At 54.5% G+C, this 230,837-nt stretch overlaps 5 protein-coding genes across 19 annotated transcripts; 3 read left to right on the top strand and 2 right to left on the bottom strand.

Moving 5' to 3' along the window:
* Positions 1-20,452: 20,452 nt before the first annotated feature.
* TSPOAP1 (TSPO associated protein 1) lies at positions 20,453-117,332 on the top strand. 9 transcript variants are annotated; one of them, XM_064166182.1, is made up of 31 exons: positions 20,453-21,193; positions 40,392-40,499; positions 42,418-42,546; positions 45,215-45,391; positions 51,431-51,685; positions 59,654-59,761; positions 61,512-61,595; positions 63,848-63,937; positions 65,726-65,848; positions 67,191-67,295; positions 68,077-68,127; positions 77,852-78,035; positions 78,335-78,555; positions 79,831-79,940; positions 82,427-82,536; positions 84,187-85,002; positions 87,087-87,238; positions 89,965-90,537; positions 94,666-94,968; positions 95,204-95,386; positions 98,255-99,367; positions 99,991-100,129; positions 100,708-100,859; positions 101,045-101,213; positions 102,648-102,719; positions 103,092-103,130; positions 104,709-104,812; positions 107,295-107,366; positions 108,952-109,074; positions 113,390-113,447; positions 115,815-115,905. In XM_064166182.1, exons 1-30 carry the CDS (start codon positions 20,852-20,854, stop codon positions 113,414-113,416), a joined length of 6,234 nt encoding a protein of 2,077 aa, XP_064022252.1. In that variant the 5' UTR covers positions 20,453-20,851; the 3' UTR covers positions 113,417-113,447; positions 115,815-115,905. The 9 variants fall into 9 exon arrangements, with proteins under 9 accessions (XP_064022252.1, XP_064022249.1, XP_064022255.1 ...); XM_064166179.1 differs by lacking the exon at positions 113,390-113,447 and having other exon boundaries at positions 95,207-95,386; positions 115,815-117,332; XM_064166178.1 differs by lacking the exon at positions 113,390-113,447 and having other exon boundaries at positions 20,454-21,193; positions 103,095-103,130; positions 115,815-117,332.
* A 6,309-nt stretch (positions 117,333-123,641) lies between these two features.
* On the top strand, positions 123,642-164,986 carry MPO (myeloperoxidase). The gene is made up of 13 exons (XM_064166259.1): positions 123,642-123,714; positions 126,441-126,534; positions 128,056-128,231; positions 131,002-131,125; positions 132,122-132,251; positions 134,861-135,067; positions 138,833-139,148; positions 140,023-140,183; positions 142,137-142,383; positions 144,667-144,837; positions 148,495-148,732; positions 149,687-149,910; positions 164,943-164,986. The coding sequence occupies exons 1-13, from the start codon at positions 123,642-123,644 to the stop codon at positions 164,954-164,956; spliced, it is 2,175 nt and encodes a 724-aa protein (XP_064022329.1). The 3' UTR covers positions 164,957-164,986.
* LOC135187498 (1-acyl-sn-glycerol-3-phosphate acyltransferase alpha-like) lies at positions 160,319-172,783 on the top strand. Its single transcript, XM_064166262.1, has 6 exons — positions 160,319-161,287; positions 164,943-165,076; positions 165,815-165,990; positions 168,635-168,730; positions 169,338-169,410; positions 171,853-172,783. Exons 1-6 carry the CDS (start codon positions 161,103-161,105, stop codon positions 172,005-172,007), a joined length of 819 nt encoding a protein of 272 aa, XP_064022332.1. The 5' UTR covers positions 160,319-161,102; the 3' UTR covers positions 172,008-172,783.
* Positions 172,784-173,020: 237 nt separating this feature from the next.
* On the bottom strand, positions 173,021-196,501 carry LOC135187497 (protein spinster homolog 3-like). 2 transcript variants are annotated; one of them, XM_064166260.1, is made up of 11 exons: positions 196,300-196,501; positions 191,206-191,271; positions 185,905-186,041; positions 184,824-184,975; positions 183,118-183,184; positions 180,665-180,855; positions 180,149-180,301; positions 179,078-179,267; positions 176,962-177,027; positions 175,303-175,401; positions 173,021-173,821 (listed from the first exon to the last, which is right to left on the bottom strand). In XM_064166260.1, the coding sequence occupies exons 1-11, from the start codon at positions 196,499-196,501 to the stop codon at positions 173,654-173,656; spliced, it is 1,491 nt and encodes a 496-aa protein (XP_064022330.1). In that variant the 3' UTR covers positions 173,021-173,653. The 2 variants fall into 2 exon arrangements, with proteins under 2 accessions (XP_064022330.1, XP_064022331.1); XM_064166261.1 differs by lacking the exons at positions 185,905-186,041; positions 196,300-196,501 and having other exon boundaries at positions 191,206-191,269.
* Positions 196,502-202,555: 6,054 nt separating this feature from the next.
* On the bottom strand, positions 202,556-225,376 carry LOC135187533 (tudor domain-containing protein 5-like). Of its 6 annotated transcripts, none has more exons than XM_064166318.1 (13): positions 225,167-225,376; positions 224,708-224,946; positions 223,378-223,779; positions 222,473-222,606; positions 219,833-220,053; positions 216,555-216,761; positions 213,309-213,375; positions 212,757-212,957; positions 210,631-210,792; positions 209,344-209,493; positions 205,609-205,738; positions 204,679-204,884; positions 202,556-204,600 (listed from the first exon to the last, which is right to left on the bottom strand). In XM_064166318.1, exons 1-12 carry the CDS (start codon positions 225,181-225,183, stop codon positions 204,685-204,687), a joined length of 2,130 nt encoding a protein of 709 aa, XP_064022388.1. In that variant the 5' UTR covers positions 225,184-225,376; the 3' UTR covers positions 202,556-204,600; positions 204,679-204,684. The 6 variants fall into 6 exon arrangements, with proteins under 6 accessions (XP_064022388.1, XP_064022389.1, XP_064022387.1 ...); XM_064166319.1 differs by having other exon boundaries at positions 202,556-204,334; XM_064166317.1 differs by having other exon boundaries at positions 202,556-204,884.
* Between the last annotated feature and the right edge of the window lie 5,461 nt (positions 225,377-230,837).

The raw sequence follows: 230,837 nt of genomic DNA, 5'->3' as shown, positions 1-230,837 counted from the left end.
CGCTGCGTTTCAGCGAGGCTTTCACTCCCTGCCAGCTTCCCGGCTTGTGTCCCCACATCCCTGGCTCCACTGCTGCTGCACTGTGGAGGCTCATCACCACCCTTTGCCCAGTCTCAGGTCAAACTTGCCCACTAGTCCCACAGTGCAGAGGAGGTGACAAGAGGGACCTCGGGCAGGGTGGGTTCGTTGGGCTGGGCTGCGGGTCTGCAGGCACGGTGATTGCTCACATCTGCCTTCCTGGCAAGCTGGAGGATGCAGAAGCACCCTGCCCAGGACTGGGACCTGTGCTTAGGAAATCACAGAGTGCCAGCACGGTGGGCTTGGAAGGGACCTCTGCAGATCAACCATGCCAAGCCCCCCAGGGCACCCACAGCAGCTTGCCCGGAATCACAATGTCCAAGTGGCTTTGGAAGCTCTCCACACAAGGACACTCCACAGCCTCTCCAGGCAACCTCCAGCACCCAGGATCCAGCACTCTCACACCAAAGAAGCTTCTCCTTCTGTTCAGATGGAACCTCCTGGGCTCCACTTTGTGCCTCTTGTTGCCCCCTGTCCTGTCGCTGGGCACCACTGACAAGAGTCTGACCACATCCTTTTGACCCTCCACAGCTCCTTTAGCTCTTGCTGAGCATTGCTCAGATGTCCTCTGGGGCTGCTCTTCTGCAGGCTCTCAGCCCCAGGGCTCTCAGCCTTTGCTCCCCACAGAGCTGCTCTGGGCCCCTCAGCATCTCTGTGGCCTCCACTGATCTTTCTCCAGCAGTTCCCTGTCTCTCCTGAACTGAGGAGCCCATAAATTGTCCCCAGGAAACAGTGTGTATTGTCACTGTGCCTCTAGAGGAAGATAAGGCTTGGAAACCTCCAGGGGACCTCAGCCTTTGCCAGGACCTCAACCACTTGGAGGTTCCCGAGAGCTGAGCCTGGTGAGGGCTGCAGACAAGAGCAACAGAGCCAGAACAGCGAGGCCAAGGGGCTGACCACCAATGGTCCTGAGGAGAGCCTGCACCTCCAGCAACCTGCTGCCTGACACGGGGCTGGCTGAGCCTCTCCCCTGCCAGCTCCCCTCGCCCACACCTGCTCCACCTCTGCCAGCCCACGCCACCCAAAGTGACTCATTGCTGCCAGAGCCGAGCGTCGGACCTCTGCAAAGCACCTGGGATGAGCAATTCTGGTTAAACTCCAGCCCCAGAAGTGCTGGGGAGAGGGGGAGGGGGGGGGGGGATGGGGACCGGGGTGGGGTGGCTTGCAGCACCAAGAAGCCATGGGATGCGATGCGGAGCTTCGTCTGCTGAGCAAAGTAGGGCAGCAGCTCTCACGTTGGAGAAAGCGGAGGAGCAATGTGCGGCGGCGGCGCCGGAGCGTGCAGGGAGCGGTGGATCTGAGTCAGTTTGAGACACGGCTCCTCCCCCGGCACCCAGCGGCACAGAAGCCGCTTCAGCCAGGCCTGGCCATCCTTGCATGCTCCATGGCAGCCCCAGGACCTGCTACCCTGCAGAAAGAGGGGGCTGAGGCCAGCCCAGGCTCAGTCTGGCATCTCTCACAGCTTCCACTGCACGCCCAGCTTAGGGGAGGTGAATGCCCTGGGTGGGATGTCCACACCACCACCACCATCCCCCCCCCCGGGGAGAGGATGTCTGCTGGGGCCCTGTGCTTGGGAAGCTGGAGGCCATCTGCAGCCCGGGAGGTGTGGGTGGGGTGGGGGTGCCCAGGGCAGCCCCCCAGCAGGAAGCAGGAGCCGGTGGGTCTCCCCGCGGGGGTTTTGAGAACCGATACCAGGGCTGTGCCCCAGCCATCCCTCCGGGTGACAGGACTGACTCTCCAAACCGCAGAGCACTCTCTGCCTCTGCTGAAGCAGCAGCTGCTGCTGCTGGGAAATGCCTGACCGAGCCCCCTCCTCCACCTGGGGACATGCCCACGCTCCCCGCTGCCCACCCAGCCCCCTGGCTCCCCTTGCAGCCTGGGCACGATGGGCTTCAGATGAAAGGGGGACGTGTGCTGGAGCACGTTACAGCCAAAGCGGATTGCAGCCGAGGTGGGGAAGTGTCCCGTCCCACCCCCACCCTTGTTTTACTCCTGTGGATGCTCTGCACATGCTGTGACCACATGCTGTGACATCCTCCACTGCTGCCACCTCGGTGCTGGTGTGAGAGCAAGCAAGCAGAGCTGGCTGCAGCAGCATCTGGCCTGCTTCAGCCTAAATCTCCTCTCACTTGCTGCCCCTTTCTGCCTTCCAGTGCATGGACAGGGGCACTGCCAGCTGTCCCTGTGTGCCTAGAGGGGCTGCTTACCACAGGGATGTGTTGAGACCCTCCATGGTGGGTGCTGGGCAGGAGTGAAAACCCCAAGCAAACCCCAGCCTAAAACTGTTTGCCTTGGAAAGTGGCCAAGGAGGCCTTGGCAGGGTGGAGATGCAGGGGAAGATGGCCTGAGTTGTCCTCCTGGTACCCATGCTGCCTGCTCAGGGCTGGGGTGAAACACTGCTGGAGTAAGGATGGCAAAGCCACAGTGAAACCATGTGAGTGGGTGGCCCCTTCCTGCCCGTACCTCTGCGTCAGGGCCTGTAGGCAGAAGCCGCAGAAGCTCCTGAGTGTGATGTGGTGGGGAGAGGAGAGGAGAGGACCACCTGCTTTAGGCAGCAGCCGTTTGGACAAGCTGCAGAGGGGATGGGGACAGGTTTCAGAGGTGCAGGCAGCCACAAACGCTTTCAAAGCATGGCAGAGATGAGGCAGGGCTGCCAGGTGTGTCATCTCAAAGGGTTCCTGGGGCACTGCTGGTGGAGACTGGTGGGTGAGGAGCTGGGATAATGTTCCCTGCTGATGTGATGTGAAAGAACAATGAGGAGCTGTGGTGTGTGATGGCTCTTCTGGGTGTTTGCCCATCAGAAACTGCCACGGAAGGAGGAGGCTCTGCTTTGTGAAGGAGACAGGCTGGTGGGCCATCAGTTCCTGAAGCAGGCCTGCAAAGAGTGTGTGAAGATGGTGCTGCCACTCTTGCGTGGCCTGCAAAGAGGTACAAAGCAGCTTCTTGGTGGCCACCTCTGGACTCGCTGCTCTGCTCTGCCAGAGTTGGGGTTTTGGTGGCTGGAGGCCACAAGAAGCTGATGGAGGGTCCCAAATCTCCTCATGTCTGAGATCTTTCATCTCCCTGGTCTGCTCTTGCAGCTCTGCATCATTGGAAAGGGACACACCAAGGGTTGGTAGGACAGAGTGGGGTCTCACCCTGGTGGTGGAGGTCCCTGGGGGAGCTGAGGACAAGTTTCCTTAGGGCAAATGGCACAGTAAGACCACAGCTGAAGTCACAGGAAGCATTTGAAGACCTGATGGTACCTACCCTATCCCCACCTCTCCTGGGCTTCCTGATGCACCCTGGGCAGCACTTATCCTTCCTCCTCCTGGCCAGATGTGCCTCAGCCAGGCTCTGCCCAAAGCAGGTGTTGGTCTGGAAAGAGGCTTTTTACTCCTGAGGGAATGGTGTTCTTGGTGGCAGAAGCCATTGAGTGCCCAAGCAGAGCCATGGGTCATTGTACCTGCTCTGCTAGGCTCCCAAACAGCCCAGATGTGTGGCAAAGGATGGCAGCACACCTCAGTGGCTGCAGGATCTGGCTCCTTGGGGACACTGATCCCACTCTCCCAGCATCACCTGGCTGGTCTGGAAAGGTGCCATGGATGCCAGGCTTGAGGAAATGCTCTCTGGCAGCCCTGGGTGCCTGTTCACCTTTCCTCGTGGAAGGGGACCTTGGAGATGCTCAGCTTTTCCTGTGCCAAGGTCTTCTCTGGACCTTGGAGATGCTGAGATTTTCCTGTGCCCTGTCTTGGTGGGGTGCAGGGAGCACTGGGAAAGGAAGGACTGATCCCACCGAGCTCAGCTCCACATCCCAGCCCATCCTGCCCCAGCAGGTCCACAGCCTGGTGCAGAGCTCTCATCCCTCCTTCCCCATACCCCCACTGGGCTCTGTCCCAGAGCAGCCTCCACCCCAAACAAGCCCACCCTGGGGCACAGCACCCTGGGAGGCCAAACGACCCTCGGATGAGGGTGGGAAAGAGGAAACCAGGAGCACAAATCCTATGAGGAGAGGTTGAGGGAGCTGGGGTTGTTTAGCCTGGAGAAGAGGAGGCTCAGAGGTGATCTTATTGCTGTCTACAACTACCTGAAGGGACATTGTAGCCAGGTGGGGGGTGGCCTCTTCTCCCAGGCAACCAGCAATAGAACAAGGGGACACAGTCTCAAGCTGTGCCAGGGTAGGTCTAGGCTGGATGTTAGGAAGAAGTTCTTCCCAGAGAGAGTGATTGGCATTGGAATGGGCTGCCCAGGGAGGTGGTGGAGGCACCGTGCCTGGGGGTCTTCAAGCAAAGCCTGGCTGAGGCACTTAGTGCCATGGTCTGGTTGACTGCATAGGGCTGGGGGATAGGTTGGACTGGATGAGCTTGGAGGTCTCTTCCAACCTGCTTGATTCTATGTGGATTCTATGTGGAGTCTCCCATCTGTGCCACCCTGCTGCAGCGCCAGCTGCCGCGGCGCGGGCTGCCTCTCCGGGAGGGCACCGCGGACCTCACCCCGCGGCCTCCCCTTCCCCCATCTGCGAGGCCGGCGGCGGCAGGTGCCGTGGCCAACGGGAGGGCAGTCGGTGCGGCGGCGGCAGCCCAACGGCCCCGCGCCCGCCATTGGCGCAGCCGGGCCGCGATTTGCCTATATTTGGGCAAAGCCGAGCGCCCGCCCGGCGCCGCCGCCGCCTCGCCTCGCCCCTTTGAGGTTTCCTTCGGCGCTCTCCTGCGCCTCTCGCCCGCCGCCGCCTTCACCCCGCCGGTTTCTGGTTGACTCACTGCTAACGGCCCCGGCTGCGGGCAGCGGGGTCAGGCGGGGAGCGTGCGGGGAGCCCAGCCCGGAGCGTCCTGCCCGGCCGCTGCCAGCCTGCTGCCTGGTGCCTGGTGCCTGATGCCTGATGCCTGGTACCTGGTGCCTGGTGCCTGCTGCCTGGTGCCTGGTGCCTGATGCCTGATGCCTGATGCCTGATGCCTGGTGCCTGGTACCTGGTGCCTGGTACCTGGTGCCTGGTGCCTGGTGCCTGGTGCCTGGCGCCTGCTGCCTGGTGCCTGCTGCCTGGTGCCTGGTGCCTGGTGCCTGATGCCTGATGCCTGATGCCTGATGCCTGGTGCCTGGTGCCTGGTACCTGGTGCCTGGTGCCTGGTGCCTGGCGCCTGGCGCCTGCTGCCTGGTGCCTGGTGCCTGGTGCCTGGTGCCTGGTACCTGGTGCCTGCTGCCTGCTGCCTGCTGCCTGGTGCCTGCTGCCTGGTGCCTGGTACCTGGTGCCTGGTGCCTGGTGCCTGGCGCCTGGTGCCTGGTGCCTGGCGCGGCTCAGCCCAAGGTGGCTCACCCCAAGCCCGGCCGCTCCCTTTGGGGTGCAGAGGTCGGCGCAGTCCTTCTTTGTGCCCGGCAGGGTGGTGGCAAACGATGCTCTGCCCACCCGAAAAGCTCTCAGGAGCTGTTTTTGGCGTGCCTGGTGGGTTTTTTTCCCTCTTCAGGGCTGCTCTCGCCCTGCTCTCCAGGAGCATCACCAGCTCAGAGCCCTCTGCCCCCGGGCTCTTTCTGGAGGCCACCCCTTGTGCTGTAAAGCAGAGTGAGCTGTGCCCATCCTTGCCCCTCTGTCTCCTGTCCCCGGGGGGGATGTGGTGGCTTGTGTTGGGAAGGCAGTTTCCGTGCTAACAGTGACACCACCGAAGCACTGTGGCCCGGCAGAATGACAGCCAGGGGACACTACTTGTGCCCCTGCGGCTGGCAAACTCCTTTTCTCACTAGCCCCAGGGCAGTGGAGGGGGCTCAGGGAGGCTTTGGGTGAGACCATCCCCTTCTTCCTTCTCCAATGGAGCTCTCAGGCCCAAATGATGCTGGATGGAGCCAGACGGGGATGGATGGAGCCATGTGGGCACGGCTGGGCATCAAGCCCTGCCTCGGCACAGAGCTGGGTCCCCAGGCCAGGGCTCTGGCCGGAGCTGTCTCCTTTAAGCGGGGGGTGAGGCCGAAGGCAGCAGCTGGCTTGGCCGCCACTTCCCCTGCGTGCAGCGAGCGCCGAGCCCGCAGGCGAGGAGGGGAAGTTGCTGCGAGGCACGATAAGAACTATCAGCGCCTTGGCAGCACCCGGGCTGCGGCGCCCGACAAGCGCCCTGCCCCCTGCCCGCGGGCCGGTGGCATCGCTGCCCCCCGAGCCCCCCGGTCCCGCTCCCCTGCGCTCGCCGATACTGGGAGAGTTACTGGAAAATCAACAGCCTGTGTCCCACGGGCAGCGTGGGTCCTGGGGGGGTGCCGGTGAGGCGCCCTTGGTGCTGGCTACAGAGCAGAAACTGGGTGGCACCTCTGGGTGAACGGGGGTGCTGTGGGTGTCTGACCTACATCTGGGTGCCCTGAGACAAGGGCAGCGCCGGGGGAGTGGAGACCTGCTGGGAGGTGGTTTGGAGCGAGGCAATGCGGCTGGCTGGGGAGCTGCCCCCCCCCCCCCCCCCCAGGGAGCAGCAGCATCCAGGCGTCCAGCAGCAGGGTCCTGGGCAGTGCCAAACAGCTGGGCAGGGTGCAGAGAAGGTCCTGGCAGGGCTGGGGACCCGGCGCTCTCCTGAAGGCCCCAGGGGAGGACACGCAGCCGTTTCAGCCTCCCCCAACCCCACAAGTCCTCTGTGCTCTGGGTCCCTTGGGAGCTCTTTTAGCCAGTGGAGCAGAATCAGCCAGCAGGGTCCAAGGGCTGGAGGAGGAAATCCCACAGCCCTGTCACCGAACTCCAGCAGCAGCCGGGGGCTGCAGTTCAGCAGCAGATGGAGACTTTGAGACCAACTCATCCGAGCCCGAGGAACCAGATCTGCTGATTTCCTCCTTCCCGAGCAGCCGCGCAGGCGGCGGGTGGCCGCTGGCAGAAGGAAACTTAACTTGGGACACCCAAAATGTCATGCCCCTCCCCCCACTCCATCCATGCTGGGCTGGAGAAAGAGGAAGCGTCGCCTCCCCCCACTTCCCTGCTGGGAAGGCACCCGTGGATCTCCCGCAGGGCTCCTCGCACAGCGGCAGCAGCAGGGCACAGGTGGCAGCGTGGGCAGAGCTCTGCTGGACATCCCCACTTTGGGAGGGCTCAGCTCCTGCCCTCTGCTGTCTCCTCTCTGGCATGGTGTCCCCTTCAGGACACCTCTTCAGCTTGCTTGCAACACAACCTTAAATGGACCTTCTCTGTCCAGGGCCTGGCTTCTCACCTTCACCCTCCTCCTCCTCTGTCTTTAGCAGGGGCCCTGCACGCTGCAGGAAACGTGAGCTCAGGCCCGGAGCGTGGGGGAAAGTCCCTCAGCAGCACCTCTGGGACCCAGGCTCCTCAGCCCTGCTGTGAGAGCATGGCTGCCTGAGCCCAGCTTTGACCCCAGTCCCTCAGCAGCACCCCTGGGACCCAGGCTCCTCAGCCCTGCTGTGAGAGCATGGCTGCCTGAGCCCAGCTTTGACCCAAGTCCCTCAGCAGCACCCCTGGGACCCAGGCTCCTCAGCCCTGCTGTGAGAGCATGGCTGCCTGAGCCCAGCTTTGAGCCAAGTCCCTCAGCAGCACCTCTGGGACCCAGGCTCCTCAGCCCTGCTGTGAGAGCATGGCTGCCTGAGCCCAGCTTTGACCCAAGTCCCTCAGCAGCACCTCTGGGACCCAGGCTCCTCAGCCCTGCTGTGAGAGCATGGCTGCCTGAGCCCAGCTTTGACCCCCCTGTGAAGGGCACCTGCCACTGCTAGGCACCATCCCATAAGTACACAGCACTGGGTGCTCTCTCCAGGAGGGCCAGAAGCAACCTGCTCACGCAGGTCAGCTGTGAGGATAGATTGAGAGAGTTGAGGATGTTCAGCCTGGAGAAGAGAAGGGTCTAGGGAGACCTTCTGGTGGCTCTGCAGTACTTAAAGGGGTCAGCCAGAAAGCTGGGGACAGGCTTTTGAGCAGGGTCTGTTGTGACAGGACAAGGGGTCATGGTTTGAACCAGAAGAGAGAGATTCAGACTGGAGAGAAAGAAGACTTTTTTTCACCACCTGAGGGTGGTGAGACCGTGGCCCAGGTTGCCCAGAGAGGGGGGAGCTTCCCCATCTCAGGTTGTCTGGGGCTCTGAGCAACCTGCTCTAGTTGGCCATGTCCCTGCTGACTGTGGGGGAGTTTGGACCAGATGACCTTTAACTGTCCCTTCCAACCCAACCCAGACTGTGATTCTGTTCCATGTTCCCACAGCCCAGGTTCCTCCAGGAGAACTAACTCAGGGAGCTCAGGAGGCACCCAGCCCAGCTCCACGTGGCAGCAGCTGTGCACGTGGTGGCCTCTGCCGCTGGCGAGGAGCTGCTCACGGCGTGGTGAGACAGAGATGCTCTCCTGTGCCAGCGCCGTGTCAGCTGCCAGATGGACCCTGTGGAGACATCACCAAGGGGTGCTTACTCTTCCCTGTGGAATCTCTCACCAGTGCCAGCAGCCCATGAGAGATGGAGACAAGCACAAGGCCAGCAAAGAGTGGGAAACAGGGCAGGTGTCTGGGAGCTGGAGGAGCAGGGAAGCAGGGACAGGGCAGGTGGCCAGGCTCACTCCAGGCAGGACTGAGTGTTTTTCCCAGTGAAACTCTTGGAGCAATCCAGCCTGGGGTTGGATTCTCCTGCTCCTTAATCCCTTGCTCCCTGCTGTGGTCAGTGCATGTGCTGCTCAGCTCAGCTCCCTCCTGACTGCGCCACTGCTTGGTTGTTTCTCATTCTGCTCTTCCCCTGCCTTCTGCAGACCTCACCAGTGAGATGCTTGGTTTGGTTTAATGCCTTCTTATGCAGATGATCAATGCAGAGAGTGAATTGTGTTGGCCTGAAAAAGAGCCTTTTGCAGCACCACGTGGAAACCACTGCAGGCACCAACGTGTCCTCACATCCAGTCACTCTGGGGGCTTTACCTCATCGATTCTGGTCTCATTTAATGGGCAGCTTCACCCAGCCCTGGCCAGGGTATGCTTTGGGCACACAGCATGGTGCTGGCCGTGTCAACTGCTGCTGCTCTCTGTGCTGTGGTTGCTCCAGTCCTGGGGCCATCAGGCAGTGACAGCCATTGTGACCCGGGCGTGCAAACCCTGCAAGCTCAGCTTTTGGTTTTCTTCCCAGGGGCCTCCTGCCCCTGTTGGCCGTTACAGCTTCCCCAGGGCTGGGGGAAGTCTGCTGTTGCAGAGCTCAGAGTGGGTGAGAGGCTTCAGGAGGTCTCTTGGGCAATGCATTGCTTCCTAAAAGCAAGTTTAAGGCTTGCAGCCCTCTAGCACCTGCATCCCTGCCTGCTTCACCCTACTGCTGGGCAGCACCCTGAATCCTGCAGCCCCCCACCATCCACTGCTGGCCTCTCTAGAAGCTCTCTGCATGGTCAGGAACATCTTGATCCTGAGCAGGTCCCACAACCAGGATATGAGGAAGGGACATGGAACCGTGCTGCTATCTCTAACCCTGTGCAGCATTGGTGGGGTGGGTTTGGTCCCTGCCACCCTGCGCAGCCACGGAGGGGTGGGTTTGGTCCCTGCCACCCTGCTCAGCCACGGTGGGGTGGGTTTGGTCCCTGCCACCCTGCTCAGCCACGGTGGGGTGGGTTTGGTCCCTGCCACCCTGTGCAGCCATGGTGGGGTGGGTTTGGTCCCTGCCACCCTGTGCAGCTATGGTGGGGTGGGTTTGGTCCCTGCCACCCTGCTCAGCCATGGTGGGGTGAGTTTGGTCCCTGCCACCCTGTGCAGCATTGGTGGGGTGGGTTTGGTCCCTGCCACCCTGCGCAGCCATGGTGGGGTGAATTTGGTCCCTGCCACCCTGTGCAGCATTGGTGGGGTGGGTTTGGTCCCTGCCACCCTGCTCAGCCCCGGTGGGGTGGGTTTGGTCCCTGCCACCCTGCTCAGCCACGGTGGGGTGGGTTTGGTCCCTGCCACCCTGCTCAGCCATGGTGGGGTGGGTTTGGTCCCTGCCACCCTGCTCAGCCACGGTGGGGTGGGTTTGGTCCCTGCCACCCTGCTCAGCCACGGTGGGGTGGGTTTGGTCCCTGCCACCCTGCTCAGCCCCGGTGGGGTGGGTTTGGTCCCTGCCACCCTGCTCAGCCACGGTGGGGTGGGTTTGGTCCCTGCCACCCTGCTCAGCCATGGTGGGGTGGGTTTGGTCCCTGCCACCCTGCTCAGCCACGGTGGGGTGGGTTTGGTCCCTGCCACCCTGCTCAGCCACGGTGGGGTGGGTTTGGTCCCTGCCACCCTGCTCAGCCACGGTGGGGTGGGTTTGGTCCCTGCCACCCTGCTCAGCCACGGTGGGGTGGGTTTGGTCCCTGCCACCCTGCGCAAACAGCCTGCTGGGCTTTGTGTCTCTGGTTTCGCACAAACATGTTTGTCCCGCCGGCGGCGGAGCCCGGGGAGCGTAACCGGCTGCTCTGCAACGGCCCCGCTGCTTCCGGCACCCGGCGGCGGCCGCCCCTCGCCCCGCGGCGGGGCTGGCTGCGGTCGCGCTGCGTGGTGGCGCTGGGTGGGACCCTGCACCGTTATCTCCTCGGCAGCTCCGGCTCTTCCTGTGGTCGGGGCCACGTGGGCAGGATGGGGTTAAAAGGAGCCTCGCTGCCTGCGGGGGCCCATTGATCCCCGGGCACCACCAGCACCTGCAAGGACCATCCGCACCCGGCACGGGGCACCTGCGCCACCAGCATCCCGCGTGGGTCACCAGCACCCAGCATGGGCCGCTAGCATCTGGCATGTACCATCGGCACCCAGCATGGGCCACCCGTGCCCCAACCCGGCAATGGAGGGACCCGGCTGAGGTGCCCACGTGGCACTTGAGGAGCAGCATGAGGTGCCCTGGGGTGCTGGCGGCCCTGGTGCCGCTGCGAGGGGTTCAGCGGGTGCTGGGGGCTGGTGGTAGGTAAGGGGGTGCCTCCCACCCTGGGCAGCAGGGCTGGGCAGGGCGGCGTGGGGGCAGGAGGTGCCGCGCTGGCGGGCGGGTGGAGCGGGAAGTGCCCAAAGCAGAAGTTCCACCGCGGGGGCTTTTGGCGGCAGCAGGGACGGGACGGGACTGGATGGACGCAGAGGCTGGAGGGGCAGGTGAGGGTCTTTGAGCTGGGGTCTGAGTGGCCATGGGTGTGGGCACCTCTGGCTGAGCCCCGCCACATGGCATGGAGGGCAGTAGGGGCACCAGAAGGGTGCCTGTGTGGCTGGCAGGTGGGGTGTGGTGGGTTCCCAAGGGGAGCCCCAGGCTGTGGAGCTCCTGTGGCTTCAGGGGCAGGGGGATGGGGCAATGGGAGTCTTTGGGAAAGGACAGGGAGATGAGCTGGGGGCCCCTGTGGGGATATCTCAAGGGCAAAGGCAAGAAAATTGCCACAGGAGATAAAGTCCTCTGTGACCCAAGTGGCATTTGGGTGAGGGCTCCTCCACGAGGACAAGGCAATGCAAGGGGTCCCCATCATGCAGGAGGAGTTCACCTCCTGGGGCCAAGGCAAAGGAGTTCTTTGTGACCAGGGTGCCATTTACACGAGGTCCCCTCGTGGGGACATGGCAAGGTGGGGGAGGTGTCTTTGTGATGCAGATGCGATTTGAAGGACAGTGATGGAGGTTGGGGTGGGATCTTACTCTTGGGGCTGAGGTGGTGTGGTCCTCTGAGACCAGGATGGGGTATGAAGGACAATGGTGGCGTTTAAGCAGGGGGACCTCCACTGTGGGGAGAAGGCAAGGGGCTCCTCTCTGGATGGGATGGGGTGGGGTGGGATAGGATGCAAGCTGGAGGTTTCCCCACGGAAACACACCCTCTGTGCCCAGGATGAGGTCTGAGATGGGAGGATGGTGTTTGAGGTGGGGTCTCAACCGGCAGAGACAAGGCAGTTGGGTTCTCCATGAGCAGGATGGGGGCCGAGGTGGAGTCCTCTGCTCTGGGGACAAGTCAGAGTGCTCTTTGATGAGCAGGGGGGAGCGTTAGCAAAGTCCCCACCTTGGGGGACTAGTGACTCCTATGGCCTCAGTGGGGTCTGAGGTTGGGGTCCTTCCTTTGGGGATAGATTGAAGCTGTCCCCTGTGCCCAAGATGGGGTATGAGGACGTGTCCCCACTTTGGGGACGAGATGAGGCTGTCCCATGTGCCCGGGGTGGGGCTCTGGGGGAGCATAAGGGCAGGATGTGCCCCGTGAGGCCAGAGACATCCCACGTGCCCAGCATGGCTGCCCGAGGCGGGAGGCGACGCTGGCAGAGCTCCTGTGTCCCTGGGGCAAGCCCAGCCCCGCGACTCTCATCGCCGGCCACGCTGGCACCGAAAGCAGCCCCGCGGCTGCGCCATGTGGGGCACGGGAGGTGGCCCCGCGCGGACGCCAGCACCGCGCCGGAGGAGAGCGAGCGCCGGACCCCGACTGAGAGACAGTGCAGTCACCCATAAAGTAGAAAGCACTACTAAACAGCACTGCAGGGTGTAGTGTTTCCTACTTTATGGATGAGTGTACTGTGGGCTACGGAGAAGAGAGCACCACCGCCGCCATCGCCATCGCCCGCGTGCCCGCCGCCAGCCGCGCACGCCCCGGCCTGGCAGCGCGGGACCAGCCGTGCCCATGCCGGGGCGCTTGGCACGCCCACCCCCTGGGCACCACCGCCCTCCCTGGATGCTCTGCTTGTCCCTCCGGCACCTGGGAAGAGGAGCCACAGGGCCCCGTGTCCCGCGTGTGCGGAGCGGGGGCACCTTGGCTCTGGGGGGTCAGGTAGGTAGCAAAGCCTCCAATTCCCATCGGGTTTCCCCCCCCCCCCCCCTCCCAGCTTCGTTTTCCATTGGGAAGAGCTGGGGAGGGGAGTGGAGTGTGTCTGTGTGTGTGGGGGGGGGGAGTTGGCCATGTGCCATGGAGGGGTCTCCTGGATGGCTTTGTGCTGCTGAATGCTTCTGGGTGCAGCGGGGCAAGAGGCTGCTAAATAAAACTCTTTTGGCATCGATCTGGGGACATTTCTTGTTCTGTCTCCGGGAAATGCAACACCAGGGAAGAGCCTTTCACAGTGCCCAGGGCCACGGGCAGCGGGGTCATCCCACAGCAGGAGGCACCATGAGCTTCCATGCTGCCGGAGACTGAAATCAAAGCCCTGGGGGGAGCCTTGGTGGGACCATGGCGGGGGGTGGGGGGGGGGGGGTTGTGGAAATAGCTCAAAAGGAAGCCAGAGAATCTCAGCCCATCCACACGAGGCTGTCACCTTCAGTCGCCCAGGGTTCACCAGCACAGCTGCAAAGTGTCCTGTGGCAGCTCCCCTATCCTCACAAAGCCACATGGAACAGAGACCTTCCTGTGGTCAGCCCTGGCTTCCTTCAGCCACACACCCCTGGCCCATCCTTCCTGGGGGGGGGGATGGGGGTGGTGGTGTTTAAAACCAACCTGGCTTTGACAGGTGTGGGAGGAGGATCCTGGTTCCCCAAACACTCCCAGTCAAGCCTCATCTTGACTTTGCCCACTCCCTCTCCCCCCCACCATGGGAGAGGGCATCTAAAAATAGTATTAAAATCGATTCAAAATGCACTGTTTTGGGGTGGGGGGTGGGGGGTGGGTGTGTGTCTTTTTTTGGAGCCCAAAGGTTAATGGAAAGTTCTCACTTTGGGTAAAGCTTCTTGTGCAGGTCTTGGGGGTGTCTGTGGTTGGTGTTACTGAGTTTGGGGTGTCAGACTCATGGCACAGCCTAAGTTGGAAGGGATCTTAGAGGTCATCTACTCCAACCTCCCTGCCATGGCCACAGATGCCTCTCAACTGGACTTGGTTGTTCAAGGCATCATCCAACCTGGCCTTGAACACCACCAGGGAGGGGGCATCCATCACTTCCCTGGGCAACCTGTGTCATCCTTATACTGAAGAACTCCTTCCTAAGATCCAGCCTAAAGGCTGCTTTTCCTCTCGTGCTGCCTCCACACAGGACTGAACCACAGATTCAGATTGCAGTGGGTTGGAAGGGACTCTCAAAGGTCATCTTGTCAGGGAGCAGAGACACTTCCAGCTAGGTCAGGTTGCTTAGGGCCAAGTCAAGTTTGGGGCTGGGGTGTTTTGCTTCTCTTCTCTGTCCTGGCTGTCCCACATTCCCTGCCTTTGTGGCTTTTGGAAAGGGATCACAGCATGTTAGGGGTTGGAAGGGACCTCCATAGATCATTGAGTCCAACCTCCCCCCTCTGCTGCAGCAGGACCACAGAATCCAGCTGAGGTCTCACAGAAACACATCCAGAAAGAGCTGGAAAAGTCTCCAGAGAAGGAGACTCCACAACCTCTCTGGGCAGCCTGTGCCAGAGACCCTTACAGTCAAGAAGCTCTTCCTCATCTTGAGGTGGAACTTCCTGTGCTGTGGTTAAATGCAGAAGGCAAATAAAGGGGGGAAAAAAAATCAAATTCAAACTGTTGTCATGGTCACCAGCAGGCAAGTTTCTAACCAGTAAAAACCAAAAAAAAAAAGGCTAAAAAAAAAAAAGGGAGGAATCCTCAAGCAGGCAGCACAGAGCACCCCAAGCAGCTTTCGTTTTGCTGTGCGCTGGGGAAGAAAAAGCTAAGTTGGAGATCTGAAGATGCAAGAGGTTTGGAAGTTCACCCTCCTCCCTCATCCTAAGGATGGAGACAATCATAGAATCAAGCAGGCTGGAAGAGAGCTCCAAGCTCAGCCAGCCCAACCTAGCACCCAGCCCTGGCCAACCAACCAGACCATGGCACTAAGTGCCCCAGCCAGGCTTGGCTTCAACACCTCCAGCCACAGAGACTCCACCACCTCCCTGGGCAGCCCATTCCAATGCCAATCACTCTCTCTGACAACAACTTCCTAACAACATCCAGCCTAGACCTGCCCTGGCACAGCTTGAGGCTGTGTCCCCTTGTTCTGTCCCTGGCTGCCTGGCAGCAGAGCCCAACCCCACCTGGCTACAGCCTCCCTGCAGGCAGCTGCAGGCAGCAATGAGCTCTGCCCTGAGCCTCCTCTGCTGCAGGCTGCACCCCCCCAGCTCCCTCAGCCTCTCCTCACAGGGCTGTGCTCCAGGCCCCTCCCCAGCCTTGCTGCCCTTCTCCAAACACCTTCCAGCACCTCAACATCTCTCTGCAGTGGAGGAGCCCAGAACTGGACACAGTATGTTTTAGTAAGGGAAAAACAAAACAAAGCAAAACAAAGCAACCCAAACCCCACTGGCTGTGATCAGGCACTAATTGTGGTTGCAAATGTCACAGCCTCTCTGATGCTGGGACAGAGGTTTGAGAATGTGGTTCTTGGGAACGTGGTTCTTGCTGAGAGCAGCAAACCAGAAACTGATCCTTTTTTTCTGTCTTCTTCTTTTTTTTTTAACCACACAGAAGCAGCTCTGGTTTGCAGTGCTCTCCCTTCATGTTGTTGTATTTGGGCAGGTTTCCTCTCCCCTTCCCCAGAAAAATGGGGTGAGCTTGTGGTCTCCCAAGGAACTCAGCTTGTTTATCCTCAAAGGAGGGTAGAGATAGGTGGAGGTTGGTTTGTTCTTCCTAGGAACCAGTGATGGGAGTAAAGGAAATGGCCTCAGGTTGCACCAGGTGGGCCTTGGTTTGGACTGGGTTAGTCTACCTGGACTGCAGCAAAGCCTTTGACACTGTCTGCCACAACAAGCTCCTGGCACAGCTGGCAGCTCGTGGCTTGGACAGATTCACTCTGATAGAGGTCAGGAAGTGGCTGGAAGGCTGGGCCCAGAGAGTGATGGTGAATGGTGCCACATCCAGCTGGCAGCTGCCACTAGTGGTGTGCCCCAGGGATCAGTGCTGGGCACAGTCCTGTTCAATATCTTTATGGATGATCTGGAGCAGGGGATTGAGTCCAGCATCAGTAAGTTTGCAGTTGACACCAAGCTAGGAGCAGTGTGGAGCTGCTGGAGGGTAGGAGAGCCCTGCAGAGGGACCTGCACAGGCTGCATGGGTGGGCAGAGGCCAATGGGATGAGATTGAACAAGGCCAAGTGCAGGGTTCTGCACTTGGGCCACAACAACCCCAAGCAGCACTACAGGCTGGGGCCAGAGTGGCTGAGAGCAGCCAGGCAGAGAGGGACCTGGGGGTGGTGGGAGAGAGGAGCTGAAGAGGAGGCAGCAGTGTGCCCAGGTGGGCAGCAGAGCCAATGGCATCCTGGGCTGGCTCAGGAGCAGTGTGGGCAGCAGGACAAGGGAGGTTCTTGTGCCCCTGTGCTCAGTACTGCTCAGGCCACAGCTTGAGTGCTGTGTCCAGTTCTGGGCTGCTCGATTCAAGAGAGATGCTGAGGTGCTGGAAGGTGTTTGGAGAAGGGCAGCAAGGCTGGGGAGGGGCCTGGAGCACAGCCCTGTGAGGAGAGGCTGAGGAGCTGGGGATGTTCTCAAAGACTGAAACTGCTTCTCCAGGCAGGGATGGTTGAATGCCTATCCCTGGACATGTTCCAGATGCAAAGAAGTGGTACTGAAGGACATGGTTTAGCACCAGACTTGGTAGAGTTAGGCAATGGTTGGGCCTAATGCTCTTAAAGGTCTTTTCCCAACAAAACACTTCTGTGATTCTGGCCTTGCCTGAGTCCAATGCCACAGAGGTGAGCAGGCTGCATGGTCTCCAGTGCCTGCTGCTTTGCACACCCAGAGATGCCCCAAGCTGGGTAAGGGCTGGGGCTGAGAGTCTCCAGGTGCTATGGAGGATGCAGGGGCCTGTCCCAGTGCTGCCAGGGCAGTTTTGGGAGGTCTATGAGCACCAACAGCCTGCTAGCTGGGCTCTGCCAGCCCCAGCCATGTCCTGGGCTGATCCCCAGCAGTGTGAGCAGGGAGGAGATTCTGCCCCTCTGCTGTGCTGTGCTAAGTCCTCCCCTGCAGTGCTGGGGCAGCTCTGGAGTACTCAGCACAGACAGGGACCTGCTGGATCAGGGCCAGAGGAGGCCACAGCAATGCTGGGAAGGCTGGAAGAGCTCTGAGAAAGTTGAGGTCGTTCAGCCTGGACAAGGGAAGGCTCTGGGGAAACCTTCTGCTGGCCTAAGGAGTTGTTTTTGGCCCTCCATTCCCCAGGGTGGCAGGTCCTGGGAGTTAGTCCAGCACCGGAGAAGGCAGAAAGCTGCTGGGGGGAGGCTGTGGGGGCAGCAAGTCCCAGGCGAGATGAGAGGAGCCTGCTCGCAGGGCAGCGGCAGCGCAGGGCAGCGGCAGCGCAGGGCAGCGCAGGGCAGCGGCAGCGCAGGGCAGCGGTAGAGCAGGGCAGCGGCAGCGCAGGGCAGCGGTAGAGCAGGGCAGCGGCAGCGCAGGGCAGCGGCAGCGCAGGGCAGCGGTAGAGCAGGGCAGCGGCAGCGCAGGGCAGCGGCAGCGCAGGGCAGCGGCAGCGCAGGGCAGCGGTAGAGCAGGGCAGCGGCAGCGCAGGGCAGCGGCAGAGCAGGGCAGGGCAGCGGCAGAGCAGGGCAGAGGCAGCGCAGGGCAGAGGCAGCGCAGGGCAGAGGCAGCGCAGGGCAGCGGTAGAGCAGGGCAGCGGTAGAGCAGGGCAGCGGTAGAGCAGGGCAGCGGTAGAGCAGGGCAGCGGTAGAGCAGGGCAGCGGCAGCCCAGCGCAGGGCAGCAGCAGCGCAGCACGTAACGTGTCGGAGCAGCGTTCCCGAGGGGACTGCGCCGAGAGCTGCTGCAACCACCCATCTTAGCGGGGCTGCCTTTCCCTTCCCACCGCCTCCTGCCTGTCCTCTCTTATCCGAGAGCTGGGCAGCACCTGGAGATCCTCCCTGCTGGCTCCCTGGGACGGGGGGAAACAGCTGAGGGCAGGGAGCAGGGGGGATTCGTGGTGGGATGCGTCCCGGAGGGGAAGTGCTCTCTTAGCTGGTGTTTTGCAGGTACACAAGTACCAGCAGGTACAGACAGAGGTGGGATCTCTTGTCTGGAAGCTCCCCTCTGGTCTGCTGGTGGAATTCACTGTTCATCACCAGCTGTGGGCTTCCCCCCAGCTCACACCTGCATTCCCTAAGAAAGGGGTGGCTGAGAGATCTGGGATCTGGTTGGGATAACAGGATCCTGCGTGCTGTGAGATGTGAGGCTCTTAGACCTGGTGGTGATCACCCACAGTGCAGGGCTCTATGTGGATCATCTACACCCCCTGCAGTCAGCCTGTCTTCGTGGTGATGTGCCCATGCCCAGGCAGAGGTGACACGCAGCCAGTGTGGCACATCTGCACAGTGCACATCTGGATGTGCTGATGGAGCTCTCGAAGGAGATACTCTCAAAGGAAATGTCTGAAAGGGGCTCCAGTGACTACCTGCACAGTATCTTCCCTGGAGCAAAACCAGAGTAGGTTCTGCTGGTGCAGGAACCATAACCACAAAAGGAGCATAGAGCCATAGGATCAGTCAGGGCTGGAAGGGAGCACAAGGAGCAGCCAGTTCCAAGCCCCCTGCCATGCCCAGGGACACCCTACCCTAGAGCAGGCTGCACACAGCCTCAGCCAGCCTGGCCTCAAACACCTCCAGCCATGGGGCCTCAACCACCTCCCTGGGCAACCCATGCCAGCCTCTCACCACTCTCATGCTCAGCAACTTCCTCCTCACCTCCAGCCTCACTCTCCCCACCTCCACCTTTGCTCCATTCCCCCCACTCCTATCACTCCCTCACAGCCTAAAAAGTCCCTCCCCAGCTTTTTTTGTAGGCCCCCTTCAGATGCTGGCAGGCCACAAGAAGGTCACCTGGGAGCCTCCTCTGCTCCAGCCTGCACAGCCCCAACTCTTTCAGCTCAGCTCTGAGCATCCTCCTGGCCCTGCTCTGGACACTCTCCAGCATCTCCACAGCCCTCTTGTCCCAGGGGCTCCAGAACTGGATGCAGTACTGCAGGTGGAGCGGAGTAGAGGAGGAGAATCCCCTTCCTTGCCCTGCTGGCCACACTGCTGCTGCTGCAGCCCAGGCTCTGGTTGCTCTCTGGGCTGCAAGTGCACACTGCTGGCTCCTGTGGAGCTTCTGGTCCAGCAGCACCCCCAGGTCCCTCTGCTCAGGGCTGCTCTCCAGCCACTCACTGCCGACCCTGGATTTGTACTTGTCATTGCCTCGACCCAGCTGCAGGACCTTGCACTTGGTCTCGTTGAACCTCCTGAGCTTGGCTTGTGCCCACCTCTAATTGGCATGCTGTGACATGCCAAATGTTGCCCCCGCCCCACCATGGGAGGCACCAACTGTGAGACTGGGAGTTGTTGCCACACAGAAAGATGCAGGCAGGCAGACCCTGTCCCCAGCTGCTCAGCACTTGTATGAGATCTGTGCCACCCCTCTTGGGTTTTGAGATCATCAAACCTTTCTCTGCAGCTGGCGAAGCTTTGAATAGAGCTGGGGAGCAAGGACAGACAGACAGACGTCACTCAGGGTGGCCCAGCAGCTTTCCTCTGAGCATCACTGTGCAGCATGATGAATGAGATGATCTTCATGAAAGACAGAGCAAGGCAGGGAGTGGGCAGAGACAGAGCACGTGTCTGCCTGTGTGGTGTGTGTGCAGGGACGGCAGTGCCCAGCAGGCTTCTGCTACCTCCCTGCGTCTGCTGTGAGGCCAGGCTGAGAGAGCTGGGGTTGTTCAGCCTGGAGAAGGGAAGGCTTCTGGGAGACCTTCTGGTGGCCTTTCAGAGTGTAAAAGGGAGACCAGAAACCTGGGGACAGAGTTTTGAGCCAAGCCTGTTGTGACAGGACAAGAAGTGATGGTTTGAACTGCAAGAAGGAGATTCAGAGTGAGGAGAAGGGAGAAATATTTGACACTGAGCGTGGTGAGACTCTGGCCCAGGGAGGTGGTAGGTAGGTAGGTAGGTAGGTAGGTGCTCCATCCCTGGAATCATTGCAGGTTAAGTTGTCTGGGACTCTGAGTGACCTGCTCTAGTTACAGATGTCCCTTCTGACTGTGAGGAGGTTTGCCTTGGCCTTTAAAGGTCCTTTCCAACCCATTCTGTGAGCCTTTATCAGCTTCCCCCCATCGGGTTTCACTGCCCTCTGCCTCTTGCCCACCACAGCCTCTGCCCTGGTTCACGCTGCAGGCAGGGCCCAGACTGCGTTTTGGGCAGGGGGTTGCTTCTGTGAGTCACATTTTAGGGGGGGTGGGTTGAGATACTGCTGGCCCAGAGGGAAGCTGTGCAAGTACTCCCCAGAGCAGGGCCGAGCATCCCTGGAGAAGGACCGAGCTGGCCCTTCTCACGCCCGCAGGTCACCAGAGCAGGAGGCTGAGGGCTGCGGGGGCACAAATGCGCTGCCATGCCCAGGACCAGACCCTTTTGCCCTGCGCAGGGTCAGTGCTGTCCTCAAGAGCCCCCATCCTGGCGGGGCGCGGAGCCCTGCGGGCCCCCGAGGAGCGATGAGGGGGCTATGGGGGGGCAGCCATCCTCTCCCCCCACCTCATCCCCTCCGTGCCGCATCACCCCCGCCGCCTCATCAATAGGCAGCAACCCCCATTCCCGCAGCGTTGCCCTGGAAACCGGCGGAGCCGCCGCTATTGGCGGCCGGGGGCGCGGCGCGGCCCCCCCCCTCCCCCCCACCCCCCCGGTGCAACGAACCCGGCTTAATATTGATGAGTCGGCGACGTCTGCGCCGGGGGCTGCCCGAAGCCAGGGTGAGGGGCTGGCAGCTCCCCCGGCCCCTCCGCTACGTCATCGCTGTCCGGGCGGGCAGCGGGCATGGGGCCGGGGGCGGCGGAGGGCTGAAGGCAGCGGGCAGCAGCCTTTGTACGGCGTGGAGAAGCCGGAGGGGTGGGAGGAGGGTGGCGGATCCAGGCGCGGATGGAGCCTCCCCCGGCGCAGGGATGCTGCTGCTGCCGCCGCCGCCTTCGTCCCCACCGGCAGGGAACGGGGCCCGGGCTGCTGCCGCCGCCGCGGCTCTGATGCCTTCGGGTTTTCCGTGCCGGCTCCCGGAGCCACGGGGAGCCCTCGCCGGCAGGGGCTGAGCCCAGCGCCCTGCCCCAGCCATGCAAGAACCGGGGCCGGAGCGGGAGGTGCCCAGCGCGGCCCCAGCTCAGCCGGTAACAGGGCAAAGCGGTTCCCCGGCAGCGGGCGATGCCACCCCCGCGGCCTCCGCCTGTCCTCAGCTGGACACGCCGAAAGGCGTCGGGGGTGGCGGGGACAGAGCGAGCTGCCCGTTGACGCCTGAGCCGGAGGGGACGGAGGTGCCTCAGCCCCAGGAAGAGTCCCCGGGGCCCCCGCGCTGCCCTCCGACAGAGCAGCAGCGGGGTCGCTCCGCTCCCGAGCTCGTTAGGCCGCTGCGAACGATGGAAGGGCTCGGACGGGACCGGCAGGACCGACCTCCCCAGGTAAGGCAGCGGCCGGGGCCATTTGCTGGCGGGTGGGGGGCGGCCGTGAGCGTTTTGGGGGTGGGGGAGAGGCGTCGGGACACCGAGGGGATGTCACCTTGGTGCGAGACGGGCATGAGAAATGATTGTGCCTCAGCCACCCATAGGAAACCTCCCCCGTGGGGCTGGGAGCCGCCAGAGCCGCTGCCAGGCACCGGGAAGCAGGAGAAGGAGCCTTTGGTGCTCTTCTCCAGGGATTTCCAACTGCCCCTGCCCCGCTGGAGCTGGTGCTGGAGCTGGTGCTGGTGCCACGTCTCACCAGAGCTAGCGCTGGGCAGAGCCCACCTGGTGCAGACCCAGCCCCTGCACCAGCAAAGGCTGAACCATCTCTGCAGCTTCTTGCTCCAGCAGCATCGATGGCTCTGCAGGGACGTGATTCACCTCCATCCCCTTCCAGAGCATCCCCTCTCTGCTCAGGGCATGCCAGAAGGAGCTGGGGTACCTGTGCTGCAGGGGAACCTGTCCCTGCAGACAGCACTGGGGCACCTTGAGGCAGTGCAATGCCCACCCCCTTGCAGCACTTCTCTAAAACCAGCCCAGAAACACTCCCTAGGTCTCACCTCCTTGATCCAGGCCACTAAAGTTCATCAGCTCGTCCTGCTTAGGACAGCTTCCCCTCCTTTCCCATGGGTAAAATCAGTCATCGACCTGAGATCCCCCGGGGTAGCTCCATGGTGCCTTTAAACTAGGGGAGAAATCAGCACTCAGCCTGCTCTGGAGCATGGAAATGAAGAGCTGAGCAGAGCTGAGCCAGGTTTGGCAGGAGGCTTTTGAGCCAAGCCTGTGCTGTGCTGCTGAGCCTGGCTGCAGAGCAGCCTGTGCTGTGCTGCTGAGCCTGGCTGCAGGCTGCAGGAGCAATGACACTGATGGAAACCCAGCAAAGGGGACAACGGTTTCACTCGAGCAGTTCCTTAGAGGTGTTTTTGAAGGGGTGTTCATCATGGTGCTGTGGCAAAGGCCACCTTGAACCATGCACTCCTGCCTCTGCTCACAGTCCCTGGCCATTCCAGGAGCACCCTACCCAGCATGGCTGGGAAGCATTTCTGTTCCCACCTCCTTCCTCCACCCATCCTGAGAGTCAAATCGGTTGTTCCAAAGCTGCTGCCCTCTGTCCCTTTGGGAGAGCTAGCTGGTGAGGGAGGAGGCTGGCCCTGGGAGAGGCTGTGAGTGGCAGGGGGGCAGGTGGCTGGTTCAAAGTGGTGTTTGTGGGTGCTCCAGCAGCAGCCTGTGAGGGATGGGGGGATGTGCACCCAGCTCTGGTGACCACTGCAGTGGGTGCCACATGCACCAGCTCTGCACATGGGTGGTGGTGGAGGGAGTGAAGGCTGTGGTGGTGACTGTTCTCCAGCTTCTCTTCGTTCTTGAGTGTTGAGCTTTCACTGTTTCCCTGTGATCCTGGAGGCTCCTGGCTTGGTGGGTGGCTGGCACTCCCCTTCCCACTCCCATGGGGCTGTGGCAGCACCGTGGAGTGTCACCACAGCACCAGGGCAGTACTGTGGTGGTGCTTGAAGGTACTGGCAATGCCATGACGAACAGAGCAATGGTCCTGTGGCACTGGCTGGTACTCTGCTGTATTGTACTGGTGGTACCATGGTGACTCCATCCTTAACACTGATGTTGATCCCCAGGAAAGCTAGTTTGCCTTCTCCTGGAAAAGCAGTTGCCATCATTTGCACTCTCCAAGCAGCTCTGGTGATGTGAATCATAGAATCATAGAATCATAGAATCAACCAGGTTGGAAGAGACCTCCAAGCTCATCCAGTCCAACTTATCCCCCAGCCCTATCCAATCAACCAGACCATGGCACTAAGTGCCTCATCCAGGCTTTGCTTGAAGACCCCCAGGCACGGTGCCTCCACCACCTCCCTGGGCAGCCCATTCCAATGCCAATCACTCTCTCTGTGAAGAACTTCTTCCTAACATCCAGCCTCTACCTACCCTGGCACAACTTGAGACTGTGTCCCCTTGTTCTGTTGCTGGTTGCCTGGCAGAAGAGGCCACCCCCCCACCTGGCTACAATGAAAGGCTTCCAGCTCCAAACTCAGGAGACAGGACAGCTCTGCTGTCCCTGGCAGAGCAAGTGCTGGTGCTGCTGGGCTGTGGAAGCCACATTTTCAACCCCACTTCCCAAGGAGCAAGGTGCTGTGTCCCAGCTGGGGGACCAGGGGACACGCAGACAGGGCTCCTCCAACAGCCTGGCTCCTTCTGGCCAGGCTGGGACAAGCACTCCACGCTGTGTGTCCTGCTGCTGCAGCTGGGCTTCCTTTAGGACATCTGTCCTTGGGATGTCAGTGCTAGATTGTGCAAAGAGGACAGCTGCCTCCAGGGAGTGATCTCCTCGTGTGGGGAAGAGCCTCCCGAGGGCTCATCACTGACAGAGTTGATTAAAGATGTTGATTTTATGATGAAGCTCTTGACGTGTGTCTAAGCCCCCTCCCCCCACCCCACACTGCTCTGCCATCCCCTCAGGGACTGTCTGTGGGCTGATGTTAAGATTATTTGTAGGTCAAGTTGATCTCAGCTTTCTTGCTCAAGCTCCTCCTGAGTGCTCAGAGCTGTTGTCCTTCTCCCCTCTGGGAGCTGGCAAGAAATCTCTGGAGTTAGGCAGGTGGGTTGGAGGGACACATCTGGAGCCTTCCATCCAGCCCCTGCCCCAGGCTGGGCTCAGGGTCTGACCAGGCAAGTGTTGAGGTGTTCAAGAAGCCTGTGTGCATGGCACCTGGGGACACAGTTAAATGGCCATGGTGGTCTTAGGTTGAAGGTTGGACTCAATCTGGGAGTTACAATAGACAGGAGCTGAACGAGCCAGCAGTGTGCCCAGGTGGCCAAGCAGGCCAATGGCAGCCTGGCTGGGATTGAAAATGCTGTGTCCAGCAGCAGCAGGGAGGAGATTGCCCCCTTGGACTTGGCTTTGGTGAGGCCACACCTCCAGTGTTGTGGTCAGTTTTGGGCACCTCAATGCAAAAGAGCTGTGGAGGTGCTGGAGCAGGTCCAGAGGAGGGCAAGGAAGCTGTGAAGGGCCTGGAGAATCAATCTGATGAGGAGCAACTGAAGGAGCTGGGGATGGATAGTGTGGAACAGAGGAGGCTGAGGGCAGACCTCATTGCTGTCTGCAGCTGCCTGAAGGGACATTGTGCAGAGGCTGCTGCTGGGCTCTGCTCACAGGTAACCAGAGACAGAACAAGGGGGAATGGCCTCAAGCTGAGCCTGGGGAGGGTTAGATTGGACATTAGGAAAAAGCTTTTCACAGAGAGAGTGGTCAGGGACTGGAATGAGCTGCCCAGGCAGGTGGTGGAGCCCCCAAGCCTGGCTATGTTTCAGGGTGGTTTGGCTGTGGTGCTTGGGGCTATGGTTTAAGGTGAATCTTGCAGAGCAGGGTTCTAGGTTGGACTTGGTGCTCCTGAGGGGCTTTGCCCACCTGCATGTTCCTGTGATGCTGTGAGTGCCTCCAAGGGCTGGGCTCCAACTGCTCTCATAGCCCTGTCCCGAGGGGCTGCAACACTCTGCCGGAGGGGAACATTCTCTGTACTTCTGGTGGGAGTTCCCTCGTTGTGAGTCATGCCCATGCCTCCCCAGCCCTTAGCTGTGTGCCTGTGCACCCTGCAACGCACTGCAGGCTTCCCCAGCTCCTCTGCAGACTCATCTGTCCCACCATGGCACCACTGACCAGTTCTGTCCTCTGGGGGAGGAGGAAGGGGTTGCTGTCCCAAGCGGTCCTGTGCCTTCCAAACCGCCTGTGTGGGCACAGGAGAGAAGGGATTCTTTCCCTGCTGAGCCTCTGCAGAGGTTAGGATCCCAGTCAGAATAATGGGTGTTAAGAGGAGGAGTGAAATGCTGCCTGTGGAGGAAGCAGGGGGTTAAAGTGGCACAGATACAGTCTGGCTGGAAATTGGAGAGTTCCCAGGCTGCTGCCAGGTGGATTTTAGAGCACTTCCCACAAGAGCTCAGCTGTCTGCATTTCTGATGCAGTGCTGCTCCAGTGGGATCTGCTTTGGGTCTAGAAACTTGGGGTGGTTTGGGAGAAGGTCACTGAAGTGAAGGCTCTCTCCTCATGGCCTGAATCGGTAGAGGTGAGAGGTCAAAGTCATTCAGCTTTGGCATGTTGCCTGTGCCCTTCCCTTCCAGGATTATCCACCCCTCCAGCCTTCCCCACTGCACTTCCAGAAGGGGCAAGCTCAGAGGCTGACCATAGAATCAACCAGGAGGTCTGCCTTGGTCTGGCATCCCATGAGCTTACAAGCCAGGAGCAGGGCCAGGGTGCTCTGGGTTGGCTGCTGTGGCTGCTGCTCCAGCTCAAGAGGTTGCTTTGCATCCCCATTTCTTTCAAGCCAAGTCTCAGCACCATGTTCCAGTACACAAAGGGTGGCTGCTGGGAGGATGGAGACTCCCTTTTTACAAGGAGTCCCATGGAAAAAAGAGGGGCAATGGGGACAAGTTACTGCTGGGGAGATTGCCACTGGACTCCAAAAGCAATTTTGTCCCACAAACCCTATGAGGAGAGGCTGAGGGAGCTGGGGGGGTGCAGCCTGCAGCAGAGGAGGCTCAGGGCAGAGCTCATTGCTGTCTGCAGCTCCCTGCAGGGAGGCTGTAGCCAGGTGGGGTTGGGCTCTGCTGCCAGGCAAGCAGCACCAGAAGAAGGGGACACAGCCTGGAGCTGTGCCAGGGCAGGTCTAGGCTGGATGTTGTTAGGAAGTTGTTGTCAGAGAGAGTGATTGGCATTGGAATGGGCTGCCCAGGGAGGTGGTGGAGTCTGTGTGGCTGGAGGTGTTGAAGCCAAGCCTGGCTGGGGCACTTAGTGCCATGGTCTGGTTGGTTGTTTGGGGCTGGGTGCTAGGTTAGGCTGGCTGAGCTTGGAGCTCTCTTCCAACCTGCTTGGTTCTGTGATGCTGTGACACTGGAATCACTTCCCAGGGGAAGCAGTGGATTCCCCCATGTGAGACAGTTTTAAGACTCAGCCTGACAGGGTGGGGCAGCTCATTTCAATCCTACTGCTACCTAAGAACTTGGACCAGATGACCCCTGGGGGCCCTTTCCAACCTGGCATTCTCTGATTCTTGTTTTCCCTTGAGGTCAGATGGAGCTGAGCATATTCAGTAAATCCACAAAGCAGCCCAACTGAAAATGCTAAAACCAAGGAGCACCCCAGCTAGTAGGAACTTTAACACCCCCAGAGGACCTTAAACACCCCCAGAGGAACCTGTTTCTCCCCGTGGGGCTTACCAACACCAAGCACGGGCACAGCAAGGGTAGTGAAATGCTGGTGGAGAGCCTCCATGCCAGGTGTGCAGACCAAGCTCTGTGGAACAATAAGCTCAGTGCCTTCTGCAGAAAGGTCTCCTGTGACCTTTCCAGAGCTTCATTTTTCCATTGGCAAAGGTGGGAAACCATTCCCTAAATGCCTGAGGGCACACAGAGCTCTGCCCTTGACAAGAAAGGGTAAGTCAGCAGAATAAAAGATGGCACTCAGGTGAGAAGTTGGGTTCCTGGAACAGTGAAGCCAGTTCTTGCTGTTCCAGACACCACTTCCCACAACCCCACTTAGAAAAGGTCCATTCTCCATCTCACTCCAAAAGCTGAGTAAATTAACTTGCCCTGGCAGTGCTCAGCCTCATGCAGATGACTTAGTGCTGTCTTCTGCAAGCCTACAGCCAGCCTGGGCGAGCTGCCTGCCAAGGAGAGCCAGCACCAGCAGGGAATGGAAGAGAATCAGAGCATCAGAGAATGGTCTGGGGTTGGAAGGGATCTCCAAAGGTCATAGAATCAGAGAATCAAGCAGGTTGGAAGAGAGCTCCAAGCTCAGCCAGCCCAACCTAGCACCCAGCCCCAACCAACCAACCAGACCATGGCACTAAGTGCCCCAGCCAGCCTTGGCTTCAACACCTCCAGCCACACAGACTCCACCACCTCCCTGGGCAGCCCATTCCAATGCCAATCACTCTCTCTGACAACAACTTCCTCCTAACATCCAGCCTAGACCTGCCCTGGCACAGCTCCAGGCTGTGTCCCCTTGTTCTGGCCCTGGCTGCCTGGCAGCAGAGCCCAACCCCACCTGGCTACAGCCTCCCTGCAGGCAGCTGCAGACAGCAATGAGCTCTGCCTTGGGCCTAGTGAGGAATCATTCACAGAATCAACCAGGTTGGAAGAGACCTCCAAGATCATCCAGCCCAACCTAGCACCCAGCCCTATCCAGTCAACTAGAACACCCTCTCTGCAGTCAGCAGGGACATCCTCCACTAGATCAGGCTGCCCAGAGACCTGTTGAGCCTCACCTTGAACATCTCCAGGGATGGGACTTCCACCACCTCCCTGGGCAACCTGTTGGAGTGTTCCACCACCCTCATGGTGCAGAATTTGTTCCTAACATCCAATCTCAATCTGCTCTGCTCTAGTTTGAAGCCATTGCCCTCATCCTGTCACTGCAGGCCTTTGCAAACAGTCTCTCTTCATCCTTCTTGTAGCCTCCTTCAGGCACTGGCAGGCTGCTATTAGGTCTCCCTGGAGCCTTTTCTTCTCCAGGCTGAACCCCCCCAGCTCCCTCAGCCTGTCCTCATAGCAGAGGTGCTTCAACTCCCTGCTCCTTTTCATGCCCTCTTCTGGCCCTGCTCCATCAGGTCCATGTCCTTCCTCTCTTGAAGGCAAAGCTCAGCCTGTGCCAAGGGGAAGGTCATTTCATTTTGTCTCTCACATTCTCTTCACAAAGAAATGGCCAAATGGCTTGGCCAGGACACTTGGGTGGGACATGAGGAGGAGGGACATCAGCCATTGCCATCTCACTGTGTTCTTGGCTGCTTTGGACTGCTGGTGACAAAGTGGTTTGGGGACAGGGCTGTCACACCACCTGGGTGTTGGCCATCCCTGCACCAAGATCTCTGCACTCAGCATCTCCCTCACTGAAGTTTTGGTGAGGGGGCTCACTGATGCCCTTGCTTCCTTGTGTTGGGGGTCCCCTGGCTGTAGCCTTCCTTCCTGCTGGAATACCAGGAAAAGGCAAGAGAGTGCTGGCAGCCTCATTGCCCTCCTGCTGCTGTGGGCAGAGGCTTTCTCCATCCCAGCCATCTGCTCAGCAGATTGAGGAAAATACCCTTTTGGGCATCATTTTACAGGTCTTGTGCTGCTCTTGTTCCCCTTTCCACACTGCCCACTGAGCCTTCGTTGAGGTGCACCTTGTGTGAGTTGATGTTTCTCCTCCATTCCTTAGCTACTTAAAAACGTTGGACATCACAGGGTCACAGCTCATAGGATGTCAGGGGTGGCAAGGGACACAAGGAGATCATCCAGTCCAACTCCTTTGCTACTGCAGGACCAGCCAATCTAGCTCAGGGCACACAGGAACACATCCAGACAGACCTTGAAAGGCTCCACAAAAGGAGACTCCACAACCTCTCTGGGCAGCCTGTGCCAGGGCTCTGGGACCCTTACAGTCAAGAAGTTCCCCCTTGTGCTGAGCTGGAACCTCCTGTGCTGCAGCTTCCATCCATTGCTGCTTGTCCTGTGCCAGGCAGCAGTGAGCAGAGCCTGTCCCCCCCTCCTGACCCCCAGCCCTCAGGTACTTAGAAACATTGATTAAATCCCCTCTCAGTCTTCTCCAGACTAAGCAGCCCCAGGGCCCTCAGCCTCTCCTCATCAGGCAGTGTGCCACTGGAATGGGCTGCTGTGATGGTTTGGGGGTTACCCCACCCCCCCACACTTTTGTATTTGCCCCAGCTAACTCAGACGGACCCTGGGAATATAGATGAAGCAATTTATTTACAGCTAGCAGAATTTACAAGCAGCTATTTACAATATATACAGTTATATACAATTATATACAGAAATATACAAAGGATAAACAATACAAAAGCACAACTCCCCTCCCAGAAACCTAAGTCCCCAGGAGGGGCTCTCAAACCACCCCAACACCTCCCCCCGGCCCTCTCAACCTTACCCCAGTTCTCAGGAAGAAAAGAGGTGCAGCCAAGAGGTTAGGGAGCAAGGTTAGTAGGAGCAGGGTTAATGAGATGTGACCAGGTCTAAGGCCAAAGCAAGAGTGAGAAACAAAATGGAGAAAAAGTCTTTCTTCTTCCCAGAGTTCTCAGCGTGACTGTGAGAGAAGTAGACACAATTGTTTTTCATTTCACTGCCCGTTATCTAGTTCTTTTACCAAAACATTCCAGCTTGCTTCAAACTAGCACAGCTGCCCAGAGAGGTGTTGGAGCCAAGCCTGGCTGGGGCACTTAGTGCCATGGTCTGGTTGATTGGCCAGGGCTGGGTGCTAGGTTGGGCTGGCTGAGCTTGGAGCTCTCTTCCAATCCTATGAGGAGAGGTTGAGGGAGCTGGGGGTGTTTAGCCTGCAGAAGAGGAGGCTCAGAGGTGATCTTATTGCTGTCTACAACTACCTGAAGGGACATTGTAGCCAGGTGGGGGGTGGCCTCTTCTCCCAGGTAACCAGCAATAGAACAAGGGGACACAGTCTCAAGTTGTGCCAGGGCAGGTCTAGGCTGGATGTTAGGAGGAAGCTGTTGTCAGAGAGAGTGATTGGCATTGGAATGGGCTGCCCAGGGAGGTGGTGGAGGCACCGTGCCTGGAGGTGTTCAAGAAAAGCCTGGATGAGGCACTTAGTGCCATGGTCTGGTTGACTGGATAGGGCTGGGGGATAGGTTGGACTGGATGAGCTTGGAGGACTCTTCCAACCTGGTTGATTCTGTGATTCTATGATCTGCTTGATTCTATGATTCATCCTCATAGCCCCCCACTGGACCCTCTCCAGCAGATCTCTGTTCCTCTTCAACTGGGGAGCCCAAAACTGAACACAGTACAGTTCAGATTTGGGGCTTCTCAATCCAGGACAAAATCCTATCACTGCTCCAGATGAGTTCTTGCTTTAGTACAAGATGCAAGGAACACTTTTCCCAGTGTGCTGCAACCTGGGCAACTAGCACAAGGCAATGTGAGCCAAGAAGAAAAGCTGCTCTTGGCCCCTGGGGAAACTGCATATAATGTGGAAGACAGGAGCAGGCTGGGGAGAATGTGGGCAAAAATGGAGCTGTGCACCTAGAATCTGCCACTTCAGCTCCATGATTTGAACACATCTCTCTTCAAAGCTGTGAGCCTGTGAACATCCAGCCTAAACCTGCCCTGGCACAGCTTGAGGCTGTGTCCTCTTCTTCTGTCCCTGGTTGCTTGGGAGAAGAGCCCAACCCCACCTGGCTACAACCTCCCTTCAGATAGCTGCAGAGAGCAATGAGGTCTGCCCTGAGCCTCCTCTTCTCCAGGCTAAAGGGTAAATCCCTGCCCCAGCCCAGGCCAGTGCTGTCTGTGGCCAGAAGCTTTGTTCCCAAGTGGGTTCATCAGCAGCAAAGTCCCTCAGACACACACACTCCTAGGGAGTGTTTCTTGGGATTAGAGTTTCTGTTATGAGAAAGGTTTGATAGCAGAGAACAAGACTCCCTGCTCCAGGGAGCCTGGAGCTGAGCTTTATCATCAGGCCTGGAAAGAGCTGAGCTTTATCATCCTTCCCCAGGGTTTAGCTTTTTGTTTTCATGCTTACAAACCAAAATTATCTGACACGTGGCACCCTAAAAGAGCCTCCAGATGCTCCACAAAGACCTCAGGGCTGCCTGTGCCTGAGTCTGCAGTGGTGGCAGCTGCAGGCTGACCTCTGCTTAGACCCACAAAGAGCCCCAACAGTTTCTCTAGCAAGCCAGCAACCACCTCTTAGCTCAAAGAGCTGGCAACAGGCAGGAGCACTGCAGAAGCAGAGCTTGTGAAGTCTTGCTGTCTTTGCACTGAAGATAGAACCACAGAACCAAGCAGGTTGGAAGAGAGCTCCAAGCTCAGCCAGCCCAACCTAGCACCCAGCCCAAATCAATCAACCAGACCATGGCACTAAGTGCCCCAGCCAGGCTTGGCTTCAACACCTCCAGCCACACAGACTCCACCACCTCCCTGGGCAGCCCATTCCAATGCCAATCACTCTCTCTGACAGGAACTTCCTCCTAACATCCAGCCTAGACCTGCCCTGGCACAGCTCCAGGCTGTGTCCCCTTGTTCTGTTGCTGGTTGGTGTCACTTGCTCTCATCCAGCAGTCTTGTGGTGTTTACTGTCACTTGGGCCCCTCAGTTCAAGAAGGACCTCAGGGAACTGCTTGAGAGAGCCCAGCACAGAGCCACAAAGATGCTGAAGGGAATGGAACAGCTCTGTTAGGAGGAGAGCCTGAGGGAGCTGGGGCTGTGCTGCTGGGAGAGGAGCAGCCTGAGGGGGTGACCTCACTCATGTTTATAAAGGTGTAAAGGTGAGTGCCAGGAGGCTGGAGCCTGGAATGGGTTGCCCAGGGAGGTGGTTGAGGCCCCATGGCTGGAGGTGTTTGAGGCCAGGCTGGCTGAGGCTGTGTGCAGCCTGCTCTAGGGTAGGGTGTCCCTGGGCATGGCAGGGGGCTTGGAACTGGCTGCTCCTTGTGCTCCCTTCCAACCCTGCCTGACTATGATTCCACCTCTCTGTTTTTTTCCCCTGCCTACTGCTATATTAATTCTGTTCTTCAACACACAGACAAGGTACAAGATTTGCAAACACAAACAGCTACACCTGTGTTTTCACCTGTTCACTTGGTTTAGATTTTCAGTTTGCTTTTACCTGGCCTTTAATTTGGGCATAGAACACTCTGATTTGCTCTCCAGTTTGCCTTGAGAGTTTAATTTCCACTCACATCCCTGCATGTCTCAGCTTCACAGGAACATTAATTTCCCTCTGGTTGGGAAGGCTGCAGAAGCTGAGCTCATCAAGAGCAGCTAAGCCAGGGCAGTCAGGGCTGTGGAGCTGCCTTTTCTCCTGGTCTTTTGCTGGGATGGTGCTCTCCTAAGAAGCTTTAAAGATAGAGAGGATCCCAATTTGCAAGACTCAAAATTTAGCTGCAGGTCTCATTTTAAACACACTGTGAAGAGCTGGCAGGGGTCAGAGGGTGTGCAAGAGAGGAAGCCTGGGGCTGGTGTAAGAAAGAGTAGAGAGTGAAATATAGAATCAACCAGGTTGGAGGAGACCTCCAAGCTCTGCCAGTCCAACCTAGCACCCAGCCCTGGCCAACCAACCAGACCATGGCACTAAGTGCCCCAGCCAGGCTTGGCTTCAACACCTCCAGCCACACAGACTCCACCACCTCCCTGGGCAGCCCATTCCAATGCCAATCACTCTCTCTGGCAGGAACTTCCTAACAACATCCAGCCTAGACCTGCCCTGGCACAGCTTGAGGCTGTGTCCCCTAGTTCTAACAGAATCATCATAGAATCATAGAATCAAGCAGGCTGGAAGAGAGCTCCAAGCTCACCCAGTCCAACCTAGCACCCATCCCTATCCACTCAACCAGACCATGGCACTCAGTGCCCCAGCCAGCCTTGGCTTCAACACCTCCAGCCACAGAGACTCCACCACCTCCCTGGGCAGCCCATTCCAGTGCCAATCACTCTCTCTGACAACAACTTCCTAACAACATCCAGCCTAGACCTGCCCTGGCACAGCTCCAGGCTGTGTCCCCTTCTTCTGTTGGCGGGTGCCTGGCAGCAGAGCCCAACCCCACCTGGCTACAGCCTCCCTGCAGGTAGCTGCAGGCAGCAATGAGGGCAGCAGAGCCCAACCCCACCTGGCTACAGCCTCCCTGCAGGTAGCTGCAGGCAGCAATGAGGGCAGCAGAGCCCAACCCCACCTGGCTACAGCGTCCGTCCAGGGAGCTGCAGCCAGCAATGAGGATGCTCCCCCCCTGCACAGCCTCTCAGCATGTGACAGGAGGTGTCCCCAGCGCTGGCCCTGCCGCGGGCAGTGTCTCTGCCGTTAATGCCCTCCGATGGATTTTTTCTTCCGTGAATATTTGTTCTTTACAGGGAATGACCAAAAAAAACCCAAAAAAGCAGATCAAGGAGGAAATCACAGAACTAAGGGCAAGTGGTGAGGCCGGGAGAGGGACGGGGAAAACGCCGAGTCGTGCAAACAGGAGCTGGCACCGCGGAGGGCGAGGAGCCGGCGGGGGCAGTGCCATGAAGCCGAGGGCAGAACAGAGCCGTTTGTGTCTGAACCAGGGAAGCCACCGCAAAATGAAGGAAGCAGAACAAGCGCTGGGGGACAGGGACAGCCTGGCGAAGGCGTGGCAGGGGAAGCAGGGCTGCTGCCAGGCACGTCCCTTCCATCTCCCGGACCCTGAGCAGCAGCAGCAGCAGCATCCCTTTTACCTCCGCCGGAGGGATGCTCGCCCAGGCGTGAGGGCTGCTGGCGGCTGGGTGGACGCCGCTCCGGCTGGCTGACCCAACAGGAGGTGATGCTATTTTTGTCTTGCTTTTGACATGCAGAGAGGGCACTGCAGAAGAGCAGCTGATGGAAAATAACTTTGTTCTGGGAGGGAACATCGGCTCCCTTGAAAAACCGAATGAAAGGGGGGCGGGGGGTGAGGGGAAATGGATTGGCAACGACAGGTTTCATTTCCAAGTGGTGAGGGTTGAGAAGTTGAGGCAACTAATTACCAAAGTCAGCTGGAACGAAATGCTAAAGGGCTTTGACATGCTGGAAGCTTGGTGGCAGGGATCTCCAATGAAGCAGAAGCTTGGTGGCAGGGATCTCCAATGAAGCAGAAGTGGGGAGCTTAATATATCCAAGACAGCAGGAGAGCTGCTGGAGTTTCACCTAGGAAATAGGTTTGCAAAGTGCCTGCCTGCAAAGGCAGGGCTGGTTTTCAGAGATGGCTTTTGTGGAGCAAAGCCTGCAGCTGGACCCACATCTGCTGAGAATGGGCAAGTGACACTGCAGGCAGCTGGTGACAGGGAGGCAGTGTTACACATCTGGGAGTGGAGTGTGTCTTATAGATCCTGACACAGAACATGGTTTGTGCATCTTGACATTGAATAGCAGAGAATCCTAGAATCAGCCAGGTTGGAAGAGACTTCCAAGTTCACTCCAACCTAGCACCCAGCCCTGCCCAACCAACCAGACCATGGCACTAAGTGCCCCAGCCAGGCTTGGCTGCAACACCTCCAGCGACACAGACTCCACCACCTCCCTGGGCAGCTCATTCCAATGCCAATCACTCTCTCTGACAACAACTTCCTAACAACATCCAGCCCAGACCTGCCCTGGCACAGCTCCAGGCTCTGTCCCCTTCTTCTGTTGCTGCTTGCCTGGCAGCAGAGCCCAACCCCACCTGGCTACAGCCTCCCTGCAGGCAGCTGCAGACAGCAATGAGCTCTGCCCTGAGCCTCCTCTGCTGCAGGCTGCACACCCCCAGCTCCCTCAGCCTCTCCTCACAGGGCTGTGCTCCAGGCCCCTCCCCAGCCTTGCTGCCCTTCTCCAAACTCCTTCCAGCACCTCAACAGCTCTCTGCAATGGAGGAGCCCAGAACTGGACACAGCACTGAAGGGGTGGCCTGAGCAGTGCTGAGCACAGGGGCAGAAGAACCTCCCTTGTCCTGCTGCCCACACTGCTCCTGAGCCAGCCCAGGATGCCATTGGCTCTGCTGCCCACCTGGGCACACTGCTGCTGCTTGGAGACCAACTCTTGAAACTGAGCATGCTTCTGGAAGTGGATATGCCTTAGAAATCCTGACCTGGAGTTGTGTTTTAAACTCAGCCCCCAGACCACCTGTTCCCAACAGCCACCCGAGACCTCCCACTCACGGGGCCACCTGGTAGATTCCTCCTCCTCCTCCTCCCCATCTGCCTTTCCACAAGGGTTTGAAAACAAGGCTGGCCCGAGACTTTGGCACGTTCCCTAGGGCTGGCGTGGGGGATGCCCTCTCGGCTGGGCCGTGCCAGGCTGTGCCACACGGCACCGGCAGCCCGAGCCGCATTGCAGTGCAGTCACCGCAGGCAGCGCCAGACGTCCTCGGCGCCCTTTGATTTACTGTCCCCCAAACGGCTTCCTGCAAGTTTTGCACAGGACTGTAAAGGCTGTGCTGGATGCTGGGTGTTCCACGGGGATTTTGACTACGTGACCCAGTTAGCAGCCTGGCTGGGCACCTCTCCCTGCAGCAGCTGCTGCAGCTCTCCGTTGCTGTTTGAAGTTTTCAGGTGAGAAAGCAGCAGCTCGCTTGCAGCTGCCCTGCTGAGGCTGTTCTTTGTTTGCTCGCTCTCAAAGCCTCCTGAAGGAGCTGTATTTTGGGCTCTACCTGCCAAAAGAGACAGCAGATGATGATGATGATTTCCCTGCTCTGGGAGGCTTCAAAGCTGTGTGCCTGCGGCGCAGGGGAGCTGTGCTGTGCTCTCCTCCCTCAGCATCCCAACTGCTCTCCTCCTGCCTAGCTCTGATTGTGGATAATTTCCCCCAGGGCCAAAGAAAAGGTCACTTGGGTTAGTTTTTTAGTGGTCAAAGATGCTCTTGATTTGGGGGACATGACTGCAAGTTCTTTACTCTGAGGGTGGTGAGACACTGGAACAGGTTGTCCAGAGAAGTTGTGGACACCACATTTAAGGCCAGGCTGGATGAGGCTTTGAGCAACCTGGTTTACTGGGAGATGTCCCTGCTCATGGCAGGGATGTTGGAACTGGGCAATCTTTAAGGTCCCTTCCAACCAATTCTATGGTTCTGTGGTTCTGTGAGTCATGCCTGGAGACCCTCCCTGCCACCCCATGGTATCAGCTCTGCCTAGAATCATAGAACCAGTCAGGGTCAGAAGGGAGCACAAGGAGCAGCCAGTTCCAAGCCCCCTCTATGGGCAGGGACACCCTACCCTAGAGCAGGCTGCACACAGCCTCAGCCAGTCTGGCCTCAAACACCTCCAGCCATGGGGCCTCAAACACCTCCCTGGGCAACCCATTCCAGCCTCTCACCACTCTCCTGCTCAACAACTTCCTCCTCACCTCCAGCCTCACTCTGCCCACCTCCAGCTTTGCTCCATTCCCCCCACTCCTGGCACTCCCTCCAAAGTCCCTCCCCAGCTTTTTTGTACCCCCCTTCAGATACCGAAAGGTTTCAGCTCCTGTCGCCTCCAGCTGCCTGCAAACCTCCCTGATCGAGGCAGGCTTTTGGATTTCAGCTCCCGCCGGCACTTCTGCATCCCTAGCAAGAGGAGTCCCTTCAGGGAGAGCTTTTGTGCCGCTCCTCCTTAACGACTCCCCGCAGCTCCCCTCCCGAAGCGCCGTCCGCGGGCTGCGGCGGGCAGCGCCAGAGCCGTAAGGAACGGCGGAGCGCTTAATAAATGAAAAGCTGCTTCATTATGGGTAATGAATGTTTAATGAGCCTGGGATGACGTCTAGACGAGCCCTTCGGCTCCAGCCTCTGCGTGGTCTTGCAGCGGGAGGGTTCGGCTGCTGCAGCAGCGCCAGCTCAGCGCCCGGGGGAAGGTTTGGCAAAGCTTTCCCCTGGGCACTGAGGTCTCCCCCGCGGGACAGACGTGCTGGCACAGCAAGGATCTCCTGCCTCCACGTCTTACTGGCTGCAGATGCCCCTTGTGCCTCTCCGGGCAGCGCCCCAAGGAGCCGTGGCCGCGGCAGGACGTGCTGGCAGCGGGGAGGCTTGGCTGGGCGCCTGGCCCCAGCCCGGAGCACGCAGCCACAGCCTCCAGCTCCGCAGCGCTTCGCCTGGGGGTCCTGCAACAACCAGGGACTGCCAGGGGCTCTGCAAGGTCCAGAACATCCCAGCCTTTGCCGTGTCACGGGCTTGAGAGCTGGGCTGAACTGGGGACAGGCTGGCAGGATGGGGGTGAGTGCTTCTGTGTCTTTGCACCCTGCCCCGGTGGAGATGTTGTTTGATGGCTGCAGAAAAGGGGGTTTCAAATGTAGAAACTTGAAAGTAGGCCCCCCAAAAGATGCCTCTGCCACGCTGGAAGTGTCAGATGTCCCAGTGCTGACGACATCAGAAGCCCTGGCTGCCTGATGAGGGGTGGCAGGAGCACATCAGCTCCTCTGCCAAAGCCCCCCAGCTCCTACCCCCAGTGCAGAGGCCAATGGCTGAGTTTGCTCAGCCTGTCTCAGTGCAGGCAACTGCTGATGAGAAGCCTGAGGCCTCTTGGCACTGGCAAGGAGATGGAACTAATGCTTGTTGACTTCATCCCCTGGGCTGCCTGCTGGGCTCTGGGGATGGCAGTGGAGAGCCAGCCCAAGGTGATGCCACGCATGGCATGAGATATGCTGGTAGAATTCTCCCCTCCCCCTGCACCCACCCTGCTCTGTTCCCCCCCCATCAGCACCTGCAGCATCTCTCGCATGGCTGCACAGCCTGAGGAAGTGCTTTGGTGTCCCTGGAGCATGTGATGGGGCAGAGATATTCTCTGGGACATCTCACTGTCTCTGTAGAGCTGCCTGAAATTGTGCTGGGGGGGGTTAGGTTGGATATTAGGAATGATCTCTTTGCTGCAAGAGTAACAGGGATTGGCTGCCCAGGGAGGTGGTGGAGTCCCATACCAGGAGCTGTTCAAGAAATGTGTGGACATGGCACTTGGGCACATGGTTTTGTGGCCATGGTGGTGTCAGGTTGATGGTTGGACTGAAGGACCTTAGAGGTCTTTTCCAACCAAAGCAGTTCTCTGACTCTGTGATTCCATGGCTGATGCCACTGCTGCAGGGTCTGCTGCTGGGTGCTGGGGCCTGAAGCACTACACTGAGCAGGGTGCATGGGAGTTTCTTGGCTTCCCCCAGGCTGCTGAGCTTTGGGAGGTCTTTGTTTCCTGGGCCTGCCTTGCCCAACCTTGGGAGCAGCCCTGAGGGGAGGAGAGGGCAGCCAAGTCCCTGGGGTGCTGTGGTGGATGTCTCTGGGGACTGTGTCTTTGTGTTTAGGAGGAGCTGAAATCCCCAGAGCCTGTGGGATGGCTGCCCAGCCTGCTGTGGGACAGGAAGGTAGGAGGTTGGTTTAGTAGCTTTGGGACCAAGGTCATCCCCAATCAGCAGGTGTTGGTGGTCAAGGAAGGTCTGCTGAGCTGACCTGCCAAACAGCTGAGGGAGGCTGTCCCATGGAGATAAGACAGCTCTGTTTTGGGTACAAGTGATGGAGCAAGGCTAAAATAACAGAAACACACAGCTCCAAAACAGATTTTGAAGGCCAAAATGCCCAAGCAAAGACCTTTGCCTAATTAACTGCAATTCTAATACTTAAGTTAACTCCTCCCTTGCTATGCTAATGAGCCAAGCTGAATACATGCTAAATATATATGGCTAGGTTAATCTCCACCCAAAGTGTGATGAACATCACCTGGAAGGCAGAGACAGCCAGGAGTATGGTATACAGCCCATGAGAGGAACATCTCTTGGTGTGCAGGGGCACTGCACCAGCACCAGCACTGGCACCAGAGCCAGCAGCAGCTGGGAGGGAGAGATTGAGATGAGGATGGTCAATGAGCTGTGCTCCTTTTTCTCCACCCAAGACAGGGATACCTTTCTTGGTGAAGACTGCACCTTCAATATAGAGCTGAACTTCTGCTGTATTTCTGTTTTTGAGCAGAGCTACTGCAAGGGTTTGTGCCTCCAACTGTGCTGGATCTTACCCAGGGTTTATGAACCTGAGATCATCTTGCAGTCAGTGCTGTCTACAACTATCTGCAGGGAGGCTGTAGCCAGGTGGGGTTGGGCTCTGCTGCCAGGCAAGCAGCAACAGAAGAAGGGGACACAGTCTCAGGCTGTGCCAAGGCAGGTCTGGGCTGGATGTTGTTAGGAAGTTCCTGGCAGAGAGAGTGATTGGCACTGGAATGGGCTGCCCAGGGAGGTGGTGGAGTCTGTGTGGCTGGAGGTGTTGAAGCCAAGCCTGGCTGGGGCACTTAGTGCCATGGTCTGGTTGATTGGGCAGGGCTGGGTGCTAGGTTGGGCTGGCTGAGCTTGGAGCTCTCTTCCAACCTGCTTCCATGACTTCTATGACTTCCTGCCCTATTTCTCCAGTGGATGTGATAAGAAGGCAAAGCCCAGAGCTGTTCAGATGGGTAGTGAGGGGAGGTTGGAGCCAGCTGGGAGTTGGTCTCTTCTCCCTAGCAACAAGTGACAGGACAAGAGGAAATGGCCTCAGATTGCACCAGGGAAGGTTTTTGGTCAGACATTAGAAGAACTTTCCTCATTGAATGGGTTCTCAAAAACTGGCACAGTCTGCCCAAGGAGGTGTTTCAAAGAGGTGGATGTGATGCTGAGGGCCAAGGGTTAGCAGAAGCCTTGGCAGAGTTAGAGAATGGTTGGACTGGCTGAGCTTAAAGGGCTTTGCCAACCAAAAAACATCTGTGATCCTAGGAGCTTCAGACAGTGCCAGCCCTGCTGGAGCTTAGCAGCACCTCTGGGAGCTGCCTGTCTGATTGTTGCTGCAAGGCAGCTTGGGCACCACTTCTGCAGCAGCTGAGGGATGCAGACTGCAAGAGCTGTGCCCTGTGAGTGTCGTGGCTGCTTGGAGCAGCACCAGCCAAGGCTTGCTGGGCACTGGGAGGGAGTCTTGCAAGACCTGCCTGGCTCCTGGGAAAACATCTGGCCAGATCTTCCTGAGGTGCACAGCTTGCTGCTGCTGCTGGCTGGCAGCTGTGCAGACAGAGCTTGGCTGCCAGCTCTGCTAGCACACAAGGAGACTTTCTGGGAGGCTCTGCAGCAGCAAGTCTGCAGCAACTGCTCCGAGCAGGAAGCAGCAACCACAGAGCTCTATATGCAGCTCCTGCTGCTCTGGATGTGACACAACAAAGGTGCTGTTTAGCAAAGACATCCAGCACGGGGCCTGCTTCTGGAGCTGAGCCTCACAAGTGGAGGGCACAGCCTGGGGCTTGGCTGCTGGGCGGCTGCGGGGGAGATGGCACAGGAAGATGGGCAGCGAGCTCTCACCACCTCTGGGTGGTGCTGAAGGCTACTGGGTGGGTGAGCTCTGGGGAGCAGTACAAGTGTCTGAGATGGCATGGCTTGTGCTCTGCCCATCTGGCTCTTGAGCTGGTTTAGCTGGTACCAGGGCAAAATGCAAGTGGCTGGGGACAGCTGGGCATCCTGGAAGCTGTGGAGGTGCTAGCTGTCACCAACAGGTGATGTAGACTGACCCAAAGGCCACCTGTCCCCCAAAGGCCATGCAGTCCCTCACCTCCTCCTGATATCAGCCTCTACATCCCACCCTGCCTCTTTGCTGCCCTCCCTCCAATGCTGCCAGGCTCCCTGCACAGCCAGGCTGGGCTCGCTGAGGGGCCAGGGCAGGCGTGTGGCTGTGCCCCTCTGCCCCTCACCCTGGGCAGGAGGAGCCCTCCCTTGCCTCTCCCACCTTGTTTTGCAGAGCGGGGCTGACTACGGCTTCCTGGTGAGCCAGAACACGAAGCTGCTGAGCGCGCTGGAGAGGCTGCAGCACCGCTGCTCCAGCCTGGCCGAGGAGAACAGCTTGCTGGTGAGCAGAGCACCAGGGCCTCTTCTGCACCCCGCCTGGGGGCTGGGCTGCCATGGGATGCTCCACGGGGAGGAGCTCCCTGGCTGAGAACAGCTTGCTGGTGAGCAGAGCACCAGGGCTTCTTCTGCTCCTGCCTGGGGGCTGGGCTGCCATGGGATGCTCCATGTGGAGAAGCTCCCTGGCTGAGAACAGCTTGCTGGTGAGCAGAGCACCAGGGCCTCTTCTGCACCCCGCCTGGGGGCTGGGCTGCCATGGGATGCTCCATGTGGAGAAGCTCCCTGGCTGAGAACAGCTTGCTGGTGAGCAGAGCACCAGGGCCTCTTCTGCACCCCGCCTGGGGGCTGGGCTGCCATGGGATGCTCCACGGGGAGGAGCTCCCTGGCCAAGATGAGCTGCTGTTGGCTGCCAGCTTCAGATATTGGGACAGGGGATTAGCTGGGCAGGGCTGGGTGGTCTGGGTTCCATGGGTGGCTTCACACTACACCAGTTGTTGGCTTGAGCAGGATCCCTTCCTCATGGCATGGAGCAAGGACCCTGTGCTGTCCTCTGCTGTCTTTGTTTGGTGGAACTCCCAAGAGGCTTTAACACAAGCCCCCACTGCAGAGAGCAAGGCAGCAGAGAGCTGAGGGCAGGGAGGGGAAGTCACTCTTGTTTCCTCTTTAATGGGAGAAGCAGAAACATGTGATTCACTTCACCCTTACCTTGGCTTGGCAGCGCAGCACTGCCCTCTGCTCCCACAGCAGCTCAGCACCCAGCTCCCTCCAGCTGCACATGCAGCACCCAAAGCCAACTAGGCTGATACAACCTGGGCCAGCCACTCTGCTTCACTCCTTCACCCTTGTCTCCCCAGCCCCATGGTGGGCAGCCAGGACCCTTGGGAAATACAAAGAGATGATGCTCCCCACCTGCCACCTCCCTGGAGGAGCATCAGCCCCTTGAGCAGCCCCACAGCCTGGGGATGTGGCCACCTGCAAATGTGGTTGCTCAGCCTTTCAGATGCATATCACCAGATTCAAAGTGCACGTTTGAGATAATTGTCTTGCACTCAAAACATCAATCCAGCATGACCTGCTGGCTGGGGGTTAGCCCTTATCAGTCATCTGGCTTTTACACACCACTATCAGGCAAGCTCCCACCGACTCTTGCTGCCAAAGCCCTGCCTGGGTCTTGTGGCTGAAGAAAAGCAGCGAGCAGCCATGGTGGGATCTCACAGGGGTGGAGAGGAAAATAACTGGAAGGGTCAGCCAAGCTGACATCTCTGCTGAGGTGAAAAGGCAGCACAACACCTCTGGGTGCAACCTTGAGGGAAGGAGCCGTCGGCAAGGGGCAGCTTATGGGAAGGGACAGATAACAAATAAGAGGGGATTAGGAGGGAGCAGAATCACTGGGAAGAGAAAGGAAATTTGCTTTGCAAATAGCACAAAGTCCTCTGCTGCTTTCTCCCATTCCACTCAGCTCATGCTTTGGTGTCAGGAGAGGAAGGACAACAGCTAAGGGTGCAGTAGATCCTCAGCTGTGCGCCGAGTTCTGTATCCCCAGGGAGTAAACTTGGGAAAAGGATGCCCAAAGGGTGAGGGACCAGGAAAGGCTGCTGCTGGAAGTGTGCCAAATCCCAGCCTGCAACGAGTGTGTTCTGGCTGGAGAGGGATGGCATGGGCTGGGGCAAGGGGCATCTCCTGGGGACTAAAAGGTCACTTGTAACAGAAACCCAGGAAGCAGAGGTTCCAGCGGCTGCAGAGGCAGCACCGGCAGCCAGTGGTGCTCAGCGGCTGCACGGCTGTAGAACAGGCTGACAAAAGCCCTGTGGGTGCAGAGCAGCTCAGGCAGGGCTGGGGAGCTTGGCTCCCACTAACACCCCCAACACACAGCTTCGAGCTGAGCAGGGGCTTCACCTCAACCCCCTCCTTCTGTTCTCCAGCGCAGGAGCTGCTTCCCCCAGACAGAGGAGAAGGTGAAGCACCTGAAGAGGAAGAACGCGGAGCTGGCCGTGATTGCCAAGCGCCTGGAGGAGAGAGCTCGGAAACTCCAGGAGGCAAACCTCAAAGTCGTGAGTGCTGGGCTCGGCTGCTGCTGGGAAGCTGAGCTAGGAGAGCACCTCCTCGCTGGGGCTTCTGCCTGGCTGCTTCTCTGAGCTAGAATGGCCTTTTCCTGCCCCTGCTCTGGCACCTACAGCACATCAGCCACAGGGCAAGAAGGGACTCTGCTCCAGTGAGACCTCCCCTGCTGGGGAGGTGCTGGGGCCAGATCTGCAGTTCTCAGCACAGGCAGGGACCTGTTGAAGTGGGGCCAGAGGAAGCCACAGCAGTGGTGGAGGCACTGTCCCTGGAGTTGCTCAAGAAAAGCCTGGCTGGGGCACTTAGTGCCATGGTCTGGTTGATTGTCTAGGGCTGGGTGCTAGGTTGGACTGGCTGAGCTTGGAGGTCTCTTCCAACCTGCCTGATTCTATGATTCTATGATTCTATGCTGTGAGGCCAGGCTGAGAGAGTTGAGGGTGTCCAGCCTTGAGAAGAGAAGGCTTTAGGGAGACCTTCTGGTAGCCTTTCAAGACATAAAGAGGGTGATCAGATAGCAGGGGACAGACTTTTGAGCAGGGCCCGTTGTGGCACGACAAGGGGAGGTGGTTTGAACCAGAAGAGGGAGATTCAGACTGGGGAGAAAGAAGAAATGCTTAACACTGAGGGTGGTGTGACCCTGGGCCAGGTTGCCCAGCTTGGTGGTAGATGTCCTATCCCTGGAACCATTTCAGTTCAGGTCGTTTAGAGCTCTGAGCAGCCTGCTCTAGCTGCAGGTGTTCCTGCTGACTGCAGAGGGGTTGAACTGGGTGAACTTGAAAGGTCTCCTCCAACCCAAACCATTCTATGACTCTAACCACGACAACCCAGCCAGCACCAGCCTGTCCTGCTCCTGCTTGGGCAGCTGCCTTTGAGCTGGGTTTCTCGCTGTAAATGTGCTGACCCACCTCGAGGTGTTAGTTTAAGGTAATCAGCTCAGCTTCCCTTGGGCAAGTGGTGGAAAGAATTCATCTGACTTCACCTAAAAGAAACAGGAAGCATTTGCATAAGAAACGGAGTGTGGTAAAGCACAACAGGAAGGGGTGAGAGCCTCTGCTCTGCCCCATCCACACCTCGCTTCATTCCTCTGCAAGCTGCAGGCTTTTTCTTTTCTCCAACCCAACTGCAGCTGGTTGCAAACCCTGTGGCATCTGACACAGTGCAGGAGTGATGGGAGGTGGCTGTTGGATGTGGGCTCCTGGGCACAAGCTCTTGCATGACCTTCCTAATTGCAGTGGAGTAAAGCAAGGCAAAAAAAAAGGCTTTCTTCCGTTGGAAGGGAACCAGGGACTGTGCTGGGGAATTCAGGCCCTTGAGGGTAGAAAGAAGGAAGTGAAAGCTTTGCTGGAGAGAAGGTGTGGGGGTTTTTCCTGGTCCTGTCTGCCTTCTTTGTCCCCAGGCACCATGTCACCCATCTGCCATGCTACTTGCAGGGGAACAGTTGCTGCCAGATGGACTTGGCAGATACTACATCAGGGGAAATCATTTGCTCTACGTCCAAATGCTAGTGAGAGCCTCCAGCACCCAGACAGATACTGCTTTCTTTTCTTCCCTGAGTTAAATGTTGGGCTGATGACAGCTTAAGACCTGTGCAAGGTCTGGGAGAACCAACCTGCTTGGCTCCTGGGCTGGGCCAGGTCTCCCAGCAGCAGAAAGTGCTTGGATGGCTGAGGCTCATGGAGGGTGGGCTGGAGGCAGGCCCAGGAGCTGCATGTCCAGCTGGCAGGGCTCTCCACACTGGTACGTGGGTGAGATGCTTGGGGAAGAAAGGTTTGCACAAAGGTCGATGGCAGAATGGTCCTGATCAGGTGAGAGAGAGAAAGTCCTCCCTCTCCAGGCTGTCAGGCTCTGTGCAGACAAACGCAGCTGGAGAGGCAGAGGCAGGGACTGGATGTGGTCTCACTGCCCAGGGGTTGGGATGAGCAGAGAGCTGTGAACTGCCTCTTCCTCCAGCTCCTCAGGCATGGGGGTTGTGCTGAGGGCAAGTGTCCCAGGGACACTGTGGCCATGCAGCCTCAGCTCCTGCCCGAGGTCACTGCCCAGAGCCTGTACCCAGCCAGCTGCCTGTCCCTGTCTGCCCTGCTCCCCCTGAAGCATGCTGCCATCCCCACCCTTGGCCTTCCCTCTCTCCCTCTCAGGGAGCATGCAAAGCTCAGCTGCTTCTACTGAACATCTCCCAGTCCTCCCCTGGCCCTCCCTGGGCTTTCTCTTGCCTCTCCCTTTGCCTGTAGCTTCCACTTAACCAGCGTGAAGCCCTTTCCTGCTGCTGAGCAAAACCCACAGAAGCTCCATTTCTCTTCCCGGTTTGGCCACCTCCATCCTTGCTCCCATGCTCACCTTTCCTGCCATCTTGCCCTCCTCTCTACTCCTTTCTGCTGTTCCTGGTTTTCTTCTCTTCCCTGCCCCCACTCTTGCCCTGCCTGCAGCCTCTAGTGCTGACAAAACCTATTGGCCTCATCTGCTCAGGACCTTCTCCTTCTTTGAACCCCTTCTCCATCCACCCCTTCCTCTTTCCTCCCAGGTCTGTCCTGCTGCTCTCTCTGCTTCTCTGTTCCTTTGATGCTTGTTTTTTTGACAGTGCTCCCTGCCTGGCAGCTGTTGGGGCGATGGGATGGTGGTTAACAGACACCAATGCTTGTGGTTGCTCTCTCTGGTCACTTGCAGGTCACTGCTCCAATGCCTCTGAAGGGCTCCAGCCTGGAGCTGTGTAAGAAAGCCTTTGCCCGCCAGCGTGCCAAGGACCTGACCGAGCAAGCCAGCGCTCTGCTGGCCAAGGACAAGCAGATCGAGGCTCTGCAACAGGAGTGCCGGCAGCTGCAAGCCAAGCTCATCGCAGGGAAGGTGAGACACCTCCTGGGACAGCACTAAGTGGCTAGGGACAGGCAGTGCAACAGCAGTGATGGGAGCCAGGCTACAGGAAGCAGTGGGAGGGCAGTTAGCCCCCAGGGCAGACTGAAACCAGAAGGCAATTGGAGATGATTTGCACAGGGGATGTGTGGGATGTGAGGTGAGCAGTGTGGCAGAGATGGTGACTCCTCCAGAACACTGTGAGGGACACTTTGGTTGGCCCTCTATGCATTTATGAGTCTAAGCTACCATTTTCAGCAGCAACTGAAAGTCCCTGCCTTGGAGAACCCCAAGAAGCTCCAAACACAGGGTGGCTTTTCACACTGCCGAGCTTCAGGCAAGATCTGGCCACAGGACCTCCTCTGAAGGGGTTTCTTTACAAAGTAAGCCAGCCAAATGTGTTCCCAAGAACCTGCCCAAATCCCACGTGGTGAGGGGCAGCTCTCTGAGTGCTCACAACCACCGTGGCCCTGGTGATAACTGGCTGCATGTCTATGATGAAGAGTACAAACAGCAGCTGAGGGTGGGTGTCCATGAAGCCACCTACACTGCTCATGCCTGCAGCTGTGCTGGTGATGCAGGTTCCCCTCAGCACTAGCACAGAAGTTACCAGTGTAAATGATGGGATAAAAGGGATGAAAGGCTGATGGAGCTCATCCCAAGACACGTCTCTAAAACTCCTTGCATGTGTTGCTCCCTCCAAGCACTGCTTCTCTAGGATTGCTCTGAAGGGAGCCTCTGCAGACATCTGAAGCTAGGTGAAATGATTCCTACTCCAGGTGACTAAAACAACCTGCCCTGGACATACCAGATTGGTCTTTTGCTTGTCAGCTGGACCTTTGCAGTTTAGGGCAGTTGTTAAGCTCTCCTGAGAGGCTCACACTAGATTTCCCCTATTGTGTGGTTAAGTGCAACCCTATGCTCCTGCACACAGCTGAGCTGACCTTAGGTTTGTACTTACCCTACTCAGAGGACATTTAGGTGACAAACACTTCCTCACTGAAAGCAGCTTTATTTTTGTCCCTGGCCTCCCCACATGCTCATTTTAACAATGGGTTTGAAAGGAGCTCCTCAGTCTTTCCCTGATGTAGATCACACCAGGACAAGAACAGTTCTGGTGTCCCCAGTGTAAGAAGAACATGGAACTGATGGAGAAGGTCTAGAGGCAGCCAAGGAGATGGTTGGAGGGCTGGAAGACCTCTCCTGTCTAGCAGAGGCTGTGGGAGTTGGGGTTGTTCAGAGTGAAGAAGTGATGGCTCCAGGGAGACGTTAGAGAAGCCCTCCAGTGCCTGAAGGGAGCCTACAAGAAACTGGGGAGGGACTTTTCACAGTATCACACAGTATCATCAGGGTTGGAAGAGACCTCACAGATCATCAAGTCCAACTCTTTACCACAGAGCTCAAGGCTAGACCATGGCACCAAGTGCCACGTCCAAGGGCTTGTAGTGATAGGACAAGGGACAATGGTTTGAAGCTTGAGGAGGACAGATCTAGGCTGGATATTAGACAGAAATTATTTACAGTGAGGGTGGTGAGACACTGGAAAAGGTTGCCCAGGGAGGTTGTGGCTGCTCCCCCCCCGGAAGCATTTAAGGCCAGGTTGGAAGAGGCTTTGAGCAGCCTGGGCTAGTTGGAGGTGTCCCTGCCCATGGCAGGGGGCTTGGAACCAAATGATCTTTAAGGTCCCTTCCAACCCAACCCATTCTATGATTCCACAATCTCTGCTTGTTCAGGCTGCCCACTGATCCCTTCTGGCATTAAACCACAGGAAAAAAATACCCAGCTCTGCCTGTGCTCTACTGTGTCCTCAAGAAGCAATTCCCTGCCTGGCCCCCACAGAAGAGGGGATAAACTCTTTCCAGAGCAGACTGATTCTCTTAGCAGAGCCTGCTGGGCAATCAGAATCTGCCAGGGCACAGGAGTGACAAACTGTAGAGGAATGTGACAAAGGCAGGTGAGCAAGATTCACTTCAGGCCAAGGAGGCACACACGGATGCCACCTGCAGGGTGTGGATGAACTCAGCCTTGCTAAGCCAGAGGTGACCACCCCAGCTCGGGTGTTTGTGTAGCAGAGGCACCACAGCATCACAGAAACATGCAGGTGGGCAAAGCCCCTCAGGAGCACCAAGTCCAACCTAGAACCCTACTCTACAAGATTCACCCTAGACCATAGCTCCAAGCACCACATCCAAGCCACCCTTAAACACAGCCAGGCAACTCTAGCACCTCCCTGGGCAGCTCATTCCAGTCCCTGACCACTCTCTCCAGGAAAAAAACTTTTCCCTAATGTCCACTTTAAACCTCCCCAGCCTCGACTAACAGGGGACATTGACACATGAGCAGGGAATCAGGATACCAGGGAGTGACAGGACTAGGGGGAACAGAGTGAAGCTGGAGATGGGTAGGTTCAGGGTGCATGTAAGGAGGAAGTTCTTCACCATGAGAGTGGTGAGAGCCTGGAATGGGTTACCCAGGGAGGTGTTTAAGGCCAGGCTGGATGAGGCTGTGTGCAGCCTGATCTAGGGTAGGGTGTCCCTGCCCATGGCAGGGGGATTAGAACTAGATGATCCTTGTGGTCCCTTCCAACCCTGACTGATTCTATGACTCTGTGATTCTAATCCACAGAGAGGAGAGGAAGAGAGGAGATCATTCTGTCTGATCTTGGCTTCCCCATTTCTCTTCCAAGCAAACTGCTCATTAAATTTTAATTCCCAGCTGGTTAAAATTCATAATTCTCCTAATCTGTCTGCAGCATGCAAAATGCATTATGCCAATGAAGGGGTTTACAGGCAGAGATATCACATGCAGGCTCCCAGCTTGTAACCAAATCAATTCTAATCTCGGGTACTTAAGTCAGCACCCATTTTTTTCAGCAGCTTAGAAAGTGGCTCCACTCAGCTCCTTTCCAGCAGCAGGAGAGACAGGCTGCAAAACCTCAGCCTCCTTTTGCAAAGCCAGGGCTCTTAGGATAGGAGAAAATGGGCTTCCACCCAAACCCCAGCCCCAGCTAAATCCCAGGCAGCAGTTCCTTGCCACACGGAAGCAGGGAACCAGCAAGGCAGCTGCAGGGGATGTGTAGAATAGAAACTGTGAGTGGAGCACAAGAGTAGGTTTTCTTTCTACTCCCTTCTTCCCCCAGGCTGTCTGTTGAGAAGAGCTGCCTCTTTTTGGTGGGGGAAGGGAGGTTTTGTACAGAGCCACAGCCAATTTTGTTTAAAGAAACTACTACCCTGATAGCCTGACCGTGGGTCTGGCAGAGAGCAGGCCCCAGCTGCTTGCTTCTTGAATCTGTCATCAGTTCCCATTAGCTCTGCCTCAGTTTCCCCCTTGCAGCCTGACAGCAACCACGGTTTTCTAGACAAACTGTATTTATAAAGCCCATGCAAATAAGAAGTGAGCAGGGAAGCAGATGAAATTCGTCCTGGATAGGAGGTCTGCAAATAAGAAGTGAGCAGGGAAGCAGATGAAATTCGTCCTGGATAGGAGGTCTGCACCGAATTCAGTGGCTTAGGAGCCTTCCAGGGGAGTGAAGCCATCTCTCCCCCAGCAGCAGCTTTGTAAAGACAGGTTTTTCACAACCAGCTTTTTTGGACCTCTGCACGGACATGCAGGTACCTGTTTCTCCAGCTTCCTGAAATCTGACAGCCTTTGAAGACTTCAAACAAGCTGCTGACAATATTCTCACCGGTTTTGTGAGAGCCACATTGCATTGGTTTCCTTCAAAAGCTTGCTGGGCTCGGGTTTGGAGTGGCTGGGAGTGACTCATCGTGCTAAAGATAGGGGCTCCTCCATAGAAACTGTCTCTGAGGAGGATAGAAAGCAAGACTGCTTGAAGAACTAAACATTATCTTGAGCAAGAAGGGAACAAATCCCAGATGTTCTGCATTCTTTCCAGCATTTAAAGCCCCAACCAGCGCTAGGGCTGCAGAGCTTGCCAGCACCCACACCCAGGTGGCAAAGCAGCGAAGGCTCTGGGCTGGCTGGGACATGAGATGGCCTTATCCTGACACGCTCTCTGCTGGCAGGCACCGAGAAATCGCACACGGCAGAAAGCTCTTTTGCTCTGGCACCCAGACAGCTGCAAGAGCATCGCAGCCTGGTTTTCGATCTTCAGGTGGAATGAGGTGTTTGCATAAGGGGTGCAAAGTGACTGCTTTTGAAGAAGAGCCAGCAAAGAGAAAGCTTTGTGAGCCACGCTGCCTGGTTTTCACCAGACTCCCCTCAGTATAGAACTGTAGAATCGTAGAATCAAGCAGGTTGGAAGAGAGCTCCAAGCTCAGCCAGCCCAACCTAGCACCCAGCCCCAACCAACCAACCAGACCATGGCACTAAGTGCCCCAGCCAGGCTTGGCTTCAACACCTCCAGGGACAACTCCACCACCTCCCTGGGCAGCCCATTCCAATGCCAATCACTCTCTCTGACAACAACTTCCTAACAACATCCAGCCTAGACCTGCCCTGGCACAGCTCCAGGCTGTGTCCCCTTCTTCTGTTGCTGCTTGCCTGGCAGCAGAGCCCAACCCCACCTGGCTACAACCTCCCTTCAGGTAGTTGTAGACAGCAATGAGCTCTGCCCTGAGCCTCCTCTGCTGCAGGCTGCACCCCCCCAGCTCCCTCAGCCTCTCCTCCTAAGGCATTTGCATGTCACATCACCACCCTGAGCTGCTCCAGCTTTGAGGGCCTGTCAGTAAGACGATGTGCTGTTGGTGCACATGGCCTGCAAGGAGGGGCTGAGGGAGCTGGGGGTGTTGAGACTGGAGAAGAGGAGGCTGAGGAGAGACCTCATTGCTCTCTGCAGCTACCTGAAGGGAAGTTGAAGCAAGGAGGGGGCAAACTCTTCTCCTTGGTGGCAAAGGACAGGACCTTAGGAAACAGTTTCAAACTGTGCCAGGGGAGGTTCAGGCTAGATGCTAGGAGAGAATTCTTCACAGAGAGGGTTATTAGACATTGGAATGGCCTGTCCAGGGCAGTGGTGGGGTCACTGCTCCTGAAGGTATTTAAGCAGCCTGTGGACTTGGCGCTTAGGGACAGGGTTTAGTGTTCATAGGATCACTGGATCACAGGATGTTAGGGGTTGGGAGGGACCCAAAGAGACCACTGAGTCCAACACCCCTGCCAGAGCAGGACCATACAATCTATCTTATGTCACAGAGGGATATGTCCAGATAGTCCTTGAAAGTCTCCAGAGGAGACTCCACAGCCTCTCCAGGGAGCCTGTGCCAGTGCTCTGGGACCCTTACGGTCAAAAAGTTCCCCCTTGTGTTGAGCTGGAACCTCCTGTGCTGCAGCTTCCATCCATTGCTGCTTGTCCTATCCCAGGGAGCAAGTGCCATAGAATCATAGAATCAACCAGGTTGGAAGAGACCTCCAAGCTCATCCAGTCCAACCTAGCACCCAGCCCTATCCAATCAACCAGACCATGGCACTAAGTGCCTCATCCAGGCTTTTCTTGAAGACCCCCAGGGACGGTGCCTCCACCACCTCCCTGGGCAGCCCATTCCAATGCCAATCACTCTCTCTGACAACGACTTCCTCCTAACATCCAGCCTACACCTACCCTGGCACAACTTGAGACTGTGTCCCCTTGTTCTACTGCTGGTTACCTGGGAGAAGAGGCCACCCCCCACCTGGCTACAATGTCCCTTCAGGTAGTTGTAGACAGTAATAAGATCCCCCCTGAGCCTCCTCTTCTCCAGAGTGTCCCCCCACTCCTGACCCCCAGCTCTCAGAGATTTATAAACACTGATTCAATCCCCTCTCAATCTTCTCTTCTCCAGACTAAGCAGCCCCAGGTCCCTCAGCCTCTCCTCACCAGGCAGTGCTCCTGTCCCCTCATCACCCTCCTAGCCCTCCGCTGGACCCTCTCCAGCAGATCCCTGTCCCTCTTCAACTGGGGTGCCCAGAACTGAAGGCAGTACTCGAGCCGTTGACTGAAGGTGTTGACCCTTCCGTGCTGGGTGGAGGGTTGGAGTGGAGCATCTCGGAGGTCTCTTCCAACCGGCTGTTCTCTGTGTGTCCCTTTGTGCCCTGCAGGACGACCCTCGCTGCCGGAACGTCATCGAGTTCGATCGGCTGCTGCGGGAATCCCAGCGAGAGGTGCTACGGCTGCAGAGACAGATCGCCCTGAAGAACTTCAAGGAGTACCTACGGTCCTCCAAAATCACTTCAGGAGGAGCTTTGCCTAGCACCCCTGCGCGCTTGGGGCCACCTGTGCCAAGGCTAAGCACCTGCATCAGAGGTTCACCCCTACCAAAGCATGCCCGCCTGGGAGGGGAAGCACACAAAGAGGTGAGAGGAGTCGGTGAGCTAAATGCTTTGCTGTTTAATTGTTCCCTTAATTACCGTGCTTAGGAAACGTTTCAAGGGTGTGTGAGCGCTGCAGTTCACATCCACCAGAGAGGTGCTGGAGTCTCCATCTGCGGAGTCGTCCAAAACCCACCTGGATGCAATCCTGTGCAACCTGCTCCGGGTGAATCTGCTCTGGCGTGGGGGCTGGAATAGATAAGAGGTCCCTTCCAACCCCTGCCATGCCGTGATTCTGTGATCTGCTGTAAACAGGTGCTGTGCTGGTCTCTCAAGAGACTGACCTCATTGCTGTCTACAACTACCTGAAGTGGCATTGTAGCCAGGTGGGGGGTGGCCTCTTCTCCCAGGCAACCAGCAACAGAACAAGGGGACACAGTCTCAAGTTGTGCCAGGGCAGGTATAGGCTGGATGTTAGGAAGAAGTTCTTCACAGAGAGAGTGATTGGCATTGGAATGGGCTGCCCAAGGAGGTGGTGGAGGCACCGTCCCTGGAGGTCTTCAAGAAAAGACTGGATGAGGCACTTAGTGCCATGGTCTAGCTGACTGGATAGGGCTGGGTGCTAGGTTGGACTGGATGAGCTTGGAGGTCTCTTCCAACCTGCTTGATTCTATGATTCGAGTGTCAGGGCTCACAGGGTGAAGGGCTTCACGGCCTCTCCTGGCAGCTTAGCCAACCACAGGGATGCTGAACCACACTGGGACCTTGACTCTGCTCATCATCCCCAGCACAGAGCTCCCATGCTGTGTTTTCCTGCCTAGGAAAGCAGGCAGCACTGATGCCCTCATTTGCTGAAAAGGAACACTTTTGGTATTTGAATCATAGAATCAAGCAGGTTGGAAGAGAGCTCCAAGCTCAGCCAGCCCAACCCAGCACCCAGCCCCAACCAACCAGACCATGGCACTAAGTGCCCCAGCCAGGCTTGGCTTCAACACCTCCAGCCACACAGACTCCACCACCTCCCTGGGCAGCCCATTGCAATGCCAATCACTCTCTCTGCCAGGAACTTCCTAACAACATCCAGCCTAGACCTGCCCTGGCACAGCTCCAGGCTGTGTCCCCTTCTTATGTTGCTGGCTGCCTGGGAGCAGAGCCCAACCCCACCTGGCTACAGCCTCCCTGCAGGCAGCTATAGACAGCAACAAGCTCACCCCTGAGCCTCCTCTCCCTGTGGGTGAGCAACAGGCACCCAGGGCCATGGAGGCAGTGGCAGGGAGCAAGCTGCTCCTTCACCTCCATCCCCGTGGAACCCCAGTGCTTGGCACTGGCCACACCTCGAATCCTGGGCTCAGTTTTGAGCCGCTCACTCTGAGAAGGACATTCAGAGGTTGAAGTGGGTCCAGAGAAGGGCAATGAAGCTAGGGAAGGGTTTGGAGGAAAGGGCTGCTGAGGAGCAGCTGAGGGAACTGAGGTTGTTCAGCCTGGAGAAAGAGAGGCTGAGGAGAGACCTCACCGCTGCCTACAGCTCCTTGAGGAGAGGCTGCAGCCAGGTGTGGGGGGTGCGGCTTGGTCTTTTCTCCCTGGGAACAAGCGGTAGGACCAGAGGAAACGGCCTCGAGTTGCAGCAGGGCAGGTTCAGGCTGGGTGTCAGGAAAAGCAATCTTTCCTGAGGCAGTTGTCGAGCCCTGGCTGAGGCTGCTGAGGGGAGCGGTGCAGTCCCCACGCCCGCAGGGGTGTCCCAGCCGCGTAGATGTGGTTGCCGAGGGACACGGCGGGCGCTCAGCAGCGCTGGGCTAGCAGCTGGACTCCACGACCCCGCAAGTTTCTGCCAAGCAAAACGCTTCCACGAGTCTATTCCGTGACTCTATCCCCCGCCAGGGGCAGGGGCGGCTCCGGCCCCTGCACGGCCCCGGCTCCCACCTCCCCCGGCGCTACGGCTCCGTCCGCAGCGAACCGCGGGGCCCGGCCGCACTGCCAGGCCTCGCCGAGCCGCGGCCTTGCCTGACAGCGGTGCCCGGCCGCGGCCGCCCCTCCGGCCCGCAGTGGTACGTGCCGGTAAATCCGGGCCGCCCCAGGGCGCCGCCTCCCCTCCGGCGGCCGCGCAGCCGGCAGGTAAGGCCGGGTCCTGCCGCCGCCACCCTCGCTGGGGTCGGGACGGCTGGGGGCGGCTGCGGCGCTGCCTCCGCCGGGGGCCGGGGCGGGCCGGGCTGAGGCACCGCCGGGAATCCGCCTCTGTCGCGGCGGGGCCGAGCTGCCGCCGAGCTGCCGCCGAGCTGCCGGGACAGGCCCGCCGGGGCCTCTGCTACTTGCGGGTAGGGCAGCGGAGCTTTCCCTCAGCGCCCGCGGGCGAAATCCTTCTCGACGGAGATCGAAGCCGCGGTGAGAGGGTGCAGGCTGGCCGAGGGCTCAGCCCGCTCCGGGGGTTGAGGTCTGGGCTAGGGCAGGAAGGCGGCTCCGGGAGCCGGGGCTGGAGCGGGGATGCGGCGCCGGCCGGGGCTCGCCGGGCTGCCCGCAGGCCGGGCTGGCAGGCGGTGTGGGCGTGAGGCCGGGCCGCGGGGGACAGATGCAGCCTGGTGCCCTGCAGCTCCGCCGGCTGCGGTGTCGGCAGCCAGGGGTGGCAGCGCCGGGTCCGCCGGCCCCCGGTGGGCTTCGTGTTTGTGGGCTCACCCGTTCCTGTCTAAAGTTTTCGCTACCCGCCGTGGCCCCGGGGAAGGATTTTCTCATCGGCAGGCTGCGGGAGGACGAGCTTCTCCTCGTCCCTCTAGACTCCCACCAGCATCTCACCGCTTTGGCTCCTAACAGAGGATACATGGACTGTTTGTACCTCCTTTGTCCCTTTCAAGGCGCTTGTGAGTTTACCAGCCCCTCTCCTTCAGCCTTTTCCAATGCCTCTTTCTTGCCCCTTCCATGCTTCACTGTTACCCATCTTTGTACGTTCCCTCTGTCAGTTTTGTGCCGGGGGGAAGCTGCGCTGCACGCAGTACCCCAGACGCTGCCCCCTTGATTTATAGGGTGGCATAATGAAGTTTTCTTTCCCTTTCCCAATAGATCTCTTTGTCTTTTTGTCTAAGCACTGGGCTCTGTTAAAACATCGTTTGTCTGGTGGCCCTCTGTAATCTCTCAGTGTCATGAGGATCTCTTCACCATTTGTCTCTTTGCTGTATCAGTCCTTGGAGGGCACAGTTCCTGCTGCCTCTCTTTTAGTCCTTCCATTTTTCACTACATATTACCCCTTAGAGAGGGTGAGGAGAAACATTCCCTTCTCAGGCTGTCTTCAGAAGCCTTTCAGAGCGCTGTGGCTGAATTGTGTTCAGAGCAGATTGTACCTACAGGATCTCCCTCGCCTATTTTCTTGCTGACACCATAGAAAAACCTCTCTGGATTGGTAAATGTGGTGATTTTTTCCCCCCTCCTCAATATATATTTGTTGGTTCTTTTTTGTTCTCCAAGGGTGTGACTAATCTTCGTTGCATTGTCTATCAGGTGTCAGATGTACTGCTCTGTGTTTGCATAGATCTCCACTTCTAAAACCTGATGCTTGCCACCCTCCAGTTCTTTGTGTTGGAGAAATGCCACACTGCACATCGTGGCTTGCTGCTGGAGTTCATGCCAAGGGGGGTTTAGGAACCCTTGGGTGATTGTTGTCTAATCTTGGTGCTTTGTTGCTGTTTATTTTGTTGCCTTCCACAGTTCTTCTTCTAGACAGTTCAGTTTGAGAGAGATCCTCAGCTCTCTTTGTTACAGTGTGAGGATTCTGTGTTCATGACCCAGGCTCCTACTTCCAGACAGGAAGAAGTTGTTTCCAGTGAGGGTGGTAAGACACTGGCACTGGTTGCCCAGGGATGCTCCCTCCCTGGAAGTGTTCAAGGCCATGTTGGATGAGACCTGTTCCAGCAGAAAGTGTCCCTGCCTATGGCAGGGGGTTGGAACTGGCTAAGTTTAGAGGTCCCTTCCAACCTGAACCATTCTGTGATTTCTCCATGATGAAGAGGGATGCACAGACTTGGGTTTTTTCCCCTCATGTTCTGCCTTTGTCTTCCTTGAACAGCCCTTTCACACCAGTTGTTTTCATAGAATCATAGAATCAACCAGGTAGGAAGAGACCTCCAAACTCATCCAGTCCAACCTATCCCCCAGCCCTAACCAGTCATAGAATCATAGAATCATAGAATCAACCAGGTTGGAAGAGACCTCCAAGCTCATCCAGTCCAACCTATCCCCCAGCCCTAACCAGTCAACTAGACCATGGCACTAAGTGCCTCATCCAGTCTTGCCTCTGCAGATTCTGCCAGACCAAACCATGCAGCACAGTGCTCCTTGTGGATACTCTTCATTTCTCTGCTTCAGGAGAGTCCACCCTCATTGTTCAGAGATCTTCTGGCTGATGAATAGCAGCACGACAGCCTGACAGCAGGAGTGAATGGGAAGCAAGGAGGCTGTTGCCAATCTCTCTAGCATGCAGCACCCCAGACTCAATGGGCTGTGTTCACGTGGGCACAGTGGTGCCATGCTGAGGGTGAAGTCAGCTCTTAGGGCAGTAAGCACAGCTGTCACCTTTAAAAAGGAGTTGCTTTTTGCTTTTCTGTTCTGTTCCCTAGCACAGTGACAGGAAAGTGTTCCCAGGCTTTCAAAGAACTTCCTCAGAGCATAAAGAGCAAACTCTCTACAGCTATTTGAAAGGAGATTGAAGTGTTGGACTCTTCTCCCACATAACTAGTGGTAGAGTGAAAGGAAATGGGCATAAATTGTGCCAAGGGAGATTTAGGTTGGGTAGTAGGAAACATTTCTTTCCTGAAAGGGTAGACAGGCATTGGAACAGGCTGCCCAGGGAGATAGATGGTGGAGTCCTCACTCCTGGAGGTGTCCAAGCTGTGGATGTGGTGCTTCAGGATGTAGTTTAGTGGCCATGGTAGTTGGGTTAGGATTGGACTCAATCTTAAAGGTCTCTTCCAACCTTAATGGTTCTGTGATTCTAAATGGCCTTGGAAAATCTCCTTTTTCTGTTCTTCCTCTGGTTTCTCTACTTCTTAATTGAGGGGTTTGAGGTGAGGTTTACCTCTGTGCTGACAAACCATCATTCCCTGGACTATGTTTCAGTGGCAGTGCTGGCATGAGCAGCTTTCTGTTCACTGCTGCCGGTTCCCACTGCCCCTTCAGTTCTACGCTAAAAGGGTTGTCAAGCCCTGGCACAGGCTGCCCAGGGAAGTGGTTGAATCATCATCACAGGCTCACAGGATGTCAGGGGTTGGAAGGGACCCAAGGAGATCATTGAGTCCAACCCCCCTGCCAGAGCAGGACAATCCTATCTAACACAGATCACAGAGGAACACATCCAGACAGGCCTTGAGAGTCTCCAGAGAAGGAGACTCCACAACCTCTCTGGGCAGCCTGTGCCAGGGCTCTGGGACCCTTACAGTCAAAAAGTTCCCCTTTGTGTTGAGGCAGAACCTCTTTTGTTGCAACTTACACCCATTGCTCCTTGTCATATCCCAGGGAGCAGTGAGCAGAGCCTGTCCCCCTCCTCCTGGCCAGCACTCAGGTACTTACAAACATTGATCAAACCCCCTCTCAGTCTTCTCTTCTCCAGACTGAGCAGCCCCAGGTCCCTCAGCCTCTCCTCATCAGCCATGCCCTCCAGTCCCCTCATCATCCTCATAGCCCTCTGCTGGACCCTCTCCAGCAGATCCCTGTCCCTCTGCAACTGGGGAGCCCAAAACTGAACACAGTATTCAAGATGAGGTCTCAGCAGGGCAGAGCAGAAGGGGAGGAGAACCTCCCTTGATCTGCTGCACACACTCCTCCTAATACCACCCCAGGATCCCCTTGGCCTTCTTGGCCACAAGGGCACATAGCTGTGCCATGGGTAACTTGTTAGCCACCAAGACCCCCAGGTCCCTCTCCACAGAACTGCTCTCCAGCAGATCACCTCCCAGCCCATACTGGTGGAGTTTATTACTCCTCCCCATCAGACCAGCATCAGTGTTCTGGTCCAGCTCTGCCTTGAGGCTGCACAAAGCTGCCCTGGCACAGCTGAGGGAGTGGGCTATGGGTTGGTGGAAAATGTGGTAGTGATTGTTTTGGGGCAGGGTTGTGGCGATGCTTTCTGGGTGCCAAGGTCAGAGCTTTCTAGAGAGTATGCAGCATTTGCAGTTGACTCTGTGGCATGCTTTAAACATTTTGGTCCTTTATCAAATGTACTTCTGTGCCTGTTGTGTATTTTTGGCTTTAGCTGGTCCAGCCTCATCCTGCTTTCTTGGCAGGAGCTGTGCCAGCATCAGGACACCCTGGGTGGGTAGTGCTGGGGGTGGAAAGCAGCTGTTCTGCAGTCACTTTTTTTAACTGTATGGCTGAATATAGAGTCCTTGCACCTGGCTCATTCACTGAGCATCTTCCAGTCCCTGCTGTAAATGAGGTGGCACAGCTCCAGGTCACAGCTGTCTTGGTGCTGTGTGCCAGCTGTTTAATACAGTGATGAGGCTGAGGTCTGTGTGAAAACAACAGCCTAGGAGCATGCCGCCAGGGACACTTCTTTGTCCTTGGGGTGGCAATCAGCTCTGTGTGGGCAGATTTATAGGTTGCTACCTTTTGTAAGTTGTCTGTAATTGGGAATGACAGAATTTTGCTTGGGAAATCATCAGAAAGAAGCAAATTTGTCTTGCTTATCTGTTTGCAAGAGGGGATGGCTTAGGACATGCGGTGTGTGGTGCTTGTAACCTTAGCTGGCATCCACAGGCATTCCTTGGGGCCTTAAATGCCATTAAAGGTGACTGAAATGCAACTTTTTCAGTTTATGAGGAAGGGTAATTTCAGCCTCTGAATTGAACACAGCATCTGAAAAATGGTGGTTTGAGACCTTCCTCTAATTGTCACCCTAAGGAGAAGGTTGACTTTAAAAATCATGGGGTTCAAATAATTTATTTCTTGGGGGAGAGGTTGAGGAATGAGGCTAAAGGGGTTCAGAGCCTTCAGGGAACTTGTGTTCATAGAATCAGTCAGGTTGGAAGATAGCTCCAAGCTCAGCCAGCCCAACCTGGCACCCAGCCTTGCCCAACCAACCAGACCATGGCACTAAGTGCCCCAGCCAGGCTTGGCTGCAACACCTCCAGCCACACAGACTCCACCACCTCCCTGGGCAGCCCATTCCAATGCCAATCACTCTCTCTGACAGGAACTGCCTCCTAACATCCAGCCTAGACCTGCCCTGGCACAGCTTCAGGCTGTGTCCCCTTCTTCTGTTGCTGGGTGCCTGGCAGCAGAGCCCAACCCCACCTGGCTACAGCCTCCCTGCAGGGAGCTGCAGGCAGCAATGAGCTCTGCCCTGAGCCTCCTCTTCTGCAGGCTGCACCCCCCCAGCTCCCTCAGCCTCTCCTCAGAGGGCTGTGCTCCAGGCCCCTCCCCAGCCTTGCTGCCCTTCTCCAAACACCTTCCAGCACCTCAGCATCTCTCTTGAATGGAGGAGCCCAGAACTGGACACAGCCCTCCAGGGGTGGCCTGACCAGTGTTGAGAACAGGGGAAGAATATCTTCACTGATTTCTACTTTCTGCTGTTGGTGAAGGTTGTGTTCTCCCTTCCACCTTCTGTTCATTGTTTTGGAAAGGGCCATGAAAGTTCCTCTCATTGCAACTTTAGGTAACAGGAACTCAGATCTAAGAGCTTTCAGGAACCCTCTGTTGCTTGTGGGTGGTTTAACCAAGCTGGATTGATTGGTGCTGGACTTCAGAAGGCTTCCCAGTAGAGGTCTGGCTGAGAGATCTCTGGTGTAGTGTTCACCTTTCTCCTTGTCCAATGGTGCAGTTCTTCATGTGGATCATTGCTGTCCTAGATGCTACTACCAGGAGAGCTACTTCTCCCTCAGTGTGCATGCTGTGCTCTGTAGCCCTGGCTGGCTCTGAGCTCTCTGACATGGAATCAGAGAATCACCCAGGTTGGAAGGGACCTCTCAAGGTCATCTAGTCCAACTCTCCTGCAGTGAGCAGAGACATCCTCAACTAGAGCATCTCACTTGTCTCCAGGTGGAACCAAGTGTGCAACCACTGGGACCTGCCTCTGAAGGGCATGAGAATTTCCCTCCCAAAAATGCAGTAACAGACCAAGAGAGCAGCCAACAGATACAGCAGCTGGTGAGTTGTGAGCTTGGGTTTGGGTGAGGGAGGTGAGATGTGAGCTGGGGTTGGGCTGAGGGAGGTGAGTTGTGTGTTTGGGTTGGGCTGAGGGAGGTGAGTTGTGAGCTTGGGTTTGGGTGAGGGAGTGCTCTGCTTTTTCTTAGGGGTTTTACCCCATGGAATCCAGGTAGAGATTTTGGGGGCTGAAGTCTTTTGGTGGACAGCAAGTTCTCCATGGGACAACAATGTGCCCTTGTGGCCGGGAAGGCCAATGGGACCCTGGAGTGCATTAAGAATGTTTCAAGCAGATCCAGGGGGGTTCTCCTCCCCCTCTACTCCACCCTGGGGAGACCTCACCTGGAATATTGCATCCGGTTCTGGGCTCCCCAGTTGAAGAGGGACAGGGATTTACTTGAGAGTCCCAACAGAGGGCTCCAAGGATGCTGAAGGGACTGGAGTACTGCCTGATGAGGAGAGGCTGAGAGCCCTGGGGCTGTTTAGTCTGGAGAGGAGAAGGCTGAGAGGGGATCTGATCAATGTCTATCAATAGCTGAGGGCTGGGGGGCAGGAAGGAAGGGACAGGGACAGCCTCTGCTCACCTGTGCCCTGGGATAGGACAAGTCATGTAAACTACAGCACAGCAAGTTCCACTTCAACATGAGAAAGAACTTTACTGTAAGGATCACAGAGCTCTGGCACAGGCTGCCCAGAGAGATTGTGGAGTCTCCTTCTCTGGAGCCCTTCCAGCCCTGTCTGGATGTGTTCCAGTGCAACCTGGGCTAGATTCTAAGGCCCTGCTCTGGCAGGAGGGTTGGACTGGAGGATCTGCAGAGGTCCCTTCCAACCCCTCACATCCTATGGTCTGTGAAGTGCAGCTGCTCTTCAGTAGTGGGAAGCTGTCTGGGTGCAGGGTGTTGGTGGGTGGCAGCTGCAGGTAGTAGGCTGGCAGAGGAATGCATCGTGCTAAAATGAGAGGGAAACAAGGCAGTAGGTTCTGTGCTGGGCTTGGTTATGTCTTATTTGAACTGCAAACAGCTAGGACTGACCTGGGACAGATGTTGTGTCAGGAATGTGTCCCTTGTGAATTATTCCAGCAAACTAGGACAGGTCACAGTGAGGTTTAGGAGTTCTTATCTAGCTGAGGAGCCAAGAGGGGTAGCGACTAACCGCAGATAAAGGTATGTAACCAGAGGGTGTCTGCTGTCTGTTAGCTGTCATTTGGATTAGAACAGGAGCTAAGAGAGCACAGCTGGTGTTTCAAGCTGAGTATTCAAGCTGAACATCTGTGCAAATGGCAAACAGAGAGCTGTTTGCAGAAGATGGAAAGCTTGGGGAAGAGAGGAATAATAATCCGCTGGAAAAGTTCCTCGGTCATAGAATCAAGCAGGCTGGAAGAGCCCTCCAAGAGTCATCCAGTCCAACCTGTCTCCTAGCTCCATCCAGTCATCTAGACCATGGCACTCAATGCCTCATCCAGTCTTCTCTTATACACCTCCGGGGATGGGGACTCCACCACCTCCCTGGGCAGCCCATTCCAATGCCAATCACTCTCTCTGCCAACAACTTCCTCCTAACATCCAGCCTAGACCTCCCCTGGCACAACTTGAGACTGCCTTTGATTTCTGTGTTGTTTATGCTTGTCACAAAGAGATGTCCTCAAGAAAATAAAACCAGCTAATAGGGCACTGAGGCTGGGCAGCTGGGCTTGGGTTTCTTCTGCATTTGAATGACCTGCACTTGCTGATCTGCTTCTGTTTGTTTCATGCAGGAGTTTGAACTCAAGAAAAAGCGCAAAAAATGTGAAAACCTTGAGCATGAAGTGAGGAAAAAGCATAAAAGATGCAAAGAGTTGGTAAGTGGTCTGATTGCCTGCTGCTTGTGGGCATTATCATGGAATCATAGAATGGTTTGGATTGGAAGCGACCTCCAAAGGTCATCCGGTCCATTCCCCCTGCAGTCAGCAACTAGATCAGGCTGCCCTGGGCTCTGTCGATCCTCACCTTGAATATTTCCAGGGGTGGAGCCTCAAACACCTCCCTGGGCAACCTGTTCCAGTGTTCCACTACCCTCATGGTGCAGAACTTGTTCCTAACATCCAACCTAAATAATGGTAGAAGAGGAGCTGGGTTGTTGTGTGCTTCTCTTGGATTCATAGAAGCATAGAATCAGTCAGAGTTGGAAGGGAGCACAAGGAGCAGCCAGTTCCAAGCCCCCTGCCATGCCCAGGGACACCCTACCCTAGAGCAGGCTGCACACAGCCTCAGCCAGCCTGGCCTCAAACACCTCCAGCCGTGGGGCCTCAACCACCTCCCTGGGCAACCCAGTCCAGCCTCTCACCATTCTCATCACCAGCAACTTCCTCCTCACCTCCAGCCTCACTCTCCCCACCTCCACCTTTGCTCCATTCCCCCCACTCCTGCCACTCCCTCACACCCTCAAAAGTCCCTCCCCAGCTATTTTATAGCCCCCTTCAGATGCTGGCAGGCCACAAGAAGGTCCCCTGGGAGCCTCCTCTGCTCCAGCCTGCACAGCCTCAACTCTTTCAGTCTGTGCTCACAGCAGAGCTGCTGCAGCCCTCTCAGCATCCTCCTGGCCCTGCTCTGGACACACTCCAGCATCTCCACAGCCCTCTTGTCCCAGGGGCTCCAGAGCTGGATGCAGGACTCCAGGTGGGGTCTGAGCAGAGCAGAGCAGAGCAGAGGGGGAGAATCCCCTCCCTGGCCCTGCTGGCCACACTTGTGCTGCTGCAGCCCAGGCTCTGCTTGGCTTTCTGGCCTGCAAGTGCACACTGCTGGCTCCTGCTGAGCTTCTCCTCCAGCAGCACCCCCAGGTTCCTCTCCTCAGGGCTGGGAGACCTTGGAGTGGCCTTCCAGTATCTGAAGTAGGCTACAAGAGGGCTGGGGAGGGACTACTGACAAGGTCTTGTAATGACAGAACGAGGAGGAATGGGTTTAAACTGGCAGAGGGGAGAATGAAACTGGATGTGAGGAAGAAGTTGTTTGCAGTGAGGGTAGTGAGACACTGGCACAGGTTGCTCACAGAGGGAGGTTGTGGCTGCTCCCTCCCTGGAGGTGTTCAAGGCCAGGTTGGATGAGGCCTTGAGCAACCTGTTCTAGTAGGAGGTGTCCCTTCCTATGGCAGGGGGTTGGAACTGGGTGAGCTTTGAGGTCCTTTCCAACCTAAACCATTCTATAATTCTAGGGAGATTGTGGCTGTTCCCTCCCTGGGGGTGTTCAGGGCTAGGCTGGATGAGGCCTTGAGCAGCCTGTTCTAGTGGGAGGTGTCCCTGCCCATGGAAGGGTGGTTAGAACCAGATGATCTTCAAGGACCCTTCCAACCTACATCATTCTATGAATCTTTGAGTCCAACTATCAACCCAGCACTGCCATGGCCACTAAAACCAGCAGCTGCCTGTGCTGGGGGCTGCCCACAGCTGGAGGCCACCTGCCTGCAGGATGCTCCTCAGCCCTGATGCTGCCAGGAGGTGCAGGCTGGCTCTGCTCCCCAGGTGTGTGCTGAGCTGCCTCCCACTGCACTGCCATGGAGTCACAGAACCAGAGGATTGCTTTGGTTGGAAGAGACCTTTGAGATCCTCCAGTCCAGCCATTAAATGAGCAGTGCCAGGTTACCACTAAACCATAGCCCTCAGCATCACATCTCTCAGCTTTGAACCCCCTCTGGGGATGGGGACTCCACCACCTCCCTGGGCAGCCTCTTCCAAGGCCTGACCACTCTTGTAGCAAAGAAATTGTTCCTAATTTCCAACCTAAACCTCCCTTGGTGCAACTTGAGGCCATCTCCTCAAATTCTTGTAGATGGAGATGCTGTTCTAGCCAGCAGTATGTAAATAATGTGACACTGGAGCTGTGAAGCAGGCAAGGAAATGTCTGCTTTGTCCTGGGCTTTCCATAAATGGAAAATGAAACTTAAGAGATCATCTGGCACAAGGCTGGTGTCACCTCCAGCAGTGCTGCTTGCTGTGGCTTCCACCCTTCAGGCAGCATCCTGTCAGCAGCCTGCACTGTCTCACTCAACCTCTGGAGCTGCTCTACAGAGTGATTTTGGGTTAGTTTGTCTGTGGTAACTGCAGCTCTTTCTGGACAGGAGATCCAGCTGCAGGAGGTGCAAAGTGAAAATGCACGCCTGGCTGAGGAGAACTTGCAGCTGAACCAGAAGGCTGGATGGGCAGGGCAGGTAAGGAGCAGTGGCTTCTGCAAAAGCAGAGCTTGCCACCATGCTGGGGCTTTGGTTTGCCAGCTGACACCATTGTCCTGTGTCTGGCTGAGGAGAACTTGCAGCTGAATGAGGCTGGATGGGCAGGGCAGGTAAGGAGCAGTGGCTGGGGCAGGTAAGGAGCAGTGGCTTCTGCAAAAGCAGAGCTTGCCACCATGCTGGGGCTTTGGTTTGCCAGCTGACACCATTGTCCTGTGTCTGGCTGAGGAGAACTTGCAGCTGAATGAGGAGGCTGGATGGGCAGGGCAGGTAAGGGGCAGTGGCTTCTGCAAAAGCAGAGCTTGCCACCACGCTGGGGCTTTGGTTTGCCAGCTGACACCATTGTCCTGTGTCTGGCTGAGGAGAACTTGCAGCTGAATGAGGAGGCTGGATGGGCAGGGCAGGTAAGGGGCAGTGGCTTCTGCAAAAGCAGAGCTTGCCACCACGCTGGGGCTTTGGTTTGCCAGCTGACACCATTGTCCTGTGTCTGGCTGAGGAGAACTTGCAGCTGAATGAGGCTGGATGGGCAGGGCAGGTAAGGGGCAGTGGCTTCTGCAAAAGCAGAGCTTGCCACCATGCTGGGGCTTTGGTTTGCCAGCTGACACCATTGTCCTGTGTCCATCTTTGTACCTTTCTGTCCTGTACACCCCATAGGGACAGTGAACTGCTCTCTTCTAGCTGCAGGGTTTCTCAGGGATTGAGTGAGATGCTTGGTTTGGCTGTGGTGGCTTGGGATTGAATTGCTAAGCAGCCAAAGATGGAGAGGGGCTGGTGGGGAGCAGCATGCACTGAGCAGAGTGGTCACAGAGCAGAAGCCATCACTGCAAGCCACGCAGCATGTGGTGGGTTTGAAAGTCCTCCGTCACCTCTGACTTTTTTTGTTGACCTCAAAGAGGAATTTTGATGGCTGATGATGGGGCAGAGGAGAAGGCCACCCCTGTAAGTTCAGAGCTCCTCTTGCCAGATGCAAACCCCAAAAACTTCAGGTCTTGGGAGAAGAGCAGGACCCTTTCCTCCATCACTTTGCAGAGCAGACTTCAGGGCAGGCTGGCTGCTTGGCTGCACCTCAGAGGGCTGTACTCATTATGGGGTGTGAGAATGGTGGAAGAGATGGTGCTCCAGTGAGGATGGCTTTCTGTTCCCAGCTCCTTCTTTGGGAATATTTAATGCACAGGGGTTAGAAACTCATTGTCTGTCCCATATGGCAGTGTGGCTACCACGTGTAAGGCTTCCCACAAAGGTAACAATTGCCTGCTCTGAGTGGGAAATGTTTGTCTTTGCATTGCTGATGTCACCAAGCCTCAGTGCACTCAAGAGCCAGCATGTGCTGCTGGAATTTCCTGGAGTAAGGGAGGAGGTAAACCTGATTTCAGCAGGCTGCTGAACTTCCTGTACCTTTCCCTGTATTCACTCCTCCCAGACAGCACGAAAAGGTTTGCAGACCTTTGTTCTTTTTCATCTCTCCAGCATGCAGCCTGCTCTCACCCCAATCCCTTCTCCCTTGCAAAGAGGGAGAGGAGATGAGTCTGGTGGGAGAAGTAGTACAAATAAAGTCCTCAGCACACTGAGGACCCATCCAAATGCTGATGTATTTATTTCTTTTGAGTGAAAGCCAGAGGGAAAAGAGCTTCATGACTTTGGTATCAGTACAAGTAGAAAACAGGCCTGAAAAGAAAAACAACCAGGAGAGATACAGAGATAAATTGTCCTGCATTAATTACACAAGGAATAGCTTTGGCTACCTGTGCTAATTAAATCCTTTCTCTCCAGGTTGAATCTGAGAATGCTGACCTGAAGCTGCAGGTTGTTTTGGTTACCAAGGAAAGGGATTCAGTAATTCAGACGAATCAAGGACTCCAAACCAAGCTGGAGAATCTAGAGCAGGTGCTGAAGGTCAGTAACAGCCATGCCACACTTAGTGCTGCTTCTGGGTGCCGTGTGGTGAAGGAGGTGATTTGTGAGACCCCCTCCTTCAGTGCTGTGTCTAGTTCTGGTGCCCTCAGCATGGGAAGGACGTGGAAGTGCTGGAGAGGGTCCAGAGGAGACTATGACAATGGACCTCCCTTGTGGAAAGAGGCTGAGGGAGTTGGGGCTGTTCAGCCTAGAGAAGAGAAGGCTCCAGAGAGACCTTAGAGCAGCCTTTTAGTACCTGAAGGGGGCTACAAGAGAGCTGGGAAGGGACTTTTGACAGGGGCTTGTAGTGATAGGACAAGGGGCAATGGTTTGAAGCTTAAAGAGGACAGATCTAGGCTGGATATTAGACAGAATTCTTAACACTGAGGGTGGTGAGACACTGGCACAGGTTGCCCAGAGGGTTTGTGGATGCCCTCTCCCTGGAGGTGTTGAGGCTGGATGAGGCCTTGAGCAACCTGACCCAGTGGAAAAGTATCCCAGTTTATGGCAGGGGTGCTGGAACTGGATGGTTTTTGATGTTCCTTCTAACCCAAACCATTCCATGAGACTTGTGTTGTCTGTTTGCTTTTTTTGTCCATTCTTCTGTGGGTATCTTGCTTCATTTGCATCCTGGAATGTGGCCTTCCAAAGTGGGCACCCTTTCTAAAGTAGAAAGGCTGCTTCAGAGCTTTGGGTGGGAGGGGAATTAAGGTGAGCTGGGCTTGTTCAGCCTGCAGAAGAGGAGGCTCAGGGCAGAGCTCATTGCTCTCTACAACTACCTGAAAGGAGGTTGTGGCCAGGTGGGGTTGGGCTCTTCTCCCAGGCACCCAGTGACAAAAAAAGAGGACACAGTATCACAGTATCACAGTATCATCAGGGTTGGAAGAGACCTCACAGATCATCAAGTCCAACCCTTTACCACTCAAGCTGTGCCAGGGCAGGTTCAGGCTGGATGTTAAGAGGAAGTTCTTCCCAGAGAGAGTGATTGGCATTGGAATGGGCTGCCCAGGGAGGTAGTGGAGTCCCCATCCCTGGAGGTGTTTAAAAGGAGCCTGGATGAGACACTTAGTGCCAGGGTTTAGTTAATTAGAAGGTGTTAGGTGATAGGTTGGACTGGATGATCCTGGAGGTCTTTTCCAACCTGGTTAATTCTGTGACCCTCACTGGTTTAAGGGTTTTCTTTGGCTGTGTTGCTCTGGCTTGGGGTAAGAGTTTCTTCCTTGCTCCTGTGTTTACTGATGACATGAAACAGAGGCCATGTCTTGGCATCGTGGTGCATGCCAGGACTGGGGTCAGTGTTTCAGTAAGGTCACCTTTCAGCTGTCTGTGCATTGTTCTGCAGCACATGAGAAATGTGGCTGAGCGACGGCAGCAGCTGGAAATCGAGCACAAGGAAGCCCTGCTAGTCCTGCAGGAGAAGCAGGAGGAAGTCAGACGCTTGCAGCAGGTAGGAGAGAGTGGAAATGTCCCCTCTCTGAGTCCTTGGGAAGTGGTGGGACTCCTGCTCCTTTGCTTCCTTGGCTGTAAGGAGGAGGTATGGAGCGGAGCTGGAGTGGGTCTGGAGCAGGGCAACGAAGCTGGGGAAGGGCCTGGAGAATAAATCTTATGAGGAGTGACTGAGGGAGGTGGGGATGGGTAGTGTGAAACAGGCTGAGGGCAGACCTCATTGCTGTCTGCAGCTGCCTGAAGGGACATTGTGAACAGGCTGCTGCTGGGCTCTTCTCAGAGGTCATTGGAGACAGAACAAGGGGGAATGGCCTCAAGATGAGGCTGGGGAGGTTTAGATTTGACATTAGGACAAAGCTTTTCCTGGAGAGAGTGGTCAGGGACTGGAATGAGCTGCCCAGGGAGGTGGTGGAGTCACCCAGCCTGGCTGTGTTTAAGGGTGGTTTGGATGTGGTGCTTAGGGACATGGTTTGAGGTGAATCTTGCAGAGCAGAGTTCTAGGTTGGACTTGGTTTGCCAACCTGGATGTTTCTGTGATTCTCTATAGGTGAGTTTACAGCATAAAGCACACCAGTGCAGAGTGACTGCAGCTAGGAGAGCTCTGCTACCTGAGCAAAGTGAAGGGCTTGGCTCATGAATGGCAGTTCTGATCTCACTGCTCTTTGTCCAGAGGCTGTTTAAATCGAGTCCAGTACAGTGCTTTGAATCAAGGCACTGATGAGCATAGAAGTCAACTTAGGGAGGCTGCTTTCTTATTTTCCCCACTATTTATTTCTTCTTAGGCACAGGCAGAGGCAAAAAGAGAACATGAAGGAGCAGTCCAGCTTCTGGAGGTAAGGCAGAAGAAACCAAGCTGGGTAATGGCTGTGGATTTGATGTCTCCTGTTTTTAATGTCAGCTTTTTTGATGCCCTGGGTTCTGTTGGTTCTTTAATGTCTTGATAAGTTGCAGGGTGTTGGAGCTGTGAACAAGTATTGGTTGTGCTGGTGGAATACTCTCTGGGGTCAGAGTTTTCAGGGCTTAAATCCTGGCCTGCTCAGTCCTCAGGTTTCCTCATTCAGGTTGTGCCCAACAGCTCTTTTCAGGGATATGCTAAGTAACCACCTCAGGTCTGCTTACTCCACTTTGCAGAGTCACCTGGAGGGAGGAAGAATGCTTGCACCAGTGTGACTGGAGATTTCTTTTGTGTTTCTGTGCTTTGTGCTTTTTGTTAGGGGAAGAAAAGGAGAAATGTGGCATAAGGAAACCTGAGCATGAGGAGTAAGAAGTTTAAGGCAGCTCTCTTGTCTCATTAGCTGCCAGCCACCCAGAACATGCTTGGCATGGTAGCAGGCAGATGAGTGGTACAGCCTGGCAGATATGGTGAGCAGAGAGACCTAATAGCAACCTTCCAGGGCCTGAAGGGAATCCTCAGTAGAGGAAGGCCATGGACCTGGTGGATCAGGTCTAGAGTAGGCCACAAAAATAATCAGGGGGCTGGAGCACCTCTGCTCAGGGAGCAGGCTGAGGGAACTGAGGGTCTTCAGAGAGAAGGCTCCAGGGAGACCTAACAGTGACCTGCCAGAACCTGAAGGTGCTGCATGAAGGCTGCAGAGGGACTGTTCCTAAAGGCCTGCAGGGACAGGATGAAGGCAGTGGCTTCAAGATAGAGAAAAACAGATTTAGATTGGATGTTAGGAAGAAGTTCTGCATCATGAAGGTAGTGGAACGTTGGAACAGATTGCCTAAGGAGGTGGTTGAGGCCCCATCCCTGGAAATATTCAAATTGAAGCTTGACAGGGCTCTGGGCAACCTGCTCTAGTGGAGGATGTCCCTGCTGAGTGCAGGGGTGTTGGACTGGATGACCTTTGAGTGCCCAGGTGGGCAGCAGAGCCAATGGCATCCTGGGCTGGCTCAGGAGCAGTGTGGGCAGCAGGACAAGGGAGGTTCTTGTGCCCCTGTGCTCAGCACTGCTCAGGCCATACCTTGAGTGCTGTGTCCAGTTTGGGGCTCCTCAGTTCAAGAGAGCTGTTGAGGTGCTGGGTGGTGTTTGGAGAAGGGCAGCAAGGCTGGGGAGGGGCCTGGAGCACAGCCCTGTGAGGAGAGGCTGAGGGAGCTGGGGGTGTGCAGCCTGCAGCAGAGGAGGCTCAGGGCAGAGCTCATTGCTGGCTGCAGCTGCCTGCAGGGAGGCTGTAGCCAGGTGGGGTTGGGCTCTGCTGCCAGGCAGCCAGGGGCAGAAGAAGGGGACACAGCCTGGAGCTGTGCCAGGACAGGCCTAGGCTGGATGTTGTTAGGAAGTTCCTGTCAGAGAGAGTGATTGGCATTGGAATGGGCTGCCCAGGGAGGTGGTGGAGTCTGTGTGGCTGGAGGTGACTGGCTGGGGCACTTAGTGCCATGGTTTGGTTGACTGGACAGGGCTGGGTGCTAGGTGGGGCTGGCTGAGCTTGGAGGTCTTGTCCAACCTGCTTGATTCTATGATTCTCTGTGGTTCTGGAGATCCCCAAGGTGAAGCACTGTTTGGGGGCTGATTTGCACAGGCTCAGTGTTGATCAGGATGACTGTGGAGAAAACCTTGACTGTGAATTCAGAGAGAGAGCTGCAAAGGCAAAACACCAAAGCCTGGAATATGACAGCCACTAAATCATCCCATCACAGAGCTGGGTTAGGTGTGATGGTGTATGAAGCAGCCTCTGCTTTCTCAGTCCTGAGACCATGGCTACAATTAGTATCTCCATTGAAGGAGGCCTAACCTCTATCCAAACTGGAGAGCCCAGGAGTGCTGGGCTCATTCTGGTTGAGATTGAAACTGCTGCAGGCTGGGTGAATATTATGGGGAAGTGACATTATCTCTTGCCCCATTTCTGTCACTTCTGGATCATCTTTCAGCTGCAGAGGCAGGATCAGAGCTGCTGTGACTGCTGTTCTTTCGTCAGCTGGATTTAACTGGCTTCTTAGAAGCCTTTGAGGAAAGAAAGGTTGGGATGCTTGCCAGATGTTTCTTGAATTAATTCATGGAAGGTTTAGGGCAGCTACTTAGGTTTCAACTAGAGATCTACCTGTGTAAAAGGAGGCAAGGGACAGTAACTTTGTTCTGTGTCATCTTCACCTGCAAGGGCCTCATCACAGTCTTGCTTTCATGTTACTTGCACACAGATGCTATATAAGTCAAGCTGCACCAGGTGGACCAAAGGAAGAGAAATAGAGGTAGATTAATGTGGAGCAGCAGTTGTTTGAACAACTTAACTGTAACAAACATCATTGAATAACATCAGTGCAGGGCAGAATTCGAGGCTTTGGGGTGCCCACACTGCATGTTGTAAGTTTGGCTTGGCTTTGGGTTGTTGTTTGATGTGATATTAATGAGGTGTGAATGTGGTCTGTTCCATTCCTGGCTGAGGGAAGTGAGGTTGTTCAGCCTGGACAAAAGGAGGCTGAGGGAAGACCTCCTTGCTCTCTACAGCTCCCTGAAAGGAGGTTGGAACCAGGTGGGGGTTGGGCTCTTCTCTCAAGGAACAAATTGCATCAAGTTGCATCAGGGGAGGGTTAGGTTGGACATCAGAAGAAACTTCTTCACTGGAAGGGTTCTCAAAGGCTGGCACAGGCTGCCCAGGGAGGTGGTTGAATCTCTGTCCCTGGAGGTGTTTCAAAGAGGCAGAGGTGTGGTGCTGAGGGCCACAGTTTAGCACCAGCCATGGTATGGAATTGGGCTGGATGAGCTTTATCTGACTGAAAAGAGTTGATGATTCTGGTTCTTTTCAGTGGAGTCTCTTGGAGATGTTTAGAAGTCAGCTAGACAAAGCTCTTGACAACCTAGTCTAGTTGACACTGCTTTGAGTTGCAGGAGCTGGAGTAGGTGACCTCCACCTCAGCTGTGCTCTGGTTCTGGGGTGAGGCAGTGATGGAGGTGAGTAGAGGTCTGGGGTGGTTTGTGAGCAGAAGTTTCATGGATAAAGTCTGTCTCAGCAAGCAAAGGAAACCTTGAGGCCTGTGGCTGAGGGACTGAAGGAGTTCAGCAGTGGTTCCAAAGTGCATTCTCAACTGCCTTTTGCACTGCATGGATTCCAAAGGTGACAGCCTGATTCCAGGGGAATTCCATTGGGAAATGTATTGGTGAGCAGAGCTCAGCTCCTTTTGCCAGACCTTTTTCAGGCAGCATATCTGAGCAGGCTGATAGCTCCTTGAAATCATGTCAGAGCCAGGTGCTGAGCTGGACCTTGATTCCCACTGCTCTTTGACCTCAGATCTCGGGAAAGGTCTGGCCACAGAGTGTCCATTGCATGGATTTTATGAGTGCTGGCAGTGTGCTGGGAATAGAGGACTTGAAATTTAGCAGTGATGCTCAGAGGATGCCATGTCCACAGAAGGGTGATGAAGCTGGGGAGAAACCTGGAGCACAGCCCTGTGAGGAGAGGCTGAGGGAGCTGGGGGGGTGCAGCCTGCAGAAGAGGAGGCTCAGGGCAGAGCTCATTGCTGTCTGCAGCTGCCTGCAGGGAGGCTGTAGCCAGGTGGGGTTGGGCTCTGCTGCCAGACACCCAGCAACAGAAGAAGGGGACACAGCCTGAAGCTGTGTCAGGGCAGGTCTAGGCTGGATGTTAGGAGGAAATTGTTATATCAGAGAGAGTGATTGGAATTGGAATGGGCTGCCCAGGGAGGTGGTGGGGTGTGGCTGAGGTGTTGAAGCCAAGCCTGGCTGGGCCACTAAGTGCCATGGTCTGGTTGATTGGTAGGGGCTGGGTGCTAGGTTGGGCTGGCTGAGCTTGGAGCTCCAACTTGGTTGATTCTATGTGATTCAAAGCATGCAGTGACTTGGAGCCCCTCACAAAATGCATGCTTATCTCCTTCCTGCATTTGGGATGTGGGATTTAGCTGTTCTTAGCAAGGAGATGCTTCTGAGAATGAGGTGGGAATCTCAGTGTGGCCCGAGGAAGACTCTGGAGGTTGGTGAGAAGACAATCTCATTCCCTCAGGGTTGGGTTGTATTTGGTGGACTGTTGATTTTTTGGGTCGTGCAACTTGCTGATATGGTTTTATATCTCTCTTTGCTTTTCTTCTTGCTACCAGAGTACCTTGGATTGCATGCAGGTACTGCTATCATCCTGTCAAACAGGACACTTCTCTCCTTCTGTCCTGCCTTTGACAGGTGCTTGACATCCTTGTTTCAACTGTACTCTGGAAAAGATTGCAAGAGTGTCACCTGCAGGAGATAAACATCACTCAAGGAGCTACTGCTATGAGTTTGATGGAGCAGCTGCTTTCCTCTTTAAATGCTTTTGCTTTCTCTACTAATTAGATGTAGGAGCTTTTGTTATTTTGGCATCTCCAGGTATTTAGAATTGCCCAACTGTGCTCCTTCTCCATGTCTCATCTACCTTTAAGGGGCTAAAGTGAACTACTTCACAGGCTCACAGGATGTTAGGGGTTGGAAGGGATCTCTGGAGATCTTCAAGTCCAACCTTCCTGCCAGAGCAGGATCATACAATGTAGCACAGGTCACACAGGAACACATCCAGACAGGGCTGGAAAGGCTCCAGAGAAGGAGACTCCACAACCTCTCTGGGCAGCCTGTGCCAGTGCTCTGGGACCCTTACAGTGAAGAAGTTCTTCGTGCTGAGGTGGAACCTCCTGTGCTGTCATTAACATCCATTGCTCCTTGTCCTATCCCAGGGCACAACTGAGAAGAGTTTGTCCCCTCCCTCTTGACCCCCAGCCCTCAGATATTTATAAACAATGATTAGATCTATTCTTTCTATATCCATATCTTCTCTTAATGTATGCATATCTTCTCTTTCTATATCCATATCTTCTCTTAATGTATCCATATCTTCTCTTAAGGTATCCATATCTTCTCTTACTATATCCATATCTTCTCTTTCTATATCCATATCTTCTCTTTCTATATCCATATCTTCTCTTACTATATCCATATCTTCTCTTACTATATCCATATCTTCTCTTTCTATATCCATATCTTCTCTTATTATATCCATATCTTCTCTTACTATATCCATATCTTCTCTTATTATATTCATATCTCCTCTTCACCAGATCAAAAAGCCCCTCAGGTCCCTCACCCTCTCCCTATAGGGTACTCCTCATCCTTGCAGTTCAAGGCTGAAGTGTTTCCTTCAAACCCCAAAAGCAGTGGTGATACCATTGCAAGTGGATGTGGTGGGGAGAAGAAAACAGCTTCTGCTGGCTTTGTAATCCACTGGGAAATGGGAAGTAGGGATTGTAGCTTGTAGTTGTCACCAAAGAGGCAGTGACTGTTGAAGGTACAGTGTGGGAGCTGTGCTAGCCAGGCTGCTCACAAATGGCTTGGAAAGAGGGATACTGTGTCCAGTTCTGGGCTCCCCTGTCCAAGAGAGACAGTGCACTACTGGAGAGAGTCCAGTGAAGGCTACAAAAATGATTATGGGAACAGAACATCTCTTTTATGAGGAAAGGATGAGAGACATGGAGCCATTGAGCCTGGAGATCTGATCAGTGTGTTCAGATACCTTTAGGGTGGGTGTCAAGAAGATGGGGCCAGTCTCTCTTGCCACACCTTGAGTGCTGTGTCCAGTTCTGGGCTCCTCAATTCAAGAGAGATGTTGAGGTGCTGGAAGGTGCCCAGAGCAGGTCAGCAAGGCTGAGGAGGGGCCTGGAGCACAGCCCTGTGAGGAGAGGCTGAGGGAGCTGGGGGTGCGCAGTCTGCAGCAGAGGAGGCTCAGGGCAGAGCTGATTGCTGCCTGCAGCTGCCTGCAGGGAGGCTGTAGCCAGGTGGGGTTGGGCTCTGCTGCCAGGCACCCACCAACAGAAGAAGGGGACACAGCCTGAAGCTGTGCCAGGGGACATCTAGTCTGGATGTTGTTAGGAAGTTCCTGTCAGAGAGAGTGATTGGCATTGGAATGGGCTGCCCAGGGAGGTGGTGGAGTTGCCATCCCTGGAGGTGTTGAAGCCAAGCCTGGCTGGGGCACTTAGTGCCATGGTCTGGTTGATTGGTTGGGGCTGGGTGCTAGGTTGGAGGTCTCTTCCAACCTGGTTGATATTGTGATTCTATGATTCTCTTCTCTGGTGCCTAGTGACAGGACACAAACTAAAACCCAGGAAGTTCCACCTCAACATGAGAAACTTCTTTGCTATCTGGATGCTGGAGCAGGCTTTTCAGAGAGGTTGTGGAGTCTCCTTCTCTGCAGAGAATCCAAACCCACTTGGGCACATCCTCGTGTGGCCTGCCCTAGGTGATCCTCCTTTGACAGGAGGTTTGGACTTGTTGATCTCTATAGGTCCTCTCCAACCCCTACCATTCTCTTGTTCTTATGGGAGCAGTGGGTTCTGTAGCTGGCAGAAAACTGCTTTCAGGAGTCACCTCCAGATCTGCCTGCAGAAGTCTGAGAGATCTCCTGGGTAACAGAGAGGTGAAATGAAAGGTAACAGTGACACATGCCAGTGGAGAAGCAGCCAGGACCACAAGTGCACAGTGGTGGGCTCTGAAGTGCCCATTGTGGCAGGACATGCCATAGGATGGTGTTCTCACAGTGTCAGTCAGGTCCAGAGGGAAGTGCAGCACTGGAAACTTGCAGGAAAGCAATTGGGAGCAGCCCAAGGTGTTAAGGTGTGCCCACATCCTGCCAGAGCAGCACTCCCAACTATGTGAGGTTATGAAAGTTCCTTTAATCTCTTTGGCCCAGCTTTGAGCAGGACTTTGGACTGCAGACCTGCAGAGTTCCCTTCTAGCAAAATCAGGATTCCCTGAGCTCAAAAACTTAGAGAAAGGAGAAAGGTAACAAGAGACATCTGGGTGGGGAATGTCATCTCTGGAGAACTGTGATAGAGCATCCAAGGAGAGTGTCTAAGAGGACAGGGCTGAGCTGGTGGTGGCTGAGTTTAGCTTGGAGTGGAGAATCAGAGTGGGTTGCTGAACTGGTGGTTAAACTGCCCCCAGCAAGCTCTGCTCCCTGCTCTTGCAGCTTCTTCTGGTACTTGTGCTACTCATCCTCAGCTGGTGTGAGCCTCCTCTTTCTCCCCCTCTTTGGGCTGAGCATAGACACCAAAGTCACCTCCTTCTGCTGTGCCTCAGGCTTGTTTCCTGCTGCTTCACTGAAGCTCCTGCCCATGTCTTTAGCCTCCTTTTCCTTGTCCCTCTGCCTCCCAGCACTGCCTTGAACCATGCTGCTTGCCCAGCTCTGTGTGTGTGTACCTCTGCAAGTAGCCTTCCAGAAGCAAGCATTGTATATGATGTGGTGGCAACAACCTTGGGATGTTTGTGTGTCATTTTGAGTAACACAGGGCAGAGAAGATCCCTGCTAATTAGCTAGCTGAGAATTCCACTGTGGCTTATGCAGGCTGTTGGCTTGGCCACCAGTGTCAATGGATTTAGGCTGTGATTAATGAATTTACAGCCCCAAGCTACTGTTGTGATGCTGTTAAACACAATATCCAGGTGCATCTGCTGGCTCAGGTCTCCAGAGAAGATGAGAAGACCTTCCCTGGTCCTGCAGTGATTCTGTACCTGGCTTTTGTTGTAGGCTTTGCCCCATGGTGGGATTTGGGACAGATTTTGGTCTAAAGGAAGCCCTACTTTGATCCAGTGCAACTGCTCTTCCTATTCATGGCTTCTTTTCTCTCTAAAGATGTGTAGGGGAGAGGCATTTGCAAGAAAAATCTTAACTGTAAGTAGATTCAAACCCTCAAATTGAAGAGGAATCCTCTATGCCATGGCTTGGGGAACAAGGAGTTGGCTCTCAGCAAGTAGAGCTACAGATAGTTGCTTCTTGCTGGGCTTCAGAGACTTCCCCCAGCTGCCCCTTGAAGGCTGAGTGCACCTAACTACTTGTGAGAAGAAGTGATAGAGGAAGGACATGGCCCTGATGGAGCAGGCCCAGGGGAGGCCATGAAAATGATCAGGGGATTGGAGCACCTCTGCTATGGGCACAGGCTGAGTGGGCTGGAAATATTCAGCCCAGAGAAGAAGAGGCTCCAGGGTGACTTAACAGCAGTCTGCCAGTGCCTGAAGGGGCTACATGAAGGATGGAGAGAGACTGCAGTGACAGGACAAAGGACAATGGCTTCAAACTAGAGCAGAGCAGATTGAGATTGGATGTTAGGAACAAATTCTGCACCATGAGGTTGGTGGAACACTCCAACAGGTTGCCCAGGGAGGTGGCTGGGGCCCAATCCAACCTGGATTTGAACATCTCCAGGGATGGGACATCCACAACTTCCCTGGGCTACCTGCTGGAACAACTGGCATCTCTGCAGGACACTGTCTGCACCTCAGGGAGATGCCCTAATGCCAAATTAAGTCTTGGCTGCACTAACAGGGTTGAAGAGCTGCTAATTAGCTAATTTATTGCCATGCAGCACTAATGCTTTTGGTGTTTAAGACCAGGCTGGATGAGGCTCTGGCCAGCCTGCTCTAGGGTAGGGTGTCCCTCCCCATGGCAGGGGGGTTGGAACTGGCTGCTCCTTGTCCTTTCTAACCCTGACTGTTTTTATGATTCTATTCTATGATTCTACTTGTTACTTGCAGTGCCTGAGCAGGAGCTATGCAGGATGTCTCCTTTGGAGGCCAGAGTCAGCTGTTGCATGGGGGAAAAGTGAGAAGAGAGAGAGGAACTCTGCTGGGAATTGATGTGCCCACAATTAGGGAGCGTATGGCGATGTGTAAGGACAGCCAGCACTCAGCAGTAGTTTGGAGGGGGAAGATCCAAGGAAGCTAGAAAGAGAGTGCTGGAAAATACAAACAGGTTTCTAGCAGGACTGTGTCCTTCCCCCTCCACAGCATTTCCCCAAGTCTCCACTGCATCTCCTCTTGCTGAGATGTGGTTTTCTTCTGCTCAGTGTGCATTTTCCTGCAGCAAGTCATCCCTGCAGGACCTAGTGGCAAAATGTGTGAGCTGCATGTATCAAAGAAATGTTCTGGGGCATGGGCCAGGGTGCTGATGCTCTATCTGCATTCTAGTGCCTAGAGGAGCAGAGATCTGGAGGGGCAATTGGAAGTTCTGCCCAGAATGGCAGGGAAGCCAGGTTAAGGTTTTGGTACCTTGCTGGAGCTTCTGGAGTGAGCATTGGGAGAGCAATTCCTGCTGGAGGTGTGATTTTGCTGCAAAAGCTTTTTAATCCTTTTATTTCCAAGGCTTATTTATCTTTAACTTATTTCCTCTGGTCTTCTGCAGGGCTTGGATAAGATACAGAAGCTTAAACTCAGCATTTGAGGTGTGCAAGGCTCGGTTGGATGAGGCCTTGAGCGACCTGTTCTAGTGGGAGGTGTCCCTGCCTATGGCAGGGGGTTTGGAACTAGATGCTCTCTGAGGTCCCTTCCAACCTAAACCACTCTTTGATTTCAGGGATAGTTCCTAACTGAGGTGAGAGTCAACCTCATGATTGATGCTAGGTTGGACTGGATCATCTTGGAGGTCTCTTCCAACCTGGTTGATTCGATGAGTCTCAGGTTTTCACAAGAGCTACAGCTGTGGAGCTACCTTTAGGTTTTCAGAGCCTGAGCCCACTGAACAGATGCAGCAAAGGCAAAAACTGTTTGAAGCCTCACTTGGTTTTGGTGCAGGTTTGTGTCTCATCTTGTGTCTCTCCTGCCAGGCTCGGGTGAAGGATCTAGAAGATCAGTGCCGCAGTCAGACAGAGCAGTTCAGCCTCCTGTCCCAGGAACTCAAACAATTCCGCCTTCAGACAGGAAAAATCGACCTCCTCACCTCTACTTTGGTGACTTCTGAGCTTCCTCATGCTCTGTGCAGCTCCTCCCCACAGCCCCACTGGGAAAAGGGTAATTGCTGGAGATATCTGGTGTGTGTGGGGGTGTGACAAATTCACATCAGTGGAAAGGAAGAAGGCAAATAACACAAATGTTCAGTGAGATTTTAGATCCCCTCTCCTGTAAATGTCTTTGGTTTGTGTCCACTGGACATTTCTCTGCCCAAAGGGAGTCCAGAGTGTTCAGTTTGTTGCAGTGTTAAATGTGTCACGTTTTAGCTGCTCTAAAAGGTGTTTGCTCACTGTGCTGCTCGCTGCTGATGTTGTATTCTGCCTCTGGCTAAAAGTAATGAACAGCTTCTTGTGTTGCAGAATCGACTGCTCCTGGATTTCTTGCTCACCAGAGCACAAAGAAGGGTCACAATGAAGAGGTGGATGAGTTGGAGTCGTTGCAGCTGGTGCCTGATGCTGCTGTTGGCTCCCCAGTTGCTGCTCCCAGCTGTCAGAAACAAGCCAAGAAAATGGAATCTCAGTCAAACTCCTCGAAGTCAGAATCCATGCAGAACAGTCCAAAATCCTGCCCAACCCCAGAGGTCAGTATAGGAGTACCCTCTGCAGCCTCTGCTTTCTAGACACAAGGGAGTTAATGCCTTGCTGACAGTAATGCTGAGAGCACCTCCTGGCTGCCTGAAGAAAATAGGGACAAAACCTAGAGAAAAGCTGCAGGAATACATTGAAAAGGCCTCAGATGCTCATGTCTGTGTCTGAAATGCTCATTTGAACATATTGCTGTGCTGCAGGAAGGAAACAGCTGGGTAAACAGAGTGCTGGGAGCCTGGAAGAGCAGTGGAGTTGGGAATGTCAGTCAGTGGGAAGTGTGAGAAAGCTCTTGCTAAGCTTCCTTGTGGCATCTCAGCTACCATTCAAACACACAAAAGCTACAGACTTATTTTTAGCAGGCTGAGAAGCTGTGTCCAGACTAATTTTGGTCTTGAGCTGTGGATGAAGGGCTCAAATCTCTTTGCTGCTGACTTTTAGGCATTAAAAGTTTACTTGGTGGAAGAAAAGCTGCTGAGTTTGTGCTAGCAGAGGGATGAAATTAAGAGGCTTTGCTTGTTGGTGCCAGTGAGATGGCCGAGATCATTGTTGCTTCTTCTCCCCAGGAGCTCTTAGGTAGTGTTGCAGGCTACATTTAAGTAACCTTTAATATTCTCTGCTGTACATACTCATAGAAAGCTTTGGATTGGAAGGGACCTTAAAGATCATTTAATTCCAACTCCCCTCACCAACCTCCTACTAGACCAGGTTGCTTAAGGCCCTATCCAACCTGGCTTTGGACATGTGGAGTCTTCACAGCTTCTCTGGGCAACCTGTTCCAGTGCCTCACCACCCTCATGGGGAAGAATTTTCTCCTAATATCTAATCTAAATCAAGCTTCTTCCAGTATGAAGCTGTCACCCCTTGTCCTGTCACTGCATCACTTGATGTGACAGCTTAGGGTAGAGTGGGGCTGGGTGTGGTGGCATGGGAGGCAACTTTTGCCTGTTTGTCCTGGCTTTGCATAGCTGAGGCTCTAAATTCTTCAAGAATGGAGATCTCTCACCTGAGTGGAAACCTGTCCCAAGGCTGCAGCACCCACCTGGGCAAGAGGCTTTTCCTAATACCTGACTGGTATTAGCTGCAGCTTGGAGCTGTTGCTTCTTCTTACTACTTCTTCACCTTAGAAGTCGTTCTTCTACAAGACCCTTATGCCAGGGGCCAGACTGGCGTCATACGTGAGCTCAGAGGACTTGTTCACTGATGTTTGAACCCTGAGAATGTTCCTTTGCTTTGGGCAGTGTCATATCCTTCATCTTTGACATTTTCAGGTGGACACTGCAAGTGAAATGGAAGAACTGGATGCTGACAGCATCTCCCTGATGCCAGAGCCAGGCAGCCAAGGCCCTGCAAAGCTCCAGGTGTTCTTAGCTCGATACAGGTACTGGCTCCTTTCTTACAGCCTGAGAGCTTATCTCATGGTTGTCTGCTTCACACTTCTCTGGGATTCCCCACAGTTGGAGGTGGATATTAGGTTGTATCTTATTCCTCCAAGAGACTTTTTGAGATGTTATATTTCCTGCACAAACAAATCCAAGGTGCTTGGCTTAGGAAAATCAGAGCGAGCTCATTAGTTGTTGAGTGAACAGCACTGCATGAAACTTTGATTTGAATATGGTGTGGAGTGAAAAATAGAGTTGGAGTTGTCACATTGCTTGAAATACTCTAGAACAGCTTAATTTTTTTCCCCCAAGGGGTGTTATTCCAACAACTCAGAAGATTTCAGCTCAGAATGCCTGAAGCTTTTGGGCAAAATCTTTCTGGATGTATATTTAAAAGCTGGGGGGGAAACTGCACAGAATAAACCCAGGTTTTTCTCAGAATTGTTGCCATCCCTGGAGGTGTTCAAGAAAAGCACTTAGTGCCATGGTCTGGTTGATTGGCTTGGGCTGGGTGCTAGATTGGACTGGCTGAGCTTGGAGCTCTCTTCCAACCTGCTTTCTATGATTCTGTTCACTGAACCATCACAGTCAAAGCCAATTCAAAGAGCACTGACCCAGAGTCATAGAATGCTTTGGGTTGGGAGGGACCTTAAAGACCCTCTAGTTACAGCACTTTCCACTAGCCCACATTGATCAATGCCACATCCAGCCTGGCCTTGAACACCTCCATGCAGGGAGTATCCACAACCTTCCTGGGCAACCTGTTCCAGTGTTTCCCCAACCTCACTGTCAAGATTTCCTCCTAATCTCCAGTCTCATCTCCCCTCTTCCAGCTCAAAGCCATTGTCCCTCATCCTGTCACTACAAGACCTGGTCAGAAGTCCCTTCCTGGCTTTCTTGTAGGCTCCCTTCAGGTACTGGAGTAGAGTTAGGGTTATATCCTTAAGCTTTACACTGTGAGGAAGGAAGAGAGCTGACATGATTCCTTGCTGGTGTTACCTGTGACTTCATGTCAGATTCTTGGGCCCATGCATTGTCACTCAGCTCATGGAGGGGAGGACATTGTTTTGACAGGCTGAAATTACTTCTAAAGACTAAAGAGCAAGAATTGGCAGTTGAGGCTTGCAAAGATAAAGGCTTTTTGTGAGGCATTTTTCCTCTGATAGCCTCTGATTAGCTGGAGGATCCCTGGCTAGGCAGGTTAGAGCTGCCTGGTGTCCATATCCTGGCAATGATCAATTTATCATTTTCATGCTAGTGAAGTTTTTGGAAGGCTGTTTAAAAGTAGGGAGCTACAGCATTGGGTTTTCTAACTTGGGTCCTGAGGGCTGGATAATTCTGAAGACAAGGCTAGAAACCTTCTGGGTTTTCACTCACAGGGTCATAGAATGGTTTGGGTTGGAAGGGACCTCCAAAAGTCAACCAGTCCAACCTCCCTGCAGTCAGCAGGGACATCCTCACCTAGATCAGGTTGCTCAGATCCTTGTTCAGCCTCACCTTGAATATCTCCAGGGATGGGGCCCCAACAACCTCCTTGGGCAACCCATTGCAGTGTTCCAGCACTCTCGGGTGAAGAACTTGTTCCTAACATCCAATCTAAATCTGTTTTTCTTAGTCTGAAGCCATTTCCCATCTCCTATCACTCCAGGCCTTTGCAAACAGTCCCTCTGCAGCCTTCTTGTAGCTCCCTTCAGGATCTGGAAGGCTTTCTCTGCAGGCTGAACACCTCCAGCTCCCTCAGCCTGTCCTGACAGCAGAGGTGCTCCAACCCCCTGATTATTTTCATGGCCTCCTCTGGATCTGCTTCATCTGGTCCATGTCCTTCCTGTGTTGGGGGTCCCATAGCTGGACACAGCACTGTAGGTGAGGTCTCCCCAGAGCAGGGAGGCAGAATCCCCTCTCTCAATCTGCAGGCCATGCAGCTCAGGATACCACTGGCCTTCATTTAACCTTCTTGCACAGCTCATCTCATTCTTAGGGTTTCAAACATGGGAATGTTGAGATTCTGTGCTGTGCTTTTCCATGATGGTTGTGTGGCAAGTGAAGTGTGCAGGACAGGGGAATTCTTGATATTTGTGGGTTTTTCTTCATCAGAAATGTTAAATAGATGAAATGGAGAGAGCTTCCTACATGAAAAACTGAAGGGTGCAGGTGACTTTAAGTATATCTGGTTTAGAAGTGCAGAATCCTACAACACAGCAGGCACCCAGAGTAATTCCAAACTCTTCTTAACCATTTCCTTGAGTCACTGTGATCTGCTCCTTCAAATTTCACATTTTCCCTTCTGTGACTCCTAAATTCCTTCCTAGCTGCTACTTGGCAGGTGGAGCAACAGATCCTGAGATGGAAAAACTTCCTCTTTGTGGAATGTGCTGCCTGCAATAAGTGGTGGCAGTGAGCTGTAAGCTAAACAACCATCACAGCTTGAATGAGTCATGCTGAAAGCTCCCATACAAAGTCAGTCTTCCTTTTGTGACTCTTTCAGCTACAATCCTTTTGATGGACCTAATGAAAATCCAGAGGCAGAGCTTCCACTGACTGCTGGAGAGTATATTTATATCTATGGAGACATGGATGAAGATGGCTTCTTTGAAGGTGTGTTTTAGTAGGAGAAACTGTGACTGAAATGCTGTGGAGAGTTGATCTCATAAAAAAAAACCCCAAACCCAAAGTCAAAGGAATTTAGTGAATTTTTGAAACCTCAAGATGAAAGTTTTCTGCCCAAAGTTAGATTTATTAGAAGGAAGGCAGATTCTACTGGAAGATTTATGTCAGGATTATAGAATCACAGGATTGTTGTGCTTGGAAAAGACCTCCAAGCTCATTGAATCCAACCACCAGTTCAGTGAAGCTTGCAGATGAAATCCTGAGCTGCTGATTTCAGTGAGAGTTTCACTCCTCTTTTCAGCAGAGCTCCAGGTGGTTTCATCCTCATATACTTCCTCCTTAGGCATGGAGGGGAACACATTCAGCCCTGGACACTTTCTGTTTGCCCCTTTTCAGTGACTGCACAGTGAGCAGAGCTGCAGAGGATGGAGGGCTTGATTACCTCTTGCTCTTTCAACAGAGCAGGCTACAAGATCAGTATAGAGACACAGAATGGTCTGGATAGGAAAAGAGCTCCAAAAGTCATCCAATCCAACCCCCTCTGCAGTCAGCAGGGACATCCTCATGTAGATCAGGTTGCCCAGAGCCCTGTTGAGTTTCCCCTTGAATATCTCCAGGGATGAGGCCTCAGCCACCTCCCTGGGCAACCTGTTGCAGTATTCCAGCACCCTCAATGTAAAGATAAGCAGTCCCAGGTACAGTTGTTACCCTGTCTGGTGCCAGGCCATGTCTTTCTCCTTTGGCACCTTTAAAAACATGCTTCTGCTTGACTATCAGACAGAAGGAATTGGAACCAAGAATCAACAGAATGAAGTTTTCTTGTGGAGTTGTCTTAATTGGATACAGGCTTCTAATTTTATTGAGGTGCTTTGCAAGAGCTGAGGCAAATGCATGCCACATTGCACTGCTTGCTTCTGGACTGTTCTGGCTCTTTCCTCCTATCTTTCTTTCTATTTCCAAGCTTCTCCTGTATTTATTTAGCTGTTTGCTTGTTTGTTGTTTAAAGAATAAGAAGGTTATTCTTTACTAATGTTTTCTGCTTGCCCTGCCTTCGATTGATTTGCTGGAGGTAGAGTTTGAAAGGGGAAAGTGAAGTGCAGTCCCTTTGCACTGCTGTGACTGTGAGTTGATGGTTCATGCACGTACCAAGTGTTGTGGTGTTAGTTGTCCCCGTGGGTCCCTTTGGGACATCTTTATCACAAAAGCAAACCTAACACAAAGGAGAGAACGAAAAAAAGAAGGCCAGAGCTGAATACAGAGCTGGAGAGATGAACTTTGTGAGGAAGTTCTACAACCCCCAAATCTATGTGGCTGGGAGAAGACCTCACACCTGGGAGAAGGCTAGAGAAAGACACGAGGCAGTGGTGAGGAACAGTAGGATAATGAAGAAGCAAACCCCCTTAAGCTAATTACATAAACCAGCTTTCTAGTTAGTTGGCTCTGGAATGTATGGAGCAGTGAGTTGGCTTGCTGGGGCCGTTAGGCTCTGAGCAGGGCAGCCCTAGGAAGCGCAGGAGACTTTGCCAGGAGTAACCTTCCCAGAGGTTCCTTTGGTCGCTGAGGGCAGTGCAGAGGTTGGCAGGGTTGGAAGGCTGCATGGCAGGGGCAGTGGTAACAGGTGTCCTGTTTCTCCTTTAGGGGAGCTGATGGATGGCCGCCGAGGGCTGGTCCCCTCCAATTTTGTTGAGAGAGTTTCAGATGATGACCTCATGACGTTTCCACCTTCGGAGCTGAATGAGCTCACTCACAGCTCCTACCAGGAGAAAAGTGTTGTCAGTGCAAGCCCCAGCAGTGGAGATAAGAGTGATTTCTCCATTGAAGAGAGTAGCATCAGCCCGTTGGCCAGTAGAGCAGAAGGAGACCAGGAGGAACCTGTTAGTCACACAGCAGTGCCTTACCCACGAAAACTGACTTTGATCAAGCAGCTTGCCAGAAGCATAGTTGTAGGCTGGGAACCACCCCTTTTGCCAGCTGGCTGCCCGGAGGTGCAGAGCTATAACATCTACGTGGACCAGGAGCTGCGTCTGAACGTCAAGAGTGGCCTCCAGCCCAAGGCGGTGATCGAGAAGCTGGATCTGAAGGGCAGGTCCTACCGCGTGTCGGTGCAGGCGGTGACGGAGCGAGGCGGCTCCGACAGGCTGCGGTGCACTTGCTTTGTGGGGCAGGACCTCAGCTTGGCGCCCACCATGCTGAAGGTCAGGAGTGTCACGGCCACTTCGGCAGAAGTCACTTGGCTTCCCTGCAGCAGCAACTACAGCCACGCCGTCTTCCTCAACGGGGAGGAGTGGGACCTGACCAAACCTGGGGTCTACTGGTACAGCTTCCGCAACCTCCAGCCCAGCACGCACTACGTTGCCAAGCTGGAGGCACGACCCTCGCAGACACCTTGGGAGGAGGTGCCAGAGGGGCAGGAGCAGAACTCGGCTGTGATACACTTCACTACCCCACAAGCAGGTTGTGATGGTTTGGGCTCTTAACCTGCCCCCACCCCACGCTTTTGGAATTGCCCCAGCTAACTCAGACAGCCTCTGGGAATATAAATCATAGAATCATAGAATCATAGAATCAACCAGGTTGGAAGAGACCTCCAAGATCATCCAGTCCAACCTATCCCCCAGCCCTAACCAATCAATTAGACCATGGCACTAAGTGCCTCGTTGTACAGCAGCAAATATACAAGCAGCTATTTACAGTATATACAGTTCTATACAGAAATATACAAAGGATAAACAATACAGAAGCACAACTCCCCTCCCAGAAACCTGAGTCCTCAGGAGGGGCTCTCAAACCACCCCAACACCTCCCCCAGCCCCTCTCAACCTTACCCCAGTTCTCAGGAAGAAGAGAGGTGCAGCCAAGAGGTTAGGGAGCAAGGTTAGTGGGAGCAGGGTTAATGAGATGTGACCAGGTCTGAAGGCAAAGGCAGAATGAAAGACAAAATGGAGAATGTTTTACTTCTTCTTCCCAGAGGTCTCAGCATGACTGTGAGAGAAGGAGACACAATTGTTTTTCATTTCACTGCCTGTTATCAAGTTCTTTTACCAAAACATCCCAGCTTGCTTCAAACTAGCACACAGGTGTGATGGTTTGGGTGTTTCTCGCCCCCCCCCACGCTTTAGAAGTTACCCAGACTAGACTCAGTCGGCTCTGGGAATGTAAATGAAGCTGTTTATTTACAGCTAGCACAATATACAAGCAGAGGTTTACAGTATAGACAGTTATAGACAGTTATAGACAGAAATAGACAAGGGAAAAGGTGATACAGAAACACAGCACAGAGCACAGAATGAAGCAGGTTGGAAAAGACCTCCTCCAGGATCATCGAGTCCAGCCTCTCACTAAACCCTTCTGATTGGCTAACCCCTGGCACCAAGTGCCTCAGGCAGCCTCCTCTGGAACACCTCCAGGCACAGCCACTCCACCACCCACCCTGGGCAGCCCATTCCAGTGCCAATCACTCTCTCTGCCAGGAACTTCCTCCTGACATCCAGCCTGACCCAGCCCTGGAACAGCTTCAGGTTGTGGCCCCTTGCTCTGGCCCTGGCTGCCTGGCAGCAGAGCCCAACCCCACCTGGCTACAGCCTCCCTGCAGACAGCTGCAGACAGCAATGAGCTCTGCCCTGAGCCTCCTCTGCTGCAGGCTGCACTCCCCCAGCTCCCTCAGCCTCTCCTCACAGGGCTGTGCTCCCCCTCCCAGAAACCTGAGTCTCCAGGAGGGGCTCTCAACCACCCCTGCACCTTCCCCTTGCCCCTCTCAACCTTACCCCAGTCCTAAAGAAGAATAGAGGTTCAGCCAAGAGGTTAAGAAGCAAAGGTGAGTGGAAGGTGAGGTTAGGGAGATTCAGCTCAGTCAGAAGCCCAAGGCAGAGTGTGTGAAAAATGGTGAGAGTGTTATTTCATGTTTTCATTTCTTCTTCAGCAAGACTCTGAGGGGAGTAGACATCACCACTCTTCTCCTTTCACAGCCTATGATCTAGTTCCTCTCACCAAAACGTTCTACCCTGCTTCAAACTAGCACAGCAGGTATCAGAGCAGTCAGGCTCCTCGCTGCTGTGTGTGAGCTGCTTGAAGAGCTGCTTCCTTTGCTGCAAGGCCTTGGGGAGAAGGGAAGTGAGGTTTGTTAGGTGCCAGAGCCTGTGGTGCTGTACTGTTTTGTCTCAATGGTTTTGGTTTTCTTTCCTTCTGTTCTCTTCTGTTTGGTTTTGCTCTGGGAAGGCATCCCCCCCTTTGCTGATTTGAGCAGCATGCCTCTCAGGGCATGGAAGATCTGGTTTGCCATGACTTTGCTGTGAGGGTTACTGCATCTTGGCCTCAGCTACTTCTGCAGAGTTCTGTTTTTTGTGCATCAAAGCTTCCCCCAGAACAAGAGCAGCTCCTTTTTCTTCTGGTTCTGCCTATCAGTCCCCAAGATTAGCTTGGCTGTCCTAGTGCAGGGGCAAATCTGGTCTGGGAATGTTCTCTTTGATTCTGACTTCATGCCATAGTCAGCTAAGCAAGAGGCCTTACTGTCAGTTTGTCTGTCTGCTGGTCTTTCACAGGCACACCTGATGCTCCTTTGGATGTCCAGGTGGAAGCTGGTCCCTCCCCAGGTATCCTGGTGATCAGCTGGTTGCCTGTCACCATCGATGCTGAGGGCTCTTCCAACGGGGTTCGTGTCACAGGCTACGCCGTGTATGCGGATGGACGGAAGGTGAGCTGCTGGCTCTGTGCCAGGCTGCTGGCTGGGCTGGGGGGATGCCTGCAGGCTGCTGCAGAGGCAGAGCCTCAAGACTTGGGAAGCTTGATCCATGAAGCATGCCATGAGGAGACAGTGGCATTCCTTAGAATCATAGAATCAAGCAGGTTGGGAGAGAGCTCCAAGCTCAGCCAGCCCAACCTAGCACCCAGCCCCAACCAACCAACCACACCATGGCACTCAGTGCCCCAGCCAGGCTTGGCTTCAACACCTCCAGCCACACAGACTCCACCACCTCCCTGGGCAGCCCATTCCAATGCCAATCACTCTCTCTGCCAGGAACTTCCTAACAACATCCAGCCTAGACCTGCCCTGGCACAGCTCCAGGCTGTGTCCCCTTCTGGTGCTGGCTGCCTGGCAGCAGAGCCCAACCCCACCTGGCTACAGCCTCCCTGCAGGCAGCTGCAGGCAGCAATGAGCTCTGCCCTGAGCCTCCTCTGCTGCAGGCTGCACACCCCCAGCTCCCTCAGCCTCTCCTCACAGGGCTCTGCTCCAGGCCCCTCCCCAGCCTTGCTGCCCTTCTCCAAACACCTTCCAGCACCTCAACAGCTCTCTGCAATGGAGGAGCCCAGAACTGGACACAGCACTCCAGGGGTGGCCTGAGCAGTGCTGAGCACAGGGGCAGAAGAACCTCCCTTGTCCTGCTGCCCACACTGCTCCTGAGCCAGCCCAGGATGCCATTGGCTCTGCTGCCCACCTAGGCACTGCTGCCTCCTCTGCAGCTCCTCTCTCCCAGCACTCCCAGCTCCCTCTCTGCCTGCCTGCTCTCAGCCACTCTGGCCCCAGCCTGTAGTGCTGCTTGGAGTCGTAGTGGCCAAAGTGTAGAACCCTGCACTTGGCCTTGTTCAATCTCATCCCATTGGCCTCTCCCCACCCATGCAGCCTGTGCAGGTTCCTCTGCAGGGCTCTCCTACCCTCCAACAGCTCCTCAGCTGCTCCTAGCTTGATATTATCTGCAAACTTACTGCTACTGGACTCAGTCCCCTCATCCAGATCATCAGTAAAGATACTGAGCAGGATCCTTGGTCTGGAAAGGAGTGATACCAGAGAAGAGACAGTGCTTGGGCTATTTGTTTTGACTAATGGCCACCAAACTAGGCAGCTGTCTGGGTTTTGGTGTGTTCCTGATGTAACTAAGACAGGAGAGTTCCTGTGGCAGGACCCTTCACTAGCAAAGCAGGATTTAGACTGAGTATTAGAAAGAAATTCTTGATAATGAGGGTGGGGAGACACTGGCACAGGTTGCCCAGGGAGGTTGTGGATGTCTCCACCCTGGAGGTGTTTAAGGCCAGGTTGGATGAGCAACCTGATCTAGTGGGAGGTGTCCCTGCCCATGGCAGGAGAGTTGGAAATAGATGATCTTTAAGGTCCCTTCCAACCCAACCCATTCTAGGATTCTATGGTCCATGGCCACTGGTGTCACCAGACACTAGTCTGGGCCTTGGGGAAGCAATGAACACAATGAGCAATGAGTCCACAGGACATAGTCACAGTACAAGCACACAACCTTGCCACCATGTGGGGCTTGTTTCTGGGCTGTGAAGAGTGAGGTGAAGTTCTCCAGCCCTTTCCTAAGTTAGAGGCAGGCAAAGGGAGAGGTGTACAAACACCTCAGGGTCCAGGATGAATACTGGTAAAGAGCCTCCAAGGACATGCCATATAAGAAATGGCCTTTGGTCTTCTGTACAGAGGATGTTGTGCCACTGGCCATGGGAGAGGCAAGCCCCAGCTCTTTGGAGGAGCACAGTCCAAATCTGAGCAGTGCTGTCTTGGGTGGTTGCTCTTTTCTCATGGAAATGCTTTATCCTCCACACAGGTCAAAAAAGGAGGAGCCTGGGAAGGAAAGCAAAGAACCCCAACCAAGACAAGTCAGGGAACAGAGGGATTAAAGTCTGGAGTAGGAGAGAGTGTAGACATGCTTTAGAGCATATCCAGTTTCTCAGCTGCTCATGGTAACAATTCTTTTCACTGATAGTGTGCAGGGAGGTGACAGTTCTGCAGCTCTGCTCTCAAGAGCTTTGTGAGCTATGATTTGAGAGCCAGGGAGGGGATTCTCCCCCTCTGCTCTGCTGAGACCCCACCTGGAATACTGCATCCAGTTCTAGAGCCACTATTCCAAGAGGGCTGTGGAGATGCTGGAGCATGTCCGGAGGAGGGCCAGGAGGATGCTGAGAGGGCTGCAGCAGCTCTGCTGTGAGCACAGACTGAAAGAGTTGGGGCTGTGCAGGGTGGAGCAGAGGAGGCTCCCAGGTGACCTTCTTGTGGCCTGCCAGGATCTGAAGGGGGCTCCAAAAAAGCTGGGGAGGGACTTTTTAGGCTGTGAGGGAATGGCAGGATGGGGGGAATGGTGCAAAGGTGGAGGTGGGGAGAGTGAGGCTGGAGGTGAGGAGGAACTTGTTGAGCAGGAGAGTGGTGAGAGGCTGGACTGGGTTGCCCAGGGAGGTGTTTGAGGCCCCATGGCTGGAGGTGTTTGAGGCCAGGCTGGCTGAGGCTGTGTGCAGCCTGCTCTAGGGTAGGGTGTCCCTGGGCATGGCAGGGGGTTTGGCACTGGCTGCTCCTTGTGCTCCCTTCTAACCCTGCCTGATTCTGTGATTAGCTTTGGGTTCAAGAATTGTCATTCTCAGCAGGGCTGAGCTGTGCACAAGAAATGTTGACTCCCTCTTTGGTTTTTTTGCTTGCAGGCAATAGAAGTTACTTCTCCAACAGCTGGCAGTGTGCTGGTGGACTTGTCCCAGCTTCAGATGTTCCAGGTGTGCAGGGAGGTGTCGGTGAGAACCATGTCCCTGTATGGGGAGTCTGTGGATTCAGTTCCAGCTCGGATTTCCTCGGTCTTCCTGCGAGCCTCTCAGTGCCCTGCCCCGTCAGATTCTGCTCTCTCTACCACTTTTACCTCCAGAGTGCCCCGTGGAGACCCCAGGGGCTGCCTGCCTGCACGCAGCCCAGCCTCACACCTGCTCAGACAGCAAGTTCCCTCGGAAAGCTCAGATGCCAAATTGACTGATCCCTCCTCCAGCTGCCACAGCTCGGCACCAGCGCTGCCAGAGAAAGCCTCTTTGCCACCGCACCTCTCCTCTCCCAGTGCTTCCTTGGTGCAGGCTGTAGGCACTGCCCCACAGGGACTGGACACTGCACAAGACCAGAAATGCCTGACTCTGCCTCCTCAGCAAGCTGGCAGCTCAGTGCCATCCCGGCAGGGCATGGAGCCTTCAAGAGAAGCAGAACTGCAGAGCCTGAGCAAAGGGCTGAAGGTGCAGGTGAGTGCTTACATCTCCTGCCCAGTGCTTTCTGTGCCTCATGCATGGACAGAGTGGCTGGAAACTGCCTGGTAGAAAAGGATTTTGGTTGACAGCAGCTAACATGAGCCAGAGTGTGTCCAGGTGGCCAAGAAGGCCACCAGCATCCTGGCATGGATCAGCAATGATGTGGCCAGTAGGAGCAGGGCAGTGATTGTCTCCCTGTACTGAGCACTGGTGAGGCCACACCTCAAGTACTGGATTCAGTTTTGGGCCTCTCACTCCAAGAAGGACATTGAGGGGCTGGAGCAGTTCCAGAGAAAGGTAGTGAAGCTGGTGAAGGGTCTGCAAAATAGGCCTGGTGAGGAGCAGCTGAGGGAACTGGGATTGTTTAGTCTGGCGAAGTGGAAACTGAGGGGAGACCTTCTGGCTCTCTAGGACTCCCTCAAAGGAGGTTGGAGAGTGGTAAGGGTTAGTCTCTTCTCTGAGATATGACAAGATGAGAGGAAATGGCCTCAAGTTGTACCAGGCAAGGTTTAGATTGGGTATTAGACACAACTTCTTTGCTGCAAGAGTGGTCAGGGATTGGCACAGGCTGCCCAGGGACATGGAGTCATCATCCCTGGAGGTGTTTGAGAGCTGTGGGCATGGCATTTGGGGCTGTGGTTCAGTGGCTGTGCTGGTGTTGGGTTGATGGTTGGACCTGATGGTTTTAGAGGTCTCCTGCAAGCTCAATGGTTCTGTGATGTTGGGAAATGGAACAAAATGCCACTGGGCATTTTTCTGTGCCCTACTCTTGCCTTTTGGCTGTTATCCATCAGTCAGCAAAGCAGCAGAGTGCTGCTGCTGTGCTCCCGCCGGAGCAGATGAGTCTTGACCACCTGTGCAGGCAGATTGGGAACAGTTAGCAGAGCAGATAGAAGGTGAGAAAGATGTTCCCACTGGTGCTGGTGGCAAGGGTAGTCTGATTTGAAGGAGTCTTCTCCAGCCTGGTGGAGCTCAAGGCAGAGCTGACACTGGCACAGTGAGCACCTTGGTGGACTGCAGGGTGAGGAAGTCATGTCTGGAGAGGAACTGGCCAGGGGGTGTTTGGAACCTTGTAGGGTAGGGAAGTGCTTTCAGGGCTTTCTTAGGGTAGTGCTGAAGATGTCTGAAAGTCCCACAAGAGAACAGGTAAATGACCTAGAAGATGCTGTGAGAAGCAGGTCCTCGTGGTGGGGGATGTAATAGCTGAGGTAAAAAAGATCTTCCCAGTCTGGTCTTTGATGTGGAGCACTCTGAGGAGTGCTCAGACTCTTCAGTTCAGCAAGGCTTGATGCATCAAAGCACAGAGTAAAACAAAAGCAAGGAAGGCTTCTGATAACTGCTGGGACATCAGCAGCTTTGTGGGCCCAAGACCAAAGGCCAGGTAAACAGAGAGAAGTGAGTTGTTGAAGCCAAACTTGTAGTCATTGTTCCTCAAGGCCTGCTCATTTGCTGCTCACAGTACCTCAGCTCAGTGGTGATTCATTTGCCCACATTTAGATGTCTGATGGAGATGGCTCCACATGAGTGGCTCACTTTGCCTTCTTTGTGCTGAGTGGAGCAAATTGGGTGCTTCCAGGATGGAAATCATCCTTCTTGCTTGAGATGTGTGTCCTCATTTGGCTGTCAACAAAGAGAAACAGGGCAGAAGGATCCTAGCCATCAGATGAAGCCTGAGATCTATTGCTGTCTGGCTGTTACCTGAGCCCAGAGGACATTTAGACACTTGGCCCTGACTGTGTCTTCCTAGGGGTCTCATCCTGTAAATGTTCCCCAAACGTGCCTAGTACAGGAGGGGCAGGCTGGGCTGCACTGCAGAATGCTCTGGAGGCTGCCTTATGGTGGAGAGGCTTGGGGAAAGGAGTGGATGGTAGAGAGGCTTGGAGAAAGGAGTGGTTGATGAAGGCTCATCTGCTTTACCTTCCTGCTCTAGGGTAGGGTGTCCCTGCCCATGGCAGGGGGGTTGGAACTAGATGATCCTTGTGGTCCCTTCCAACTCTGACTGATTCTGTGACTCCTTGTTTGTGGGGTTCTAAGTCTCCATCTCCCAGAGGTTTTCTCAGAGTGAACTGACTGGAAGCAGACAAAAAAAACTCAGTACTCTGCAATCCAGGTGACTTGACCACAAGTCTGTGCCCTTGTGCTCTTTGTCTGTGCTCTTTGTCATTCATTCCTTTTTTCTTCCCAGTCTTCCCTGCTCCAAGAACTTCTGGGGTAGCACTGCAAAATACACTGGAGGCTGCCTTATGGTAGGGAGGCTTGGAGAGAGGAGTGGTTGGTGCAGGCTCATCTGCCTTACCCTCCTTGTTTGTAGGGTTCTAAGTCTTCATCTCCCAGAGGTTTTCTCAGAGTGAACTGACTGGAAACAGACAAAAAACCTCAGTACTCTGCAATCCAGGTGACCTGACCACAAGTCTGTGCCCTTGTGCTCTTTGTCTGTGCTCTTTGTCATTCATTCCTTTTTTCTTCCCAGTCTTCCCTGCTCCCAAGAACTTCTAGGGTAGTGTCCTCACCTCCAGCTCAAGCTAAAGTACAAACTGATGTGTAGGACGTTCCTCTGGCAGAGTGGAAAAGGACTTTATTACTTAGCTTGAGCTCCTTTTCTTCTTGCTGCTCTAGACCCAGTTATTGTCAGTGTGTTTCATCAGCCACGTGTGGTGTGAGAGCTGCAGCAGTGGGAACTCCACCTGCCTGCTTGCAGCTGATGCAGGGAAAGGTTTCTTCTGGGGGAGACCAAAATTCCCAGCTCCAGCTGCCTGCATGACTGTAGAATCAGAGAATGGTAAGGGACACATCCAGATGAGTTTGGAACCCCTCTAGAGAAAGAGACTCCAGAGATCATCCAGCCCAGCCCCCTGCCAAAGCAGGGTCACCTTGTGCAGGCCACCCAGGGACACATCCAGATGAGTCTGGAACCTCTCTACATAAGAGACTCCAGAGATCATCTAGTCCAACCCCTTGCCAAAGCAGGGTCACCTTGGGCAGGCCACCCAGGGACACATCCAGATGAGTTTGGAACCTCTCTAGAGAAAGAGACTCCAGAGATCATCCAGTCCAGCCCCCTGCCAAAGCAGGGTCACCTTGTGCAGGCCACCCAGGGACACATCCAGATGAGTTTGGAACCTCTCTAGAGAAAGAGACTCTACAGCCATTCTGGGCAGCCTGCTCCAGGGCTCCAGCACCTTCATCAGAGAAGTTTCTCCTCACGCTGAGGTGGAACTTGCTGTGTTGCAACTGGTCCCCATTGTTCCCCCCTACTCTGCCCTGCTGAAGCCACATTTGGAGTACTGTGTCCAGTTCAAGAAGGACCTCAGGAAGCTGCTTGAGAGAGTCCAGCACAGAGCCACAAAGATGATGAAGGCAGAGGAACATCTTCCATATGAGGAGAACCTGAGGGAGCTGGGGATGTGCTGCTTGGAGAGGAGGAGCCTGAGGAGTGACCTCATTCATGTTTAGAAAGATGTGCAAGGGTGAATGCCAGGAGGCTGGAGCCAGGCTCTGCTCAGAGGTGCCCAGTTACAGCACAAGGGGCAGTGGTGGAAGCTGAGGCAGAGGAAGTTCCATGGAAATGTGAGGAAAAATGATTTCCCTGTGAGGGTGACAGACCCTGGAAGAGGCTGCCCAGGGCAGTTGTGGAGTCTCTCTCTCTTTGGAGATATTCAAGCCCTGCCTGAATGTGTTCCTGTGTGATCTGCTCTGGGTGCTGCTGCTGTGGCAGGGAGGTTGGACTGGCTGAACTTTGGAGGTCCCTTCCAGCCCCTGACATTGTGGGATTCTGTGATTCCTTGTCCTATCACTGGGCACCACCCAAAAGGGCCTGGCACTTTGACCTGGACACCCCTCAGATGTTTATAGACATCGATCAAATCTCCTCTCAGCCTTCTCCTGTCCAGACTAAACAGCTCCAGGGCTCTCAGCCTTTCTTCAGAGGAGAAATGTTTAAGTCCCTTAATCATCCTCATAGCCTCTGTTGGACTCTCTCCAGTGGATGCAGCAGCACAGAACACCTGGTGTCCATGTCAGAGAGTTTGGGGTGGCAGAGGCTCCTTTTGGTGCACAAGTGTTGTGTGATATCTCCTTCAGGGTTCATGGTTTGGCCTCACCTTTGGATGCTTTGTTTCCCAGGTGGAGCAGTCTGTAACCAAAGCAGCAGAGCTGGAAAGTCCATCTCACAGCAGCCTGAAGCTGCATGTGGAGACCTGCCATGCATGCTCTGTGGAAGAGGCACCTAAAGGGCCCAGTGCTGAAGGAGAGAAAGAGACAAAGGAGAAGCACTTGAGCCCAGAGCCCCTGCCCTCCCCTAGCCAGGCTGAGGGGCCGGAGGACACCTTCCAAGACTCAGGCATGGGTGGGAACAGCTGCCAGGAGTTCCTGAAGTTGTCCCCTGGCAAGGAGGTGATAAAAGAAATGTCCAGAGTGAAGAGAGAGGTTTGTTTGCCCTTGGTGGAATGTCTCTGCCCGTGGAGGGATGTGGGTTGTGTTTGACACCCCAAAGTGTCGCTCCTCTGCAGCGTCTCTGCTCGCTCTGCCTGGCCCTGTGCCTGCATGCACACACCCCAGGGCTGCCCTGAGTGCTGCCCAGTCTGCTTCCTGACACGCTGCAGCTGGAGGAAGCTAGAGTGCTGCTGGAGTGCCTGAGGAAATCTCTTTTGCTTTTCAACAGCAGGAAGAAAAGATGTCTGAGATGGGGAGACGGCAGCTGACCCTCTTTGCTGAGCACAGCCGGAGTTCTGACCTGTCAGACATCTTGGAGGAGGAGGAAGAGGAAGATGAACTGTCTTCAGAAGCTCTGGAAGAGAAGAAGTGGGACCAGAGAGATTCAGGTTACCAGGAGAATGGGGAAAAGGTAACTTGTAGCAGAGGAATGCTTCTGGGGAGCTCCAGTGCAGCCATCCCATGTCATCAGCTCACAGGAGGAGGTCCTGGTCTGAGCCCAGCACTCCCAACAGTGCTTGGCTGAGTTCCTGCCTGCTCTGCTTTTACTCCCAGTGTTGTATTCAGACAGTAAAAAGGCAAGTTCCTTGTTAGAGGGTGGGTTTGTGTAATCAATGCACCCGGGGTTTAATGAGTTGGAAAAACACACAATGTAACATGAACTTTGGAACCCAGGCTTGAAAATCAATCCTATTGATCAGCTTCTTAATGCAGACAGCAGGAGTGAGCACACAGGAATCTGTGAGGTCCAGCCTTCTGCAGGCCCTGCACCAGCCTGCCCTTCCCTCCTCAGGCAAAACAAGCATCTCATACCAGTCCTGCCAGCAGGATGCAGCTGAAGAATCACTGAGTGCAGATTCTTTTGCTTACACCTTGGTGCTGTCTGTAGGAATGGTTGGTCTGTAGGAGCAGAGCCCTCCCTGCCTCTGCAGCTCAAATGTTGCAGCAAGTGAGGAACCTGGGAGGCATAGTGGGTGGGAGGCTGCCCATGAGCCAGTGGCCAAGAAAGCCAATGCCATCCTGGGGTGGATTAGAAGGGCTGTGGTTAGTAGGTCGAGAGAGGTTCTTCTTCCATCTCTACTCTGCCCTGCCGAGGCCACATCTGGAGTACTGTGTCCAGTTCTGGGCCCCCCCAGTTCAAGAAGGACCTCAGGGAACTGCTTGAGAGAGAGCCACAAAGGTGATGGAGTGGAACATCCTCCTTATGAGGAGAGCCTGAGGGAGCTGGGGCTGTGCTGCTGGGAGAGGAGGAGCCTGAGAGGGGACCTCATTCGTCTTTGTAAAGATGTAAAGGGTAAAGGCTGCAGCCAGGCTCTGCTGGGTGATGCCCAATGCCAGCATGAGGGGCAATGGTGGAAGCTGAGGCATAGGAAGTTCCATGGAAACATGAGGAGGAATTTCTTCCCTGTGAGGGTGACAGAAGCCTGGCACAGGCTGCCCAGGGGGGTTGTGGAGTCTCCCTCTCTGGAGACCTGCCTGGATGTGTTCCTGTGTGATCTGCTCTGGGTGTTCCTGCTCTGGCAGGGGGCTTGGACTGGCTGAGCTTTGGAGGTCCCTTCCAGCCCATGACATTCTCTGATAACTGCCAACTACTGACAGAGCTGAGCTGAGAGTGATTTTGTTGATTCATCTCCCAAGTTCAAACAGTTCAAGCTACAGAGCAGCTGAGACAAGTCCATAGCTCCAAGCTGCATGGCTGGGAAGTGGTGTGTGATTGTGCAGGGGACAGCAGTGGAGATGAATATTCCTGAGGGAAGGCTTTGAGGTTGAATGACTGAGAAGTGAGAAAGGTTTGCAGGAAATGTGGTAAGCCTGCATAGCAGGAAAGCAGCCTGGTTGTTTGCATGTGCCACAAGAACATCTCTGGTTTGTTGGTGCTGATCTGGGTGGCTGCTAGCCTGCAGCACAAACACACTGAGTCTGGGGAGCACTACATTCACAGATTCACATCAGGTTGGAAGGGACCCTCAAAGGTCATCTTGTCCAACCTTCCTGCAGTGAGCAGGGACACCTCCAACTAGATCAGGCTGCCCAGGGGCTGGGCAGTGGCAGTGATCAGCAGCAAACAGTCTGATGATTGTGGAGTATATTTGGTACCTGCAGCATATTTGCTGCTGCTCCTTTTCTTCTTCTTAAGGGGGTTCTGCTTCCTGGGTGGGGAGAATGGGCCTGCAGTGCAGTGTGGCCTTTCCCTCTCACCCTGTCACTTGTTCCCTGCCTCACTTTGCTACAGCCTCCTTTCAGGGGGTTGTAGAGAACTAGAAGGTCTCCCCTCAGCTTTCTCTTCTCCAGGGATCTGAACAAACCTGCTCCTGCCTGTAGCTTAAGCCATTAATAGCTACATTTGCTTTGTGAACTTCTAGTGACTGTTTTGAGACCAATGACATGATGCAAACTGTCTGGAGAGTTGAGCAGGAAACCTCCAGAGGTATCTTCCAACATAAGTCCAACCTACCTCACTTAATCATCTGGGATTCTACCTCTTTATACTGTTTTTACACACAGCAAGAGGCAAAACATCAGTTCCAGGGTTGGTCTAAGACAAATTGTCAAACCCAGCAGTGTTTTCCCTGAAGTTTTATCTGACCTGGGAGGCTCTGACCCAGCTGCAAGTGAAATCCAAGTCTGTGTGACCCCTTTGAGGTCAAAGGTTTCCCTGGGGATTTGTGGCAACTCTCTGCCCCTGGATTTACAGAGAGTAAACTGCTGTAGAGCTGGACCTTGACAGATGCTGGGAAGGGCCTTCTATAGCAGCAACGTCTCCAAGGGCTGTCCTGCTGCACAGAGTCAGTTCCATCTGTTCCACTGCAAGAACAGAGAGGTAAGAAAAGTCCATGGATCCTGCTGTGAGACTCATCCCTGTGGAGGGAGGAACCTGCTGAGCTCTGGAGTGCAGTGAGCAGCCCTGGAGGAACTGTGTCTCTCCTGCCCTGTCACCCCACACCGCACTGGGGCTGCTGAGGCTGTGAGGCATCAAGTGAGCAGGGCGAGAGGTGGTGCAGAGAGTTGTGTGTGCAGAGGCAGAGGCTGGGAGGGAGCTCTTCCATGCATTGGCCTTCCTTGCTTTGCTCCATCTGAGTGTCCTTTGCCAGAAGCTCCATTGCTCTCCTTCGCTTCCTCCCCTTTGCTTCGCTGCAGCCCCTCCCCCGCCGTCGCCGCTCCATCCTGCTGTGCTGGGAGGGAATCAGCTCTCACTTTGCCTCTCTTTTTTTAATGTTTCTTTCCTCTCTTTTTCCCTTTGCTTGTCCTGCCTGTGGCTTTTCTCGGGGGCTGGGTACAGATGGATCTTTGTGATACTGACAGCGATGAGGAGATTCTGGAGAGGATACTTGAGCTGCCGCTGCAGAAGACCCACAGCAAGAAATTGTTTAGCATCCCTGAGGTGACTGAGGATGAGGATGAAGAGGAGGATGAGAAGTGTGTTACAGAGGGAAAGGCAGGTGCTCAAGACTCCTCGGAAACGCACCCCCACCCTTCAGGAGGGACGGAGAAGCCACTCCACATCAAGGAGCCCTTTCAGAAGGCGGATGGCAGTGACAGCTGCGCACATCTGGCTCTGCGGGAGGAGCGTGGTGCTCGGGAGAGCAGAGGGGATGCTGGCCCTGCGAACCCTGCCCTTACCCAGCTGGCCTGGAGCCAGAAGAAGGCAAACTGGAGCTGCCAGGAGAACGATCCAAAGTCTGGAAGCGGGTTGAATCCCACCTGGAGCAAGAAGAAAGGCAGCAGTTACCAAGAGAAGAGCCGGGGCCGGTCTGAGATGGGTAGGAAGAGACAGAACGATTCGACGGAGCACTGCAGTCGCCTGCTGGGCAACTGCAGCCAGATGGGAAGTGGCTTATACAGAGCTCCTAGCCTCAGGGAGGAGCTGAACGTCGTGAGCAGTGCTGGCGGTAAGGAGGGGTTTGATGTGTACAGCCGGGCCAGGCAAGGCAGCTTACGGAAAAACCACCCCAAGGCAGCGGGTTCAGGGTTTGCAGAACCTGCCGGGATGGCCACAGGCTGCTGCAGCCCCAGGAGCCTGGAGATAGACATCGAGTATGACTCCGAAGATGACCAGGATTCGACCTGTGCATCCCCCCCCGAGAGCAGGCGGTGGCCAGAAAGGTCCCAGAGCTGCCAGGGGGACTGGAGCGATTGCTCCGATCGATCTGAGGTCGCCCACACGGATGGCAGAAGGGAGCTGACCAGGCTGGAGATGCTGGAAGAGCAGAGCATGGAGTGGGCTGGCTCTCCGCGCCAGCGCCTGCGATACTTGAGCCGGGAGAAGGAGGCGCAGAGATGTGAGAGCAGTTCTGAGGAGCAGGGCTGGGAGCTGGACTGTAAGTCACCTGGCTGGAGAAGGAGGCTCCAACATCCTTCGAAGGGGATACGTAGCACCTCCTTGCACAAAAGGGTTGGGTGACTTTTCCTATTCTGGCTTTGAAGCAGCTTGCAGTGGCGTTAGCTTCCCTCTGCTTCCCTGGCCTGCCTTGTCTCTTGCTTTGTTCCGTGTTGTCCAGAGGAAGGAGCCCTCCTCTAGGATTGTCTGGGGAAGATACCTGAGAGATTCTGTAGCTCTCTGCTGCTCCATGGCTTTTCTTGTATTAGCTGCTTCTGCTTTTCCTGCTGACTGACCGAGTGGCACCGATGCAGTATTCCTTTTCACACTTTGGCCTTTCCTCCCCACGGCAGGAGGCTGAGGGACCCAAATGCAAACCTTCTCCCCTTCCTCCCCACCCCCCCCCCTCCCCCACTTGAAATAAGCCCCTTGGCGAAAGCTTTGTTGTAGCTGATGACTCTCCTGTCCTTGCCTCCCCGAGGGGCTGGTCGGTGGTGCCTGGCAGGCTGCCTGCCTCTCCTTAGTTTGTCTCTGCCAGCCCCCTGGGTGTGTTTGCAGCTCTGCAGTGTCCCAGAAGAGGAATGTTGCATTTGGATGCGCTGCTCTTTGTGGAGTGCGTTTGGGCTGAGCGCTGTTCACGCCGGGCGTAAGGCAGAGGCTGCTACTAACTCTCTGATTGCTTAACTCTCCTGTTGCAGGCATCCGGTAGTAAAGATCCTAGGGGAGAAACTAAGATCCAGGAGCTGCCTGGCACGGCTGCCTGGCAGGGTCCCAGCCGAAGAGTGAGCAAGAGCATAAGAAGAGGCCAAATGCAGAAACCTTTGCTCTCCAGTCCAGGTGAGTGGTGAGGGGCAGAGAGCTGGGCAGCAGGAGGCTGTTGGAAACGGCAGGGGAGAGGCTAACAGCATCTGAGCCAGGCAGGGAAATGGGACTGACATCATCTCTGGAGTGTGCCCAGAGAAGGGCAGTGAGGATGGTGAAGGGTCTGGAGATCAGGGCTGGTGAGGAGCGGCTGAGGGAGCTGAGGGTGTTCAGCCTGGGGAAAGGAGGCTGAGGGCAAACCTCATTGCTCTCTGCAGCTACCTGAAAGGAAGTTGGAGCCAGGTGGGGGTTGGGCTCTTTTGCCTAGTATCAGGTGATAGAACAAGAGGAAATGGCCTGAAATTGTGCAGGGGAGGTTTAGGCTGGATCTTAGGAAACCTTTCTTGATGGAAAGAGTGGTCAGGGCCTGGCACAGGCCAATGGTGGAGTCCCCATCCCTGGAGACATTCAAGGAGTGTGTGGCCATGGCACTTGAGGACATGGTTTGTTTGCCTTGGTTGGTGTTGGGTTGCTGGTTGGACTGAATGATCTTAAAGTCCTCTTCCAACTGAACCAAGCCTGTGTTCTGTGGTGTGTCCTCTGTCTGCACACAGATCCTCCAAGGAGCACTGCTTCAGAAACCTGTGGTAAAGATGATGGTGTTAGAATATTTGTGGCTCTCTTTGACTACGACCCTGTTTCCATGTCTCCTAACCCTGATGCAGCAGAAGAGGAGCTTCCATTTAAGGAAGGACAAATCCTGAAAGTAAGAGCACACCTTAGTGAGCATCTCCTACTCTGTGTGTATCTGATGTTCCAGGGACAGCATAAACCTTGGGAGGCAGAGACTCCTCTGTTTTGGGAGTTTCCTTAGCTTCCTTTTGTCCCTTCTCTGTGCATCTCAGTCCCTGTAGCCTCAACAGCCTCCCTGACCCGGCTTTTCCCTTGCAGGTGTTTGGAGACAAGGATGCTGATGGCTTTTACAGGGGGGAATGTGCAGGGAGGGAGGGATACATTCCCTGCAACATGGTGTCAGAAGTCCAAGTGGAGAGCAGTGAAATCAAGAAGCAGCTCCTGAAGCAGGGGTTCCTGCCTGCTGACACCCCGATGGAGAGCATAGGTACTGTGTCTGCTTTCCCTGCCTGCTGGGCTGCTACTGACAGCATCTTTCTTCACTGAGCATGGAAGGCTCGGTCATGCTGCCTAGCTCAGCCCACCAAAATGATCTCTAGGTCTGGGCTCCAGGATCTGAAAGCTTGTTCAGTGGATGGCTGAGGGAGTAGGTCTGGATGGCTGAGGGAAGCAGGTGTTGTGAGGTCTGTGTTCATACCTGAGTGCTGCAGCACAGCACTGCCCAAGGCTGCATTTGGAGCTGCTGGGTGCCTAATGTCAGCCATGGACCTGCTGAAACAGATCCATAGAAGGGCCACAAAGATGATCAGAGGGCTGCAGCATCTCTGCTCTGAGGAAAGGCTGAAAGAGTTTGGGCTGTTCAGCCTGAGGAAGAGAAGGCTTCAGGGAGACCTCAGGCATTTCATTATCTGAATGGGACCTACAGGAAGGCTGGGGAGGGACTGTTTAGAAGAGCCTGTGGGGTAGGACAAAGGGCAGTAATTTGAAACTGGAGCAGGGCAGATTAAGGTTGGACATCTGGAGGAAGTTCTGCACAGTGTGGCTGGGGAGACACTGGAACTGGTTGCCCAGGGAGGTGCTTGAGGCCCCATCTCTGGAGACATTCAAGAGCAGACTCAGTGTGGCCCTGGGCAGCCTGCTCTAGTTGGAGGTGTCCCTGCTGACTGCAGGGCAGTTGGACAAGATGCCCCTTTGAGAGTTCACAGTATCACAGTACCATCAGGGTTGGAAGAGACCTCACAGATCATCAAGTCCAACCCTTTACCACAGAGCTCAAGGCCAGACCATGGCACCAAGTGCCACGTCCAGTCCTGCCTTGAACAGCTCCAGGGACGGCGACTCCACCACCTCCCCGGGCAGCCCATTCCAGTGTCCAATGACTCTCTCAGGGAAGAACTTTCTCCTCACCTCCAGCCTAAATCTCCCCTGGCACAGCCTGAGGCTGTGTCCTCTTGTTCTGGTGCTGGCCACCTGAGAGAAGAGAGCAACCTCCTCCTGGCCACAACCACCCTTCAGGTAGTTGAAGACTTCCTTCCAACCCACTGCAATCTGTGAATCCCTTCTCACCACAGTGAGCTGCTTGGGTGCTCCTCACCTGCCACTTTGCAGCTGTTAGTGGTACAAGGGTTTCTTTTCTTCTGAAATAGGAAGCAGAAGGAAGTTTGTCTGCTGTGTCCTGTGCTATGGCTGATGAGCAGAGATCCTCTGTGTGTGTGGGATGTGGATCATGCCTTGTCTGAGTCCACGTAGAAGGAACAGAGACCTGAGCTTTGCCCATGCAAACCTGCCTGCTTCCCAGAGGAGGCACCTCCAGCTGCTCTGCTGCCTGTTCACTCTTCCAGATGCTTTGCACTCTCCATTCACTGTCTGTTTCTCTTGTCTATTTATTTGCTCTTTGTTTTGTTTCTGGTTTTTTATGAAGGAAATGGCACATTTTCTCCACCTCCACGCCGCCAAACTGGTCCTCCTCCAAAACCCAGGCGCTCCAAGAAAGGTCTGTGTCAGCCACTGCTTCCTCTTTTGGGTTTTGCAATAGCATTCCAAAGCTGCAGTGAGTTTGTTACCACTTGCTCACAGGGACACTCTGAGGTTTGTCTCTGTACTGCTGCTAGGAAGTGGAAAGAGAAGCCCTCCCTGTGCTGCTGTTGAGTTTTTAACAGCAGTGATGCCTTTGGTTAGTTTTGGAGCTTGACCTCTGCTTCTTGTTAAGGTCCATGGGTCTGGTGTAGGCTTTGAGGTGCATGAACAGTTTGCTTCTGTTGTTTGCTGCTTTGGTCTTTATTCTTTTTGTTGGTGTTTGTCAAGTGTGAGGTGTGGTCACTGTTGCAAGGTGAACTCTCACTGATGAGATCTTTTCTTGCTCCAGCAGGGTTGGATAAGCAGGAGAAGTATAAATCTCCTCCAGGTGAGAATTGATCTTTCTTTCTCTGAGCAGGTAATGCATGTTAGTAATACAGAGGTGTTGGTACTCAGGGGCCAGTGCAGGATCCCTGTGCTGGAAGGAAATTGCCATTCTCACAAAAGAAGAGGTTTAAGTCTTCAGTAGTGGATGCAGAGTCATAGAGTTGTTTGGGTTGGAAAAGCCTTCCAAGATCATCCAGTCCAACCATCAACCCCAACGCCACCATGGCCCCAGGTACCATGGCCACAGGTTTCTTGAGCACCTCCAGGGATGAGGACTCCACCACCTGCCTGGGCAGCCTGTTCCAATGCCTGGCTACTTCCAGCAAAGAAATTGTTCCTGGTATCCAGGCTAAACAGGGAGTCTCTGAAGGTGGAGGCTGCACATGTTTGTGTTTTGGAGCAGCAGAGAAATCTCTTCCTCAGCTGATGCCTCAGTTGTTCAGATCCAAAGTCCCTTGAGAAGGTGCTCACTCTGCTTAGATGCACAATCATCTCTTGATGACCAGAGAGGCCAAGCCTTCAATCCCCTTGCTTAGTCCATCCAGTGTGAAGGTGCAGCCTGCTCCCTGCACGATGAAGCCCTTTGTGCCGAGCTCTGTGCTGCTGTGGCCAGGCTGCCAGTCAATGCTCTCCAGGGCTCTTGCTGTTCCCCTAGCACTTGGAGGTTAAATTTTGGAGCTCAATAGCAGAACATTGCCTGGAGGGAGGAGAAATGTCCATTTGGAACCTTATGAACAGACTACTGTCTTCTCTCTCTACATATATATATATATATAAAAGATTAAAAGAGGGGAAAAAAAGGTGGAAAGGAGGCAGATGGGATGGGGAAGGGTGAAGGTGTGGCCAGGGTGTATAGTATCTATTATTATGTGTCTATAAATAGAAAATCTAGAATAAAACATTCATGTATGTGGAGTTGTCATCCCCAGATGTGTTGAAGCAAAGCCTGGATGAGGCACTGAGTGCCATGGTCTGGTTGGTTGGTTGGGGCTGGGTGCTAGGTTGGGCTGGATGAGCTTGGAGGTCTCTTCCAACCTGCTTGATTCTATGACACCAGGATGGTGGCATGGGCAGATGTCCCTCTTTTGTGCTTGTGAGTTGCTACAGGAGATCAGAAAACTACTTTATTAGTCATAGTATCATAGAATGGCCTAGGTTGGAAGGGACCTCAAGGATCATCCAGCTCCAACCCCCTGCCATAGGCATGGACACCTCCCACTAGAACAGGTTGCTCAAGGCCTCATCCAACCTGGCCTTGAACACCTCCCTGGGCAACCTGTGCCAGTGTCTCACCACCCTCAACCTGTGCCAGTGTCTCACCACCCTCACTGCAAACAACTTCTTCCTACCACCCAGTTGCAATCTCCCCTCTGCCAGTTCAAACCCATTGCCTGTCATCCTGTCATCACAGGACCTTGTCAATAGTCCCTCCCCAGCCTTCTCTAAAGCCTCTTTCTCCTATTCACTTCCCCCCTCTTTGGCTCAGCCCACTTGCAGGATGAGGGAGGACTTGCTGTGATTTGGGATCTTGTCCTAGAACTTCCAACTGAGGATATTTTGGTTTCTTTTTGTCATGCAGGACAGAAACATAAAGACTTTGAAGCTGAGCTGCTGGCTCCTCGAAGTATGGTGGCTGTCTTTGACTATAACCCTAAGGAGAGCTCTCCAAATGCAGATGTTGAGGTAGCCACCAGCTGCTGGCTGCTTTTAGAAGTTTATTGCTCCTCTCTTTGTTTGGATTGGGTTTGTTTTTTTCCCCTTCTATCCCAAGACACTTTGGACTTTGGTCACAACAGAGACAGTTCCAGCTGGGTGCTATTGCTGCTGAAAAGGGGTTCCCTGAAGTTAGAAAGTGTAAAGTTTGCTGATGTGCTCTCTTGCATTCTCTGGTAGCAGTGTTCAGGTATCTGTGAAGCACTGGAAGCAATAAACCCCTGCTGATTTTCAGCATGTGTCACAGTGAACCTGTGTGAGCATCCTCTACTGAATGACCAGGAGCTAAGCAGATGTGAGCAGCAGGAAGCAGCTCCTGCTCTTAGCAAATGATTCAGGGCACACTCTGGTGAAAGAAAAAGCCTCCTTAAGGTGAGGAGCAAGTGAGGGAGCTGGGGTCGTTTAGCCTGGAGAAAAGGAGGCTGAGGGGAGACCTTCTGGCTCTCTACAATTCCCTGAGTGGAGGCTGAGCCAGGTGGGAGTTGGCCTCTTCTCCCAGGTAACAAGTGGAAACAGCCTTAAGTTGCAGCAGGGCAGATGTAGATTAGACCTTAGGAAAAATATCTTCCTTGAAAGGGTTATCAAGTAGTGGACCAGGCTGCCCAGGGCAGTGGTGGAGTCCACATCCCTGAGGGGCTTTCAAAGGTGTGTAGATGTGGTGCTGAGGGACATGGTTTGGTGGTGCTGAGGGATGTGGTTTGGTGGTGCTGAGGGACATGGTTTGGTGGTGCTGAGAGATGTAGTTTGGTGGTGCTGAGGAACGTGGTTTGGTGGTGCTGAGTGATATAGTTTGGTGGTGCTGAGGGACATGGTTTGGTGGTGCTGAGTGATATAGTTTGGTGGTGCTGAGGGACGTGGTTTGGTGGTGCTGAGTGATATAGTTTGGTGGTGCTGAGGGACGTGGTTTGGTGGTGCTGAGGGACATGGTTTGGTGGTGCTGAGTGATATAGTTTGGTGGTGCTGAGGGACATGGTTTGGTGGTGCTGAGTGATATAGTTTGGTGGTCCTGAGGGACGTGGTTTGGTGGTGCTGAGTGATATAGTTTGGTGGTCCTGAGGGACGTGGTTTGGTGGTGCTGAGTGATATAGTTTGGTGGTGACCTGGCAGGCCTGGACTCAATGATATCCAAGGCCTCCATTCCAGTGGGATGAGTCTGGAATCTGTTAGAGGTAGATGTTTCCCAGCTAACAGTTCTGTGAAGTGCCTCTGAAGCCATTGAGTCATGAGTGGGACACAGCCTGTTTGGAGACTCCACCTTTGCTATCTTAGAGCAGCTTTTTTTGCCCTCACTGGGCAATTTCTTCCCTGAGAAGAACCTGCTGACACCTTTGTCTTTGCTCTTGTGCCCGTGGAGTGTGTGCTGGGTTGGCTGGCAGGACAGGTAGGAGTGATCACAGAATCAGAATCACACAAAGTCAGGGGCTGGAAGGGACCTCCAAAGCTCAGCCAGTCCAAACCCCCTGCCAGAGCAGGAGCACCCAGAGCAGATCACACAGGAACACATCCAGGCAGGGCTTGAATATCTCCAGAGAGGGAGACTCCACAACCCCCCTGGGCAGCCTGTGCCAGGCTTCTGGCACCCTCACAGGGAAGAAATTCCTCCTGATGTATCTATCCATGGAACTTCCTCTGCCTCAGCTTCCCCCATTGCCCCTTGTGCTGTCAGTGTGCATCACCCAGCAGAGCCTGGCTCCAGCCTCCTGCCACTCACCTTTGCATCGTTATAAATGTTGGTGAGGTCACCTCTCAGTCTTCTCTTCAAGCTCCAAGCCCCAGCTCCCTCAGGCTCTCCTCCTAACAGAGCTGTTCCATTCCTCTAAACATCTTTGTGGCTCTGTGCTGGACTCTCAGCAGTTCTATGTCCCTCCTGAACTAGGGGGGTCCAGAACTGGATGCAGTGCTCCAGATGTGGCCTCAGCAGAGCAGAGTAGAGGGGCAGGAGAGCTTCTCTTGACCTACCAGCCACAGTCCTTCTAATCCAGCCCAGAATGGCATTGCCCCTCCTGGCCACCAGAGCACATTGCTGGCTCATGGTGAAGTGTGTTGTGTGGTCATGTTCTGATCTTCTCCTTCACAGGGGTTCTGTAGTGCCTAACCCCTGAGCACTGCATACACAACAGGCTCATCTGAGGGACCAGCCTGTAGCAGTCACATTTAAAGGAGGCAAAGGTGTTTCTGGTGCTTGCTCAGCTGCTTCTCCCCAAGAAGAGGTGGCAGGGACTATTCTGAAGCATTAGAGATGGGCTCTGCTCTGCTGTGAGTATAGGAAACCCTTTCTTAGTGCTGGGTTCCACAGTTGCCCACTGCAGCTGCTCTGCTGCAGGTTTTGGCAGAGTGGCCTCCCTCTCTCAGGGTCAGGTTGTGCTGGAAGCCCAGGGTGACCTCGTGTTTCTGGTGAGACATTCCAGGCAGTGCTTCCCTCCTGTGACTGTCCTTCTCTTGCTCTTTGCAGGCTGAGCTGACTTTCAGCGCCGGGGACATCATCACTGTGTTTGGGTCCATGGATGATGATGGCTTCTACTACGTGAGTCCGGGAACGGGAAGCTGCTGGGGCTGCGGCTGAAGTCGCTGGAGTCCATCTAGTGGCAGGAGAGCATAGAATCACAGGATCATAGAATCAGTCAGGGTCGGAAGGGAGCACAAGGAGCAGCCAGGTCCAACCCCTCTGCCATGCCCAGGGACACCCTACCCTAGAGCAGGCTGCACACAGCCTCAGCCAGCCTGGCCTCAAACACCTCCAGCCATGGGGCCTCAACCACCTCCCTGGGCAACCCAGTCCAGCCTCTCACCACTCTCATCACCAACAACTTCCTCCTCACCTCCAGCCTCACTCTCCCCACCTCCAGCTTTGCTCCATTCCCCCCACTCCTGACACTCCCTCACACCCTCAAAAGTCCCTCCCCAGCTTTTTTGGAGCCCCCTTCAGATGCTGGCAGGCCACAAGAAGGTCCCCTGGGAGCCTCCTCTGCTCCAGCCTGCACAGCCCCAACTCTTTCAGTCTGTGCTCACAGCAGAGCTGCTGCAGCCCTGTGAGCATCCTTGTGCCACAACAGGTTACCCGGGATGGTGGAGGAAGCCTCATCCCTGGATGTTTTCAAGGCCAGGCTGAGTGGGGCTCTTAGCAACTTGCAGGGTAGGAGAGCCCTGCAGAGGGACCTGGCCAGGCTGCATGGGTGGGCAGAGGCCAAGGGGATGAGATTGAAGAAGGCCAAGGGCAGGGTTCTGCACTTTGGCCCCAACAACCCCAAGCAGCACTACAGGCTGGGGCCAGAGTGGCTGAGAGCAGCCAGGCAGAGAGGGAGCTGGGGGTGCTGGCAGAGAGGAGCTGCAGAGGAGGCAGCAGTGCCCAGGTGGGCAGCAGAGCCAATGGCATCCTGGGCTGGCTCAGGAGCAGTGTGGGCAGCAGGACAAGGGAGGTTCTTGTGCCCCTGTGCTCAGCACTGCTCAGGCCACCCCTTGAGTGCTGTGTCCAGTTCTGGGCTGGTCAATTACAGAGAGCTGTTGAGGTGCTGGAAGGTGTTTGGAGAAGGGCAGCAAGGCTGGGGAGGGGCCTGGAGCACAGCCCTGTGAGGAGAGGCTGAGGGAGCTGAGGGTGTGCAGCCTGCAGCAGAGGAGGCTCAGGGCAGAGCTCATTGCTGGCTGCAGCTGCCTGCAGGGAGGCTGTAGCCAGGTGGGGTTGGGCTCTGCTGCCAGGCACCCAGCTACAGAAGAAGGGGACACAGCCTGGAGCTGTGCCAGGGCAGGTCTAGGCTGGATGTTGTTAGGAAGTTGTTGTCAGAGAGAGTGATTGGCATTGGAATGGGCTGCCCAGGGAGGTGGTGGAGTCTGTGTGGCTGGAGGTGTTGAAGCCAAGCCTGGCTGGGGCACTTAGTGCCATGGTCTGGTTGGTTGGGCAGGGCTGGGTGCTAGGTTGGACTGGCTGAGCTCTCTTCTAACCTTGTTGATTCTGTGATTCTGATCTAGTGTGAGGTGTCCCTGCCCATGGCAGGGGAGTTGGAACTGGGTGATCCTTGGGGTCCCTTCCAGCCCTGGCAGTTCTGTGATTTTCTGTTTGTTATTTCTCCATCAGCCTCAAAACCTGATGTGAGAACTCAATGTTGGTCTTGCAGGGAGAGCTGAACCAACAGAGAGGACTGGTCCCATCTAACTTCTTGGAAGCTGTAACTGCAGATGGAGGCAAGGAACATCATGCAAAAGACAAAGAAGCTTTCCCCCTGAGTGCTGAGAGCCAGGTAAGACTCTGTGCCCCTGCAGGGAGCAGACATCCAGCCTGTGGTGTGGCTGCAGATGGGGCACTGCACAGCCTGCAGCATCTGATGCAGTCATTCACATTGTTGCATGCAGCTTGGTTCATCCCATGGGAGATGCTCAAATGTCTAGAAGGGAGTCCTAGGAGGTCTTCTTGAAGGCCTGCTCAGAGTGCAAACAAAGCAGCAGTGTGCTCTGGGGCCTCAGTTTCCTTATGGTCAGGTGAGCAAAGAGCATCCCAGCTCCCACCAGCAAATTGTTTGGCTCCACAGGAGGATCAGTGGTGAAATCCTGCTGCAAGCAAAGCAGCTGAGTGCCCAGGCACAGGACCTTGACCATGCTTCAGAGTTCTGGAGTTAGTGATACCCACACACCAAGCTCTTCCCATCCTTAATGCAGTCTGAGGGGCTTCCAGATAAATTCCCAGCACACTGGGGAGCTGTGGGATGGATCCTGAGGCTTTGAAAGCATCCCACAGGAGTTCAGAGGTTGATCTAACCTCTTGAATTACCTTGCTGATGCTCTTAAAGCAAATGCTTCAACAGGAGCTGTGGCTCCTCTGCCAGATTCAGTCTGCCCTTAGTGGGGGAGGCTGAAAGTGTAGAACCTCCCTGGTCACTCCTGGACCTCATCTGCTGTCTCATTCCAGAGAGAGGGAGACAGAGAGGGACACAGCTTGATCCCAGCTCATGTGTACTCAACCTTCTGTTCATCCTGGGAGGTTATTGGAGCTGTCCAGTGGTGCCAGGCCCATAGAAGTGTGTAAGGGCAGGCCCAACCTGGCTGAGAGTCAGTCCTTAGGGAAGTGTGTGCCCCTGAATCCTCTGTTGCACTCCCCACTGCTGCCACCCAGGCTTCCCTGCTCTCTGCAGTGTTCCTTGTCCTAGTTTCCATGCTCAGCTCTTCTTTTTCTCTGTTCCCACTATTCTCTGTCCCATTTCTGTCTTGAAATGCTGCCTGATCTCCCTTGGGCTTCACTTGCAGCCTCCTCTCCTGCTTCCAGGCATTTCAGGCTTTATGGGTACAGGGTCTGAACTGTCACCCTTGATGCCACCTTATGAAGGGCAGGTTTCAGGCTTGCCTCTGAAGTAAGGTTTGTGGGTAGCTTGTGGATCACCTCCTAAACTCAGAAGTTCTCTGGGTCCCTTGTGCTTGCCTGGTCCCTTTCCTCCCAGCCTGTAAGTGCTGCTCCATGCTGGCACATTGCAACAGATCCTGCCTACACCTGCCAACATGAGGAGCCCTGGAAGGGAGTCAGGTAACCTTCAGGGCTCAGGGTCAGACATTTGCAGATGTGAAGAGTAAGAGAGAGGAATTTGGCTGCTTAACAGTAAGATCCACAAGGAATCTGCCCTTATTTCCCATATTCCTGCTTCCATCCCTCTCTTCTGGTGTGCTGCTGAGGAGACTACAGCACCAGTCTCACCTGCCATCTCCTGGCCTTGTCACTGGCCTTACAGGCTAACAAGGCCCTGTCTGCTCTGCTGCTGAGCAGGCAGCATAGCTGCTCCTGCTTGCTGCCCTGCAGCTTGCTGCTGCTCTGCTTTCCTCTCTGTTTTCCACTGGTGCTGGGTTCAGCAGTGGGTGACTCTTCCCTGGACACAGTACCATGGCCCAGAGAGTTCTCTGTGCTGAAGGCTGTGAGCTTTTTTCCTGTGGTTCATGACATTTCTGATGTGACAGGAACAGCTCAGACACAATAGGCAGGGTCCAGGCTTGCCTGCTTTCCACACCTTCCCATTTGTCTCCACTTCTCTCTGCCAGGGCTTCAGCAGAGCTTCCCCAGCTTGGGTCTGCAGAGCAGGAAATGTTTGTCTTAAGTCAGGATCCATTTGATAGGTTTGGTGCTCAACTAACCCCTGAGCTGCTGTAGAATCAAGAGAATCATTTAGGTTGGAAAAGCCTTTTTAAGATCAAATCCAGCCCTTAACCAGCACCACTAAACCATGGCCCTCAGCTCTACACCTGCACATGGTTTACACATCTTTGTAGCCTGAGGTCTGGGGACTTGGAATATTTAGGTGATGATGATGAAGCCAATTTAATATGAGTGAGAATCATAGAATAGTAGAACAGTTTGGGTTGGAAGGGACCTCCAAAGCTCATCCAGTCCAACCTCCCTGCACTCAGCAGGGATATGCTCACCTAGATCAGGTTGCCCAGAGCCCTGTTGAGCCTCACATTAAATATCTCCAGGGATGGGGCCTCAACCACCTCTCTGGGCAACCTGTTAACAGTGTTCCACCACCCTGATGGTGCAGAACTTGTTCCTAACACCCAGTCTAAATCTGCTCTGCTCTGGTTTGAAGCCACATTGGCCATCTAGGCCTGACTTTGTGTTGGCTGCTTCTGTGCTGTGCCAGACTGCCTCCTGTCCTGCTGCTTCCCTGCTTCACCAAGGAGGGGATTCTGCCTGGATGTCCCATGGGCTTCTGGCTTAGCACTCCTTAACCATGTGGAATCCTTCCTCCTGCCTGGGCTTTGCAATCCAAATCTATCCAAATCTCCAAGACACCTTTACCCCCTTTTGAAAGCAGTGCAGTTACCCTGCTCAGCCCCAGACCTGAGACAGTTAACTGCAGTGAAGTGCATTAGTTCAGTGTGTTTATGCTCAGTGATTGCTGAGGAGAGGCAGAAGCTGACCCCACTGAGCTTTTGGCTCTGTCACAGCAGTCACAACATCCCTACCCATGGGCAGAACACTTGCTGGGTAAGGCAGAAGCAGCACCTCCTCCTGTAAATCATCTGAGGCCCATCCTGAGCTAGGATGGACTCTCTCAGTGTTGCAGTCATAGAATCATAGAATGGTTTAGGCTGGAAGAGACCTCAGACATCATCCAGCTCCAACCCCCTGTCATAGGCAGGGTCACCTCCCACTAGAACAGGTTGCTCAAGGCTTCATCCAGCCTGGCCTTGAGCACCTCCAGGGAGGTTGTGGAGCACAGAAGCACAGAACAGGTCCCTCAGGGCTTCATCCAACCTGTCCTTGAGCACCTCCAGGGAGGTTGTGGAGCACAGAATCACCCAATGTGATCAAAGATCACATTGGGTGATTCTGTGCTCCACAACCTCCCTGGGCCACCTGTGCCAGTGTCTCACCACCCTCACCCTGTGCCAGTGTCTCACCACCCTCACTGCAAACAGCTTCTTCCTAACACCCAATTTCAATCTCCCCTCTGCCACTTCAAACTCATTCCTCCTCTACTCCTGTCATGACAAGACCTTGTCAGTAGTCCCTCCTCAGCCCTCCTGGAGCCCCCTTCAGATACTGGAAGGCCACTCCAAGGTCTCTTGGAAGCCTTCTCCTCTCTAGGCTGCACAGCTCCAACTCTCTCAGCCTGTCCTCAGAGCAGAGCTGCTGCAGCCCTCTGAGCATCTTTATGGCCCTCCTCTGGACTCACTGCAGCAGTTCCATGTCCTTGTGTTGGAGGCTCCAGAACTGTGCACAGTACTCCAGGGGGGGTCTCACAAGAGCAGAGTCATGCCTGGGGCATGACTCCATAGCACTAAGGACCTTGCTTGTTGAAGTGGTATGGTGTTGGCACACACAACACAAACAAGCACCTTTGGGTTGTAGGGACTGGGGTGGCTGCCAAAATAATCACCAAGAGCAAAAGATGCCTGGCAGCTTCTGGAGGAGTGCTGTGTGAAGAGACTCCCATCAAACTTGGCAGTCTCAGCTTGGGCTCTGACACATCCTGGGGCATGGGCATGCACTGTGGCATCACAGCAGGGCTTTGGAACTTGTGTCACAGCTGGTTCCAGTGGTGGCAGAAGCTTCTCCAGCACCATCAGGAGCGACGTTGAAAGTCACTTGTAACTTCTTGGATCTGAGGTTTGGATGCTTCCCTTCTCCCTGCTGCTGTGCCAAAGGCCTGAGAACAAGGACAGTTTCCTTTCCCAGAATGAGCTGGGCAAGGTGGTACCATTTCAGAATGAGGGGACAAATGCAGCTGCCTGAAGGAGGTGGCAGCACTTCAGCTTTCAAACCGAAAGCATTTGCAGATTGGATTAAGCAATAACAAAAGCCTCAATACCACAAAGAAGCAATAAACAAAACCACACAGCACAAGGAGGAGCATCCAAGAAGTTACAGTCAGCAGCCAGGGCCCTGAAACACTCCTGCTTCCCAACTTAGAGCAGTTGCTTTAATGCTGCAGCTGTGGAATGAGTAGTTTTTGGCTCAGTGATGTGCAGTTGCTGTCAAAAGAGTGATTGTAAAGGACCTGTCTGATTCTAATTGATCTCATCTATTTATTTCTGCCTGTCTTGTGCACCTGTGATGGTTCTTTTCTTCAGAGAATGAGGAAGAGAAGAGTCCAGTGATAGATATGAATGATACATAGAGAGCAACCATGTAAGTCTTTGTGAGAAGACCTCTTCAATCCCCCACACCGAGGGGCCTGGGGCTGTGCTTTTATCCTTTCCTTGCTTCTGGTTTGGCAGGCTGCTTTGGGGCTCTCCTCTAATAAGTCCACCTTCAGATCTGGTGGCCTGACAGGTGGGACTCTGGATCAATGTATTTAGAATCCCAGAATGGTTTGGGTTGGAAGAGACCTCCAAAGGTCCTTCAGTCCAACCCCTCTGCAGTCAGCAGGGACATCCTCCACTGGAGCAGGTTGCTCAGAGGCCTGTTGAGCCTCACCTTGAATATCTCCAGAGATGAAGGCTCAACCACCTCCCTGGGCAACCTCTTGGCAGTGTTCCTCCTGGTGCAGAACCTGTTCCTAACATCCCATCCTAACTGTTGGGAACAGTTATCTGGTGACTTTGGGGACCAGATGGGACTGTGCTGGATATTCAGCTTTAGATAAGAGATGCTTTGTAATCCTAACCCTAATCCTGGCCCTTCCACCACTGCTCAGGCACATCAACAGCCAAAAGCTGTGTTCAGCCTTTGCAAGGCCCTGCTCAGGATGGTCACACCTCATGTTTACCCTGTGGCTTGTAATTTTGGAGTTTATCCTTTCCTGAGTATAGTCCTGACCCACCCTTGCACACCATCAACTTAAGAAAGGAGGAATATTGAGTCCCTGAACCTTACCTTGTGCTGTCTGACAGCACTTGCACAGTTTTGAGGGGGGAGAGGTTTGGTGGGGGCAGAGCTGTGGCTTTTCCCTTGGTTTCAAACATTGTTTGCTTGGAATTGTGGCAATCTGCAATCCCTGAGGCAGCACTGAAAACCAGCCCCATGAACACTAACCTGACTCTTCTCTTTAGCAGCCCTAAAGCTTTCCTCAGGCTCTTGGCAGAGCAATTTCCCCTCCATGTTTCTCTTAGAGAAGAACCCCTCAGTGTTAGTGGCATTTGTCTCTTACCAGATGAAATCTGTGAGTTGGTTCTGTTGCTTTTCTGCCAAGTAGAGACCTCTGAGAACCTCTGCTGGTGGTTGTGTATCAGGTTGCCTATAAGTGTGTGGAAATCTGCCTGGGAATTGTGGACCACAGCTGGGAATCATCAGGATTTTCCAGCCACAAAGGCAGGGAACTTCTGGGCACTGCCTTTTAACTGCTTGCTCTTTGGTAGTGGTGTTTATACTGCAGCATCCTTGTCACAAGGACATAACCTGTGACATTTGTGAGTGGATCTGGGTCCCTGCCTCTCCATGCAGGCTCCACAGGAGAAACTGGAGAAGGTTTATTGGGCCACTTCAAATCATAGACTGGGTTAGGCTGGAAGGGACCTCAGAGATCATCCAGTTCCAACCTCCCCCTGCCATAGGCAGGGACACCTCCCACTAGAACAGGTTGCTCAAGGCCTCATCCAACCTGGCCTTGGACACCTCCCACTAGAACAGGTTGCTCAAGGCCTCATCCAGCCTGGCTTTGAACACCTCCAGGGAGGTTGTGGAGCACAGAATCACAGAATGTGATCAAAGATCATCGAGTTCCAACCCTGCTGCCATGGGCAGGGACACCTCCCACTAAACCAGGATTGCTCAAAGCCTCATCCAGCCTGGGCTTGAACACCTCCAGTCCACAACTCCTCTGGGCAGCCTGTTTCAGTGTCTGCCACCCTCAGAGTAAAGAATTTCTTTCTCATGTTCAATCTAAATCTGCCCAGCTCTAGTTCCAAACCATTGTCCCTCATCCTGTCACTTCCAGCCCTTGTCAAAAATCCCTCCCCAGCTCTCCTGTACCTTCAGTTCCTGGAAGGCTGCTCTGAGGTTTCCCTGGAGCTTTCTCTTCTCCAGGCTGAACAGCCCCAACTCTCTCAGTCTGTGTCCATGGAGGAGATTCTGCAGCCCTCTGATCATCTTCCAGGCCCTCTGCATCCTTCCTGTAGGCTCCCTTCAGGTACTGAAAGGCACCACCAGTGCCAGCTGCCAGCTGGCTGTGACACCATTCACCACCACTGTCTGTGCCCAGCCCTGCAGCCAGTTCTTGACCCATTCCAGAGTGAATCTGTCCCAGCCACACGCTGCCAGCTGTGCCAGGAGCTGCATGTGGCAGACAGTGCCAAAGGCTTTGCTGCAGTCCAGGCAGGCTCCATCCACAGCCTGCCTCACATTCAGCAGGCAGGGAGCCTGATGGTAAAAGGAGCTCACTCCTTTGCCTGGTTTCCTGTTTCCCCTGGAAACTTCCTAAGTGGATCTACAACTGCCTAGAGGAGCTGAGCCTTGGCAGGGTGAGGGGTGGGGAGAAGCCAGGCTTCTGAGGCTGCTGTGGTGTCCTTCACCAACTCTAATTCCTCTTTTGTTCTTCTCTTTTCTACCCCTCCACAGCTCACTCCAGATGGGTCTGTCGTTCAAAGTGACTCCTCACCAACTCCTCCTACTCCACCACCTTCCTGCCTCGTGATGGGTGAGGAGAGTCCAGAGCAGGCATCGCTGGCTGTTCTCAGAAGCAGCTCTGGGCAGAGCAAAAGGAAGAGAGGCTTCTTCTCCAAGGGCAAAAAGCTCTTCAGAAAGCTTGGGGCCGCTAAGAAAACTTAACCAGGGACCAATGGCTGTGTCCAGGCTGCCTGTGCAGTCCATCCAGAGACTGAGAAGCGAGGAGAAGCCCTCTGCAATAAGCTGAGCTGAGTGTTTTCCTAGGGACAAAGTGTCTGGTGACCAGAGAGAACTCTTGGGTGGCTCAGTGAGCTCTGGGCTCTGCTGAGAGCCCAGCCTCTGGTGCCCACCCGGTGTGGGCAGTGGCTCTGCAGACGACCTGCTGGTGCTGGGGTTGGGGGGGGGATGTGCATGGCCTCAGCTCTAGGATGCAGCTACCTCCACAGTAGTGTGTCCTGCTCCCTGCAGCCCTCCATGCACTGCTCCCTTGTAAATATCTCTTCCTTTCCAAACGCTGTCCTGGTTGTAAGTTAACTTTTCCCAGCAGAGCCCCCAGCACCCTTAGCAAGAGCCCTCTCCTACTACACCCCCTGGTACTTCTCTGCTCCAAAAGAGGTTGTCTCAACTCCTTCCCTTCCTGCAAAGAAAACTTGCACTTTCTTTTGGTTCTGTTCCCATCAATCCCTTTGTGGTTTGGTGTTTGGTTTTTTTTTTTAGCTTTGGGTTTCTGGGTTGGGGGTTTTTGTTTTTTGGTTGCTGTCTCTGGGCTGATGAGTGAAGTTCTTTGTACTGTAAACCTGTAAATAAGCAGCTGTGCCTAGGAGCATCCCCCAGGGCCTCAGCCAGGTTTCAGCAGGAGGAAGGAGGTCAAAACTTCTGCCCCTTAGAGTGGGCTTTGCTGGAAGCTTGCTCTTGGCTGGGTTTTTTTCCCCTCCCCTCCCCTTTCCCCCAGGAGCTGGTTGGGGACTCTGCCTTATCAATCTTATTTATTTCTCTATTTATTTATTTATTGATCTCCCTTCCCTCACCCAATCTTATTTATTTCCTTCCTTATTATCTGCCTCTTTATTCCCTTATTTATTATCTGCCTCTCCACCAGTTTCAACGTGGCTGAGATTGGGATTTGGGCTGCTCCTGAGGCTATGAGCTGGGGGTGGATGCTGGAGAGTTCAAAGCTTCTTTTGATGATGATGATGTGTTCAGACACTTCCCTTTGCAAAGCCACAGAAAGGGTTTCTTTTTGTACTCCCTGATTTTCTTATCCTTTCCAATGTTTCCTTTTCCTTCTGCATGTGGGTTTCTTTTTTTTCCTCCCAGTGGGGTTCTTTGGGGTTTGGTTTTGTTGTTTGAGGCTGAGCTGTGAGGTAGGTGAGCGATGGCAGCGCGCGGTGGCGGCAGAGTGTTGGTGACCTCTTTTTATTTCATATCGAATTTTATTGATAATAAAAGTCTATTTTCACACAAAAAAAAGCCCCAACCCTCACAGTTTCCTTACCAGAAAAAAACCCAACCCCCACCCCAATAACAACAAAACAAAAGCAGAAGTTTCGGTCATGCCTTCTAAGAGGGGTGGGAGAGGATGAGAATGATTGGCATTGGAATGGGCTGCCCCAGGGAGGTGGTGGTGGTGGAGTCCTCATCCCTCGAGGTTTTAAAAGAGCTGCTCCATCATTTTCATGTCTCCTCTCTTCACCTGCTCCACCAGCTCCATGGCCTTCCTGGATTGAGGGCTCCGGACCTGGATGCAGTAGTCCAGGTGAGGTCTCGCCAGAGCTAAGTGGCAGAATTCCCTCTCTGGATCTGCTGGCAGCACATCTGTCCATGCCCTCCTCTGGAGCCTCTTTGCACTGTGCCCACTTCTGGGACACTCAGTGTAAGAAAGATGTTGAGGTGCTGGGAGGTGTTTGGAGAAGGGCAGCAAGGCTGGGGAGGGGCCTGGAGCACAGCCCTGTGAGGAGAGGCTGAGGGAGCTGGGGGGGTGCAGCCTGCAGCAGAGGAGGCTCAGGGCAGAGCTCATTGCTGTCTGCAGCTGCCTGCAGGGAGGCTGTAGCCAGGTGGGGTTGGGCTCTGCTGCCAGGCAAGCAGCAACAGAAGAAGGGGACACAGCCTGGAGCTGTGCCAGGGCAGGTCTAGGCTGGATGTTGGGAGGAAGTTCCTGTCAGAGAGAGTGATTGGCATTGGAATGGGCTGCCCAGGGAGGTGGTGGAGTCTGTGGCTGGAGGTGTTTGAAAGGAGCCTGGCTGGGGCACTCAGTGTTGGGTGCTAGGTTGGACTGGATGATCTTGGAGGTCATTTCCAGCCTGGTTGGTTGTGTGACCCTGGCCCATGCCTGCAGCCCCTGCTGCCAGGGCCCCTCACCTGTTGCTGCACTCTCCGCTGATGGTTCGGTACTCGTAGGAGTCGTCGCAGCTCATTCTCTTGTCCTGCTGCTCACAGCCACTGGCCTTGAAGATCAACTCCCTTTGAGCTGGGGTCAGCAGGTCTGCCAGGCAGCAGCAGAGGAGAAGCATGCAGGAGCACACTGGGGAGGTCTAGTTCTGGGCTCCCCAGTGCCAGAGAGGCTCCAGGGAACTACTGGAGAGAGCCCCAGAGAGGCTCCAGGGATGCTGAAGGGACCTGAACGTCTGCCTGGTGAGGAGAGGCTGAGAGACCTGAGGCTGTGTAGTCTGGAGCAGAGGAGACTGAGAGAAGATCCTGTTCATGTTTGTAACTACCTGAAGGGTGGGGGCAAGAGTCACAGAGCTAAGCATGGTTTAGTTAATTAAAGTGTGCTAGGTTGGACTCAGTGATCTCAGAGGTCTTTTCCAACCTGGTTAATTCTGTGTGTGATGCTGATGGCTTGAGGATGCTCCAATTAATCTAGGAGCCTTCCTTTCCTCTGGTGAGACTGAGCCCTGGGGCTGTTTAGAGAAGCCCCAAGAGTGGCTCTGGTGTGCTGCTGCTTCTTTCTGGGACACAGCCTGCACAGAGAAACTGTGATGAGAGTATCCTCACACACTGCAATCCATGTGGGCTGGAGCACTGCAGCTGCTTGGAGAGAACCCACAGGGCACTTAGGATCACAGAATCAGTCAGGGTTGGAAGGGAGCACAAGGAGCAGCCAATGCCAAGCCCCCTGCCATGCCCAGGGACACCCTACCCTAGAGCAGGCTGCACACAGCCTCAGCCAGCCTGGCCTCAAACACCTCCAGCCATGGGGCCTCAACCACCTCCCTGGGCAACCCATTCCAGCCTCTCACAACTCTCCTGCTCAACAACTTCCTCCTCACTTCCAACTTGAACCTACCCACCTCCAGCTTTTCCCCCCACTCCTGTCACTCCCTCACAGCCTCAAAAGTCCCTCCCCAGCTGTTTTGTAGCCCACTTCAGATCCTGGCAGGCCACAAGAAGGTCACCTGGGAGCCTCCTCTGCTCCAGCCTGCACAGCCCCAACTCTTTCAGGCTGTGCTCCCAGCAGAGCTGCTGCAGCCTCTCAGTATCCTCCTGGCCCTGCTCTGGACACTCTCCAGCATCTCCACATCTCTCTTGTCCCAGGGGCTCCAGAGCTGGATGCAGGACTCCAAGTGGGGTCTCAGCAGAGCAGAGCAGAGGGGGAGAATCCCCTCCCTGGCCCTGCTGCCCACACTGCTGCTGCTGCAGCCCAGGCTCTGCTTGGCTCTCTGGGCTGCAAGTGCACACTGCTGGCTCCTGCTGAGCTTCTCCTCCAGCAGCACCCCCAAGTCCCTCTGCTCAGGGCTGCTCTCCAGCCACTCACTGCCCAGCCTGCAGTTGTGCTTGGCATTGAAATGTTTCAGGAGATCATCCCAATGAACCTCTGTCTCCTGGTGGGAGGAATTGGGGCAGGACTCAGGGCAAAGGCAGGCAGAAACCTTTGAAGAAATAAAGTTGCTGCAGCCATGGCTGCTGGAAGGGATTTCCATAGCTTCTGAAGCAGGCTTGGGAAGTGATCACAGCCATCATGAGCTGGTAGTGGCCCTGCAGGAGGAAGTTGGTTGCTCTCCTAACTGAATTTACCAGCCCCTGTTTCCTAAAAGAGGAGTTTGAGGTCTTTTGAAGGAAACTGTCGTTGCTTTATCAGATCAGCAGGGGAGGAACCCAGGAGCAAAAAGCCTTCAGCAGAGAGCCAGCAGCTGCCTGTGCTGGGAGCTGCCCATAGCTGGAGGCCACCTGCCTGCAGGAGGCTCCTCAGCCCTGGTGCTGCCAGGAGGTGCACACTGGCAGCCTCCCAGCACACTGCCACGGAGTCACAGAACCAGAGAATTGCTTTGGTTGGAAGAGACCTTTGAGATCCTCCAGTCCAACCATTCTCTGGCTCTGCCAAGGCTGGTGCTCGCCCATGGCACTCAGCACCACTCCCCTGCCTCTTTGGAACCCCTCCAGCAGCAGGGACTGCACCACCTCCCTGGGCAGCCTCTGCCAGTCTTTGAGAACCCTTTTGGTGAGGAAGTTTCTCCAGTGTCCAACCTAAACCTCTCCTGGTGCAACTTGAGGCCATTTCCTCCCCTCCTATAGCTTGATACTAGGGAGGAGAGACCAAGCTCCACTCTGACCTCCCTTCAGGGAGCTGTAGAGAGCAATGAGGTCTCTCCTCAGCCTCTTCTCTAGGCTGAGCACCCACAGTTGCCTCAGCTGCTCCTGCCCAGCCCTCTTCTCCAGGCCCTTCCCCAGCTCTGTTGCCCTTCTCAGAAGCCTCACTGTGGGCTTCAGCTGTCTCATGGGAGAGCAGAGGGGGTCAGAGTCTCTTCTGAAGGCAAAGAGATGCTGCTGCAAAGAAAATTCCCATTGGACATAAGAACACCTCCCATGAGAGCAGTGCAGTGCTGGGACAGGGTCCAGACAAGGAGGCAGATCTGCATCCTTGGAGGTAGAGCTCACTTGAGCAACCTTCCCTGGTCTTCGAGGTAGCCTTGAGCAACCTCCCCTGGCTTTCAAAGGTAGCCCTGAGCAACCTCCCCTGGCCTTCAAGGTAGCCTTGAGCAACCTCCCCTGCTTTCAAAGGTAGCCCTGAGCAACCTCCCCTGGCCTTCAAGGTAGCCTTGAGCAACCTTCCCTGGTCTTCAAGGCAGCTTTGAGCAACCTTCCCTGATCTTCAAGGCAGCTTTGAGCAACCTTCCCTGGTCCTCAAGGCAGCTTTGAGCAACCTTCCCTGGTCTTCAAGGCAGTCTTGAGCAAACACTCCTGGCCTTTAAGGTAGCCTTGAGCAAACACTCCTGGCCTTCAAGGCATCCATGAGCAACCTCCTGTGGCTTTTCAGGTAGCCCTCAGGAGGTGCCCCCACCCCACCCCTTTCTGTGCTGTGCCAGCTCAGCAGGTTGGAGCCAGAAGCAGAGGAGCTGGCTGAGGTGGCAGCAGCAGCAGGGTGCAGAAGGGCCAGCACAGCAGCCCTGCTGTTGAGCCAAGGGGCAGTGCTGGAGGCATTTCAAAGCCACTCTCTGGGTCCTTCATCTGCTGCATCATGCAGCCCCAGCAGGCAGAGGGGGAGGACTTGGCAAAGGCAGTGGTGGGGCAGTTGGTGCAGATCTGTGCCAATAAGCACCTTGCACAACTCAGAACTTCCTTCACTGCTCTCAGACCTGCCTCAGAAAGCAGGAGAGTGGTTTTGAGAGGTCTCCTGAACGTTCATCTGCAGATCATGACCTTGCTTGCAGGGGGTGGTGTGTGGCCAAGTGTTTGGGTGAGCCTTCTGCTGAGCAGCAGCACAAGCATCAAGCCTTGTGTGCTCAGCACTGTCAGCAGCAGAGGCCACACAGTGTCCTGGGGTCACAGGATGCTCTGGGCTGGAAGGGACCTCCAAAGCTCAGCCAGTCCAAGCCCCTCTGCAGAGGTTAGGGGCTGGAAGGGACCTCCAAAGCTCAGCCAGTCCAAGCCCCTCTGCAGAGGTTAGGGGCTGGAAGGGACCTCCAAAGCTCAGCCAGTCCAAGCCCCTCTGCAGAGGTTAGGGGCTGGAAGGGACCTCCAAAGCTCAGCCAGTCCAAACCCCTCTGCAGAGGTTAGGGGCTGGAAGGGACCTCCAAAGCTCAGCCAGTCCAAACCCCCTGCCACAGCAGGAGCACCCAGAGCAGATCACACAGGAACACATCCAGGCAGGGTTTGAATGTCTCCAGAGAGGGAGACTCCACAACCCCCCTGGGCAGCCTGTGCCAGGTGAGGCACTTAGTGCCATGGTCTGGTTGGTTGGTTGGGGCTGGGTGCTAGGTTGGGCTGGCTGAGCTTGGAGCTCTCTTCCAGCCTGCTTGATTCCATCATTCTGTGCCCACTAAATCATCCTTTGAACACCTGCAGGGATGTGCTGGGTTCAGCCAGGGCCTTAGCTGAGCTCTCTGAGGTCTCTGCTAAGAGAAATTTGGAGTAATTTAGGAGCTTGAGGCTAAAAAGAAACTGCAAAGTAAGGGTAGTAGGGTTTGTAAAAAGACCAAAGCAGTTCCTGGCTTTTCTTTCCCTCCCCTCCCTGCCCTCCCTGCCCTCCCTGCCCTCCCTGCCCTCTTCCTTCAAAACACCAAACTTTATTTCTGTTAAAGAGACTTTCTGCACAGCCATGGAGTGACAGGAGGAGGAGGGACAGCTCCAAACTGGAAGAAGCTGGACTGAGATGAGACATTAGAGGAAGTTCTTCCCCCATGAGGGTGGTGAAGCATTGGGACAGGTTGCCCAGGGGAAGTTGTGGAGGCTTCAAGCCTGGCAGTGTTCAGAAGAAGGTTGAATGAGGCCTTCAGCAACTAAACACCAGTGGAAGCTGTGCATGGGCAGCAGGCTGAGTGCTCAGGTGGGTGCACAGGAGTCCCTCTGCCAGGGAGCTGGGATAGGAGACCAAAGCTGCTGCACTGCCCCCCTGGGGGCGTTCCCAAGCCCCATGGCTCAGCCCCACTGGGACAGCCCCTGCAGATAAGGCTCTGCTGCAGATAAAAGCAAGGGCACAGAAGGGGCTGCAGTGAGGGCAGGCACAGCAGAAGACCTCAGGTGAGAGCCCTTTGCACAGCAGCTTTGCCTTTCCTGGAGCACTTCTTTCTGTGCCATGGGTGGGCGACTGTGGGGCTGGGGCTCTGTTTGCAGCATCCAGCTGAGGTCTGCTTCTGGCAATGCTTCATTCTTGCTGCAGGGCTGGCAGCACATTGCTGCTGTGGCTGGGGAGTCCTCCACAGGGAGTGGGCTTTGCTTGGAGTTTGAAGGTGGAGATTCTGGGCTAACTCTTGCCAGCAGCTGCAGAGTGGCTGCTAAGCAGTGCCCAGCAGGCACAGCCCAGAGCTCTGGGCTCCTTCTGGTAGAGCTGACTGCTCTGGAGCAGCCCTGAGAGGTGAGTGGGGCAGCTTTGGCCAAAAGCATCCCAAGTGTTTGTGTGTGGAGGACCTCCCATGCTGTGATCCCTCTTCCCCTCTAGCTCTTCTAACCCCATGCATCAGCTCTCCCTGCATGCTCAGTGCTGGTGCCTGGGGTCCCTGCCCACCTGCCCACCTGCAGCCCTGGCAGTGTGCTCTGTCCCCTGCTCCCTTCTGTCTTGTCCTCATAGCTCTGTGGTAAAGGGTTGGACTTGATGATCTGTGAGGTCTCTTCTAACCCTGATGATACTGTGATAGCTCCAAAACTGTCTTCCCACCAGTGCCTGAGGTCCTCTTCCATGTATCTCTGCAAGGCTCTCCCAGGCAGCTCTTGTGGAGCACTGCATGGGGAGGAGGCCACCTCCTCCTCTTCCTCAAGAGGTGCAGCATGGGCACTGACCTCTGCAGCACATGGAGAGAGCCACAGAGGCTTGGTTTTCTTCACCCCTTGCATTCCTTTGCAGGGATGAAGGCAGAAGTCTTCCTGGGGTTGCTGATGATCCTCAGCCTGTGCCAGGCATCCCTATCTTCTTCCCACGGTATGGTCCCAGGCTCAGCTTTGGCAGGGCAGGCTTTTCTGAGCAGGGAAGGTCAAGTTAAGCCTAGAAGAGCCTGTATTACTCTACTGTAAGCAGCAAGGTCCAGAAGAGACATCAGAAGGAGCACAGGTGGTTTGCATCCTGGAGGGCAGCATCCTGCCTGCTCACAGCTTGCTCTTCTCATGTCCCATCAGACTTCTGATAGTGGTTAAAGGGGAGGGCAGCTCAGAGCTGCTGCATCCCCTGTGAAAGAGCAGGAGGGATCCTGGACTCACAGAATCAGGCAGGGTTGGAAGGGAGCACAAGGAGCAGCCAGTGCCAAGCCCCCTGCCATGCCCAGGGACACCCTACCCTAGAGCAGGCTGCACACAGCCTCAGCCAGCCTGGCCTCAAACACCTCCAGCCATGGGGCCTCAACCACCTCCCTGGGCAACCCAGTCCAGCCTCTCACCACTCTCCTGCTCAACAACTTCCTCCTCACCTCCAGCCTCACTCTCCCCACCTCCAGCTTTGCTCCATTCCCCCAACTCCTGCCACTCCCTCACAGCCTCCACAGTCCCTCCCCAGCTTTTTGGAGCCCCCTTCAGATCCTGGCAGGCCACAAGAAGGTCCCCTGGGAGCCTCCTCTGCTCCAGCCTGCACAGCCCCAACTCTTTCACTCTGTGCTCACAGCAGAGCTGCTGCAGCCTCTGAGCATCCTCCTGGCCCTGCTCTGGACACTCTCCAGCATCTCCACAGCCCTCTTGTCCCAGGGGCTCCAGAGCTGGATGCAGGACTCCAGGTGGGGTCTCAGCAGAGCAGAGCAGAGGGAAGAATCATGTCCCTTGCCCTGCTGGCCACACTGCTGCTGCTGCAGCCCAGGCTCTGCTTGGCTTTCTGGGCTGCAAGTGCACACTGCTGGCTCCTCTGGAGCTTCTCCTCCAGCAGCACCCCCAAGTCCCTCTGCTCAGGGCTGCTCTGCAGCCACTCACTGCCCAGCCTGGAGTTGTGCTTGGCATTGCCTCCACCCAGCTGCAAGACCTTGCCCTTGGTCTTCTTGAAGCTCCTGAGCTTGGCTTGTGCCCACCTCTGCAGCCTGCCCAGGTCCCTCTGGATGGATCCTGCCCTGCAGCCTGGCTGCTGCACCACACAGCTTGGTGTGGGCAGCAAACCTGCTGAGGCTGCACTCAGTGCCTCTGTCCTGCCTCTCTCACAGCAGCTATTTGAAGCCACCACCAATGGAGATAACCTTTTCATGCCCAAGAGTGACTCTCTGAGACTCCCCTGAGGAACATCTGCATCTCCAGATGTGCCTCTCTCTCGTGAGCCAGCAGCAGCACTGCTGGGCCAGGTCTTAACTGCTTGAGAAGGCACAGCAAAGGGCTGGAACATCTCTCTGAGGAAGAAAGGCTGAGAGCCTTGGGGCTTCTAGCCTGGAGAAGAGCAGCCTGAGGGGAGACCTGCTCCGTGCTGCTCAGTACTTCCAGGTTGGGGGTCAGGAGGATGGGGCCAGGCTTTGTTCAGTGGTGCTCAGCAATGAGAAGGTGCAAAGGGCATGAACTGGAGCATAGAAAGCTCCATCTAAGCATGAGCAGGAACTTCTTTATTTTGAGGGTGCTGGAGCAGGCTGCCCAAGAAGGCTGTGAGGTCTCCTTCCCTGGAGATATTCAAAACCCTCCTGGGTGCTACCCTATGCAACCTGCTCTGGGCAGCCCTGCTCCGGCAGGGGGGTTGGGCTGGGTGATCTCCATGCTGGCACTCTGCACTTCTCCTATGAGGAGAGACTGAGGGAGTTGGGGCTGTTCAGTCTGGAGAGGAGAAGGCTCAGAGGTGACCTTATTACAGGATCACAGCTCCCAGGATGTAAGGGGTGGCAAGGGACAGAAGGAGACCACAGCAGGACCACACAATCTAGCTCAGGTCACACAGGAACACATCCAGACAGGCCTGGAAAGGCTCCACAGAAGGAGACTCCACAACCTCTCTGGGCAGCCTGTGCCAGGGCTCTGGGACCCTTCCAGTAAGAAATTCCCCCTTGTGTTGAGCTGGAACCTCCTGTGCTGCAGCTTCCATCCACTACTGCTTGTCCTATCCCAGGGAGCAGTGAGCAGAGCCTGTCCCCCCCTCCTGAGCCCCAGCCCTCAGGTGCTTATAAACATTGATTCAATCCCCTCTCAGTCTTCTCTTCTCCAGACTAAGCAGCCCCAGGGCCCTCAGCCTCTCCTCGTCAGGCAGTGCTCCAGTCCCCTCATCATCCTCCTAGCCCTCTGCTGGACCCTCTCCAGCAGATCTCTGACCCTCTTAAACTGGGGAGCCCAAAAGTGTGGCCACAAGAAAGCTGGGGAGAGACTTCTTAGCCTCTCAGGCAGTGATAGGACACAAAGCTGGAAATGGGGAGATTCAGCCTGGATGGTAGGAAGAAGCTCTTCAGTATGAGGGGGGTGAGAGGCTGGAATGGGTTGCCCAGGGAGGTGGTTGAGGCCCCATGGCTGGAGGTGTTTGAGGCCAGGCTGGCTGAGGCTGTGTGCAGCCTGCTCTAGGGTAGGGTGTCCCTGGGCATGGCAGGGGGCTTGGAACTGGCTGCTCCTTGTGCTCCCTTCCAGCCCTGCCTGATTCTGTGACTCTATGGGTGTGGAAGGCAGCGAGAAGAGCCTGCTGTGGGGCAGGGCTGCTGCTGGGTGACAGGCAGTGCTCTGCTGGGTGGCAGGCAGTGCTCTCACCTCTGCTCTTTCCTTTCTCTCACCCAGACCTGGCAGAGGAGCTGTCTGATGTGTCCCTGCTGAGCAGTGTGAAGGAGGCCAAGCAGCTGGTGGATGCTGCCTACAAGCGCACTCGGGACCGGTGAGTGCCAGCTGCTGGCACAGGCTGTGTGCCCTGCCCGGGCTGCAGCAGCCCTGAAGGGCTCTTCTCCCTTGCTTCTGCAGACCTGGCAGGGGTGTGAGGTCCTCCAGGAGCGTGGGGGGGTCATATCCAGCATCCTGGCACCCTGTCTTTGCACTCCCTGCACTCTGTCAGGTCACTGGGAGCTGTTAACTGCATCCTCCATCCCTGCAGGCTGCTCCTCCCAGCTCAGTTCTGCTTGGCTCTGGAGTAACCCCACAGGAGGACTGCAGCCAGCACAGGCTCCTGCTGACTTAGAATCATAGAATCAAGCAGGTTGGAAGAGAGCTCCAAGCTCAGCCAGCCCAACCTAGCACCCAGCCCCAACCAACCAACCAGACCATGGCACTGAGTGCCCCAGCCAGGCTTGGCTTCAACACCTCCAGCCACACACACAGACTCCACCACCTCCCTGGGCAGCCCATTCCAATGCCAATCACTCTCTCTGACAACAACTCCCTCCTAACATCCAGCCTAGACCTGCCCTGGCACAGCTCCAGGCTGTGTCCCCTTGTTCTGTTGCTGGCTGCCTGGCAGCACAGCCCAACCCCACCTGGCTACAGCCTCCCTGCAGGCAGCTGCAGACAGCAATGAGCTCTGCCCTGAGCCTCCTCTCGTGGTGGCCTTCCAGTGGTCCCAGCCTGTGGAGGGAGCAAAGTGCTGTAGACTGCAGTGAGGACAGTTTATGGGGTCTGTCAGGAGAGCCCAGGTTTGGTCTCCATGGTTTGGGAGTTTATGGCTTCAGAGAATCATAGAATCAGAATTGCTTTGTCTGGTGTGACACAAGTGACAGCATGAGAGGAGACAGCCTCAGGTTGAGCCAGGGGAGGTGCAGCTTGGATGTTAGGAAATATTTCTTTCCAGAATGGGATCTCAGGCACTGGAAGAGGCTGCCCAGGGAGGTGGTGGAGTCATCATCCAGGGAGGGGTTTCAGAGATGCATGGGTGTGGTGCTGAGGGACCTGGTTTAAGGGCAGCAGCTCAGCAGCCGTGGTGGGACGGTGAGCTGGGGGGGGAGCAGCTGGACTTGTTGATCTCAAAGGTCTCTTCCACCCTCAGCATTCCTGTGGCTGAGATCTTGAAGGCCATGAAGTACAACCATCCTGTACATGTCCTCCTCAGCAGCCATCCTCTGAACCCCTCCTCTGGCTTAGGGACTCCTCCAGCTGAGAGCAGGCTCCAGCAGCATTAGGACAGGGCGAGCTGGAGGCGCTTGCGACCTCCAGTGTCACCCCTGAGCTGAGGGGGATTTGTTACCTCAAGGGTCTAAAGATAGTGGAGTTGGGCAATTGAAGAGCTTCTCTTGGTGAAGCTCATTCTGCCTCTCTGCTGAGGGTGGCAGGAGCAGCCCTGGTCTCTTCCAGCAGCTCTCCAGAGAGGTAGATGTGTCTGCTGAGGCAGAATGCTAGCCCACCAAGGAGTGCCTGAGGTGTAACCTGCACCACTCCAGTCCTGCAGATTCTTGTCTCTTCTCCCTGGCAGGATGAAGCAGCTCCTGCAGAACAACATCTTGAACCCAGCAGAGCTCCTGGGGTATTTCAAACAACCAGTGGCAGGCACTCGAGCTGCTGTGCGGGCTGCAGACTACATGGAGACCACCCTGACCCTCCTGAAGGAGAAGCTGAGATGGGCTGTGAAGGGAGACTTCAATGTCACAGGTAGGGATCTGGCTTTGCTGGCAGCAAGGCAGAGGAGGAAGGTGCAGAGCTTGGCCACTGGGGCTTTGTGGGGCTTGGGAGGAGGGAATGGAAGGGGTTCGTGGTGAGCCATGACTCAAACCCTTCCCACGCAGCTGCAGAGGGGCACAGCTGAGTTGTTTTTATCTCTGTTCTCTTTCCAGCTCTGAAAATGATTTAGAGCCAAAGAGCCATGGAGTAGTTTGGGTTGGGAGGGACCTTAGAGGCTCATCTAGTTCAATCCAGCTACAGTCAGCAGGGACATCCCCAACACAGAAACCCAAACGTGCTGACCTGCAGTAGTGCCAGGGACATGTCCCACCTCCCTGGGCAGCCTGGGCCAGGCTCCCCCCAGCCTTCATGGCAAACACTGCTCTCTGCTCTCCAGTCTGAATCTCCCTCTTCCAGTTCAAAGCATCACCCCTTGGCTTGGCACAACAAATTCTGCTCAAAACCCTGTCCCCAGCCTTCTGATCAGCCCTGCAAGGCCACCAGAAGGTCTCCCTGGAGCCTTCTCTTCTCCAGGCTGAATAAGTTGAAGGCTTATCAGTTAATGCAAGTGTGCTGTGCACTTCCCTGGCTCTCCCTGCAGTGTGCTGCTCACCTACCAACAGGGCAAACCTTCTAAGACTTCTCCAGGTGATGCTTTTTGCTTGAATAGGAAATGAGCAAACACAGAGGACACACAGGAGCCCACCCCAATCATAGAATCATAGCATCAAGCAGGTTGGGAGAGAGCTCCAAGCTCAGCCAGTCCAACCTAGCACCCAGCCCTGTCCAGCATAGAATCATAGCATATAATCATAGAATCAGGCAGGTTGGAAGAGAGCTCCAAGCTCAGCCAGCCCAACCTAGCACCCAGCCCCAACCAACCAACCAGACCATGGCACTAAGTGCCCCAGCCAGGCTTGGCTTCAACACCTCCAGCCACACAGACTCCACCACCTCCCTGGGCAGCCCATTCCAATGCCAATCACTCTCTCTGACAGGAGCTGCCTCCTAACATACAGCATGAACCTGCCCTGGCACAGCTTGAAACTGAGTCCCCTTCTTCTGTCCCTGGGTGCCTGGCAGCAGAGCCCAACCCCACCTGGCTACAGCCTCCCTGCAGGCAGCTGCAGGCAGCAATGAGCTCTGCCCTGAGCCTCCTCTGCTGCAGGCTGCACACCCCCAGCTCCCTCAGCCTCTCCTCACAGGGCTGTGCTCCAGGCCCCTCCCCAGCCTTGCTGCCCTTCTCCAAACACCTTCCAGCACCTCAACAGCTCTGTTGAACTGAGGAGCCCAGAACTGGACACAGCCCTGCAGGGGTGGCCTGAGCAGTGCTGAGCACAGGGGATAGAGAGCAGTGCTCTGGAGCCAAGAGCTCCCAAAGCTCAGGAGCCAAGGAGGGAAAAAAGGGCCAAACTGTTTGTACTTTGGCTTTTGGCCCCTTTCAGCCAGCCAGTCAATGACACAGAGGTGATGAGCATTTTCTTTTTGCAGCCAATGATCTCCTTTCTCTCAGTAGAATCTTCCACTTAGTCTGAAGCTAGCACAGCAGACCTCCCAGCTGCCACCCCCCTCCACCTGCCCAGAAGGCAGCAGTGGTCTTTAAACCATGCTGTGATCCCAGCTGCTGGTGGCAGCAGTGACTAGGAAACCTCCATGGGCCTTGGGATGTGCTGTGCCAGCAGCAAGAGCCAGGAAGGCTTTGCTGGTTGAGCTGGGCCACTTCTCTGCCATGCATGGGGAGATGTGTGTGGTGGAAATGTGCAGCCCTTGTGCTGCCCCAGGGCTTCTTCTGCTTGTTTCTTCTCCAGGCAGCTCTGAATGGTGGTGGCAGACACTGGTGGCTGCTTCACAAGTGGGGAAAGGGCTTGTAACACATCACCTGCATGGCTGCAGGTGGTAGGAGGTCATGGTGGAGATAAAAAGGGAAGGGAAGAGGCTTGCTTTGTTAGGAAATAGCTCTGCTGCTGCACAGGCTGAGCAGAACCACCCAATCCTATCGTGGTGAAGGTTGGAAGGGGCCTCTGGAGGTCATCCAGTCCAGCCCTGCCAAAGCAGAGTCACTCACAGCTGGTTGCCCAGGATCACAGTGTGCAGGTGGCTTTGGAATCCCTCCAGAGGAGACTCCACAACCACTCTGGGCAGCCTCCTCCAGGCCTCCAGCACCTTCACAGTAAACAAGTTGGTCCTCGTGTCAGGGTGGAACCTCCTGGGTTCCAGTCTGTGCCCCTTGCTCCTTGTGCTGTCACAGGACAGCACTGGAAAGAGTCTGGCCCTAAAGCAGGGCAGGTTCAGGCTGGGTGTTAGGAAGAAGTTCTTGCCAGCAAAAGTGGTTGGCATTGGCATTGGCATGGGCTGCTCAGGGAGGTGGTGGAGTCCCCATCCCTGGAGGTGTTTAAAAGGAGCCTGGATGAGGCACTCAGTGCCAGGGCTCAGTTGATCAGAAGGTGTTAGGTGCTAGGTTGGACTCAGTGCTCTCAGAGGTCTTTTCTAACCTGCTTAGCTCTGTGACTCTTGCCCCTCACCCTTCAGGTAGTTACAAACATGAACAGGATCCCCTCTCAGTCTCCTCTGCTCCAGACTACACAGCCTCAGGTCTCTCAGCCTCTCCTCACCAGGCAGATGTTCAGGTCCCTTCAGCATCCCTGTAGCCTCTCTGGGGCTCTCTCCAGTAGTTCCCTGGAGCCTCTCTGGCACTGGGGAGCCCAGAACTAGACCTCCCCAGTGTGCTCCTGCATGCTTCTCCTCTGCTGCTGCCTGGCAGACCTGCTGACCCCAGCTCAGAGGGAGCTGATCTTCAAGGCCAGTGGCTGTGAGCAGCAGGACAAGAGAATGAGCTGCGACGACTCCTACGAGTACCGAACCATCAGCGGAGAGTGCAGCAACAGGTGAGGGGCCCTGGCAGCAGGGGCTGCAGGCATGGGCCAGGGTCACACAACCAACCAGGCTGCAAATGACCTCCAAGATCATCCAGTCCAAACTAGCACCCAGCACCTTTTAATTAAGCAGACTATGGCACTGAGTGCCTCATTCAGTCTCCTTTCAAACACCTCCAGCCACACAGACTCCACCACCTCCCTGGGCAGCCCATTCCAATGCCAATCACTCTCTCTGCCAGGAACTGCCTCCTAACATCCAGCCTAGACCTGCCCTGGCACAGCTCCAGGCTGTGTCCCCTTGTTCCATTGCTGGCTGCCTGGCAGCAGAGCCCAACCCCACCTGGCTACAGCCTCCCTGCAGGCAGCTGCAGCCAGCAATCAGCTCTGCCCTGAGCCTCCTCTGCTGCAGGCTGCACACCCCCAGCTCCCTCAGCCTCTCCTCACAGGGCTGTGCTCCAGGCCCCTCCCCAGCCTTGCTGCCCTTCTCCAAACACCTTCCAGCACCTCAACAGCATCTTTCTTACACTGGCCTTGCTGGCACTCATAGTGGTGGCCTTGCTGGCACTAATGGTGGTGACCTTGCTGGCACTAATGGTGTTAGTCTTGCTGGCACTAATGGTGGTGGTCTTGCTGGCACTGATGGTGGTGACCTTGGTGGCACCAATGGTGGTGGTCTTGCTGGCACTGATGGTGGTGGCCTTGCTGGCACTGATGGTGGTGGCCTTGCTGGCACTCATAGTGGTGGCCTTGCTGGCACTAATGGTGGTGGCCTTGCTGGCACTGATGGTGGTGGCCTTGCTGGCACTCATAGTGGTGGCCTTGCTGGCACTAATGATGGTGGCCTTGCTGGCACTGATGATGGTGACCTTGCTGGCACTGATAATGGTGGCCTTGCTGGCACAAATGGTGGTGGTCTTGCTGGCAGTGATGGTGGTGGTCTTGCTGGCACTAATGATGGTGGCCTTGCTGGCACTAATGGTGGTGGTCTTCCATTCACTCCAACAGGAGAAGCCCATCACTAGGAGCTTCCAACAGAGCCCTGGTCAGATGGTTGCCAGCAGAATATGAGGATGGAGTGTCACTGCCCCACGGGTGGACAGAAGGAAAGCTCATCTCTGGACACCCCTTTCCACTGGTAATGCTTCTTAGAGTCATCTGAAAATGTGGGATCAGGCCTTGGGGGTTGCCAGGATGGTAGTGTTCAAAGGGCACTTCACCACCAGCTGGTGTGGTGCTGCTGAAGAGGAGGAAGTTCAGTTCCAAAGTGATGTCCTCAGCTCCTCTGCTCTGGTTTGTAGGAGCTGCTTGTCTCAGTGTGCCAGAAGGTGTCAGGAGCAAGTGAATGAGAAATATCCAGCTGGGAAGTGTGTGCATGGCTCCAGGGGTGGGTGAGCTGTTGGAGCTGCATGTGGCTGTCCTGGCACAGGAAAGAGGACACTCTGGCAAGGTTTCTGGTCACTTGAACTTGGTCATCAGGGCTGGATGGGCCTCTGAGGAACCTGATCTAGGAACCTGATCTAGTGTGGGGTGCCCCTGTCCATGGCAGGGGGGGTGGAACTGGATGATGCCCAGTGGCAGCACAAGGGGCAATGGTGGAAGCTGAGGCAGAGGAGGTTCCATGAGAACCTGAGGAAGATTTTTTTTCCCTGTGAGGGTGCCAAAAGCCTGGCACAGGCTGCCCAGGGGGGGCTGTGGAGTCTCCCTCTCTGGAGATATTCAAGCCCTGCCTGGATGTGTTCCTGTGTGATCTGCTCTGGGTGATGCTGCTCTGGCAGGGGGGCTGGACCAGCTAATCTTTGGAGGTCCCTTCCAGCCCCTGACATTCCATGTTTCTATGACATGACCTTGGAAGGCTCCTTCCAGCCCTGCCAGTTCTGTGATCCTGTGGCTTGGTGCAAGTGCAGCACTGGTGTGGGGCTCTGTGCTCTGCTGGGTTGTGTGCCTTATGCTTCTGCTTCCATTGCACTTCCTAACCCAACCTTCCAGCACAGTGTCAGGGCTGGGCAGAGCTCTGTCTGCTTCTTCTGGAAGAACTGGTGGAGGAATTGTGGTGGATGGATGGGAAGGGATGAGAAGAGAGCAGGAGGCTTGGGGAGAGCATCCTGCTAGGTGGAGTTTACTGAGACTTCTTTTTTTTCCCCTCCCCCACTTTCATTTCAAAGTTGTCTTTTGCCATCTTTTACCTCCCTTTCCCAAGCCATTCAGCATGGCTCTTGCTTAGCTGCTTCCAGATGCCCATTAAGATTATCCTGCTTCCATATGCCCATCAGGGGCTACTCTCAGCCTGGCAGCTCAGCACCCTGAATGGCAGAACACTCAGCAAAGAGGGCACTGAGTGAGCCCTTCCAGCCCTGTCAGACTTGGGTTTTCTTTTTCCCTGTGAGACATGAGAGCAGCCAGGCAGAGAGGGACCTGGGGGTACTGGCTGACAGCAGCTCAACAGGAGCCAGCAGTGTGACCAACCTGATCTCTTTAATGCCCAGGTGATGCCTGCTGGATGTGGGGCAGGCTATGGATGTAGTCTACCTGGACTTCAGCAAGGCCTTTGACAGCCACAGCAAACTCCAGGCCAAGCTGGCAGCCCTTGGCTTGCACAGATTCACTCTGTGCTGGGTTAAGATCTGGCTGCATGGCCAGGCCCAGAGAGTGGTGATGAATGGTGCCACATGCAGTTGGCAGCTGTCATTGGTGTTGTGCCCCAGGGATCAGTGCTGGGCACAGTCCTGTTTAATATCTTCATTGATCATCTGGATGAGGAGATTCAGTCCAGCATCAGTGAGTTTGCAGATGACATCAAGCTAGGAGCAGCTGTGGAGCTGTTAGAGGGTAGGAGAGCTCTGCAGAGGGACCTGGGCAGATGGGCACAGTCCAGTGCCATGAGTTACTGAGTCCAGGTGCCAGGTTCTGCACTTTGGCCATAACAACCTCAAGCAGTGCTACAGGCTGGGGCCAGAGTGGCTGAGAGCAGCCAGGCAGAGAGGGAGCTGGGGGTGCTGGCAGAGAGCAGCTGAAGAGGAGGCAGCAGTGCCCAGGTGGGCAGCAGAGCCAATGGCATCCTGGGCTGGCTCAGGAGCAGTGTGGGCAGCAGGACAAGGGAGGTTCTTGTGCCCCTGTGCTCAGCACTGCTCAGGCCACCCCTGGAGTGCTGTGTCCAGTTCTGGGCTCCTCAATTCAAGAGAGCTGCTGAGGTGCTGGAAGGTGTTTGGAGAAGGGCAGCAAGGCTGGGGAGGGGCCTGGAGCAGAGCCCTGTGAGGAGAGGCTGAGGGAGCTGGGGGGGTGCAGCCTGCAGCAGAGGAGGCTCAGGGCAGAGCTCATTGCTGCCTGCAGCTGCCTGCAGGGAGGCTGTAGCCAGGTGGGGTTGGGCTCTGCTGCCAGGCACCCAGGGACAGAGCAAGGGGACACAGCCTGGAGCTGTGCCAGGGCAGGTCTAGGCTGGATGTTGTTAGGAAGTTCCTGGCAGAGAGAGTGATTGGCATTGGAATGGGCTGCCCAGGGAGGTGGTGGAGTCTGTGTGGCTGGAGGTGTTGCAGCCAAGCCTGGCTGGGGCACTCAGTGCCAGGGTTAGTCAATCAGGAGGTGCTGGGTGCTGGGTTGGACTGGATGATCTCGTAGGCTTTTTCCAACCTGCTGAACTCTATGAGCAGGAGTTCTATGGGGTTTTGCTGCTGACCCTGCAAGCTGAAGCCCTCCTCCCCCCTCCCCAGGCCAGTCCCTGAGCCCCACGTTCTGCCTTCATCCCTGCAGGTTCGAGAAGTGTCCAACGAGATCGTTCGCTTCCCCCCCGAGCAGCTCAGGCTGGACCAGAAGAGGCCACTCATGTTCATGGAGTGGGGCCAGTTCATCGACCACGACCTGGCCCTCAGCCCAGACACCCCAGCCAGAGTCACCTTTGGTGGCAAGGTGGACTGTGCCACCAGCTGTGCCAAGGAGCCTCCTTGTTTTCCCATCATGGTACAGCCAGACTTCTTCTGGCAGGGAAGAGTGGGGGGAGGGTGTCCACCTTGCAAGCAGGACAGGCTGGTGCCTCTCCTGGTCCCTGACCACAGAGGCTGTGGCCCTGGGCAGCCTGATCTGGCTGGAAATGTCCCTTCTCACTGCAGGGGAGGTTGGACAAGATGACCTTGGAGGGTCCCTTCCAACTCGCTGCAGTCTGTGACTCTCAGAGCCAACCTCCTGCAGCTGGCCCAGGAGGGCAGCCTGGTTTCTGTGAGGTGCTGCTGCTGGGGCCCAGAGACTGCCTCCTGGCACAGCCTGGCATTTCTGACCATTTAGTGGACTTCCTCCTGGCACAGCCTGGCATTTCTGACCATTTAGTGGACTTCCTCCTGGCACAGCCTGGCATTTCTGACCGTTTAGAAGACTTCCTCCTGGCACAGCCTGGCATTTCTGACCATTTAGTGGGCTGCCTCCTGGCACAGCCTGGCCTTTCTGACCATCTAGTGGGCTGCCTCCTGGCACAGCCTGGCATTTCTGACCATCTAGTGGGCTGCCTCCTTGCACAGCCTGGCATTTCTGACCATTCAGTGGGCTGCCTCCTGGCACAGCCTGGTATTTCTGACCATTCAGTGGGCTGCCTCCTGGCACAGCCTGGCCTTTCTGACCATTCAGTGGGCTGCCTCCTGGCACAGCCTGGCATTTCTGACCATGTAGTCTCTCCCTCAACGTTAGGACTCTGTTTTCAGGTGGAGTGTACAAAGGCAACAGGGATGCTGCTTGGATGATGCTGATGAGTGTGGCAGAGCCAGGGGCTGGTGGGTAAATGATGGTCAAAAGCTCAGCAGGGCACAAGGCAAAGTGCTGAGCACCTCTCAGCAGTGGCTAAGGCTTGATGGTCACCTTGCAGTCTCCACTCCAGTAAATGCTTGGTGGTGCCCAGCTCCAGCCAGCTCTCCTGCCTCTGGTGTGCTGCAGCTCTGGCTCTCCTGCCTGCCCATGTCCCCTGCCAAGGAAAGCTGCAGAGGGCTGGAGCACTGCTGAGTGCTTGCAGGCAGGGTGGTGAGCTCTGGGGGGCAGCTGCCCATGATGTAGCTGTGGGCACTGGGCTGCAACATGAGCTAGGACCACCTGAGCTTCAGAGATTCACTTTGGTTCAGAGGGAGGAAGGTCTAAGGTATGGTGCTCAAGGCCATGGTGTGGCTCTGGTAGAGTTAGTGCTTGGCCTTGATGGTCTTAGAGGTCTTTTCCAGCCATGGGGATCCTGTGGTTGTGTATCCACAGGACTCTGTGGGAGTGTAGACATCTCCAGGCTTTCATCCATGTTTGGCACTCAGACTCCCTAAAACATCATCTCTGCTGTGGATCTGACCCTCCCTGCCTGGCGTTTTTGACTGGTGGCCATGGGGAGATGAGGCTCCTGACTGGCTCTTCTTACAGCTGCACTATCAGAGGGCAGCTTCTGCACCTCCAGACTGGTGATGGTCACTCTTGGGCCCTTTATTCCAAGAAGGATGTTGAGGTGCTTGGAGCATGTCCTGAGAAGGGCAGTGAAGGTGAAGGGTCCACAGCACAAGCCTTGTGAGTGGCATCTGAGGGACCTGGGGTGGCTCAGCCTGGAGAAAAGAGACTAAGGGAAGCCACCTTTTGGCTCTCTCCAACTCTCTAAAAGGAGATTGGAGCCAGGTGGGAGCTGGCCTCTTCTCCCAGGTTAACAACTGATAGGACAAGAGGAAAGGGCCTCAAGTTGCACCAAGGGAGGTCGAGGTTGGAAATCAGGAACAATTTCTTTGCTGCAAGAGTGGTCAGGGGAGGTTTAGGTTGGAAATCAGGAACAATTTCTTTGCTGCAAGAGTGGTCAGGGGAGGTCTAGGTTGGAAATCAGGAACAATTTCTTTGCTGCAAGAGTGGTCAGGGGAGGTCTAGGTTGGAAATCAGGAACAATTTCTTTGCTGCAAGAGTGGTCAGGGGAGGTTTAGGTTGGAAATCAGGAACAATTTCTTTGCTACAAGAGTGGTCAGGGCTTGGAAGAGGCTGCCCAGGGAGGTGGTGGAGTCCCCATCCCCAGAGGGGGTTCAAAGCTGAGAGATGTGATGCTGAGGGCTATGGTTTAGTGGTAACCTGGCACTGCTCATTTAATGGTTGGACTGGAGGATCTCAAAGGTCTCTTCCAACCAAAGCAATCCTCTGGTTCTGTGACTCCGTGGCAGTGTGCTGGGAGGCTGCCAGTGTGCACCTCCTGGCAGCACCAGGGCTGAGGAGCCTCCTGCAGGCAGGTGGCCTCCAGCTATGGGCAGCTCCCAGCACAGGCAGCTGCTGGCTCTCTGCTGAAGGCTTTTTGCTCCTGGGTTCCTCCCCTGCTGATCTGATAAAGCAATGACAGAGTTTCCTTCAAAAGACCTCAAACTCCTCCTTTAGGAAACTGAGGCTGAGGGTGCCCAAAAGGCTCAGGTTGATGTTTTAGTGGGCACAGTGGTGTTGTGACCCAGCACAGGTGAGATCATTTGTAGCCAGGTGAAGGTTGGTCTCTGCTCCCAGGCACCCATGGACAGAACAAGAGGACACAGCCTCAAGCTGTGCCAGGGCAGGTTCAGGCTGGGTGTTAGGAAGAAGTTCTTGCCAGCAAAAGTGGTTGGCATTGGCATGGGCTGCTCAGGGAGGTAGTGGAGTCCCCATCCCTGGAGGTGTTTAAAAGGAGCCTGGATGAGGCACTCAGTGCCAGGGCTCAGTTGATCAGAAGGTGTTAGGTGCTAGGTTGGACTCAATGCTCTCAGAGGTCTTTTCCAACCTGCTTAGCTCTGTGACTCTTGCCCCCACCCTTCAGATAGTTACAAACATGAACAGGATCCTCTCTCAGTCTCCTCTGCTCCAGACTACACAGCCTCAGGTCTCTCAGCCTTTCACAGACTCACAGAACGTCAGGGGCTGGAAGGCACCTAGAAAGATCACTCAGCCCAGCCCCCTGCATTTCCTCACCAGGCAGACATTCAGGTCCCTGTAGCCTCCCTGTAGCCTCCCTTGGACTCTCTCCAGTATTTCCCTTCCCCTCTGGAACTGGGGAGCCCAGAACTGGATGCAACACTCCAGCTGTGGCCTCACCAGTGTGCTCCTTCATGGTTCTCACAGTATCACAGTATCACAGTATCACCAAGGTTGGAAGAGACCTCACAGATCATCAAGTCCAACCCTTTAGCACAGAGCTCAAGGCTAGACCATGGCACCAAGTGCCACGTCCAGTCCTGCCTTGAACAGCTCCAGGGACGGCGACTCCACCACCTCCCCGGGCAGCCCATTCCAGTGTCCAATGACTCTCTCAGGGAAGAACTTTCTCCTCACCTCCAGCCTAAATCTCCCCTGGCACAGCCTGAGGCTGTATCCTCTCGTTCTGGTGCTGGCCACCTGAGAGAAGAGAGCAACCTCCTCCTGGCCACAACCTCCCCTCAGGTAGTTGCAGACAGCAATAAGGTCTGCCCTGAGCCTCCTCTTCTCCAGGCTAACCAATCCCAGCTCCCTCAGCCTCTCCTCGTAGGGCTGTGCTCAAGGCCTCTCCCCAGCCTCGTTGCCCTTCTCTGGACACGCTCAAGCATCTCAATGTCCCTCCTAAACTGGGGGGCCCAGAACTGAACACAGCACTCAAGGTGTGGTCTAACCAGTGCAGAGTCCAGGGGCAGAATGACCTCCCTGCTCCTGCTGGCCACACCATTCCTGATGCTGCTGCCTGGCAGAGCTGGGATTCCGTGGAGCTGCTGATGCAGCCTGGCTGCCTGTGTGCTCTTGCTGCAGATCCCAGCCCATGACCCCCGGGTGAAGGACTCCGAGGGCTGCCTGCCCTTCTTCCGCTCCGCTCCCGCCTGCGCCAGCGGCAGAGCCATCCGCGACCAGCTCAGTGCCCCCACGGCCTTCCTGGATGCCAGCCAGGTCTATGGCAGCGAAGAGGCTTTGGCCACCAAGCTGAGGAACCAGAGCAGCCAGCTGGGCTTGCTGGCTGTCAACCAGGACTACAGCGACTCGGGCAGGGCGTACCTGCCCTTCGGCACCGCGGAGAAGGATCCCTGCCTTATGGTCAGCGGGGAGGCCAAAATCCCCTGCTTCCTAGCAGGTAAGCTGGAGCTGCCCCAGCCCCCCCAGCTGCTCTCTCCAGCAGTTCCCTGGCTCTCTGCAGCTGGGGAGCTCAGAACGGGACTGGATTACTTCTGGACCACTTCCAACGTTTCTGGGGATCATAGAATCGTAGAAGCAGGCAGGTTGGAAGAGAGCTCCAAGCTCAGCCAGCCCAACCTAGCACCCAGCCCCAACCAACCAACCAGACCATGGCACTCAGTGCCCCAGCCAGGCTTGGCTGCAACACCTCCAGCCACACAGACTCCACCACCTCCCTGGGCAGCCCATTCCAATGCCAATCACTCTCTCTGACAGGAACTGCCTCCTCACATTCAGCCTAGACCTGCCCTGGCACAGCTCCAGGCTGTGTCCCCTTGTTTATTTGCTGCTTGCCTGGCAGCAGAACCCAACCCCACCTGGCTACAGCCTCCCTGCAGGCAGCTGCAGGCAGCAATCAGCTCTGCCCTGAGCCTCCTCTGCTGCAGGCTGCACACCCCCAGCTCCCTCAGTCTCTCCTCACAGGGCTGTGCTCCAGGCCCCTCCCCAGCCTTGCTGCCCTTCTCCAAACACCTTCCAGCACCTCAACATCTTTCTTAAATCCAACCCTGCCCAAAGCAGCAACAGTGCATATACAGAGCCCTCTAATAATCATAGACTCATAGAATCAACCAGCTTGGAAGAGACCTCCAAGCTCATCCACTCCAACCTATCCCCCAGCCCTAGCCAGTCAACCAGACCATGGCACTGAGTGCCTCATCCAGGCTTTTCTTATGTCCCTGTGCATGCTTCCCGGGGTGGCCTTCAGCTCCCTCCAGTGGAAAGCAGCCAGGCACACGCAAGTGCCACACACCCACTGCCTTGTGACACTCCAGGTGACCCTCGAGCCTCCGAGATGCTGGAGCTGAGCTGCATGCACACCCTCTTCCTGCGGGAGCACAACCGCCTGGCTGCCGAGCTGAAGAGGCTGAATCCCCGCTGGGATGGGGAGAAGCTCTACCAGGAGGCACGCAAGATCGTGGGTGCTATGATGCAGGTACCAGCTGTTGTGTCCTGCAGCCTCACAGGATTCACCCCCAAGGCTTTTGTTAGCGTGGGGTGGCCACAGGTGGGGGTTTGTTTCCATCATTCCCTCTCCAGCTAAAGCTAAGCCAGAGGGAGGAATCTAAAACGCCAAGCAGAGGGAGAGGGATCCTCCTGATTCTCTTGATGGTCCTCAGCTGTGACCTCTGCAAACTGCTTGATGAGTTTTTGACTGCACATCTTTTGGTTTAGGAAACATGGGGACAGAAAAAAAAGCAGAGGAAAAAAGTTTCCCTAAGCAGTGTTGGGTGCAGGGTGAAAATGGTACTGGAGATTGAGGAGGGAATTCTCTCCAGTGAGGGTGGGAAGACACTGGAACAGGTTGTCCACAGAGGTTGTGGATGCTCCCTTCCTTGAAGGTGTTCAAGACCAGGTTGGATGAAGCCTTGAGCAATCTGGGCTGGTGGGAGGTGTCCCTGCCTGTGGCAGGGGACTGGAACTGGCTGAGCTTTAGGGTCCCTTGTGCCCCTGTGCTCAGCACTGCTCAGGCCACCCCTGCAGTGCTCTGTCCAGTTCTGGGCTGGTCCATTGCAGAGAGCTGTTGAGGTGCTGGAAGGTGTTTGGAGAAGGGCAGCAAGGCTGGGGAGGGGCCTGGAGCACAGCCCTGTGAGGAGAGGCTGAGGGAGCTGGGGGGGTGCAGCCTGCAGCAGAGGAGGCTCAGGGCAGAGCTCATTGCTGCCTGCAGCTGCCTGCAGGGAGGCTGTAGCCAGGTGGGGTTGGGCTCTGCTGCCAGGCAGGCAGGGACAGAAGAAGGGGACAGAGTCTGGGAATGGAACCATTTGGATGTCTGGACACCTTCCAGCACTTCAACATCTTAAACTGAGGTCCTCTGTGCCTGTGTCTGTGCTGGGAGCTGGACAATCTGAAGTGTGGTACAGTGGCTCTGAACCCAGGCCATGGAGCTGAAGAAACAAAACTGCCACTCAGCACTTCCAGAAGGGATCCTCCCCAGGCTGCCAAAGCAGCAGGGGGAAGGTCTGAGGAGGTGACAGAGAGGTTGGCCTGGGGGAATCTTTCCTACACATCTGTGCTAGTAGAATCCTCAACCTAAATCCCACCAGGGAAGCTCAGTGTGGCTCCTGTGGTGTGAGGCAGGAGCAATAACTTTGCTTCCAGAGAAACCTGGGAAAGAACAACCCCCAGGGATCAGTATAGGCTGGGGACTGACCTGTTGGAAGGCAACAAAGGGAAAAGGATTTGGGGGTCCTAGTTGATGGGAGATTGACCATGAGCCAGCAATGTGCTCTGGTGGCCAGGAGGGCCAATGCCATTCTGGGCTGGATCAGAAGGGTTGTGGTTAGTAGGTCAAGAGAGGTTTTTCTGCCCCTCTATTTCGCCCTGCTGAGGACACATCTGGAGTACTGTGTCCAATTCTGGATCCCCAGTTCAAGAGGGACATAGAAGTGCTTGAGAGAGTCCAGCACAGAGCCACAGAGATGCTGAAGGGAATGGAACAGGTCTGTTAGGAGGAGAGCCTGAGGGAGCTGGAGCTGGGAGCAGAGGAGCTGAGAGGTGACCTCAGCAATGGTTATAAAGATGTGCAGGTGAGTGCCAGGAGGCTGCAGCCAGGCTCTGCTGGGGGATGCCCACTGACAGCACAAGGGGCATGGTGGAAGCTGAGGCAGAGGAAGTTCCATGGATACATGAGGAGGAATTTCTTCCCTGTGAGGGTGCCAGAAGCCTGGCACAGGCTGCCCAGGGGAGCTGTGGAGTCTCCTTCTCTGGAGATATTCAGACCCTGCCTGGCTGTGTTCCTGTGTGATGTGCCCTGGGTGACCCTGCTGTGGCAAGGGGTTGCACTGGCTGAGCTTTGGAGGTCCCTTCCAGCCCCTGGCACTCTGTGATTGCATGAAACTGGTGGCTGAGCGTGTAATGCTGACACTGCCCTTGGTTCCCCCCCTCCCAGATCATCACCTACAGGGACTACCTGCCTCAGCTGCTGGGAAGCACATTCCAGAGGTACCTCCCTGCCTACCAAGGCTACAAGGAGTCAGTAGACCCTCGGATATCCAACGTCTTCACCCTGGCCTTCCGCTTCGGCCACGCCTCAGTGCCCCCCACCATCCACCGCCTGGACGAGGACTTCAAACCCATGGGCCCCAAAATCCACCTCAGCACTTCCTTCTTTGCTGTCTGGAGGATCATTCACGGAGGTAAAGCCTTGCTTGCACCTCTGCAGTGGCTGAGCTTATCTCATTCCACCTTGCCTGCCCTCCCTGGGATGAGCTCCTGCTTCAGCCCTGCTGAGCTCAGTTAAATTGACCTCTGCTACCAGCCAGAGGTTTGCCCAACCCAACTGCTCTCTGCAGCCAGGATGCATGTGGGCTGACTGCTGCATGGCTGTGGACTCCAAAAAAACCCCACTCATTTTCCTTTTCATGGAAGCTAAATTAAATGTGTAGCTCCAGTTAGGTTTCTAATCTCATTCAGTTTTCATTGAAGCTAACTTAAATGTGTAGCTCCAGTTAGGTTTCTAATCTCATTCAGTTGTAATTGAAGCTAATTTAAATGTGTAGCTCCAGTTAGGTTTCTAATCTCATTCAGTTGTAATTGAAGCTAACTTAAATGTGTAGCTCCAGTTAGGTTTCTAATCTCATTCAGTTGTAATTGAAGCTAATTTAAATGTGTACCTCCAGTTAGGTTTCTAATCTCATTCAGTTGTAATTGAAGCTAATTTAAATGTGTACCTCCAGTTAGGTTTCTAATCTCATTCAGTTTTAATTGAAGCTAAATTAAATGTGTACCTCCAGTTAGGTTTCTAATCTCACTCAGTTTTAATTGAAGCTAACTTAAATGTGTAGCTCCAGTTAGGTTTCTAATCTCATTCAGTTTAAATTGGTTGGGTTTAAAGTTGATTTCAATCTTACTTGATTTGGTTGAAGATGGATTGATTCATTTCGATTTGGTTTTTGTTCCTTTGAAAACGTTGAGTTAGTTGCAGCAGGAGGGAGTTAGTTGCAGCAGGAGGGAGTTAGTTGCAGCAGGAGGGAGTTAGCTGCAGCAGGAGGGAGCTGGTTGCAGCAGGAGGGAGCTGGTTGCAGCAGGAGGGAGCTGGTTGCAGCAGGGAGTTAGATGGCAGCAGGAGTTGGTTGCAGGAGGGAGCTGGTTGCAGCAGGAGCTGGTTTCAGCAGGAGTTAGTTGCAGGAGGGAGTTGGTTGCAGCAGGAGCTGGCTGCAGGAGGAGCTGGTTGCAGCAGGAGCTGGTTGCAGCAGGAGTTAGTTGCAGCAGGAGCTGCTTGCAGCAAGAGTTGGTTGCAGCAGGAGCTGCTTGCAGCAGGACTTGATTGCAGCAGGAGCTGGTTGCAGAAGGGAGCTGGTTGCAGCAGGAGCTGGTTGCAGGAGGGAGTTGGTTGCAGCAGGGAGTTGGTTGCAGCAGGACTTGATTGCAGCAGGAGTTGATTGCAGCAGGGAGTTGGTTGCAGCAGGACTTGATTGCAGCAGGGAGTTGTTTGCAGCAGGGAGTTGTTTGCAGCAGGGAGTTGGTTCCAGCAGGAGTTAGATGCAGGAGGAGTTGGTTGCAGCAGGGAGTTGGTTGCAGCAGGGAGTTGGTTGCAGCAGGACTTGATTGCATCAGGGAGTTAGTTGCAGCAGGGAGTTGGTTGCAGCAGGAGTTAGATGCAGGAGGAAAGCTGATAGAATCAGAATCAGTCAGGGTTGGAAGCAGCCAGTTCCAAGCTCCCCTGCCATGCCCAGGGACACCCTACCCTAGAGCAGGCTGCACACAGCCTCAGCCAGCATGGCCTTAAGCACCTCCAGGCATGAAGCTTCCACCACCTCCCTGAGCAACCCATTCCAGGCTCTCACCACCCTCATGCTGAAGAACTTCCTAACATCCAGTCTGACTCTCCCCATTTCCAGCTTTGTCCCACTCCCCCCAGTCCTATCACTCCCTGATCCTCTAGCAGTAGAAGCTTCCAGTCTAAGATGAGCTGTCTTAGCTCTGCTGAGGCTCTTGGCCAGAAGGGCACATGAGGGTCATTCCATCTCCATGGAGCTGTTTTCCAGCTGCACTGCAGCAAGAGGTTATTCCTTTAGAGCAGGAAAGCTGATAGAACCATAAAATCCACCAGAGTTGTGAGGACCAACCCACCCAGTTTGAACCCCCCTGCCATGCCCAGGGACACCCTACCCTAGATCAGGCTGCCCACAGCCCCATTTAGCCTGGCCTTAAGCACCTCCAGGCATGAAGCTTCCACCACCTCCCTGGGCAATCTATTCCAGGCTCTCACCACCCTCATGCTGAAGAGCTTCTTCCTAACATCCAGTCTGAATCTCCCCATTTGCAGCTTTGTCCCACTCCCCCCAGTCCTATCACTCCCTGATCCTCTAGCAGTAGAAGCTTCCAGTCTAAGATGAGCTGTCTTAGCTCTGCTGAGGCTCTTGGGCACACCCTTGCCACACCAGCACTGCTGATGAGTCCCTGTGTGACCCTGGCAGGTGGCATTGACCCCTTTCTGAGGAGCCTGATGGTCAACCAGCCCAAGCTGATGACCCAGCAGCAGATGATGGTGGATGACCTCCGGGATCGGCTGTTTGAGCAGGTGGAAAGGATTGGCCTTGATTTAGCCTCCCTGAACATGCAGCGTGGCAGAGACCATGGCCTGCCAGGTGAGTTGGCTGGGGAGGGGCAGAGCTTCCAAAGGCACTCTTCTGGTTGGACACTGAATCATCATGGAATGGTTTGGGTGGGAAAGGATCATCTATGGCCATGCCCTAGCAGGGGCAGGAACACATTCCACTACCCCCAGGTTGCTGAAGACCTCATCCAGCCTGGCCTGGTTAGGAGGAAGTTCTTCACAGAGAGAGGGATTGGCATTGGAATGGGCTGCCCAGGGAGGTGGTGGAGTCTGTGTGGCTGGAGGTGTTGCAGCCAAGCCTGGCTGGGGCACTTAGTGCCATGGTCTGGTTGATTGGATAGGGCTGGGTGCTAGGTTGGGCTGGCTGAGCTTGGAGCTCTCTTCCAACCTGCTTGATTCTATGATTCTATGATCTCCAGGGAGGGAGCATCCACAGCCTTCCTGGGCAGCCTGTTCCAGTCTCTCCCCACCCTCACTGAAGAATTTCTTCCTAATCTCCTCTCTCAGTCTCCCCTCTCCCAGCTCACAGCCATTGTCCCTCATTCTGGCACTCTCAGCCCTTATCAAAAGTCCCTCCCCAACTCTCCTGTATCCCACTTCAGGTACTGGAAGGCTGCTCTAAGGTATCCCAGGAGCATTCTCTTCCCCAGGCTGAGCAGCCTCAACTCTTGCAGCCTATCCCCAGGTTGAGAAACCTCTCCAGCCCATGCTTGGTGAAATGATCCTTTCCCAAACCATCTCATCATTTCTGTACCACCACAGGTAAATGAAGAGGAGGTTGAGTGATGAAACCAAAGCCTGGCTGGAGCTGGAGTTGACAGGGTGGAGGCAGGCATGAGGCACTGCATGGACCAGAGTCAAGTCCTCAGCAATTGCCTCATTTGTGTTGTTGTTCAAATGGCACAATTGGGAAAGCAGTTGAGCAACGAGTCTGCAGGAGTGGGATCAGGGCCAGAAGTCTCCTCCCCTGAGGAGAGGGACTTGGGAGTGCTGCTGGAGGAGAAGCTCAGCAGGAGCCAGGAGTGTGCAATTGCAGCCCAGAAAGCCAAGCAGAGCCTGGGCTGCAGCAGCAGAAGTGTGGCCAGCAGGGCCAGGGAGGGGATTCTCCCCCTCTGCTCTGCTCTGCTGAGACCCCACCTGGAGTCCTGCATCCAGCTCTGGAGCCCCTGGGACAAGAGGGCTGTGGAGATGCTGGAGAGTGTCCAGAGCAGGGCCAGGAGGATGCTGAGAGGCTGCAGCAGCTCTGCTGTGAGCACAGACTGAGGGAGTTGGGGCTGTGCAGCTGGAGCAGAGGAGGCTCCCAGGTGACCTTCTTGTGGCCTGCCAGCATCTGAAGGGGGCTACAAAAGAGCTGTGGAGGGACTTTTGAGGCTGTGAGGGAGTGGCAGGAGTGGGGGGAATGGAGCAAAGCTGGAGGTGGGGAGAGTGAGGCTGGAGGTGAGGAGGAAGTTGTTGAGCAGGAGAGTGGTGAGAGTTTGGAATGGGCTGCCCAGGGAGGTGGTTGAGGCCCCATGGCTGGAGGTGTTTGAGGCCAGGCTGGCTGAGGCTGTGTGCAGCCTGCTCTAGGGTAGGGTGTCCCTGGGCATGGCAGGGGGCTTGGAACTGGCTGCTCCTTGTGCTCCCTTCCAACCCTGACTGATCCTATGATCCTAAGTGCCCTGTGGGTTCTCTCCAAGCAGCTGCAGTGCTCCAGCCCACACGGATTGCAGTGTGTGAGGATACTCTCATCACAGTTTCTCTGTGCAGGCTGTGTCCCAGGAAGGAGAAGCACATCAGAACCACTCCTGGGGCTCTGCAAGGTGCAAAAGCTGTTATGGCATCTTGCAAGATGGTCTTGAGAAAGAGGTTGTTAATAGGAGCTCTCAGCAGGCTGGTGGGTGTGCTGTTACCTAAGAGGGCTGTCAGGCTGATGTAAGTGCTTGAGGCTGCTGTGTTGGAGATCTCCTGGGAGATGCAGCAGAGCTCACTGTGAAACCTGGATGGAAAAGGTGCTGGAGTCGTAGAGCCACAGAATGGATTGAGGTGGAAGGGACCTTAAGGATCATCTAGCTCCAGGCAGAGCTTCTGGTGGCCTTTCAGTGCTTAAAGAGGCTGATCAGAAAGCTGGGGATAGACTTTTTTACTCAGGTTCTGTTGTGACAGGCCAAGGGGTGATGGTTTGAAACTAAAAGAAAGAGTTTCAGGCTGCAGAGAAGGGAGAAATGTTTGCCACTGAGGGTGGGGAGAGCCTGGCCCATGCTGCCCAGAGAGGTCAAAGCTGTCCCATCCCTGGCACCACTCTGGATCAGGTTGGTTGGGGCTGTGAGCAGCCTGCTCTAGTTGCAGCTGTCCCTGCTGAGTGCAGGAGGTTGAAACAGGTGAGCCTTTCCCAGGTCCTTTCCCAGCCAGCCCATTCTGTGATTCTAAGCCATCCTCTGACCAGGCACTCAGTCACAAATTGCCCCTTGCTGGGTGCCCTTTCATCCAAGGTGCAGAGATGGGCACCAGATGTGCTCCAGTGGATTTCCATCTGCTTCCAGTATGGAAAGACCTAATTCATCTGGCAAAGTTCAGTGGGATTCTCCTACCTGGAGTAACTTGGGCAATGTAAGAGCTCTTCCCAGGGTGGGGTAGCTCATCCCTGTGGCTAGGCAGGGCCACAAGTGAGACCAGCCACAGGGAGGTATTTGGCCCCCGTCCCACTGTGCACAAGGAAGTTGCTACATCCTCTGGTCCAGATTCACTTTCAGTGAAGGCAACAGCAGCAAGATTTGTGAGGAGCTCTCTCCTGTGGCTTTATCTGAAGGTATCTGAAGCTGGATGCTCCCTTAGGGCTCCTGGGTCACAGTGGTGATGAGGCACCCACTGGACATGCCCCAAACTTTCATCTCAGCACCCTCAGCACAGGGCTAGGAGCAGTCACAGCATACCCAGGGTCAGGTGTCTGAGGATTGGTTTCCTTTGCTATTTGAAGTGTCCTAAGGTCTCTCCTCTGGTGCTCCTATTGCTGTCTGCAGCTCCCTGAGGGAGGCTGTAGCCAGGTGGGGTTGGGCTCTGCTGCCAGGCAAGCAGCAACAGAAGAAGGGGACACAGCCTGGAGCTGTGCCAGGGCAGGTCTAGGCTGGATGTTAGGAGGAAGTTGTTGTCAGAGAGAGTGATTGGCATTGGAATGGGCTGCCCAGGGAGGTGGTGGAGTCTGTGTGGCTGGAGGTGTTGAAGCCAAGCCTGGCTGGGGCACTTAGTGCCATGGTCTGGTTGGTTGGTTGGGGCTGGGTGCTAGGTTGGGCTGGCTGAGCTTGGAGCTCTCTTCCAACCTGCTTGTTTCTATGGTTCTAAACCACACAGAAACATGGTGGGGTTGAAAGGGACCTCTGGAGATCATCCAGTCCAACACTTTAGCTAAAGCAGGGCACCCCTTGCCTGGGATCACAGTGTCCAGGTGGCTTTGGAAGCTCACCAGAGGAGACTCCACAACCTCTCTGGGCAGCCTGCTCCAGGGCTCCAGCACCATCACAGTAAAGAAGTTTCTCCTCTCCAGATGGAACCTCCTGGGTTCCAGCCTGTGCCCTTTGCCACTTGTCCTATCAGTGGGCACCACTGAGAAGGGTCAGGCCTCATCCTCTTGCCTCCCACCCTTTATCTCTTGCTGAGTATTGCTCAGATCCCCTCTGGGACTGCTCTATCTGCTCTGCTCTCCAACTCCCTGCAGGTTATAACTCCTGGAGAAGATTCTGTGGGCTCTCACAACCTTCTGATCTGAAGACACTTGCTCGAGTACTGAAGAATAAGAACCTGGCAAAGAAGTTCCTGCAGCTGTATGGGACCCCAAAGAACATTGACATTTGGATTGGGGCACTGGCAGAGCCCTTTGTCCTTGGAGGCAGAGTTGGACCTCTCATGGCTTGTATCATTGGTACCCAGTTCAGGCACATCCGCGATGGGGACAGGTGAGAGCAGAGTTGGGTACCCAAACCCCAAAGGCCAGAGAGAGGCTTTTTTTGGGTCATTTCTCCTCCAAATGTTTATTTCCCTTTTTTTTTTTTTGGTTATTACTCCTCCAAATGTTTATTCCCCTTCTGGTGATGTTCTTACTCCCTGAGTTTGATGAGTGAGATCCTAGGCTGAGGGGTTGGACTCAATGATCTCTTTGGGTCCCATCCAACCCCCTGTGATGCCTTCCCATCCAAGTGTTCTCACTCTCAGCCTGTTCACTGCCAATCACTACTGGTGCAAATTTGGTTTCCCTTCTCCATGCAGCTGGCTCACACCCAGTTTGAGCTCTTGAGTGATTTCAGGGGGGGTCCATGTTACTGTGTGGTCAAACAGCAGCTCACCCCAGCAAAGGGTCACACAAATGCTTCAGGGAGAAAAGGAGGGGAAGCTCCAAAAGTGGGAAACCCAGGACCTGGGTGCATTGACTTCACCAAGTAGGAAAGAAGCTGTTTGGTTTCATCAATCTGAGTGGCTTGCAATGGACAGGAGATAGAATCATAGAATCAAGCAGGTTGGAAGAGAGCTCCAAGCTCAGACAGTCCAGCCTAGCACCCAGCCCTGGCCAATCAACCAGACCATAGCACTAAGTGCCCCAGCCAGGCTTGGCTGCAACATCTCCAGCCACACAGACTCCACCACCTCCCTGGGCAGCCCATTCCAATGGCAAATCATCAAAGGTCATCAGGTTCAACCATCAGCCCAGCAACTACCAGCTCACCACTAAACCAAGCACCTCATCTCCACAGCTTTGAAACCCCTCCAGGGGTGCAGACCCCACCCCTGACCTGGGCAGGCTGTTCCAGGTCCTGACAACCCTTTGGGTCAAGAAATTAGTCCTAATATCACAGTCTTGAACGTGAAGAATCCCAAAGGCAAAAACGTTTTGTGTCACCTTCTTTCTCCTGCAGGTTCTGGTGGAGGAATAAAGGAGTTTTCACGAGGAGGCAGAGGTGTGCCCTGGGCAAAATCTCCTTGTCACGGATCATCTGTGACAACACCAACATCTCCAAAGTACCAAAACACATCCTCCAGCCTAACAGATACCCTGATGACTTTGTGAGCTGCAGCAAGATCCCCAAGCTGAACCTCGAAGCCTGGAAGTCAGATGTGGCTGAGGAACTCGCAGAGGGAGGTATGAGCTTCACACAGCAGACAGCTCTGGAGGCACACATGGCAGACAACCAGACCCTGAGGCTCTCAACCAGGGCTGCCTAACACAGGCTTGAATATAGGTACCAGGTCCACAGAATTACTCCTGTTATCAGCTTGAATGTGAGTCCCAGGTCCACAGAATCACTCCTGTTATCAGCTTGAGTGTAAGTCCCAGCTCCATAGAATCACTCCTGTTATCAGCTTGAGTCCCAGCTCCATAGAATCACTCCTGTTATCAGCTTGAATGTGAGTCCCAGCTCCATAGAATCACTCCTGTTATCAGCTTGAATGTGAGTCCCAGCTCCATAGAATCACTCCTGTTATCAGCTTGAATGTAAGTCCCAGCTCCATAGAATCACTCCTGTTATCAGCTTGAGTGTAAGTCCCAGCTCCATAGAATCACTCCTGTTATCAGCTTGAGTGTAAGTCCCAGCTCCATAGAATAAATCACTCCTGTTATCAGCTTGAATGTGAGTCCCAGCTCCATAGAATCACTCCTGTTATCAGCTTGAATGTGAGTCCCAGCTCCATAGAATCACTCCTGTTATCAGCTTGAATGTGAGTCCCAGCTCCATAGAATTACTCCTGTTATCAGCTTGAGTGTGAGTCCCAGCTCCATAGAATCACTCCTGTTATCAGCTTGAGTGTAAGTCCCAGCTCCATAGAATCACTCCTGTTATCAGCTTGAGTGTGAGTCCCAGCTCCATAGAATCACTCCTGTTATCAGCTTGAGTGTAAGTCCCAGCTCCATAGAATCACTCCTGTTATCAGCTTGAGTCCCAGCTCCATAGAATCACTCCTGTTATCAGCTTGAATGTGAGTCCCAGCTCCATAGAATCACTCCTGTTATCAGCTTGAATGTGAGTCCCAGCTCCATAGAATCACTCCTGTTATCAGCTTGAATGTAAGTCCCAGCTCCATAGAATCACTCCTGTTATCAGCTTGAGTGTAAGTCCCAGCTCCATAGAATCACTCCTGTTATCAGCTTGAGTGTAAGTCCCAGCTCCATAGAATAAATCACTCCTGTTATCAGCTTGAATGTGAGTCCCAGCTCCATAGAATCACTCCTGTTATCAGCTTGAATGTGAGTCCCAGCTCCATAGAATCACTCCTGTTATCAGCTTGAATGTGAGTCCCAGCTCCATAGAATTACTCCTGTTATCAGCTTGAGTGTGAGTCCCAGCTCCATAGAATCACTCCTGTTATCAGCTTGAGTGTAAGTCCCAGCTCCATAGAATCACTCCTGTTATCAGCTTGAATGTAAGTCCCAGCTCCATAGAATCACTCCTGTTATCAGCTTGAGTCCCAGCTCCATAGAATCACTCCTGTTATCAGCTTGAATGTGAGTCCCAGCTCCATAGAATCACTCCTGTTATCAGCTTGAGTGTGAGTCCCAGCTCCATAGAATCACTCCTGTTATCAGCTTGAGTGTAAGTCCCAGCTCCATAGAATCACTCCTGTTATCAGCTTGAGTGTGAGTCCCAGCTCCATAGAATCACTCCTGTTATCAGCTTGAGTGTGAGTCCCAGCTCCATAGAATCACTCCTGTTGTCAGCTTGAGTGTAAGTCCCAGCTCCATAGAATTACTCCTGTTATCAGCTTGAGTGTAAGTCCCAGCTCCATAGAATTACTCCTGTTATCACAGAACCAGGCAGGTTGGCAAAGCCCCTGAGGAGCACCAAGTCCAGCCTAGAACTCTACAACATTCACCTTAAACCATAGCCCCAAGCACCACATCCAAACCACCTTGAAACACAGCCAGGCTGGGTGACTCCAGCACCTCCCTGGGCAGCTCATTCCAGTCCCTGACCACTCTCTCTGTGAAGAGCTTTTCCCTAATGTCCAATCTAACCCTCCCCAGGCTCAGCTTGAGGCCATTCCCCTTTGTTCTGTCTCCAATGCCTTGTGAGCAGAGCCCAGCAGCAGCCTCTGCACAATGTCTCTTCAGGTAGCTGCAGACAGCAATGAGGTCTGATCCAAACCCATGCACCTGAGTGCCATGGCTACACATTTTTTCTGGCCACCACCTCCCTGGGCAACCTGTCCCAGTGCCTGACAGTTCCTGCAGGAAAGAAACTGTCCCTTGTGCCCAAGTTAAATGTCCCCTGGCACAACTTGAGCTCATTTCCTCTGTTGCCAGCTTTCCCAGCTGGCACTCTGTGATCTCACTACAATGAGGCATGTCCAGAGGTCTTTAGAGGGACCAGGACTGATGCCAGAGCTATCAGCTCCTCTTTTCCAGCTTAAGGAGTTAAGTTGTTGAGCAGAAGAGTGGTGAGAGGCTGGAATGGGTTGCCCAGGGAGGTGGTTGAGGCCCCATGGCTGGAGGTGTTTGAGGCCAGGCTGGCTGAGGCTGTGTGCAGCCTGCTCCAGGGTAGGGTGTCCCTGGGCATGGCAGGGGGCTTGGAACTGGCTGCTCCTTGTGCTCCCTTCCAACCCTGCCTGATTCTGTGACTCTAAGTAAGCCAGAGCAGACAGCAGGGAGCTCTGGAATAGCCTTTTCTCTTTCTTAACACATTGTTTTTCATGTCCTGTAGAAAAACCATTTGATGACCTTCAATGCTGACCATTGAGGATCTTCCCCCACCCCAGAAGACCCTACCTGAGATGGGTGATGATTGTGTCCTGTGTTTGTGCTTTTCCTGCCTTGAAACATTTGGGCAGCTGCTGCCATTTGCTCAGTTGAGTTTGCATGAAGCCTTTGCAGTGAGACAGAGTCCAGCCAGGAAAGAACTTCATTGGAGCAAAAAGATGTCCTCAGATTCCTGCAACAACACAAAGCAAAGCAAAGCAAAGCAAACTGAGTTAGCCAGAGGCTGACTGCACTCAAACCAGCTGCTGGCTTGTCACACACACTGTGTTCCACTGAGCTTTGCTGTCCTGGACCCTCCTTTCCAAGTGTCTGGCCTGCTCTGAGGGAGATGGGAGCAGTGCAATTATAGGATGCTCTGAGTTGGAAGGGACCTCCAAAGCTCATCCAGTCCAACCCTGTCCCCTCTGCAGTCAGCAGGGACATCCTCAGCTAGATCAGGTTGCCCTGTTGAGTCTCACCTTGAATATCTCCAGGGATGGGGCCTCAACCACCTCTCTGGGCAACCTGTTAACAGTGTTCCACCACCCTGATGGTGCAGAACTTGTTCCTAACACCCAGTCTAAATCTGCTCTGCTCTGGTTTGAAGCCACATTAGCCATCTAGGCCTGACTTTGTGTTGGCTGCTTCTGTGCTGTGCCAGACTGCCTCCTGTCCTGCTGCCTCCCTGCTTCACCAAGGAGGGGATTCTGCCTGGGTGTCCCATGGGCTTCTGGCTTAGCCCTGCTTGACCATGTGCAATCCTGCCTCCTGCCTGGGCTTTGCAATCCAGATCTTGTTCCTCACATCCCATCTAAATCTGTTCTGCTCTACTTTGAAGCCATTGCCCTCGTCCTGTCCCTGCAGGCCTTTGTAAGCAGTCTCTCTGCAGCCTCCAGGTCCTGGCAGGCTGCTGTTAGGTCTCCCTGGAGCCTCTTCTTTTCCAGGCTGAACAACCTCAGCTCTCTCAGCCTGTTCTCCTAGCAGAGGTGCTACCATTTGTGTGATCTGCTTTAGGTGATCCTGCTCTGGCAGGGGGCTTGGACTGGATGATCTTTGGAGGTCTCTTCCAACCCCTGATGTTCTGTGGTTCTGTGCTGCAGTCTCCTGATCATTTTCATGTCCCTTCTCTGGACCCACTCCACCAGGTCCATGTCCTTCCTGTATTGATGGCTCCAGAGCTGGGCTCAGCTCTCCAGGCAAGGTCTCTCAGCAGAGCAGAGAGGCAAAATCTCCTCTCTGGATCTGCTGGCAACACATCTGTTGCTGCAGCCCAGGCTTTGGTTGCCTTTCTGGGCTGCAAGCTCACACTGTCTGCTCATGCTCAGCCTCTTATCCAGGCAGGTTGGCAAAGCCCCTCAGGAGCACCAAGTCCAACCTAGAACCCTGCTCTGCAAGATTCACCTTAAACCATAGCCCCAAGCACCACATCCAAACCACCCTGAAACACAGCCAGGCTGGGTGACTCCACCACCTCCCTGGGCAGCTCATTCCAGTCCCTGACCACTCTCTCCAGGAAAAAAACTTTTCCCTAATGTCCAATCTGACCCTCCCCAGGCTCAGCTCGAGGCCATTCCCCCTTGTTCTGTCATCTCCCCCAACTCCTTTTCCACAGGGCTGCTTCCTGTCACCTTGTGTAAGGCAAATCTGTAACTCCCAGAGGAAGTCTGCTGATCTTGTGGAGCAGCAACAGTAGTCACATCTCCCAGCCAGGATGCTTTCCAATGCCCTGTTGCAGGTTTGGCTTGCACATGGGATGAAGAAATTGCTCATGTGGCAGAGCTGTTTCCTCATCTATCCCCCCCACCCCCCCCTAATTTCACCTGGAAGCATCACCTTGTGTGACAAAAAATCTACCACACCTTCTCCCTGCAGCCTGGCTGGAGCCAGAGTGCCTTCCCCCAACCCCCAGCTGTGGAGCTGATGAGATGTGTCCTGGCTAAGATAGGAATCACAAAGCTTTAGAGGTTGGAAGGGACCTCCAGAGATCATCCAACCCAAAGCAGCATCACCCAGGGCAGTCTGCACAGGATTGCATCCAGGTGGGTGTGGAAAGGCTCCAGAGAAGGAGACTCCACAGCCTCTCTGGGCAGACTGCTCCAGGGCTCTGCCACCCTCACTCTAAAGAAGTTTCTCCTCCTGTTGAGCTGAAACATTCTCTGTTCCAGTTTGCATCCATTGCTCCTTGGCTTATTGCTGTGCACCACTGAGGAGAGCTTGGCCCCCTCCACCTGCCACCTCAGAGATCTGCACACATGGCTCAGATCTCCTCTCAGCCTTCTCTAAACAGCCCCAGGGCTCTCAGTCTCACCAGAGGAAAGGAAGGCTCCAAGATGAAGTGGAGCATCTTCAAGCCATCAGCACCACACAGAGAATTAACCAGGCTGGAAAAGACCTCTGAGATCATCCAGCCCATCCTAGCACCTCCTAATTAACTAAACCCTGGCCCTAAGTGCCTCATCAAGCCTCCTTTTGAACACCTCCAGGGATGGTGACTCCACCACCACCTCCCCCAGGGCAGCCCATTCCAATTCCATTGCTCCTTGTCTGCCTGCTGCTGACCACCCAAAAGACCTTGGCCCCTCCACCCCTCAGAGATTGGTACACATGGATCAGATCTCCTCTCAGCCTTCTCTCCTCCAGACTAACCAGCCCCAGGGCTCTCAGTCTCTCTCCACAGGGGAGATGCTCAACTCCTCCACTCATCCTCCTGGCACTCTGCTGGACTCTCTCCAGCAGGTCCCTGTCTCTCCTGAGCTGGGGAGCCCAAAACTGGACACAGTATTCCAGCTGTGCTCTCACCAGGGCAGAGGAGAGGGGGAGAAGAACCTCCCTAGCCCTGCTGGCTACACTTTTCCTGATGCACCTCAGGATGCCTTTGGCTCTCTTGGCCACAAGGGCACATTGCTGGCCCAGACCTGTCCTCATCCACAAGAAACTACTCCAAGTTTCACTCCAACTTTGTCTCTTGAAAGGGATGCAGCTCACACTCTTCCTCCTCTCTGGCCTGCTGTGCTTGCTGTTATCCATCAATAAACTGCAGCTGAGCTCAGAGTGTTCCCTGCTCTTGGTGAAAGCTGCATTACCAAAAGGGAGAGGAGACTTGGGGTGGGTTTGGGATGGGAAGGTTGGAATAGAAGTCAGTAGAAGACCCTTTGTGTCTGGAGCCAAAGAAGATGCTTGCTGAAGCCTCTGTGCTGTGTAGCACAATCAGATGTCACAGGATGGGCTGGGTTGGAAAGGACCTTCTAAAGGGTGTCTGGTCCAGCTCCCACTTAGGCAACCACAGAATTTAACTGCAGAACAGCTCAGGTTGGAAGTGACCTTAGAGGTCATCTACTCCAACCTCCCCACCACAAGCAGGGACACTTTAACTAGACTCAGCTGCTCAAGGCCTCATCTCCAACTTGGCCTTGAACACCCCCAGACAGGAGGCATCCACAATCTCTCTGGGCAACCTATTCCAGAGTCTCACCACCTTCATGCTGCAGAATGTCTTCCTTAGCTGCAGTCTACCCCTGCTCTCCCTCAGCTTCCAACCATTCCCCCTTGTCCTGTCTCTAGACAGCCTCATGAAAAGGCACAGAATCACAGAACCAAGCAGGTTGGAAGAGAGCTCCAAGCTCACCCAGCCCAACCTAGCACCCAGCCCCAACCAACCAACCAGACCATGGCACTCAGTGCCCCAGCCAGGCTTGGCTCCAACACCTCCAGCCACACAGACTCCACCACCTCCCTGGGCAGCCCATTCCAATGCCAATCACTCTCTCTGACAGGAACTTCCTAACAACATCCAGCCTAGACCTGCCCTGGCACAGCTCCAGGCTGTGTCCCCTTCTTCTGTCCCCAGCTGCCTGGCAGCAGAGCCCAACCCCACCTGGCTACAGCCTCCCTGCAGGCAGCTGCAGACAGCAATGAGCTCTGCCCTGAGCCTCCTCTGCTGCAGGCTGCACCCCCCCAGCTCCCTCAGCCTCTCCTCACAGGGCTGTGCTCCAGGCCCCTCCCCAGCCTTGCTGCCCTTCTCCAGACACCTTCCAGCACCTCAACAGCTCTCTGCAATTGACCAGCCCAGAACTGGACACAGCACTCCAGGGGTGGCCTGAGCAGTGCTGAGCACAGGGGCACAAGAACCTCCCTTGTCCTGCTGCCCACACTGCTCCTGAGCCAGCCCAGGATGCCATTGGCTCTGCTGCCCACCTGGGTACTGCTGCCTCCTCTGCAGCTCCTCTCTGCCAGCACCCCCAGCTCCCTCTCTGCCTGGCTGCTCTCAGCCACTCTGGCCCCAGCCTGCAGTGCTGCTTGGGGTTGTTGTGGCCAAAGTGCAGAACCCTGCACTTGGCCTTGTTCAATCTCATCCCCTTGGCCTCTGCCCACCCATGCAGCCTGTGCAGGTCCCTCTGCAGGGCTCTCCTACCCTCCAACAGCTCCACACTGCTCCTAGCTTGGTGTCATCTGCAAACTTACTGATGCTGCACTCAATGCCCTGCTCCAGATCATCAACAAAGTTATTGAACAAGACTGGACCCAGCACTGAACCAGGGGAGTTTAGTCTGGATGCTAGGAGATACTTCTTCACTGAAAGGCTTATCAAACACTGGAGTGATCTGCCCAGGGCAGTGGTGCAGTCACCATCCCTGGAGCTGTTTAAATGGCTTAGGGCCATGGTTTAGTGGTGAACTTGCAGTGCTGGGTGGAAGGTTGGGCTGGTCTTTATTGATGACCTTGGTGCAGGCATAGAGAGTGGCATCAGGAAGTCTGCAGATGACACCAAGTTAGGGGGCAGTGTTGATCTGAATGAGGGTAGAGAGGCTCTGCAGAGGGGTTTGGATAGGTCAGACCAATGGGCCAGCATTAATGGGATGAGTTTCAACAAGGCCAAGTGCCAGCTCCTGCACTTGGGGCACAACAACCCCAAGCAATGCTACAGGCTTGGGGCAGTGTGGCTGGAGAGCTGCGTGGCAGAAAGGGACCTGGGGGTTGTAATAGAGAGGAGCTGAATGAGCCAGCAGTGTGCCCAGGTGGCCAAGCAGGCCACTGGCATCCTGGCTGGGATTAAAAATGCTGTGGCCAGCAGGAGCAGGGAGGTGATTGTCCCCTTGGACTTGGCTTTGGTGAGGCCACACTTTGAGTGTTGTGTTCAGTTTTGGGCACTGCAATGCAAGAGAGCTGTGGAGGTGCTGGAGCAGGTCCAGAGGAGGGCAAGGAAGCTGTGAAGGGCCTGGAGAATAAATCTTATGACTGAGGGAGCTGGGGATGGTTAGTGTGAAACAGGAGGCTGAGGGCAGACCTCATTGCTGTCTGCAGCTGCCTGAAAGGACATCGTGGAGAGGCTGCTGCTGGGCTCTGCTCACAGGTCACTGGAGACACAACAAGGGGGAATGGCCTCAAGCTGAGCCTGGGGAGGGTTAGATTAGGCATTAGGAGAGAGTGGTCAGGGACTGGAATGAGCTGCCCAGGGAGGTGGTGGAGTCCCCCAGCCTGTCTGTGTTTCAGGGTGGTTTGGATGTGGTACTTGGGGCTGTGGTTGAAGGTAAATGTAGAGTTCTAGGCTGGACTTGGTGCTCCTGAGGGGCTTTGCCCACCTGCATGGTTCTGTGATTCTGTGATCTTGAAGGTCTCTTCCAACCAAGAGTTCCCTGTGGCAGCAGCCCCTCCTCCTCTGAGCCTTCATTTGCTCTCACAGCCTTTTCCCATTAGATTAGATCAGCTTCTCCACCTCCACCTCTCTTCCCTGGCCAATGTCTGGCTTAGCAGAGCTGGTGAGTAGGAGAGTCATTAAAGCAGCACCATGAAAGCTATGAACAGAGCAGGCTACTCCTCTCCCTACTGCACATTCAAATGGAGCCAGGCTCTGAAATCACAGCTGGGGGCAAAAATGAGTCAGCTGAGCATTGATCATCCAGCCTGGAACCTGGGAGCTGCAGCAGAGCTGTGGTTTCTGAGAGCACCTTGCAGGGCAGGCAAGAGCTGGCTGGTTTGGAAGTGGAAGCTCCCAGTGCTGGGGAGAACTGCAGCTGAGGGTGTCAGTATCTGTGGGTTTGGAGCTTCAGGGTTTGGTTGGCTCTTGCTGACTGTTTCTCCTTGGGGAGCTGGGAATGGCACCGTTTGGATCACCCCCTTACAACCTTGCCTTTGCCCATGCTCATCAGAGATGCCAGCTGTTGAAAGCCTCACAGTCTCAGGTTGTGCCAGGGCAGGGCTAGGCTGGATGCTAGGAGGAAGTTGTTGGCAGAGAGAGTGATTGGCACTGGAATGGGCTGCCCAGGGAGGTGGTGGAGTCTGTGTGGCTGGAGGTGTTGCAGCCAAGCCTGGCTGGGGCACTTAGTGCCATGGTCTGGTTGGTTGGTTGGGGCTGGGTGCTAGGTTGGGCTGGCTGAGCTTGGAGCTCTCTTCCAACCTGCTTGATTCTATGATTCCCAGCTTCAAACTCTTGCCTATCTGATGCCTGCTGCAAAGAGGCTCTGCCCTCAGTGCTCTGAGCATGTGGAGTTACCTTTCAGCATGGAACAGCTCAGTGGTGCCCAGACAGTGTTGGCTGTTCCCCAGTTTGGCAGTGCTGTGGAGAGCCACTCCTGCCACAGCTGCCCACCCTGAGGGGCTAACACATCCTCACACCTGGGGGTCCTTCTCTGATTATGCTCTCTCTTTTGACCATGTGGACACCTCCATTTGTGCTGGAGATGGTTTTTTTCCTGTCTTTTCTTCAGGTCCAACATCTTTTCTTCAGGTCCAGCATTGTGTCCTGGACCTTCTGTTCATCTTAAGCCAGATCAGCTCTGGCTTAAGGCTCACAGGATGTTAGAGGGTGGAAGGGACCTCTGCAGACCATTGGCTCCAACCACCCCTGCCAAAGCAGGACTCTAGTGCAGGTTGCAGAGGAACACATCCAGATAGGGCTGGAAAGTCTCCAGAGGAGACTCCACAACCTCCCTGGGCAGCCTGTTCCACTGTGCTGGGACCCTTACAGCAAAGAAGGTCTTCCTCATGTTGAGGTGGAACTTCTTTTGCTGTAGTTTCCATCCATTGCTCCTTGTCCTATCCCAGGGCACATCACTGAGCCTTGTCCACATCTCTGTTCTGGTCTGATCTTGGTCTTTGGGCAGCAGGTGCCAGCCAAGCTGGTTTTATTGGTCCTTGGAATGTTCCCTTTTGCAATCCTGGCTGGATTTTAATGTCTTAACTCCTCCAAAGTGAGAGCTGCTTGAGCAAGACGATCCCTGAGCAGCCAAAGCTTTTGTTTCCCAGCCCAGGCAGTGTGGTTATTGCACAGATCCTGCTCCTGCAGGGGTTTTAGAGGAGCTGCAGTACCCCCAGGCTGTGCTCACCTCTGCCTACTCTACCTCTCAGGTATGCAGGGGTTGTCTCAACATGTGCCTGCCTCTGGCCAAGAAACCATCAGGAGGAGCTGCTCTGGTTAGCTTTTTGTGGCACTTTCACCACTTGTCTCTCTCTCTCTACACGAGGAATGCCCAGCTTGGACCCTCCAGTGCCTGGATGCAGGGGGCAGAAGCTGGCTGCTGGGATCGTTGCTTTCCTCTTGCTCTCCTCCATGGCACTGACCTCTGATTTCCTGCCCACCTTGCAGCCAGCTCACCTGGGGAGGCTCAGTGGTGAGACAGCCTGCTGTGGCTGTGCTGTCCAACACATCCTGCATCCTCCCACAGCCTGAGCTGACCCCCAGCAGCATGGGCAGCAGGGGCAGGGAGGGGATTCTGCCCCTCGGCTCTGCTGAGAGCCCCCCCCACACCCACCCTGCAGTACTGGGGCAGCTCTGGAGTGCTCAGCATAGACAGGGACCTGTTGGAGCAGGGCCAGAGGAGGTCACTGCAATGCTGGCAGGGATGGAAGCCCTCTGCTGTGAGGCCAGGCTGAGAGAGGGCTGTTCAGCCCGGAGAAGGCTTCAGAGAGACCTTTTGGTGGCCTTTCAATGCTCAATAGGACCTCTGAGAAAGCTGGGGACAGAGTTTTGAGCAGGCCCTGTTGTGACAGGATGAGGGGTGATGGTTTGAACTAAAAGAGGGGAACTCAGACCAGAGAGAAGGAAGAAATGTTTGACACTGAGGATGAGGAGAGCCTGGCCCAGGTTGCCCAGAGAGGTGGCAGTTGTCCTACCCTTGGAACCACCCTGAGTCAGGTTGTTTGTGACCCTGAGCAGCCTGCTCTAGCAGCAGCTCTCCCTGCTGGCTGCAGGGAGTTGGACTGGATGAGCTTTAAAAGTCTCTCCCACCCCAAACCTGTCTGAGACCTCTGACTCTGTGCTTCTCCCTGCACACTGTGCCTGTGCCTGGGGCTGACTGCAGAAGAGCTCTCTCCAAGCAGCCCAGAGCCAGCTACACCCTGCACACAGCCTGTGTGCCCATCCCTGTGTGCCCGTCGCTGTGCCAGCTCCCACACGCCCTGCTGCTGGGCAGCCCTGGTTGAACTGGCTCCCAGCAGAGCCCAGCCACAACAGCCTCTGTGAAAGCTCCCAAAGCTGCTTCCAGCTTTGCACCACCCACTTGTACCCGATGAAGGCAACCTGAACCCTGCTCCACAACATCAGCTGCTCCTGACTCAGGCGCTGCTCCGTGCAGCATTCCTCTGCTTGCTGCTGGGCTGCCAGGATGGAGTTTTTGCTCCTCCAGTACCCATTTACTTGTCTGTTCATCGCTTTTCTAGTCCTTTACCAGGTGAAACCTGCCTTCAGGTACTTCTGCAAGATGACCTTTTATAAGTTGTGCATCTTCACCTTTAGCATTCTGGTTATTTTGCTCAGTATTCCTCGTGGACGTAGCCTAGAAAACATGAAGTAAGTTGTCTGTGGCTTCTTTTTGCTCTGGGTGCTGATGGAGACAAACTCCTGCTCTTTTTTGGGGGGGAGAAAGGGGTCCTGGGGGTTGTGCTGCAATGGGGAGGAATTGGCTGCATGTTGGAGAGGAGAGCTGCCAGGTTCTGGTAATACAGAGGAGGGATGTGGGTTTCAGCATTGGTTTTGAGTGGGTGGAAAGGCCAAGGAATTATGGAAGGGAAGGCTATAAAAGGTGGCATAAATGTGACAAACTAAGGCAAAGCAAGGAGCAACTGCTTGGTTAAGGCAATCTTTCCACTGTGGTCCTCAGAGCCACATTTCCCTCCTCCATGTGGCTAATCCCTCCCCTAAGATGCCTTGAGAAAGCCTCCGTAGGTGCCCTTCTCTTTCTCAACTCCATTCTGACCCAGTGCCAACCTGCACCAGCAGAAGCTGATGTTAGCACAGGGCAGTGCTGGCACCTGCATTGTCACTGGTGTCCCCTCCATGGCGATCACAGCCTGGTGCCCCCAGGTCTGGCAGTTCCAGAGCCCTTGTCCTCACTGCCCATTTCCTCTCTCCATCTGTTCCTGACCCAGCAAGGAGCTGTCAGATGCAGACAGAGCATGGGCATTGTGTGGTGTGAAGTGTGTGTGAAGCAGTGCGTGGAGGGCAGTGCGTGGAGGGCAGTGTGTGGTGAGCAGTGTGTGGTGGGCAGTGCGTGGAGGGCAGTGTGCGGTGAGCAGTGTGTGGTGGGCAGTGTGTGGAGGGCAGTGCGTGGTGGGCAATGTGTGGAGGGCAGTGTGTGGAGGGCAGTGTGCGGTGGGCAGTGCCTGGAGGGCAGTGCGTGGTGGGCAGTGTGCGGTGGGCAGTGTGTGGGGTGCAGTGCGTGGAGGGCAGTGTGTGGTGGGCAGTGTGCGGTGGGCAGTGTGTGGGGGGCAGTGCGTGGAGGGCAGTGCCTGGAGGGCAGCGCATGGTGGCAGTGCGTGGAGGGCAGTGTGCGGTGTGCAGTGCGTGGAGGGCAGTACGTGGGGGGCAGTGCGTGGAGGGCAGTGCGTGGAGGGCAGTGCGCGGTGGGCAGTGCGTGGAGGGCAGTACGTGGAGGGCAGTGCGTGGAGGGCAGTGTGTGGGGTGCAGTGGGTGGGGGGCAGTACGTGGAGGGCAGTGCGCGGTGGGCAGTGCGTGGAGGGCAGTGCACGGTGTGCTGTGCGCGGTGTGCTGTGCGCGGTGGGCAGTGCGCGGTGGGCAGTGCGCGGTGGGCAGTGCGCGGTGGGCAGTGTGTGGTGGGCAGTGCGCGGTGGGCAGTGCACGGTGGGCAGTGCACGGTGGGCAGTGCGTGGTGTGCAGTGCACGGTGGGCAGTGCGCGGTGTGCAGTGCGCGGTGGGCAGTGCGCGGTGGGCAGTGCACGGTGGCAGTGCTGGCAAAGGAGCTGTGGGTGTGGGCTGAGTGGGGGCTGGAAGCACAACCCCATGCATGCTCCAGGCTGGGCCAGAGCGGCTGGAAAACTGCCTGGTGGAGAAGGCCCTGGGGGTGTTGGTTGGCAGCAGCTGGCACTGAGCCAGCAGTGTGCCCAGCTGGCCAAGAAGGGCAGCAGTGTCCTGGCCTGGATCAGCAGTGGTGTGACCAGCAGGGGCAGGGCAGGGGGTGTGGATCTGCACTGGGTACTGGTGAGGCCACGGCACACATGCTGGGCTTGGGCTCCTCGCTGCCAGGAGGACAGCAAAGGTGGGGAAGGGTCTGGAGAGCAGGGCTGGGGAGGAGCAGCTGAGGGCCCTGGGGGTGTGCAGTGTGGAGAAGAGGAGGCTGAGGAGAGAGCTCATTGCTCTCTACAGCTCCCTGGGAGGAGGTTGGAGCCAGCTGGGGCTGGGTCTCTTCTCCTTAGTAATTAGCAACAGAACGAGGGGAAATGGCCTGAAGCTGCCAAAGCAGCAGGGGGAAGGTCTGAGGAGGTGACAGAGGTTGGCCTGGGGGAATCTTTCCTCCACATCTGTGCTAGTAGAATCCTCAACCTAAATCCCACCAGGGAAGCTCAGTGTGGCTCCTGTGGTGTGAGGCAGGAGCAATAACTTTGCTTCCAGAGAAACCTGGGAAAGAACAACCCCCAGGGATCAGTATAGGCTGGGGACTGACCTGTTGGAAGGCATCAAAGGGAAAAGGATTTGGGGGTCCTAGTTGATGGGGAAGGCTTAGATTGGACTTTAGGAGCAATTTCTTCCCTGCAAGAGTGGTCAGGCACTGGAAGAGGCTGCCCTGGGAGGAGTTGGAATCACCATCCCTGGGGGTGCTCAGAAAATACGTGGGTGTGGCACTGGGGTTGATGGTTTAGTGGCCATGGTGGTGTTGGTTGGGTGATCTGAGAGGTCTTTGGCAGCCTCGATGATTCTGTTGGCTGTGGTCTGTGGTTCTAGAAGCTGAGTGCTGCAGGGCAGAGTGGTGCTCGTAGCCTCCTGAGGTGCTGCAGGGTTTGGATTGAGTGTCCTGCAGTGGGGATTGCAGCTCCTAACCGAAGCATCACAGAAACATGGAATGGTTTGAAAAGGACCTCCAAAGGTCATTCAACCTCCTCCCTGGGCAGCCAATTCCAGTGTCTGAGAACCCTTCCAGTGAAGCAGTTTCTTCTAGCATCCAATCTAAACCTCCCCTGGGGCATCTTCAGTCCTTTCCTCTTGTTCTATCACTTGTTCCTTGGGAGAAGAGACCAACCCCAGCTGGCCCCAGCCTCTCTTTGAAGAGACCAACCCCAGCTGGCCCCAGCCTCTCTTTGAAGAGACCAACCCCAGCTGGCCCCAGCCTCTCTTTAAAGAGACCAACCCCAGCTGGCCCCAGCCTCTCTTTGAAGAGACCAACCCCAGCTGGCCCCAGCCTCTTTTTGAAGAGACCAACCCCAGCTGGCCTCAGCCCCTTTTTGAAGAGACCAACCCCAGCTGGCCCCAGCCTCTCTTTGAAGAGACCAACCCCAGCTGGCCCCAGCCTCTCTTTGAAGAGACCAACCCCAGCTGGCCCCAGCCTCTCTTTGAAGAGACCAACCCCAGCTGGCTCCAGCCTCACTTTGAAGAGACCAACCCCAGCTGGCTCCAGCCTCTCCTTGAAGAGACCAACCCCAGCTGGCCCCAGCCTCTCTTTGAAGAGACCAACCCCAGCTGGCTCCAGCCTCTCTTTGTAGAGACCAACCCCAGCTGGCACCAGCCCCTTTTCAGGGAGCTGAAGAGAGCATTGAGGTCTTCCCTCAGAATCATAGAATCAACCAGGTTGGAAGAGACCTCCAGGATCATCCAGTCCAACCTAGCACCCAGCCCTATCCAATCAACCAGACCATGGCACTAAGTGCCTCATCCAGTCTTTGCTTGAAGACCCCCAGGCACGGTGCCTCCACCACCTCCCTGGGCAGCCCATTCCAATGCCAATCACTCTCCCTGTGAAGAACTTCTTCCTAACATCCAGCCTAGACCTACCCTGGCACAACCTCTTCTGCAGACTAAACACCCCCAGCTCCTCCTCAGCCCTTTTCTCCAGACCCTTCCCCAGCTTTCTTGCACTTCTCTGCACCTCAAAGTCCTTCTTGGCTCAAGGGACCCAAAGCTGGATGCAGTAGCCGAGGTGTGGCCTCAGCAGTGCCCAGTCCTTGCCCTGGTCCCCTCAGCACGTTCCAGCATCCCTTTTGCTTCCCGTTCCCAGGTTCATGCGCATGACATTCCTGCCACTCAAACACATCTTTGGGATCAAGATAGTGGTGAAGGGCAAGGAGAACCTCAGGAATAAGAAACCTTTTGTCCTTGTGTTGAACCACCAGACCTCCCTGGACCTCATGGGTACGTGGTGATCCTGGCTTCTGCTCCTGACACTCGGATGTCTGTGGGGAAGGGTAGGATGAAATCCCAGGGGCACAGGCAGAGGGCCAGGAGAGGTTGCCAGGTAGTCTGCCACCAGCTAGCCCCAAGGCAGGGCTGATCTCCAAGGTGTTAGAGCCAGGCTTGTTCTCCAGCTGTGAGAGGTATTTGCAAACTAAAGCAGCTTCATTCTGTCCAAGGGAATCTCAGGATCACAGAATGGTTTGGGCTGGAAGGGAACTTAAAGGTCATCCATGGGCAAGGACACCTCCCACCAGCCCAGGCTGCTCAAGGCTGCTCATCCAACCTGGCCATGAGCACCTGAAGGGAGAGGGCATCCATCACCTTCCTGGGCAACCTGTTCCAGGGTCTCCCCACCCTCACTGCCAAGAATTTCTTTCCAACCTGCAGCCTAAATCTGCCCTCTTCCAGCTCAAAGCCATTGCCCCTCTTCCTGCCACTACCAGCCCCAGCCCCAAGCACGGGGATGTGTCAGTTGCCCACAGCCATGGCATGGCTGCTGTCACTGAGTGTCCTCCTCCACGTGGGTGCTTGGCTGGAGACTGGAGACTTCCAGAATCCCTTCCCCAGCACATTTATGACCCTAGGAAGCTGGCTGGGCACTGCAGCTGTGGCACCTCCCAGGGAGAGGGCTGCAGCCTAGAAACTGGAGGTGACAGCACAGATGGCAACTTCTCCTGTCCCTGTCCACCCCTGCAGTGATGATGGACATCCTGCCCAGCCGCTGCGTGCCCATTGCCAAGAAGGAGATCCTCTACATGGGCACCTTTGGCCTGGCCTGCTGGCTCTCAGGAGTCATCTTCATCGACCGCAGGAAGAAGGAGGAGTCCATCACCACCTTGACAGAGGTGGCAGACTCCCTGCACAGGGACAATGTGAGTGGGGAGACTGCTGCTGAGCAGCCACGGGAAAGCCTGAGCCCCCAAGGGGCTGGGGAGAGTTCACAGAGTCCTAGAATCAGGAAAACAATGAGATTAGTTCCCAGGTCCTGGATGAGTGAGGGGAAAGTGCTGAAATTAGCTGCCAGGTCCTGGATGAGTGGAGGGAAAGTGCTGAAATTAGCTGCCAGGTCCTGGATGAGCAGAGAGAAAGTGCTGAGATTAGCTGCCAAGGTCCAGGATGAGCAGAGGGAAAGTGCTGAGATTAGCTGCCAGGTCCTGGATGAGTGAGGGAAAGTGCTGAGATTAGCTGCCAGGTCCTGGATGAGCAGAGGGAAAGTGCTGAAATTAGCTGCCAGGTCCTGGATTAGTGGAGGGAAAGTGCTGAAATTAGCTGCCAGGTCCAGGATGAGTGGAGGGAAAGTGCTGAAATTAGCTGCCAGGTCCAGGATGAGCAGAGGGAAAGTGCTGAAATTAGCTGCCAGGTCCAGGATGAGTGGAGGGAAAGTGCTGAAATTAGCTGCCAGGTCCTGGATGAGTGAGGGGAAAGTGCTGAGATTAGCTGCCAGGTCCTGGATGAGTGGAGGGAAAGTGCTGAGATTAGCTGCCAGGTCCTGGATGAGCAGAGGGAAAGTGCTGAAATTAGCTGCCAGGTCCTGGATGAGCAGAGGGAAAGTGCTGAAATTAGCTGCCAGGTCCAGGACGAGCGGAGGGAAAGTGCTGAGATTAGCTGCCAGGTCCAGGATGAGCAGAGGGAAAGTGCTGAAATTAGCTGCCAGGTCCTGGATGAGTGAGGGGAAAGTGCTGAGATTAGCTGCCAGGTCCTGGATGAGCAGAGGGAAAGTGCTGAAATTAGCTGCCAGGTCCAGGATGAGCAGAGGGAAAGTGCTGAAATTAGCTGCCAGGTCCAGGATGAGCAGAGGGAAAGTGCTGAAATTAGCTGCCAGGTCCTGGATGAGTGGGGGGAAAGTGCTGAAATTAGCTGCCAGGTCCTGGATTAGTGGAGGGAAAGTGCTGAAATTAGCTGCCAGGTCCAGGATGAGTGGAGGGAAAGTGCTGAAATTAGCTGCCAGGTCCAGGATGAGCAGAGGGAAAGTGCTGAAATTAGCTGCCAGGTCCAGGATGAGTGGAGGGAAAGTGCTGAAATTAGCTGCCAGGTCCTGGATGAGTGAGGGGAAAGTGCTGAGATTAGCTGCCAGGTCCTGGATGAGTGGAGGGAAAGTGCTGAGATTAGCTGCCAGGTCCTGGATGAGCAGAGGGAAAGTGCTGAAATTAGCTGCCAGGTCCTGGATGAGCAGAGGGAAAGTGCTGAAATTAGCTGCCAGGTCCAGGACGAGCGGAGGGAAAGTGCTGAGATTAGCTGCCAGGTCCAGGATGAGCAGAGGGAAAGTGCTGAAATTAGCTGCCAGGTCCTGGATGAGTGAGGGGAAAGTGCTGAGATTAGCTGCCAGGTCCTGGATGAGCAGAGGGAAAGTGCTGAAATTAGCTGCCAGGTCCAGGATGAGCAGAGGGAAAGTGCTGAAATTAGCTGCCAGGTCCAGGCTGAGTTGGGGAAGTGTTTCCTGGAAGAACAATCTGGTACCACTCAGAGAACATTCCTGACTGCATCAGAGGTTCTGCTGGTGGTGGCCAAGGTACCACCACAGCTTTCCTCCTTCGTGTATGCCTCTCCCAGCTCAGAGGGAGCAATGAGGCAGCTGTGTGGTGGGGAGGGAGGGTTTAGCAGCTTCCCTCCAAAGTCACCATCAGTCCCCCAGGCCACTCCCACCCACAAGTCTGACCTACAAGCAGCAAGGCAGAGCTGGGGCTGAGAAGCTCTGCAGAGCTCCAATAGGTCATTCTGGGCAGCCTGATCCAGCTGAGGATGTCACAGAGTCATAGAATGAGTCAGGGCTGGAAGGGAGCACAAGGAGCAGCCAGTTCCAACCCCCCTGCCATGCCCAGGGACACCCTACCCTAGAGCAGGCTGCACACAGCCTCAGCCAGCCTGGCCTCAAACACCTCCAGCCATGGGGCCTCAACCCCCTCCCTGGGCAACCCATTCCAGCCTCTCACCACTCTCCTGCTCAACAACTTCCTCCTCACCTCCAGCCTCACTCTCCCCACCTCCACCTTTGCTCCATTCCCCCCACTCCTGACACTCCCTGACAGCCTCAGAAGTCCCTCCCCAACTTTTTTGTGGTCCCCTTCAGATACTGCAAGGTCACAAGAAGGTCACCTCAGAGCCTCCTCTGCTCCAGCCTGCACAGCCCCAACTCTTTCAGGCTGTGCTCACAGCAGAGCTGCTGCAGCCTCTCAGCATCCTCCTGGCCCTGCTCTGGACACTCTCCAGCATCTCCACAGCCCTCTTGTCCCAGGGGCTCCAGAGCTGGATGCAGTACTCCAGGTGGGGTCTCAGCAGAGCAGAGCAGAGGGGGAGAATCCCCTCCCTGGCCCTGCTGGCCACACTGCTGCTGCTCTGGGCAGAGCATCTCTGGTGCCTTCAGCCTGCTGTGTCAGCACAGTGCTCGAAGTGGAAGAGGAGGATGTGTGTGTGTGGTCAGCAGCAGGCAGAGCAGTGGAGTATGCCTGTGCAGGGGGTTAGAATGGTGCCTGGAGGTCCTCCCATCTCAGTGTCTTCTCCCTCCCCCCACCCTGGCAGTTCCGCGTCCTGATCTTCCCCGAGGGAACTCGCAACCACAGCGGCTCCATGCTGCCCTTCAAACGTGGAGCCTTCCAGCTGGCTGTGAAAGCCCAGGTGAGAAACACCTTCCTCCTGGCCTGCAGTGTGCCTACCAAGGGCCACCAGCAGCCAAGGTTCTGCAGCTCCTGCTCCTTGGCTTCCATTTGGCTCCGGCACACAGAGAGTCATAGAATCACAGAACGGCTCAGTTTGGAAGGGACCTCAGAAATGATCTACTCCAAGCTCCCTGCCATGGGCAGGGACACCTCTCAGCTAGTGTTGACTGCTCAAAGCCTTATCCAATCTTGCCTTCAATGCCCCTAGGGAGAAGGCAGCCACAACCTCCTTGGGCAGCCTCCAGGAGCCCACAAGGAGCTTGCCCACAAGGCAGAGGCTGCTTCTGGGACAAGTGGGGGAATTAGGACAAGAGCCTTGGACCTACCCAGGGGGAATTTCTGCTGAGCAGGTCTCCATACATACAAATCCTGCCAGGTCACAAAGAAATGAAAATGCAAAAGCCAACAGCTGAAGGATCTAAATATCCCCAAAAGCTTCCATGTGCCCTTATGGAGCTGAGTGGGAGAACCATCGGCAGGGGTCAGGATTAACCCAAGGACAGCAGTTCTGGGGTCTTCTGGGGGGGAGAGAAATGCTTAGATTGACCTTTTTTTCTCCCCTCCAGGTCCCTGTAATCCCTGTGGTGATCTCTTCCTACTGTGACTTCTACAACCAGAAGGAGAAGAGATTTACACCAGGTGAAGATGACTTGGGGCAAAGAATGGGCTGGGTGTGGGGGTGAGGTCAGTCCTGGCAGGGAACCCTGAGGTGGGTGTGGGGAGGAGTACATCTGGTGTGAAGGGAGCAGAGAGCAGCAGGTTCTGGCTGCTGAACAGAGGAGGGAACAGGAGATTTCAGCACCAGGCTTGCCTCTCCCCTTGGGTTTCTCACAGCTTTTCCAACACTCACATGAGGGAGCCTGGGAAAGCAGCAGGTCCTGCCCCCTGACCCCACCACAGGGTCCTTGGATCTGCAGGTGCATGGAGGGCTAGGAAACAAAAGCAAACATGAACCCCCCTGAGACTGTACCTCCTCCCAGCGACCAGATTGCATCCCTCTGCTCTGCTCACTGCTAACATCTCACAGGCAACAAGTGACACAACCTTGGGCTTCCAGAAAGGAAAGGCCAGAAGAGAAAAGGAACCCACCCTGCTCCTCCACTGCCTCTGCTGACACCCACCCCAAAGAGTCCTTCTGCCATTCCCATCCTGCTCCTCCACTGCCTCTGCTGACACCCACCTCAAAGTGATCTTCTGCCATTCCCACCCTGCTCCTCCACTGCCTCTGCTGACACCCACCTCAAAGTGATCTTCTGCCATTCCCACCCTGCTCCTCCACTGCCTCTGCTGACACCCACCCCAAAGTGTCCTTCTGCCATTCCCACCCTGCTCCTCCACTGCCTCTGCTGACACCCACCCCAAAGTGTCCTTCTGCCATTCCCACCCTGCTCCTCCACTGCCTCTGCTGACACCCACCCCAAAGAGCCCTTCTGCCATTCCCACCCTGCTCCTCCACTGCCTCTGCTGACACCCACCCCAAAGTGTCCTTCTGCCATTCCCACCCTGCTCCTCCACTGCCTCTGCTGACACCCACCCCAAAGAGCCCTTCTGCCATTCCCATCCTGCTCCTCCACTGCCTCTGCTGACACCCACCCCAAAGTGTCCTTCTGCCATTCCCACCCTGCTCCTCCACTGCCTCTGCTGACACCCACCCCAAAGAGCCCTTCTGCCATTCCCACCCTGCTCCTCCACTGCCTCTGCTGACACCCACCCCAAAGAGCCCTTCTGCCATTCCCACCCTGCTCCTCCACTGCCTCTGCTGACACCCACCCCAAAGAGCCCTTCTGCCATTCCCACCCTGCTCCTGCCAGCCCTGCTCATTCCTAAAGGCAGTTCCCTCTCCTCCCAGGGTTGCTGGCTTGGTGCAGTCACTCCCTGGCAGGCAGACACCTGGAGGAGAGAGTTGTGCAGCTGTGAGGTGCTGCACTGTCTGCTTCAGCTGCTGAGGAGCTCTGCTGGAGAGGGCCCAGCAGAGGGCTAGGAGGATGATGAGGGGACTGGAGCACTGTCTGATGAGGAGAGGCTGAGGGCCCTGGGGCTGCTTAGTCTGGAGAAGAGAAGACTGAGAGGGGATTGAATCAATGTTGATAACTATGTAAGGGCTGGGGGTCAGGATGGGGGGACAGGCTCTGCTCACTGCTCCCTGGGATAGGACAAGGAGCAATGGATGGAAGCTGCAGCACAGGAGGTTCCAGCTCAACACAAGGGGGAACTTCTTTCCTGTTAGGGTCCCAGAGCCCTGGAACAGGCTGCCCAGAGAGGTTGTGGAGTCTCCTTCTCTGAAGCCTTTCCAGGCCTGTCTGGATGTGTTCCTGTGTGCCCTGAGCTGGATTGTGTGGTCCTGCTGTGGCAGGGGGGTTGGACTCAGTGGTCTTTCCAGGTCCCTTGCAACCCCTCTGGTCCTGTGATCCTGTTTCTGACTGGCCACATGCGGAAGCCTTTTGGTATTGGAAGGATCCTTTGAGCCTGACAGAAGCCATCCTGCTCCCTCCCCATCACAGCCCTGCTCAGCACTGCCCTGGGCACTCTGAGTAACACACCAGTGCCCAGTACAGGGGGGACAAGCCCTGCCTTGCTCCTGCTGGTCTCACTGCTTCTGATCCAGGCCAGGGTGCTGGTGGCCTTCTTGGCCAGCTGGACACACACACACTGGCTCCTCTGGAGCTGTTCAAGAAACATGTGGCCATGGCACTTCAGGACATGGCTTCATGGCCATGGTGGTCTTAGGTGCATGATCTTCAGCTGGCTGTAGACTCACACCCCAGGCTTTTCTCTACTGGGTGGTTTCCAGCCACTCTGCCCTGAGCCTGGAGTGTTCCTGGGGTCATAACTGATGACTGTTCAAATGGTGCACCTGAGGAGAGGTTCAGCTGTGCCTGTACCTGTGAGCTTTGCAGCCTCAGTGGAAGGGAAGAACCTGCTTTGGCTTTTTGCTGTGCACATTTGGGGCATGAGTGGTTTGAGACACTCCAAACCCCATCCATCTTGTTCCTTGGTTAGCACCAGTCCCTCTGCTGCTCTTCTACCAATGCTCACAGATATTTCTTCCCCTTCTCTGAGCCTCTTGTCTCACTTTTCCAGGCAAAAGCATCATCCAGGTCCTGCCAGAAGTGGAGACCACTGGCCTGGGGCCGGATGATGTCCCCAAGCTCACTGAGCAGGTCCGTGACTCCATGCTGGCCACCTACCAGAGGATATCAGGCATGACAAATGAGGCTCCTCACCAGGCTTCCTAACTTCCAGCCCCAGCTGTGTGTGTGGCAGCTGAGAGGGGAGAGCATGGCAACCACCTGGCAACCACCTGGCAACCACTGGCAGCAGAGACAGCCACGGACTAAGCCTGGCAGAGCAGAGACAGGGAAACCATCCACAGAAGCAAAGCCTGGCAGGGGAGGTGCTGAAATGGTTGCCATGCTCCTTCCAGACAACTGTGCCACCTGCATGGGCAGACACACGGTGGGCAGTTGGACACTGCTTTGTAATCACAGCACTGAGACCCCAGGCAGAGCTGGACCCACCCTGGGATGGCTGCTGAGGGCTCACCATCACCTTTGACTCCAAACCAACGAGGCACAGGCATTTTCCCCAAGCCTGTGACCATCCTGCCTGTCTCAGGCTTTGCCCCAGGCTCCTGGAAGCACACTCAGGAGTAGGCACTGTCTCCTAGCTCTATCCATGGGGAGAACTTGGGAGATAGCTCTGTCACCTGAGGGGAAAGCCCCAAAGCAGCTTTGGGAGAGGGGAATTAAAGACCTTCTGTGTGCCCAAAGGGGTTGGTGGTTTGTTTGTCTTGGCCTTCCCCTAAAGCAGAGCAAGGTTTTGCTTTCAGCTGTGGAGCAGATGTTGAGTGTGAGTGGGATGAGTCTGACTCAGAGAGCAGAGGCAGAGAGCAGAAATGAGCTGCTTCACACCCTGCCATGCCTGGATGGCCTCACAGTTTTAGTTTCCCCTCAGATACACTCTGGGAGCTGCAGCTCCTGATCTCTGATTCCTCTCTGGTTTTGCCCTGTCTTCTGTCTACCATCTTGCCACCCTCTGCCCAGGGTCACTGTGGCCTTTACCCCCTCCCCCTGTGCTGGAGGTGCAGCATGGTCCCCAAGCCCCATTGCTCACCCAGGGCCCTGGCAAGCAGTGGGCTGGCATGGGTAGGCAGGCACTGGGCTGAGATGGGCATGACTTGCCAGCACAGCTCTCATGGCAAGGCAGGTAAGATGCTGATGCTGCAGCCAGAGGATTTTAGCAAGCATCTCCTTTATTAGTCCTCAGCAGAGGCACCTGCTCCCCCCTCAGGCTCCACTGCTGAGTCTATCTCAAGCTGAGACCTTCTTGATCCCAGTCATGAACTCACAGGATGGCTTGAGTTGGAAGAGCCCTTAAAGATCACCCAGTTCCAACCCCCCTGCCATGGGCAGGGACACCTCCCACTAGCCCTGGCTGCTCAAAGCCTCATTCAACCTGGTCTTAAATACTCCCAGGGGTCTCTTCCAACCTGCTTGATTCTATGAGGCATCCACAACTTCTCTGGCCAGCCTATTCCAGTGTCTCACCACCCTCAGGGTAAAGAATTTCTCCCTCATGGCCAACCTGAATCTCCCCTGCCCTAGTTTGAAAGCACTGCCTCTTGCCCCAGTGCTGCCTGCATTTGAAGGTGTCACTAACAGCAGTGCCCTGATCCTTGTGTCTTCTGCAGTCTCCTTCCTCTCAGTGTGGGAGGTTTGCTTAAGCTGAGGCTTTGCCTTTATGCATCCACAGACACTAGGGAGGTGTCAGGGAGGGGCAACCCTTTGTGCTTTAACACCACAGAGCTGAGAGCAGGGCTGGTGTACAAACAGGAGGGCAATCAGAAACAGGTTTCAAAGCTCTTAGGGAGTACAGAGGAACCTCAAAGCCTCTCTGCTTCTTTCCGATCTTCCTCGATGTAGAAAGAAGTCAGGAAGAAAAAACCTCCTCCGCAGACCCCCAGGAAAGCACAGAGGATGAAGCTGTACTGCATGCTCCAGAAGCTCCACTGGACCGACTCAGGGTGCTTGGCCTGGATAGCACTGGAGATCTAGGGAGGGAAGGAAGCTGGCATTAATCTGGGATACCCTCCTCCTCCTCCCTCCTCCTCCTCCTTCCTCCTCCCTCCTCCTCCTTTTCCTCCTCCTCCCCCTTCTCCTCTTTTTCCTCCTTCACCTCTCCTCCTCCTCCTCTTCCTCCCCCTCCTTCTCCTTCTCCTCCCCCTCCTCCTCCTCCCCCTCCTCCTCCTCCTCCTCCTTCTCTTCCTTTTCCTCCTCCTCCTTCTTTTCCTCCTCCTCCTCCTTCCTCCTCCTCCCTCCATCCTCCTTCCCCTCCTCCTCCTCCTCGCTCTCCCATCTCCTCCTCCTCCTCCTCCTCCTCTTCTTTATCCTCCTCCTCCTCCTCCTCTTCTTTATCCTCCTCCTCCTCCTCCTTCATCCTCCTCCTCCTCCTCCTCTTTCCTCCTCCTCCTCCCTTCCTCCCTCCTCCTCCTCCCTCTTCCCTCCTTCCTCCTCCATCTTCCTCCTCCCTCCTTCCTCCTCCATCTTCCTCCTCCCTCCTTCCTCCTCCTCCTCCTCCTCCTTTCTAGAGATCATCCAGCCCACCTCTCCTGAAAAGCAAGGTCACCCAGGGCAGCTCACCCAGGGATGCACCCAGGTGGGTTTGGAAAGGCTCCAGAGAAGGAGACTCCACAACCTATCTGGGCAGCCTGCTCCAGGGCTCTGGCACCCTCACTCTAAAGAAGCTTCCCCTCCTGTTGAGGTGGAACCTTCTGTGTTCCAGCTTGTACTTGTTCCTTGTCCTGTCACTGGGCACCACCACACAGAGCCTGGCACCTTCACCTTGACACCCACCCCTCAGGTATTGATAGACAATGAGCAGATCCCCTCTCAGTCTTCTCCTCTCCAGACTAAGCAGCCCCAGGGCTCTCTTCAGTCTTTCCTCACAGGAGAAGTGCTCCAGTCCCCAGTCATCCTTGGAGCTCTCTGTTGGACTCTCTCCAGCAGGTCCCTGTCTCTCCTGAACTGGGGAACCCAAAACTGGACACAGTATTCCAGGTGTGGTCTCACCAGGGCAAAGCAGAAGGGGAGAAGAACCTCCCTAGCCACACTTTCCTTGATGCACCCCAGGATGCCTTTGGCTCTCTTGGCCACAGGGGCACATTGCTGTGCCATGCAGAGCTCATTGTCCAGTAAGACTCTAAGGTCTTTCTCAATGGAGCTGCTTTCCAGCAGGACAACCTCTGGGCTGGACTGGTGCCTGCTGTTTATGCAGGGCTCTGCACTTAATCCTCACTGAACTTCACGAAGCTTCAGTAAGGACAAGTGCAGAGCAAGCACTCTGCAGCCCTGCAGCAAGGTGAGACTAAGAAGATGAATGCAGAGGAAAAGAGGCATAGAAAAACCTCTCTGCGTTCTCCTGTCGATGCCATGGATGGGAGGAGGTTCTAGTTTTCGGTCCAGGAAGTGTTTGCAGCTCTATGAGTGCCTGACTAACACTAAAGCAAGCACAGCAAGCAGAGAACTCACTCACAGTGCCAATGAGGTATGGGCTGCCTGCATCCCCCAGCAAGTGGCTCACCAGGATCTGCAGGGCGATAGCTGTGGACTGCCGCCTTGGGGTCACAACGTACTGCAAACAAAACACAGCCCAGGAGAGCATGAACCTGGCCAAAGGCACCTCAGGAACGGGCAGCTACTTACACAACATCCCAGAGAGAGGAATGTGCCCATTTTACACAGGATTCCAGCACGGTGGGGGTTGGAAGGGACCTCTGGAGATCAGCAGGTCCAAGCACCCTGCTATAAAGCAGGAGCACTCACAGCAGCTTGCCCAGGATCACAATGCCCAGGGGGGGTTGGAAGGGACCTCTGGAGATCATCAAGTCCAAGCACCTGCTATAAAGCAGGAGCACTCACAGCAGCCTGCCCAGGGTCACAATGCCCAGGGGGGGTTGGAAGGGCCCTCTGGAGATCAGCAGGTCCAAGCACCTGCTATAAAGCAGGAGCACTCACAGCAGCCTGCCCAGGATCACAATGCCCAGGGGGGGTTGGAAGGGACCTCTGGAGATCAGCAGGTCCAAGCACCTGCTATAAAGCAGGAGCACTCACAGCAGCCTGCCCAGGATCACAATGCCCAGGGGGGGTTGGAAGGGACCTCTGGAGATCAGCAGGTCCAAGCACCTGCTATAAAGCAGGAGCACTCACAGCAGCCTGCCCAGGATCACAATGCCCAGGGGGGGTTGGAAGGGCCCTCTGGAGATCAGCAGGTCCAACCACCCTGCTATAAAGCAGGAGCACCCACAGCAGCCTGCCCAGGGTCACAATGCCCAGGGGGGGTTGGAAGGGACCTCTGGAGATCAGCAGGTCCAAGCACCTGCTATAAAGCAGGAGCACCCACAGCAGCATGCCCAGGGGGGGTTGGAAGGGACCTCTGGAGATCAGCAGGTCCAAGCACCCTGCTATAAAGCAGGAGCACTCACAGCAGCCTGCCCAGGATCACAATGCCCAGAGGGTTTTGGAAGCTCTCCAGAGGAGATTCCACAACCTCTCTGGCAACCTGCTCCAGACCTCCAGCACCCTCACACCAAAGAATTGTCTCCTCCTGTTCACATGGAACCTCCTGGGTTCCAGTTTGTGCTCCCTGTCCTGTCCCTGGGCACCACTGACAAGCGTCTGCCCCCAGCCTCTTGCCCTCCACAGTTCCTTTAGCTCTTGCTGAGCATTGCCCAGATGCCCTCTGGGGCTGCTCTTCTGCAGGCTCTCAGCTTTTGCTCCTCACAGAGCTGCTCCAGGCCCCTCAGCAGCTTCAGAACCTCCACTGGACTCCCTCCAGCAGTTCCCTGTCTCTCTTGAACAGGGGAGCCCAGAACTGGACCCAAGACTCCAGCTGTGGCCTGAGCAGAGCAGAGTGGAGGGGGAGGAGACCCTCCTGGGTTACAGGAGCTCCTGGCACTGTGTTATCCAGATGTTACCTCTGTTATTTCATTGGCACAGGCAGCCTTGCACAGCTGCATGCTCTGGCACACCATTTCACCCCTGGCATTGGCAGGGGGCACTCAGTAAGAGTCCTGCTTTTCTTCCTAGGAGGTGAAGATCCTTCTGGCCACCAAGACACAGGCTTCTGGACAATATTATGTGGAGAGAAAGCTGAAAGCCTCCAAATAAGGGACAGAGCTTCACAAGCACTTACCAGCAGGATGTCTGTCACCACGGCCCAGTTCACAGAGAGAAACAGTTCTCCAAGTGCAATAAAGAGCTGCAAAAGAGAAGCAGGCAGTGATTAGAGACACTGCACTGATCTTCTTCATCCTGAAGATGAAGGCAGCCCTCCTGGCTGTGCTTGTTATCTACACAGGAGCTGCTGTTTGCACCCAGCTACTTATAACTGAACCATCTCTGCCTGTGCCTAGAGACACTGATTTCACACAGCCACAGAAGGTCAGGGGCTGGAAGGGACCTCCAAAGCTCAGCCAGTCCAACCCCCCATGCAGGACCACCCAGAGCATAGAATCATTGAATCAAGCAGGTTGGAAGAGAGCTCCAAGCTCAGCCAGCCCAACCTAGCACCCAGTCCCAACCAACCAACCAGACCATGGCACTCAGTGCCCCAGCCAGGCTTGGCTTCAACACCTCCAGCCACACAGACTCCACCACCTCCCTGGGCAGCCCATTCCAATGCCAATCACTCTCTCTGACAACAACTCCCTCACAACATCCAGCCTAGACCTGCCCTGGCACAGCTCCAGGCTGTGTCCCCTTCTGCTGCTGGCTGGCTGCCTGGCAGCAGAGCCCAACCCCACCTGGCTACAGCCTCCCTGCAGGCAGCTGCAGGCAGCAATGAGCTCTGCCCTGAGCCTCCTCTGCTGCAGGCTGCACACCCCCAGCTCCCTCAGCCTCTCCTCACAGGGCTATACAGGAACACATCCAGGCAGGTCTGGAATACTTCCAGAGAGGGAGACTCCACAACTGCCCTGGGCAGCCTGTGCCAGGCTTCTGGCACCCTCACAGGGAAAAAAAATTCTTCCTGGTGTTTCCATGGAACTTCCTAAGCCTCAGCTTCCACCATTGCCCCTTGCCCTGTCATTGGGCATCACCCAGCAGAGCCTGGCTCCAGCTTCTTGTCCTGTCATTGGGCATCACCCAGCAGAGCCTGGCTCCAGCCTCTTTGGACTTTCATCATAAAAAGGGGAGGGGAAATGTAGCAGAGAAGGTGCATAGGCTGCTTTATGTCACAACTCCTCAGCAGAAGAGCCAAAAACCAGAGAAATATCCCAGCTGTAGTGTGCTACTGAGCCCCAGAAGAGGAAAACAAGAGGCTGGGAAGAAAACTGTTTAAAACATGCTCTGGGATCTTCCTTTGCTCAGGTTCCAGAATGAAACAGAATTACAGAATAGATCTGGTTGGAAGAAGCCTCAAAGATCCTTCACCCAGCACCTCTGGGCCAGGATGAGCACTGCCAAGGGCTCCTGTGTGCTCTGCTCTGGCAGGGGGGTTGGACAGGATGAGCTTTGGAGATGGCTAGAAGAAGCCTCAAAGATCTTTCACCCAGCACCTTTGGGCCAAGGTGAGCACTGCCAAGGGCTCCTGTGTGCTCTGCTCTGGCAGGGGGGTTGGACAGGATGAGCTTTGGAGATGGCTGGAAGAAGCCTCAAAGATCTTTCACCCAGCACCTCTGGGCCAGGATGAGCACTGCCAAGGGCTCCTGTGTGCTCTGCTCTAGGTGATGCTGCTCTGGCAGGGGGGTTGGACAGGATGAGCTTTGCAGGTGGCTAGAAGAAGCCTCAAAGATCTTTCACCCAGCACCTTTGGGCCAAGGTGAGCACTGTCAAGGGCTCCTGTGTGCTCTGCTCTAGGTGATACTGCTCTGGCAGGGGGGTTGGACAGGATGAGCTTTGGAGGTCCCTTCCAGCCCTGACACTCTGTGATTCAGTGATGCTTTCAGTGCTGTGTGCATTGCACAGTCACAAGTGCAAACCTGAAGCACTCAGAGAGCAAACCCAAGGGACACTGCAGCTTCATGCAGCTAACTCCACAGGCTTGCTCTCCTCTGGAGTGTGGGTGCAACATACAGGTCCTGAGGTCCAATTTGCAGAGTTCTGCCTCTGCTTGCTGGAGCAAGGAATGCACAACACAGATCTCACAGGCCAGATGTCAGCTGCAGGCAGCATGTCCAGTGCTTAGCTTGCAGCCTACCCCATTCCAAGTTGCTGTGGTCTAGGAGGCTGCAGAGAATTCCACACAATCCACCCTTCTCCTGCCCCTTCCCTCCCCTCCCCTCCCCAAGGAGACATTTGTAGGCACTTACAAAAGTGGCAGTGATGTTTGTCTGGGCCACCATCAGAGCTACGTAGAGGCACAGAGCAGACACAAACATGCTTGTGGCACAGATCAGAGGGTCAGCTTTGTTGTTTATCTTTCTTAACCTCCTGGCAGCCTCTGCCCCAGTAATCACACCCAAGATTCCTGTCCCAATGGTGATGCCTCCAAATATTAGGCTGGTGACAAAGCAAAGGATTTCAGTTGAGCACAGTAAGACTACAGCAAGAGAAATCAGCATTAGCTTATACCTTTAGTTTCTGTGGAGTCTAATAAGTAAGGGATTAAGGGATAATCATATCATTAAGGGGAATAATTAATTATAATTAAGGGGGATAATAAAAAAAATTAAGGGGGATAAAATCTGGGATTTTATTCCTCTCAGCTCCCTCTAAATGTACTTCACCTCAAGGCTCACTTGAAGCTACTCCTTTGCCACTGAGGCTTTTTCCTGCAGGGAAGAGTTTCTCCAAATACCTAACCCCAACTCCCAGACTCACAGGATTTCTTAGCTTGGAGAAGACCTTCAAGCTCCTCCAGTCCAATCATCAGTTTCACCCTGACAAGTCCCTGACCAAACCAAACCCCTCAGCACAACATCTGATCACTGTGAATCGATAGGGGTGGAAAGGACCACCAGGAGCATCCAGGCCAACCTTCATCCCAGCAGCCTTCATCACCAGACCGTAGCCTCCAGCACCACATCCACTCTCCTCTTAAACCCCTCCAGGCATGGTGACTCCACCACCTCCCTGGGCAGCCTGTGCTCAGGAAAAGAACTTCCTCCCAACATCCAACCTAAACCTCCCCTGATGCAACTTAAGGCCACTTCCTCTTGTCCTATCCTTAGTAACTGGGCAGAAGAGACCAATTCCAGCCTCACTACAACCTCCTTTTAGACAGTTGTAGAGAACAATCCAACCTAAAATGCATTCTAGTCTAACATTCACACCCAACTGCCTTCAAAAGCTCACAGTCACATTCCTGCTTTGGAAACAAACCTGTGCCTCAGCAGCCTGCAGTGTTTCCAGGTGTGCTTCCCCACCCATCTGCACCTCACCTGTTTGATGAACTGCAGGTTTCTTGCAGACATGGTGATGCAAGGCCCTGGACAACCTCAGCCCTGTGAAGGAACAGTGGTACCCACATGCCCAGGGCTCCAGTGACGAAGGCCATGGCAGTCAGACCCAGGGAGGACCAGACAAAGCTCCAGCTGGAAATGAAAAGCAAGAAATGAGAGGCAGAAGAAAGAAGAGGGGGTGAGGAAAAAGGGAAAGGCTGCTGCAGCATCACAAAATGGCTCAGGTTGGAAGGGACCTCAGAGATCAGCTACTCCAACATCTCTGCCATCTCTGGAGCCTTTCCAGGCCTGTCTGGATGTGTTCCTCTGTGATCTGTGTTAGATAGGATTGTCCTGCTCTGGCAGGGGGGTTGGACTGGATGATCTCCTTGGGTCCCTTCCAACCCCTGTCATCCTGTGAGCTGTGATCTGTGTGACCAGGGCAGAGTAGAGAGGGAGGAGAACCTCCCTCGACCTACTAACCACAGCCCTTTTGATCCAGCCCAGCTCACTCACTTCTTAGCCAGGGACAGGACATCTTGACACCAAGTGGTCTTGGCAGCTCTCTGCACTCCTGGTTTCTCAGCTTTCACTCGTATGGTGCCAGAGATGCTGAGGGCTCTGTGGAATGCTGTCCTTCTCTGGGTCCTGTGAGGCACCAGGAGAAGCAGAAGAACCAGTGCTAGACCTCCCATGCAAGGAGTTATCTGCAGACAGAAGCTTGGTTAGATCAAGCAGAGCTCTTTCTGCTAAGTGAAGAATCACAGCAATTCACACTCACTGCTGGAATCACAGAATGGTCTGGGTTGGAAGGGAGCTCTGAAGGTCACCCAGCCCAACCCTCTCTGCAGTCAGCAGTGAAGGGATGCCAGCCAGAGGGAACTGGACAGGCTGCAGAGGTGAGCACAAGCCAACCTCAGGAGGTACAACAAGACCAAGGGCAAAGTCCTGCAGCTGGGTCGAGGCAATGCCAAGCACAACTCCAGGCTGGGTAGTGAGTGGCTGGAGAGCAGCCCTAAGGAGGGGGACTTGGGGGTGCTGCTGGAGGAGAAGCTCAGCAGGAGCCAGCAGTGTGCACTTGCAGCCCAGAAAGCCAAGCAGAGCCTGGGCTGCAGCAGCAGCAGTGTGGCCAGCAGGGCCAGGGAGGGGATTCTGCCCCTCTGCTCTGCTCTGCTCTGCTCTGCTGAGACCCCACCTGGAGTCCTGCATCCAGCTCTGGAGCCCCTGGGACAAGAGAGCTGTGGAGATGCTGGAGAGTGTCCAGAGCAGGGCCAGGAGGATGCTCAGAGGCTGCAGCAGCTCTGCTGTGAGCACAGCCTGAAAGAGTTGGGGCTGTGCAGGCTGGAGCAGAGGAGGCTCCCAGGTGACCTTCTTGTGGCCTGCCAGGATCTGAAGGGGGCTACAAAAGAGCTGGGGAGGGACTTTTGAGGGTGTGAGGGAGTGTCAGGAGTGGGGGGAATGGAGCAAAGGTGGAGGTGGGGAGAGTGAGGCTGGAGGTGAGGAGGAAGTTGTTGAGCAGGAGAGTGGTGAGAGGCTGGACTGGGTTGCCCAGGGAGGTGGTTGAGGCCCCATGGCTGGAGGTGTTTGAGGCCAGGCTGGCTGAGGCTGTGTGCAGCCTGCTCTAGGGTAGGGTGTCCCTGGGCATGGCAGGGGGCTTGGAACTGGCTGCTCCTTGTGCTCCCTTCCAGCCCTGACTCATTCTATGACTCTGTGACATCCTCAGCTGGATCAGGCTGCCCAGAATGACCTATTGGAGCTCTGCAGAGCTTCTCAGCCCCAGCTCTGCCTTGCTGCTTGTAGGTCAGACTTGTGGGTGGGAGTGGCCTGGGGGACTGATGGTGACTTTGGAGGGAAGCTGCTAAAGCCTCCCTCCCCACCACACAGCTGCCTCATTGCTCCCTCTGAGCTGGGAGGGGAATACATGAAGGAGGAAAGCTGTGGTGGTACTTTGGCCACCACCAGCAGAACCTCTGATGCAGTCATGAATGTTCTCTGAGTGGTACCAGATTGTTCTTCCAGGAAACACTTCCCCATCTCAGCCTGGACCTGGCAGCTAATTTCAGCACTTTCCCTCTGCTCATCCTGGACCTGGCAGCTAATTTCAGCACTTTCCCTCTGCTCATCCAGGACCTGGCAGCTAATTCCAGCACTTTCCCTCCGCTCATCCAGGACCTGGCAGCTAATTTCAGCACTTTCCCTCTGCTCATCCAGGACCTGGCAGCTAATTTCAGCACTTTCCCTCCACTCATCCAGGACCTGGCAGCTAATTTCAGCACTTTTCCCTCACTCATCCTGGACCTGGCAGCTAATTTCAGCACTTTCCCTCCACTCATCCAGGACCTGGCAGCTAATTTCAGCACTTTTCCCTCACTCACTCTGGACCTGGCAGCTAATTTCAGCACTTTTCCCTCACTCATCCTGGACCTGGCAGCTAATTTCAGCACTTTCCCTCCACTCATCCAGGACCTGGCAGCTAATTTCAGCACTTTCCCTCTGCTCATCCTGGACCTGGCAGCTAATTTCAGCACTTTCCCTCCGCTCATCCAGGACCTGGCAGCTAATCTCAGCACTTTCCCTCACTCATCCAGGACCTGGCAGCTAATCTCAGCACTTTCCCCCAACTCACCCTGGACCTGGCAGCTAATTTCAGCACTTTCCCTCTGCTCATCCAGGACCTGGCAGCTAATCTCAGCACTTTCCCCCAACTCATCCTGGACTTGGCAGCTAATTTCAGCACTGGGTAAGAGGAACATCAGCCCCTGCCCTGGCTGCTGTAGTTTCACCTATGTGCTGGCTTTTGCTCTGTAGAAGCTAGGCACAAACTTGTCCTGCAGGAGGAGTTCTCTTTGGACCAGTTAGAGGGCAGAAGGTCCTTGCACTGCTCACCTCTTTGAACATCAGCCATCTAAACCCCCACACTGATGGCTTTTACAACGAGTGGCTCAGCACCAGGAGTGAAAGTAACTCACCCTGAAAGCCCAGTGCCAGTCACCTGTGAGCTCTGCCATGCCAGCTGCTAGGACATAACCAAGACCACTGCAAGCAAAAGAAAGGAATAATCAGTAGGCACCAAGGAACTGTTGCTGGCTGGAATGAGATCTGCTGCCAGCTGAGAGCACAGAGCAGCTGTCAGTGTCCAAAACCAACCCTCAGGCTCTGTGCTGTCTCCTCACAGAATCACAGAAGATCAGGGGCTGGAAGGGACCTCCAAAGCTCAGCCAGTCCAACCCCCCTGCCACAGCAGGGTCACCCAGAGCAGTTCACACAGGAACACATCCAGGCAGGGCTTGAACATCTCCAGAGAGGGAGACTCCAAAACCTCCCTGGGCAGCCCATGCCAGGCTTCTGTCTTCTGTTGCTTAACTAACTCCTGGCACTAAGTGCCTCATCCAGCCTCCTTTTAAACACCTCCACCACCTCCCCAGGCAGCCCATCCCAATGCCAACCACTCTTGTTGGGAAGAACTTCCTCCTAACATCCATCCTGAACCTGCCCTGGCACAGCTTGAGGCTGTGTCCTCTTGTTCTGTCACTGCTTGCTTGGCAGAAGAGACCAACCCCAGCTAGCCACAGCCTCCCTTCAGGTACTGTAGAGCAGGTCTTTGCAAACAGTCTCTCTCCATCCCTTTTGTAGGCCCCTTCAGGCACTGGCAGCTGCCCCTCCCCCCAGAATTTCCAAAGGTGGGGCAGTAAAACCAATCTTCCCATTGGAATGAAGGGGCAGAAGATGCAAAACCAACCTTCCCAGTAGAATGCAGATGGAAAACCAACCCTCCCATTGGAGTGAAGGTGCAGAAGATGGAAAACCAACCCTCCCACTGGAATGAAGGTGTGGAAGATGGAAAACCAACCTCCCCACTGGAATGAAGATGCAGAAGATGGAAAACCAACCCTCCCATTGGAATGAAGGTGCAGAAAATGGAAAACCAACCTTCCCATTGGAATGAAGATGTAGAAGATGGAAAACCAACCTTCCCATTGGAATGAAGATGTAGAAGATGGAAAACCAACCTTCCCATTGGAATGAAGATGGAAAACCAGCCCTCCCACTGGAATGAAGATGTAGAAGATGGAAAACCAATCTTCCCATTGGAGTGAAGATGTTGAAGATGGAAAACCAGCCTTCCCATTGGAATGAAGATGGAAAACCAACCTTCCCATTGGAATGAAGGTGCAGAAGATGGAAAACAACCTTCCCATTGGAATGAAGATGGAAAACGAACCCTCCCACTGGAATGAAGATGTAGAAGATGGAAAAACAACCTTCCCATTGGAATGAAGATGGAAAACCAATCCTCCCATTGGAGTGAAGGTGCAGAAGATGGAAAACCAACCTTCCCATTGGAATGAAGGTGCAGAAGATGGAAAAGCAACCTCCCCACTGGAATGAAGATGTAGAAGATGGAAAACCAACCCTCCCTCTGGAATGAAGGTGCAGAAGATGGAAAAGCAACCTTCCCATTGGAATGAAGGTGCAGAAGATGGAAAACCAACCTTCCCATTGGAATGAAGATGGAAAACCAGCCCTCCCATTGGAGTGAAGGTGTGGAAGATGGAAAACCAACCTTCCCATTGGAATGAAGATGGAAAACCAACCCTCCCATTGGAGTGAAGGTGTGGAAGATGGAAAACCAACCTTCCCATTGGAATGAAGGTGCAGAAGATGGAAAACCAACCTTCCCACTGGAATGAAGATGTAGAAGATGGATAACATGGTGGTCCTTTTTCCTTCCTCAAACAGGTCAGCAATCATGGTGGGTGCCACTGTGGAGTAACTGGCACTGCCAATGCCAACCAGTCCTCGGGAGAGAAAGAATATCCAGCAGTACTGCAGGCAAAAGACATGTTAGAGTCCCCAAAACAGGGTCTGCAGGGAAGAAACCCTGCTAGGAACGAGCACATTGGGTGATTCTGTGCTCCACAACCTCCCTGGTGGTGGTCAAGGCCAGGTTGGATGAAGCCTTGAGCCACCTGTTCTGGAAAGTCCATCTCTTAGAATCATAGAATCAAGCAGGTTGGAAGAGACCTCCAAGCTCATCCAGTCCAACCTAGCACCCAGCCCTAGCCAGTCAACCAGACCATGGCACTAAGTGCCTCAGCCAGGCTTTTCTTGAAGACCCCCAGGCACGGTGCCTCCACCACCTCCCTGGGCAGCCCATTCCAATGCCAATCACTCTCTCTGGGAAGAACTTCTTCCTAATATCCAGCCTAGACCTACCCTGGCACAACTTGAGGCTGTGTCCCCTTGTTCTATTGCTGGTTACCTGGGAGAAGAGGCCACCCCCCACCTGGCTACAATGTCCCTTCAGGTAGTTGTAGACAGTAATAAGATCACCTCTGAGCCTCCTCTTCTCCAGGCTAAACAGGCCCAGCTCCCTCAGCCTCTCCTCATAGGGTTTGTGTTCCAGGCCCCTCACCAGCTTTGTTGCCCTTCTCTGGACATGTTCCAGCACCTCAACATCTCTCTTGAATTGAGGGTCCCAGAACTGGACAGAGTGCTCAAGGTGTGGCCTGAGCAGTGCTGAGCACAGGGGAAGAATAACCTCCCTTGTCCTACTGGCCACACTGCTCCTGATGCAGCCCAGGATGCCATTGGCTCTCTTGGCCACCTGGGCACACTGCTGCCTTCTAGTGGGAGATGTCCCTGCCTACGGCAAAGGGCTGGAACTGGATGATCTTTGGGGTCCCTTCCAACCTAAACCATTCTCTGATTCTCTGATTCTGTTTTCATAGGAGCCTCTAAACCCAGCAACATACCAGTTCAGTGAGGAAGGAGCTGCCCAAAGTGACAGCAGACCAGAAGAAAATCCCAGCTCCAAGGATGATTTTCCTGTTGTAGCGGTCTCCCAGGTACCCAAAGATGGGGGCAGCCAGCATGTAACACAGCACAAAGACTGGAAGAGCCAAGAAGGAGCAAAACCAACATTGGACAAGTTGGTTTTATTGCACACAGTCCCCACCCCAGCTCAGGTTGCCCTGGGGAAGAGCAGGCAGTGAGGTAGGTTAGGAATTGGTTGCAAGATAGAGTTCAGAGGGTGGTGATCAATGGTGTCAGGTCCAGCTGGAGAGCTGTGACCAGTGGAGTCCCCCAGGGATCAGTGCTGGGCCAGGCCTGTTCAGCATCTTCATCAATGCCATTGATGAGGGCACAGACAGACAGAGGCTGCTCAGCAAGTTTGCTGCTGACACCAAGCTGGGAGGCTTGGCTGAGACAGCTGCAGGCTGTGCTGCCATCCAGAGAGACCTGGGCACAGAGCTGGGCACAGAGGAACCAAATGAGGTTCAACAAGGACAAGTGCAGAGTCCTGCACCTGGGCAGCAACAATAAACTGCATCAGTCCAGGCTGGGAGGTGACTGCTGGAGAGTAGCCCCAAGGAGAGGGACCTGGGGGTGCTGGGGGAGAGCATCCATGGCACAGCAATGTGCTCTGGGGGCCAAGAGGGCAATGGGGTCCTGGGGGGCATTAAGCAGAGTGTGTCCAGCAGATCAAGGGAGGTTCTCCTGCCCCTCTGCTCTGCCCTGCTGAGACCTCATCTTGAATACTGCCTTCAGTTCTGGGCTTCCCAGTTGCAGAGGGACAGGGATCTGCTGGAGAGGGTCCAGCAGAGGGCTAGGAGGATGATGAGGGGACAGGAGGGCATGGCTGATGAGGAGAGGCTGAGGGCCCTGGGGCTGCTTAGTCTGGAGAAGAGAAGATTGAAAGGGGATTTGATAAATGTTTATAAGTATCTGAGGGCTGCCAGGAGGGGGGGACAGGCTCTGCTCACTGCTCCCTGGGATAGGACAAGCAGCAAAGGGTGTAAGCTGCAGCAAAAGAGGTTCTGCCTCAACACAAGGGGGAACTTCTTTCCTGGAAGGGTCCCAGAGCCCTGGCACAGGCTGCCCAGAGAGGTTGTGGAGTCTCCTTCTGTGGAGCCTTTCCAGGCCTGTCTGGATGTGCTCCTCTGTGATCTGTGTTAGATAGGATTGTCCTGCTCTGGCAGGGGGGTTGGACTGGATGATCTCCTTGGGTCCCTTCCACCCCCTGACATCCTGTGAGCCTGTGATAAAGGCAGGCTGAGGGTGCAGAAGCAGTAGGTAGATGGATAGTTAGAAAAAGAGTGAACCTCCCCCCCCTAACTTCTAGCAAAATAAAATGGGTGCCAATTGCTCAAGGTCTGTACTGTTTGAGGCAATCCTCCATCTTTTGGTGATTCAGGCTTTCTGAAGGACTCAGCTCAACTCTTCCCTGTAGCAAAAGGCTTTCAGTTTTGCATTCTGGTCAGGCTGCCCACGAGCAGGAGTGAGCCACACCACAGACTGGGCAGGAAGTAGTCTAAATAAAGCAACCAGACTGTGTTTTGGGGACAGATGCACTGATACAAGGCAAGGTTGTCATGGTAAACCTGATGGGCCTAAAATAGAATCATAGAATCATAGAATCAACCAGGTTGAAAGAGACCTCCAAGCTCATCCAGTCCAACCTAGCCCCCAGCCCTATCCAACCAACCAGACCATGGCACTAAGTGCCTCATCCAGGCTTTTCTTGAAGACCCCCAGGCACGGTGCCTCCACCACCTCCCTGGGCAGCCCATTCCAATGCCAATCACTCTCTCTGGGAAGAACTTCTTCCTAACATCCAGCCTAGACCTACCCTGGCACAACTTGAGGCTGTGTCCCCTTGTTCTATTGCTGGGTGCCTGGGAGAAGAGGCCACCCCCCACCTGGCTACAATGTCCCTGCAGGTAGTTGTAGACAGTAATAAGATCACCTCTGAGCCTCCTCTTCTCCAGGCTAAACACCCCCAGCTCCCTCAGCCTCTCCTCATAGGATTTGTGCTCCAGGCCCCTCACCAGCTTTGTTGCCCTTCTCTGGACATGTTCCAGCACCCCAACATCTCTCTTGAATTGAGGAGCCCAGAACTGGACACAGCACTCAAGGTGTGGCCTGAGCAGTGCTGAGCACAGGGGCAGAATAACCTCCCTTGTCCTACTGGCCACACTGCTCCTGATGCAGGCCAGGATGCCATTGGCTCTCTTGGCCACCAGGGCACACTGCTGGCTCATCTTCAGCCTACTATCTATCAGTACCCCCAGGTCCCTTTCCTCCTGGCTGCTCTCCAGCCACTCAGTCCCCAGCCTGTAGTGCTGCTTGGGGTTGTTGTGGCCAAAGTGCAGAACGCTGCACTTGGCCTTGTTCAATCTCATCCCATTGGTCTCTGCCCACCCATCCAGCCTGTGCAGGTCCCTCTGCAGGGCTCTCCTACCTTCCAACAGATCAACACCTGCTCCTAGCTTGGTGTCATCTGCAAACTTCCTGATGCTGGACTCAATGCCCTCGTCCAGGTCATCAATAAAGATATTGAACAGGACTGGGCCCAGCACTGATCCTTGGGGAACACCACTAATGACAGCTGCCAACTGGATAGGCTTATACATACCCTGGCTTGCCCAGGCACATTCTTCTGCTCCATGGGAGAAGCAACCATGGGAAAGAAGACCAAAGAACCTGGAGCCACTAAGTCTAAGGGCTCTGGCCTGCCCAGAGTCCTGTGGTAAACAAGGCACACAAACACTTAGCTTGTGCCTGCCTTGTGCAGGTCCTGTGCTTCTCCCAAAGCCTATGGCTTTGTCTACCATGGGAGGCTTTGCCTAACTGCCATTCTGATTGGCTATTCTGTGGGCCAAAGGGCAATTAATCTTGGCCCACAATGATAAAAGAGATGCACAGGTAAATGCAGTGTGTGCTCTGCCATGCTCTTCATGCCTGCTGTTGCCTGCTGCCACTGCTTACTGCCCTATTGCTTGCCTGGAAACTCCACTGCTGTGAGTTTACCAGGGACAGGCTCTAAATGCCTCCTCACAATCAGCCTGCACAGCCAGTGTGACATTCTGCTGAGACTGCTCCTCTCATTGCATCCTGCCTGCACCTGAAAGTCTCCTGCCAAGAGGAGAAGCCCTGTGGAGATACACAGATCATCCAGAGGAGCCAAGAGACAAGGTCAGAGATTGTCTGCTTCTTTCCCCAGAAGCCTGGGAAGGATCAAGTCTCAGCAGCTGACAAGACAGAGTTCTTTGACAGCATTTGGGTGCTGTCTGGGTCTGTGGCTGGCCTCTGCGAGTCTGGTAATAATAACTGTGTGAGTGAAAAATGAGGTTCAACAAGACCAAGGGCAAGGTCCTGCAGCTGAGTCAGGGTAATGCCAAGCACAACTGCAGGCTGGGCAGTGAGTGGCTGGAGAGCAGCCCTGAGCAGAGGGACTTGGGGGTGCTGCTGGAGGAGAAGCTCAGCAGGAGCCAGCACTGTGCACTTGCAGCCCAGAAAGCCAAGCAGAGCCTGGGCTGCAGCAGCAGCAGTGTGGCCAGCAGGGCCAGGGAGGGGATTCTCCCCCTCTGCTCTGCTGAGACCCCACCTGGAGTGCTGCATCCAGCTCTGGAGCCCCTGGGACAAGAGGGCTGTGGAGATGCTGGAGAATGTCCAGAGCAGGGCCAGGAGGATGCTGAGAGGGCTGCAGCTGCTCTGCTATAAGGGGAGACTGAGGGAGTTGGGGCTGTGCAGTCTGGAGAGGAGAAGGCTCCCAGGTGACCTTCTTGTGGCCTTCTAGGATCTGAAGGGGGACACAAAAAAGCTGGAGAGGGACTTTTGGGGCTGTGAGGGAGTGGCAGGAGTGGGGGGAATAGAGCAAAGCTGGAGGTGGGGAGAGTGAGGGTGGAGGTGAGGAGGAAGTTTTTGGTGATGAGAGTGGTGAGAGGCTGGACTGGGTTGCCCAGGGAGGTGGTTGAGGCCCCATGGCTGGAGGTGTTTGAGGCCAGGCTGGCTGAGGCTGTGTGCAGCCTGCTCTAGGGTAGGGTGTCCCTGGGCATGGCAGGGGGCTTGGCACTGGCTGCTCCTTGTGCTCCCTTCCAGCCCTGACTGATTCTATGAAGCACTTAAAAGCCTCTTCGTAATTCTCCATTGCCTGCTGCCATAAGGAGAAGGAGCTCTTTGAGTCCATCTAGCAGGCAAGAGCTATTCTGACTGCAAGTAGCACTGGTCTGCAGGAATCTTCTCTTCCAGTTCAATTCATGTTTGTATACTTTGCAGGTTATCACAGGCTCACAGGATGTCAGGGGTTGGAAGGGACCCAAAGAGATCATTGAGTCCAACACCCCTGCCAGAGCAGGGCCATACAATCTAGCTCAGGTCAGATTAAACAGTCCCAATTCACAGACTCACAGGATGCTAGGGGTTGGAAGGGACCCAAGGAGATCATCCAGCCCAACCCCCCTGCCAGAGCAGGACAATCCTATCTAACACAGATCACAGAGGAACACATCCAGACAGGCCTGGAAAGGCTCCACAGAAGGAGACTCCACAACCTCTCTGGGCAGCCTGTGCCAGGACTCTGGGACCCTTACAGGAAAGAAGTTCCCCCTTGTGTTGAGCTGGAACCTCCTGTGCTGCAGCTTCCATCCATTGCTCCTTGTCCTATCCCAGGCAGCAGTGAGCAGAGCCTGTCCCCCCCTCCTCACCCCCAGCCCTCAGATATTGATAAACATTGATTAAATCCCCTCTCAGTATTCTCTTCTCCAGACTAAGCAGCCCCAGGTCCCTCAGCCTCTCCTCCTCAGCCATGCCCTCCAGTCCCCTCATCATCCTCCTAGACCTCTGCTGGACCCTCTCCAGCAGATCTCTGTCCCTCTGCAACTGGGGAGCCCAAAACTGAAGGCATTATTGAAGATGAGGTCTCAGCAGGGCAGAGTAGAGGTGGAGGAGAACCTCCCTTGCTCTGCTGCACACACTCTGCTTAATGCCCCCCAGGATCCCCTTGGCATTCTTGGCTACGAGGGCACATTGCTGAGCCATGGGGAACTTGTTGGCCATTTATTATCTGTAAAATGTTTCCATGAGCATGCAAGGACCTGAATATTTTTAGTGTTATCATTATTAAAGTGAGAGGTTTGGGGTGGTGAAAGTTCTGAGTATCAAAATCAATAAACAGTATGAATTTGGGAGGGGAAAACCAAAACCTCAATCTCGCATCAATTAATTTCCCCTTCATAACAAAGGCAAAGCCTGGACTGAAGAGACTTCATTACCTGTTTGCAGCAGGCCTGCATCCCCATCGTGGAGCTCAAAGTACTTCTGTACATCTAACAGGATCCCTGCAACAGAACACAAAAGGAATGACAAAGAGCCCTGCCTGTTCCTTGCAACTCTGGAAAGAATCTCCTCCCAGTCTCCAGTCTCAGCCTCTGCTCTTCCAGCTCAAAGCCATTCCCCCCTTGTCCTGACACTATAAACCATTGTAAAATGTCCCAGCCTCTGCTCTTCCAGCTCAAAGCCATTCCCCCCTTGTCCTGACACTATAAACCATTGTAAAAAGTCCCTTCCCATAGGTCACATCAAGGTCCTGGAAGATCAGATCATAGAATCACACAATGAATCAGGTTGGAAGAGACCTTCAGGATCACTGAGTCCAACCTATCACTTAACACCTCCTAATTAGCTAAACCCTGGCACTAAGTGCCCCATTCAGCCTCCTCCTGCACACCTCCAGGGATGGCGACTCCATCACCTCCCTGGGCAGCCCATTCCCAGTTAAAGCATTGATCTGAGTAGCCTGAGACAAGGTGAGAGATCTGAGGGGTGGGGGAGGAAGTTTGCACCATCACCACTTGCAACACACTGAAGACCCTGGTGCAGGAGACAGTGAAGCAGCAGAGCTCAGTGCATGCAAACTCTGCCAAAGCCTGTGTGCAAACTGCCCGGAAACCACAGCTCCAGCACTGCCTCCAGCTTGCTTTTGCATTAATACTCAAGCCCCAGCCCCTCTTTCCTGTTAACTGCTGCTTACCAAAGTGTGATACCCAGGGAGAGCCAAGCTCAAAAGGAATGACACAAGGATGCTGCAACGCAGCTGAGTTGTAGCAGATGAACAGTCTGATGCTGTGGTGTAAGCTACAGCTTACAGATTTCCACCCCCTCCATGGCCCAAGGGCTCACAAACCTAACTGAAGACTTGTTCTAGAGAACAGATCTGGTGAGGAGCAGCTGAGGGAACTGAGGTTGTTCAGTCTGGGGAGAAGAAGGTTGACAGGAGACCTCATTGATCTTCTTGGTGATGCCCAAGGACAGGGCAAGAGGCTGGAGCCAGGGTCTGCTCAGTGGTGATGCCCAATGACAGGACAAGAGGCTGCAGCCAGGCTCTGCTCAGTGGTGATGCCTAATGACAGGGCAAGAGGCTGCAGCCAGGCTCTGCTGGGTGATGATGCCTAACCACAGGGCAAGAGGCTGGAGCCAGGCTCTGCTCAGTGGTGATGCCCAATGAGAAGGCAAGAGGCTGGAGCCAGGCTCTGCTCAGTGATGCCCAATGACAGGGCAAGAGGCTGCAGCCAGGCTCTGCTCAGTGGTGATGCCCAATGACAGGGCAAGAGATTGCAGCCAGGCTCTGCTCAGTGGTGATGCCCAATGACAGGGCAAGAGATTGCAGCCAGGCTCTGCTCAGTGGTGATGCCCAATGACACGGCAAGAGATTGCAGCCAGGCTCTGCTCAGTGGTGATGCCCAATGACACGGCAAGAGGCTGGAGCCAGACTCTGTTCAGTGATGATGCCCAATGACAGGGCAAGAGGCTGCAGCCAGGCTCTGCTCAGTGGTGATGCCCAATGACACGGCAAGAGGCTGCAGCCAGGCTCTGCTCAGTGGTGATGCCCAATGACACGGCAAGAGGCTGGAGCCAGACTCTGTTCAGTGATGATGCCCAATGACAGGGCAAGAGGCTGCAGCCAGGCTCTGCTCAGTGGTGATGCCCAATGACAGGGCAAGAGGCTGCAGCCAGGCTCTGCTCAGTGGTGATGCCCAATGACAGGGCAAGAGGCTGGAGCCAGGCTCTGCTCAGTGATGCCCAATGACAGGGCAAGAGGCTGCAGCCAGGCTCTGCAGGATGATACCCAATGACAGGGCAAGAGGCTGGAGCCAGGCTCTGCAGGATGATGCCCAATGACAGGGCAAGAGGCTGGAGCCAGGCTCTGCAGGATGATGCTCAGTGACAGGGCAAGGGGCAATGGTGGAAGCTGAGGCTCTGCAGGATGATGCCCAGTGACAGGGCAAGGGGCAATGGTGGAAGCTGAGGCTTAGGAAGTTCCAGGGAAACACGAGGAAGAATTTCTTCCCTGTGAGGGTGACAGAAGCCTGGCACAGGCTGCCCTGGGTGGGTGTGGAGTATCCCCCTCTGAAGATACTCAAAACCCATCTGGATGTGTTCCTGTGTGATCTGCTCTAGGTGACCCTGCTCTGGCAGGGAGGTTGGACTGGATGAGCTTTGGAGGTCCTTTCCAGTCCCTGACATTCAGTGATTGGTGTCTACAGCTCCCTGAAGAGAGGATGCAGTGAGGTCAGGGTTGGTCTCTCCTCCCTAGTGATAGAAGGAGATTAAATGACCAGAAATTGTGCCAGGGCAGAGTTAGGTTGGACATAGGGAAAGATTCACTCTGTGCTGGATCAAGAACTGGCTGGATGGCAGAGCTCAGAGAGTGGTGGTGAATGATGCCACATCCAGTTGGCAGCTGTCACTAGTGGTGTTCCCCAAGGATCAGTGCTGGGCACAGTCCTGTTCAATATCTTTATTGATGATCTGGATGAGGGCATTGAGTCCAGCATCAGTAAGTTTGCAGATGACACCAAGCTAGGAGCAGCTGTGGAGCTGTTGGGAGGTAGGAGAGCCCTGCAGAGGGACCTGGCCAGGCTGCATGGGTGGGCAGAGGCCAATGGGATGAGATTTAAAAAGGCCAAGTGCAGGGTTCTGCACTTTGGCCACAACAATCCCCAAGCAGCACTACAGGCTGGGGACTGAGTGGTTGGAAAGCAGCCAGGAGGAAAGGCACCTGGGGGTACTGATAGATAGTAGCTGAAGATGAGCCAGCAGTGTGCCCAGGTGGCCAAGAGAGCCAATGGCATCCTGGGCTGGCTCAGGAGCAGTGTGGGCAGCAGGACAAGAGAGGTTATTCTGCCCCTGTACTCAGCACTGCTCAGGCCACACCTTGAGTGCTGTGTCCAGTTCTGGGACCCTCAATTCAAAAAAGATGTTGAGGTGCTGGAAGGTGTCCAGAGAAGGGCAACAAAGCTGGTGAGGGGCCTGGAGCACAAATCCTATGAGGAGAGGTTGAGGGAGCTGGGGGTGTGCAGCCTGGAGAAGAGGAGGCTCAGGGGTGATCTTATTACTGTCTACAACTACCTGAAGGGACATTGTAGCCAGGTTGGGGGTTGGCCTCTTCTCCCAGGCACCCAGCAATAGAACAAGGGGACACAGTCTCAAGTTGTGCCAGGGTAGGTATAGGCTGGATGTTAGGAAGAAGTTCTTCCCAGAGAGAGTGATTGGCATTGGAATGGGCTGCCCAGGGAGGTGGTGGAGGCACCGTGCCTGGGGGTCTTCAAGCAAAGCCTGGATGAGGCACTTAGTGCCATGGTCTGGTTGACTGGCCAGGGCTGGGTGCTAGGTTGGACTGGATGAGCTTGGAGCTCTCTTCCAACCTGCTTGATTCTATGATTTTATGATTACTGAAAGAGTGGTCAGGAGTGCAATAGGCTGCCCAGGAAGATAGTGGAGTCCCCATCACTGGAGGTGTTTAAGAAACCTGTGGCCATAGCACTTGGGGTCATAGTTTAGGGGCCATGGTGGTGTTGGGTTGATGGTTGGGCTCTCCAGCAGTCACCTCCCAGCCTGTACTGCTGCAGTTTATTGCTCCTCCCCAGGTGCAGGACCCTGCACTTGTCCAGCCTCAGTAAAGACCATTGCTTTGTATACTGTCACCAGCAATGGATTCCAAATTTAACACTTAACCATTTGGCCTTTTTTCAAGGTCTTAAAATAGTTCTTAGCCCCATGGGACTAAGAAGCAAACTGCTGCAAGCTCACAACAAGTGTTTCCTCCTACACTGATAAATTATGCAGGCCTAAAATGGCTCAGGCTGGAAGGGACCTCAGAGATCATCTCCTCCAACTTCTCTGCCATGGGCAGGGATGACTCTCAACTAGAGTTGGTTGCTGAAAGCCTCATCCTGCCTGGCCTTGAACACCTCCAGGCAAGAGGCATCCACAACCTCTCTGGGCAACCTGTGCCAGTGTCTCAGCACCCTCAAACTGAAGACTTTGTTCCTCAGCTCCACTCTAAGCCTGCTCTCCCTCAGCTTCAAACCATTCCCCTTTGTCCTGTCTCTAGACACCCTCAGCACAGGTCCTTCTGCAGCCTTCCTGCAGGATCCCTGCAGCCACTGGCAGGCAGCTCTAAGGTCCTCCTGGAGTCTTCTCTTCTCCAGGCTGCACAGCCCCAGCTCCCTCAGCCTGTGCTCACAGCAGAGCTGCTCCAGCCCTTGGATCATCCTTGTGGCCCTTCTCTGGACTCCCTCTAGCAGCTCTGTGTCCTTCTTGTGAAGGGGACAAGCAGAACTGGAGGCAGCACTCAAGGTGAGGTCTCAGCAGAGCAGAGTAAGGGGGCAGAATCCCCTCTTTTGCCCTGCTGCCCACACTCCTCTGCATGCAGCCCAGGACCCTGCCTGTGCTCATAGCAGAGGCAATAGCAGAGCTGAAATGAGATGCCTCAGCACCCTTCAGCCCTGCCTGAAGCAAGCAGGGGCAAAGCTCTCCCTGCTAGTACAAAAGCTCCTTAAGGTCCCTTCCAACCCAAACCATTCTCTGGTTCTCTCTGGCAGCTGATGACCACCACTCAGAAATCCTCTATTCCAGCAGCTTCAGCTTTGCACTACTAAATACTCAGAACAATCACAGCTAATTATGACCCTGAACTGATCCCCAGCAGCCAGATGAACCTCCACACTGAGCACCACTAAGACCATAGAATCAACCAGGTTGGAAGAGACCTCCAAGCTCATCCAGTCCAACCTAGCACCCAGCTCTATGCAGTCAACCAGCCCATGGCACTAAGATGGGATTCCCCCTCCACACAGCTGCAATACTTGAGCAGTTAAAGCCTGGAACAGGCTGAGAGATCAGAAGAGAAGCTCCCAGCTCCTCACTGACCTCTGCCAACGTTCACAAGCAATTAATGAATGGTTTTCATCTTTTAATTGACAGGCTTTCAATTATGTGACCCATTAACTACCACCTGCCACCACAGAGCTGCTCAGAACTTGCCTTTTTGGTTCCCCCTTCAGAAAGTAAAAAGAGGCTCTCACCTGGTACAATGAACCAGTCCATGAAGTTGATTAAATTGCCATAGCACAGCACAGCAGCTACCAGGTAATCTCTCTTTGCTGGCCCCTTCCTTGCTGCAGACACAGATGCTCCTTGCCTGACGTGGGTGACAGTAGCTCCATAGCTCAGCTCCTCGGGGGGCAGCTGCAAGCCTGTGCTCTCCTGAGCAGTGGGGGTGTGCATGTCTCCCAGGGAGTGTAGAAAGCCACCATGGATGGAGAAGTGTTTCCTTCAGCTCTCCAAGGCAGCAGCCAGTTGTGTGCTGGGGCTGTGAGGAACTTCAATCTCTTCAGTCATTTCCGGCGAGGAAACTCAGCCACTCAAAAACCCAAATGGAAGGGAAAGAGCTCTGCAAAGAGAGAAGCTGCAGCCCTGGGGTGTGCCTGCTCAAGTGCTGCAACTCGAAATGGAAGGAAGCAAACACTAGCAAAGGGGAGGGGAAGTGATTCTGCCCCTTGGCTCTGCCCTCCTCACACCCCACCTGCAGTCCTGGGGGCAGTTCTGGAGCCTCCCAGCACAAGAAGGACATGGAAGTGTTGGAGCCAGTGCAGAGGAGGCCACCAAGATGCTGAGAGGGCTGCAGCAGCTGTGCTCTGAGGACAGGCTGAGAGAGTTGGGGCTGTGCAGCCTGGAGAGGAGAAGGCTTGGAGGAGACCTTGGAGTGGCCTTGAAGGATCTGAAGGGGACCCACAAGAAGGCTGGGGAGGGACTATTGACAAGGTCTGGGAATGACAGGAGGAGGAGGAATGGGTTTGAAGTGGCAGAGGGGAGATTGAAACTGGATGATGGGAAGAAGTTCTTTGCAGTGAGGGTGGTGAGAGACTGGCACAGATTGAGGGTGGTGAGAGACTGGCAAAGGTTGAGGGTGGTGAGACACTGGCACAGGTTGAGGGTGGTGAGACACTGGCACAGGTTGAGGGTGGTGAGAGGCTGGCACAGGTTGAGGGTGGTGAGACGCTGGCACAGGTTGAGGGTGGTGAGACACTGGCACAGGTTGCCCAGGGAGGTTGTGGAATTGTTCAAGGTGAGGTTGCATGAGGCTTTGATGAAGTTTTTCCTGTCCAACCTGGTGTTGGACACCTTCAGGGAGGAGAACATCCACAACCTCCCTGGGCAACCTGCAGGGCTCCTGTGTGATCTGTTCTGAGTGATCCTGCTGTGGCATGGGGGTTGGTCTGGAAGAGCTTTGGAGGTCCCTTTCAGCCCCTGAACCTCTCTGATCCTGTAACACTTCTCCCTATTACCACCCACAGGTCAGATCTGCCCCCAAAACAAAACCCTTGCCAGTCAGGTGCTGAGTTTTGAGGTCAGATCAGCAATTAAAGCACAAGATTCGTGCTCCAGGCTACTTGATGGATTCTGGGGGTTGGTTTTTTTCTGGTTGAGATAGAGAAATATCAATGCAAAAATAAAAAGGCAATCCAAAAAGCTACACTAAGGAGAGAAAGGAAGAGGAAAACAAAGCCACTCTTCTTTACCCCTGGTGGAGCCAGGCACATCTGAGTTGTGCAACAGGAGTCCTTCCCCTTTCTCTTGCAAACAAGGCAAGGTTGGATGTGGCACTTGGTGCCATGGTCTAGCCTTGAGCTCTGTGGTAAAGGGTTGGACTTGATGATCTGTGAGGTCTCTTCCAACCCTGATGATACTGGGATACTGTGATACTGTGAAAGGGGCAGAAAGGAGGGCACAGAGGGAGGGCTTCTGGTCTTTTGAGGATGTGGCAATGCCTTTCTTGCCTGGGATTCTTCTGAGCACTCAGATCTGAAAAAGTCTTCTTAGTTAATCCTTCCAGCAGCAAATTTTCTGAGCGACTAAAGTATTTCCTCACTAACCAGCAATGTCTCTTTCAAGCCATTTCTTGGCTTCCTGACTGCAGAAGCCATGCACCAGTGTGCGTTTAATGCCACAGTGCCCTCTTGGGGACAAGTGCTCCTTGGACACAGACCTTTACGGTTCCTGAGATGCAGATCTCACTGCTCAGCGCTGCTGCCAGCTAATTCGGGGATTTTCCTCCCCCCAAAATCTGCTCCTTCTAAAGGAGGCTTCAGAGTTTTAGCATTGGGTTTAAAACAAAACATTACTTCAGGCCCTTCTCTCTTCCAACATAATGTGGTAAAGGGTTGGACTTGATGATCTGTGAGGTCTCTTCCAACCTTGGTGATACTGTGATACTGTGATAACAGAAGGTGTGGGTGTCCTGGAGGGTAGGAGAGCTCTGCAGAGGGACCTGCACAGGCTGCATGGGTGGGCAGAGGCCAAGGGGAGGAGACTGAACAAGGCCAAGTGCAGGGTTCTACACTTTGGCCATAACAACCCCAAGCAGCACTACAGGCTGGGGCCAGAGTGGCTGAGAGCAGCCAGGCAGAGAGGGAGCTGGGGGTGGTGGGAGAGAGGAGCTGCAGAGGAGGCAGCAGTGTGCCCAGGTGGGCAGCAGAGCCAATGGCATCCTGGGCTGGCTCAGGAGCAGTGTGGGCAGCAGGACAAGGAAGGTTCTTGTGCCCCTGTGCTCAGCACTGCTCAGGCCACCCCTGCAGTGCTGTGCCCAGTTCTGGGCTCCTCAATTCAAGAGAGCTGTTGAGGTGCTGGAATGTGTCCAAAGAAGGGCAGCAAGGCTGGGGAGGGGCCTGGAGCACAGCCCTGTGAGGAGAGGCTGAGGGGGTGCAGCCTGCAGCAGAGGAGGCTCAGGGCAGAGCTCATTGCTGTCTGCAGCTGCCTGCAGGGAGGCTGTAGCCAGGTGGGGTTGGGCTCTGCTGCCAGGCAAGCAGCCAGCACCAGAAGAAGGGGACAGAGCCTGGAGCTGTGCCAGGGCAGGTCTAGGCTGGATGTTGTTAGGAAGTTGTTGTCAGAGAGAGTGATTGGCATTGGAATGGGCTGCCCAGGGAGGTGGTGGAGTCTGTGTGGCTGGAGGTGTTGCAGCCAAGCCTGGCTGGGGCACTTAGTGCCATGGTCTGGTTGGTTGGTTGGGGCTGGGTGCTAGGTTGGGCTGGCTGAGCTTGGAGCTCTCTTCCAACTCAGTTGAATCTATGATTCTAAGCTAGAAGGGTAAGGAGCTGCTGAGTGAAGGTGGCAGCCTGCCCTCAGAAATGAAACTTGCTCTTAGTTAAATGCTTTCAGATGACTCAGCCTCAGCAAGAAGCAAGTTGGCTTAGCAATAGATTTAATCAGCAGGTATCTGTTCTCCTTCTCGACGAGCCTGAGTCCTGGCACACCTGCTGGCAGATCTGTCTCAAAGCCCTGGTGTCTCCTGCAAAGGGAGCATGAAGAATGGTCTGGGGTGTTAAATAAGGAGGTGGTAAGCATGGCAAAGCCCTGCCAGCTGTGGGAGCAGTCTGGAGAGCAAGGCAGGAGCATTAAGGACATGGTAAGCATGGCAAAGTCCTGCCAGCTGTGGCAGCAGCCTGGAGAGCAGGGGAAGAGTGTTAAGGACATGGTAAGCATGGCAAAGCCCTGCCAGCTGTGGCAGCAGCCTGGAGAGCAGGGGAGGAGTGTTAAGGACATGGTAAGCATGGCAAAGCCCTGCCAGCTGTGGGAGCAGCCTGGAGAGCAGGGGAGGAGCATTAAGGACATGGTAAGCATGGCAAAGCCCTGCCAGCTGTGGGAGCAGCCTGGAGAGCAAGGCAGGAGCATTAAGGACATGGTAAGCATGGCAAAGCCCTGCCAGCTGTGGGAGCAGTCTGGAGAGCAAGGCAGGAGCATTAAGGACATGGTAAGCATGGCAAAGCCCTGCCAGCTGTGGCAGCAGCCTGGAGAGCAGGGGAGGGTCACCAGGCTCTCTCCTCTAGCTTTGCACTACTGCACTTTCAGTGTTTAAAAGAACTAAAAGATGATCAAAACCTCAACTTCCAGCAAGTGTTTCAGGCTAAATGTATGAAGTTTGACAAGGCCAAGTGCCAGGTTCTCCACCTGAGTCACAACAACCCCATGGCAAGCTACAGACTTGGGGATGTGTGGTTGGAAAGCAGTGACTCAGAGAGGGACCTGGGGATGCTGGCTGACAGTAGACTGCAAATGAGTCCACAATGACCAGGTGGCCAAGGCCAGTGGCATCCTGGCTTGGGTTAGAAACACTGTGGGCAGCAGGGACAGGAGGGGATCATTCTCCTGTGCTCAGCACTGCTGAGGTCACACCTTGAGTGCTGTGTTCAGTTCTGGGCCACTCACTCCAGGAAGGACACTGAGGGGCTAGAGCCTGTCCAGAGAAGGGCAAGGAGGCTGGAGAAGGGTCTGGAGCACCTGGGCTACAAGGCTGGAGAAGAGGAGGCTGAGGGCAAACCTCATTGCTCTCTACAGCTCCCTGAAGGGAGGTTAGAACAAGGAGGGGGCAGCCTCTGCTCCTTGGTGGCAAGCAACAGGACCAAAGGAAATAGTTTCAAGCTGCACCAGGGAAGGTTCAGGCTGGATGAGAGGAAATAGTTCTGTACAGAAAGGGTTCTCAAACACTGGCATGGTCTGTCCAGGGCAGTGATGGACTCCCCACCCCTGGAGGTGTTCAAGAGCTGTATGGAGCTGATGCTTAGGGACATGGTTTAGGGTTGACCCTTCAGTGCTGGGTCGAGGGTTGGGCTGGAGGATGATTGAGGTCTCTTCCAACTGGATATATTCTGTGATGCTTGGGCTGATTCTATGGAAGTGTAAGTACAGCACAGCTAATGTGGCTGTTGAACTCCTGTTGCTGACAGTGATGCTCTGAAGGATACTTAAGGATAATTGAGTAGGAAGCTCCAGAGCAAAGAGCTAACCAAAGTAAGACACTTGTAACAGACACCTCCTTCCCCAGATTCCCACTGCAGGGTTATGAAAGACCCTCTGTTTTAAGGGAAAAAGGAGCTGCCTTTGACATCTGTGAGAGTTATACCTGCTTGGAGGGTTCAGGCTTGGGTCCCTCACTCCAAGAAGGGCCTTGAGGTGCTAGAGCATGTCCTGAGAAGAGCAATGAAGCTGGTGAAGGGCCTAGAACACAAGTCCTGGGGGATCTGTGGAGCCTGGAGAAAAGGAGGCTGAGGGGAGACCTTTTGGCTGAGTCCTTGGAAGGAGGTTAGAGGCAGGTAGGGGTGAGTCTCTTCTCCCAAGTGACAGTGTAAGAGGAAATGACCTCAAGCTGTGACACAAGAAGACACTAGAAGCAGATTCTCCTCGAAGGATGAAGTGCCAGCTCCCTTTCTGCACACATGGAAGTGCCTATCATCCAAGCTTTTCTTTCAGATCCCCACAGCATCCTCCCATCTTCAAGTTCCCAGTATAACCCACACCAACCAGTGCTAGGACCCTTCCCCACAAAAGCCCCCAGTTACACCTCCAGGCAGCCAGGGCCCCCACTGTGCCCAAGGCAGTACCAGCCAGGCACAAGAATGCTGCCCATAAGCAGGGTCTTCTTCACCTCCTCACCATCCTCACCCTCCCAGACTATCAGAGTTTTAGGCTGAAGACAATTGAGCCACCGAGAGGTGGCCTCAGCCAGCACCTAGCAGTGATCCAGCAGGGACAGGGGGACAGCTCCTCCAGCCTGCTGGCCCTCACTGCAGCACAGCAACAGGCAGGTGAGGATGTGGGGAGGTCTCCCCACTGTTAAGAGATAAATTCCAGCTCTTTAGCTTTTAAATAGGTTTCGAATTGAATGATTCACGTTGGGTTCTACTGCTCTGGGACTGAGCATGCTGTTTGCTTAGCTGTGTAGGAGCAGTTGGATTGACTGCAGCCTGAGGCTGCATGCTGGAAGCTTTCACCTGGATTCGCTGAGCTTGTGCCCAGCTCAGATGTGTTTGGCAGAACAAGGCCTCCAGAAGCCAGCACAAAACAGACAACAGCAACCAGGCCAGAGAATGGCCTGCCTGGAGGCAGTGAACGAACCCAAGGAGAAGCCAGAGGGTGCCAAAGGATCTCAGGTCAGAATTGCCACTGGTCCAAAGGGCACAGCGGATCACATGGAGAGCAGAGTTGCATGTCCAAAGACTCCATTGTTCAGGGTCCCTCTTTGGAGACAGCTGCTGAGTTAAAAGGTAATATGGCAGAAAATAACTCCTCCTTGCATTCCAGCATGTCCTCAGCTGTCAGGGGGGCTGGGAGTAGATGGATGTCCTGAGTCACCCCCAGTCCAGCACCATCAAGCCTGGTCACAGTACACAGAGCTCTCACCCTCCCAGCTGCTCTAACAGCAACTGCACCCTCAGGCTGCTTACACTCCCTGAGTTCCCACGGCCACGATTTGGTTGTGTTCAATGAGAACCTTCTGAGACCATCTTGACCAAAGTGCAGTTTATTGGAGCACTGCTGGGGAGCAGACACTGTCTGCACACAGGAAGCAGATGAAGAGTGCAGTCTGGCTGCACACCTGTGGAACCAAAGAAACCACTCCAGAGAGATTTCAGTCTCTCTGCAGCATGCTTGGTGTAAGCCAGGATTAGAATCTTACCCAAAGGGGTCCTTTCTGGGGTGAGGAGAGGCTCAGTCCAGTGACTGACCCCAGAAGTTACAAGTGGTCTGTGATGGGATCTTTCCTGGCATTCCCTTTTCCCCAAGCCTTTTCATACTCAGTTTTACCTTTAGGGTGGAGCTTGAGTGACTCCATCCACACAGACCTTACAGATCTTGGTTAAGATTGGTGTCACTTCACTTTTAAAGGTATAGACCAGGAAAACTTCAGGGCACAAGCTGAGTGAGGGGTGGCCACACCTCTGCACCTGGGCAGCCTTTGGGATGGAGGTGTTTTGGTACTGTAAGGAGCAAAGGTTGCACAGAGGACAGCATTTTGACCAAAAATACCAGACTGTTGGCCCAGGGTAGCAGACACAGCTCAGCAGCTCCACAGTACCACCTAGTTCCCATGCCTGCAGTGATACTGCAGAGCCTGGCCGTGGTGCCTGCACTCCACCCTCTGTGCTGGTTCTAAGGCTGCAGGCTACGTTGCTCAGGAAATCCCTGTGGAATGGATCCCTCACACACCAGCTGCACTCTGCCCTGGAAGCTTCTTCAATGTAACACCTCTCCTTCATGTGTGAACAAGGCCTTACCTCTCCTACAAGCTGAATTTCCCAGTCACCTCCAGTAATTCTTCCACAGCACCCAGCTGGAGCTGGCCCTGCCCTGCTGTTGGACCACTCTGTTAAGTCACTGCTATGAAATCTGATGCCTGAGACTCTGCTTTGGGAAACACAGAGTTCAGGCTGAGCTTCTTTAGCATCCTACTTCCCACCTTCCTGAAACCCAAGGGGACCTGCAGCACAGAGAGTGTTCCAGAGCCCTGGCAGCTCTGAACAAGCTCAGCTCCATCCCAACCACTCCCTACCACGGGTGCAATGCAGTCCCCTGGCCTGAAGCCTCCACAGGGATCTACAGCCCTTGCCCAAGCTGTAACTCCTCACCTCTCTGCTTCCACCTCCTTCACTAGCTTCCTGCATGTTCATTTCCTAATGAGCCCCAGACTGTTTTCCCCCTCTCTGTTTTTTGGCCCTTTCACACCCAAAAGCAGCCTTAAATGCTGAAATTAAACCAGAATGATTTGATTTGGAAGAGAACTTTAAGGATCATCCAGACCAACCAACAAACCTCTTACACTGGGCTTTTCTCCACAGTGTTAATGTTTGCCCTCTCCTCAGCTTTTCTTCTTGATGGCTTGCAGTGAAGCAGGCCTGTGCAGTGTTTGCAGGGCACAGTGCAGTCCCTGAAGCCCCTGAAGACCTGAGGAACAGTCCAGGCACCAGCAAACTCACCCAAACAGCAGCATTCAGAACCAGGACACTTCTGTTATCACAGCTTCTCTCTGCATTAAGAAGCTTAATCCCAAGAGGACTTCTTGCCACAGGCAGGGAGCTGCATAAACACTTCCAGCATCCAGCTTGGAGACTTCTCTCACTGGGTCCTTGACAGATCTCACTGCATGTCCATAGTGTAGGATTCCTGATGCTCATCTGTGTTGCCTTCTAATACACCAAGGAATCAGAGCATCTTCTCCTTGGGGAAGGAGCTTTCTTTTGGCAAGTTCCACAGACTGAGGCTTGAGCTGGCACACAACCACCTCTCCTAGGAGCCAGGAGCACAGTGTTAAAAGCCAAGACCAGCTCCACACACAATGTCAAAGCTGCTGGTGCACTGAGGGAGGGACAGGCAGGCAGTTTCCCTCTCCTAAACTGAAGTACAAGGTGAGATGTGAATGTTTTCCTGGATCATTGCATTAAAGAACATCACCAATACAATGCAACTTAACTGCTTTCCTGAAGTCAAAGTACTATTTACTAGATGTACTGGCTACACCTGAGAAGATGTCAGACTCCAACTCCCTGAAGGGGCTAAATGTTGCAGAACAGCATAGTCAGGGCTTCTGTTCCTCTAGGCAGCCTTCCTCAGCAGCTGCCCCAGGTTCTCACCTCTTGTCACATCATCTTTCTCAGGCAAGGGAGCCACTGGAAGGAGCCACTGGATGAGGCCAAACGTGCAGATGCCAGCACTGCAGACAGCATGGCAGGAGGGACATAGAGTTTCTGAGAGAAGCCCTGGTCAGACAGCCCCCTGGCACTGCACAGGGCAGCTGCAGCACTCCCGGGAAGGTCTTTGTTCTTCATTTGCTCTTCATCTGCATAAGGAGTGAGACAGAAAAGGAAGATGGAATCTACCACATTGAGCTCCAGTGTAGATTGAAATCCCTTTTGCCTCAGCCTTACCAGGTCATGACAAGAGGACTTTCTACTGCACAATTATGTGGGGAGACTGCCACAGTACAAGCCTAGAGCCTCTACTCCTCTCCTCCTAGTGCTCACCTCAGTTTCTCCAAAGGTGGGAAACCACAGGTGAAGTGAATAGCTCCTGTCTGGAGAACTGGACCTCCACTCCAGCTAGCCAGCCAGCAGGCAATTCTGTTCCAAGGCACAAAGTACTGCCTTTGGCAGGCCCAGCCATCTTGTCAACCAGGAAACTCTGCACATGGGTGTTGTCACTTCTTTCATCATTTGAAAGATGGAAGACAAACAACACCCAGAGACCTTACAAGGTTAACAAAGAAGCTTTTGCACCTTGTGGATGGGATACTGAGAGAGAGAGACTCTCAGTATGAAATGAACATGGGGCTGATGTCTGGACTGGAGAAATAATGACTTCTGAAAGTCAAGAAGAGACAACAAAACTAACTCTCAGTCCATTTGTTCCCATTACACACTTGGAAATTCATTGTAACTGCATTTGCATCCTTCTGCATCCCACAGAAGCATCAACACTTTCATCTCCTGGAGCAAAGCAGCAGTGCTGGGACCCCACCAGTGACTGCAGCACAGTAACCACTCAGCTAATGAAGCCATCTGTACCGTTATGATTGTCCAGCACAAAGGGCATTGCTGTTGGCAGGATGGAGGGTTGGACAGCTTCACAAAGTTGGGCTTCCCTGGAAAATCTGTCTGTCTGATCAGGGTCATCTTGGCTCGGTGCTGCTGCCTGCTTGAAATAGATAAAGAAGTGTCAAAGGCTTCCACTGACTTGATGAAGACAGCAGGCACTGAGCACTCTCCAAGAGCAGGAGGTGCCTGCGAACACAGATCAAAGGCTCAGGAGAGGGTGTGGTTAGTGCACGCTTGGCTCATTAACTGCCCTGATCTGTATTGTCTCTCAAAGTCCACAAAGAACTGGAATGGCAGCAACTGGATGATGACTAAGGAAACACCAGCAGCAGCAGCCCCCCACAGAACAGAGGATGGAGTTTCTGCAAGGGACCTGAGGCAGAGGATGTCCCTTGGTGTTTTTACCCAAGAACACAACTAAGTCCCAGTTAAACTGAAGTCCCAGGGATGCTCACCCATGTCTCAGCCACAGTCAGGCACTAGAACCAATGTGTGTAGTTAGTGGTTAACTCAGTATGGAGGGCAAAAGTAGTGATATGACAGAGAAGCAGCATTTCACCTTGCTATAAGCTTTCCTCTTCCATCATTCATGCAAAGTCCCTTTACCCAGTTTGACTTCTCTCCCATCCCCTTCAGGTCACATTTCCCAGAGCCACCAATTGTTCCAGCTTTCCTCTAGACCTTTCCTCTCATCCTTCTAGAAAGTGCTTTGTCACAGACTGAGAGAATGATTTGGGTTGGAATCTGGAAATCATCAAGTCCAACAGTCCTGCCATGGCAGGTTCACCTTAAGAAGGTCACACAGGAACAAGTCCAGGTGGTTTTGTCTCCAGAGATGGAGACTTCACCACCTCTGGACAGTCAATTCCAGTGCTCCACTACCCTCAACACAAAGAAGTTCCACCTCCTGTTTAGATGGAACTTCCTGTGTTCCAGTTTGTGACTACTACCCCTTGTCCTGTCACTGGGCACCACTGATAAAGCCTGGTCCCATCCTCCTGATACCCACCTAAAGGGCATTGATCTGCTCTTCTCCAGACCTTAAAGCACCAATTCCTCCAGTCTTTGCACATCAAAGAGATGTTCCAATTCCCTCAGCATCTCTGTAGCCCTTTGCTGTACCCTGTCCAGCAAATCCGTCAGTCTTGAACTGGGAAGCCCAGAATTGGACACAGAACTCCAGATGTGGCCTTGCTAGGCCAAAGTAGGAAGAGAACCTCCCTTGCCACACTCCTCTTGATGCACCCTAGGATGCCACTGGCCTTCCTGGCCACAAGAGCACATTGCTGGCTCATGGTTGTCTCAGCTGATGTCAACTTCCAGATGTGTAAAGAGTTGAGGCTATCCAAAACCTCAAGGGCACACTCCTGTTTCCAACTCTACAATGCTTTCTGTGGCTGAGAGACACTGGCTGAACCCAGAGCAATGCTTGCTTGGCAGAAGACCATGCTGAAGGCCCCCTGAGATTCATCACTAACCACTGTTTCAGAAGCAAAGTCATGACACTAGTGCCACACAATGCCAGCTCTGGAACCCTTAATACAGGAAAGACAAAGATCCCATGGAGCAGGTCCAGAAAACTGCCACAAAAATGATCAAGGGGCTGAGGGTGTTTAGCCTGGGGAAGAGGAGGCTCTGGGGAAACCTAATAACAGTCTGCCAGTACCTGAAGGGGCTACAAGAAGGTTGGAAGAGACTGATTCCAAAGGCCTGCAGTGATAGGATGAGGGCAATGGCTTCAAACCAGAGCAGAGCAGATTAAGACTGGATGTGAGGAATAAGTTCTGCACCATGAAGGCAGTGGAACACTGGAACAGGTTACTCATGGAGATGGCTGGGGCCCCATCCCTGGAGATATTCAAGGTGAGGTTTAAAAGGCTCTGGGCAAGCTGATCTCAAAGGATGTCAGGGGTGGGAAGGGACCCAAAGAGATCATCAAGTCCAACCCCCTGCCAGAGCAGAACAATCCTATCTAACACAGATCACAGAGGAACACATCCAGACAGGCCTGGAAAGGCTCCACAGAAGGAGACTCCACAACCTCTCTGGGCAGCCTGTGCCAGGACTCTGGGACCCTTCCAGCAAAGAAGTTCCCCCTTGTGTTGAGGCAGAACCTCTTTTGCTGCAGCTTACACCCATTACTCCTTGTCCTATCCCAGGCAGCAGTGAGCAGAGCCTGTCCCCCCCTCCTGGCAGCCTTCAGATACTCATAAACATTGATCAAATCCCCTCTCAGTCTTCTCTTTTCCAGACTAAGCAGCCCCAGGTCCCTCAGCCTCTCCTCCTCAGCCATGCCCTCCTGTCCCCTCATCATCCTCATAGCCCTCTGCTGGACCCTCTCCAGCAGATCCCTGTCCCTCTGCGACCGGGGAGCCCAAAACTGAAGGCAGTACTCAAGATGAGGTCTCAGCAGGGCAGAGTAGAGGGCGAAAAGAACCTCCCTTGATCTGCTGGACACACTCTTCCTAATGCAGCCCAGGATCCATTGGCCTTCTTGGCTACAAGGGCACATTGCTGTGCCATGGGTAACTTGTTAGCCACCAGGACCCCCAAGTCCCTCTCCTTGGGGCTGCTCTCCAGCAGATCACCTCCCAGCCTGTACTAGTGGAGTTCATTATTCCTCCCCAGGTGCAGGACTCTGCACTTGTCCTTGTTGAACTTCATCTGTTTCCTCTGTGCCCAGCTCTGTGCCCAGGTCTCTCTGGATGGCAGCACAGCCTGCAGCTGTCTCAGCCAAGCCTCCCAGCTTGGTGTCAGCAGCAAACTTGCTGAGCAAACTCTGTCTGTCTGTGCCCTCATCAGTGTCACTGATAAAATGTTGAACAGGACTGGCCCAGCACTGATCCCTGGGGGACTCTACTGCTCACAGCTCTCCAGCTGGAGAGTTCCCTCAGCTGCTCTTCCTAAGACTTATTCTCCATTTTCAGAGCACTTTCTGGAGTCAGTTCTAGTCTAGTTTCTAGGGTAGATTGTCATGGGTCACTGAATCACAGCATGCTAGGTGTTGGAAGTGACCTCTAGAGATGGCCTTTCAGAGGCTGTGGGACAGAAGAAAAAAGGCTTGCAGCATATTTTCTGGAAGGGAGGACAGATCTTGAAGGATGAAAAATGATGGCAAAGTCATCCCTTCAGTAGCAAACTGATTTGAACCTGTGAGGTCTTAAATGCATGAGAAGTCATAGCTGCAGGATCTCTTCCAGGGTCACCACTATCATTGGCACCATAAAGCTTTGCAAGTACCTTTTTATGTGAAACATCCTGTCTAGTTGAGGAGGTCCCCTGCAGAGGGACTTGGATTTGAAGACCTTTGGAGGTCTGTTCCAACCAGACTATTCTATGATTCTCAAAGCACAGCCCAAACCATGACCCTCCCAAAGCCACACTCCAACAGGAAGAGACCTGTGAGAGGCAGAGGAGCCCCAGCTACTCCCAGTAACCCTCAGCACAGTGAATGGAAGGGAAGTAGAGGAATGAACTTCTTCATTTAGTATTGATCTACAAACAGTCTTCTTTCCACAAGACTGGCACTAGTGCATGATCAAAAAGACCAGAAACAACAACAAAGAGAAGGTCAAGCTCTGAACCCATGCTGATGGCCAGTCAGTGTTTCCTTGCTAGTCAGTTTTAGACAGGCAATCAAAGGGTTAATCAATCTGCAAACAAGAACCACCACTCAACAGCAATAACTGAGAAAAACATCCTCACCTCAATCACTGCCATAAGCTCTGCAGGAGTGTCATTTGTTTCCCCCTGCACAAGTTCAGGTGCTTGGTCTGTTGTTCTTGGGACACTCCCTTCATCCAAACGTGGCCACACATCATCCTGTGTCTCCTCCTCAGCAGACAGGTGCCATTGCTAAGAGATGGACAAAGCAAGAAAAGGTCTAGCAAGATGCACTGGAGCAAATTACAGAGCAAACAGATTAACCTGGAGAGAAATGCAAAGGAGCTTCTCTGTTCTGCTCAGAAGAATTAACATTTCTAATTGGAGAAGTTTGGGATACTTGGAAGGGAGAGAGGGAGGGCACAGAAAGGGAGGGCACAGAAAGGGAGGGCACAGAAAGGGAGGGCACAGAAAGGGAGGGCACAGAAAGGGAGGGCACAGAAAGGGAGGGCACAGAAAGGGAGGGCACAGAAAGGGAGGGCACAGAAAGGGAGGGCACAGAAAGGGAGGGCACAGAAAGGGAGGGCACAGAAAGGGAGGGCACAGAAAGGGAGGGCACAGAAAGGGAGGGCACAGAAAGGGAGGGCACAGAAAGGGAGGGCACAGAAAGGGAGGGCACAGAAAGGGAGGGCACAGAAAGGGAGGGCACAGAAAGGGAGGGCACAGAAAGGGAGGGCACAGAAAGGGAGGGCACAGAAAGGGAGGGCACAGAAAGGGAGGGCACAGAAAGGGAGGGCACAGAAAGGGAGGGCACGAAACTGTCACTTGAACTTCTCCACACTAAAACTTAGTGCTTTGGAAGTAGAGTTTTATTCAAGCCACCTCTTCTTTTCCAGTTCTTGCTGCCTTCTGAGAGATTTAATCATAGAGAAGTGTCCAAACATAGCAAATGTGATACAAGAGTGTCCAGCAGTTCTGCACTTAAGGAGGGGGTAAAGTTGGTAACCCTGACAAGGCAAACCTACGCACACCCTACTGGGCTCCCAGAGTGCAAAGCACTGAAGTGTTAAGTCAGACTGAGCTTGAGAACCTGATACTGGCCTGAGTTCTCTGAGTCTCTTCTCTCTCTGACTGAAACATGATGGTGCCTATGGGAGATCAGAGAAATCACCAAGCACACAGACTCCCTCAAGCCTGCAAAGGGATCAGGGCACAAGCAGCTCCCAGTGTACTTATGTGTCACATGGAATCGTTTTTGTATTACACTTCTGTTTGCTTTTTGAGAAAACAAACCCACCAACCCCACAGAAGGACTGCACAGGACCCAAATCTGCTGATGCTTGGAGCTGATTTCATTGAGTGATAGCTGTGGCACAGCCAAACTCCCACCTGGTCACACTGTTCATTCCCATCCAGCTTTGAGCTTGCTGTTTCGCTGTCTGCATCTAGAGATTCCTGTGGCAAGCCAAGGTCTGGCTGCACCACTTCAGCATTCTTCTGATGCACACTAGGCTGAATATACAAGGCCAAAGGATTCAGCTCCATGAATCCCTAGGAACAAACATACAAGGAGAGTCAAGAAAACCATTTCTGTAGCTATTACCAAAAGGCTTCAGCCAGTTTCCAGCAGGTTTCAGGAAGAAGCACACCACCCACAAGTCAGCTCCAAATCCTCACAGAAATTGTCCTACAAAAATCAATTCCTTTCCCTCCAGCAATAAAAATCAATCAGCAAAGCCTCCTCCTCCCAAAAATCTGACACACACATGCAAACCTACAGTCATGGGCTCTACTCCAGCCAAAGCACACCTTCTGCATTTGTTGAATCCACCAGCAGAGATGGGCACTCTGGGCTGTAAAGCTCAACTATCAGCTGACAGAAAACCATGGCAGAACCTTTCTAAGGGTTTCCATATCCACACAATTCCTCCTGAGGCTGAGCTGAGACATTCAGAAAGCAACACAGATGAACCCAAGCCATAACTGCTCTCTGTGCTGACTTATAACTTGGACCTCTGTCCAAGGCACAGTGGCAATCTACCCTGGTTACTCCATACAACACTGCCCATTTGACTGGCAAAGCAAGAGGCTTCTTAAACCACTTCCATACCTCACATTGTTAATAGCATAACCAATCTTCAATGCCTAGAGCAGAGAAGGCCAAAGCAATGTACTGAACTGTCCTGTTCCTTTAACTGAGACACCAAAAATCTAATTGACTTGCTCTCATTAATTGTTTGGATGAACCAGAGGCCTCTTAAATTGCAGCTAGGAAAACCTGCTGAGTTAACAATGGCAAGTAACCAACACATCCCTCAACAGCCTCTCAATGCCCTCTAAGTTTGGTTTTACACCAAGAACATCTGGAGCTATTTCACTCCTCACAGGATCCCAGGATATTAGGGGTTGGAAGGGACCCAAGGAGGAGGTTACAGAGTCCAACTCCCCTGCCATGCCCAGGGACACCCTACCTTAGAGCAGGCTGCACACAGCCTCAGCCAGCCTGGCCTCAAACACCTCCAGCCATGGGGCCTCAACCACCTCCCTGGGCAACCCAGTCCAGCCTCTCACCACTCTCATCCCCAACAACTTCCTCCTCACCTCCAGCCTCACTCTCCCCACCTCCATATTTGCTCCATTCCCCCCACTCCAGCCACTCCCTCACAGCTTCAAAAGTCCCTCCCCAGCTTTTTTGGAGCCCCCTTCAGATCCTGGAAGGCCACAAGAAGGTCCCCTGGGAGCCTTCTCCTCTCCTCAGTCTCTCCCTCAGTCTGTGCTCACAGCAGAGCTGTTGCAGCCCTCTGAGCATCCTCCTGGCCCTGCTCTGGACACTATCCAGCATCTCCACAGCCCTCTTGTCCCAGGGGCTCCAGAACTGGATGCAGGACTCCAGGTGGGGTCTGAGCAAAGCAGAGTACAGGGAGAGAATCCCCTCCCTGGCCTTGCTGGCCACACTTCTGCTGCTGCAGCCCAGGCTCTGCTTGGCTTTCTGGGCTGCAAGTGCACACTGCTGGCTCATGTTGAGTTTCTCATCCACCAGCACCCCTCTGAGTCCCTCTCCCCAGGGCTGCTCTCCAGCCACTCACTGCTCAGCCTGTATTTGTGTTTGGGATTGCCTCAACCCAGATGCAGGACCTTGCACTTTCCATCTTGTTTATACAAGTCAAGCAGCAGCTTCAGAAGAAGCTGCAATTCTAAGAAGTCAATCAACTAAAAAGCCTCCAACACCACCTTGGAATCCACTGTCAGAGGACAGTAGAAAAATAATTTGTTTTACTAAGCCCAAACAACTCTGCTGTTGTCACCAGATTCAAGTTTCATGGACAAGAAAACTCTTGACAGAGAGTCAAGGCAGCATTGGAGGCAGTCACAAAGTGGTCATTTAAGGGCAGCAGAGAACATCAGCCTTGCTCTTCATAAAACTACTTGCTTCAAGCTGAAGATCTTCCCTTTACAGGCACCCAGCAATCCTTTCCCTGCCCTTCCTGTTGGCAGCACATTGCCTCCCTCCTGACCTGGGAAGGAATGTTCTCTTCACAGATAGCAGCATGTCCCTTAGTGCTCAAGACATGGTGGAAGTAGACATCCTCCATGGTGGATGTGTCACACAGGAAGAGATGCAAAATGCCATGAACATATTCATCCACGAAGCCCACAAGTAGTTTGGAGTCACACAGCTCCTTGAACAGAAGAGTTGCTGCATTGGACCATGTAGCCTGGAGGAGAAACACAAGTGTAAGGATACTCCAAGGAGAAACACCAGTGTAAAGATACTTAAACCAGACCAACAGCCACCACCTGAGACCTCCCCTTGTGAGCCCTTGTCAAAAAGGCTTAAAATAAGCCAAGTTAGGCAAGGGACAGAAACAGCAGAGTCAGGCAGAGAAGCTTCCCAGCACTGACCTCAAACAGTCCCAAAGCCTGCAGTGCCAGTTTTGCCCCACATACTTAATTCCAAACACAGTTTGATGGCATCCTCCAGCATGAATGATCAGGAGGAAAAGCCAATCTCTACTTGACAGCTCTCATCCCTGTGTCAGTAAACAAACTTGCACATGAACACCTACCTCTGTGGGTTTTACCCCTGCCAAGGAACATGGAATGGCCTGAGCAGGAAGCTTCAAGTAGCACTGCCTGCAGTACAAACCAAAGCCATCACCAGCACAGAAAAAAACAAGGGAAAACCAGACAGAAAAGCAGAACTTCCTCCTCTGCAACGTTTTCAAATCAGCTGAGGAACACAGAGGTACATCTTGGACTTTGCACTGGTGACTAAAATCCAAGAGCAGCTTTGGAAAACACTTCACACCCAGAGAATAGTTCCAGCAGGAACAACTGGTCCCTTAGGCCTTCTCTTGCTCAGGCATCTTCCCACCAATCCTCTTCCAGTTATAAAGTTATAGACAGAGAGCAAAGACTTCTGAACCAAATGATGCCAACAAGTTCCCCATGGCACAGCAATGTGCCCTTGTGGCCAAGAAGGCCAAGGGGATCAAGGGGGGCATTAAGCAGAGTGTGTCCAGCAGATCAAGGGAGGTTCTTCTGCCCCTCTACTCTGCCCTGCTGAGACCTCATCTTCAATACTGCCTGCAGTTTTGGGCTCCCCAGTTGCAGAGGGACAGGGATCTGCTGGAGAGAGTCCAGTGGAGGGCTACGAGGATGATGAGGGGACTGGAGGGCATGGCTGATGAGGAGAGGCTGAGGGACCTGGGGCTGCTTAGTCTGGAGAAGAGAAGACTTAGAGAGGATTTGATCAATGTTTATAAGTATCTGAAGGCTGCCAGGAGGGGGGGACAGGCTCTGCTCACTGCTCCCTGGGATAGGACAGGGAGCAATGGGTGTAAGTTGCAGCAAAAGAGGTTCTGCCTCAACACAAGAGGAAATTCTTTCCTGGAAGGGTCCCAGAGCACTGGCACAGGCTGCCCAGAGAGGTTGTGGGGTCTCCTTCTGTGAAGCCTTTCCAGACCTGTCTGGATGTGTTCCTGTATGATCAATGTTAGATAGGATTGTCCTGCTCTGGCAGGGAGGTTGGGCTGGATGATCTCCTTGGGTCCCTTCTAACTCCTAACACTCTGTGATCCTGTGATCCAATGGCCAGGCATGAACAGAGCCAGCCAAAATGGGAGATGCAACTGCAGAAAAGGTGCTGAAATGCACTTGGACTGAAGTCTGTCCAGGAGGATGTCTGTGTCCATACATGGAACCCAGGAAGAAGGAACAGGGAGCCTGCCTCAGAGTGACAGAAAATGGCAAGCATAAAGGCTGAGGAATGAAAACAGAAAAGGACTTAGCCCAGAGCTGCTGTGAGGGACTCATGGGGAGGGCTCACAAGCAAAGGGCCTGGAGTGATCAGAACAGGCCTTAAACACCACCACCTTAAGCATTAGCATGTAAGCAAGCAAATGCTGCAGCAAGGCACCACTACAGTAGAACCCCAGATCCTTTGGGGGCAATTTGCACACCAAGGTGTCTTTCCAAAGGAAGGAAGCCCAGTCAGCTCCACTTTGGTGCCTGGAGAAGCCATGGAACAATGTACCCTGCCACTTTTCCAGGCACTTGAAGGACAAGGTGACTAGGACTAGCCAGGGCAAGTTATGTTTGACCAACCTGACAATCTCATACAATGAAATGATTGGCCTGGTAGGTCAGGGGAGAACAACAAGTATTGTTTAACTTTGACTTCTCCAAGGCTTTTGACAACTGAGATCACAGATTCACTGAGGCTGGAACAGACCTCTCAAATCATCAAGTCCAGCCTATCACCCAACCTGCTCACAGAGAAGCCATCAAAGTATGGGGTAGATTGAGAATGGGCTGGAGGGCCAGGCTCAGACAGTGGTGATCAGTGGCACAAAGCCTAGTTGGAGGCCAAGAAACAGCAGTGTATCCCAGGAGTCATTCCTACATCCAATATTGTTCCATCATCCTCATTAACCACCTGGAGGATGGTCAAGAGTCTACTCTTCAGCAAATCTAATGATGACACAAAGCTGGGAGGAATGGTTGGTAATGCCAGAGGCTCATGCTGCCATTTAGAGGGACCTGAACGGGACAGAGAAATGGTCTGACAAGAACCTTGTGAAGTTCAACAAAGTCCTGCACTTGGGGAGGAGCATCACCCACACACCAGTACAGTGGGGACTGAGCAGCTGGAAAACAGCATGGTTACCATGAAGGCAATCAAGCCCTGGAAAAGCTTTCTCCAGAGACAAGGCAAAAACTGTCCTGACATGGTCACAGGCAGCCCTGCTTGACCAAGCAGATCACAGAACTTTAGAGGTTGGAAGGGACCTCGAGAGATCAAGTCCAACCTCCCAGTCAAGGCAGGATCACTCAGGGTAGTTTGCATAGGATTGCACCCAGGCAGGTTTGGAAAGTCTCCAGAGAAGACAGAATCACAGAATATCAGGGGATGGAGGGGACCTCCAAAGCTCAGCCAGTCCAAGCCCCCTGCCAGAGAAGGATCACCCAGAGCAGATCACACAGGAACACATCAGGCAGGATTTGAATATCTCCAGAGAGGAAGACACCACAACCTTCCCTAGGCAGCCTGTGCCAGTGTCCTGTCACCCTCACAGGGGAAAAGAAAATCCTCCTCATGTTTAAATGAAGCTTCTTTATGCCTCAGTTTCCACCATTGCCCCTTGTGCTGTCAGTGGGCATCACCCAGCAGAGCCTGGCTCCAGCTCCTGCCACTCAGCTTTACATCTTTATAAATATTGATGTCACCTCTCAGTCTCCTCCAAGCTAAAGAGCCTCAGCTCCCTTAGGCTCTCTTCATAACAGAGCTGTTCCATTACCTTCAGCCTCTTTGTGGCTCTGTGCTGGACTCTTTCAAGCAGTTCTGCATCCTTCTTGAACCTGGGGGCCCAGAACTGGACACAGTACTCCAGATATGTCCTCATCAGGGCAGAGTAGAGGGGCAGGAGAACCAATAACGACCTACTAGCCACATCCCTTCTCATACACCCCAGAATGGCATTGCCCTCCTGGCCACCAGTACACGTTGCACTTCCACAATCTTTCTCTTCAGACTGGAGGTGAGGAGGAAGTTGTTGAGCAGGAGAGTGGTGAGAGGCTGGACTGGGTTGCCCAGGGAGGTGGTTGAGGCCCCATGGCTGGAGGTGTTTAAGGCCAGGCTGGCTGAGGCTGTGTGCAACCTGCTCTAGGGCAGGGTGTCCCTGGGCATGGCAGTGGGGTTGGACCTGACCAATCCTTGTGGTCCCTTCCAACCCTGCCTGACTCTATGCTTCTCTGCACAGCCTGCTCCAGCGCTCCGACTGGAACCCCCAACCTCAGCCAACCTCACTCACCTGAGGAATCTCAGGGTGGACTTAGGGACGAGCTCGAGGTTTCCATAATCCACATAGAAGACCTCCACCTCCTGGTGGCTGAGCAGGCGGTGGACGACGCCGCGGTACCACCAGCTGGCCACCGGCACGCAGCAGAGCTGCCCGGGCCGCAGGGAGCTCTCAGGCATGATGTAGCGATCGCGGAGGCGTCTGTCCGAGTAGCAGTGCCTGCAAAAGAGCGCCGTGAGAGGCTGTGCTGCCTGGCCTGCAGGAGCTCATCACAGAAGCTGTGCTAGTTTGAGTCTAGCTGGGATATTTGGGTGAGAAGAATTAGATGCTAGGCTGTGGAAAGGCAATGGTGGTGGTGGCCGCTGCGCTGGTAGGCTTGCTGAGGTGGATAAAAACAAGAACACAAAGGCAGAGAACAGAGTTCTCTGGCTTTGGCTGCTTCCCTTCTGTGCTGTTTGAAGCAGAGCAGAATGTTTTGGTGAAAAGAAGCAGATTACAGGCTGTGAAAGGAAAATAATGGTGATGGCTACTGCCCTCACAGTCTTGCTGAGGAGTATGGGAAGAAGAAATGAAAACATTAGATTACTCTCTTGCCATTTTCTCTCACTCTGGCTTGGGCTGCTGGCTGAGCTGCATCTCTCTAACACACCCTCCACTCACCTTTGCTTCTTAACCTCTTGGCCAAACCTCTATTCTACCCTGGGACTGGGGTAAGGTTGAGAGGGGTAGGGGGCAGGTGAAAGGGGTGGTTGAGAGCCCCTCCTGGGGGCTCAGGTTTCTGGGAGGGGAGTTGTGGGAGCATTACCTTTTCCCTTGTCTATTTCTGTCTATAGCTGTCTATACTGTAAATCTCTGCTTGTATATTATGCTAGCTGTAAATAAACAGCTTCATTCATATTCCCAGAGCCAACTGAGTCTAGTCTGAGTGATTTCTAAATGTGTGGGGGGGTGGGGAATCATAGAATCAACCAGGTTGGAAGAGACCTCCAAGATCATCCAGTCCAACCTAGCACCCAGCCCTATCCAGTCAACCAGACCATGGCACTAAGTGCCTCATCCAGGCTTTTCTTGAACACCTCCAGGCACGGTGCCTCCACCACCTCCCTGGGCAGCTCATTCCAGTGCCAATCACTCTCTCTGGGAAGAACTTCTTCCTAACATCCAGCCTAGACCTACCCTGGCTCAACTTGAGACTGTGTCCCCTTGTTCTATTGCTGGGTGCCTGGGTGAAGAGGCCAACCCCCACTTGGCTACAATGTCCCTTCAGGTAGTTGTAGACAGCAATGAGGTCACCCCTGAGCCTCCTCTTCTCCAGGCTAAACAGGCCCAGCTGCCTCAGCCTCTCCTCATAGGGTTTGTGTTCCAGGCCCCTCACCAGCTTTGTTGTCCTTCTCTGGACACATTCCAGCACCTCAACATCTCTCTTGAATTGACCAGCCCAGAACTGGACACAGTACTCAAGGTGTGGCCTGAGCAGTGCTGAGCACAGGGGCACAAGAACCTCCCTTGTCCTACTGGCCACACTGCTCCTGAGCCAGCCCAGGATGCCATTGGGTCTGCTGCCCACCTGGGCACACTGCTGCCTCATCTTCAGCCTACTATCTATCAGTACCCCTAAGGTCCCTTACCTCCTGGCTGCTTTCCAGCCACTCAGTCCCCAGCCTGTAGCACTGCTTGGGGTTGTTGTGGCCCCTCTCCCTAACCTGCTGTCTATGTGACTAATTTGTCTACTTCCTAACCCCCCCAGCCGATTCTCCAAACTCACCTTGAACTCAAGGCAAAGTCTAGGATAAGGTAGAGGGGTGGAAGGGAGGTGTTAGGGTGGCTGGGAGCCCCTCCTGGGGACTCTGGTTTCTGGCAGGGCTGCTGTGTTTCTGTAGTAGTTCTTAACTTGTCTATTTCTGCAGAGAGCTGTAAATATTGTCACTATCTGCTTGCATATTGTGCTAATTTGTTAATATAAAGCTTCATTCTAATTTCCAGCCACTGAGTCTAGTCTGGGTGATTTTCTTAAGGGTGGGGGGGACAGAAAACACCCAAAGCATCACAGAAACAAAGTATTTGGCTCCCCAGTTCAAGAGGGACAGAGATCTGCTGGAGAGTCCAGCAGAGGGCTAGGAGGATGATGAGGGGACTGGAGCACTGCCTTATGAGGAGCGGCTGAGGGACCTGGGGCTGCTTAGTCTGGAGAAGACTGAGAGGGGATTTAGTCAGTGTTTACAACTATCTGAGGGATGGGGATCAGGAGGGAGGGACAGGCTCTGCTCACTGCTCCCTGTCATATAAAAAGGAGAAATGAATGTAAGCTGCAGCACAGGAGGGTTCAGCTCAACACAAGGGGGAACTTCTTTACTGTAAGAGTCCCAGAGCACAAGGCCTGTCTGGATGTGTTCCTCTGTGATCTGTGTTAGATAGGATTGTCCTGCTCTGGCAGGGGGGTTGGACTGAATGATCTCTTTGGGTCCCTCCCAACCCCTAACATCCTGTGAAACACAAAGGGCTTCAAAAGAATCCTGACTGCTCAAAGTCCCCCCACGACATGGAGTTTCAGGAGCTGTTTGAACAGATCCTTTACATCTCTGCCCTGCCATGCTTGAACTAAAATGACAACCGAAAACACAAAGCCAAACTTGTAATGTTTAAGTGATACTCTTGGGGTCCAACACAAAGTTATTTAAGAGGCATTACTCAGAAGCTAAACACAGGTGCTTTAGTCACTGAGTTTTAACACCATCTTGACACAGCAGGGCTTCTTATGAAGCAGGTTCTAGAGCACCATGACACTAGGCAGCATTTGTCTGCAGAGCCTGGCATCACACTGAGATGTGCCCAACGGACACCAGGCATTTACTGTGGCACTGTCATGGTGGAGCAGAACCTCCAGTACGTAATGGAACTGACACAAAGCAAGCCCTGGTGAGGTGCTGCTTTCAGAGGCAGTGCAAAGGCCACTTGCCTGTTGCTTTTCAGTGTGTGTTGGAGAGGAAAAGCCTCAACTGAGCACATTAGCAAGACTAGCACAGACCACAGAGAGGTGCAAAGGACCCTACATTTCTTTCCTTAATTCTTCCAGGCTTTTCAAGCTTAGGACTGTCTTGAACATAGCTAAACTGTCACATGTTGCTATTATGTGGGTAAGCATCTGAGTACACATTTCAGGCCAGCAGCAGCATTTCCCCATCAAGTAAGGAAGCCAGCAGTGACCACAACTGAGAGATGGGTGCCCTGTTCCCTCAGGACAGACACATACCCCACAGCTAGAGGTACTCAGCAGCACAGCATGTTCGCACCTCATCTCAATCATCATATCCAGCAGCTCATCAGGTGCTTCCCTGCTGCAGATGTGGATGTAGAACTGGCTTGGAGAGACAATGAATCCCACGAAGACTCCCACCATGCACCTTCTCTCTAGTGGTGGTAAACCACAAAGGCTGCTGTCCTGAACGGCGTCTGGGGGGATTTCCGGAGTCAGTATCAACTTGTCGAGTAGGGACTGCTCCAAATCTCGAGGCTACAAGGGAGTAAGAGGAAGGTGGCACACAGATGTACACTGAACACACATGACTGGTCTTTCTATTAAGGTAAAAGAGATTACAGAATCACAGAATGTCAGGAGATGGAAGGGACCTCGAAAGATCATCCAGTCCAAGCTCCCTGCCAGAGAAGGGTCACCCAGAGCAGATAGCATAGGAACATATCCAGGCAGCTCTTGAATATCTCCAGAGAGGGAAACACCACACTCCCCCTGGGTAGCCTGTGCCAGTGTCCTGTCACCCTCACAGGGGAAAAAAAAGTCCTCCTCATGTTTAAACAAAGCTTCTTATGCCTCAGCTTCCATCCATTGCCCCTTGTCTTGTCATTGGGCATCATCCAGCAGAGCCTGGCTCCAGCCTCCTGGCACTCACCTTTACATCTTTATAAACATTGCTGTTTATAACACCTCTCGGCGTCCTCTTCTCTCAGCAGCACAGTTTGGAGGAGACCTCCAATCTCATCCAGTCCAACCTAGCACCCAGCCCTATCCAATCAACCAGACCATGGCACTCAGTGCCCCAGCCAGGCTTGGCCTCAACACCTCCAGCCACACAGACTCCACCACCTCCCTGGGCAGCCCATTCCAATGCCAATAACTCTCTCTGACAGGAACTGCCTAACAACATCCAGCCTAGACCTGCCCTGGCACAGCTCCAGGCTGTGGCCCCTTCTGCTGCTGGCTGGCTGCCTGGCAGCAGAGCCCAACCCCACCTGGCTACAGCCTCCCTGCAGGCAGCTGCAGGCAGCAATGAGCTCTGCCCTGAGCCTCCTCTGCTGCAGGCTGCACACCCCCAGCTCCCTCAGCCTCTCCTCACAGGGCTGTGCTCCAGGCCCCTCCCCAGCCTTGCTGCCCTTCTTTGGACACATTCCAGTACCTCAGCATCAGTCTTGAATTGAGGAGCCCAGAACTGGACACAGCACTCAAAGTGTCCCTGAGCAGTGCTGAGCACAGGGGCAGAATAACCTCCCTTGTCCTGCTGTTCACACTGCTCCGGATTCTCTCCTTCTGCAGACCTAGCAGGAGCTGGTGCCCTTTAATTTCTCCTGAGTTGAAAAAAATTGACTAAACCATGGGAGTTAACATTTCTAAGAGCAGCCAAGGGAATTTTTCAGCTTGGAAGACTGACTCCTTGCCCTAAACTGGACCAGCACCTTCCTGGTGCTGTATGCGTGACATCTGGCCTTCTGCTCATGGTGATAAGAAAAAGCTGCTGAGAGCAGCAGCTCTGCCTGCTCTACCCTTCTCAGGGCCAACATTCATCTGTCCCTTTCACAACACATCCACTGTTAGGCCTCTTATGACCAGAAATTTGGATACCTTGCAGCTGGGCCAGGATCAGGTTGCAGTTGTCCCCTCCACCTTGCAACGTCCTGATGAAGAAGTGCTTCCTGCATACCCCAACTAATACATTCCAACCTGCTCTCCTCTTCAGGGCACTTTTAAAACCAGCTTGGTGTTTCATGCCAAGTACTAATTGTACAAGCACCTTCCAAGACACATCCCTGCCAGGGTATTCAAACACATCCCCACGGCAGCACATACAAAAGAACAATAGTCTGGAGCTACCTGGACCATAGCCCTTTTTTGCCACCCTTCCCACTGGCAAGCTTTGACTGAGGGAAATTCCCTGTTAACTTCTCACCAAACTCAAACCTCTCTCTAGTATCAGAAGGGAACATCAGGCCTGGCTTCCAAGTACACAAAGCATCACCAGGGCCCCTTGCCTATCTGCGTACTGCAACCCAACAGCTGTGCTCCAGCCTTATCAAATGAACTTAGCAGAGGAAATAACTCTTAACAAGAGGATTTCCCTGAGAAAAAAGAAGGCCTAAAGATGTAGGGGACACACAGATTCTACCAAATGGCTTTGGCAGTTCAAGGCCTCTGGAGAGTTCTTCTCTAACCCTTTCAAAAATACCCTGCTGAACAAAATGCAAAAGAAAACAAACCATCAAAAATTTCAAAGCCCAATGAAACAGCAGAGCTGAGACTGCAGGAATCAAAGTCTCTGAGGACCCCAACTTTGTCACACAGCTGCTCAACTCTTCAGCCCCACCCTACTGCAACAGGTACAGACCAAAGCCAAGGAACTCCAACTGCAACTAACTATACCAAAAGGGAGCAGGTTCATGCTTAACCTGCCAGGAATGATCTAGCTCATAGATCTCAAGACCAAACACAAGACAAAGTCCTATTCTGGATGGCACATAAAGCTATGTGGTGGTCAGTATGAGTCTGGTGACTTCCAGACTCATCTAGAACAGACACACAACAAACGTCTGGAGGCAACGGTGCATCAACAACACAAACTCCACAGCACCAGAAGCAGTAAAAAGAGGATCATCCCCTAGATCAAGAAATGAAAAAGCTACAGATCACTCATCCAAATGCTTACTTGCTGGAGATCATCACCCAAACCTCCTGTCTGTGTTTCTATTGGCTCCGACTTCTCATCTGCTGCCAGGTGGAAGTTCTGTGTCTTGTGGCTTGGTTCCAAAGGCAGCGTGTCAGCTGCAGGTGGTGCTGCTGCTGCAAAGATAAAGATGGTTTATTTGTTATCCTCTGTCAGCCTGAGGCAGTGGTACATATTAAGCAGAAAGAGGAGACATCTGAAAAAGAAAGCCTGCAAGCACTGGTGCTGTTTCCCTCACCTCCTGTAACATTCACAGCCACCACAGTACTGCGGAGTCACTGGAGCAGAATCCTAGAGATTAGCCCTTCAGTGCATTAACAAATTAAACCAAACCCCACTTGCTCCAGGAAGCATGCTCATGGCTCAATCAGTTGCTAGAATGAGGATAAGATTAATTTTCCTCAAGAATTTGGCAGGCAGGTGATGTTCTGCTTTCTCTCACAACTGTTAGGGGCTTGGTTTCTTTTGTGGAACAGTGTAGCTATGCCACAGACCAGGGCTCCAGCCTTCAAAAGCACACTGGAAAGGCTTTACTAGCCTGCAGAGTGGATATTCAGGAGATTCTTCTACCTTGTCATCTGTTGCTTGGAATGCCCAGAAATTCCAGTCCTGCACACAGGCTCAGATAATCTCTGAGCATGACTTTCACTTTTCCCCAAAACCAGTGTCAACCTGTAGAAAACTTCCAGTTATGCTCTCTCTGCTACCACTAAATCCCTTGGGGCAGCTACTTCTGCAGCATTCCACTGCCCTTCTGTGTTAAAAGCCAGGGGAACTGGGGCTACTACAGCAACTGGAAAAGCAGCAAGATCCATCTGAAACACAGGTGCCTGGCCACAGTGCTTGTGAGAGCTCCACACTTTGAGTTACACCACACAATGCCTCACCTCGCAGCACCTCTCCTTCCTCCATCTTGCTTTCTGAGTGGTATTTCAGGGTCAGCAAGGAACCTGCTGCTGTCTGCTCAATTGCAATGATATCAGATGCACTCTTGAGGACCTCAAAGACAGAGGAAAATCCATACTGAGTGTATTGGAACTCCTGGCCAAAGTGTCTGAAGAAGGCCTCGTCAAAGTCCGAGAGAAGAACCGGTGAGGAACTCAGCAGGTGCTGCAGCTCAGCCTTCACCGTTGCTGGCAGGACAGGAGCTCTGCCCCTCTGAGGGAAGCACTGGGGATTCTGAGAGGGTAAAGTAGCATCTGCCTTCACAGCAGCTCTCCTCCGTGCCCTGCCACCTCTCTGCCTGGCTACCAGTTTGGCAATCCTTTTGGTGGTCTCATCTGCAACAGCTACAACAGAAAGAAACAAACTATTATGCTGCCAGACTAAAGCACTAAAAGCTCTACACAGGCAAACCTCCTCTCCTTTGCTTCTCCCTCAGATCTCTTCAGAAGCAGGTGTCTGTCTCCTTTGAAAGCAATCACACCGATTCCCAGCAGGGCAATCACTTTGCCTCTCCCCTTGCAAGCAGGCAGAACTATTTCTAACAGCCAACAACCATTTTGCCCCTATCAATTCAGATCCAGGTGGGTCAACATTTTGGATACAGGATCACAGCTGGGAACTCAGCTGCTGTCACACTAAATGGCTCATTGCTCCCCCCAGCCAGAACCACAATGGATTCCCACTATGTAGAACCCATCTGTCCAGGCAGTCTCCCCCTGGAAAGCAGCCCAAGTTCCCCTTGTCTTAATGAGACCCTCTCAACCCTTCCTAGCATTCCACCCTTCAAAGTCAACTCTCTGCACCTCCCAATTGTTTCCATATCTCCTCTCCAGCGAAAACAAAAAAGGTTCTTTGTTGCACACTCAACTTTTCATGGGCTCAGAGAGGGAAACACAGCGTCTGCCATGAGGTCCCACCCCTGGGTCCTGCTGCAGTCTGCAGTTACAGGCAAAGTGATGCTTAGCAGCTCCAGTGCAGCCTTAAGAAATGCTACTGCAGCTTCTAAACTGAGCGCAGGAGGCAAAATGTACAGAAACAACTAGAAACCTGGGTGAGTTTTCAGAACCAAGGAGCAGAAAAACTCTAAAAGGCAGATTGAAATACGAGAAGAAGCACCAAAGACACAAAATTAAACCAAGCTACATGAGAAAAAGAACGAGAGAGACATGAGACCTGGGATCCATCCCACACATCCCCACTTCGAAGGACCCTCACTTTGCACCAGTACGTGGTTCAAAACAACTCCACCCCGAAGGAAACAAACACCCTCACCTTTCAGGACAGAAGTGCCTTTCTCAGAAGGGTAGATTCTGACAACATCAGGCATGTTTGCCACCAGCTCCAAGGTGGATTGGAAGCCCAGGCTGCTCAAAGGAAGAGGTTTTCCGATCATGGCCAGGTACTCCTGCTCCAGCTCTGCTGGCGTTAAGCCCCCTTTGGCAGCTATTAGCAGAGATCTGACCTCCTTCTTCAGCACCTCCGGAACCTGTGCCTGCTTCGCCATCTCCGCACTAAAGGGGAAACAACAGCAGGCAGAAAACAACTCGTCCCACGGCTCCTCAAACACAGGCAAAGTACTTTTTAGCCCCCACCAGCTGCAAGGTGGTGGGGCTGAGGGTAGCGAGGCAGGCTCCTTGCCTGCTGCTTCCCAACGACCTTAGCATGTCCTTAGTGCCCCGCCAGAGCCGCCACCCGCCAGCACCCCTGGTCCCCAGCTGAGGCCTCCTGCACCTGTTGCTTATCTCCATGGCATTACAGCCCACACAGGCACCGCATCCCCAGAGCCTGGTTCACCCCTAAAGCCTCCTTCCAGAGACGGCCCCTTACAAACCCTTCCACTCCAGAGACCTTTTAGCCCTTAAGAGCTGCCTGAGGATCACCTCACAAAGTCCCCTGTGCCCCCGAACTCGGGCCCAAGGACTGCGCCCTCTGCCCCCCAGAGTCCCCGGCCCCTAAAGACATTCCTGTGCCCCTGGACCACAGCCTGGAGCTCCCCCAGCAAGGCCCACAGCGCCCACCCAGCCGCCGCAGCGCTAACCGCCGCCGCTCTCCGCCTGCGCGCTGCTTTTGCTGCCCCCCGCCCATTGCGCCGCGGCCGCGCCTTAGGGCGCCGCCGTGTGGGCCTGGGGGGAACGGCGGCCGCGGTTCGCCTGGCGAGGGCTGGCGGTGCGCAGGGGCGGCCGAAAGGGAGGGAGGGATCGGCCGGAACGCCGTGGGCCGTGTTTTGACACCAAGCTGGGGGCAGATGCGGCTGGGGGTGGAGGGCAGAAGGGCTCTGCAGCAGGACCTTGACCGCCTGGACAGATGGGCAGAGTCCAATGGGATGGCATTCAATAGCTCCAAGTGCCACTGCTGCACTTTGGCCACAACAACCCCATGCAGAGATACAGGCTGGGGTCAGAGTGGCTGAGAGCAGCCAGACAGAGAGGGATGTGGGGGTGCTGATTGATACCCGCCTGAACATGAGCCAGCAGTGTGCCCAGGTGGCCAAGAGAGCCAGTGTCCTCAGAGTGCTCTGAGAGCAGCTTCTTCATCCCTCTGATGTCACCCCTGCAGGTAGCCAGGCTTCTCCAAAGGGTACCTGTGAGATGAGATATTGGGGTTGGGAGCAGTTCATGATCACACCTCCAGGCATGATTTCCTCTCCCTGGGCATTTGGGGGGCACCCTAAGCAACAGCCATCCCCTAAGAGCCCTGGAGTTGGCCCAGCTGCCTCCATTCCTCAGTTTCCCCCAACTAGGACTCTGTGGGGATGGATGGGCACACCACATGGCCATCTCTTGGACACCCAAGCAGCAACCCTGTGCTTCTTTCCTTGCCTGGGGCTCCACGGTGACAGGTGGAGTCTACACCAGCACCTCACTTTTCCTTCTTGCTGGGATCACAGGATCAGAGGATCACAGGATGTTAAGGGTTGGAAGGGACCCAAGGAGATCATCCAGTCCAACCCCCCTGCCACAGCAGGACAATCCTATCCAACACAGATAAACAGAGGAACACATCCAGACAGACTTTGAAAGGCTTCACAGAAGGAGACTCCACAACCTCTCCGGGCAGCCTGTGCCAGGGCTCTGGGACCCTGACAGTTCCCCCTTGTGCTAAGGCAGAACCTCTTTTGCTGCAGCTTACACCCATTGCTCCTTGTCCTATCCCAGGGAGCAGTGAGCAGAGCCTGTCCCCCACCCCATCCTGGCAGCCTTCAGATACTTATTTATCAAATCCCCTCTAAGTCTTCTCTAGAATAAGCAGCCTCAGGTCCCTCAGCCTCTCCTCCTCAGCCATGCCCTCCAGCCCCCTCATCATCCTCATAGCCCTCCACTGGTCCCTCTTCAGCAGATCCCTGTCCCTCTGCAACTGGGGAGCCCAAAACTGAAGGCAGTATTGAAGATGAGGTCTCAGCAGGGCAGAGTAGAGGTGGAGGAGAACCTCCCTGGATCTGCTGGACACACTCTGCTTAATGACCCCCTTGATCCCATTGTCCTCCTTAGCCACAAGGACACATTGCTGTGCCATGGGGAACTCGTTAGCCACCAGCACCCCCAGGTCCCTCTCCACAGGGCTGCTCTCCAGCAGATCACCTCCCTCTTGGTGCTTCAGTTTGGTAGCTGAGGGTGTCTGGAAAACACCACATTCTCTGCCTTCCCTAGCTGAAATTGCCATTCCAAGGGCCACCCATCCGCCCTCCAGAGCCGACGCTACGGAGCGACAGGATTCTGCTCTCCCTCAGCAGGCAGAACACAAAGATTAAACTGCATTTACCTGAAAAGCTAAGAGCTATTACCACCAAGCTAGGAGCAGGTGTTGATCTGTTGGAGGGTAGGAGAGCCCTGCAGAGGGACCTGGACAGGCTGCATGGGTGGGCAGAGGCCAAGGGGAGGAGACTGAACAAGGCCAAGGGCAGGGTTCTGCACTTTGGCCACAACAACCCCAAGCAGCACTACAGGCTGGGGCCAGAGTGGCTGAGAGCAGCCAGGCAGAGAGGGAGCTGGGGGTGGTGGGAGAGAGGAGCTGCAGAGGAGGCAGCAGTGTGCCCAGGTGGGCAGCAGAGCCAATGGCATCCTGGGCTGGCTCAGGAGCAGTGTGGGCAGCAGGACAAGGGAGGTTCTTCTGCCCCTGTGCTCAGCACTGCTCAGGCCACCCCTGGAGTGCTGTGTCCAGTTCTGGGCTCCTCAATTCAAGAGAGATGTTGAGGTGCTGGAACATGTCCAGAGAAGGGCAGCAAGGCTGGTGAGGGGCCTGGAGCACAAACCCTATGAGGAGAGGCTGAGGGAGCTGGGGGTGTGCAGCCTGGAGAAGAGGAGGCTCAGGGGGGATCTTATTACTGTCTACAACTACCTGAAGGGACATTGTAGCCAGGTGGGGGGTGGCCTCTTCTCCCAGGCACCCAGCAATAGAACAAGGGGACACAGTCTCAAGCTGTGCCAGGGTAGGTCTAGGCTGGATGTTAGGAGGAAGTTCTTCCCAGAGAGAGTGATTGGCATTGGAATGGGCTGCCCAGGGAGGTGGTGGAGGCACCGTGCCTGGGGGTCTTCAAGAAAAGCCTGGATGAGGCACTTAGTGCCATGGTCTGGTTGACTGGCTAGGGCTGGGTGCTAGGTTGGACTGGATGAGCTTGGAGGTCTCTTCCAATCTGGTTGATTCTATGGTGTAGTTGACTGGCTAGGGCTGGGTGCTAGGTTGGACTGGATGAGCTTGGAGGTCTCTTCCAACCTGGTTGATTCTGTGATTCTGTGATTCTATGAAAAAAAAACCAAACTCTTACTGACAGGAAAAAAACAAACAACCCAATTCCCAATGGAACTGAAAAGCTATCACCTAATAAAGGCACTGGAGCATCCTGGTGTGCTTTAAGGCTGCCGAAAGCCCCCCCAGTTTCTGAGGCAGTTTGCGATGTAAAGCTGGGTGCTCGGCTTTGAGGCGCCGGCAGCGGGCTTTAAGGCGAAAGCACTCGATGTTAGAGGTAGCTTTTGTTAACACAGAGCTGGACGTTTGGATTTGAGACGCAGCAGCCTTCGGCTAAACAACCGAACCGCCGCCAAGGGCCGGGGGCTGGGGCGGCACCGTCCTGCCCCCTGCGCTCCTGCCGCAGCGCGCAGCCTCGGGCGCTTTTCCCGCCGTTTCCGCACCGCCTTCGTCGCCTTTCTCGCCCTATGGCGCCTCAGGGGCTTGTCCCCTGCCGGCGGCTCGGAACTTCTCCGCAGCCGCCCTCCGGCTCTGCCGCCCCTCACCGCGGCCATCGCAAGGCTCCTTCAGGCAAAAGGGTTAGTTGGTGGCGGGGGACTCCCCATTTTCTCTCCCGGGAGGAGCGGCGGGAGGTGAGTGTGGCCTGTCCTTTATTGTCGCTCCGGTCTGTAGGAGATCCAAAGGGGTTTGCTCTAGAGAGGGGTGTGGGGATAGCCGCAGCTGCTCCAAGGGAGGCTTCGGCTGTTGCCGGGTGGTGGTGTGGGCTTTTGGGAAGGCAACTACTTAGGATTTCACGGGTGGGCAGGTAGGTTTGGTGACTTCGCTCTGGCGTGGCTTGGCTGTGCTGGGCTGTGTGTGCTGAGAACCGCGGGGTGGCTGCTTCCACGGGAACTGGGGAGCCTTAGAGAAGCTGTCAGACGTGGGCAGAGGTAAAGGTGTGGGGGTTTGGGTTTAAGTGGAGTGATTAGCCAAACAGAAAGGGATCTGGGGGTGCTGATTGATACCCGCCTGAACATGAGCCAGCAGTGTGCCCAGGTGGCCAAGAGAGCCAGTGGCATCCTGGCCTGCATCAGGAATGGTGTGGCCAGCAGGAGCAGGGAGGTCATTCTGCCCCTGTACCCTGCACTGGTTAGACCACACCTTGAGTGCTGTGTTCAGTTCTGGGCCCCCCAGTTTAGGAGGGACATTGAGATGCTTGAGCGTGTCCAGAGAAGGGCAACGAGGCTGGGGAGAGGCCTTGAGCACAGCCCTACGAGGAGAGGCTGAGGGAGCTGGAATTGGTTAGCCTGGAGAAGAGGAGGCTCAGGGCAGACCTTATTGCTGTCTACAACTACCTGAGGGGAGGTTGTGGCCAGGAGGTGGTTGCTCTCTTCTCTCAGGTGGCCAGCACCAGAACAAGAGGACACAGCCTCAGGCTGTGCCAGGGGAGATTTAGGCTGGAGGTGAGGAGAAAGTTCTTCCCTGAGAGAGTCATTGGGCACTGGAATGGGCTGCCCGGGGAGGTGGTGGAGTCGCCGTCCCTGGAGCTGTTCAAGGCAGGACTGGATGTGGCACTTGGTGCCATGGTCTGGCCTTGAGCTCTGTGGTAAAGGGTTGGACTTGATGATCTGTGAGGTCTCTTCCAACCTTGGTGATACTGGGATACTGTGATACTGTGATTAGTGACCAAATGGAAAATCCTGGGCAGAAGGTTATTGCTGTCCTGAGTGTTGGACCTCCTGGAAAACCTCAGTGGGATTTGAAGGCTGCTGAGATGCTGAAAGCTAGCATGCCATGCACAAAACCTGGCAGGACAGTAAGTGGGGCTTTACAAACGTGCTTGGTGCACAGAAAACTTCAACTGCTAGGGGTTGGTGTTCACAAAGGAGACAGTGAGTCTTGTAAAACTACTTGGATAAATGGAGAGTCCACAGGGCAGATCCTTCTGAGGTCTTTCAAATTGCTGTAGGGTCCAGCTCCCTTTTATTTGAAATTCCTGGCCACAAGTACCTCTCTTCCCTTATTTGCAGAGCTACTCAGAATGTACAGACCAGAGGCTGCCTGCTACATGTTCCCCTCTTCCATGTACACCCCCTGCATTGTACACCTTATGTTTGTTAAAATGAGGCTTTACACCTCCTGGGATGAAGAAGTTCATATCCATAAGCCTATTAAGCCTGCACACTCCCCTAAAAGTTCAAAAGCTTAGGCCATGTCCAGCTGCTGCTGGTGTCTGCTGTCTTCAAACGACAACTCTTTAGTTAGGGAAGGATCCGTGGGGAGGCTTCAGTGCCAGGGGTGCAAGGACTCTCATAGTTACATGCAACAAGGATGAGGTTGAATTGTTGGGATGGCCTAGGCAATCCAAATTTGGAAACATTTTCTAACAGTTCCTTCTTTTGTGCTCTTTATTGATCCCTACTTCTCTAGGACACATCTCTCTATCCTACCGTTGGTATGGGCCATGTCTTCCACTTTCCTGAGCTTCGTAGTTCTGCACTGCTGTGGATTAGCTAATGCTGCCAGCAATGACTTTTCTCCTGGATAATGCTGGGATTTTCTATGGTGGAGTTAGCAAGGTTTAGCCCCAGTGCAGAGAAACACTTGGTGTGGCCAAGGATTGGCCATGATTTTATTTTCACTTGGTTGATTTTGTTGAAAGAAGCTGTGGAATACTGCGTCCAGTTTTGGGCTCCTCAGTTCAGGAAGAGACAGGGACCTGCTGGAGAGAGTCCAGCAG

The sequence above is a fragment of the Pogoniulus pusillus genome, chromosome 27 (genome assembly GCF_015220805.1).
Source record: "Pogoniulus pusillus isolate bPogPus1 chromosome 27, bPogPus1.pri, whole genome shotgun sequence".
NCBI lineage: Eukaryota > Metazoa > Chordata > Aves > Piciformes > Lybiidae > Pogoniulus > Pogoniulus pusillus.
This window is presented reverse-complemented; position numbering and strand designations above follow the sequence as displayed.

Bases quoted from the DNA above. Each gene is read 5' to 3' on its own strand.
- TSPOAP1 (XM_064166177.1), top strand. From the start codon at position 20,852: ATGCAAGAACCGGGGCCGGAGCGGGAGGTGCCCAGCGCGGCCCCAGCT. The intron at 67,296-68,076 runs GTAGGAGAGAGT...ATTTCTTCTTAG, and splicing joins AAGTCAGACGCTTGCAGCAG to GCACAGGCAGAGGCAAAAAG. The intron at 85,003-87,086 runs GTTGTGATGGTT...GGTCTTTCACAG, and splicing joins CTTCACTACCCCACAAGCAG to GCACACCTGATGCTCCTTTG.
- MPO (XM_064166259.1), top strand. From the start codon at position 123,642: ATGAAGGCAGAAGTCTTCCTGGGGTTGCTGATGATCCTCAGCCTGTGC. The intron at 126,535-128,055 runs GTGAGTGCCAGC...TCTCCCTGGCAG, and splicing joins TACAAGCGCACTCGGGACCG to GATGAAGCAGCTCCTGCAGA. The intron at 132,252-134,860 runs GTAATGCTTCTT...TCATCCCTGCAG, and splicing joins CTGGACACCCCTTTCCACTG to GTTCGAGAAGTGTCCAACGA.
- LOC135187498 (XM_064166262.1), top strand. From the start codon at position 161,103: ATGGAGTTTTTGCTCCTCCAGTACCCATTTACTTGTCTGTTCATCGCT. The intron at 165,077-165,814 runs GTACGTGGTGAT...CCACCCCTGCAG, and splicing joins GACCTCCCTGGACCTCATGG to TGATGATGGACATCCTGCCC. The intron at 165,991-168,634 runs GTGAGTGGGGAG...CCACCCTGGCAG, and splicing joins ACTCCCTGCACAGGGACAAT to TTCCGCGTCCTGATCTTCCC.
- LOC135187497 (XM_064166260.1), bottom strand. From the start codon at position 196,501: ATGCACACCCCCACTGCTCAGGAGAGCACAGGCTTGCAGCTGCCCCCC. The intron at 191,272-196,299 runs GTGAGAGCCTCT...GTTCTGTTGCAG, and splicing joins GGACTGGTTCATTGTACCAG to GGATCCTGTTAGATGTACAG. The intron at 177,028-179,077 runs GTAAGTGCCTAC...TCTCTTTTGCAG, and splicing joins CAAACATCACTGCCACTTTT to CTCTTTATTGCACTTGGAGA.
- LOC135187533 (XM_064166317.1), bottom strand. The intron at 205,739-209,343 runs GTGAGGATGTTT...ATCTATTTCAAG, and splicing joins AGCTTATGGCAGTGATTGAG to CAGGCAGCAGCACCGAGCCA. The intron at 204,885-205,608 runs GTACAGATGGCT...CTCCTTATGCAG, and splicing joins TGTGCTGGACAATCATAACG to ATGAAGAGCAAATGAAGAAC.